A 288,358-nucleotide genomic window follows, 5' to 3' on the forward strand; every position below is an offset into this window, starting at 1 on the left:
ACTCCTTTCTGAGAACACTATCAGATGATCATTTAAAGGCAATAATTCAAAAATGAACTTTTAAGAGCCTTTTAGCTGACTATATCCTACAGCTGTCTTTAGCTCTTTAGCTGGTTCAAAACAGGCAAGGCAAGTAGATTTAATATGCTGAGTCAGTTTTAACTGAATGTCATCACAAGATAATGTTTGATGCTATAAAGTATGATTTCCCCACTTGCACTCTTTTAAATCAAAGTTAAATTGTGTAAGCCACTGCCTATCAACAGTTCAGTTACACCCATATTTCTAATCAGTTTGCCTGAAGGAGTCCGGCGCTTCACTGAAGGTTTGCTTCACTGTTCCGAGCTACATTTACTTAAATTAAACTAACATCTCGCAGTCATTCAAATATAACCTGTGTCCAAATTTCATACCTGCTAGTAGCATTTTATATTGTTTTTGCAGTTAGTATACAAGAAATGTACCTTACTGCTTTGTACTAAGAGGAAATGATGCAATATACACACCGATGGACGAGCTTGGGAGTGTTTTTCCACAAATTATTTAACTTTTTTTTCCCCTAAGGTGTAACAAAACTCTTATCATGCATGCTGACTTATTTGAGTATACTTAATTTTGTCACTTGAGAGCAGCAATCTTGTCCAGTGTGAACAGAATACACTCTCAGGCCTGCTCAGAATTAGCATGTAGTATTGAATTGGGACACATATATATTCAGTTCATACATATACATACACAATTAGACAAGATGCCTAATTAGCGACTAATTAGTGACAAATGAAACCATCTGTGTGGATGCGCAGGGCTTTAAAATAAAAGTTAAACCAAAAAAAAAACAACAACAAAAAAAAAAACTTTTTTCCACAGGAGACATCGTGATGATGTGCCACAGCAGAAAAAGCACTGGTGTAAATAATGAAATTAACGATGGCTGAATTCCATTTAGCTGCTGGTATTGTTCATGCCAGCTCATTGTCACACTGTCATGGCTTACGGGGAGGCATGAATAGAACAGAGCCATCATTATCAGCAACACCTGTGCTTTTCCTGCTGTGAAAACTGAATCATGTCAGTCATAATTCTAAGCAGGTTTTAAATTTGCAGTGTGGTTACGCTGGAACAGTAACAAAATAAAGTATGTTCAAAGCAGTTGGTAAGCACACCAAAAAAAACACTTATCTCACAGTGGAATTAGAGGAACTGAAAACTAATTGGATGGTGGTGAAACATTATATACTGTATGCAATTAGCACAAAATTGAAACACAAACATATGGGAGGGAGCAAAATGCTAGATAAACTTTAGAACTGACTTAACAACTCATGAGTATCCTCACATGTACCCAGCTCCTCTAACAATAATCCTCTAACCCTCAGCTCAGTCCCTTTCCAGCAGCTTGGTTCCAGCTCAGCACTCTGTGTGTAGAAACGAACTCACCCACATCTAGTTGGTAACGCTGGACTTCTCCCGACTCCCCAGGCAGGCAACACACCCAGAGGCAGAGTTTCTGGAACTGGGGTGCAGTCGACCAAATACTGCTGTTCTTCTCCCCTGCAGGTCACGAGCCTGCCAGTCCCGGTGAGGTGGGTCGCTTTCTGTTTGTCTGGAGCTCCACCTGGGACCATGTTTGCCTATGGAGACCCCGCGATGAGCTTGAGCGCTCCAGAGAACACAGTTCACAAGGTCACAGAGATACATAGACTACTACTATAACGTTTCAAGTCAGAAAAGACTCCTCGACACACAAACACTTGAAACACACAAACAGAAATGTACAGCTCAACCAATATTTTACTGACCTTTTAAATGCTCTTCCCTTTTAGTTTGTCCACAAATAGAGTTCATTTACATAAACCTTTGACAACCATTTTTATTTAATAAATCATCTGCTCATAGATTTTCTTCATCATTTTTTTCTGTTGTCAGTCAGTCAGCCAGCAGCTACTCTGTCCAGCAGTTGTCCCCAGTGTCTTCCTGCTGTCCGTCATCACCGGTTTGCCACACCCACCTGCACACCTGCTCTTCATTTTCTCATTACCTGCCCTCTAGCCTCAGTAGTTTGGCAGGTTGTTTATTGTGCTTCCTGCTGTAGCCTTGTAGTCCTGTCTTGTATCCTGCCTGCTTATGCCACTTTGGACTTGTTGTTTTTTTTTTTGTTGTTTGTGCTTCTTCAGTTACCCAGTTTTAACACAGACTCACTAAACCTTGCTTTATCTCAGTGTGTTCTCCCTATGAGTTGCGCTTTTGAGTCCACACCTTTCTTGCAAAGACTGTTACAGTTATGCACTAACAAGCTGCTGACACCAACATTGTTTTCTGCTGGAAATTGAGGCCAGCCCACGGCTCTCTTTTCCCACAGGAAGGACTCTAAGAAGAATTTGAAAAAGGTCCTTTAGACCGTTGACCTGAGAGATAAATTTCCTCCCATTTGATGTTGTAAATTAACATGATTCATCCATGTTCACTTTCAGGATGAAGTACTGCAGCAGAACGTTTGACACCAAATCAGGCAGAAGTGACTGGTGCGCCACCTTATGACTGCAGAGTTCGTTCCACTGTGTGTGTGTGTGTGTGTGTGTGTGTGTGTGTGTGTGTGTGTGTGTGTGTGTGTGTGTGTGTGTGTGTGTGTTTGCTTGCATTTTCTTGAGAAACGCAACATTAGCTAATATGTTTTGTCTCTATAGATGGAAAAAAAAGAAGAAAGAAAAAAAAAGAGGAACATGAAAAAGTTGCAAAACAGCTAATGTCAGAAAAATTACATCACATCATCCTTTTGGTGTGAATAAGCAAGAAGACGGAAGTTTCCCAAAGTGCTTACATCCCTAAAAAAACATCAATTACAGCTTTCAATTTTCAGTACAAACTGCAGTCATGCTGATTTTGTATGCAACATACGCTGTCAGTCCATCTTGTGCGATGGAAAGGGGGAGCAAGGGTATGTGCTTCATCCCCTGTCCTCCCTGTGCTGTTAATGATGGAACGGTTCTGTCTGAAATGTCGTGCAGATTTCATATTCAATCCTCGGTGCATAATGTTGGTATTTGGGCAAGAGTTTGCCTGTTCCACAGTCAAAGTCATCCTGGAAAAGGCATCTTAGTAAACTCTTCTAACTGAATGACATCCCTGCAGTTGTCTGTTTTATGTTGGACATCCTGACAGGAAGAAAACTGTTATCGCGGCTTCCTGGGTTGTAGCAGCCCTTCAAATTGGATGAAAGCATCTGCTGCTTCATTAAGAAATCCAGCCAGAGGATGTTCATTCTGTGGAAATGAAGAAGAAACAGACTTTAAAGTACCCTGCAGAGTTTTCTTTTGTAAACAAAGACTGTTTTGTTTACAGTCAGCGCTTCTCAACAAAAACTGTGTATCCTTAAGGCCTAACAAACATATTTATTGCATTTCCATCCTCATAAAATATTTGCAAGGCCTTTTATTTTAAACTTTGCATTGCTTATATCCACTTGTGTTTTTTTTTTATTATCATTTATTTGTAAACTTCTTGTAACACAACTCCCACCAACTGACAATGCTATAAGTCACCCTCATGCTTGTGATGTGCATGTACTGCTAAAACATGGAGACCTGCTCCACAGCACCTCTAGTGGTCAGAAATTGGAATATTTTAAAAGCTATCATGGTTCAGTTTCACAAAACCCTCAATCTAAGTCAGAGTATTGTCACATCTGGAGTCACCTTCTCAGTTTTCCAAGCACGTCCAGCACATTATCTGCTCTCCTACGTTGGTGGTTGGCTGTCAGCTGACCCCATAAAAGAACTGCATGACACGATGGCAAAGAGGAGGTCAGGAAAGATCACCACTGACCCTGTACAAAATGACCATCTGTTCCAAAAACCTTGCTTTGAGAGACGGTGCTGATTCATCAAAATGAAAATCAAGAGGTGGCACCTGATCGAACCAGCTATTGTAAAAGTCTCTTTCAGATTTTCCTCTGTCTGCAAATGTGAGATGTTTGAATTTATTTCTTCTGACAGTAAAAAAAAAAACAAAGGCTCAGCCACCGCATTAGTCAAAACCAGAATCTATGAGCCAAGGATTAACTTGCAATTTGATTTTCTTGTTGAATGTTCTGCTCATATGTCTCCTTAAAGCCGTCATAATCTAGTTGATCAACTGCAGACTAGAACGTGTTGACATGCCCACAGGATTATCAAACATATTGTCTTAATATTTCCACCAGTGTCTGTAGCAAAGACTGAAAGATATGTGGAGAAAACGGCTTTATTACTCCAGAGGCGACCGACCCTGAAAACTGTAAAATTGGTCACAGAAATGGTATTGATCCGGTTTTTCAAAACGCTGTTGTGACCAGACTCGTAATGCTCCTTTTGTAAACGCCCCCTTTGTGCTCCGTCTACCAGCTACATGTGATATTATTATTCAGGGTGCGAGAAAGAAGCTGCTGTTGGATTTTGATTGAATGGTGGAAATTTCATCAGGGCGGTGCAATTTGCGAAAGTATGAGCCATCTACAAACTTTGCATATGATAAAAAGTGTATTCGTTTTAAAGTAGTTTATTCATAGTAACTTTCCCCAGTGAAGAGCTTGTCAGCCAAGGAGATCAAAGATTAGAAGTTTCCATAATTGTTCCTGAGTCATGCATTGGTAAACATACATGTGTGTGTGTTAAAGCGCAGGGTGACCTTGTCAGAAGCAGGAATGGTCCTTACGTAGATCCCCACCTGTGCTGCAGTGTAATGGAATGGCAGATGAGGAGGAGGATGAGCTAGTACAACCAGCTTGCACAGACAGTGACTGATTGTCTGGGGAATGCTACCTAACATAATGCATTACCGCAACATAATTGACTTTAGTGCAAGACAAGATCCCCGAGGACTAACAGTTTAGCCTCAAGGTCACAGTTTTGGGCAGAAAGCAGCGCAAGATGCAAGATGAGGTTTGTGTCAAGAACAGGTGAACAAAAGAGTAAAACACACAAAGAGATCCATTATGGTTGACCTTGCTTACAGCGGCGTGAATGAAATCTACATCTCACAGCAACTATAGATTCAATTTAATGGAATCCTGACCTTCTACAACAACTCGAGAGCTTCTCCCAGAAAGCAATATCTTATTCCTGGAATATAAGTCTTTACAGAACCACTGTGAAAAACACTCTGTGAAATGCAGTAATGTATACGAGCATACTTTCCGACTCTATGATTCTATCAGGAAATGATGGTGGAGGGAGCTGCTTCTGTCGTTTAACAAGGCCTGCTGAGTCTGGCTCCAGTCTCTGGCTCAAATGACAGCATATTTAGTGTCATCACCCATCAAGCACCTGTCAGTCTGCTGTGCTTCTCACCCTGATTGATGGTCACCCCCTGGTGTATAGTGAACAGCGAGCCATCCCACCACCGTGTCACTGTGTGTGGTTAATGACCCGCTCGAAGGCTTCCATGACTTAACAGAGACCAAAAGTTAGCTGCAAGTCTGCGCTGACAATCGCAGCGAGTGCACTCTAATAACACACATGCACACATTACACATGCAAACAAATGGGTAAACAACTTAATACGATTATTCCAGGCCACGGTGCATAACTTCAATGGGAATGATTATTTATGCTTTATGATGTAAGTAAGGTGTATCCTGGCATTTTATCCTGGGATTAGACTGTAGCACAATAAATCTAGGCTCGTGTCTTTATTCATTTATTTATTCATGTTAAGTGAAAGCCATGGAGCTTTGTATGCGTGATGAATGTGCACTTAATGCTCATTCTTGGGTGAAAGTTATTAACTGCTGTTAATGTTTCATCGCTAGATGCGGCGGGTTATGAATATGGACTCCAAATGCAGCCACTCAAGACCAATCAGTTGTCCTGCTGGTAAAATGTTTATCGACGGAATAATCTGTACAATGATTTGCTGTTGCGTGGGAACAAAGACATTATGCTTCAGCAGCGGTCCGCAGTAAAAGAAGAGTGGGTTTTCACACAATAGTAATGTTTCAGTCTGACTGTTACACTATAAAAGTGGAGAGGAGGATGAAAGTTTTACGAGAAAGTGGCAACAGAAATCTATCTTCTGTCATCTGTAAAATGAGCTCAAATCTTTAATCCCCCATTGGGTAAATCCTGTGTCTGTCCTGAGGATACAGAGGAGAAAATCTCACTGGGTATTGGAATTAAATGGATAAAGAAACACGTGGTTGTATCACACTCATAATTCAAGTTATTCATATTGTTCCCATTTAAAACGTGAACATAATCAGAGCAGTGGGGGCTGACCAACCTGATGATGAGTTGATTCATACATATATAAGAGGGAAAAGGCTAAAAGAAAAGTAAAGGAGACTTAATGAGTTTCCTCAGAGACGTGTGTGGCGTCAGGGCTTTGGTATTGAACATGAAGGTCTCTTTAGAGCTGTTTTCCACCTGTCGGGATGTTTTTAGGTCTGCTGGGGAGGCAGCTGCCATGTTTTCCTGATTGTGGGATTAAACGGATGGGGTAAGGATGCCGGGCTAGAGATAGCATCGACACTCTACAACAGCATGATGGCAGCTGTGTCAAGTTGATGGTCTGTTTAACCATGTGTGGGGACTTATTTATTTCTACTTTCCACCGAACTGATCTGATGTAACATGATGATTAGACAGAACAGAAAGGATACATAGAATATACAGTCCTGTAATAATGCAGTCCACCAGGGACGACAGACATCTTGTACAATGACATGTAGAACCATCTGACAAATATATTGCTGTCCTTGAAATGCTCCAGTTTCAAATAACGTTGAGTGATCGTTTAAACTAGAAGTAAAGGATCTTATTTATTAATCCAATTATACAGCATTGTCACTGTTAGTTGCAGACAAGCCATTACTGGTAAACAGGCTAAAAATAATGATAATTTCATACAATCATAAAGCATTTCATATGTTGAAAAGTTTATCTTTTTTGTCTTTCTTTTTAAATGTCACTTACTTACTTACTTAAAACTGCACAAAGTAATATTTTTCATATAAACAATGGATCAAATGCCAATGTCTAATGTGAAAAGGATCGTCTTTAGTGATGAAACCACAGATAATTATCACCAGACTCGGCAGTTCCTCTCAGCTCTAGTGTATTCAGATTTTCTGAAAAGATGGACATAGTTTAGCATTTTTGCAAAGAGCCAGGTATTTCTCCCATGCTGGAGTTGGCAGAGACCGAAAGTCAAAGTTAAAGGAGACTTATATTCACAAGCCAGAAATACAACTCTAGATAAATGTTAATGTTGCTCTGTAGATGTGTAAATGAGCACTGACTTTTTAACAAGTTTTCCACATTAACTTAAAAAAAAATAGTTGATGCAAGTTTAAAATTGGCAACAAGGGAGTCAGCATGCCAAAATTAGTCAAGTAAATGAGTGAGTGTTTTACATATGATAAATGTAAATTTCAAGAAAAGTTTTTGTACACCTCTTATAGACACTTCTACTGTAGATTAACTACTACCGTTGACGATAAATGTCTAGATTTTCTTAAACATCTAAATAGATAAATTAAGTAAAATGTATTCATATATGCAAAATTTTATATGTTAGCAAAACCATTAAAATATCCTAACTCATGTCTCTGGACCATTTGACTGAGGACGACTAAGACTTTTTGTTATTTGTCAGTCTTCTCTTTGCAGAGCTGTTGGGAGGCATGGACATGGCCATCAACCAATCATAAAGCTGGATTTTAGGGGTTGCACCCGGAGTGGCCAATCAGACTTCTATGCCACACTTAGTCAGTCCCGAGACATGGCCCAGGCAGTCAGAGATATTCAGAAGTGATGTCCTCATTACATTTTAATACATCATTTGAATACATGATGATGTAAAAATTCAATTAGCTCTCTTAGGTGCTCTTCTGGCCCTCATTTGGCCCTCACAGGGTGCAAGAAGAAATGAATTACATCACTATTGGTCATGAAGATCCATGATGAGTATTTCATCATGATGCCAGGGAATTCTCACAATTGCTGTTAATGACAAAGCGTGCCATCTGCCACAGCAACAGGTAATTTAAGGAATTCATCATCATCTGTTGTCACAGACGTGAACAGAGAATGATACAGTAAAACTGCAAACAGGCTGCAGACAATACCCCAAATGTCTGGTTGTCTGTTCTCTAACAACAAGCAATACGTTTATTTTCTGCACTCAGGATGTTGCAGTCTGCTCCCATGTCTTCCAGCACTACTGAGTGAAGAAAGCATGAATAACACATTCAACAACTGCATTTTTTTATCACATTTCAATTGTGTTTTACAGCAGGATGACATCATAATCCTCATGTATATAAACTGGTGTGTGATGCAGTCTGACCCGACCAAGGACAAATTAGTGTCAGGGAGGTTGACCGAGCCTGAGCAGGTACTCGTGGTGAATGTGAATTTCAATAGGGCATTTTATTATTAAATATTCATGAATCACCGTGCATTAAAGCCCTTGACGTACGCCATTGTCTAAATGCCAATTACACCTGAAGCTCACAGAGCACGATGGTGAAAAAGATAGTGAACGACAGAAACTGCTCATATTAATGTGTTCGCTCATTTCTTCACACATTTCTCATTTAATACATCTAACACCATACAAATCATAAACATCTTGATGAAGATGTTGTGAAGGACATTGAAGGATCTCTGTTGCCAGAAGATAACGGTGAGAAGGTGACCTCAAGAGGAATCTAATAGAGAGCACCACGTCCATCCAGCAGTGGAGATTAAGAGATGTGACGTCTATACTGACATTTTAACAGAATGCTTTATAGTGGTGAAACAAGAAATCAAACATCCTTTGCTGTCAGTAGGTGCCGTTTTTATGTGTTTGTCTAGGTCTCTTCTGCACCCTATAGTATACTCCATGAATACTCCTCTGCAGGCGGATACTTGCTTTCTGTGGTTTATTATAAAGTATTTAAATCCTCTATCTTCAACAAATATTCAGTAAGGCATTTCACCTGAGAGTTGACCACAAGTGACAAGTGATAAGTTCATGTAGCTTATAGACCGTGCTATGAAAACCACGTAGGAACTGGTGTCAGCTTTTCATGAGGAGAAAAAATGTTTTTAGATTTTGTTAAGGACAAAATCAACACCATCAAAATTGGAGATATATGGTTGTCTTTGCATGGCAGTGATGTAATAAAATAATTTGTGGGAAAAGATGCCATTATTCCATTATCCATTATTTTTCCTTCCGTATGACATCTGCATGTGGAAGAGAGGATCCTTCCTCTGTTGCTCTTCCCTGTTAAAGGGTTTATATGGAGGTTTTTCCTTCTTTGACTTTGTGATTTTGGGCTACATAAATAAAATTCACTTGACTAAATTCTCCACTGACTGGTAGCTCAGTCACAAATGTTTCACAGGGATTATCCAAAACCACTTTTTGTGCCAATGCTCTCACAAACCCAGATAAAGAAAAAAAAGGGGTAAAAAACAATAGATATCTGACACTTTTTTTCTTTTGCACACATTGGGGAGCTGCTTCAATTTTGATCACATAAAAAATGTCTGTGGTGTGACCTAATAGTTTCTGAAACCAAAGGTTCTTCAGTCAATTACAAAAGCAATCAATAATCCCAAATGAATCTCTGACGGGAAGCTGTTTGGATGTAGGTGCCATTGATGAGATTTTTGGAACTTCTTTCTGCACCGTTAGTTTTATAGATTGCATTTGCCATGCAGGGAAAATGCTTTTCCAGTTTACTTAGTTTAAAATCTCATTACGAAGAGCTAGTTAAACATCACGTCAACATTTACAAAATAAAATACAACAGTATATGAATACCAAGTAATTGAGGGCGATTACGTTGCCTGTTGTATGTTTTACAGCCATGCACGGACCTCATGAGATAAGAGACCAACAGATATAAATCCCAAGAGATGTCAAACAATGAGAGTGTAGGAAGATGTTTAAAGTTGGGGATGCTGTTGTGGGAAGAGCATTTTACCCCAACCCATACAAATACAACATAGGCCTACAACAATACTCCTGCAACACAGACCAAAAAAGCAGCAGCAGTGTCCCCTCTGGGTCATGGTGTTGCTGTAGCCATGTTTTCACGGATAGAAGTTGGAGAAGGTCCACTCGGAAGAGGCCACAGAGATGAGCAGGCACAAACATAACTAAGAGTTTTTCAGCTTCTGTAAACAGAGCTCTTGTTTGTGGATGGAGCTTAGGCTTATGTTGCTGCATCTTGAACTGTGACACGAGACTCTCTGGTGACATGGCCAAGCATTTTCAGCTGGAGGTCCAGGACGGCCTTGGTCCGGCTCTTTGGGTTTAACTCTGCTACCTCTTCACGCAAGTGAAACACACAACCTGATCACACTCCGCCGCGTAATGAAACCACTTCCATTTAGCAAACCAAGTTGGTGTAAATGCACGGCTGAAAGTTTCTTTCTCAAAACGTCTGGCCGGAAAATTGAAGTTGGGTGGCTGGAAAGACTCCACAAATGCCGCCAAGTCAGTCCTAGCTTGACACCTGTTAGCAGAGTAGCAGTAGCAGAGCACAGAGTTGACATGACCCGCCCTACACTGCCTCTGATTGGCTAATGATCGGCGCCCTCGAGGGTTGGAGCTGGTCATGTCAACACTATAAAAAAAAAAAAGAATGCTCCCCCACTTCCCGCGGCCATGGTAGCCCCTCTAAGTTTAACAGCAGGGGCCGGTCTTACAAAGAGAAACCTTGACTAGATCAAACTAGTAGTCAGTCAGATGAAAGAGAGACATTTAAATTCATTCATTGCACAAACTTTTAGTAACATAAAACCTCAGCTCAGTGCAGACCTGTGGCACAGCTGAGCTACTGTGACTTTTTAATGTGGCAGGACTCAGTGTGTCTGTCCATCAGCCAGGCTCAGGATATTTTCTTAAGGCAAGTAAAAGTGACTGACGACGTCCTCGCTGCTGTATATTTCTGACACTTTATTGTGGTCTCTAAAAAAAAAAAACTCAAAACTCATTACTCGCCCCCAAAACATTTTTAGAAAACCATAAATTATGAGCCATGTTTTGCTCTTTTTTGTCACCTTTGTCAAGTGTGACTCTGTTACCATGGAAACGTGGCTCTTTGTTAGCCTGGGGTGAGGGAGGCTAATTTTGTAGGCTGAAAAGTAAGTCACTATTCATTCTCTTTTGTGAAAACTGTATTAGTTCAATCTAAGAACAAAATTAAGACAGGCCTGCAGACCAGTCTGAAGTGTCTTTGTGACAGCAGCCCCTGGACAACAGGCATACAAGGTTTAGTTGTAATATTTGGATTTCTCCAAAGCCCTTCTGCTTCTTTATACCATTAAAAGCACCTTTGTTAACTTAGTGTGATACAGTATAGTTCACAACGCACACTCTCAAACTGCAGTGAAATGTGCCTCTGCAGCCTTTCTGATCATGCGGTGCTAAACCATCCTCACCCTGCCTGCTGTGTTTGTCTGGGACTTCGATCAGGACTGAATGTAGGATTCTGTCCTTGAAATTTACAAGAGTTTTTGCTCCTGAATATTTCCATCTTGGCCTCCTGGATGTCAGCCGCTGTGGTTTTGATGTCTCTTACCTCCCTGCTTTCAGGCCCGTTGCCTCTGAAGACAACCTTCAGCCCACCCCAGAGGCTTAATTTGATGATGATAGGATGGATGTGCAGACTGAGGTGCTCTCCACCAGTCGAAGCCCTCCCCCCCGGGCTGGGATGATATTCCTCTCTGTGATCCCCACTGAATGACCACCATAGCCCCTTTTGAACTCTATAGGAGGCATATTTTAGCTGACTACTTATAGCTGCAACTGCACAGCCATCCATTGCAATACAAAGGTGACTCTCACACTCCTCCTGTCTCTTAAAATATTGGCTAGATAGGGTTTGAGGAGTTTGAGAGTGAGACTGAGCTGTTCACAGAGACTTTTCAGAGTAGAGAATAAAAAATGTCTTGGCTCGCCATGCTGTATAGATAAAAGGACTGTCTGTTTTTTTTTTTTTAGTTTATGCAATTTTAACATTTTGTTATGAAGGTTATTGTGCAGTGAGCTGTTGTGCTTTACATTCGAGAGACTGTTAGTTTTAACAATCTTTTCAGTAATTACATTAAAGCTTTGTTGTGTAATAATTTACTCATTTCGTGAATGCAGTGTCTATGTTGGATATTTGAGAATATTATTGTGTTTGAAACATGCTGCAAACAGGCTTCATTTACAACAAGCTCCATTCGAGCATTTTCAAAAATCTTTTCCATCAACCTGTCTTTTTATGAACAGCATATATTACTGCCCTGGGTATACAATTACTGGATATCTGTGCTTCTCTCTGCCAGAGTTTTAAAAGACTGCATGAAAATGATTAAACTCTCAGAATCTGAGCCATCATATATCCATCATGTTGCGTGGGAGAAAGAACAAAGCCTGTTTTTCACATTTTAAAGAAGTGTGTTTGTGCCAGCGGGAAGCTCAGGTGCAGCAGAAGGAGACAATCCCTTTACATTCAGAGGGGAACAAACCTTACTCCTGTAAAAAAAAAAAAAAAAAAACCCTTGAAGAACCAGCCAGTGGAACCACATGCAGCCCTCGCAGCACACATCACACTTATCTGGCGAGAACCAGGGTGGAAATATATTAACGCAGGGCATCATCGTGCAAGATGCTGGAATTCTCAACGGTGGATTTGTGTTTGTGTTTTTCTGAGGTTTGGTTTGGATACAGCGCAGTAAACATTCATCACATTTCAGTTTCAGAGTCGTATACAGCTGGTTCTGAACACAATGCGAGGGTGTGTGCTGCTTTGTTTTGGGGTTGAAATAAATAAATAAGTGTGCTGCCTGTAGCCCTGTGTGTGTGGGTTTGCTCATTTCCAGGAAAGGGATGTTTGTCATGAGCAAATTCAGATTCACCCTGTAAACCGCTGTCAGTTTTGGTGTGATAGCTCCAATAAATCCTTGGCCTTGACAAGATTGCAAGAAAATTGCATCTTTCACATGGGAAATATGTTCAGCCTGCACTGATGAATGAGCAACAAGGTAGTTTGCTTTGAGTTGTTTATGCTGCCGTCAACTTTACTGTCAGTAGCTAAGGTATATTGATAAGCTCCAACTCAGTGTTTTAAAGGAAGAGTTTGACATTTTGGGAACTACACTTACTGACTTTCCTGTCGAGAGTTAGATGAAAAGATTACCACTCTCATGTCTGTGCAGTAAATATGAAGCTACAACTGTACTGGTAAAGGCTGGTTTTGTTACCTTTGCACAGAGCCAAGCTAGCTCTTTCCACCTACTTGCAGTCTTTATGCTAAGCTAAGTGGCTGCTGGCTGTAGCTTCATATTTATTGCACAGATATGACAGTGGTGTCAATCTTCTCAGTGTGATCCCAGTGGCTCCTGCCAATATGTCAGTGTCCTTGGGCAAGACACTAAACCCTAACATCCTGAAATTGCTACATAAGCACTTTATAAATGTGTATTTCCCTAAAAATGGATGTGGTTATTTTTGATCTGTTCTTTGATGGTTTTCTCTTTGATGAATAAGCATCTTAAAACCACTGCTTAATTTTTTATATTCTGGGTTTCACTGAATTTCTGTTTGATCGTGAACCGCTTTTTGGATAAGGACCAAATGGCCTGAGGCTTGATTTAATTTTTCAGCAGGACACTAGTCCAATAGTATTGGTGGCAATATTATGACCAAACTAAAAGCTGAAATACAAAAGAAACAGGTGAGTGTCAGGGCTGCAGAGCATCACTTGTTGCTACATTCCCACTTTTCTGATTCATCAAACGTGCCTGCACTTTGTACCTGTCAGACAATATATAGTTTGACTAGTTGTTTTTAATGTAATGGGAGAAAGAAGAAAATCTCATAGCAGGCGGACAATTTGGAAACGGTCAACAGACTCTGTGGCAGAGGCGGCAGTGTGGTGTGTGTGTGTGTGTGTGTGTGTGTGTGTGTGTGTGTGTGTGCGTGCGCGCGCGCGCGCGCGCGGTGGCTTTTGAGAGCCCAAATGAGACTGGAGCAGACAGCTGGAGAGAGAGAGAGAGAGAGAGAGAGAGAGAGGATCACTGCCTCATGCAGCGTGTCTGTATCAGATGAGAAGGGGGTCACCCCGGATTCCCTTGAAGCTGCTCTCCAGGAAAAAAAATGTTCCAAGATTTTGTTTGTACCTCCTTTGCTGGATAGGATCAGCTCGTCAGCGCTGCTGCTTAATCTTGTACCTATCACCGATTCGTGTTTTTTTTTCTCTTAAGAAGATGCCGAAACGGGAAAGAAAAGTGAGGCTAAATATATCGGGATTAGACTGTTTGATGTAGAATAAGACGCGTTGTAGGGAATCAATAGAGAAAAGATCGATTTAGAGCAAATATTTTTGAACTTCATTTACATTTTTCATTTTCCTCTCTTATTATTTTTCAAATACTGAAATGCAGGAGATATAGGCAACGTGAATAGAAGAATGTTTATCTCTTTGGATGGAGATTTTAATATATGAGCTGATCAGCACCTGAATGATCATTTAAGGCATTATTGAACATTGCAGACTGTCTCGAGCTCTGCTCATCAGGCTATGAAGGAAAAGTTTTAGATGTGATTTTTTATGAAATATCTATTCATATCTTGCTCACAGTACTGCTACAGGCTATGCATTGAAATCAAAGGCGATTTACACGCTGCATTATTGGGCAAACACGCAGCGCAGTGCGAGGTGGTTTCATTCATATTTCAGTGTTCTAGAAAACATCGAAAACACGACGAGGGTTGAACTTTGCGGAGTGTGTGATTTTGCTTGAGATTCTGTTCTAAAATATCAAGGACAGTGGCAAAGGGTCTCTCTTAAAACTCCGGAGAGCCAGGCTATATGAAGATCGCGACACAGTTGTTGCTTTTCCCTCGCAGAAATGCCAGTGCGTGCTGTGACCACCAGGTTCATGTACAAGGGACTTTGCACTATTCCAGATGTCCTCTCCTACCGGACCCCTGTTAACCTGCCTGAGGATGAGGTGGAAGGTGAGTCTTGGTTGCTTGGTTTCTTGGTTGGTTGGATGGATTGTGATTTCAAGTTGGGGATTGTAAGAGTTGCTGCATCTGAACGCAACGTCCAGCTGGTGAACCAGTTCAGGACCCCGGACAGATCCTGCCGGTGTGCGCTGCTTGCCCTCTGTGTGCACTGGACTGTGGGTCTGCTTATGGGGGAAAAAAAGGCTTCAGCAGTACAGATATTCTCCATCGTGGTGAGAGTTCAAGTGTTCCACAAAAATTTTGGACAGACTATGTGCGTTATGGTCACAGTTTGGTCTCCATATTTGCAATACTGATTCTGCATTCTGATTTTTGGCACAAAGACACACAAAAAATCGTTTTTGGTTTTTGTGTATGAATTAAAAAAAAAAATCACATCATCCTCCAATAATTGCAATAAATTACAGCTAATAATCCTTATGTGTCCATACATAACCCAAGTTCTCCATACATGGGACATTGTCATAAAGTTGTGATCTGAATGCCATAGATCCTGGTTATTATATCCATGGCACCTGTGAGACTTACTTGCACCTGAGATCACTTTCTGTATAGGTCATTTGCATTTTAGCCACAGCTGTGATGAATGACAGTTTTATAAAAATAGAAGGAGGATACCTCTTCAGGGAAATCTATGGCAGATAAAAAGCCATCATTAGGATGTTAGATTGATTCATTTCTAGTCTTGAATTACTTCCTCTCATCTCTTTTGGGCTTGTTTGATGTATTGCATATCGTTGTTAATTAATAAAAATCCACCATCTACAACACAGCGTTGTACTTAGATCACATAAAAGATTCACTGGAGCATTAAAATCACTCTTGCTGTTGTAAATGTGGTGCATAGCTGTTAAGAATGGAGGTTCTGTTTTAGCAAATGGTCCCTACAATGAGAGAGCACAGCTGGCGGTGATTTGGAACATAGCCAGGCAGACTACAATAAAGAGATAACTCAGATCAGATTTGATATCACAAAATCTTTTATGAGAAGGGAATTCCATTCCCCCCCCGTTCTGTCTGTAGGTTGCTTGTGCACACAAGTGGCCGCCTGGCCTCACTTTGAGCCACTCATTTGACATTGAAAATCCACTATCTGCAATGACGGCATAAATTTAATCAAAAGGGTGGCTATGGAAAAACAAGAATTAGAAGAATAATAAAATGACAAGGATGTTGCAGGGGGAAGTTGCGCAGTCAATGATGATACAGCTTTTCAGGTAATGGAGAAGTCGTTTTCAAACTGTAGTTCACTAATTGAGTGGCATTAAATATTCAGAACATAGTGTGACTGAGCATTCAAGCGTGAAAGTATTTACCAAGGGAAGACTCGCCGGGCACATAATGCACTGCTACATTTACATGGCCTCAAACCGCAGCAGTACCAAGGGTAAACAGTGCTCTTCATTTTGTCACGGAGCAGCTCCACCAGCACTGATAACATGTGTTCGGAGAGAGGTGTACAAGTTTCAAATTCTTCTCGTGGTTATAGATCCTTCAGCCGGACTGAGGGTTGGAAACAGCAGCCTCCCACATACCACAGGGCAGCGACCCTTTACGCTACTGCTGCTCCACCTTAACACACAGTGTGGGAGCTGCAGCACTGACTGTCTAAATGAATGTTGTTGGTCAGTGAACAGTGCTGCAGTCCAGTGTGCCTGGATGGAAATCGCTCCCTTTTCCATAGAGGTCTTGAAAATCAACCTGCGAATGTGGTTTCATCCACAAAATCTTTAATTACTTCAGGGCAGAAGTTCCCTGATTGCTCAACTCATGTAATTACTCTCCCTAATCATATTTATGATAATAGTTTTTTTCCTCACAAGGTGTGTATATACACTCCCTGTGTAATCTGACAAGTGTAAAATCATCTGAGAAATAGATTGAACACATCACTGAACTGCAATATATTAAACTTTGGAAAATAGCTATAAAAACAATGCTAGAAAAAAAGAACAGTAATTGTGGATGTTGTTTTTGAGCATTCAGATTTAAAGACCCAAAGCACAGGCAGAGTGTAGATTATATCAGGAGCCAAGAAAAACAAAACCCTAAACCCAATAAAAACCCAGAACAAGAATATACCATGATAATAATAAATCATAACAAAAATAATCTGCCAAACCTGCCAAATTTCCTACCGAAACTGATTCAGTGAACCTCACATCTATACCCTTAATAAACCCATTACTATTACACAAATCCATCAATAGTAAATTAATGTAATTTTAAAAATTTATATTAGTAAAGAAAAAAACAAGCAAGCTGTGTGATGAAGTCCAATTTCTCTTGGTGACATTGTTCCTGACTACAGTTTGGGAGTGCACACAAACAAACACATCGCACGAGGACAAAAGGACCGTGTATCCTGTGCAAAGAGACACTGCTTGTCACACTGCGGACACTACATGAAAAATCCTGCCATGGATAAAGAAATTCAAGTGTTTCGTTTAGTTTCAGCTTCAGGAGGAATTGCAGATGACCCATAGAGAATAGTATATCGTACCAGTGAACCAGCAAGAAAATACATTTTCTTACTGACAACCCCGACTTCTTAATGTGTCTGCAAGTTCAAACACAGTGACTAAGGGAAGAGCTAAAAATTTTGTCATAGTAGGTCTGTGATTGGTAAATATAATGGAATTTAAAGGTGAGGGCACGATGGTCAGCTGGGCACAAGCCTTCAAGCAGCTGTTAGAAGTGTATCTGTAATTTATTTTCTATTCATAGAAATGCAGCTTCCCTAATTTCCAAACTTTACCCAGCTGTAAAATGACTTCCAGCCTTTCTTGAGGCCATTAACAATATCATCAGGTCCTTCGATGTTTTACCAACCAATGACCACTTTGGTTTCGGTGTTAAAGCTCAAGCTCAAGAGCATGAAGCTGCATTTTCTCGAATGGCCACTAGATGCTGTTTCTAGCAACACTTGACTGCATTTAACAAACTCCCAGTCTCTTTACTGCAGAGCAAAGTCGCCAACATTTTCTCTCATACTCACACATAAATGTAATTATCACAAATCACTTTACAGATTTCTTTTTAAATTCTTCAATTAATTGAATGATTATAATTAGCAAATAAATCATCTTTGTTACAGTCTTTGTAATCCTGCCTCCAGGCATTTTGGTATCTTTAATCTAGCATTTTGTTTGGATTACAATTAGTTCTGCAGTAATAACTATATTGGCAATATGATCCAAATTGGAGATCAGCTGCTATTTTTGGAACAAGAACAACTCCATAAATCCAATTAGATGTCAGTGTGGAAGATGTTGACTGTGATTCATTTCAAGTCTAGGAAATTCTGTTGACGGTGAAAAAGAAACTTCCTGGAACAATGAACAAGGTATTTGCAGGGGTAACAGTGATGAGGATTACAGACGCCTGCACTGAATAGAGAAGACATTGTGAATACTGGGTGAGCTTTAGGGAGACTGATTAAGTACTCACAGCTCTTAATGGATCTGCTTCCAGGGAATGATTTTTGAGCAGATGGTTGCCTAGGTGGGCAGGGTCAGTGGCAAGGCATCCTGCCCTTTTCAGTGCCCTTGTGTCATGCAGATGTCATAAACGCTGATATGTATTCAAACCATTACTACTTTAAAAGCAATTGCTCTCCCGCTTCATCCACTGCATGTGCTTATGTATATCCGATCTTTATACATCTCTCATCCAAAACCTGATATGTTTAAGTCGTAATTACACAATCTTTTCCAATTATTAACCTTCGTCTCTCTCTCTGTATCCGAGGAAGGAAAAGACCCGTTAACGCATCACAAATTACACCTGCACTTATGCTACTTCACCCACTCAGACTGTTGATGTCAATGGCATAACAGTAATCATCTTATTATTCGTGTTCCTCAACACATCCATTAAACATTTATGTGTGCATTCAGCCTGTGTGGGAGAGTCGCACTCACTGAATATGATTTGGTAAACGTGTATGTGAACCTTACGTTGTGCCAAGTGTCTTCCCGTTTAATGAGCACTATATTAAAACCGCCATCCAGAGCCAAGTTCAGCCTATTATGCATGAACCACTGGGACAACTGAAAACATCCATGTTACTAACATACATTCTATTTTTATTTATTTATCTATTAAGTTTAAAAAAAAAAAAAAAGGATCTTAACTTGCTAACACCGCTGTTACAAATTTGAAGCGCAGCCCATAACTTAAGTAAACTGGCAGACACTTTAACTGCACACATGTTGACATAGATAAGGGTCTCGTTTTATGGCTGAGCAGTCATGACTTCCTGGCAGTTACACTCTTGGAGGTCTCTGTGAGCTTGTATCACTCCCCCGGTGAATCCCTGACAGAGGATGTGAACAGTATTTATAGATCGCAGCCAGCAGGAGAATCCCCCAGATATCAGGCATTGTAGTGGAGTGTACACCGTCTTCCACTTTGTATGCAAAGCTGCCCTCTTTTGTGCTTACAAATGGAGTGGTTTTTGCAGCAATATTGTAAATAGACAAGTGTGAGTGCACTGCATGTGTGTGTGACTGTATTACAGCTGTCAGGGATCTATAACTGTAAATCTGCAGCGCACAAACAGAGCAGTTTTTGTCAGGCCAGATTTAGGACGGTCGGAGATGCTCTCTGTACTCTGAAAAGATATTGAATGTGTCACTCTTTTCCAGTTGACTTCAGTAAATACAAATAGTGAACACATGTGTGTTCATCCTTCCAAACCAGCAACAGCAAGGTTGAAAATCAACAGACGAGACACTCGAGGCTCCATTATCTTTGCTGTTTGTTTAGTGCGACTCCCTCTGCGGTCAAAGACAAATGTCTGGTCATTACTGCTGACGTCGTCCAGAGAGATTCAGAGTTTCAAACAACATCGTTTAACATTATTACAAGATGTCAATTATGAGACTGTGTCCCTACTCTGCCCTTGCCTGTCCGTTGGCAACAGCCATAATTCATTTACATCATCATTTGGAAAGACTTAGACACAAAGCAAATGTTAATTGATGAAAACTTAACTTGGTCATTGGATGAAAATATAAAATCTATGCAAGTTAAAAGGTGAGAAGATCTGCAGGTGATGTTGCCCACAAAGATTCATCTTAATCCTATGACAAAAAACAGTCAATTGAAGGGTTCAAATATCAAAATCTGAAGGGTCTGGCTTCACCTAATCCCACAGAGCCACGCTTCCACCACATTGGAAGGGAACCGGACATACTGTCAACAGAAAGCATCAGTTGACATTGCCAGAAACATCAGTTTAATCAGTCTGTTTGTTTGTTTTCAACTCCATCATCACTTTATCAGGAAAATCCTCAGATATCTGGAAAAGAAAAACAGCTTGATTAGAGGATATAAAGGTTACAGCTGAATATGACAAAACAACATGAAACCGGACAAAACATCAAATAAAAAAACACAAGAAACAATTAATCTAACAAAGAGATCAGATGAAGTCAAATCTATATGAGCAACACGCCACTTGAGTTAGTTCTGCAGAACAGCAGCAACGGCTCAGAAAGTCAAGCTCTAATCCCAGAAAGATCGTGTCACGTAATTTCAATTCAGCGCGTGAAGAGCTGCAGGTAGTGGGAGTATTTCACCTTCTTTTTTTTTGACAGGAGGAGTTTTAGCTGCAGGGCTTGTGCAGCACGTCTTCGCTGTCTCTGGTGACTGTGTGTGTTTGTGTGAATGTAATAACTGTAAATCTGCTGCGGCAAAAGAAAGGCAGAGATGAAGTTTAAATGTGTGGGACGTGATGATGGGTTGACTTATGATTTTTAGCCTCTCTCTGTCTGTGTGTGTGTGTGTGTGTGTGTGTGTGTGTGTGTGTGTGTGTGTGTGAGAGAGAGAGCAAGAGAGGGAGTTATAAGACTCTCAAATCTCACTCTCAATAAAGTATCATGCCCTGTCACATCATGGTTCATCACAACTTATTTTTGACTCATCTATTATTAACAGACAATGACATGTAAACTGTGCCAGCTGAGTGCATCTAGTTCCACCACTGACACCTTCGCATTTTTGTGGTTATATTGCTCTGTGAGTGTGTGTGTGTGTGTGTGTGTGTGCATGTGTGCAGATTCAATCAGGGTGTGTATGCATGAGGTATTCAACAGAGTATTTAAACAGCACTTTGTCAGCATGTAGGAGAGTAGAGCAGCTTCAAAGTGAGTCTGAAATGAAGCTGTAATTTTACCTAATTATGAAGCTAGCAGGCTACAAACCTACAAATCTCATCAGACTGTCACCGACAACTGATTTTTGCTCATATACATCTGTATTTTGAGTTTTCTGCAGAGCCTGAAATCTCAGGGTGTTGGGTTTTTTTTTTTTGCCTCAGTGTACTTTGCAGTTGCTGCAAATTTTAGTGCTATTTCCGCAGCCCTCAGTATGACTATTTATTTGTAAATTTGCATTATTTTGACAGTATTTGTTTGACCTATTTTTGTAAAGAGAGCCTTAATGGAGCTCTCTCAGCTGTGTGCAGTGTTTTTATTTTTGTTGCCGCTGGTTAATGTGATTCACATTTTCTTACACCTTTTATTATTAAAGAGAAGAGGGATGTCATGGGTGTCATCATACTATTATTGATGGAACCACCAGGGACGAGCTCTCATTTAAGGAAAAGAGTCTGATTTATCTCCCTTTGAATATTTTTATTCTCAAACCAATTTTCTGTAAATACCTCAATAAGTGGCCTTTTGACAAGAAAAAAGATGTTCTTGTATTCAAGGTGCAGCATCCCACTTTGTTTTTTATTATAGGGAGCTCGTGTCAATCAGTGATACACCTTTGTAATATTTCCGGACTTGAGGTTGCTATACCTAATTTAATATTGCAACAGGCACAAAATATCCTGTTTGTATCCTGACATGTCGAGTCCAGGGTGTGGGAGGACCTGAGTCTCCCTTTATCCAATGTAAGTTAAGATATTCATTCTGAATGTGACAGGGTTTTCCTGCAAGAAAGTATAAGAACTGATCTGAATTAGAAACAACTGTGTTTCATATCTGATGAACAACATGGTGACTCTTTTGAGACAAAAACCTATTGTGAGTAACTGACTGAAGACTGCCAGTTGTTAGGGTATTACTCTATTCTCTTCTCTTCAGTTCCACCTGGAGTGAAGAGACCTCTTCATCTACCTCCTGCTGTAAGAGCTCTATTACTGTTCCCTGTGCAATGTCATGATCGTTACTGAAGGTGAAAAGTGGTTTTGCAGTAAACTGGACGAGCACAGCAGGGAGCTCTCAGTGGTGCTTCCTTTCCTCAAGGATATATACAGTGATTATACAGTAAGTATGATTTTTTGGGGAAAAAAAAGTGGCCAATCGACACGATACTCACTCTGCAGGCTTGAAACAAGCCCTCTCAGCTTGAGAGCTAATGGAAAGGACACCAAATGTAGCATCAAACAGAGCTTATCACATTAATGTGACGAGAGGCGTGTTTGAAAAAGTCATTTTAAGACCTGATAAATAAGATTCTACAATGCTCACAGCGTAAAGTACACATATCAGTTAACAGTTAAGTCTCACACTTACACATTTCACTGTTAATTTATGCTGAGAATTTTTTCTTTGCATGAAGCACATGTTGTAGCTTCTTTAATTGTAACCTTGCCACTTCATTTTAAAACAAAAACAAAAACAGAGTAAAACAGTTTGGAAAATCTGTTATCGCCTCTGTTGTTGTGGTCTGTGCACAACAGTGTCATCTTTCTCCAAAGGCCAGGTTGGTGTCGTGCGCTCTTCTTCTGGCTCGCAGCCATTATATGAGATTTCCCCAGTTATTTAGAAGAGAGCGCTTCACTGGCCTTTCTGCCACTGCCAGTGGCATTGAAAGTTTGCAGCAGTGGGCTTCTTGGCACCAGCCTTCGTCATGGACCATTTTCATGGTTGTTTTTTAGCTGTACCAATAACCAGCATGAATCACTCTGTGGGTCGGTCAGAAAGGTCAGCGGGATCTGTTGGTCCTCGTGTTCTGTTTTGGCTCACTTGGAAGGTCAGCGGACTTTTAAGTCCTGGGTTCAGATGTCAGGGTTGGCAAACAAAAATGGCCCTTTGATGTTAGGGACAAATCAGCTCCAGTGTATTACAAATTGTATACAGGCTCCCAAATGTATATCTCCTCACAGGGGACAGCTGAGGATGAGGTAACACCTCATTTACTAAGATGATGAATAAAGGACAAAAATTGAATAGTAGGTCAAATAACACAAAGCTCCACATAAAAGAATAGATAAACATCAACAACGCTGTTAGCTCTCCAGGAAACAATCAGCATTATGATTCTGTTGGCAGCTGTTGGCCTAACTTGCCATGAATTTGTCAGTCAATATTTAATTTTGTTCTTGCGTGGCAAAATTTGATGAATTGGTCATATCACCTTTCTTTCAGTAAACTCCACAGGCTGTTCAGTGTAATATCATTCTGCATGATTTGCTTTCCCCTTTTTTGATTCAAGCCACCCACCTCTCTGTCATTTGTAATAGAGGCGACACCGCCACCACAAATAGAAAGTGTGTGGTAGAAAGAGTGGTACCAAGTGGTGGCCAAACTAACAAACACGTCACCAAAACCAAAGAACTTCTTGTGCAACAAAGTAGAAAGCAGCAAAAACAGAGATTTTTTCCTCTGCAGTCCCCAGAGCCCTTTTCAGGATGATGCAGCACCTGTTGCCAGGGTGTTATGTCTGTGTATTATCAGAAATGAAAAGAGATCATTCACTGGTTTGGACAATGGAAGCAACATTCACGACCCAATGCGCATTTTTCTGAACCATCCATAAACCAGCATTCAATAAAAAAGCACTGTCATCCTCAGATCTGTATCTGATACTTTGATATTCATGTCAATGACCTTTCTAACCCTCATACCAAAGAATTCTGTTCCATCTAGTACCTCTTATTTGTCTTCATGGACACACCCATGAATGTGTTTTTAACCTTGACTTGACTCTGAACACTGATGACGTATTTTGTTTGACTCAGTGTTACGGTCAGTGCCATTACCTCATCTTTTATGACCAGTGTGTCACAATGTTTTAGTCACCAATAATATTTCACAGCACAGTGTGGTCACTGACTTGACCAATAACCTATTTTGGAACAATAGTAATGATTTGCTTAAAAGTATTAAACAAATTAATACTTCGGCAAATGCTGTGAAATTGTTTTCCTCCTATCCACTACTGCAGGATTAACACTATGAAGTCTGTTCATACGGACCATGATTACTTGCTGCTGCAAGGGAAATTTTCTTTTAAAGGTTATTTAGATTCTCTGATCAAGGACTCACTGATGAACAAAAGCTCAGTTTCTTAAACATTCCCAGAAGCCTTTAAAACCTCACTGGTATCAGTTAGTTATTTACAGTTCTGCAGTGTATGTGTATTCTCTTTGAACCTATGTGTGTATTTATGTCTAATTGCATCTGTTTTATTTGTATGCAATATGCATTGTTATCATCCACTTCATAATGGTGTGTTTAAAATAATCGACTAATACTCATTGCGACTTGCAAGAGTATTGTCAGATAATGATAGTAATAATAATAATACATTTGTGAGGCTTATAATGATCAGCATTTGTGCAGTCTGTGTCAGAGGTGTATTTTGAGGCTGTTGTACTTGTTGTACTCTACCTCCTGCATTCCAGTGAACTTCCAGTGAAAGAAATGAACTTTTTAGTATATGAAGTGTAAAATCTTAAAACAGACGAACAGAGAGGAGATTAGAATTAAATACTAATCGTGTTCCTGTTTTGGTTGCATCTGTACCACGTCTTTTAAATATTCACTCTTCATGGTGTGAAACAATCAGTAGTCCGGCCACTTCTCAGCTGGCTCTGTGAATTCATTATTTGTCACTGGCACCAGAGGTCGTGACATTGAATCTAGGGTGGTGCTGAAGGAAGATAACAAAACTCAAGCAGTGCTGCTTGCTGTAATTTAGACAAATATGTTGTGTCTGATATGTCAAGGTATGGTTCAGACAGTGTTGCTTGTTCAGAGGGACCTAAATTTATGCACCTTAAGAGTTTCTTCTATTTTCTTTCAGGGCAATAAACTGCCACTGTGGGCTATCACTTTTAAACTGTGGTGTCTCAGTCATCCATGTATACAAGATGGATGGTCAGTGCGTGTCCACTTACGGGCTTGCATGCAAATTACAGGTTTTGCCTGCCCAATCACATTCTTGTATGCAAATTGGTTTTCTCCATCGTAGAAGCACTTGCTATAATCACATGCTTTCAATGCATATGAAGTTCAAGTTAAGTTCATTCAAGCTCATTAGTTTAGCCGTAATTTTCAGGAAAACAAGATAGAGATGAGTCTGCTCATGTTGAAGTCACAGAATGACTGAGCCATAGACTTCAGCACAGGGAGGACTGGACGGTTTTGTTGCTGTTCATTCTGTTAATTGCAATGTTCAAATAGTTTGTTCTTCTCAATACGTTTCCCTCTCTGCTTGCATTATAACAGGCTGGCATTGCTAATGTATTTATTTCTATCATTTGTACAGTGGTGTATAAATGATACCTGATCCGTTGCCTGCCTTGTTTTATCTAACATACATTTTATCTAACATTTTATATAACACATGACTACTGAGCAAGCATTGAAGAGTCTAGTATATTTGAGGATCTACATCAAAAAGAACCACCGAAGACCTGCCTTTGATATGCAACTGCTCTTTTTACCACTTCAAACAGAATGCTGTGATGCAGGGTGAGGACAGGAGCCAAATGGCAATGTTTATGGATTATTCACTAAAAGTTGTTTTTAATTATGAACACATGAAACTGCTCACTGCTGCCTGTCACAAGCAATTGTGTCATGGCCATGGCGACATGTATTGAATCTGAAGGTGCCTATCAGTAAACATCTATAGCAAACAAGAAATTTGCACCATCCAATCTCAGCAGAAAAACATTTTATAAAATAACAGGCCTAGTAACATCATACAAGTACACTATCATTTGATAATTTATAAACTGTCCTTCCTTTGTGTTGAATATAAACCTGAAACACAATAGAATAAATCTAAATGTAAAAAGGAAGCCACACTTTATCCATTCATCTATTTGTAAATTTTAAATGTAAGGAATCCATTCTAATTTTTATAAAACTGTAGGTATTGATATTATAGAGTGTACATACTGTATTTTTTATTATTATTAACTATTAACTATGTGGGAGATATAACCTATTTAAGACCAGATAGTACCCAAAGTGTAGGGAATCAAAAGTAATTGGAGATGTATGTATTCAGTTAAACAAAATCATCATTTAACATTTTTCAGAAAATCCTTTGCAGCCAATGACTGCCTGAAGTTTCCACCCACAGATATGGCCAGATGCTTTGTGTCTTCCCTAGTGATGCCGCAGCCACTTTCAACTGCTGCTTATTGTGGGGTTTCTCTGCCTTTAATCAGGTCTTAACCAAGTGGATTACAGCTCAGTTGGACTGAAATCATGTGACTGACTCTGCCAGTTGAGAATATCCTACCTCTTCCCCCTGAAAAACTCTTTGGTTGCTTTGGCTGTATGTTTAGGGTCACTGTCCTGCTGAATGATAACATTTTGTCCAATGAGTTCTGGTTCATTTGACTGAATATGAGCACAGAATACTCTTGTATACCTCTGTGTTCATCCTGTTGCTTCCATCAAGCAGTGAAATAAATGTACTGCCATACACACCCGATTCATAACCAACACCATTTTTGACAGATGAGGTGGTGGCTTTAGGTCATGAGCTGCTCCTTTTTTTCTTCCACACATTCCTCTTTCCATCATTTTGATGTAGATTGATTTTTGCTTTACCATTCCATAGAACTTTTTTCCCTCAACTTCTTTTTGCACAGATTTGCAAACTGCAACCTGGTTTTTATGTTTTTGAGGCTTACCAGGGGATTGTATCTTGTGGTGAACCATCTGAGGTTATGGTCATGACGTCTTCTCTTGATCATTGACAAGGAAACATGTTTGCCTACATCTTAGAGGGCATTCTTGACTTGCTATGCAGTCATAAAGGGACAAGATTTGTACTCTTCAGTTTAGCAGGTCATTTGCTTTTTTTTCTGTGAGCACCTCCTTATTAAGAGTGTATCCAACTGTTGATTTAAGATAGATTTTTGCTTTTATTTGGCCTCATTTTTGTTTTCCTCATTTGTGTGGTCACTTCTTGGACAGACAACTCAACCCAAATCTAAACGGCAACTTTCAACTCTCAAAAGCTCTGAGCCACATATGATTTTTTTCTGTGCATTAACAAATAGTGAAATGGCACACAGCTCCCAAATAAACCTTTAGTAGTCAAGTGTCATATCATATCATGTGTTAAAATGGCAATATCTCCCACACAGGTCTTTAAATATTAATGTAAACTTATTCAAATTAAAGCTGAGACTTGACACTGTTATATTGTGTCCGTTGTTTTATTTCAAATTGAATGTGCTGAAGCACAGAGCCTGAAAAACAAAAACTGTGTAACTGTCCAAACATTTCTGGACTTCTGGACAATCTGGACTGAGTATAATAGATTCTCCCTCCATGGTACTGAAGCATTCAACTCTGACTCTCTCCATTGTGCTGAAAAATTATACTCCAGTCTCTCTATCTCTCTCTGTGGTGCTGAAACATTCAACTACAGTTACTCATGTGTCTTAGTATGGTGCTAAAGAATTCAATCCATTGCCTGGAATCATTCCCTATTTATTATGCAGTGCCATTTTTTTTGAGTGTCCAAATCTTGAGTGTAAAAATTATGCATTGTACAATGCCCTCAAAGTTCTCCTCAGCAGATTGAAAATGTAGCATTCATGGCATCTAGATAAAAAATCAATGTATCACATTTAAGCAGATCCAAAAATCATACTTGTGGGAATGATTGTTCAAAGTGAGGATGATGATTTTAAGTCTCACTTTAGAGTACATTACAGCATAAACTACTGACTGATTATTATATTTGGAGTTGAGAATGAGTGAACAAGAGAGTGATTTCAGACACAGCCTCTGTCATTCAACGACAGTCTCTGTCTCTATCTATGGTGCTGAAACACTCAACTACAGTCTCTCTGTCTCTGTCCATGGTGCTAAAACATTCAACTACAGCGTCTTTGTCTCTATCCATGGTGCTTAAGCACTGCATCAGAACTACAACTCCTATGGGCAACCATAAGTGGAGGCCACTTAATGAATGACGACATCATGAAACAAAGTTGTAATTATATAAAATAAGACTATATAGGAGACTTACATAAACTCTTAAAATGTCCTTAGAGCGGTATGTGTTCTAAAACATCTATTAAATGTTCATATACTGCTTATAAATGCTAAATAGGGGGACCTAAAGTAAAGTGTTACCATTTCAGACTTCCTTACCATGTATTGTATCAAGATTTGGCTACGCAGATAATACTGGGATCAAATCATTATTGGTTTGGGTCTTTAAAAAGGAATTAATGACAACTAGAAAATGCAAAATATCACCAGACTTAAACATCAATGACTTTTTCAGACTTTTTAATGGGAATCTGTGTGCTTCTACAATATTTGCAACAAGAAAAATAATTTTAAGCTGCTCTTATTCCATCAATTTTCATTCTTCAAACACAGAATATATTAAAACATTCAGCAGTATTTCCCTTTTCTCAAAAAATAAACATCTACGAAAAAAGGGATTATACTTTTGGAGCTATGAGCCAGAGTAACTGTCTGAAATACTAAACACATTTATAAGCCTCAAACTACTTTTGACTTATACTATAAACAGTGCATGCACACCTTTTTCAAATCAACAGGTTCAGCTGTGCCAGTTGTTGCTCAGTGTGAAAGTGATAAATCTGTATCTAACACGTGTGATGCTCTATATTTCTATCCTTCCTCTCCACTCTTAACTCAGTAATTTCTCTCCTCCTTCCAACAGAGATCCGTGAGGCTTTCAAAGTATTTGACCGAGATGGGAATGGCTTTATCTCAAAGCAGGAGCTGGGGATGGCCATGCGCTCTCTGGGCTACATGCCCAATGAGGTGGAGCTGGAGGTCATCATCCAAAGACTTGACATGGATGGTACGTTTTTCTCTCTCTCTCTCTCTCTCTCTCTCTCACTCTGGGTCAGAAAGTTTACGAGTGCACAGGCTGCTGCATATAATCCAGCACACGAGCTATGCAGTGACATGATTGTATGTTTGTCTGTTTCATCAGGGGATGGTCAGGTCGGCTTTGAAGAATTTGTCACCTTGCTTGGTCCTAAATTGTCTGCTGCAGGAATGCCTGATAAGTTCAATGGAGCAGACTTTGATTCAGTGTTTTGGAAGGTATATGTTGTCATCTGTATGATCAATCAAAGCTAATCATGTCTACGCCTTCTCCTTTACCAGTGTTTAATCAAGTCTCTTTCTTCTTTTGAGTAAGTGTCCCTGAGGGCTTTTCTGTTGTTTTTGATATACAGCCATCTGTTTCAATTAATACTGCAAAGTCAAAATTACTGAAGTAAAGCATTTTTATCACCTTATGCATTTTATTTTAAGTTGCTTCTCTGACTTTTGATAGACTACACCATGTTAATGATTACGTCACACGCAGTAACTCCCTGCCTTGCATTTAGTTGCGTTATCAAATAATTTATTTCACTGTCTGATTTTAATGAAAATGCATGCTGAATGCTCTCACTCTCTAACTAGCATTCATTGCCAGGAGGGACCTAGTATAACCAATATTTACTGCTGACCTGCAGCTTATGTGCGTCATTGAGGGGCGTTGAGACTGAAGTTTTTCCTCTGCTAATTAGACCTTACTTGTTGTTTTCTGCCTTCCCAGTGCGATATGCAGAAACTGACTGTGGATGAGCTTAAGAGACTGCTTTATGATACCTTCCGTGACCACCTCACTATGAAAGACATTGAGAACATCATCATGACTGAGGAGAGCCACCTGAACAGTCCAGAGTCCCATGTGGACATTGACAGTATGTCTCATTAACAGATTTTATCTCACACATTGTCATTCAGAGATATTTAAATCTAAGACACTCAGATGAGCTAATATGTTCTCCATTTTTTTCCACAGCAAGCCCAACACAACAGGAAAAACACACATGTGTGCGAAAAAGCCTGATTTGTGCCTTCGCCATTGCATTTATCATCAGTGTTATGCTCATTGCAGCAAATCAAATGCTCCGCAGAGGAATGAAGTAAATACATGTTTCCATCTGATTGCAGCGAGATTTAAGGATGGACACTGAAAAAGCAAACGTTAACCCAAATACTTTACTGCTTTTTGGTTTTGTTCAATGTTTTCAACAACCACAACGATGCGATCACAGCTTCTCTCTCTAATGGATTAATTGATGTCATGCAGTGGTTCTGTATAACCACTAACCACAGCATACAATGGTAAAACCGAAATAATGAAAGAAAGACATTTCAAGGGCTGATTAGTACCCTAAAACAGTAGTTTCAGAAATTTCTGCTATTTTCTAATAAATTAGATAGAAAAACAGACTTCAGTAATTCAGTGTGCAGTGTGTGCTGTAGTGATAGCTGTGCTGTGTCTAATATATCAAAACAATCAATGATGTTGATGAGAGCTCCATTTGGAATGCACCCAATAATGAAAGCATCGATGATAGAAATAAAGCAATACAAAGGCGCCAATGGGCTACATAATCCACAGTCGCTACGTAGTTTCACTTGCTAAAAGCATAAGGACAAATGACTGTGCACTGCATACTGTGTCTCTCTTAAGTGTCTGTTTATTTTAGTGTGCCAGGATTTCCAGTCCAGAAGTACAACTCACATCCGGTTCAACAGATTTTGCCAAAGCAGCACCATCTGTGTTCTAAATCTTTCCAAAGGAGTAATTCAAAACTGAAGATTGGACCACTCATAAACACTTAATGAACTCTTGAGTTACAAAAACTCCCTGAGGTGGTACTAATCTGTTAATGGAATATGAAAGTATATTGACAACTTTTTAGCCATGCTAGTAATAGCATCGCCATGAAGATAGGTGAAATATCACAACAACTATTGGATGTAATGTAGTGACATTTGGTACATACATTCATACTCCCATCAGGATGAAGTAGAATAACTTTGTTGATCCTTCACCATCACTATGTCATATTTTTTCATTTGTCCAATACTAATTGCCCAAGTCTAAAGTGGTGAATATGGTAAACACTGTACCTGCTAAACATGAGCATGTCAGCATTGACAGTGTAAACATGTTGCCATGCTATTAGCATGCTAGCAAAGCACTGCTATGCCAGAGCACAGAATCACAGAGCCACTGGCATGTGTATAGACTCATAGACATAATATTGTAGAGTTATATAGAGTTTTAGGAGAAACACACAGCAGGTGTCATGAAATCATACAAATCTGTCAGGTGCACTCATAGGTTAGTTGAGAAAGATGCTACAAACATAAATAATTTCATTTTCTACAAAGCATAAAGTTATTATCCAACAATTTCCAGCTCAACATGTGTTTAAAAGCAAGACATGAAAAAAAGAAAAATCCATTGCCCACATATTCCACTATGACTAGGAGAAGTACAAAGAACCCAACAATTGGAATAAACTGGTGAACAAGCACAGGAACAACTCTGGAAAGCACTTCTAAAAAGAGAATGGTTGGAGAGGTGGAGACAGGCTGTGACCCTCAGCCACATGCTGTGTACTCCAGTCAGCTGTTCTGCAGAAAACTCCCATGGTTCATTCCTAAAGATGTCAGATCAGTGGGTGAGCCTTCTTGGCTGAGCAGCTGGGCATTTCTTTGTAAATCAAACAGCTCTTTTCCCAACTGTAGGTTTAAGATTTAAACTGAGGTGAGCAATGAACTCCAAATTGAATGCATGACACCGGAGGGAATCATAAAGTCCCTCTGAGAAATGTCAGACACAAGCGCGTGCATGGATGTCCCAGATGTCGAAACATGTTTCTATCAGCCTGTGATACATGTAAAACTTTGCTGCATATTTCAAATCTGTGTCTCTATAATAGGCACCAAAAAGAGTCATAGTGAAAGATAGTTGAGTAGCTGTATGACCTGAGCCACCAGCTGTGAATAAATTCAACCATAACATGTTAAGAGTTTCAAAAAAAACTTGGTATTAACTGTAATTTTTCTGGCAAATGAGTATGGAGGGTATTCAAATCACATGGCACACCTGCATGTACATTAAATTAGAAATAAATGCGTGTTCTATGTGTGTGAGATCAAATTTAAAATTCTGATGTATGTATTCAAATGATTATGCAATTTGTACAGTGATCATTGCAAAAAAATTGAGAGAAAGAAATCTCAGTATTTGACATTTTCTCTACATGTCAAATTTTATGGATGTGCAAATAATATCAAAATACTAAATACTTTGCAGTACGCTGTGAACAATAATTTAACATATCATAAAAATGTTGTTTTCTGGCTTTTACATGGACCACCAAAACAACATATTGTTTAAAGTATAACATGGTTATATTTTCTTACTTGGAAAGTGAAACATTAAATCTATGTGATTTTATTATGAATGTAAGCGTAATGGTTTGTAAAAAAACAAACAAAAATATACAAAAAAATAAAAATATCAGGTTTCTGATGTATAATTTCCAGTTTGACTGGACATTCAGATACAAGTTATTGTGTGTGTTAGGGTCATGCTCTTACATTACATTCTTTTTTTCTGATTTGTTAAGATTCATTTTTCTGAATGTTTCTCAAATATTTGTCAAGTATGACAAGTTATACAAAATGCTATATATTTTTTCTCGCTCTTTTTATCTTAAAGTTTATCAAAGCTAGGTGGCAAGAGGAAATGTATGACAGTTCTGGCAATAAAACTGATATTTGAACTCATATATAGTAGCTGTTTATGTATGGACCACTTATATGACATCACATTACCTCTCCATATCACATAGGGTATGGGTTTTGTGCGAATGTAAAATATAGCTATTGTGTCAAATCTTGTCTTAAGACATATAAGCAAATATTGTGTCCTCTTCTGTATGTTACAGTGTTTTAATGAGCAGATTTATGTACACTTGGTTGATGGATCGTCTTAATTGTTATTATAAATTTAATTTGAGTTCTTGATGTCTTCTTTTCTGTGCCTTTGTCATTTGGAGTATTTCAACCTGCACTCTCATGTCCTGTCTTAAAGTAACTTTAGAAAGACTTTTAGGAAGATGAGAAATCTATTTGATAAAATCATCACTTTTGACAGAAATTAATCTGATGCTAAATGTATTTTTGCAGTAAAATGACTTATCAATCTAAAAACCAGTAAGTATTTCCAGATTATGTTTCTCTCTCCTCTGTTCTTGACAAAGGTTACTCTAACTACCAATTAATACTTGTTGTACCATCCTACTGTGACATTACCAGTAGTTTTGATGTCTAGAGAATATCCTTTACTGTTTTATTTCTGTAACTCTTACTGCACATGTAGAGGTTACTGCATCAGTTATTCACTAATGTGAGTGGTGTCTAGATGCATGTAGTCTAATAAAAAACAAAAGCATTAAAACTGAGCCAGCTCCTTGGTTTTCTGTTTACAAATGAGACACTGCTTACAAATTAATGCAGGATACGATGAAACAAAACATACAGTTGATACTAATATCAAGTACAGGGTGGCCAACATGAAAAAAAAGAAGAGCATATCTGGGTTAAGATGCTTGTCAGGCTACACAAGGAAAGAAGAGTGAAATTCTGAATTCATTGCTCATTTAAATACTTGAAAACAGAAGGGAGACGGTCTGGATCTGGTGGTGTGACGGCCCTGTCGCGGCACTGTCAGGCATGTTAATGACCCATTAGTAACAGGGCACAGCAGACAGCCTGCAGCAGGAGGGAGCATTTCCTTGGAGTTATATAGTGGTGCACCTCATGCTGTAAAATGTCCACTATGGAATAAGAAGTTTTGGGTGGAGTAAGGACACACATATAGATCCAGGTTGTGATTATGTGATATTAAAGAAGGTTTGAAAGAAGATTTGAGAGACCAAATCACTCACACGAGGGATATAGTAAGCTTTAAACAAGCTTCAGAGTGCATGAACCGATTCCAAGTTGCCTTAATAAACATGTGGACTATTGATTTTCTACGAGTAGGCTGAGATGTATTGGATACAAATGACTGCTACAGAGAGCAATGAGCGTTTGTGTCTCACAGCAAAGGGTAATTACAGGGCCACGCGAAGAGAGTCCACAAGCTCACTACTTAAGTACGATTGAGAATGAGTTTGGAGTACTATCTTTTCACAGCCTGACCTTTACCTTAAGGTACCTACTTATGTAGTTTTCTTGAAAACAAACAAAATACGTTTATATTCAGTGTTTCTCAATAAACATATAATATGGATCCTGGAGGTCTACCAAATGTGTTTCCACATTTAACATTTCAAAAGCAAATTTTTAAATATTCTAAATTATTCAGTTTACAGCTACATTTGCTTGGTACTGGTCTACTTTTTTGGCCATCTTTGTTGGTGTGTTAGTCACTGTCAATAAGCAGATTTGCCTGAAATGATACAAACAAAACAGGCACCCCATTAAAGTCAGAGTCATCTTTTACACAGGAGATCTGGCCAAGACAGCACATTTAAGACACAGTATTCCCAAAATTATTCTAAACAGGCATAAACACAAACAGCTATTTAATGAGGATTCTGGTGTAAACACTGCAATGTGTATCCAACAAATGTGGAAACAGTTCAAAGTATATAGATCTCAGCATAACCCCAATTAAGAGGAATAATCTGGTGTTTTTAAAAGTCCAGTGACAATTATAGATACATTAGTCATACATTCAAGGGAGCTGAATTGATAAAAAAAAAAATGTATTAAGAAAATGTACTATTTAGGAAGTAAAATGGTGTTTTCCAGTGGCTGGGTTAGAAATAAAATGAAGTCACGAGATCAGTGATTCCCCCAGTGACACAGCACAGGATCAAAATAAAACAAAAAAACTATTTCCGTCTGCACAGCAATCCTGAATTCCTTTCGGGACTACGTGACATTAAATATAACTCCTAAGAGGAGTCTCATTGTAAAGAACTGCTGCTACTGCTGATGGGTGCAGCAAACAACAACACACTGTCACACTGTCAAAATGTCAATTATGAGGATTACTGTCTGCATAGAAACTGCTTCTCTAAGATTTCGTTTAAAACATTTTTTAATGTAAATACAAACTTTAACTCATTTTAAATTGGAAAATTAAACTTGACATCTTAAATAAAATGTAAAAAATTAACCAGTTCTAATAAAAAAAAATACATTATGTGCATGCTGTACATATTTCTGTTACTATGCACAATTTTCAAAATGAGAAAGGGCAACAAACAGTTTTTACGTATCAACTGTAAAATTCATTTCTAACCTTCAAATATGAACATGACGCCATCTCTGAATATCAGCTATATCAACACCATTCCTCCTTCTGTTAATGTCACATATCCATTTAACAGCGATTTGAACCCCAAGGTGAATATCTCTCAACCCCATTCAGTGTTCACTTTGACTTTCCACCCACCTGGGGGAGGAGGTCGAAGTGAGGGTGGAAGGTCAGGAATGGAAAGAAGATGTTGAGGTACGTCACTTTCTGTTTGGCCCTCTTCACTGTCTTCCTTATTTTTCACATCTCTGCAAAAGATAAATAATTGAACAGTTGAATTGTAAATCAGCAGGAGTAACCATTAGCCTTGCAAACCATGTATGACTAAGTGTTGAAAAAAAAAATGAACGTGCATACCCTTTGCAACCAAGGGCACTTCTCTTCTTCTCCCTTCTAGAGAGCCATTCTTCTACACTTCGCCCAGGCATCATTCTGTCCCAAGAGCCCTCTCTGTGCTGTCTTTCATCTGACAAACAAGAAAAATGTCACTCCTCTCAACATGGAGTTATTTACACAATCATTTAGATCAAATGTACCTGACAACATGTACTCTTTGCATTTGTCTACTCCCAATTCCTTGCAAGAATGATTTAGATAAGAACAATAATTATAGAAGCAGATATATGCTAATTTTAAAACTTCTGAATCACATGGTAGACAGCACCACCCTTTGGTTACAGCTTACCTTCCACCTGTCTTTTTAGGTTAATCAGCTCCTCTTCGGACATGTGAGAAAACCTGCAGTTGGGGCCAAAATCGCAAATTCCTAAAAAACAAAAGCCCAAGAAATAATGAGGATTACAAACAGGCATTTCGTATTATATCCTATAACTGTTTAGTTCAACTGTTCTGTTACCCTTTTGGAGAAACTTCCTACAGGGTTTCTTTGTTTGCTCATCATACAGAATGGCAGCAGAGTCTGCAAAAAGAAAAACAACAGTGGTCTCCATGGTTGTTAATATAATCTTCCACTGTAAACAAGTGGGCAGCCAACACAGCATAATGAAAAACGTGAGCATACTTAATTCTCCAACCATAATCACATAAATTAACATTAATTAACATCTTAAATAGTGATCCTATACATTAAAATTGTATTTTCATGTACAGGATCACTATCTATTTTGATAAGCACACATTCAGACTAAAACATCATATGTCATCTTATCTCAGGGGTAACAGAAACAAATGCAAGTCTCACCTCTAAAATGGTCAAACCAGGCCTTTTTCGCTCTGTGATGCTGAACACCATTCAGATGTTTTTTCCTGTTATGCATGTTGTCCTGAAAGGACCGGTCACAGTAGTCACAGTAGTATCTCTTCCCCATGGTACAGGTTATGTGTCCAAATAAGCACAATGTCACCTTTTAAACCACTGAAAGACCGTAAACAGAAATAAAACAATTTTAGATAACTGCTTTGTCAACACATGGTGAGTGACTAGCCTTGTTAATGCAAATAGCTCTTGTGAGAAACCATGGTATCCAGTAGTACTAAGCAAATGTTGCTCTCTGATAAATTAAAAATTGATTATCAAAAAAATATGCTACACTCTTTCCAAATAAAATTCAACCTCCTGGGTTTAGAGAAAACAGACTCTGTGTGTAAGAAAATAGAGCTGCAAGGAACAATTTTCATTAATCATTAATAAAATGTCAAAAACGCTCATCCCAATTTCCTAGAGCCCAATGTTTTATACAACAAACAATACAAAATCTAGAGATTTTTCATTTATAAATACATAAAACAGAGACAAGCATCGACAATGCATTGTCTGTCAATTGATTAATTAATTGACTAAGTCATTCATAACTTAATATGCAGCACAACATAATATACGTAATTAAGGCCTAATCCTAGTCCTAGGAATGATGTTTTGACATTTGAGACGTTTACATTCATGTCAGGGTCTCATTTGTTCATTCATTTTGCATTAATGTGTATTAATGTAAAAAGATATTTGCCCTAAAAACAGGGATTCTTGTATGGGAAGCACAAATTGGAACTACCCCAATCTCTACGATACTGGTTTGACATTCATTTGTTGCCATCTGCTGGCTTGCTGATGGAGGTGCTTCGATCAAAACAACTTGGTATGGCTTTCTGTTCCACTCTGAGGAAACTATAAGCCTCAAGTTTGAAGGTTCAGAGGTGGTTAGAAACATACTGAACATGTAAACAGGTTGCATGATGCTAGTACAAATTCTTCCCAACGTAGCAAACGTTATCATGCCTAAATATCGGTCTGTAGCGTCGGTAAATCGGCATAGTTAGCTCACATGCTTACAGTCACTCAAATGAACGTTAAAATTAAACTGCAAAGAGCACAGACCATTGGTGGAACAGTGATGTCCTCCTCTGGGATTTTTTGCTGTAAGTGGCCACTCAAAGTAAATTAAATAAGGCGAAAAAGACAATGAAATCTCGCAAGTCGTTCACATAGTGTCTTTACAGGGTCTTCATCACATTGTCTATGGTCTTCACTTCTCTCAGACCTCTTCCTGAAGCGGAAATTTGTTGCCGCGACATCCGGTCCTGCGCACACTCTTCCACCAACATGGCGCTGGCGAAGTCCGTCTACAACCTCCTCTTCAGGAGAACGTCTACTTTCGCTATAACCATCATGGTTGGAGCAGTCTTCTTTGAACGACTATTCGACCACGGCGGCGATGCCATTTTTGAGCAAATGAACCACGGGGTATGTGTGTCCGCTGTTGTTTTCGTGCTGCTCGTTTCATCCTGACCTTGTAAGCAGAGGGCGAAGCGCCGTTGATGTTAGCTAAGCTAGCTTAACGGCCTAGCTTACCGGCGTTTTATCGTCCTTAAACTGAACCCCATTTGTTGGTACAGTGTGTTTATTTGAAACTAACCTTTTTTAAAACTTGTGTTTTATTGTAGAAACTATGGAAACACATCAAACACAATTACGAGAACAAAGATGAGGAATAGGACGCGGCCCCAGGGTCATCTAAGGCTGAAGCGTAACTGTTGTCACACTTCCATCATCCATTCTTCCTGGACTTCACACCTGTATCAATCAGCAGTCAACATGGACAATGTGCTCAAAGTCATGCCCCGGCTGGCAGCGGCTACCAGAGGAGCTGTGGGAGCTGAATGACTGTCCAGACCACCATGAAGATGGAGCAATGGTTCCTGCCATCTCGTCCCCCCTACGTTATTATATGTAATGCCTTCGTTCTCCCAGATTGTAAATGGTTAAATTAAAACATGTGTTAATGTCTCACAGACCTTGCAATGTTTTTACTTATCATATCGTGTATTGCATGCATAGCTCAGTGCAGTTATTGTCAATACATATTGTTTAGATTAGTTGTGCTATGACAGATTTTTGACCATACCAGTATATTCATAGGCATAGCCACATTATGTCACATGAACCTGTGTCAAGAGCTTTCGTTTACAAATTAAACAAGTGTCTTGGTAAAGGGACATGGAAGTATTGCGTAATGCAGTTATTTCTGGTAAAACTGAACATTTGTTCACTGCGTGTTTGCAAGCCTTTTCAAAATCTGCAGTGGATGGATACTTGTGTCCTTTCAATTGAGCCACAGCTGTTTTTATAGGTTTTGATGTATCTTTTATGTCGGAACACATTTCCTGCCCACTCATTTTTAAAGTATCACTATGGGGGTAAGAAACCAGTTAAGAAACATTGTCTCTCAGCTCAGATTTTTTTGTCCAGTGCTACCGCAAAAACAGTATTTGATGATGCAAACTGTTATATACACACACATATACTTTATTCTAAAGTTGCAAATGGAAAGACAGTAATAGCAAACGCTTCAGACTGATTTTGAGACCAAAATGCCACATACCAATGTAAGAAGCACTATGCTTGTTGTTACAATGTTTATTTGAAAATCCATTTATGACAAATGATATAACTTATACGGTAATAAAAAATACAAATTGTATTTACATAGCATATTATAAAACAAGTAAATTGCAACACATTTACAAAATAGAGAGGTGCCCGAGGCTGGCAAATTTCAAAGTTACTACTTTTGCTACAGTTTATTTAATCATTGATTAAAATAAATGATGATTCTCATGTCCACACTGTACATAAGATCTCTGCAAATGGCTACCATATGTCTGCTGTATCAGCTTCAAGCACCTTTAACAAATTATTTTTAACCCAGAAAGTGAATGGCCATGAGCCTGAATTGAAGTTAGAATGTACATAAAATACAGTTTTAGCTTTCTGCATGCCATGTGAAACCATTATCACAGTGAACAATGAAGACATCCTATGTAAACCATCAGAGCAAGATCAGATGAGGCAACAGCCATTCAAATGCATTGCAAACAACTGCTTTTAAGTCTCAGGCCTTTAGATGGCACACTAGCACTTCCTGTCCTTTTGAATAATAGCAACTCTACTTTCAGCAACAATACAGCCGTAACTGGTGGCTCAGTCGTCGTGGTCACACCCTATTTTGAGCCTGAGACCACTGTAAGTACGTTATATCCCATAAAACATATATTTTTCAGTCAGAAACACTTCAATCAAGCAAAATGCACTATATTTCTGAAACACTGAATATGTAACTCTTACCAAGGAAGTGAGCCTCAACTGTAGAGTTTTACTGATTTAGGTACAACATAGAGGAATATTGCTGTTCAAACATTACGCCTGAATCCATTTTTTTTAAAAAGTGTAAACAGATGGTCTTGGCATTGTTTTGACATCATGCATAATTTTGAAAGATACAACAAAGACTGAGGAGCAATTAGGGCCTAATAGATGATGAGTGGAGCTATCTGAGATAACAGTGACCCATCTGTGGGCCCATTTGGGAGTGGTAATAATTTAATGAATGTAACACCATCCAAATGCATCCAGGAATTCAGCTTCTAGGTGACAAATGTGAATTAACATTATGGATGCATCATGTGAAAGAAAGCTTGTACTAAAACAAGAAAACATTTGCTACAAGAAGGCACATAGAGTACATGTTGAAGGATTGTTTTTGCTATATTGTTGCTGTAAATGTTTTAATCCAAATCAAACTGTAAAAATGGTATCTTTTATCCAACCCCATAGTCGAGTGAGCCACAGACTTACACCCAAGTCTGTTAAGTACTGTATTTCCGGAGTGAGCATCTTTTCACAAACTGTCCTGAATTTGGGAGCAATATCTTTCTTCATGTTGTAACCCAGGATGGAAGACTCTCCAACCGGCTGCCAGGGCAGAAAACGATTGTTCTGAATCTTTTGGGCTTCAACTGCATTTCCCCCCTCGATACAGATGGCTTTCATCTCTGCATTTCTTCTCCTCAGCTCATTGACCTCCTTTTTCATTCGTTCTCTGCCATACCTTTCTATTTTGGCCCAGAAGGTAGCATTGAAGTGCTGATAGAGTCTCCAGTCAGCCCCGTTCCACTCTAAAGCTTTGGCTCTGAACTCAGGGGTCAGTCGAGATACAGATGAACTCTTGCGAGCATTTAGCTTAAAATATATTATGTCCTCCATGGTCCAACAGAGTGTGTCCTTAAGCAGGATTAGAGACTCCTCAAAATATTCTGCTATGAGCACCAAATCAAAATGTTTTGATAAATTATGAATGTCCCTCATGACACGAGAGTCATCAGCTTCAACGTTGTTATCAAAACCCAAGTCAAAAAAGAGCAGATTCCTAAGATAGAATGAGTTGTAAGCCTCAGCGCTGTAGTAGATCTGAGGATTGTTTAGAAACTCTTCCAGTTTGTTCTCTCCATTGATCCTCCACGTGAGAGGAACTGCTCTGTGATAATAATGGAAGGACGACTCAAAGAGATCCACAGGGTCACGTAAGATGGTGATGTACATGGCATCCGGAGGCAGGAGTTTGGCGACTTCTTGGCGGTCAAAGCGCATGTGGTTACAAACAATATTGAAACACTCTCCGGGCCTGTAGTCCTTCACCTGAGAGCACATGAAAGCCGATGGGTAGAAGAAGTCATTGCGTCCATCAGGGAAGGCGAATTTAAGCTTGTGCTTTTCCCCAAATCGGAATAGGATGTTGAGTATAGTGCTACTAGCAGTTTTATGGGTCTTCATGAACATGATGTTGACAGCAGGGGAGCACTCTTCTGACTGGGATTTGGAGCGTTCAAAATGCGTGGTCACATTTTTCTTCGATAATTCTGCCATGCTGAGAGGACACGTATCTTCCTGATAGCCCCTGTTAATATAATGACATAATAAGTATATGGATAAGTAAACTGACTAATCTCACCAAAATAATGCTTTTCTTTTAAATATTTACCTGATCTTCACTTGAGCTGGGTTCGTTAAACAGTACAGCACCAACATGATGTTGGTCAATAGAGCCCACAGAATCAGCCCTCGCATTACAGGTGTGCACTTAGTTCCTTTGAGGCCAAACATGATTAAACCTTAAACAGGAACCTGAAAGTGAAATAAGAGAGCATACATGAACCGAGGAAAACATTACTAATAAGGCTGTGAAGGTTTGATACACACCAGTCTGGATTTTACATTGTAATTGTTGTGTTCGCATAGAACCAATTAGCAGCTATGTGAGGATCATAAACAGCCAAATGCCCTGCAGCAATTTATACACACAGGGCAACTAATTATACCCCCTTACCTCACTTCATCCCTCTCTACAGCAGGGTAATTATTATGTACACACAAAAAGGCCAGGCTTGATTTTAAATCATATGCAATCTATAGTATTTATCACTGCTAAAAAGAAGAGGTTAAAGAAGAGAAGAGGTTAAAAGAAGAGGTTAAACAGCAGAATAAGAAAGGAAGATATTAAGTGCAGATAATAAAGATAAGCAAAAAACTGCTGAATCATTCTTTCTGTCAAATAAAGCCCTCATGTTTACACTTTAAACATGTTTATGGTTCTTAAATTTCTCACAACAAAAAGGAATGATGGAACATTAAAGACCCAGTTTAGGTACAAGCTTCTTCTGACAGCACACTGTTCTCTTTAGGAAAAAACTAAATGAGAATGGCTAAAGATCAAAGCTGGTTTCCAGCTGTTGACACTGGACAGATGCTCACTTACACTTTATAAAAGAATCATTCCAAAGAAATTCAAATAGGTGGTTTGATACGAAAAGGTGTGTCCCTGTGCACACCTGCTCTGACCTCTTATCTTAAACACTGATAGTCGTATGTGTAGTCCCTTTGTTACATTTGAGAATACCAGTCATGTGTAAGTCTCATAGAGAAGTTGTAGCAGATAATGAAAGTTTTCGTTTCAGTTTTATTAAAGCCTACACATTTGAAAGATGTCTTCGCTTGAAATAATAGTTCTGTGCACCTATTATCCCCAATGATCAAAACAGCCAAAGTATGACTCAAGCAACAAATTAAAGAACAATACACCTGTGGAAGCAGCCCACAGTATGTGTAGAAGAAAAGAGCCTTCTTTACCTGCAGATGACAGCACTAGCAGTGTTGGGGATGAAGATTTTCTACAGGGTAAAAAGGAAACCCTCTATTGTTCAGCATGCTGCACACACTCTGAAGTCATATCTCATTGGCTTTGAAGACGGAAACAAGGCAGATGTGAATGCTCCTCCCACAGGGTCTGAACTAGTTTGTAAAATAGGCCAGCACAGCTCTACATGATGACCATTCTAACACATTCGTAGTAGGACAAATCAGCTTTACAAACATGAAGTAGAACTAAGTTTACTAAAGTGTGTTGCAAATAGGCTGCTTTATGTTTTCAGAATTGGTTCTTCAGATGTGTTAAATTGAAGCCATTAGCCTATATTAGAATTTGTAGTAAGGTAATAGGTAATGTAGTTTGGCTATTATTATTCACATCACTAGACCCTGTTTAATTAAGTCCCAGTATTTCCCCTAAAATGCTGCTATATTTGCAGCATAATACCAACACTTATTCACTGTGACGATATTTCCATAAACCTTATCGGCTTGCTTTTATTTGACTACATTCAACCATCATAACCCCTGCAGCAGCTCAGACAATGCAAATGTGTTGAATGCACAGATAAAAATCATTTTCTTTTTTTCTGCTCAGAGGACTTGTTGTTCCAGTCAAGTGACTTAGAGTTGTGAACAGTGTGGAGTTACATTTTGTTAAAGTTTATCTGATAATAAGAACAACTGAGGACTGGGATCATATCTACACTTTAATGTATAATGTGCACTCATAGCAGTACAATAAAACACATTGTAATGTACATATTAGGCCCCAATAAAGATGTTTTAATAAAGTGTATGCTGTATATAACAACTAGCTGGATAGATAGATTTCATTTGGAGGGTTCTGTGCTCTTGTGACTCACTCAGAAACATTGTAGTCACAGGAGAGAGCACGTCCAGCTCCGCCCAGCTGTGTGCTGTGTTGTGGGGCTGGCGGGATGTTTTTCTTTAGTCTCTAGATACCTGGACGCAGGTGCTGCCTCAGCTGCTGCCAGCTTTGGCTGCAGCTGAATAAAATCTGATTCAGTAGGTCCCATCGATTTGGCCTGAACCCAGCATCTGTGTGGCAAAGGCCAAAGTTGAAGTCACTGACATCAGAATGCGTCAATGGGGACGATCAGATCTATGTCACCACAAGATAAGAGCAGGGTTGCATCTACCAAATCTGGGGTTGCTTTAGTCAAGGCTGCCTACAGTGGCAGAAGTTGGAGTTTGGTAACTTTGAAGCAGCAACAGACTCTCTTCAAATATTATGTCAATCAATATGTAACCTTTGAGTTTCTAACCCCATAAATCCTCCCCAAATAACCAAGATACTTAACAGATGTTTGTATCTCAGTGTTGTTTAGGACTTCCACTTGCAATATTCAGTCTCAACAAGAATAAACACAGTTCTGTTTTTTTAAATTACATTAACTGTATTTTATTACATTAATTACATATATTTTACAGATGTACAACATGTGACATGTAATGATGAAGCAGTCACGAGGAAACCAAACAAAAATTATGAGAAACATCAAATGCTTCAATCAAAACAAAAGTCTAATCAAAAACTTTTACTGTTACTATGTTAACAAGACATTAAAAACGGATTTTATTTTTCCTTAAGTCATTTCAATTTGTTAAAACAGGAGCTCAAACCACTCAGAGAGGTTATTTTAATATCAACCCCAGACCAACAGAAGCAGCTTGTTTATGTACCATTGCCAGTAAATTAAAACTGATTGTTAATATTGTTGGTTGTGTTAGAATTATGACAGAGACTGGAACAAAAATGATATGACAGTTGTCAAACCTTATTGTATTGTGATGCTGTCACTCATTTGAGTTTTATGGGGCTGGTGTTTTTTTCCTTTTTATATCAATTTCATGTATACATTATTATACTGTAAAATGTAAGCATCAGAAATGCTGTGATAGTGACTAGTAATTGTTTTTAAATTAGGAATCAGCTACAGTGCAGGCCAACTTGATTTAAGACTATTAACTTTTGTCATGTCTCCAAAAACACCCTGTATATTTCATTTTTTCATTCAATCAAAAACAAGCTTTCAGACGGTAACACTGGGCAAAACAGCTCTCAAAAGACTGAGGCGCTTTGGGCGGCAGCGAAACCAGAGATACTGACACAGCCAGTCCGGAAATCTTCCCTACAATATCAAACTGAATCGGCAGGCAGTTTCTCCTCCCATGTGGCTTATGCAACAGTGCAGGTGTTCTGAAAGTGGTTGGGTGCAGACTTCCATGAAAAATCACAGCAGTAACCATGGCATGTTTTTGGAACATTTTGGAGTAGAGCAGAGCCCCTAAGTGTTTGATGAGCAGAAGATGTTCTTGTCTTCAAAGAAAAACTGAAGTCACAAACATCCCTTTGCTAAAATCAGTACGTTGCACAATAATTTAACAAATGACTTGTTAAAGTTGATCAGCAATAAACATACTAAAATATTTTACAATCCCGTTGGAGGAGTGTGCAGTAACAACAACAAAAACAAGTTGTACTGTAGCTGACTGCTTCCAGTTAATCTTGTGAAAACAATAAGGCACTTTTGAGCGACAGCTAAATACTTGCACTGAACAAAACATACAAAGAGCTTGTTTCATCATTTTACAAAAGCACATTACAGCTATTATATACAAGTAAGCCACCTTTGGTAATTGGACAAGCTGTTTTAGCAGAATTGATTCTGGGGATTACCATGACCAGTTTTACGTTAAATAAACTGATCCTGAGACAAATACCAAACATCACTTCTTAATGGAGCAGCACATGTATCGCTACATGTATTATCATGGCAGTGTTTTAAACATTCTGTTATTATTCATACTGCTAAAATGAAAAGAAAAATCCCATATCGCAACCAACTTTAAAATATCTGTCAGTGAAACTTTCTTTGATACTGAGCAGCATAAAAAGCAAAGGAAGGACATTAATCTCCCTCCTCTTGCAGCGGTTAGCAGGTAGTTGTACAGTGAAGATGGTGGAATGCTTACAGAAGTACTCCAGTTAGTATGTCGTGGTCCTGCGATTCAGTAGACAGGCGTGTAGAAAATCTGACCACCCAGCACCCTGCGCTTCAGCTCCTTCCACAGCAGGCTGCGCTCTCTCTGGGATCCCTTCATGAAGCCACGGTTCTCTTGAGCACGACGAGACAGATAGGGAATGACCTCGTTGACTGGCCCATATGGAACATACTTGTAGACGGGGAAACCTGCTTGACCTGTTTTTAACACGGAGCAAAGGAATTCGTTTTGAAAGATTACCCAGTATCTCCATGTGTGCGTTTCATGTTATGACATGCATGCAATGTATATCAACAGCATTCACATATGGGTGTAGAAGAGAGATAGTCAGAACAGTTACAAGGCACATTAAATTTTCTTAATAAACTCATAAAGTTAACAAGGTAGATATTCAACTGTGCTGATGGGAAAAATTGTGCAGTAGATTAAAGCATTTTCTTTTCTTTCTTTTTTTTTTCTTTTTTTTTTTTAAATTAAAAAAGGAATTCATGATGAATACATATTGGATTAAGATAACACTGATATGTCCAAATTGGATGTTGATATTGGATATCAATTGATATGACAAGATCAAACCAGCCTTTATGTCTCTCTAGTTTAAGAGAGATCAGGTCTGCTACAGCATTAACCATCACTTGTCATCTGCCCTTTAGATTAAGATGAGTTTGAAGTTGTGTCTCAGTCATCAGTGTCTGTCTCTTATTTGCAGGACACAGCTCCTGTTGGGCTCTAACATTATATCCAGGAAGCTAACTAGTTTCACCTCAAAGAAAAACACAGGATTCTATCTATTGCTTTATGCTCTATCTACATGCAGTATACCATGTACAGTGCTACATCTGCTAACTGTCCAACAATATCAGGTGGTGACATGTTCATGTTTAGACTCATAGCGTGCATCCCTCAAGTTAAGAACATTAAGAAACTGGAGTTGTTTGTTCCCAGGATATCTATAGATTGGATGGATCCTTTCTGAGGTCAGTGGCCGCCTGAGTATTGGAAAGCTTACGTCTGCACGAACTATGTTTCAGTGGTACCTTAATGAGCACATGACTGCGTGATGTAAGACTCTGTGATTCCATAACTTACTGTTGACTTTTAGTATCCGAGCTGAGCACAACATACCTAGTGGGAAGCTGATCTGGTCACACATGCCCAGCAGCTGTCCAAAGTAAACTTTATTCTCAGTGGGTGAAAGGCCCATCTCATTCATCCTGAAAAAAAAAAAAAAAGAGAACCAGGGAAAGGGCTGTTACATAATGAGAGCTGGAGTGTGGTATTTCACCACTGCTGTGGCAATGTCTTTCTGTAAATCTTATAATTGCTTTGGAAAGTTAACAAAGAATACGTTTCACTTGGAGCAATATCCTGGGCATTAGTTTAAACCATTAGGTTTAATCCTTAATGAATGAGAGGTTTAAGGCTTCCATGCATTTTAAAACTTTATCTGCACTTTGGCCTGTATGAAACGTCCGGCATGTACTGAGACAAAACGTACATTTTTAGGGTGAATTTCACTGTGTCCTCGTTGTGAGATGCAACCATGATATTTGCTTTCCTGTTGTGTTCGATCTCCTCCAGCACGTACTCCAAACACCTGAACAAACAACAAGACAGATAGTTAGGATTAAGACACTTTCTGGCCGATCCACAATTATTGATAAGACAAAAATTCAAGACTTACTTGTGATACATCCTGTTTGTGGCCTCATAGTCTGGGTTAATTGGGTCCTCATAGCCAATCTCCTCCGCCCTGGCTCTCTCCTGGTACATGTAGGCTCCACGGACCAGCTTGGCACCAAAGTACCAGCCCTCCCGCCGTGACAGCTCAATATCCACACTTACATTGTCATAGGCTTCCTAAAAACATTGAATTGTTAAAAAAAAAACAAACACACACACACAAATATGACAGTTTATTACGCAACTCTGCATATTTAAATAATCAGTGGCGAAAATTGTCATAATAATCTGTCATGAGGGAACTGTAGTCTCACCTTGAGGTAACACTGGTAAGTGTTGAAAATGATTGGCTTTTCTGTGTTGAATTTCCTCTGCATTTCCAGGGTCAGTCGACTAATAGCTGGCTGGAAGTACGTCTGCTCGGCATCCACCATTAGCCTTACCCCATTCTCCAAAGCATGCTGTAGCACACAAAGAGCATTTACAGTTTAAATGGTTCTATACATGTAAGTGATCAATCTACACAAGAGAAATCAGCAAAACAATTCATTTCTGAACCAGGGCTTTCATTGTACAATACAGCTGTATAGTGTTTTATATTTCTTCTTACCTATTTAATAAAAGCATTTTATTTGTTTGAGGTTCCTCACCTTGGCGAGAACGTCCACTCTCTGCAGCATTCTCTTCATCTGCCTCTCCTCCTCAGTTGTAAACTTTTTCAACAAAGGCTCCAGCTGGCCGGTCTGCACAACCAACACACAAAACATTGACTCATTTGGCATTTGCTTTCTTCGCGATCACAGTAAATCCACAAACTTTATCTACATGTGACAGGCATGGCAGAAGTTAGGTGGGCAGAGCGGCAGCGAGAGCAGGGCGACTGCCTCCGCTATTTTGTCCTTTGTCCCACCCTCAAACTGAAACAAAAAGAGTTTCTAAACTGACCTCAGCCACCAGTTGCCACATTAACAAGTTCACATAAACTCCATTTATACCAACACTGCAAAAATTTACAGTGTAAATCATTAGTGCAAACTGTTTACTTGGGGAAGAAGATATGATATTGCACCAGCAAGTTGTTATCTTGTGAGAGGAGGATCGATTTATTCTTCCCACTAAAGTCCAGGTTCTGAGGTGGAAACAAAAACTGTTGTCTGGCCTACATAAGTTTTGCTTATTTATTGTTTACAACACTATCTGTCTATGAGACCATTAACTTTAAATTCAAATTTTCTATAAAATGCTGCAGTCTGACATGTACATAATGGTCGGAAGTATGTTGTTTTTTTGTCACTTAAAACTTGAAAATGATCAGCAGAAAATGAAGACCTGCTATCAATTCTGAGGCCTTCTTTGTTTTAATTGCACAGCTCACAGTGAACATGAGAAACGGCCGATCTATACCACATGCAGTCCACATTTCTTCCCCTGACCCCTTTGAGAGTCTGGGCTCTCCACTTAATATTTACATGACAACGACTCACCTCAAGGTTTGGCACCATAAGCAAGTTGGAGATTTTTGTTGTGTCGTTTATTAAACTGTTCCAGTCCAGCAGATCTATTGTTCTGAAAAGAAGATGTAGGGAAATTTAAATATGTAAAATTTTAGCCTTCAGAATATTTTAAACCACAGGTCATTTGATACATGTCTGTGTGTAATTACCATTTCAAGCTAAACATCTGCTTTCCTGTTGATTTAACAAGGCTTCAAGAACTTAAGGCCAGAGACTCAAACATCAAACATACATACATATAAAAGTATGAATGTGTATTGTTGTTATCATGGCACTAATGAGTGACTATCTTACCCGGACAAACCCAGCTTCTCTCCACTGAACCAGTTTGCAATGTCATCCTTGGCTCCAACACCCATCTTAATCAAACTTTCCTATGAAGAAATATTTCAGTGATTAAAAACAAATATATAAATATATTGCATGATATGGCATTAAGAGTCATGGACACTTAAACGCAGATAAAGTGTATCTTGTAAACTAAAAAGGATTCGAGTGTAGCAGTTATGCATGAGCATGTATGAACCTGCTTTAGACTTTGCTGAGGGCTACACACACCTTGAGTTGTTCCAGCTCCAGTTTTTGTTCCAAAACCATCATTTCAGATTTTCCCTGCTGAGCTGCGAGGAAGTTGAAGAACTGTCTCCATTTAACCAGGACTTCTGAAAACTGGAGCTGTTTAAACACAGAGCAAACTGTTAAGTATCAAGTGATATTATTGCATTTGAATATTATGATGGGGCTAAGCAGTACACATCAGTATTTTATTCACAGAAAAAAAATTAACATAATCACACCTCTTGCTCACTGTCAACTGGCACATACTTTTCAGTTTGTATGAGAAAGTTAAGCCGGAGACACTGAGGTATGAAACAAGGCTTTCCTTAAACCTGACTACAAGTTCACTGATAACAATGAAAGGTTCGGCTCAGGTTTGTACACAGTAATGTGAATTCATGATTGTACTAATCTATTGGCACTGACTCAAAACCATAAAGAGATAGATAAACGGCTAATGTTATATTTCCCCACTACTCTGTAATGGTGATCTCGTGCCAATACACAGGTTGTTAGTGTTAGATCTGGCACCACTGTCACCAAAATCATTATCTAAATTCTGTAACATTAACTTTAGATTTATATTGAAGACATGAAATTGAACTTACAAGGAACTGTGGGCGTCCCAGGGCTGTCATTTTGATAGCAGAAAATCCATCAGCAGAGGCTCCGCCTGAAATTGGTAACAAATTTTTAGTCACTTGATGCTGTATAATTCTCCACCTTATTTTAATCTTATTCAACCCTGCCATTAATACAGCTTATAAACTTTATTTTGTTGTTTGTATAATCTTTATATAATAACCAAAACCTAACTAACATATCATGTTTCTCATTTGCTTCGACAGAAACCTTGCTACTTACCGGAGGCTTTAATGCAGTTTATGAATGTCTCCATTTGGTTGTCACATTTGGCCTCATCTGCATAGAAATATGTACGAGCACTGATAACCCCCCCACGTCTGTCCCCAAACTGACGATGAGCCTTATATTTCTTCTCACGATGAACAGCATCTGGAGTGAGAAAAAAAATGAACATTAGCTGCCTGACTTGGTAAAAAAAAAAAAAAAAAGAAGGAAAAAAAAAAGACTAAATTTGTGGTTATGACAACAAATATTAATTGGTAGCTCACTGGAAATTTAATGTCTGATCCCATTTCTATGAATCAGATCATTTAAGCAGCCATATTCAGAAATTATAATAAAAACAGAATACATTTTCAGAGACACTATTAACATTTTCAAGATATTAAAAGTAGCTACTCTTTATTCTACATCTTGACAAAGTCAGTCCCACAAGCTTTTATTTTGGATGCAGTGCAATTATTTTTTCATGTCACAATAAATTCATCACAAGCAAACATGGTTATTTCATTGGCAATGAACAGCAATCCTCAAAATAATCTCAAATTCCTGTCTAAATGTGTAACTTGTCATGAATGACAGATGTACATAGTGCCAGAAAGAGTAATACTAACAGTATGTATTAAGGAATTCATATTGTCATTGAAAAATTTAAAGTCATATGATTTCCAAACAAGACCAGAGAAAGCAATAGTAGGTGAATGATGCACTTGCGTCTCAAATATCAACCCTGTGACACAAGCTTGCTGTCCCCACTGGACGGAACATTTCATACCCCTCTAGATCCAGCTATAACCAGTACTATCCAGGCTGCACCACATGGCTGCATAACTAGACATACCGATCCTGACATTTGACATGGACTTGTGTTGCGTTCAGGCTAAGACGAAGCAGCAACTGAATATCAAAGCAAACCAGTAGTTCAGTCTTGCCACTACCAGTCGTGCCTGTTAGTTACATTACATTAAATGTAACACAAAATAAAGTTATTTCCAACTGATATACACACCTGGACTTTCTTTCTCTGCCTCAGAAACACATGACCTGAAAAAGAAGAGATTGGTGTTAGAGCAGCAAAAACCACTGTTATTGCATCCACCTGAAGCATTTTAATTGTGGATTCAATGTATGGAAAATAGGTTATACTGCCTGTACTGTCTTGCACTATCAGACTCCAAGGATAATCTAACAATTCTTATGTCACTTTCAGTTTAGTTAAATCAAAAAACATTATATGATCCATAAACACAGAGAGATCTACAGATTTTCCTATTATGACCTAAAGAGACTAGATTTTGAAATATAGAAAAGCAAAGAAAAATGTTTGTCTGAAATGTTGAGGAAAGGCAAATGTTTTTCTTTCACATGTCATTTTAACCAGTCTAGCTGAGACCTTTTCATGCAATTTTAATGACTTCTTTTCCTAGACATGTTGTGACATTCATAGAGAGTCTTGAAAAAGATAATAAGTCTAAATCAAAAAAATATACTTGGATTTAGTTTAGCATGTGTATGTTTGTACTCAGTAAGGTAATCCTGAGTTAAACATAAGCTTATTTCCTCCTCAGGGGGAATTACATAACACTTCCGTGTCTGCGTGTTCTTGTTGTATGAAGGGATCCAGCACATTACTCTAAAAGGCTGGCAGCCTTTTCATGAGGCACAGCCCCTGCTGAATAACCAGGTCGACCTATCAGAGGAGAGGGGTCTGCTCCAGCCGACCAATAGAGGAGAAGCACTGTTTTGCTACTAGAGATCAAATAAAACACATGAGGTTTCGATTACAGTTGATATGGCGGAAACATCCGCCAGATCACGCGACTCGTGAATTTGATAAGAACCTTAACAGAAGCCAGACATAAAGTGATAATTTAAGAATATACTGGCATCGATGTTCAATATAGCTCAGTGGAATATTTTAGACACTATGTTCTGTGTGTAAAGGAGCTTAAGGATAATTCACAGAGGGACAACATACAGTATAATTCAGACATCTCAAAACATCTCAATTTCACAGAGTGTGATACTAAACTGGTTTGCCCAAACTTTTCACCTGTTTTATGTTTTGAACAGTGAATTACCCGTTACCATCGTATTCTATCCACCTGTATCGTGGTTGGTTCAAACTGCTAGGAGGACCAAGGGAAAAATGAGTTGTGGGCCCTATAATATCTGCTACACAGACACAGAGACCACTATCATAAATGCTTTGGTATAAAAGGCAATGACTAAAATTACAACTACTAGTTTTACTTACTTAATTCACTATCAAACAACTCAGTATAATAGACATGGACACACTTTATCACACTTTTATTTGTCTTTCGTTTGAATCATTATAATGACACTGCTGTAAAACTTTTATTTTTGGAAATCTGTTCATTGCAAAAGTTTTCTTTTATTTCCGTGTGCAATGTGCAGGTCCTACTGCAATCATGCATGGGGTGGTGGAGAGTCCCCTCTTTAAATGGCAATTCAAGTTTTTCAAGTTTCTCCCACTTTCCCAGGAGAGCATGGGCCAGGTGAACAACCTTTCTTGTTGTGGCACAGTTACACCCCTTGGCCAAATATCATGAGAAACACTTCTCATGATATTGGGCCAGGCTTCATGATTTATTATGTTACACAACTTAAACAACTCCTTATGTAGTTCATATATAGCATATATTAAAGTTGAAATACTGATTAATTGTGGTTTAAAGCTTTAGCACAATATTTCATAATTTATGAAATATAAAGACCAATAATGAGAAAAGAGCTGCATTGTTGTAGCTAAACTCCTGCTCTGTCAGATGTATCCAATACTTACTCCATTTCTTTCTTCTCTGCCTCCTCTTGTGTCAAGTCCTCTTCAACACTGTAGTCTAAAACTGCCCCCACGCCGAAGGCCTGATTTTTCTGAATTAAAGGTTTGATGGTGTTGTGGTCTTCCCCTGCCACAAATTGACCATAGAAGGTCATCTTCATCATTTTCTCAAACATCCACTGACCAAGCAGCTTCTTACTCAGCTCCATCAACTGATAACAAACAAAGCAAGAACAAGATGTTGTTGTACATCAGTGGTTTGTTGTTCAGTGCCATTATAATACCCCAACCCCCTCAGTCCATTAGATAATAGGACTGAATGTCTTTTTCAAGGACACATTGATCTAATTTGGTGCCATAGATATACTAGAACTCTTTATAGTGATATAACAGATATATTATAGGGATGAATATCGATCATTTCTAAACTATCAGAGTTTGAAATAGGAATATTACAGTAGAAAATAAAGTAATAATAATAATAATAATCTTCATTTGTATAGCACCTTTCTTAAAGTTACAAGGTGCTTGTACAAGCAAGACACAAAAAAAAAACATTTAAAACAACATAATGCAAATGGAGAATACCAGGAGAGTGGAAGCTGTGCCAAAGCAAAACAGATCACAATATAAATTTGCCAAATGTGACTCATTAAGAGTTGATAAATGCTATTATTTTTTAAAACGAAAGAAAACGTCTCAGATAACTCACCTCTCTGTTCTTTTCAACGAGCAGGTCAATCGTACAAAGCTTGAAGACCAGCAGACTTCGGAGCAGTTCAATGTTACCCTTACTTTTGTAGGCTTCTTGAGTGTTGTCGAAGTCGATGTGGATTTTATTCAACTGTGAGTTTGCACCAGTTTTTAATTTCTGGCAGAATTCAATCGGCACAGTTTCCACCACGGTGCACCCACCCATCTGTTGCTCTTTTTCTTCTTGAGTTTTGGTGGATGCAAGTGTTGATCGACATCTCCCAGATGAAATGCGTATTTTCCCGACATTGCTCGAGTTTGCTCTAACAAGAGCAGCTACGAACTTAGTGTACGGCATGACTTCCTTTCTTTTCCCTTTCTGAAAACGACAAGCTTCCTCACCGCCTCGTGCAACAGCTTATTTGATGCTGCGTGGAGAGCGCGCTCTGGGCCGTTAAAGTCACCTCGCGCTGGGGGGGCGGTGCCTCACTTGTTATGTCATGCTGCCTGGCATCACATGTGAACCATAGATGTGAGAACAAGGTGGTCGTTGTCGCACTTTACCTGGAAGTCACCCTAGTAAGGTACATGCAAGTTTAATTTCGGACTTTATGGCTCCTTGTACTCCATTTACTGTCTTCACAAATACACTGTACTCATATATAGATAGATGCACTGTTCCATCAAATGTAAATAGTCTAGATGTTTTGTGCATTATTTCATACACATTTACTCAAAATTCAGTCTGACATGTTTGGTGTGTTTGGAAATTTGGGCTCTCCATCAGGATTTTAAATCAAACCTCTGGATATGAATAAATGTTTCTGATTAATATTTTGTCTCTCCTGTAGGACCCTGATCCTTTCAATAAAATGTAATGCCCCTCCACACAAAAATGAACATTACATTTTTCACATGGGTAGTATAGTATTATTTAGGGCTAATTGCATTGTATTGCAGTACTCTATATTGAATGTAAGAAAGTAAGTAAAGCTCATATGTATAGCACCTTTCACGGATACAAAATCAAAGTGCTTCACATCAATAAAAAAGAACAAAAGTTCCAAACACAGATGGGGAAATGGGCCAATAAAAAGCAATTAAAATAAAATGGAGTGGCTGAATAAAAATTCAGCTGCTTCATAAAGATATCAATACAGCAGTATTCTTTATTTATTCTTTATTTATTCTTTATCTCAGGCATTTGACCTCGTCATCACAAGCAAAAGGAGGAAGAGTAGAGCTGACCACAGAGATGTCAGAGGAGTCTGTCTCAGCAGCAACATTCCTCATACCATTAAACACAATTCCTAAATTTCTATGGTTATGTTGAAGATAAGTAGAAGATAAGAAGATAAGGTAAGATGATACTACTTTATGTTTGGAATTAGTTTTTCAGGAGCAATTAGAAGAACTTCTGCCTTATTTGCACTTCACTGAGGGCAGCTGTCAGCCATCCAAATCTTGGTGGCATCCAAACACTCATTTAAAATGAACAATTGTTTACTCTCATTAGGCTTAAAGGAACAACATAACTGAATGTCAGTGGCATAAAAATGATAAGAGATGCAACTATAATTGCTAATCACGTGCCCAAGAGGCAGCATATATAAACAGAACAACATAGGACCTATATGTAGAAGCAACTACAGTATTTCACCCCATGTTGTTCAGCTTATCCACAAGTTTGGTCATTATATTTGCAGCATTCTTTCTTGAACTTGCATAGTATGTTACCTGGCCTTCTGCATTCAGAATTGTATATATTATGATCATATGGTTTTCAGTCAGGTCACACTTCCCTGCTTCAGTGTAAACAAATAGCTATATTGTCAGCATTGTTCGCACAAGGTATCCCCTTGCCTTTATGAATAACGTGTTTCTTAATCAAGGGACTCCAAATTGTTTCCTTAATGAAGCATACTCAATACACTAAATAAAAAGAGTTAAACAGTGTCAGTGGCTTGAAGACAGTATTATATAATTGGTTACACAACAAACCATCCAGAGACCTCGTCCCTAAAACGACCAAAGAAAAACAACCAGGACTGGATGGAGCCAACAGAGAGGCCAAGAGAGGGATAGAGAGTCTTGGGAGGGATTTTGTGCAAGAGACAATAGGAGAAGAGCATCAAACCATCTGAATTTTAAGACGAGAAAAAGCAGCTTGATTAAATGGAGTCATGCTGCCAAGCTACATTGAATGATAAAAACCACACAGGCAAATGGGATATTCAGTCTATTTTAAAACTGTTTTTGTATACGGTCAATCTAAAGTGTCAAGACCTACTTGTTAACATTATCAGCATTATCAGAATTTGGGATACCAAAACCTGGAACGCCTATGTTCCCTTTCCTACCGCCGGGGGGCAGCAAATAACTAACTAGCACTGGTCTGCCGGAAATCTGAAGTAGAAGAAGACACCGAGCTGCTTGCTAATGTTGCTAACTAACACGGAAGTAGCACGGCGTGCTAATCAGTATCATTAAATCTACAAAGAGGTGCCCTTACTTGCTTTGAAAGGTAATATCACGTTTTTTTTATTAAGTATTTATTTTTTATTTACAACATGCATTTAATGCACCTTTCCCAAATACTAGTATTTTCGAGTATGAGAAATATTGGTTCATTTTAGCCGTGACAGATGCTCGTTAGCACGACTTGCTGACCTTACATATCAACAAAGAGACCGAACTCATATCGTAATGGCTGGAGTGCATAGCACGGTCATAAGTTAGCTATCAGTTTTGAGCTGCAAATATCAAGATGAATCGACTGATTCAATTATTTCTGTTGCATGGTGTCTTACCAAAGAGTTGCGGTAGAGAACCCGCTTGTAAAGCAAGCAAGCCATCGTAAACGACGGTAGCTAGCGTTAGCTGGTCATCTGCGGGCCAGTTTAGCCATGGGCTACGGTAAAAAGCCAATGTTTGGCATCCACCTTATTTTCTGCTTTAAAACTAATGCTTGAATGAATTTGTTAACCAGGAGCTAATGTTAATATTAAAATAAATTAGCCATCTGTTAACATCAATGTTCAGATAACAGGTGGCAAACAGGTTTGGTCGGTTTATTATCTGGTTTATCCAGAAAAAAAAATATTAACGTTATGCAAAAGTAATAACTTTGAATGGCATTCACCACGATTATTAATATAAATTTACTCATTCTCTGGCCGTAATATTATATACAACTAAAAAAAAACGGCAAATTGTAATGCAATCCAAGAAAACAGTCCTGTAATAAATGCTAGGTTTGTTAAAGTTGAAAATGTTTATTTGTTGGAGACATTATCAGAGATGTGTTAATTAAAATACTAAAATCGAAGGTAACATTAGGTTGTTTAATGTTATATGGCATTTTGGTTGTTGAACGTTCATTACCCTGTGTTTTAAAGTTTTCAGGCTTGGATCGGAGGTCCTGTGCCATTTGTCTTGAACTCATCATTTACTACTATGATGGCTGCATCCCTCATTTAAAGTTGTGTTTTTGTCTAAATTAAGAAATTGCAGACGGATGGACTAAGTTTTGGATTGGGACTAGGATTAGGATAAGGACCACTCCCACAGCTATTTGTGAAAACACGAAGTGATCTTAAAGTCTGCAGGTGCCCCCATTCTGTGTCAGCAGTGCCATTCAATCAACCACCATGTCAGATGGCCGGATCTACGTGGGGAACCTTCCCGTTGATGTCCAGGAGAGAGACATTGAGGATCTCTTCTATAAATATGGAAAAATCCGTGAAATTGAATTGAAGAACAATAGAGGCACTATCCCTTTTGCCTTCGTCCGTTTTGAAGACCCACGGTGAGTTTTTGGGATGGTCTTTGCCAAGTCGAATCAGATTCCCCTTGTTGGATACCATAATTTCTGTGGTATAATACCGTCTCCAGTGACTGCCAGCAGGGAATGGATGGAGACTGCATTTCCAGGTCAATGTCCGCTTGTGAAACAGGCGTACTTTGGTAAGGAGTTCTTTGCTCTCTTCTCTTAGGGATGCGGATGATGCTGTCTATGGAAGGAATGGATATGGATATGGAGACTCCAAGCTTCGTGTAGAGTATCCTCGATCCTCTGGTGCTAAATTTGGTCCAATGGGAGGTGGTGGAGGAGGAGGAGGAGGAGGACCTAGGGGAAGATTTGGACCCCCAACTCGAAGATCTGAATTCCGCGTCATAGTGACTGGTAGGTGGACGTCATGAGTCATAGGCAGTTAATATTTGTCTTTCACTGCCACCTGGAAGTCAAAGGGACTGGTAGGAAAGTGGACGTCAGAGTCGTAGGCAGATATATTTCTCTCTCTCTCTCTCTCATGGCGGATTGGAGGACAAGGGGCCTAGTAGAAGACGTCATGAGTCATAGGCAGATACGTTTCTCTCTTGCTTGTGGCGGATTGGAGGACAAGGAGACTAGTAGAGGACCTCTTGAGTATTAGGCAGATATGTTTCTCTCTCTCTCTCATGGCGGATTGGAGGACAAGGGGACTAGTAGAGGACGTCATGAGTCGTAGGCAGATATGTTTCTCTCTCTCTCATGGCGGACTGGAGGTCAAAGGGACTAAGTGGATGAGGTCAAGTCAGCTCCTTAAGTCATGAAAAACAAAACGGTAAACTGAAACCGATCATGTTGGCTGCATAATCCCAAACACCAACTATAGTGACTGGTAGGTGTCATTTTGTCATTGTCTATCATTAATTATTTGTTATGTGCTAAATTTATCTCATGTTTATACAAGCATGTTTTTACAAACTGTTAGAATTGGACTGCTTATCTAAGATTAACCCCATAAAATCTTAGGTTTATATAGCTTCCTGACTTGAGCAGTCATGCTAGAGCAGATTTCAGGAAGTACAACACAGTGGGTTTCTGGTCTGAAAAAATTGAGGTTATCTGAAATAGCCACCCAACAATTTCATTTAAATTATTTTTATATTTGCTTCTTTCATCTGCAACAGTTAGATTTCCTCAGTCAAATTTGCACCATACACAGGATATTGATTGGCAAAGTGGTTAGAATTATACCTCTCAGGAGTTTCAAAAGTAAAATTAATACTCATTTTACCATTAAAAATTAAGGTGGTTGTCCATTGAGTAGTTCCAACTCTTGGTTTAACATTAAACTCTGAGTGTAACTATGAATAACTATATTGGAAGAAAAATGTCAATGATTAAAGACCATGTACATAAGCACTTTGTGAGATAAGAAAACTACAATTCCCAGAGAGCACTGTCATGAGATACAGCCAATCTATTTAAATCTAGCTTTTAAATTTCAGTTGCTGTTAAGCTCAGACTTCTTTTAATCTATTTAAAATGTTTTGTTTAGCTCAGTGGGTTTAAGCTTTGGACAAAAGATTAAACCTGTCCCTGCAATGATTTTAGGTTTAAAAAAAAAAAAGTAAATTAAAGCAGGGAAATAACTTCTGTCCCCATCACATTTGTCTTTTTCCCATTTCAGGGTTGCCACCAACTGGAAGCTGGCAGGATCTGAAGGATCATATGCGTGAGGCAGGAGATGTTTGTTTTGCAGATGTGCAACGAGACGGAGAGGGTGTGGTGGAATTTCTCCGCAGAGAGGACATGGAGTACGCTTTACGCAGACTGGATCGGACCGAGTTCCGTTCACATCAAGTGAGTGCCAGTGATGATGAGACTTAACTGTCCTTTAAATGGTTAAAGAAACCAATGTTATGTTTTTTTCCTTTTTGAAGGGTGAGACTGCTTACATCCGTGTCTATGAGGAGAGGGGCACTCCCAACTGGGGTCGGTCGCGTTCCCGCTCCAGATCCAGAGGCCGCTATTCACCTCCCTACCATAACAGAGGATCTCCCCCTCCACGCTACCAGTCGCCTCCACGCCACGCTATGTCGCGCCATAGTCCACCCCCCAGGAGGCACCCCCCACAGCACCATAGCCCACCGCCACGTCATTATCGGTAGAAAGGCCCGTCATTTATAGAGGAATTGGGGAAAATGTTTTGTAATTTTACTTTTAATTTTATTTTTTTTAAACCCCAGGCCTCCTCGTAGGATACACCATTGTTACTTCTTGCTACATACATTCCATGGTCAGAATCTCCTGAACACCCTCCCTCCCACAGCCTTAAAAATGTTTTTTCTTTATACTTTAAACATTTGTGTTATCTCGATACAGAATTGAAGATTTTTTTTTTTTTTTCCCTTGGTGAGATAACTGTATTTGATCATTCAATAACATTTAAGGTTTCTTTTATAAAGAAATCCTGGGTTGTACTGTCAGACTTTGACAGGAACCAGTACAAAGATATAATGTTATATTGTCCAAAACTAATTACACAGTTCTGCAGCTATCAGGCTAAAGGTCATACTGCTTTTTAAACTCTTGACAAAATTTTCCTTTTTGTGTCACATTTTTGTAGCTTTAAGTATGAAGTTTTTGCCAATTTAAGAACCTGTGAAGCTAGTCAATATCATCCTCTTACTGAAAACATGTCAAATTAGTGAGCCTTTTAGACTAGTGACACGTTGACTGTGAGCCTCACTTGTCAGATTATTTTTTTAAATGATGTGTGAACCTCTGACCGAGGTGGCCTGTAGGTGGACTATAATTTGTATGCATCTCTAATGTTGTTTTTGGTTTTTTCTTTACCAATAAAATGCAAACTTTTACTGTGATTGTTTCATTCCTTGCCCAAAAATTTGGTTTCAATAGATCATTACTTTATTCATCATACAGTAGCAGATAGTTAACTGGCATGTCGACACTGATGCTAAATGTCCCAGGATATTCTGCTTGGGATCCCTGTCTACTGTATAACACTAGCTTTTAAAGTTAGAACGAGACAACTCATTGCTTGTTTTTCAACCAAATCAATGAAGCCCACACTGCTAATGACAAATGATGTTTGCACGTTCTAACCAAACACAACTTGGTCTAAAAATTCCCATTGCTCTATAGTGGCCCCTTTTTCACAGCAGACATTTTAACTTGGCACAATTGGAACAGCACAGGTGTTACTAATAACATTAATTATGACTCCATCCTACTCAGGTGTCCCAGTAAGCATGCACGATACCAGAGCCCTGAAGCAGCTGTCGTTAGTTTTATTATTTACACCTGTGACATCCCACTCTGACATGTCAAAATGTCTGTGAAAAAAGCCTCTTTATATTTTCAAATAGGTAAATGTTTTATTAGAATTTTGATTAAGGTCAGAGGTATATTATTTGGACAATAAGCTGTCAAATATCCCCTGATAATAGTCTATGAGTATAGGCTACAGTGAATCCTGAAATGTTTTCAACCTTGATGTAATGAAATGTGGTTAAAATGTAGGTTTCCCACCCTCTTCTGTCGTCATGGTGGTGAATATGAATGTCTTAATATGTCTGCTACTAACAGGCTCACTAGATGGTGAAACTTCAGTGGTTCAAGCCCTGAGTTCAAATTTGAATAAAACCAATGCTAACATGCACATGCATCATGAAAAGGTTCTTAAGTTCAGCCGAAGCTAGTATGAGGCTGTGAAATTCCTCCTTTGTGTTTTGCCAGACGATCTTTCTGAGCTGTGGTGAAGGGATAAAAAGGGAATCTTGCACAAAAAAAGAGTTGAACTTCAGAAATATCCACTTGATTTATCCAACTTTTAAAAAAAAAATACTTTATCTCTTCATGGCCAGTATAGAGAAGAGAAACAAATAGACAACAAAAACTTTATAATGTAAATATGGGAATGTGAGTGACTTCAACAATTCTTAACCAATTCTTTAAAGGCCAGAAATGACCCGTCCTTTCAAAGATGTAGGGAGCAAAGATATTTAATATGGTTGACTTAGTGTTCTGGATGGATGCAGCATCTGTATTCTTACATATCACTTTCATATGAGACAGTTTGAAATTAGTGTGTAACCGTATTTTTCGTTACTTATAAAACTGTGAAGTGTGTGAACATTTTCTGGAAGGATACACAAGGCACATGGGATGCAAAATATAATATTTTTTAATACACAACAAATTAATTATACCAGGTGACAATTTGAGAAGACACAGAAAATAAAAATATATTTATTTCCAATGGCATACTTTTATCTTTCTGTTCATTATAATCAGATAAAGCCCATATACTGTACAGACATTGTATTGCATTTAATAAATATGTACTAGCTTGGTTTTTTTTTTTTGTACAATAAGTCAGTTCCTTTTTAACACATTGTATACAGTAAATCTTCTGACAACACACACAGCAATACACAAACAGCAATACTCAGGCATGTTTTTGAAGATCACGTGGAGACACGTTAGCAGTGATATCAAAGCACTGGAATTTAAGCCACAGTGAACCAAACATGGGTGTGCTTTGGCTATTTTGCAACTGTGAGTGGCACCAATAAAATATATTTTCTGACTTATCTCTGTTGGTGTGTAGACTGGTAGATATATATTTTCACCTGCTGATATTTTGAGATATCTCTAAATATGTGAAATTTCTGCCAAACAGATTAGATTCACGTTACTGGGATTTCACTGCGATTGCTTTCTATGAGATAGTCTCAATATAAAGACTCATTGCCATTAAAGGTATGAAATTTTCAACATTTGAAAATTCCATTCACCTCCAATGTCTTAGGTTGGGGGCAGAAGATTCAATGGCGCATATCTCAAAACGTACACACATACAACAAAGATTATATCCATGGCTACATACCACTAAATAGCTATCACTGAAGTGACCCTTAAATGTAATACTTCCGGTGCTTACAAGGCTGTGAAACCCTGACAAGGGTTTTTTTTATCAAGATCACATTTTCCAAGCAGCAAGTTATGACAGTCTGAGCAGCACGGTGCACAGTGGAACAAACAGAAACTCTTGAGTGTGGAGTTAATGCGTTCACTCAAGCCAAAAGGTGGGCAGCAGTAAATCTGGTGACCATTACTGTCTGGCCAAGAAGTGAGCTCTCCAAGGAAATGGAGGGCACCAGAGCCAATTGAGCAGGCTGAGCACAACTTGACTGTCCTTTCAAATGAATAAATGAAATAGGTAAACCCATCAGCGTGGAAGGGCCTTTCTGGGTAAAAAATAGCTGTACAGGGCACAAAATGTAACTGAGGAAGGTGCACGAGAAATGGCCAAAGTGGACCTGTGAATGGGATTCTGGTACCAGCCACAAATGGAAGGTAACCGTTTTTTTAACAGGTACGATCATGGAAATCTTGAGGTAATAGTGAAGAGAAATGCACAGTTACCCCAGGAAATGGTAACAATTACTGTGAATGTTGTTGCCAGCCTTGGCATTTAGAAGGAGCTGACCAGAGTGTGTGAAAGACAAGGCAACCTACTGTAGATCTGCAGGGCAGGACTGAGGCAGAAAACTATGCAACTCTTCAGGGGGAAAGAAAAAAAGGGAAGTGCAGAGCCCAAAGGAACCACACTGCCTTTACTGCATGCCACCGAGTGTACCACCATCAGCTCAAAATAAACCATCAGATGCATAGAGGAGGTGCAAGACGGAAGGAGCACACAGTATGAGAACTGGGGGGACGGAGGAAATGGTAATAATGTGTATGTAAACTATGTGCAATCATGCCGGACTGCACAGAGTTTACATGTTTCAGTGGAAAGGTGGCAGGATATCCTGCTAGCTTGTGTGCATCAGAGGCAAACACAGAAAGAGAGCCATCAAGCCTCAGAAAGGCCTGCAGGAGGTCCTCAAGAAGCAAACCAGTGACCACACATGCTACTTTGACACAATCTAGAATTAACCAACCACAGCTTGGTCGGCAGTACCTTTAATGTTTACGAAACCAAATCATCTAATAACGCCAGATATTAATACTGAACATATTCAAGTGTATCACAAGATGTTCAACCATGGCAGCTACAATTTCAGCAAAAATAATAATACTTAAAATATATTCAAGTGTATCGCAAGATGGTATGAAGTATGGTAGGTATAACTTAACAAAATTAACCTTTAAGAATAACAATACAGTAGAGAATTTGGTTGCTGTATCCCTGAAAAAATAGCTAAGTTTAAGGCAAAAATAAATAACATCCTGAAGCAGTTTCAACAAGGGTACATTCACTAGTTGAACAATAACACTTTTAAAATAATTTCCTGACTATAGAAAGGGGCAAGTGGAGATAAGTTGTTATATGATCTAAGAATAATGAGCAGTTTTATTATCTTTCCCGCACTTACCAATGCATTTCATTTACATCAATTCCTTTCCTCTTGAATACATGACTTTCATGTGGTTGTGTCAGTATCCTGAAACAATCTATCATCATTGGAGTTTTACAGCAGCATCGTGCAATCACTTGTTTTCTATGAGAGTCTGAACTTTGTGGACCAAGTCTCGAGCCATCATCAGGACTTGGGGGACATTGTGTCGCTCTGCCATTTCTGAGAAGAGAATTTGAAAATCATTGTGACTTAATAATAATAATAATAATAATAATAATTACTTAATACAGGGTAAATTAGTGCATTTGACAAGAAAAGGTTATGTAGACATTTGATGTCTATTTTGAGATGGCTCTACATTATCAGCTGAAATATCATCTTAACCAAATGGTTTACTTTGCTTCAACTGGTTATTAGTTTTAATTATTATTATTATTATTATTATTATTATTATTATTATTATCCTGGTGTAGTTCTGAATAAGATCTGGTAATAGTTTTTCAGTACTACTTTCACTATATTGTAGCATATGTGTATTTATCATCTCATCTTACCATTGAAGAACTTGATGATGTCTGTGAAGTCCATGTTATTTTCTAGGATGATGTCTCTATACATCTCCACAAGTGCCAGAGCAATGAAGAGCACAAAGTGCTCGGAGGAGGTGTGCTTGGCGGCCCAGATGGTTTCCCACACGGAGAACACATCATCATACACCATTTCTGTTTGGAAAAAAACAGCAAGAACTCCGATTATATGCAGCATCATGTTGTGTGCGTGATTTAATGTGAGTGATTTAAGCAAATAATCATGATGCCCGCATTTACCTCTTTTGAAGTCCAGTAGAAACCAACGATAGCAGAAGTAGAAGTGGGTATAGTCTCCATTCTGCTGCATCAGTTCAAACAGCTCAGAGTCCAGGATCTGAAGGTATAAAAACAAAATGCAATCATTACCCTACAGCTTGTTTGAATATGCATTAATATGCATTTGTTCGTATACATGTACATACCTGGATGAGAGAACGCATATTGGCAAAGTGAGAGTCCATGGCACCTCCGTGAGGAAAATTCTGGTTCATCCTCTTCATCAGTTCAGTGAAGCAGCTGAAAGCCATGACCTCTGGGAAGCACAAACATACACACACACACACACACACACACACACACACACACACACACACACACACACACACACACACACACACTTTTAACAAGCCGCTTCTTGCAGCTTCTGCAAAGCTGATAGACAGAGTTTGCACATAAGTTTCACTGACCATCATCCAGGATAACCAGTAGAGGAGCCAGCAGGTCACACATGCCCTGGACGTAACCTGTATCCAGATGCTGCCACACGTAACTACGAAAACAAGATTTTTATCATAGTGTTGGTTTCTCTCACAAACAAACCTCAGATATATTTCGCATTGGCGACACATTTACCTGCACATGATGTTACGCAGCTTCTCCAGGTTCTCAGGCGTGAAGTACCAATATGTTCTGTCGCAACGTCGGACATCTTTGTCAATGCGATGTAAGTTGATCAAGTACATGTCCAGTATTTCTTGCTAAAAAAAAATTATAGTGAATTCAGTTAGTATATGTCTACGATTAAAAGAAGAAGAAGTATGCCTGTTCGTCACGCGTGATGCTTACAGAATAGGTTTGTCCCTCCAAGGATTCATCATGTTTGGTGTCTCCTCCCACATCTCCGGACTCTGGTTCAGCGAGCACATTCTCCATCTCAGGCTCATCTTCAGAGAGGCCCAGGTCGGTGCCCTCAGGACTGGTGTTACAAGCTGTGTCCAGATGGTGATCTAGGACAAGGCCCTCGGATGCCATCTTCTCTCTTTGTGCCAGAGAGATTGGTGGTGCGGCAAGGCCTGCCAAAGGCCTGGCCTTAATATCCTCAGAGTTCACACATGTTATCCCTGCAGGAATGTCCTCCATTTCCAGGGCAGATGGAGAGTCATCTGAATCTGCCGTGTCCGGAGACTGCCGAGAGTGGGATGATAATGAAAGGCTCCCCCTCGACGCTGACTGGAGAGCGTTCAATACTTGTCTGACTGGTGAATTTGTACCAGGTTTATCAAAGGGAATTTCTGCAGCTTTGTCCTTTTTGGTTTCAGCCAAGTCACAAACTGTTGCTTCAGCTTCCTTTCTTTCTGACTCTGTGGCACAGCTCTTGATCATTTGTGATGGGTTCTTTTCAGAAGGCGTTTCAGGTTTTACAGAAATCTCAATTTGATGATTAGTATCTTTTTCTGCTGTAGGTGGAGATAATGGCTCCACTTCCAAGTCTTTGCTCTTGTGGACTTGAAAAGTCAAGGTCTGCCCAAGTGGAGGTGCCTGGAAATATTCATTATGAATCTCTTTTTCCAGCTTTAGAACATTAGTGTTCTCTGGAGCAGATCTTATATTCATATTTGTGTCTACCTCTTTTAAATCTTTAGATTGCTCATTTGTTGTTATATCTTTTTCTTCTACTTCAGGTTTTTCTTCAGCTTCAGATGTCTCTTTTGACCTACTACTTCCAGTTTCCCCAGCTGCCTCATGTTCTGAAACTGTCTCCATCTTTTCCGTCTCTGAAATCTTGTCCTTGGCTGCTGGGTCCATAACATATGTTCCTTCTGGCTGTGATCCAGTTGTAATTTTCTCATTTAAGACTTCTGATGCTTCGGCTGATGGCTGAGATGTTGTAGGTCCAACAGTTGACTCTGTTACAGGAGTACTATTTTCTAAACCTGGATGTTGATTAGACAGATCTGGAGAGGAGGGGTTTAGGGAGGGAAGTTGTGGCGAGTCCGCAGTACCATTTGAGATATCCTTCACTGGACTGCTGTGCTTGACTTCTCCTTCCTCAGGCCTGGGCCCAGACTCAATCTGATCCACTGCTTCGACTGATCCAAATAACTGGTAACCAAAGAAAAGTGGTGAACATGCAGCACATTTCAACAGCACTGTGATGGACTAATGTTGAGGGATTACACCAGTATTTTTGCACATGTTAGCCCATTAGTGTACAAATCACAATCACTCTACATTACTGCTGAAAAATTCCCAACCATCCAAGCAGGGCAGCGTTTGGGTTCCATTCATTTCATTTCCAGATAAAATCACTTTGAGATTTGAAACATGCATAGGATGTAATGTGTAATCCATCATAATGAACATTTGAAATTTGAACGTTGGAGAGGAAACTCTTCAACCTCTCTATTAGATTGGCTCTAGAGATGGCAATATCAGTTGGTTGGTCGGTTCTTAGGTCAGTCCACTACTTTGTCCTAGACTGAAATATCTCAGCAACTACTGAATGGATTCCTACAACATATGGAACAGACATTCATGTTCCCAGATGATGACAACTAATGATGTATGTGAGCCCCGGACTTTTCCTCTGGCACCACCTGCAGGTCAACGACTTTACTTATCCGGAGAAATAGGTGAGCCTCTGGCACTTCAGCTAGCAACTTTATCGGGTTTGTTCACTAATACTAATAATAATGCAATAGGTAAATAACACTGATTATTTACCTATTGCAAGAAGGTTTCAGTGGATCAATTTTAATAGTGTTTTAAAATTAATGGAGGCCAACGGCTGCCATTCTAAAATGTAATAGAATGCTGTGGAAAATGGAACTTGTTAACTACAAATCAATTGTAATAATTGGGCTAAAACCTGCAAAAACACTGGATTGATCTATTATTATTGTAGATGTTCATGCTTATGAAAAACCACCTGTGCGCTACTGCTGGAATCACTCTGTGAGTGGGTGTTCTGTTGATCTGAGCTGCTACTCAGAGACGACTGCGGTGGAAAAAGCATAACACAAGAGACAAATAGCAGCAGAACTGTCAGCCAAGTTACTTATAAATTTAATAATCATATTACTATAAAATGTTCCCTTTCATCTTGCGTCTATTTTGATAATAGTTACATAACACAGCACATTTTTATGCTAAAACATCAAACTTGCATCTGTACTGATGGTAGAGTCCCGCTGCACTGGTCCTCTCTCCACACTGGCTCCAGACAAACATCTGGCAAGAGCCTCAGCGTGTTTCTCTCTCTCCCTCTGACGGACAATGGCCTCACAGCCCTGCCACTCCCTCAGAGTCTGCTCATACATGATCCGCATCTGTTCATCAATCTGACACAGGAACTTTGTGTAAACAAAGACTGTGACATATTCAATGCTGTCAACATGTATTTGTATATATTGCACGCTACCATACTTTGCCAATCTGACAGAATATCGAAATACCTCCAGCCTGGATTTCTCAGTCATGGTGAACTGGTAGTGTCCCAACAGGAAAGGCCAGACCTCTTTGCGTAGTGAAGGGGCCACACCACCAAAATACACAAGCCTGTGTATCTCCTTCTCCTCATAGGCCTGAACAAAAATACATTTATTATTTATTAGCTCACACTGAAATCACACACTCAATAAGAACCATTCAAATAACTAAAAACAAAAATATATTTTATGGCCTGTTGCTCAGGTGTGATTCTTACAGAGCTGTCCTTGAGGAACCTGCCCCACACCTCCACAGAGAGGCCTCCTTGGGCATCACAGGGCACATCAGGGTCAACTATACTGGTGTTCACCAGAGCAGAGAGGTGGGTACGGACTGTTGACAGATGACGGCAGTATGCAAGCCCTGGAGAGGAAAGAAAAACATTTTCATATTGATAAGAACTGTTGTTTCACCAAGAAACAATCAATTTGAATGAAATTATTTCCAAATCAATTAAAGTTAACCTTCAGTTGTTTGTACTCACATCCATAGAAAGCACGGGAGATTATCTGGTACTTCATGGTGTCACAGAGGAGTTTTAAGGGAGCCCTGGTAGAATGGGAAAATGGAAAACTTAGTCAAGTAGAATAATCTGAATATAGATTTGAGCCTGTCCCTGGGAAATAATTACCTCTCTTGATTACAGCCATTAGGCAGAGAGCCATCAGAAGAGCCATTTTGTGAGCAAGAGGAGCACGAAGACTTCCTGGGGGTTGGTTGCCACATGTTCACACCCTGGTCCATCAGCTCTAGAGCCACTGAACAGCATAATAGCCCTAATCATTACTGCTGCTACCATCAACATCATAAGAAAGTAAAAACAGAAAATTGGTGCATGTCTGGAAATAAGAAAATGAAGAAAAAAAACATGGGAAAAAACAAACCAAGTGAGAGGATGAAGATGGAGATGTGGCAGACAAATGACTTTATGTCCATGCAAAGTCTCCTATAATGTGAAATGGACACACAGGCACTAAACAGGCAGGAAAAAGAAAATAAATGTATAAATTTAACATCAGAGAGAGAAAATGAATTAGAAAGGCGTACAGTGAATATATGCCTGGGGAAAACAGATTTATCCAAACTGAAGTTGTCTAATTCGTTCAGTTCAGTTTTAAGAGCTGATCGCAGATGTAATCTATGATGAGTTTTCATTAGATTATCTGAGGGAGGCAGAACAGACAGATTAAAGACACTCACTGAACTCCATCTGATTGCCAGGAAAGAGGATCCGAAACACATAATCGGTTGCTTCATCATCTTCCTTATCTGATACAGAATCACATGAGCCGTGTGGACTCCTCTTTCGCAATTTGGGGAAAACCTTTCCCTGTGAATGGAAAAGGCCACAGTAGCACAGCTAACTATAAGCAGTGCATGAAGTAGAAGAATTGTTACAACAAATAAAGTTGCAGGTAAATGCAGCATCATTGCAACAGTTATTGGGCTTAAATGGCTAAAGAAGTCTTGCATTATCCACTGTCCACGCTGACCTTTCCTCTCTGATTCCAGAGGGGCGGGTCCAGTTGTCCGTGAGGTAGCAGGCCGGTCTCCAGGCAGGTGAGAAACTGGAGGAGGTGGCCTCCTTTGGGGAAATGTAAGGGAGGTCTCTGGATCCCATCCTGGCTCACCAAAACTACTGTCCCACCACTGTTCACTGGAGGGGTTAACACAGTGGGAAACAAGATAAACAACACTTCAAACTCCTCGGGATACAGTAATACAAAAAGGCATTACTGTACCTTGCTGATGACAGTGGAGATACACAATCTCTTCCAAACGAATAGTCATGGCATAATCCCAATAAACACTGAAAGAAAGACGAGCAAATGGGAGCCACTGAGTCAGCAGCGTTTAAAAACAAGATCTTACTCTTACTCGTTCGGCTTCTATCACTCTAACTAACCTTTTCTCCGAATCCAGCTCCCCCACATTGCCATTCATCAGCTGATTGGGCGTCCATTTCAGTGTCATAAGATCCGCAGTTTGATGTAGAGAAAGGTAGCCTGGGATCGCCTCCATGTCATCTCTCTGCACACACAAATGAGAGTTTTAAAATCACAACGTGTCTGATTGTGATATTGTTTGGATAACTTGAGTAGGAATCAATTAACAGATTCACCAAGTTCCCCCAGAATGTGAACAACCTTCTATCAATATTCACTCACTTAAAGCAGATACTAGACTTGTATAATTAAGAAATAGAAATACACTCACTGGCTGCACCAGGACATTGTTCTTTCCAAACAGAAGTGTGGCTCTGGAGTTTTGGTGGAGTGATTCAACGTATTCCCTCACCCACATGAGAGGGCGATCGTCCATGCTACCGCTGGACTGCCTCTTCTGGATCTGATACAGAGTTAGGATGACATCAGAAGTATTACACATCTGATAATATATACGGTAGTTTATAGCTGATCGTTTCAGTGAAATCAACAAAGTCGTTGACTGTCTAACCAGGGCAGGTCGTCTGGAGGGAGAATCCTGCCGACAGTGGCCGCTGTGGATACGATGTCGCTGTACGAGTTCGTCAGCAGATGGGTCCGTCCAGAAATGGTCTGCAGTCTTCACTTTGGTGTACTCCAAAGCACAGGGGCCAACTGCAAAACAAGATTAAAGTAGAACACATATTTTCAAAATCTGTATTACTGATAGTATAAACTGAAATTTAGTATAGTAAAGCAAGGTAAAGGGTTTAGCTGTTACAGTGTAGTACAGTGTCACACCATGTGCAGATTAGTGAGGTTTATATATACCCAATAGAGATGCAAGAATTGGTCCATCCACAGGATCCATCAGCATAGCTTCTTTCTCATAGAAGGCACTGCAGGAAACAAGATTGAGAAAATTTAGAGCGTAATAGGATTTTAAAATGATCGCTGACTTCCTGTTTGCACATCATGGCTGTCGAGGAGATCTGTAAAAAAAAAAAACACATAATATGGGATGTTGACATATTGTAGAGTGTGTGTAACAGAATGTGTAAAGTAGACTAATCATTTCTTACAGGGGATTGCTGAAGGCAAAATGATGGCACTGAAATAAGTAGACAGTGTTCTAAAGTCAGGGACACAGAAATGCATTAAATGATGTTTAACAATACCTGCTGTTCTCTACCAAGTACAGGACAATCTTGTCTAAGAGCTTCTCCATCAGGGCAGTTCGGATCCACAGGTGTTTCAGTGCCTGAGGAGGGAGGTTGGCCAACTTCGATTGCCGACTGCGGTCATTACTCACTGAGGAATTGTTCTGTTTGCTGAAAACCAGAAAGGAAACCTGACAGATGAGATGTCTGTATCGGTTGTTTGAATGGAACACATGTAGGCTATAGGACAGCAGGGCACTAGGATGCAATATGGCACATAAAAGTAGAAAAGATAGACAAGATTGAAAGAGAAAGAAGGCATATATTGATTCTATGTCACTGGCCTCTCATGGGCAGGATTTAAAATTTCACCTGTTTTCAATAAGCTGTTCCAGCTCCTGGACCTTGTGGCAGAGTTCCTCAGCAGGTGAAAAGCTTTTTGCCACCTTCATAAAGAGTGCTGCAACCTTGTTACTGCACAGCAGGCCTGCAATACGGCGCTTCAGTCCATGAAGCACACAGGCCTCCACTACAGCTATACACACACACACAAACACACAGAGTATTACTCAATATTTGGTTTGGATTCAGCCAATGTATTTGGCTTTGAGTTTTGTTTTGATCTCATGAGCACAATACAATTTCCTCTTTGAGAAAGCCTCAAGGCTTAATAGTTTTTGCAAAAAACAAAACAAAACAATAAAACATGTGAAAGGCAAGCACAGGTGGCACAAGCAGAAAATATACTCAAACCTGTCCAACGCTGTCTACTGTTGCTAGGATATGAGGGATGTGAATCACACACGCCTCACTCCTAGTTAGTATCAACACCTTTGAAGGGTGTTAGTCTACTTCAATACAAATCCACCCAAACCACCTTATTAAACATGAAATAGACATGGCTAATAGCATTATGAAAATAAATCGTGAGGATTTCCATTGCTTGAACAGACGGTAAAGGACCATTTTGCACTGTGAGGACGAACTCGTAGGAGGTGAGAGGGCTTGACACAAAGTGATGTCAGCCATCATTCTGTACAGTACATGTAAATGTGTAACCAATACTGTGACCTGTACTGTTGGATACAGTATGTCCTGTGAAGATGAACTATTTTAGGCAAATATATATATATATATACTCGTCTCTCCTCCTTTATAGCAGCCCCTTGTGTGGCCCATAATACCCATTCTTCAGTTAATGTTAAAAATTAAAGCTGACAGACAAGGCACTGCTCATGTCACCTTAAGTTTGGAACAAGCTGACCAGGAAAGGTAGCTTAGTACACAATGCAATCACAGTAGCGCTAATATATATATATAAAAGAAACATTTACCACAGAAAGATATGATGTGGCTGCTGTCAGCATGCACAAATTTCCTCGTTACTGCCTCCTCCATAATTTGTTTCACCTAAGAGAGAAAGGTACACGGTGAGACAAGACTAAATCTGCCTGACGCAGTTACGTAAGGTGACAGAGAGTCAAAACAAGAAGCACACGAGTAAGCAATGGGGGAACATGTTAACGAGAGGCAATGATGAAGGAGCTAGACAAAATCTTTCTTCTGACCCCTGAGTATTTTCATGCACAAACAATAGTCAATGGTCACTATTGACGCAGCAGAGGCCAAAATATCCAGATTTTTAGTCCCTTTTGTCAAATTACTGCACTTCCCCTAATGCAACTTGGTGTCCCAGTGGATGACCCCCCCCCCCATGTGTCAATACACACATCTTAATAACAAGCTTATAACGCAGGCTTTCTTTCATAAGTTTGTAGTCCCCAAGACAAACCTGGGATAACCCTGACGACATCACCAGGGTTGTTTTTCTCAGACCTGAAAGTCCTCCAGATCCACAGACGACATTATATTACTGTTTTCTGTCTGTTAAAATGTTATTGAATACAATTTTAGAGGTTAACATTTTAGATATAGATAGATAGAGATAATACATTTAGATATTGCTTCTTGGATCTATCTGTGGTGTATTTATTCGCTTACATGTTAGCAAATTTACTTGTAAACCCTAATATTCTGGAAAAGGTCACATTCTTCCAAGTATTTATGTGTGCTGACAATGCAACATGTATTCAAAAACCTGACTGAAATTGATATTTTGTTCTGTGCTGTGTGTCCGCAGAATGAGAGAATAGTGGACTGTAACAGTACTATCATAGAGTAAGATGGGAATTCACTGCCTTATTTAAACAAGTATGTAGTAGAATCATAAAGAATGTTACTAAAAACCCAGAGATCCCCGTTCACAATTCAGCTTTGGTTCATCAAAAAACCTACAGTTTCATGATGGGCTTTAAACCTACATTTCACAGCTTAAGCCCCTCCTTGCTGCGGGATCTGGTATCAGAGTCATGGATGTTTGAGAGGCAGTGAGTCACAGGTGAGGGGGTGCATGGACACAATATAAACCTGGAAGTACCCGGCTTTCTCAGCAATGAATAAAACATCCTGCTTTCTCTCCCTGGGGAATCACAGAGTCACTGAGCAGTTAGGAAGGGTCTGCAGTGTGCTCTCCTTAATGCCTATGTAGAGTAATATCCAAATGGCTCATAATTCAGTGATGAAACACCCAGCTTGAGGTGGTCTTTTTGCATTGAATGTTTGCTACGGCACATTCTAAGATGTCAAATGAAACAGATGCCAAGGTCACACCTTTAAGTTCTGAACAACAAGATGCTGTGTTACAGAAATGTCAGTTTAACCATGATTTCCTCGGAGAGAGAGAGAGAGAGAGAGAGAGAGAGAGAGAGAGAGAGAAAGAAAGAGAGAGAGAGACTACCCCAGGAAATGATTAAAAAATACAGATTTTGCATTGATAGAAACACATGAATCTGTACACGACTCCTTGAATTTGTAGTGTTTCCCCTCCCGATATAAAACCATCATCACCACCATCAGTATTATCGTCATCATCACCACCATCGTCATCATCATCTTACGCCAGCAGTGAAAAACAGACCTGCATATAATTTCACTCATCTTAAATGCATCCACTCTCATTATGATGCAAAATTAACGGTAATATTTAATGATAAACAGGCCTGTGGCGTAGTCTGTGGCTCAGACCCGATGGACGGTGTCCACACACACACACACACACACACACACACACACACACACACACACACACACACACACACACACACACATACATGCACACACACACACACATACACACACACACAAACATTGTCTAAGCTTACAGCGCCCAGTAAACATGAACTGTGATGAGCAAGAGGGAAATAAAATGCAGCGAACCTCTTTCTTCACATTGCGCAGCAATTTCTGGCGCGTCTCGGCCTCTGACACGGGAGAAAACATAATGAATATGCTGATCAGATGCTGTATCGGAAATTAATAATGATAGGCTCACGACAGGAAAATAATAAAGGCGACCGTACCTCCCATCGCTCCAGGCAGGATGTGGTGGCTGATGACACGCACAGCTTTTCTGGTGAATGTCTTGAAAGCAACGTAGACAACACCGGTTAGAAGGTGGAGAGGCTCCGATATGTACGATGTGTTCTTAGCGACTAAATTAAACCTATCTGCTACCTCTCAGAGAACCAACACCCCTTTAAAGTCACAGTAGCCTTTACATTAAGCCATGCAACGCCGACACCTACACACATATTCTCCCTCTGACACAGACACAGAAGCGCGCGCGCACACACACACATCTGAATCACAATATGCCAGGTGTGTCTTTGTTCCTATGTAAAGTGATATTAATATTTCAAACATTTTGGTGTCTCATAAAAAGTTTCCTCGTCCCATTTTCCATTAAAATCACCTGAGCCTGATTATTTTTCCCACAGGTGAAACACATTTAATGATTAAACCTAAAGAGCCTTTGCTCAAATCATAGGCCTCAAGAAATGAATTATAACAATTAGACTGCCGAAAGAATTAATCCATTCATATAGCCTACAAACATACTAGGCACAACCTGAAATTAAAAGAGAAGGAAGCTGTTTCCATTAAGCTTCAGACAACAGACAAGCTCATTTCTTTATTCCCACTCACATAAGCACTGAAATGAATGGACTCACATAGACAAACTATCTAAATTCCCTGTTGGCAGGGAAATGATAGACCTAGTGTGTGTGTGTGTGTGTGTGTGTGTGTGTGTGTGTGTGTGTGTGTGTGTGTGTGTGTGTGTGTGTGTGTAAGAGTTTAGATAGACTTTGCCACTCAATCTGCTGCAACACGACTGCTCTGAAGACAAGGCAAAGAGAGAAAAATCTCTGATTCATCTTTTTTTAATGACTGCTGGATAGGTAGCCATGATCTTGTGACTGGAGATATGGCAGTGCACAGGATGATTCAGTGAGCTTTGTTAACCAGAATGGTGCAATTTCATGTAATACATGTGTAATTACCTTGAATTAACGTTCAACATGAAGTAGGAGACAGTGAAATCTAGAATACATACAACATTTTGTGTAGAGGTATAAAGAATTTGTTATGAAATTGATTGACTACAAAGCCAACAAATCAAGACTGTAATTAGCCATAAATTAAATGCATTTAGGGTGAAATTTAACTTGGGGAACTGCATGTATCTTGACAGTGCAGGTGGGAAGAGAGCACTGATTGAGGATATATTCAATACTTTAGCCAGGGAAAAGTATAAAATACAATGCAAATTATTTTAAAGGTATACAAAAGGTTTAACAGCAACACACTCATTATTCAGTAATCAATTGTACTATGATTATTGGTGCATTCATGTTTTAGCAGCATTAATGTTATAACTGGTTAAGGTGGAGCTAATTTTAAGTCATTTATATGTTCTTAATTAGTTTAACCTAGGCCGATCACATGTGTTGTCAAAGTGCAGCTGCCAGATAACTGTCATGGGAATGAAATGTGGTGGGTATAAGTATACAGTAGCACAAAATAGAAATATATAAGTAAAGTACATCAATAACTTGAGAGGCAAATAGATGCTGGTAAAAGTGAGCCTGATTTGTGTTATTCATACCCAGCACCATAGTTTTAATTCCACTTGTGGTGGGCTACAGGCCAAAGGTTGACCAACACAGACACAACCTTCACATTAATAGTTTGCACCCATTACCAGGCCCTTATTGGTGGTGAATAGGACGATATAGGCCTAGGGGCTAGTGGGAAGACAAGACAGCGAAGGAAGCAAGGAAGGAAGCAGACAAGGAGGCAGAGAGGAGGCTGCGTGAGTGTTGGGATGGGACACCGCTTTGTTCAACAGTAGGGGAGGGCAGACGGGCACAGTTGCTTTGCCTGCTGGAAGCGTTAAATACAATCTATTGGGGCTGACTATCTTGTCTTATCTTCGTCCAGCTGTGTTACAACGTACCTTAGAAACATTTTTCTTTCGTGGACTCTGGGGATTTCTATCAAGGGATGTCAAAGCGAGTGCGAAGCAGAGAGGTCTGCGCTGATTGCAGTGCTCCGGGTATGATGTCAAACAGGCTAGCTGTAACGCTAGCTCCCTGGCTAACCAGCTAGCCCTGACTACAACTTAACGTCCAGTTAGCTAACCTAGTTAACATTGCCAAACGCCCGTAACTAATAGGCAGTTTGTTAGCTACATGGTTAATTGTGATAGTAGTAAATTATTTTCTTGTAAAAACATTTGTTAACATATGTCGTGTCTGTGTCTTGCCTGTGTATTCACGCGAACTTGTCTGAATCTGAAACTCTTTGCTTGAAATGTATTTAACGATGGTTTATGGGAGTCTATCGTATCTATCTATAGCTTAATTAGCTACCTTGCTAACTTACCCACGCCTGGTGGCATTAGTAATTGTAATGATTTTTCTTAGAGGTGTCGAAGACATTAGGAAGCAACTAACCTGGTGGGGTTATATGTGGCTGTCAATTAGCAAATATCCTTGTCTAGCTAGAACCGATGGATTATCACAAGTGCTTTAGTTTAAAGTTGTGTGTAACGTCATTATTTAATTACCGTTAGACTTATGCGTTAATTTACATATTTTGCATCTTGTTCTAGAGCCACGCTGGGCCTCTGTGAACAGGGGTGTGTTGATATGCGATGAGTGCTGCAGCATCCATAGAGGTCTGGGGCGACACAGCTCTCAAGTACGACATCTGACTCATTCTCCGTGGCCACCCTCCCAGTTACAGGTGAGGAGACGGGGACACAACCCCCACACATACAAAACATCTAAATGCAAATGCACAGAGTCTATTTTTCATATAGGTATTGAGGTTGCACAATCAGACACATCATTAAGTGGTCGGGACTACCGTAATTCAATTCATGTGATCTGTTTTGTGGTTTCATGTTTTAGATGGTCCAGACACTGTATGGCAATGGAGCTAATTCCATATGGGAGCACAGCCTTTTGGACCCTTCCTCCTCAGTGAGTGGGAAGCGCAAAGCAAACCCCCAGGACAGAGTTCAGTAAGTGCTTTAAGGATTTGATATGTCAGACCAGATTTTGGTAAGCTTGTTTGCTCTTTTGATATAAACCTCTATTGGCAAAATTGATTTTCAGGGTTAAGGTCAGGGAACATGCATAATTGGCCCACTGTACCATGAACATGACTCATGGCCAGTCAGTCTCAAATCACTTTAAGAACTTAATTAAGTTGGTCTGTTGACATGCAAATGGGGTAATGCACAACAAAATGAATGTTCAGAAAATGCAAATGGCAATATACTAATCATGTTAACTTTATGGGATCGATTTGACAATTTTTTTGACTAACCAAATGAGTCTGCAAGCAATAATTTTGAAGGGTTTATGCAGCTTTTCCTTCATTGTGAATGCTTTTTAACTAGCAGTATGGACCATAGCTCAGAAGACACAACAAAAAAACAAAATCTGTGAGGCAAAGAGATGTGATGTAGTCATCCACTGCCAGGTATAAACACTGTGTCGGTTTGGTGTCTGGCTGGTGGAGTAAAGATAAATAGTCAGCCATACATAAACACAGCCGTGCTCAGTCTGACCCTTACACGCAGAGCAAATGCATTCAATCAAGAGACAACAGACAGTTGCAGACGGAGAGTACGCATTGCACCAAACAGAAGGCAGCTGTCCTTGATCTCAAATACATCTTTTAAGATGAATGCTATTTCATTGGGTCCATCCACCGCAGGAACTTTTCTAGGGGTCTAAGAGCCTTTTGAAGAACTAAACCTGTGTTTCTACCAGAGGGACCAGGACTAAACTTAGTTTACCTAGGATAGTTCAAGGTGTTTTAAAAAAAGGTTCCTTCTCGAGGGATTATACTTTATAATGGTTCATGAACTGTTTTGGCAGAGTTTGCTGATTGATTAAACACAGATTGCAGCTGCTTCAACTTCTGTACCGCTTGATTCACAACACAAGGAAGTATTGACTTTAGGACATTAGCTGAAGTTATCTCATTGTTTATTAACTTTAAAAACAATGTCAGGCTTTGTTGTTGACTTCCCCTTTAGTTTAGTATAGTATACTGTACTGTACTCTTATCTATACAGAGATATAAGTGGTCATATGACATGGAGGAGGGATAGATATTTTTTGAATTTCAATGTGAATTTGCAACTCTAACTTCAAGGGAGGGTGTGGGGTTCACAGAAGGGGATCTTCTGGTGAAAAGCTACCTACCTTCATTCTTTTTCTCCTGATTGAAGTAAAAGAAAGGTATCCAGAATCCTGTGTTGTGGTAGGTTGGAGTGTGTGATGGAAGAATTGCTTTGCCGCCAATCAAATACTGCACATTTATATTTGCAGATGTCGTGCCAGATTTCAATATCAGACATCAAGAATCCCCAGTTGAATAATGTTTTAAATGTTGTTTGTCTTAAACAAACATATAAGCTGGTTATGTGACGTGGTAGTCACTTGAAAATAGAAATCGTGGTCCTGATTTTCAGTAGTCTTGGTTTTAGATATGCATATCTTTTGTTGTTTTTAGCCCCAACAAGACAGAGTTCATCAAGGCCAAATATCAAATGTTGGCCTATGTCCATCGGATGCCTTGTCGGGAGGATGACAGTGTAACCGCAAAAGACCTCAGCAAGGTGAGAAATTGCTCTGTTTTTGAATTGTTTATTTAACAACATTTATTAGATGTACATACAACTAACCCAGCATTATCCCATGTGAATAAGCTTCTTGGAGACAGTAAAACCAATGGCGGTGTGGAGAAATTAAATCACATTTGTTTTCTGAATGCTATGAGTTGCACCCATGTTTTTCTACAGCAGAGCGAGTGCTTTTTGGTTTTTAACTTTGATACCCAAGCACTTCCTATAAAGTTCAGAAACGACATGGCCTATTTATATACTGATACTTAGCATTAAGTGCTGCTGTGACATACTGCCACTCATATTTTCTGAAATTAGTCATGCTCATGCCATGACTATCAAATAGTATAGCCTGTGACTGACCTCAACTCTCAGCTGCCTCTATATCACACTCTTCTTGGATTTGTGCAATGAATTCTCAAGTATTCCTAATGGCAAGATGGATTATATGAATAAGAATATAAGGCATTTCAATAACCATTTATGGTTAACTACAACTAAATTATTTAATTTATAAAAAGAAAAGTGCAAGAATGCCTAGAAGGTATAAAAATGATATTTTTGTGGCATGCAAGAGTTTTTGTCTTTAATGCAACCATAAACTTATATTGTTGTATCTGTGTACCTTTTTTAAATGATACCCCCTTAAATTTCAATAATCTTAACCTTTTATCATTTATATTTGTTTTATGTATTTCCAGCAGAATAATGCATCATGCCCCTCAAATGTATGCAGTAAAGCCAGAACTCTGTGTATTCACAATCAAATTAAAACAAAGTACTTATCAATATCATTTCAGCAACTCCATTCCAGTGTTCGGACGGGAAACCTGGAGACCTGCCTCAGACTCTTATCTTTGGGAGCACAGGCCAATTTCTTCCATCCAGTAAGTCTAGTGGAATAAGCAACAAAACAAATTGTGCAAACTGACATACTACTAATTTTTCATCATTACATTGTTTTGGACCCACAGGAGAAGGGAAACACCCCACTACACATAGCAGCAAAAGCAGGTCAGATGTTACAAGCAGAACTGCTGGCAGTTTATGGAGCTGATCCCGGGGCTCTGGACTCCAGTGGAAAGACCCCTATTGATTATGCAAGGTAAAACTGGGTCTACATTTTAATTTAACACTTGCTATTTGTTCTATGAATTTTTTATGAGGAGTGTGGAGTTTATACTGACATTATATAATTTTCTTAACGTCTTGTGATTTTAGAGATTCCACAATGTGGAACTTACTGTTTTGAGGCATTTAACTCTAAGGCAAGTCATAATTAGGGAAGTTCATGGGCCACTTCTGTCCCGCATTATTTCTGGTGAGCTCTTTGATCTAATCTCACAGCGTTGGCTACATAGAAAACATAGTTATAGTTCCTATTGTTGTGGCTTACGTAACTACCCGGTAGCAAGGCTGCAAGCATCGCCTTAACAGATGCAGCCCAGCTCACTGGTGGCTGTGCTACAGGAAATGATACACATCCTTTGGAGATTTAAAGTACACAGAAAAAAAACTGATGTGAATATAATATGTGCACTATTTATATACTGATGTGATAATGAGGAAATGTTTGACATTGTCACTTAAAAGAAGTCTCAGATGGTAACCAAAAACTGGTAGACATAGCCTAGTGACAAACTGTGAAAAAAACAGTCACCAGCTGAAATAGCTAAAATATTTAGCATGCCTTGCACTACAATGAACACTAGACACAGATCCTAGTGGCATTATGTCAGAGTCTAACTAATTCAATAACGGTGACTGAGACAGGAAGAGAGGGGAGGGAGGGAAAGCTTGTGTAGCAAGTATGGTAGCTGACTCAGCTTGTAGTTTAGCAGAAGTCGATCTGAAGACCTAGAAATAAAATATACAGAAATAAAATAAAAGATAATGGAGCTGACAGTGATATGTCGTTTTAATTATACAACTATACATTTTACTAAATAGATGACATCTGCATTGCACAGTAATGCTAGCTAAAAATCATTGTATCAATAAAGTATTGCCTTGAGTTAAAGAAATTAAAGATTTTGTATAATAATTATATATTTTCTGGTGCATAACTGAGGCTTTGTCTAGGCTTGACTGGTCTTGCTCTGTCACCATGACCAGCTAACACCCACATACCTGCTCCAGTTCTATGCTTAATACATTACTTGAGGCTATCAAACCAACTTTGTACTCTGAATGAGAGTCACAATTATAGTGGCAGTCAATTTTTTTGTTACAGACATCTGAGGCATTCTGTAGCTTTAGTACAGACCTGTATTTCTAAAACATAACCTTTTTATTCCTAATCTGTGCAGACAAGCCGGGCACCAGGAGCTGGCAGAGAGGCTAGTGGAGATCCAATATGAACTCACTGATCGGTTAACATTTTACCTTTGTGGTAGAAGACCAGGTAAGTGATCAAGCATAGCTTCTGTATGGCGATGGAGAGCTAATATTTATTTTTTCTTTTTTATATGGTAATCACTTCCTGTTATGTCCTTGTCGTGTTGTAGATCACAGAAACGGGCAACACTTCATCATTCCACAGATGGCTGACAGGTATGCTCCAAGTTGTTTTCATACTTTCTAGTTAAAGTTTAAATCTTGTAATGCACAGAAAATAATACAAAGTTATAGTATCAGCTCCAATAGGCCACTGGCTGCTAGTTAATATTATATGGTTTTGTTTTATTGTATATTATAAAGGTAACATGATAGACATTCACAATATAATTACAATCGTATTTTTCCCATGCTGCATTGGATGGATAAGAAATAAGTAAGTGTGTTTGTTACTTCTGCCATTGTTTCTCCTTGTTTCCCTGGAATTTTTTCAACAGAAAAAATAATCATCTTTTTTTTTTTTTTTTTTTCTTTCAGCAGTCTGGATCTGTCAGAGTTTGCCAAAGCTGCAAAGAAGAAGCTGCAGTCGGTGAGACATGTCTACTTGTGATTTGTTTCCTATGAGTTCCAAAATGTATTTTCTTTTTCACTTGCTATTAAGTTATTCTGAAAGTGAATCAGAAATTCTGCTTTATTTTGTTCCAGCTAAGTAACCATCAGTTTGAAGAACTTGCCATGGATGTTTATGATGAAGTTGACAGAAGAGAAACAGATGCTGGTGAAATTCCATAAATTTTCAAAAATATATAATGTATAATGCTGTAATATATAATGTATGTTATATATAATTTTTACTTTGTGTTTTTTCAGTGTGGTTGGCCACTCAGAACCACAGCACACTTGTAACCGACACCACAGTTGTACCTTTTCTGCCTGTCAATCCAGAGTACTCGTCTACCAGAAACCAGGCAAGGGATTGCACCAGTTTTGCCCCCTGTTTAAACTTCAGTTTGTTATGTGAAGACTGGATGTAACAGTGCTTTCATGTTTTCTCTTTCTGTTGTGTTTTGATGCATTTGTTTTCCCAGGGTCGTCAAAAATTAGCAAGGTTTAGTGCTCATGAATTTGCTACCTTGGTGATCGATATTCTAACTGATGCGAAACGACGGCAGTGGGGTAATTCCTGCGACAGTCCCAAAGGTAGGATATGTCCTCAAAGTTATTTTATTTTAGCAGCTAATGTACTTTTGTTTTGGGTTTTCTTATTTTACATATTGCAGTAAATGCACTTCTTAACTTATACACAGAGGATGGGAGAGGACTGAGAATAAGCAGTTAAGAAAACATAAATTGGTTGGTGCAAATGAGATGCAGAAAGACAGTATTGAATTTTGTATTCAAATGTGGCCCTTGTGGGCCAGCTTTATAGGCCACAATTAGAGTGTAGACCATGTGCACTAAGCCTGCCAAACACAGATTGTGAATTGGGGCTTTAATAATGAACACTTGTGCATTCTGCAAGTCACAAACCACATCCCAGCCTCTTTTCTTCCTGGTGCAATGTTTGGGTTGATAATGAAGAGCAAGTCTTGATTTTTGGATTCAGTTAAGGAAAATGACATCTGTTCCTTAGCTGTGTAGCTAGCAGGGCCTGTTTGATCTCCAGTCTTATGATCTGGTGGTCTTTCTTCAGAGAATGTGGAGCTGATCCTTCAGGGAATAGACAGTCGCCATAACAGTGAGAGCCAGGACAATGACCAGCCAGATTACGACAGTGTGGCATCAGATGAAGATCCAGTCCAGGAGGCCACTTGTGGGGACAGCTGCAATGATGGAAGGACCAAGGTTAATGTTTGTTGGAATCTTTTACTCTTTTACAAATGAATACGTCATGCTTTACTTTTTAAACTGACCAAATTCCTTCCTGACCTATGTAACATGTTCTCGTGCAGAGCTCAGAGTCATCTGACCTTTCTGATGGACCAATCACAGTGCAGGAGTATATGGAGGTGAAGAGTGCCCTCACTGCATCAGAGGCCAAAATACAACAGCTTCTCAAAGTCAACTGTCACCTGAGTGAAGAGCTGCGAGTGATGCAGAGCAAGGTTAGTGAATTCACATGTAGTTGATAAACAAAGTAGATTTTGTACTGCAGATTCTTTATACTATTTTATTGCAGGTGATTTGCATTATTTTAATTGGATAGTAGTTTGAATTAATTTTTCAAGATCCATATTGAGAGGTCTGTTGCACAGGATTTATGGTACTTACATCTTCTCTGATCCTAATTGCTCTGGTTATTGATCACTTCCAGTTGCATCAGGATTACAAACAATATGCCTTGTTGTGACATTATTACAAAGGCTAGTTATTGATAATACTGCTGTATTCCATTCTCCCATGAGTGAAGTGTATTCAAGTGCTTGAAACTTTCTGTCTTTAAGAGTCTGTAAAACAGTCAGCCTTTAAATGTTGTCTGTGCCAGACCTGATCCTCCTCCATGATACCAGAGACATTTAGTGATTTAATTTCACCCAAGTGCATGAGTAATTCATGGCACGCCTCAATTAAAAATGGCACTATGTATGAATCACTCTGTGTTTGAATTTGTAGCTGCAGGGAAGACTAGAGTTTGGCATATAAATGAATGAAAATACCATGGGGATTTTACATCATGGGTGTAACACAGAAAATGGCTGCTGTGTTTCATGAATAGGTGAAATTCCTGTGGTGATAATTAACAGTCACCCCAAGGAATCTGCTATGCTCTTCAGTTAGACAGCATAGCAGATTTAATGAGTTTATGTGTTCTAAAATTCATACAGAGGTCCAGGTCACATGTCAGAAGTACTAATCCACGAACACAGACGACATGATCCACCATCTTAAATCTACAGAACCATCAAACAGCGACGAGTCAAAAACCACCTAAATGTGATTAATAGTGTTAAAGTGTGGGTGAATCTCTGGAGTTATCGACTCAGTGCTCACCACAACAGAAATGTCATTGAATTGGCTCCACAACACCTACAGAAGGCACTTAGTAAAGTACTGGCAAACCACAACAACCCACAGTCATGTTATGTATATCTTCATTCCAAGCATATGTAGCCACTCAGTTCCTTATTTCTTAGTATTTCCAAAAAGTACATTTCCCCCTAAGCCCCAGTGGTATACATTTAGATATGCACATAGTTGCAGTTTTATTTTCAGAGGTTTTGAGGAAAACCCAAAGTCTTAAAATGTGTGCCACCACCCCAACACAGTGGTGAGAATATTCTGGTTTTTCAGCAAAATACACAAACCTTGGTGTGGACATTTTGTGCTGTTATTCTCACCATTATTCACTTCTCTCTTTGGTAGATAATATTTCCCAATTAAATGGGGTTGGTAAATTTCATGAAATTTAGTTAACTATAGGATCATTCCTCTGTGATCTAATCTGAATCCCATCAATCACCTTAAATCTCTTACTGCTAGACACCTGATACGGTTGTCACGTGTAAAAGACCAGAGGGTTTGTCACCTACACACCCATTTTTGAAGATGGCAGCATTTCATTTGGTTTTCTTCGATACCTCAAAGCTTCACAGTCTAGTTTCTTTCCCTCTACACTTGGCTGAAAGACAGTGTTAACACAATGTACTACCTCCTGCTGGTTTATTTTCTCCTTAACCATGCCGCCTTTCTCTGACATAAGTTGCATTCCTCCATTCTAGTCCCTTATCTTCCTCACCCTTCTTGCACCCACCAGAGCCTCAATTGGTGACACAGAAGAACCCTAATACATTTCCTAATATTTAAGCTAAATAACCTATAAAATCTCCTTTTTAAATATTCATGTCTTGTAAGACAAAGGACCAAACTGTAGTAAACACTACTTTTGTGTTTGTGTTTGCCTGGGAGCATGTAGTTTAGTACTTTATCTGATATCCTCAAAGTTAATTTGTTGACTTTATGTCCTAATTTACATAATTATATTGACAAGAAGTTTAGCAAGCTATGTTTCCCATTGCCCTTTTCTAAACTGAAAAGTGCTGTTCATGTAAATAAGGGCAAGTACTTCTGTTTTTTCAGGGTGTCGTATTTCTGGTGTTTCTGTAAACACACAATCTCATCACTTCATTTGTCAAAGAAACAAACCTTTTGTTGTGAGAAAAAACTTTGAAGGGGAAACCAAAAACAAAACAGCAGTGAAGAAGAACTCCACACAGAGGAATTGCTTTTCTCCTGCAGACTTATCTGTATTCTACTCTATTATTGATGTCTGGCCGAGCTTTTGTAAGGAGATCAGCCCACAGCTAGAGTTGAATTGAAAGATATTTTGTTCTCTACAGCTGAACTCCCTGCAGACTGAAAACACATCTCTGCGATGGCAGACCCCCAGCGGACAGCAACACCTCCAGGGGCCCTTTGGTAGACACCCACCACGCGGGGGTCGTGCCATGTCCATGTATGAGACAGGCTCTACTCCGAGGCAGTACCCCCACCGAGCCGAGACAGCCCGGCATGAGGATGGAGTCATTTTACAACCCTTCCCAACCAATGTAAGTACAAAAGCACCAATGTTCCTGCTGGATTGTCCTCACAGGAGGGCAGAATAATGATGCCTGGCTTGGGGCTGGTGTTGGTTTTTCAGTCATTCAATCATTCATTCAATCATTCATTGCATCTCAATAGAGTATGCTCAACTTGGTTTGACCCCTTTCTAGATTGGGAGGGGTCCTTTGGGGACGGCTGCTTCCTCCCTCCCTACCTTCCCCTCTTCCCTGTCCTGGTCGTGGGACGAGAGATCTCGAAGGGTTAAGTACTGAAGTTTAGTCGCAGCCCAGGGGATGGTGAAAACCGTCCCCCTGCTTGACCCCACAGTCTTCTCTCTCCTGACCTGTGTCTTCAAACTGCTTTTTTTTATCAGTATCACCTTTCTGCATGCATGCACCACAGTGCCTCTGCTACAGTTCAGTTACCTGATTATCTCCAGCTTTTTCTGTACAGTGAACCTCAACCAGAGCCGCTGCTTTCTCTAGGACACATCAGAAATGATGATGAAATGTTGCACGAGAGAAAGTTGTTTGAATGATCAGACAGCAGAGTCCAATATCCAAGAAAAATAAAATGGCTCATAACAATGTACCACTGATAAGAGAACAGACAGTTTATGTCGGGATTTCTTTGCATCTACTAATCGCATCCACTGCAGTATGCACTGTTACACCACAATGACCTTGTTGTATATTTCCTGTCTTTTTCTATTTATCTGCTTTAAAACCAAATGTCGTATAGTGTGGTCATGGCTTTGTTTTCAGAAATGCATGATTCAGTTGCTCCTGTAATAAGTCTGTACTAATCATATACACTATATGCTGCATTTGATTGATTGTAATCCACTGATGTGTCTATAGGGCTGTAGTTTGGAAGGACGGAGCACCATGTTGGAAAATGATTGCGACACTACGCCTAATCACTCTGAACTGGAGGAGACTGGGTAAGACCTTTTTAAAGTTGACTTTGTACCCTCCTGTCTAAAATGACAATGACTTACACTAACTGTTGATTTTAAAACACTGTTTTCTCTGTGGTTTGTACACTTTACCACTGATTTCTTTGCTAAAATCATCTGATTGGTTCTTTAACTTAATACATATAAATTTTTCGTTTATATACCAACTCTTGGTATATAATGATTTCATTGATTTTAAGTTTCAAGCAGGATTAACTGACATAAACTGCCATTAAAAGGAAGGAAAGAAATGAAGTAAGAAACTCCCAGAAAGAAGCCTGGAATTGAAGTAATGCGAAGGTTTTTCTTCTTGTTTCTGGTGCTACAGATGATGACGTTATTGTATCAAAAGCTTGCAACATTAAAAGTCACATGAAGAGGGGGGACATAGCTAGACTAATATTAGTTTTGACAGATTTTTTAAAAAGATGCCTTGATTGGTTCAATCTGTCTGTACAGCAGTAGGACTTTCACCTGTCTGATGTAAGCTACCAGTTGCAAAAAATCAACATATGAAAAAGAGCCAGCAGCCCTGTAGGTCATCTGTCTCTAGTTGTTCTTTTTCCATTTACATACTTAACTCAGCTGTATTTTTCAAATTACAAATCAAGCTGCTGGGTCTGGTAATGGTATTTCACTTAATTCACAGTCAGTGTACTGCAAACCAGAAAAAAAAATCATTTTTCTCAAAACTCTTTAATATTTAAGATAACATATATAACAATTGTATTATTTCTTCACATGTAGCAGCCCTCTTCCATCCTCTGATGGTGTGGAACCAGAGGAGGGTGAGGAAGATGCCACGCTGCCATGCACAGAGGACGTCATCTGCAAGACGGAGCAGATCACTAAGAACATACAAGAGCTTCTGAGAGCTGCCCAGGAGACCAAACATGAAAGGTAGTGTATGATTATGAGAGAATATAGAATTGATAAACAATGTTATAATTAAATGGCATAAAACGAGTCAACTTCTGAAAGAGTAAATATATTCAAAGATCAGATCTTCTGATTATTTGACATGCTATAAGCCATAGTGTGCATCTTGTCAGGCCATATATTTAATCTGTGCCTGTATTTCTGTCATTTCATCTGCTCTTTTAGTAAATGGCATAACTCTTATCTCATCCCCTTCTAGGTCAGTGATTTTCAATAGTTATCCTCTGGGCCCAGGGCCCTGCTGGTTTTCATTCATTTTAGCCAGCTAACTGGTAACTGGTTTTCACCTGAGTTGCAATGTTATCAGTCACATAATATAGAAAACCAGCAGAGCATTGGAGACTGGGATTCACTGTTTTTGACCCTTGTCGACCGGCCTCTGTCCCTGTGTGCTAGAGGCTCTGTGTCTGCTGGGGTTAGGCCTTGTGTCTTTCAATGCAGCTGACAGGAAACAAACACCACATGTTCATGTTCCCCTGTGACCAGCCAAATTCACAGCGACTAACTGAGGTTTCCTGTATTTATCTGTTTGTTAATGGTAAATGGTCAATATCTCACATCTTACTTCTTCAGTGTAAAGATTTTGAGGTTAACTCTCCGTAGCATCTACTTGAAGCTCATGGTTTTTCTTAACATGTATAAACATTATGGTATTATGGAAGCTGTGAACATTTGAACATTAATTCTTTCAAAGATATCACTGGTCTAATGCAGGCATTCACAGCTTGATTATTGACTTCTGCTATTAGGATATTGGTCTCATGGGCCAAATAAAATTACTTTCAGTTTGAGTATAAGTCATGATGTTTATGTATTTATCCTTTCATCCAGTGTCACTAAAATGAAAGTTTTTTGTTTAGAACTCTCAAGAACCATGTTGTTTTTCACCCAAGCTGGTTATCTCTGATTTCCTCTGCACCTGTACTACTTTTGCATATGGTTAATCACATTATCAAATAATTATGGTAGATGCGTAGTGCATCAGACATTGCAGTCTCCCATTTGACGATACTAGCAACTAGTCAAATCACCTTAACGAGGAATACTGAAGTTGTGTGAACATTATGTCAAAATAGCACAGGTTAATTGTAAATATGTGAATGAGATGTACAATGCACATTATCTCATTACGAGTGTTCACTCATAAAAGGAATATGACCTCAGGCCATTCTTTTTAAGTTTCTCGATGGGGAATGTTTTGCGGTAGTTGTTTGGTATCAGTGTTTTTATATGTGACAGGAGTGGTTGATCATCCATTCATCCTTTTGTCTCCATCTACAACAGCTTTCTGCCTTGCTCTGAAAAGATCTGCATGGCTGTGACAGAGATGGCCGCCCTGTTTCCCAAGGTAAGATGACTCCCAGCAACAGCGTGGCGTCCCTCCCCCGAGTAATTAAAGGATTTGTTGTTCATTTGAAAACAGCTAAAGGGAATTACTTGTCTAGATGGGTAGGCCTTGCTCATTGCATTACCTTGTTTTATGTTTACCAATTATTGGATTACTTTGTTTTATGTTTACACACACACACACACACACACACACACACACACACACACACACACACACACACACACACACACACACACACACACACACACACACACACAGAGTGCCCATGGGCCTACTGACCACAATGAGAGTTAATTTTATGGGCGTTGTCATGTGAGTCCCTTATTGAGTCTCTCATCATCTCTCCCCCCCCCCCCTGCAGAGGCCGTCCTCAGAGACTGTGCGAGGGTCTCTGTGTCTGCTCACGTCGAGTGCCAGCCGACTGCATGGAGAGTGCCAGAAGGCTGCAGATCACAACCCCTGCCCATCAGACATCCAGCTGGTAACTCAGCAGGTCATCCAGTGCGCCTATGACATTGCCAAAGCTGCCAAGCAACTTGTCACTGTGACAACCAAAGAAAATAACAACTAACTAAAACCCAAAGACATTTCTGATACACCCAAAATACAGTTTATCAACGATGTTGCTAATTAATCATTTAACACCATGTTTTGTTTTCCCATATTAATCAGTGTAAGCATTTACATACATTCCTTGACATGGGAAAATCTGAAAAAAAGATATACCATACAAAATTATAGATCATTCAAAAGCTTTATTTATTTAGTTGTTTTGTGCCATGGTATCATGGAGTAAACAAACATCTTAAAAGATATAGGACAGAATTAGTTACAATTCTCAGATCAGATTAATCCACACAATTTCCAAAAGTGCAATGTTGTGTGTGTGTATATATAAAACAATCAGAACAACAAGCAGTTGAGCCTTCTACATTGTACTTTTGTTCTTAGTACTTTAGTGGACACCAGAGGTCATCGATTGTGCTCCTTGAGTCTTGTTTCTGTCATGGCTGAGCTGCCAGAAAGGACCAATTGTCTGCAAGACACTGGCCATCAAGGATCAGAATATATGAACCTTAATCTAATCCAGTGACATTGGTTTATTTTACTTAAGCCATTTTAAATGTTTGTTTGTTTGTTTTTTTGTAAGATCCAATGATAGTATTTTAATCTTGAATCATCGTGATGCCACTTGCTTAGAGTTCAAATGTTTGTTTCGTAAGCAAACTGTGATTAGAAAAAAACAGCTTCAGTGCATTGAGCACCATGCAAGGCCAGCAGTACCAAGAGTGTGCAAACTTTCATTCCATCCAGTCCCTCCGCGCTGGTTAAAGATGTGTTTATAAGCAAGGAGGTTTCTGTAGTTTTTGGAGTTCTGTTACAGCCATACTTCTGATGTGTGTGTGTGTGTGTGCGTGCGTGCGTGCGTGCGTGCGTGCATGTGTGTGTGTCTGTTTCTGTGTGTGTGTGTGTGTGTGTGTGTGTGTGTGTGTGTGTGTGTGTGTGTGTGTGTGTGTGTAGGCACGCAGTTGACAAAGAGATGGCCTCGATGGTCCGTGTGAAATCCATTTTGAATCAATTTTAATAGCATTATGCAAATATATAAGATGTATGTATCCATGTAATTCTTTATCAAAATAATCCAAATGCTATTCTATTTATAAACTGTATGTCATACCTCTAAGAAAATATCAATGTTTATTTTCATAAGCTTTTGTTTAACATGATGCTCCTCACAGGCTAACTTTTGTTCTGAGGTTTGGGACGTCTCAGCTGGCAGTTAGTTATAGGCAACTTGTGATCACTGTTTATTTGATGTGGTGCTGTAACTCCGGTGTGTTAGATGCTGCCTCTGGTCAAATGCGTACCGCTATGGTTTACAATCAATGATAAAGTAAATGTGCCCTCAAAGTTAGAGTACCTGTTGTAGAACCTGGGTCTAATGTGTCACTCATTGTTGTGAGCCAGAGGTTTGAGCCAGCGGTGGAAAGAGAACTAGAATACCACACACAGGTGGAGTACAGATAAGTCAGTATTACCCAAGTAGGAGTAAGATTACCTGTGTTCATTCAAAAGTAAAAAGTACCTCTTTTGAAAACTTGTTACTTTAATTTACTTAGTTACATCTGGTCAACATTAAAGAACTGGCGCAGCATCCTGACTGTAACCTTTTCAATATGAATATTCAGCACCATCCCTTAAGCAGTCCCTCTCAACTTCAGTAATGCTTTCCAAAGGGGAGAACATCTTTTCTTTATAAGAAAGCTTTCTCAGAAGGCTGCGCATGGGAGGAAAAGAGGGTCAAAGCTTCTTCAGTACACATTATTATTTTATTAATGTCTACTGCTAATTTAAAAAGTTTCAAGTCATCCTTTTTTAAAAATAATAAAAAAAATCTTTACTCAAGGTCCATTTATTAGATTTTTCGTGAACTTTTAGCTGCATCCCAGTTTAGGAGTTTGTTACGAAGATCATTTTCTCAAATTTTCGTTCTTTTTTTTTTTTTTTTTAATATTGTTTCTTTGTTAGAAATTAAAAATGTATTGTATTTTTTATTTTCTTGTATGAAAGTAACTGGTGGTTATTTTCTTGTATGGTGGTCTGCTCATCAGACCACCATACAAGAAAATAACCACCAGTTACTTTCATTTTTCTTGTTTCAGTGATGCATTCAATGTTATTTTCATTTTAATTGGCTTTAAAAAAAAAAGTCATAGGAGGTTTTAAAGCAAGACCATGTAACTTCACCTGAACAACAGCCGCTATGGCCATAACTGAAACTACAACGGTAAATGCTAAAATGTAGTGCAAGAAGAGACCCCACCACATATTTATAAAGCAATAGCTATCTGAAGTTTGGCAACATTAGCCACCATAAGTGGTGGTACTAGTGGTCATACCAGACCGATTACAGCAATTTTAGCAAACCCACTCAGTGTAATGAATTCAGCTATTTGATTCATTTTATTGCTTATGAATTAAAAATTCCAATTGCAAGAGGGTGAATGTGTTAATTCCTCTTTCCAAAGTTGGATAGTCTTGCTTTAAATCTGAGTTCATTTCAAAATAAATATCCTGATTGGGCCATGAGCACACTGACTAATACTTTTCAACATAGTTAAGTTATTCATCTACAGTGAAAGTTAAGAATAACGTTTTTTAGACTGTGGGCTACTTGGACAATTAAGTGCATGTATTCAGTTACTTTCCACCCCTGGTTTCAGCCCTGACATGTAATTCCCTGTAACTTATAGCCTACCACTGCCTCTGTGGTTGAAAACAATCCCTGCCTTAGGTATAATAAAGTATAATTCATACCTCAAACGAGCTCAGTGACGTGTTTTGTGTTGAGTGTTGTGGACATACAACTGTTTTTTTTTCACCATTTTCAACACGCCCATGTTTAATCTCCCACCTGTCGGAGAAGTACGAAAGTGATAGAGACGGCGCTTCCCCCCCCATCTGACAAGAAGAGAGTTCCGGGTTCTTTCCAGCCGAGAGCTGCTCGCTACTACTACTGCTGCTGTTTTACCACGGAGATCACGACTGGACCATGGCTCTTCTACTGGATAACCAATTCCGAGAGCTGCCTCCTGACAAGTCGGTAGACACAAAGTTATTCTTGGAGGCCGTATCTCACATTCCTTTATTTTTTGGTGAGTACACCTCTATCTGAAGTCGATAAAAACGTACGTAAGGTGACTCTTCTTAAGAGACGCTGCTGGCGCTCCGCAGTCGCCGTCACGGTTCATACTTTGCTGACTTGTTCCTCATGATATGTTGATTCAAATGACTTGTCCCTCATCGGATCCCATGAGTGGGCCTTTTAAGACAGGACGTGGTTATTTTCACACACGGCTGAAGTGGAGCGGCTGGGTCACGGTGGGGGTCTGAACCAGCTGCGGCCGTGAAGCCTATAGAGAAACTCTTTGTTTACTCATTGAACAGAGCACACATTGACCTCATTGTGACTTAACTGAAACTATGCATTCACTGCATTTTTCCCTGTTTGTAAAGGCTGATTTGTATTCATCCTCCCCTCTCTGAGCCTGGGGACATGTGTGATGAAGTCATTCATATTTTATTGCTTTGCTCTCAAATTTCTTCTTTTCTTTCAGACTGCTTGGGATCAAAAGTATTCTCAATTATCAAATCCGACATTAATGGCAATATAATGGTAAGATACAGATCTGTCTGTGTTTTTATGCCTCTGCTTGTACACTGGTGTGTTGTCATACCACAGTTAGGAATTTAAATGTGAGCATGGGTTTCATGGTGCAGCTCCCTACTTGCAAACTCAACCCAAATATGCATTTTCAGAAAATTAAAGCGGTGTATGTTCAGGATCCTGCAAAGTACGTCACCCTGCAACACATCCTGGAGGCAGAGCGAGAAGCCCACGGAGCAGAATGGCCTAAAGTTGGAGCAACATTAGCTTTGATGTGGCTGAAAAGGTGAACACTCCCTGAACTCACTGTTATGTCATACTGTATGGTGAACTCCCAGCTGCCCAACTGAAGCAGACATACTCATTTTTTCTTTTCTTTTTCAATACTGGGTCTCTCCTGCAGGGGTCTCCGTTTCATACAGATTCTGCTGCAGAGTTTGGCAGATGGGGACAGAGATGAGAACAACCCCAACCTGATTCGGGTCAATATCACCAAAGCCTATGAACAGGCGCTGAAGAAATACCACGGCTGGATTGTGCAGAAGATTTTTAATGTGAGGAATATAAAAACCCTGACCCATTTGAAATTGTGGTTTGATGTTGTCTCAATATACAGCATCAAATAAGGCGTTTCTATGCAAGTTTATCTTGCATCCTTTAAGTATATTTTTCTTGCTTTCTTGTGAATTGACCTTTGTGTAAACCAACTTCCAATTTATGTTAATGCTTTTTTTTCTTTTCGGTCATTGCAGGCAGCGTTACTTGCAGCTCCTTATAGGTCTAACTTCCTTAAGGCACTGTCAAAGGGAGAGGAAGTGAAAGAGGAGGATTGTCTTGCAAATGTGCGTCAGTTCCTGCTTAATTACACTGCCACTGTAGATGCCATCTACGAGATGTTCACGAATCTAAACGCAGAGCTGGACTACACTGTTTGATGTCCTAGGACATACGGTGACTGGAGATGCAGGAGCGTCCTGCATCGCTATCTTCCACTAAGTCCACTTTTGAAAGATGTTTTTAATAGTTGTTTTATTTTTTGCTTTCAGTGTGGTATTTATTATTTTGATTATGCCTTACTAAATATTAATACTGTATATTTGGTCCTAAAATTATTCAATTGCCTTAAATTTAAACAATCATTCTCGCAGAATTTTATGTTTTATGTTCTTATATATAATTTCAATTAATTGCAAGATTGTCAAAGCAACAGGGCAGCACTCACTCTTATGCAGGATTTTGTTACTGTGTGAGTTGCTGTTTTATTTATCACATTAACTGGTGACTTTCACCTGTTCCATCAGAAGAGGAATACAAGACTGTAAACGCTGTTATAACAGGAAAACAGCCCTGTTAATACTTAACATTCAGATGTTCTCTGCCTCCTGAGCCCTGGAGTTCCCTCCGCTGTTAACCTGGGAGCAGCGGCCCCAGAAGTAATTCTAAAATTTTAATGGTACATTTCCAGTTGTATAAGTGCTGGAATCCACTGAGTGCCTTGGTGTTACTGAATAAATACATAATCTTTTCAAAGTAAGCTCAGAGTTTATATATTTGCCATCAATTCTGTTTTAGAGAGAGAGAATATTTTTTCCCTTTGAACTGTGTGTGTGTGTGTGTGTGTGTGTGTGTGTGTGTGTGTGTGTGTGTGTGTGTGTGTGTGTGTGTGGGGGGTTGTTTAGGTGTGGTTGAGCTGGTTTGTTTGTACTGTTCTGTGGCCTGCTTTGTTCCGATTTATGCCTCAAACTAACCGAAGCGTGACGTGACAGCATGTTATGGTCACATTTATTAATAAATGATTAATTAGATCAACATTTTCTGTATGAATACTTAAAGATGGTTTGTTTCTGGATAATCAGCCATGATCAGATTTGTTCGTATTTTGAGATCTTAATGTTTCACTAAAAAAAACTGTTTAAACTGCTAGTCAAACCAATAAAATCACACTTACACATTCAGTTCCTGAATTTTACTCTAGGTGGCGATATTTACTTGTTTTTTGTTTCTCTTTTAATCATATTTATGGTGCAGCTACTGCATGAGACATTTGAAATGACGTTACTGATAAGAATCATATTATATGTTACAAAACAGATATAGTTCCAGTCTCAACCAAACAAGATCTGAAGTGGCTCTTTAAAAACAGTTTTTATGGATGTTTTATTGATGTTGTCTGTCATTCTTCAAGAGCTGCTTTGTGAAAGGCTCTTGATAACCTCAATTTGCCCTCAGCAAAAATGTTTCCAAGGCCAACTGTTGACAAAAATGTTCAGTACAGTTGAGTTGGAACATATATATATATATATATATTTATATATATATATATATATTTTTTTTTTTTTTTTTTTTTCCAAACATTAGCAGTAAATCTGAGGAAAATCCCCTCTCTTTTTCATGTCTCCTAATCCTCCAAATCAACCAGCCTCTTTCTCTGCCCACTCTTACTTATCTGAAGTGTGTCCCAGAGGAGCCAGAGTGGCTCTGGTTCCTCTCCCAGAGAAGCCCAGTCTGAGCTAATCGTCTCTGAGCGAGAGCAAGAGGAGCATGTCTGTAATCCTGTAGGTTTATCAGAAGAGCGTCCTGGCCTGTCCCGACTGATAGATAGGATGGAAAAGCTCCAAGCGAAACCAGGACACAATAGGAAATCATTTACAACAAAGCCTCAATGACAAAGCCACTGACCTTTAACTCTGCAATATTTATCAGCAATAAAGTCATCAATTGAATATTGCAGTTTTATTCGCAACAGTACGTCTACTGCCATTATTCACGCCATCTAGGTTATTTGTTTTGTAATAGGCTACTTAAAGTGGGTGTGCTGTGGTGATCTAAACTACATTACTGCTATAGCATCCAATTTAGGGGGACAAATGAAGCGAAATAAGAGGTGCATGCAGGCACACCATCTAAGATTAGCAATTCAGTAGCTGGGTAATAGCAAGCCCAATTCCAAATCGTGTGAACAGTAATATTCTTGTGGATGTATCTTCAAGAAAGCATGTATTTTTCATACACAAATGTAATATCTTAAGGAGAAGGCCAGTACATTTATATGTATTTTGAAATATTCAATGGCTCCCGCCTCAAGCGTCGACTATTCATCTAGACTAACATAATTCACTATAACAAAATTACCGCTTTCAACTTGCATCATTTATATAGGAACCAGTCCAATGTGTTTTAGCTAAAGATTGACTTACATCATAATGTAAACCTGAGATCCTCCAGTGAAAAGATGGATCTTAATAAAATGAAATCTGACTTAAAAAAAAAAAAAAAAAAAGATTTGCCTAGTGGTTAAGCTTTAAATCCCTTTGCAATAAGAAAAATGTCTAATTTTCCCACAACCACTTTATCATTCATGAATATAATCAAACCATCTCCTCAGCTCCACGTTTGACAGATAGTAACTAATAATATGCAATAACACAAACTATTTGCTGGGTTTAGAAAATTTCATTTACTTGACAATCCTTATTAAGAAGAGGCAAAAAAGGGTGAGGGATATTAGGGTCATACATTGCAAAATGTAGTTATTTCAACAACATACTTCATGGAGAGCGCTCACATGTTCATATATAATAATTGCACTTTATAATTATAGAGACAGTTTGCTATGTAACTCAACAGGCCGACATAAATAAATAGTATTACAGAACCAGTGCAGACACACAAAGATCTATTCAGTCATACATTTCACACCATCAGAGATAATATAGCCCTACAAAGAAGATACATGTAAATGATTCAGGTGGCCTGCTCTCCAACATGGCACTCCATTATACCCAGGTGTTGTGTAACAGTGTCAGAACCCTCAAGAGAAAAAACATTATGTCATTCAAGAAAAAAATGTCAACACAACCTCTTACAATTTTAAATGTTAACAAAAATACAACCAAAGGGCACATCTTGCTTGGCCTGAATGCCACAGTGTTGATTTGGATATGCAACAGTCCTAATATGCTGAGCTGAGCATGACTACATTAAATCAATTAAGATGTTAAATTACATAACTTTGTCTATGACTGCATAACAGAAAATATATATTCACATTTGTACGCAAAAAATGTTTCCCCATACAGTGGCCAGGAGATTTGCATCATATTGCAGAAGCTGGGGCAGGAGTCACTGAAAATAGGACAAAACAAAACGCACAATAAAGCAGCAGACAACCAAAATTTCAGTTCATAATTGAGGGACGTTCCCTCTAAAATAAGAAGCCATTGTATGTAAAAATATACAATATATTCACAAAAACTGTTACCAGAGAGCCTTCCCAGATTCAAGTGTTTTTAGAAGGGTACCAATGATTATTTCAGTCCAGCAAGTGTCCATTTTTTTTTTGTAAAGGCCTACAGAGAAATCACCTGCAAAATAGACAGTTCATGTTTAAAATGGAACGGCAGATTCTGATTGGGTGCTCAGCATCAGTATTAAATGAAGAACAGCAGGCATATTTGATGGCCATTTAAGATATAAAAATAAAACATGAAAAGTCCATAAGATTAACTTATATCTTAAGTCATGATTATCATTTACCTTCAGGCTTGGAAACACAAAGCCTTCTACAAATACAGTACATGCACAAACTAAAAAGGCATGTCTCATTCTCATAGATGTCTGAACTGACGCACTTCCACTGTCTATAATAGGTTTGTCACTCCTGCGTCCTGTTGTGTGCCAGCACCTGGTCTTATCTGTAGACAGGGAGTTGGATGTGGGTTTGCTGGTGGTGCTCCAGCAGCTGAGGCATCCCCATGGCTTCGTACCCACGGCCCAGCATGCGCTCTTTGATGCAGGGAGGGTGGATCTCACTGATGAGGCACTCCAGAGACTGCAGGCTGCTGCTAAGTACTGCAGCGTGGCACAGGCTAGAACTAGGCAGCCCACAACAGAGGTTTTGGTCTTTGCTGTAGGCCTGGGTATGAGGAGGAAGGGGAAGGTGGAGCTGCGGCTGGTGACGCTGAGGGTGGTGGTGGTGGTGGTGGTGGTGGTGGTGGTGTTGATGGCGGTTTGGGTGGAGGTGGGGATGGGAGAGCCCCAGGTCTCTAGGCCTGGCTGCACATGTACCCGTTGCCAGCACCTGAGAAGTATAACAGTCGCTGTTAGGGGTGGCCACAACACTGTCCCAGAGAGGAGCAAAGTACTGTCCGACAGAGAACTCCCCCGGCATGGCAGCGCAGTTCAGAGAGGAGCTGCTGACTCGCTCCTGCCCAGCTCCCACGCTGGGGGGATGCGGTCTGTAAGACAGCTGCGAGGAGCACGCCAAAGGGAGGCAGGTTTCAGGAGACTGGCCAACCCCAGCCTCTGCTGCTCTATGCCCCTGAGCACTGTTACTCACACTGTACATCCTCACTGCTCCCTGCTGATACTGCTGCTGCTGAATCTGATGTTTGTGCTGCCACACCGTGTAGTCTCCTTTCTCTAAGTAACCAGCTTTGGCTATGTCTGCACTCTGTGTCGGTAGCACTGCCCCTGTGAATGCCAGACTGCTCTGGGGCGGCACTCCCAGGACAAAGTCTGAGTCTGAATGTGCCACTGCAGCCACGGCCTGCAGAGATGGGCTGGCTCGAGCCTCTCCCCCCAGCTGCAGGGTCTGGCTGTGGGGAACTCTGCTCATCTGCCTCATCAGGCTTTGAACCTCTGCCAGCTCAGACTGGGGGGCCAGGCTCTGATCTCCGGAGGCCATCCCTGCACTAGAACAAAGCGTCTCAATGGGTACATCAGGCAGCTTACATGCGCTTATATGATAGGCCTTGTGCCCATGTCTGACAGTGTAGCCATTATTCAGAGGATTATTATACGGCGCCACAGAAGCCTGGGAGTTTGCATGTTTAGTCCTCCTGCCCTCTGAGTTTTTCACCACACCTTTGACCACCACAGAGGCTTTGACGATGGCCAACAAGCCCTGATATCCTCCTGAGTACGGGTGTGAATACGGGCTAAAGCGGGGACCTGTGGTGTCTAGGCCGTTGACCGTTTTGTTGAGCTGTTTATGCTGTGGCACCCGGACGTCAGATGGAAAGATTTTGATGGACAGTGGGCTGTTGGCGGTCTTCTGGGCAAAAGCATCCAACTCTGCAGGAGAAGGATACCGAGAAATCATGGAGGCCGGCTCGCCTGAGAAGAAAGCGAACAAAAAGAAGTGATTAGTCCACAAGATGCCCAATGAAACCTTGTATCTTTTGTTTTCTGTTGTTTTGGGTTTTTTTTTTTTTTTTTAAACCTATTTTAGGAAATAAATGGGAGACATCAACTAATTTTATGGAGGGAAACACCTCCAGCACTGCTCGATCAGTGTTTAATGAAATTAATTCAGACTGTTCAACCTAGAATTAGTTTACCCAAGGAAATCAGAAGAAGCGCAGCGGCAACAGGACAGGGGAGAGGAGCTAATTTTACTGCAGCGGCTCCAATGAGAATCATTTGAAGACAGCTGGAGGAGCAAGTGGAAGCTGGATGCAGTAAATCTTTAAAAATCACTAATTGGATCTCACCTTACTAATTGATATTTCAGTAATTTGTTTGAATGCTACAATTCTTCATAGCTGATCCACACTTACTTTTTGGCTGTTTCTCAATAACTCTGTGATCATTCAAGCATCATCAGTTCCTGCCTATAAATTTTTTTTTTTTCCATTTTATGCTTTTATGAACCCGCAGTGAGTTTTCTTTATAAAAAAAAAAAAAAAAAAAAAAAAGCCTGAAGCCTAGATTGTGAAGGAAAAGTTGTTGCTGCTGGAAAAAGAGCAAAGAGTACTGCTGATTGAATTGTGTGTGGGTAAGCTAACGGGGACAAACTAAGATTGGATTTAAACACTATTATTCAAGCAATTTCATGGCTGCTTAACTCCTTGCGACAAAGGAAAAGTGGGAAAGGGGCCCCCATTTAAAAACAATAAATCACCTGTTAGAAATTACCGCCACCTTTCGGAGTGACACTTTTATGGAATTCCTGACATAAAAAGAAAAGGCACCGAAATTAACCTAGATCACAATGTGAGTCAGTGGAAATAATAGCAGGCAAAATAACAAGCTTGTAATCGGCAACAAAAGGGCTAAAAATAAAAAAAACAAAACACTTCATTTCATTTTCAATAACAAAACCAATTCCAGCTATGCAGGGGCGAGGCTCACTTGTTGTTCCCATTTGAAATTGATTTGGGAGTTCATTTCATTTCAGGCCTACAGTGAGCCTCCCGACTGTGAAAATGATTCAATCTACAAGATCCATCTCATGAAAGAAATAAATTGGGTGTTTAAAATGGAGGAAAGAGGTAAGGTGGAGTGTTCAATCCATCCAGAAATCTCCCAGCGGAGTAGAAGGAGCAGCACCATGGTGCCAGGAGCATGAATGAATTCTACAGAGAAATACAACAAAGCAAAACACTGCTTATTATGTATCACAGTGTAGTGCTGCTATAGAAAACAGTGACATCTGGGATGTTGGAGAGGTGTTTATACTGTATACAACATCAAGATGTGAGCTCTGTCTTCTCTAGTTTCCCATAATGCTTCTCACGGAGAAAGAGGTAACAGGAAAAACCAGCTGCAATAACAATTTCTAGCCTTTGGCTAAAAGCTGAAAATCCATGACCATAACTGATAAGTAGAAGAGGAGGTTCATATCCACCTGAATGGGAAGTGATCAATACATCAACACAGATGTACTGATACACCAGCACAAAATTTGTTTTACTTTCTGCCTTGGATAATGTTGCTCAATTAACAAAGATAGATCATTTAGCGAGGCGTTTTAGCCGATCCTTGCTCAGTAAAATGTCAGTGTTAAGCCCTGCAGGCTGCGATTGGCTTGCTGTTCCACAAACATTTCAAACACTTTGAATGCTAACACGTCTTCACAGGGTGTCTGATATTGTTAGTCCAGAGATTACAGCCCTGTCAGAGCCATGGAGACACAACACAGCTGCGCTTCCCACTGTGGCTGCCTTAATGTGGCACTATGGAAACCTCATTAGCAAATAGGCCTTACCCACTCTGCATTCACATATTTATCATCTGAGGGCCACTACTGTGTGACATATGCATTGAAAAAAAAAGGAGGCTCATTTGAGCTGGGTAACAACTACTGGGTAATGTGAAGGTAAAACTGAGATCAGACACGGCATGACAAGCATTAAAGCTGCTCTAAATTACAACCAAAAGGTAATTGTTTCAGTCTTGAGGACTTCATTACCAATCAGTGGCGTTAAACTGCAGTAAACTGTGCACAGCACGTCATGTTTATCAGTCTGTAGTGGCTTTCTGAAAGCATGTGGTAGCAGCAGTAAAAGCACACCTTGAAGTCATTGTTCACAATATTCGCTCATTTCACGGCTGTAAAACACACTCATGTCAAAAAAGGACCTTTAATGTGTAGTTCATTTATTATAATCTGGCACGATGATTGATGAACTTTCCCTCTGAAGGTGCCAGGAAGGCGAAGAGCCTACTTTGTAGAGGCTGATGTCCCAAGCAAACTCTCGACATGAGGGCCCACAGTATCAGATTTTCTCTACACAATCACCGTGGCCAAAAGAATTCACGATAACGATATTATCGTATACCGTATTGTATGGTATTGTATCATATATCTACAAAAGATTTGAAAAAAAAAAAAAAAAGGAGTATGGAGGTGCAACATAACAAAATGTGTGAAGGGGTCTGAATACTTTATGAATGCACTGCACATATAAGTGAAAGTGGTAATTAAATAAATAAAGTATCACCTCTCTGGCGCTCTGCTCGTGTCATTTGCACTTTCCAAAATCAGATCAAGTTTGAACTAAGCTTCAGGTTTGTGCCTTTGTTGTGCATTAGACCATTTAAAAGAGCCGGTGTATTTCAAAACATGTGCATTAGTTGCTTCCAGCTCATTTTGGCCTGTTATCCTGAAAACAAGCAAATAAACAAGTAAAAATGTACAAATGAGGCCAACTCTCTCCTCCACCCTTACTTCTCTGTCGGCTACAGTCATTATATTCAGCCGGGCATTTGGCTCTTTTAAAACCCTGGCATTTTCAACTGCAACACAAAAATGCATGAGCCAGGAAATGAGTAAATATTTTTACCTAGCAGGTGAAATGTCGGAGCTACGAAAAAGCTATGTACTTTTAGCTCAAGAAATGTATGAGTCACTTAATTAGCCTATGTTGCCTTGAGGAGATGAGATTAGTCATGTTGTTCTTCTAGTAGTATATTTATGCAGGCTTAATTTTTAGCACATTGTCAACATGTCAGACAGAAGAAATGTTCTGCATATACCACAGACCAACAGAAAATGCTATAAATTATGTTAATTTTCTTTAATTAATTGTCTTATTCTTTATTTCTATTTAACCTCTCCTCTTCTCTCTAGAATTAAAAAAAAAATCTCCTTCAGATTGTCAACTATACATTTCATTGTGACATGGTTTCCTGTGCTTCTTTACTGTAGTCACAATGAAATTCAGCGGTGCTAAATTATGGCAAGAGATGAAAACAAATATGAGGCCATTCACATGACAACAGGGAAATGGCAGCTACGTGTTGTCAGGTAGGGAATGGCAGAGAGATAATTAGCGGTCTGACCTTAAGCACTTAATCACCCTGAACCTGCAGACTGCACGCCGCTTCGACCCTGACACAGAGCAGAGGCGCAGAGAAAGACGAAAAACAGCACCGAAAAATAACAGCCTTGGCCGAGGCATCGTGCAGTGTTTACACATTTAAATTCTTTGACCCTTTAACATTTGCTTTCAGACAGGTCTGATTGAAGTGGCTTACGTAGGATCAAAAAGCTTGTTTGTATTTTTCATTTTCCTCAAAAATCTGCATAATAACACTGATGTGTGATGCATCTAGAACACTGGCTTGACAAATTTAATGGTCCCACCAGTCAGGCTTGAATGTTTTCTTGGTTAGACGCGGCTCCACACATTAAACATGCTGCTCGACTGTTGTGGCACCATGCTGAGCGAAACTGGCACTCTTTCATAGGAAACACCTAATCCTGATTTCCTCTTTCCATGCAGGAGACTTGCTTGGAAAGAAAAGAGTTGGGGGAGGGTGGGGGCAAATCATAAACTCTCAATCACCACTAGGCATGATAATGTGTATGCATGCGTTTGTGTGTGTGTGTGTGTGTGTGTGTGTGTGTGTGTATTTGTGGCTTAAAGAGATTTTAGAAATGTTAACATAAAAATAATCTGGAGGGATACGACATTGCATTTTTAAATCACATCATGGTGTATATAAATATATTTGTGGTCGTCCATAACCCTGATTCCACCCCCATACAATTCTGCCACTTTAAACTGGCTAATCTTTTTCCCGTGGTCACACTTGAAGCCATTTCCCCCCAGATTAGAGTGGAGCCCTCATTGTTTTGGAGCAGTTTAAGTTAATCGCTAATTTATGGGCAAAACAAGCCCCAGAGGCACGGGCTGAAAACAGGAGCTCATTGCGTTTCCAAAGTCACTGCTTCCAACCGTTACATACCCGGAGGGCCAACATAAGGAACCGATTAGAATGACCACCAGATATGATTCCCACATGAGCTAAAACTAAAAATTCATAAATTTATTCCTTATTAATATCCAAACATACTGGACTAATCTGCCAGCCAAAAATCCCAGAGGTCTTTGATGTTATGCTGGAGACTTGTGGTGAACACTTTTGTGAAATAGCATGTTTACAAGAGTCAAATCCTCAGCAGGAACATGGCACTGAGAGCTGGCAGTTAATTACAGAACAGTGCTTCTCAGCAGGCATAAATACTTGTTTACCACACCAATCATCCCGATATTTAAAATACTCTGGCCTACCTTAATAACCAGGGACTGAGCTCAGCACATTCACAACGCCTTTAAAACCTATGTCCCCGTTACCATGACAACCCCCTCTTTGCACCCAGTTGGCCCAATAAGCCCAGTCATTAGAACCATGTAATTAATTGGCCCTGCCTTCATTCATCTGTTTGAGATGAGCTTGTGCAGTTGACTATCTGCTGGTTAGACAGAGCAATAACTAGCAACTGCTGGCTTCTCCCTCTCCTCAATTCAAGCCACAAATTGAAGATAAAATTATGCTGTGTATTTTTTTTGCATCATTTAAATGATTTTATGTGAATTATAGTCACTGCTGATGGATAACTTCAATCAGTCAATTTCCAACTTCAGCCTGAAGAGATATGCAGCTACCGCAAACATCGGTAATTTATTAAGTTGTTACAGAGTTTCCAAGGTTTAAGAGCGATTTCAGGCGTCCCTGGTTCTGGAAGTAAAAGTCCCATTAATTTTTTTCAGTGATAATTGTAGGTGACTCATGGTTTGGAGCAATTCTGTGGCTTAGATGGATGTAAAGTGCTCCGAGTTGAATTAATACAAAATCTAAACAACTCTAGTAGAAAAAGTAAAAGTATGTGTGCATGAAAATATAAGGTGAGAAGTTGACTATGACTCCCAAGGTGCATTTGAGGAAGAAACATCCAATCACTGGGCTTAGAAAACTGTGACTACAATTTGCAGTTTCAAATCCTCTCACTTTTAGATTCTGGGTCAACTTTGGGATAAATTCGTCAACTACAGCACCGTGTAAAGTTCCCAACTGCAACGACAAAGTGTTTTGAATCGTACCTCTGGCTGGCTTCTTCTCGACCGCAACAATGACCAAAGCTCATGGGTAGTGTAGTATTTAGAGCCATCTGCTATGTCAAACTGATGGACCAAACATGAAAATCCTCAGAAACAAAGCTGAAATAATTAAAACTGGTGGCCATAAAATACACCTAAAGGGTTGTTATATCATCCAAGAGACTCATGTTTCTTTGATGAGTAACATCATATATATATATATATATTGAGTAATATAGAGAAACGCGTTCCAGGCCACCTGACAAATATAAAGGCCAATCACTTTCCATTTAGACCTGGTCTGGTCTGGTCTAAACTCTTGAAAAAAGGGAGCATGCAGTGGTTTATCAGAGCTGTTTACTGAACAGCTGCCTGCTGCTGTTAGAAACAGAGCGTGTGTGACTGGCTACATGAACTATATTGTAAATGTGTCGTAAAAACCAAAACAATGTGCTGAGTAAAGCTAAACAGAGCTGAATGGTAATTCACTGGTTTGACACTGAACGAGTCCTTTCACATTACAGTCATTTGACTCAATGCTGAAATAAGAAATATTGATTATTACAGGTTTGAACGGTGTCATCACCAGTGAGGTGCAGTATCAGCAGCTTTCTTCATATAAGAGTACTTCAATGAAAAGGCATGAATATTTATCTCCTAAGAGGTTAGAAGAAGGTTAGCGGTTAATGCCTTCATGTGGTTTACTCAACCTAACAACCAACAGGACCATCAGATAGAGGTGGATGAAGTGGAAAAAGTAGACAGAGGACATACTGACATCAAAGCATATGCTCTTAAATCTCACAAACACTAACTTCTCTATTCACAACCTTCTTCCGTAAACACACAAAAATACAAATACAGACGCTCATTCACCCTGTTTTCACATGCCTTCCTCCCTCCATGTCAGTAATCTCTACATAAAGGGTGCTCATAAGACAGAGTAACCTCAGGGTTGAACACTTAGTTATGTGTGCTCGAGGAGGCTCTGGCGAATACTCTTTTGCACCAGTGTCACTCCTCATTTGTTTCTGTGCCGCTTGGCCCAGCTTGGGCAAAGTTTCCCCTCTAAAAGCCGGCCCGAGCGCAGGCCGGCAGCGTGGGAAAAAAAGCATTTCCAGCCCCGGCTTTCAAGCTGAGATAGCAGAGAAGAGCACAGCTCTCATTCACTCTCATCACATAATTCCTAACACTCGTTTCTCAGAAATCTTTCACATGGGGTCTGTGTGGCTGAGAGCTTTCATGTCCTGTGCCTTCCATTTATTGATAGCTAAAAATGGAAATGGCTTTCAAAAGCACAGCAGCGACCAAAGACCGTCCCCATTTAACTCGATCCAACGACAACTCATTTAATGAAGAAGCCTGGGCCACACACACTGAGCTCCCATCAGCAGTCTATTCCCTGTGGTTGTGCTTGAAATGTCAGGATTGAGCTGGAGGGTGCTGCACTACGCACAGTCGCAGTACATAAAACTCAAGGGGGGGGGGCGGAAAGGCCCTGCAGGTAAACAGGATGAGAAACGCACCCCTGGTTCTGCCTGAGGCAAACTAGGCCCTTCTGTTCCAATGTTTAGCAGACAAGTGCTCCACTGATTCCCAATTAATATTTAATAACAAAAAAGACAAAGAGGCATTTCACCCAGGGAGAGAGCTGGGAGACGACGAGATGAGATAGGGAGCTCAAGAAGGAAGCAAATTCAGCATTTCAAACTTCACAAGTTGGATACACAGGATTTGGTTTTGAGTAGGCTACATAAGTCTAAAAATAATAATGCACCCACCACCCTTTTTGTCAATTAGCCACACAGTCTGTCACACCACCACACAGGTATTTCCTCCTCATTTGGCAGTTTGGACTGTGTGGTTATTTATACCGTGTGATTTTGTTGGACAACTTTAATGGTTCTTTTAAGTACACGGAGTTCGATGACCTCAGAAACCTCTCAGCATGGCTCCGCCCAGCTTCAACCTGAGAAGAGGTCTAATTATCAGGAATAGGTGAAAACACCTGTGTGTATGTGCAGGTGTTAGATTAACCTGTCACTGAAATCTGACGCTTGCAATAAAATTAGACTGTCTAGCAGCACAGCGCACGACACACAAAATAAGATATCCTCTATGCGAATGAACAGGCCCGTGGAAATGAACGCAACATTTACTGGTAACAGGATCAGTCAGATAAGATAATCCTGACCACTGCCCTGCTGCAGATATGACGTATAGGCTCAGCTAACACTGATAGTCAAATTATGGTGATTCACTCTGAGAAAAATCTGAATGTGCACAATGTTACTGGTCAATATTTGCATACTCTTGCTTTCTCTGAGCCCACAGTCTGAGCCATACCGTTTCACCTCATTTACAATTATCCCTGTTAGCTTCTGCAGTGCAGTAGCTATTCTCGCATGGGTCTAAATTAAACACGTTAAATATACGGGAGCACACGCTCAAAATAATAACAACAACACAGCACACTGCAACACCTATACCAAAAACAAAACCAATCTTTACAGGACCACATATTTTAAGATATCCCATGGGTACATGGATTTATAACAACACACACACACACACACACACACACACACAGCTGAACCATTAAACTATAAGTAATTATGGATCTTCAATATAGCTTCAAACCAGATCCAGCAAAGAAGTATAAGGCATCAGCAGTTTTTTCAAGCAATCGAGAAAAAGGAAACCACAGCAGAATAACATTCATTTGTGGTACTATGATCTCATTATATGAATCTTGACTATCAAGGAAGAAAAAAAAAAAAGTATTTGGACCACTGCACAAATAATATGGATCTAGAGTAACATACATAAAAGAAGAAGAACTTATTCTGTAGACAGATGTTGCATCTAATCCGTTAATTGAAAGGAAATCTAATCGCAAATGTCAATCCAGGTTAGTCCCAAAAATACCCACTCAACCTTTCAGTGAATGCAGAGTAATCAGTCAAAGATGAAGGTCAAACAACACTGACACAGGGAGCTTTCTGCACAAAATGTGAACATCATTAGTAACCCTGTATGGGAGAGTTGATTAACTCTGTAATTTCAGAGGTCCACTTTGACCTGCACGCATTTGCACTGCAGGAGAACACTGATTAGTAGCCCAATTAAAAGGCATCATCATCATCAGGAGGCCCATTATTTTAATTCAAGAAGCTTCACAGCAGCTGAAATCTCAACACACTGCTGGACCCACGTGTCACGGGGATGCCCCATAACCTCTGCGCTAAGTAAGACACAACACACGGTGCTTTGTCCACTTTTATGAATTACCTAGGTGACAAGTGGCTGGTGGTTGTACAGTAAAAAGCGCCAATTAATGTTTGTGGCCTGTTGGTGTTTGACTTATGTTAGTTGTACACTGTGACCATAACACACGTTTGACATCTTTTAGAAAGCCCCACAATAGATACATATATTTAGACATTTTTATTTGATTAATATGATAGGTCTGTGTCTCCCTCACCTCTAGACTGAGCTTGGCTGTCCCCTGGTTCGGACCAAGGAACTGCCAAACCAGACCCAGCCCATTTGGGATCCTTTTATGGTTGGGTTCCTGGGGGAATGTACCACTTGTGGTACAGATGGAGGGAGGCTCTGATGTGTTTGGCAGAAAATGCTGATTTTGAGCATTGTGCTTGTGTTTTTCTACTGTTAATTTATAATATTTGCCTATTGTGTAACAGATAAATCACTATTATAGGTTCATCAATTGTTGTTGTTAATCGTTATTTTCTGGAATAGGAGGAGCTACTAGTGAACATGAGTTCAGAACATGATTTGATTGACTTCTTTTCATCTTTGTCTTTTTTTCCCACTTCCACTGTTTTTCTTCAGTTGTGGCCAAGCTGATCTGCACTGTAAATATGCTGCACCTACTCCACAGTTAAAGGAAAAAACAAACAAACACATGGACACTTTAATGTGCATTTGGAGGTGACAAGGTCAAACTGAACATCACAGAGAAATCCTACCAGTTACTAATATTTTCTTAAACTGGTCTCTGAATCTGTAGAGCGCTTGCACACTCACCTTTGTGGGTGCAGGGCTGCAGTGAAGGTACTGGCAGCAGTAACGGCGGTGGTGGAACATCGAGGCTTTTGGGTGTGCAGGCCAAACGCTGTGACGAGAGGTTCTGCCGTCTCTGGATACAGGCCAGCATGATAGTTCACTAGGGCTGCACACAGCCTGGATAAACCTGCTAGAATAAAGAGAAACAAAAATGCTTTTTACTCTATAACCAATACTTTTAACACCAAATGAAATGCTGATGAAAAAAGACTAAAGGACAGCAGTGCTTTGAGCTAAATGCTAACTATATGCTCGCAATGACAAAACTGCTGGTGTTAAGAAGGTATAACCATGTTTACCATTAGCTAATTGGCACATTAGCACATCAGTTGAGACTGATGGTAAAATCATTAGTTCTGCAGATATAAGCTCATGGACAATAAATCAAAATTATGATATGAATGTCAGTACCCATTATAAAAAAAAAACCAAAAATGTCAACCTCATGTTGGTGCTAAAAGGTTAAGTCAGAAGTCAGTCAGTGGGTTTCATTCTCTGAAGACCATGAATGTCTGTATGAAATCTTATGGCAATCCATCCAGTAGTTTCTGAGATATTTCCATCTGAAAAAGTGGTGGACCAGCTAACAGACCATCATCCATAGAGCGACGACGCTGGCACGGCTCCAAAACCTTTATCCTCACTTGAGAGGAATTGATCCCATACCGGTCCTGTTCTCACATCTTTTGATTTTAAAAGTTTTTCTGATTGCATGGAAAGGACACATAGCTCTGAGGATCACTGGAGAGAAAGTAGATGCTAACTTTAAGTTTGAAAAAAAAAAAAAAAAGTCAAATGATGAGCAATACATTCAAACTCTTGCATCAAACATCAGTTTGATGTTGGAAGAAAACTGCAGGTTTGCACACTACAAAAAAAACCCATAGGAGGCTCTCTCTTCTTTCAAAAACATCTTTTTCCTGTTACTTCAGTAGATTACATATCTTAGAACTCTTCCAACGTCTTGGGTCCTTTTACCATATTAAAATTCAGCAGCCCCACTTTGAACTGCCAAGACTGCGCATTTAAGAAAGTAATATCACTTAATGACGACTCCATCTCCTCCTTCTGCTTAGTTGTTATGATGGTTCTTTCCTGTTATCAACCTTGGTCTGTCGGCTGCAATCACACAGATCATTTACAAGGCCTCCTGTAGCCTCAGGCTGTGTGTTTCAATTTGTAACTAGCCCTGAGACCTGGATTTCTTGTTCCATAAATTTATGGCTGTATTGATCAGCAGAGAAAGCCAAAAGCAGCTCACTCCCTAAAATAGGCTGCGCTGTTTGCAGAGTTAAGTATTGTCAGAGGAAATGAGAGGCTGAGGCTGAAAAAGAAGGCGCCTCTCCACAGCTGTGCTGATTGAGGCAATCATTCTGAGAAGAAAGCCAGGCATTGAGGGAATATTTCAGTGATAATCGCATTTGACATTCTCTTTGATTATCTGAGAGTCAGCAAATCTGAATGCTAGCACTGCAGAACCTAAAAAACCCGGGGCTACTGTAAAATACTTATTACTGTATGTGCATCAGGTATTTTGTAGACCGACAACAAAATATCACAGATGTATAGGTTATTAATAGTTAATAAATCCAACAATTGCAAAGGGAAAGAAACACAGTGGTCTCAATACAGTATGGTGCAATGGTGATAAAAGCCTGCAACACACAGCTGTCAGATCGCCTCTTCTTCTTGTTCAGTTTTTTGGTTCTTTTGGATTTTTGCCTTCATTTCTCCCTCAGGGTCCAAAAGGGGGGCAGCTAAAGCGAGCCAACCGCAGAACAGAGTGTTCAGTGATGAGCTGCAGAAACATGATTACCTTCGTCTCAAAAGGAAGAAGAGACAGAGTGGCTTTCATTTTACTCAGGTGCCAGCCCTCACTCTTCCCTTCCTCATGTACCCGCTCCCCTCCTCCGCTCAACATCTGTCCCTTGGTGACAAGCCCACTTCAAACTGCTCGGCGCAACCTGTCTCATCTGAGCGCACACATCTGAGGAGCTAAAACCCTCAGTATGGTCAGATTCCATTTTGAAAATAATAGCAGTTTCACAACAACCCCTTCCATTACCACACATTTGTCAAGAGGGAGGTGCCGAAAAATGCGGAAAGAACACAAGGGAGAAAAGGTATCTCCAGGGAAATCCCTTCACGAGCAGAAAATGAGACATGAATTGGAATACCTTCCATTACCCCCCTAATTTGCAGCTGGAAGAAAATACATCAAGGAGGTCATTATAATTCAAAGAGAGGCCAGCAGTGGCTTAAAGAAAAAAAAAGTTTCACTGAAAGCAGAAAGGGGAGCTAGATATGATGCATAAAGTGCACGTAATGATGGTTTCTTTCATCCTGCTATCTAAATTTTAAATTTAAAGAGATTTTATGAAAACTTAAGCTTAAAATTGCCTTCTCACTCTTGAGTAGAATTACCCGAAAAAAGGGGAAGAGAGATAAAAGATCAAAGTGATCCCAGAATTCATGATATTATCTGGGCAAAGTTCTCAAGCTATATCAGTTCTCCTGCCCTCCATTTAATGTTCTGCTCAACAAAAAAAAGTTTCTTACAATGTCATATCAGGATCTCGCCCACAACTGTGACTGCTGAAATAATAATCGCACAAACTCCAAAGTCACTGTCAGCAATCTTAAAAATGGCAGTCATTATCACAGTTCAACTCAACCTTCATAAATAAGGTCCAAGAGCTTTTGTGGTGGTCGGTGTTACTCCCCTTCCGAGACGGTTTCCTCCTAAGACATCATGGTAGAGGTTATAAACCAGATGTCGCACTTCTCACACTCACTCCTAAACTCTTGAGTCTTACAAGTTCATTTCTTCAAGGACTTCTGTAACATGCATATTAGGAAAAAAAGGACACAAAGTTTAAGCTGCAAGGACGTCTAATCCTCGCCACTCTCAGGCGACATCCATGCGGCTGATAAGCAGCGTGATGTGGTCCACTGAGGGGCGTGCCAGGGAGATAAAGACCTTGTGCTTTGCAGTCCATCTAACTGTTCCCCCATGGTTTTCTGATAAGGGTGTTTTGGCAGACAAGTTTATTTTTTCAAGCCTCCTCTCTCATCACTGAAAGGATTTAAAATGCCTTGTATTTTCTAATGTCATCTATCCCCCGGATCAGGACAGGGCATTTTCTGAGAAGATAAGGTCAACTGAAGAGCTATAAGGGAAGTGATGGAGAGAATTTTTAATGGTTGCCTCAGTTTAACAGGTTGGTGGCTGAAAACGGATGCTTTTATTGTTCATTTTAATAGCATCTGTTCAATAAAAAAAAAAAATTGCCTTTAGCTAATTTCATTGAAGAAAGTAGTCATCAAACTAGCACCAATCATGTTTATGCTGTAATATGAAGCCTGGATTAAGTTAGATTACACAGAATAAAAAAAACACACTTCTATGTTAAGAAAACTGAAAATAGGCCATGTCTGACTTTGTACCTGTTTGGCTGGACAAAGTGGCAGCACAAGAATAACCATCAAAGCAGGAAAAAGGAACCTAAATTATACAGGGAGTCAGACAAGAGCATCTGTCTGACCTTCTGGAGTATTTTATGACTCTGCTCAGCATCAAGGGTCAGAGTGAAGATAGAAGCAAATTGCAAAAAGAGGCTCCCTCTCAGCAAACATGAAATGCACAGGAAAAAGAAGATACACACTGACTCTGAACACACATTCACCCTGGCACATTCACACATACACAAACACACACACACACGCAGGCAAACACCCCTCCCTACCCGAGCCATCTCAGCTCCTGTTAGCAGTTCTCAGAATCCTCAGTTAATAATTAGATGATAATGAAAAAGGTTTAAGACGAGCACCCTTTTCACTCTCTGGGTGGATTAGCATGTGAGTGCTATGCTAATGTTTCTCCTTCCTTCCACTCAGAAACTGCAGGCGAGCGAGAAAAGGGAAAGAACACAAAAGCAAAGGAGAAGGTTAATTTGGAAGGAAATAAATGATTAACAAAGAGCAAATGGTTATTAGAGAAGAAGAAAAAGCAGTGTCCCTCTTTGAATGAACATGACATGGCCCATGAATAACAATACACTTACTGTATAATTAATTGTATATTATTTATGGCTTCACAATGTCTTCAAGGTAGGCACTGCAGGAACCTGTTAAAGTAATGGAGACCAGACAAGTAGTCTGACATTCAGTGCTGCTGCAGCTGCTGGATTCATCTCTATACACCCCTCCTTACACACACACACACACACACACACACACACACACACACACACACACACACACACACACACACACACACACACACACATGCACCCAACCCCCTCATACATTTTTAATAGAATCTATTACTTCTGGATTAGCCGATAAGAGCTGCCCTGGTTAAATTCTATAATAGTTTGCATAATTGGTATCAGAGCAGCATATAAGAGAGACCCAGATTTCTCTCTTCTCCTTCTCTGTAGAGAAAGAAGAAAAAAGGACATAAAGGTTCACATACAGGATAACCAAACAACCCGGAGCCACTCTGCTCCACGATGCAAGAACACTCAAGGCCTAAGGCTGATAACAATGAGCCTCATTTCCATTGAGATTAGCTCCTGTAAAAGGTATTACAACAGTCTTAAAAAGCGTTTCCTATACAACTTGTGTGCAAGCACAAAATTTATGTAAATACGATCGCTGGGCAATACTCAGACAGATGTCCACAGCATTCAGTTGCATGTAAATCATGCAGCGTTAATGGCTGGGTGTCTGGGGAAAACATTAACATTGCACTTTCTCTCATGCAAAATTTCACATAGCCATCACAAGACTAGTTGTGTTGCAGGGAAAGCTACGGCCACGGACGTCTGAAATCACAGGTTTTCACCTCTATAACAGCAGACCAATCATCCACTGACAATTTTAGGGAGCAGTCTCTCTACCACAGTACCTTCTGGGCTACATATTGCCTCACTATTGCAAAGACACCCACGATAGGGTAAAGTCTACTGCATGTATAAATCAAATATAAACTTGCACATTATTATTGGACTAACTAAATTTTCCTCATGTTCCTCGCAGGCTGTAAATTGCACAGCCGCCTCCCCGCGTTGCATTTCCAATAAAGGAAAACACAGCTTATATCAATGTGTTTTAGGTCTACTGAGCAATGCAATATACGAGCTGTATTGTGAACAACTACGAAACCTACATCAATCAACATTTCATTTCCCACTACATCATCGATTTACCTCCTAAATAAACAGTTATTTGGAAATCCAGACAAACTACATATTAAATATGAAACGTCTTAACTTAGTTTGAGATTGATTTCAACAAAAAGTCAGAAATAACATGAAGACCCCCCCCACCCAACTACCTGCAGAGAAACCCTACAGTCACACACAAAGTTTGTCCCTATCTATCTTTTTTACTCCCACCACCTCATAGTGAAAAAAAATTACATCACCTTCAGTAGAAACAATCTCAAACAGTATTTTCAATAATTTAACATCTAACACTGCAGCAACAAATGATCTGAAATGAATGACAGTCCAACTCCTTGGGATCAGAGCTTGCACCATTAACTTCAGCAGCAGCCACAGCTCCTGGCAGCATGAAGCATTTGCCTATGAGCTTCAGTTTTGACAAACAATTAATCATTTACGCTGGAGTTAATATCGGCCATTTCTGAGAGTCACTCTTTCAAAACAGTATTGGTGTGATGATTAGTGGTTAACCTATCCAATATATCAATGTTTTTATATATAAACAGTATACTGTATATATACACTATATAATCACTGTTTGTTGAATAACTGGCTTTTTTTTTTTTTTTGCTTATGCACATTTTTCTCTGCCCAGCTTTTATCCATGCTACTATGAGAAAATTGTTAAGATACACAAGAGAAAAGAGGTCGTACTCCTGGGGTTTAAACACTGGACTTGTTATTTGGAAAATAGTGATTCAGACTTTTCATATATACAGATGCTGAGCACAAATTTAGCCATTAATCCAAAGCTGCACAATTAAATATTATCTTTGAGAACAGCCTTGTTGTGGAGTAGAAAGCTGACCCAAATCTGCCCTTGCACGTAGACGGTGCCAAGGTAAAAGAAACTCACTGCATGGGGTAAAGTCTGGCCAGTGCCAAGGTAGCATTAGAGGGTAAACAGAGCCTTATCTTATCCTTATCCCAGTATGCACACTGAGACGCACTGTCAAAGAGCTATGGGTATGCTGTCCAGCCTTTAGAAAACCTTGACTTCAAAGATAACAGATGGTGAAAGAGTATAAGCTGCAGGTTTTTGTAGAAAGATAACTTCTCTTTCAAACGAAGCAAATCTATGACTTAAATTTCATGTTGACATCTGTCGGTCAACTCGGGAATGGGCAGACTCATTTCTAGACTTCCAATTTAGGAGAGGAAGACAGATATTAGAAGAAAATTAGTTTATAATACGCAAGCATAAACTCAATCCTACAACCCCCTCTCCTTAAGCCCTGTCGTCTGGTTGTTTAGCGTACTCTCACACTGTTAGGGGTCACCGATTCTTCCTGGTCATTAAAATCTTGAAGCAAACAAAAAAACTCTGTAGGGGAAATGCAGCGTGTATGGCTCTAACGTGGGAGATAACCTAATGATAAGCTCTCTACCAGGCATCACGGAAACATCAAACATCAAATGTTCTAGGGAAGAAAAAAAAAAAAAAAAAAGAAGGTCTTTGATCTCTGGACCAACTAAAGATGTCATCGTCTCACTGCCTTTCTACTCGGGGCAAATGATAATGCATCAATTGCAATTTGGCAGTCTTAATCATTAATTTGAAGTAATGACCGTCATGTAGACAAAATAAAGATTAGAGTTCCAAACAACCCCGTCGGTCCTCTCCCCTCCCCAGTGACCCCAGAGGCCCAGTCCTTAACCCTCCACCCTTGACCTCCGTCTCACTACCCCTTCATCCTATTAGAATGAAAAGACCAATTAGACAGATTTCAAAAGATGGCAGGCTGCCTGTAATTACACATGACATCTCTTAGCAGATAAAAAGGTGATTACAAAGGGTGCACGGGAGAAATTGCTAAGCAACTGAGCCAGTGGCATTATCCCTGTAAGTTGGGAAGAGAGGTTGGGTGCATGTACATTTTCAAAGTCATTTTGCATCATCTTATCATTCAGTCTCCAAACCCCAGACTGACGCACAACAGAAACCTCACTGTACACTTTAACAAGCCTTAAACGTGTAGCAACGGACGACATGGCAGAAAAAGACATGACCTTAATCAGTCCTTGTACTGGCCTGGGTAATGATCATCCAAGAAAAGGTCATTCTCGTGGTGAGCCGTTTCCTCCATTCAGTAATTCAGTAGGCCTGGAGATTGAGCGAGCCTGGGGAAACTTCACAATAAATCAGAGCTCAGCCTTGCTCCTGAGAAAGCAAAGGGAAGCAGGCAGCCAAATGACAAATCCCTTCTCTTCTCGGAGTTGGAATTACTGCTGGGGTGTGATGTGAGATCAGAGGGAAACCCCCATGGGATACCTGCACATTGACTGCTCATGATACTATACAACCCTCTCCAAGAGCTTCAGCCCCCCCCCCCCCCCAATGCAAAGCACATTTCCAGCAAACAGCCAAAACATGAAAATTAGTCATTTAGTAATTATGACTAGTTACAGCTAGTCTATAACAGTCTATAATTGAGGACCACAGCACTGCTAAAGCACAAATGGTGTGTAAAGCATATGAGGTGCAAGCACGCAGCACTGAACAGTGACTGGGTGAAAATAAGACGTTCAAACTGAGTGTGAGAGACAGTTTTATGGATTGAATGTCAAATCAGTATACTTTATGATGAAAAGAAAATGAGACACTAACATTTTTATTATGGCATTGTGGTAAATCAAAGCCCATAATGGCATGATTTTAATATGTTTATAGGAAAGGATAAGAAAGAGAGATATGCCCATTTCTGATCAAAATAAAAAAAATATTAACCCAGGGGAGTTGACATACTTTTCTCTTTTAGTCAGAAAAAAAAGAAGAGGACGATAATAAGACACCAAATTGCAGGCTTTTCTTCTCTCCCTCTGGTGAGAAGCTGTGACATCCCATCTCTCTGGGTAATAAAGGATCTGGCACAAGCAGGAAAAAGCATGCAGAGTAGAATTTCACACCTGGCCAATAATCTATAGGCCCCACTGCTGCGGCTAACCTTCAACCTCGGCTGCCACCGGTGCAGTGAGGTGCAATGATCCCACCTCCGGCTTCTAGACAATAGAAATGGAAACCTTCAGAGGCAGCCCTGAATGACCGATAATATACTTCAAAGCACTTCCCGTTTCCACTGAGCTGCTGACATATAAAGCCCCTTTCAGTGCACGCAGAGCCAGCATCCAACTCACAAATGCAGACAGATGAGACTAGGAGTCGTATCAGCTCACAACAGAACAGTTTGGATAGGAAAAAAAAACATTTAGAAACTACGGATGTTTGTTATGCAAATGTTTCTTGTCCATATAATTACCAAATTAGGCCTACAATTTTCTATATTTAACTGTCAATTATATTTCAAGGAAGATTCTGCCATTAAATGATTCTATGTAGTAGGTATAAATTACACCCCCCCATAGCTGGACTCGGCCCATATAAATACACATTAGGCAATAGCAGGACACTGATATATAGTAAGGGCGAGACGCTCCTATCCATTAGTGCGCACTGGGCATCTTTCACCACTTAAGCGCTGTCGACCTAAAATCAATGCAGGGCGAATCCTGGCATCATGCACTCAAGCATCTTTACAACCACACATCTTCTTCTTTTTTTCTTACTCTGTCATTGTCGTGTAGTCAACACAGCAACCATTAAAAACCCAATTCAGCTGCTTCAACTGCAGAGGAAACAAAACATTTTCTGCGCTGAGAAAGATTTTTTTTTTCCCACGAGCCCCACACAGTGTTCCCCCCTTTCAACATTACGATGGAAATAAGAAACATAATCGATGTCTTACAGAGTTTCGTCTTATCATAAGGCTTGTTTATCTTTGGTTCGCCACGGCTGATTGGTTGTTCTCCTGCTCGGAAGGCGTATTTCCTCTGCAAAAGCAATCTCGCCACTGATTTCGCGATGCGCACTGGAAACCTCCGGAGATATATCCATGGATGAAGCCGGCTCCGTTAGCTGTACTTCCTCAACATATTCAACAACACTCGTGTGGAAGATTATTTCACCGATTGTGTTTTCCGTGCGGCCGCTTGTGTCTCATCTCAGGAGCCGACAAAGCTGTGTGTGCCACACAGAGTGATGTCGGAATGGCAATGAGTCCCCTGCACTGTTGAAACCGGCTCCGGGCCAATCAATCAAGCCTGTATTTGAATATTCCCACGGCTAGGCCAATCGTATGCAAGAGAAGGCGGCCGCTGCGGTGATGCCAAACCCGTCAAAGTAAGCACGTTGCTGTTTCGCGGAAAAATTTAAAGGAGAAGAACATCTGATATATTAACCAGTCTATCATATCAACACAGAACAAATGCAAGTATTTGATCCGTCTTGATTCCTACACGTCTGATCGATTAAACAAGCCACACATCGGCTCTGTGTTTGTGTGTCTGCAGCTCAGCCAATCAGCAGAGCTTGATGAAATCCTAATCGGATAAAGGTGTGCAAGAGCAGAGCTGGAGATAAAACCTGCATCACTTGGGATCAATGATGGAAAAAAAGTATTAAGATCATTTACATAAGTAAAAGTAGTAATAACACATATAAAAATATTTAATTACAAGAATATATATTCTGTGGTCAAAAATATGCAACTATTATCATCAAAATCTTACTTAGAGTATATACATAATTAGGTAATGTTGATAACCCAATGTGTTATATTATCATAAATATTATAGTTTGCTTGCCCCCCCACATGCAGGCCAAGATTGATACTTTAACTGGGTTAGCTGGGTGGTTAATCTATAACAATTCATGATATTCTACAAGTTGATCATACTATGTTTTGCAAATAAAATCTGAATATCTTCAGTCACTCTCAAGCCAAGCTCCCTACGATTTATAATCATCCTGAAATGTAGTGAAGTAGAAGTATAAGGCAGCATAAATTGTACAAAACTGAACTACTTCAGTAAATTAACTGAATTACTCTCCATCACCGAGTGAGAAACAGAGAGAGAGAGGCACCTTAAAATGTAATGCAACCCAGCACAGCTACACTACAAACTGTGGCCTCATAAAATTGCTAAGGCATTTAATCAGCAGCCACAGTCGGCTAAGATCATGCATCTGTCTTTTCAACAGAAGCTTGTTGATACCAACAACTACTAAAAAAAAATTCAACCATCTGTGTAAAAACAGGTTTAACAGGTTTAATGCTACAGTATTACAAACATAGATGAAATTTAAAAAATGTGCAGGAAAACCTTTCCAGTGCAAATGACTAATGTGGCCTGACAAAAAGTAGAGAACTAATTTTACTATAAATCCTGTCCCTCAGGTTAGAAATATCTCAGCATAAGAGCTTGTCACGAAAAAAATATAGTCTGCCATTTTTGCAGCAGATAGTCTCTCTGAGCCAACAGTGTCTCCCAGTTTGAGTATCCCGGTAATGTGCTCGTTGGCTCATTGGCATGGCTCACTGTGACTCTTAAATGGAATGGAGCCATCATTAATGTCATTAGTCATACCTATGCATTTCCTACTGTGTCAAAAGTCAAGTCAAAATAAAAAAGATGCGTGTGTGTGTCTAGCCAACTCCGACAGAACCACAATTAATTGTGAAAGTAGTAAATCCAGCTCTAAAAATATCAATATTATATTTTCAAATCATGTTCTGACAGTGAACGTGTGACAGTGTCTGTGTTCCTGCGTCCAAACCATGAATGTATTTTTACATTGTGCTTCCTGAGTGGGGTACACTTCATATTTGAGCACTTATCCATAGAACGGTCCACTGTCTTGTTACCTTGAAGTGCACGAGGTGTGTGGCATATTCAGATATTCAGAAATGACAGTTTATGCTTGACTACTCACCCAGCTTAAATCTAATAATGGTTCCCTGTGGCTGCCAGAATGTACATGTTGTAAGTCTAATGGCATCACAGCAGGAGGCGACTGCATTATAGTAGAGAAGTAAATGTACCTGTGCTTTTAAATGGATGTGTGTGTGCAGGTTTATATCCCGAGCCAATGTGTCTATTCTGCAGATACTGTCAAACAAAATAGGCTTTTTTTCACTGAAGACACTTTGACTTGTCACAGAAGGTAAATTACAGGTGTGAATAATAAAGTTAATGATGGCTGAATTCTACTTAGTCACACTGTCATGGATTACAGGCACACTTGAATAGAACAGAACCATCATTATTGTTATTATAAATGACACCAGTGCTTTTCCTTTGATGACAAGTCAAAATTTCTGTCTTTTGATCCCAATTCCACTGCACAGTCTGATGAGCTAACACAGCCCTACTCACCTCTGCTCTTACAGGAAAAGACTCGAGGGAGTTAGATGAGAATATTGATACCACTTTCATATCTGTCCATCAGATTTAAGGCTACAGCCAGCAGCTGGTTAGCTTAGCTTAGAATAAACAGTGGAATCAGGGGAAAAAGCTAACCTGCAGTTGGCTGTGGCCTTAAAGTTAATGGATAGATATAATCTAATTCTCTACAAGAAAGCAAATAAGTGCAAAATGTATGGGACAATTTCTTGGCTGAGGTCTTGTTGACTCCATAGTCACTGTGCACAGTCAAGAAATAGTCCCGCATATAACCCCCTGCATAACACCAAATCCTGTTTTTACACTTCAGTTTTTGTATGCATTAAACAAATTAGGTATAAAATGTGAATCACCTCATCGTCAAATGCTGAAATAGAATTTGAGCATCAACACCCAATGCTGCACTCACTACTCCATACACAGTTAAATCTTCCCAATAATGTTGTAATCATATGATGATGGAAACCAACCATACTCACTTGAAACCCAATGCGTCAAAGACCGGTGTTTGTTGTTTTCTGAGAAAGGCAATCGGGCACCCACCAAGCAGTGAGACTTGCTGTAGAGAGACTGAAAAAGAATATTGAATTGTTTCTCGACAGCTCCCTGAGTGTCATCGTTCAGTATGCATGAGGCCTGCAAATAGCAAATGAGGTTACCATGCTAACTGATGTCCTTATATTGAATGCTGAAGCTATAGATTGAAAATAGTTCAGTAGTTAATCACAAGTTGTTGTAATGGCTAGATTATTGAAAATGAAAGGAGTCCACTGTTATCATAGGAGCATTATACAAACCTAATAGCCACCCTCTGTTGTTAAACACATGTTAATATCTCTAAAATCCACATGTAGTAATGTGTTCAGTTTAAAAGTGGATCATCCAAGAATCCTAACCCAACAACCACCACTGCATGCATGCCTTGATGAGAGAGCTGGCAACATTCATGTAAATACTACTTGTAGAGTAATATTACAGAGAAGACATACTCCACCTACTACGCCTGTTTTTCCATGATGTGTTGTAAAAAGATGTGGGATGGTTCACTGACATCCTTTACTATTAACCTGCTTATGTGTTATGATTTGTGATTAACAAGCTGAGACAAGATTGACGGATATTCTGTATCTTTCTATTCCATCTACGCCATGTTTGGCTGTATAAAGTGTTAATGATCATCAAAGTCAGGACTGTAAACATGTATGCAGAGACACAAACAAAATAGAAACATATGGCTATTAATATACAAAAAAAAAAACGTATTAAGGAATTGTCCAAGGGATACAACTAAAACCTAGACCCAGTTAGATTTTTCCAAATAGGCTCATTAGCATGACAATAATATAATGTTGGTCTCTGCACTATTGAATCAACATAATAAACTGGTGACAAAAGAATAGATACGCTTAATGTGAATGCACAAAGTCTATGTAGGGCTGTAACTACCCCCATCTCGAAAATCATTCTGTTTTGGCCATGTCCTCATGTGATGTCAAGCTCACCCTCTTAAGACAGTCCTCATCAGACCAGAATGAACCTGGCAGTGACAGTAATAAAGAGCTCCATCTGTGCCTCGCAGGCAGAGGCAAATGAACCAATAAAGGTCTGGTGAAGTCTCCTCTTTCACCTATTGGCAATGGCTGCCGTCATCTCCATCATGATGAAAAGGAGAGAGTGCAAGGGTAATTAAATACCAGCAGGGGCCAGGGGGCAAACCTAATAACTCTCGGTAACAAGCCAATAAGAGGTCTTATTGCTTAAGGGTTCACACAACCCAGAGCATGTTAATAGTGAAAAAGACCACTTACAGCACACAAACATTCAGATAGTTAATAGGCCTGCAGGCTCCTCAGAGAAAATTGACCTTGTGGAGAGATATCAGCAATAGCCCAGTGACAAAGTGCAAAAACCTCTTACGCCACCTTGTATCTGCCACAGTGATATCTTCTGGCTGAGTCCAATCTGGCTTTAATGTGGACTCAAATACACTTTGCTGGATATAAAGACAGCACTAAATGATCCCTGTTGTAGCATGTTGCCATCTGCTGGCTAAAGACTGTTTTTACACCAGGATTCTGCAGCATCTAACAGTACAGTGCACAACATATAAGTGATCTGCTGAATCTGCACTGAAATTTTTAAACATAAATTATGCTTGTATTTCACTGGCATGAGGCCAAAAGTCCTGTTAACTGTCAACATTATTTTCAGCAAGGTGCTCAAGTAGTGAAGTGTATCACATTAAGAAAAAGAAAAAAAAAGAAAAAGATTGGAAACTTACCAACCATAAATATGACATGCTATCTCATAATCTTAGATTTATGAGAAAACTATAGCAAAGGTTAAAGTTATGAATCATTGCAACCTGAGAAGACAAAGGCATTATGGCACTCCCCAATCTAATGCATTTTTATTTCCTCCTTGGTAGAGATATAAATGACACTTTCTATCCTAAATATCAATACAACAGCTTAATTATCAATATAATTAAGTAGGTTTTTCTAACAAAGTATTTTGGAAAATGTTATTAAAGGTTAAAAGTATAAAGTCTTCATTTGTGTGAACAGATGTAAACTTCTACAAGACACAATTGCCAATGGATTCAGAGAAATAGTTTTTTTTAGCCAATTATCTTTTTACATCTTGGAAATAAAAGTACAAATGATATAAAATAAGTATGTTTTATAAGGTTAAACTTGTCAGAATGAAGGCTATGGCCACAAATAATCTATTCTGAGTTAAATAACAGGGCAAATAAAAAAATATCCCACTATTTTCCACAAGGTGTCGACCTGATGTCGACCGGTTACGTCCCTACTTCTGCGTTCCTACGGCAACGCGTCGAAGCTTCCTCCAAGAGAATCATGGGAAACAAGTCTGGCTACTGAACCGGAGGGAGTTTCGAAATATTTCACGATTAGCTACGGTATAACATGTAATACCATAGTTAAATTATATTTTCGCAACCACCTGATGCTAGCAAAGCATGCGAGCATAGCTAATGTATTTGAAGTACCCAGGTTAGGCTTTTTTTGGGAGCTGTGCTCCTCGCTGTAAACAAAATGAGCTAGGTGGCTAACGCTAGTTAACGGTAACATACCAACGAATAACACTGGCTAAAAACACGGCACCATGCCGTGAACATGTAACGATTTCATTGTGTTTTTTAAAATGATTAGCTATCGTAACCTATATATTTATGTCGTCTTGCTTATCTAGAGGGATCCCGTGTTTTCTATCCACCCTTCCTGAATGCATAATTACGGCGAAGAACTGATGTGGTGTTGTAAACATGGAGCTGAAGTTGGAGGTTGTTTTGTCATCCAGCATCAAGAGGAAGAAACCATGGCCGCGTTTCTGCTGGCTTGGGCAGGTGAGTCGAGCGAAGTGTTAAGAAAAAGTATTTCAGCCAGTGACTCAAAAACTTTGCTATCCTTTGTCAGAAGAAAGTGACTAAATCTGTGTCATGTCACTCCCCAGGAGAAGGAGTCTGTGTTCCTGTTAGATGACAAACGGATCAGTGAGATCAACATGGTGTCTGGTCGAACCAAGAAGAGGACCCCTAAACTCCATCCTTTACTCAACAGTGTGGTGACCATGGCTTCATCCCACAATGGTGAGTTTAATGTATAAGGTCAAAGCAAAACACTTCTCACCTGACAATCTTGAGAGTACGTTTACACTTGTCTGTTTTTTTAAAAAAAATTTTATAGGCATTTGGCTTTGTGGACTTTTGGTCTCAGGAGAGCTCTTTCTGTGGAACAGGGATAAAGATTTGTTGAAGACTGCAGCAGCAGCTCTAGAAACAGTCCACATAATTACTTCTGGTCAAGGTATGCACAGTATGTATAACTGGTGTACACATCAGTCTTTTCTTGAACTGCATAGTTAGCAACAGGAGATTAGATCTGCAATAATCATTTCAGTACTCCTGTGAGACTTTAATATGCAGTCACTTGAAAGATGTTGGAGAGTTAATTCAACCAAGAGATGTACAAGTGCTTTGCATTCAGTATTTTAACCTGGATAATTCAATAGCAGCAGATTGCAAATTGGAGTTTTTAAGGTCATGTTTACAGTTTCTTTTTTATAACTTGAGCTGTAGAGACAGGATTCTAAATCCCCCTGTCTATGTTATATTTCACACCTAATTCACTGATATGTGTGTGTTTTCACAGGAAGTGCCACGCGGTTGTCTCTCCAGGTTTCAGGAGATGGGATGCGTGTCCTACTGGTAGCCATAACAGGGCAAGTTTTCCTGTGGGAGTGTTTGGATGTCAGGGATTTGACAGGAGTACGAGATGGCACAGTCAAGGGACAATGGTCTCATATACAGCCCCTTGAGGATACCATTCTGCCTTCTTCCCAAGACAAAGAAGCATCTCAACACACAATTTTTGTAAAGACAGAGGTCTGTTCACACAATAAGAGTACATGTTTAATATATTGTGTAGTGTTTCAATCAGTGGCACAATTTTACATCCTACAGACAAACCATTTCTTATTTTTCTACAGGCCTTACATCTCACTGTATCGTTTTCCAAATTCCTTTAGGTTTTGGGTGATGCCTGCTTATCAGCCATTGTTTTCACATCTGGAAAGAACCTAATCATCACCTGTCTGAAAGTCCAATGGGAAGAGGGCCACATGAGAGTGGGGTGAGTGAGCAGGTCTATGTAACGGTCAGGACCATTACTGGATATTATAGTAGTAAAAAGTATAAATTTCTCTTTGCAGTTGTATGGGATATAGTGTACAGTGGGCCACCAAGACATACCCCATGTCTTGTCTCACCCCCCCGTGCCAACCAGTGAAGTCAAGAGGGGCCTTGGTGCCAGCCTTCTCCCCAGATGGCAAACTGTTAGCCGTCGTCCTGAACCAGAGACAGCCAAAGGTGAACATCCTCACCCTCTTATCTCTGTTTTTCACATCTTCATCTGTTTCTTTTTCCAGGTTTATTCATTTGTATAAATGTGAATCAAGTTTTGTATTTCCTGTTTTTGAAACCAGGCTACACAGGTCCTCTTTGTGAGCACACAGAATTTTGTCTCAATATCAAGTAGCCTCGGGGGATGTGGAAGTAAAAAGATGGAGATCCCCTCTAAATACATAAGGTATAGTATGCAGGAGTAAAAATAGGAACAGGTGTTGTGGTCGGTGTTGTGCAATAGTCAGCCAACGAGAGGCCTAACCTGGGTGTCAACATCTGTGTCTGTACAATTATATCAACACTGTTATCTGTCATTGGAATTACTTTCAAATCTTTGATGTACAGTATGTATTTATTTAGAAAATAACTTAACATATCTTCTCTGTTAGGTCCTATTGGGTGGGCAGTGTGAGCTGGTCACCCAGCGGCCTGTTCCTGGCTTGTGTTCTAAAGAGAGGCTCCCTTCTTATGTTGGCTCGCCTTGGAGGGCTTCTCACTCTAACAAGCTCTGGTTGCAATATTGACTTAGGGCCTGCACAATTCCTACCCCTGCACCCTCTCGTCACTTACCGGTATACATCTGAGGCATTTTGCTCTTCATTTATGTCCCCTTGTTAGTTAGTTAACAGGTTAAGTTATCGATTTGTTTGAACTGATCTTCTTAATTATTACTTTCTTTCTCTCAAAGGTGGTCATCTTTTCTATTGATTTCTACACTTTTTTTTAGCAGGATAGTCATGTCAGTTCCTCTTTCTTATTATTTTATCCAAAGCATGAATCAAGTATAAATTCAGTGTGAAATGTGATGGTTTATTATACATAGTGTGAGTCTTATTTGCTCAATGTAATAAAAGTTTTTGTTTGTTTTTCCTCCAACTTTACTGTACTTTACTCTGCAGGCCACCACTGTCTGCAGGGAGAGGTGAGGCCTCTCTGTCCAGTTCTAGCTTGTCTGTGCGGGATGTTCTGAGGCAGCGATATTCTGTGACCTGGCATCCACGGCTGTTGTATCTCATTGTGTCTGATGGCTACATGGCCACGGTTATGAGGGTGCTCGATAGGCCTTCTCCTGCTGTGTTGCTGAAAACACTTCTCAAGGACACAAGCAAGGATCTTGAGAAGGCCAGCCGCATACTGGATAAATCACAGGTGACAAACCAGGGACTTCTAGAAGTAAGAATATCTTACTCAGCTTCAGCTTTTCAGGAGTATTCTTAACAATACGTCTTTCCTCACATTCATTATTTTCAGATTCATGTGAGGGCATGGCTGGAGTCCGTATCTTGCCTGAATCTTGACAGCAGCCTTGAGGTGCTCAACGCCACTGTTACATGTGGGCCCAACACCTCAGACTCTGTCTTTTCAGCAGCCACAGATAGATCCACTTTGCCAATTTTCCTCCAAGACAAGGGGACTCTTGCTGGAACCAAGGAGCTTCTTGAAAAAGTGCAGGTTGGTCACATGTTGTCAGCTAGGAAATTATAGCTTTAGATTCTATGTAAAAATACACTGCATCATTGCTGCTGTATCGCCTGATTCATTTATGTTAGCTGTCTTTGACTTGCTGTTTGATTGTGTTGTTTCCTAGACTTTCTTTGAGGATGACTCTGATTTGGATGGACCTCCCGCTGGTTCTCATGTGGAGGATGGCGGCCGTTTGGAGTTCGCCTCAATGTTTGACACACTCCACGCCCAAGACACACAGAATGACACTGAATTTGTTACTGGCCCAGATTATGAAAAGGACTTTGTTGAAACAGAGAGGAAGACTCCTCTTCTTCATCATGAACTTGGGAAAATCCAGAGTAAGCTGCTAACAGCCTGGGCTTTCAGCATGTCTCTAGGAAATGCTGTGGAACACAGAGCTCATCTACTGAAGCATACCCTCTATTGTGTGGTGCGATTTGCTGCTTTACTCCATTTGATACCCAGGGACCACACAGGAAGAAAGAATACCTCAGTTTCTGCTTGCCTCCTTCATCTTATCAAAGCTGTTCTATATTTTCTTCCCTGGGATAGCTCTCATTCAGATGGGCCTTGCTGCCTGGGGCTGGTAGTAGAGTTCAGTAAACGGCTGGTACGTCTCCTGCTGACCCCTCACCCTGAATCCTACCAGACCAGTCACTGTCAGCTCTCCTCTCAAAATCTATCCACCACCCTGCATATCTTGCAGCTGGTCTCTGATTCCCTTGACCACACCTACACCCTACAGCTAAGAACTGTCTGGTCCTCTGCAGAGAAAGAATCTCCTTCCCAGCCACCACAGCTCTGGCCTTCAGATGTACACTATGTGCCTCTGCTACAAGAAGAGAAGGAAAAGACACTCAGCTCGCTAAATCAGGCACAACCTGTTCCCCAGCGACCATCCAGCAGGTAGAGACTGACATTTTTGGCTTATTTTTCAGGGTTTATGGGCAAATAGTCAACTCTTTGTTGTTGTGGATGCCAGCCTTTAATAAACCCTTTTAAGATTGGCAGTTTTCTTTTTTGGCCAGATTGTTTGGAGTGTGGCAGTGGGTGTACCAGGTCACCCAGCAGTATCTGGAAGAACTGAACAGCTTCAAAGGCTGTGATGGCTGGGAGGAGGAACAGCAACAGTTGTCTTTCATCATGTCACAGATCCAAACAGCTCTGCAGGCTACAGGAGAAAGGCTAGAGGAGGGCCCTGCACTGCTGAGTTACCCAGGTCTGAAACAGATGGACTATTTATGTAACTATGTTTATTGTACCAGCTTGAATCACATTGAATGACATGGTGTCAAAACTCCACTGTCCACTGAGCCACATGTTCGTTGGTGTGACTTTTTTTTAATATGCCCTGTTTTATTGAGAATTGTCCACTTTAAAGCAAACTAAATACAAAATTGCAATAGAGTTATTTAAGTGGTTCAGATCAATTAGAAGAATAGCTATGTCGGAGTGATTACTGTTGTTGTTTAGTATTCCACTCTTCTCCCCCTAGGTGAACATCTTTTTCTGTTCGGGTTGTATCCAAAAAGTGCTGATGCTTGGCAGGCACAGATTTGTGAAGAGACTAACAAAAGTAAGAACCATTGCTTCAGTTTCGCCATTAAAGTACACCGCATGTACGCATTCAGTCTGAAATGGTAATCCTTTGTCTTTTTATTAGGTTGTGATCGTAGCGTCTTCCAGGAGGCACGGATTTGTCTGGCACTCCTATACAGTCTCTTGTCCCAGTACCGTCTAAGGGAAGCCCAGGAGTTGGGGGACCACATGGCTCATCTAATACTGCACAGGGCTGGACACCAAAGGGACAACATGGCCTGCATAACAGGTCAGCCATGGTCAATAACTCCTCTGTCTTTTATGGGGGGGTTCAAATGAGTCAGTTTATGGAATGAAGTTGTAAATAGCTAACATCTCGCCCTTGCCTGTATGATTTAATTAAACGCCTTATTAAGATATGACACGCAGTCAAAAAGGTCATGCTTTAGAGCTACAGAGTATAAATTCGCTTTTATTTCTCAGTGATTATACAACAAACAAGTGTACCTCACAGTGAAAAAAAAGATGTGTTGGTTATTAACCCTGCCTTTGTGTCTTGAAGCAGACTCTCTTCCTTGCCCGTGGCTCCCGATGGACCTTCACAGTGACACAGCCTGTGCAGTGGTTCAAAGCCTGGGAAGATTCATGGCCTCTTACTTCACCAACCAACCCCTCCACATCCTGCCCCCTCACAATGTGGCTGTCCTGCCTCCACTACATTTGCCACATGGTATGTTTCCAGAAATTATTTAGCAGTTAAAAAGACTATTTCTGAATTAATATTGATAATTTGGTAATATGTCTTTGCTCAGCCCCCAATGTTGGGCGCTTGGTGCCACTGGGCCAAGAGGAGGTGGCTACAGCAGTTCGTCGCCAGCAGCTGTCAGAAGTATGGACAGTGGAATACGCCCAGGATCTGCTCCTGCTGGGGGGTCTGCTTCCTGAGGCTGTGTGGTTGGCTTACCATCTTGGGGACTGGAAGACAGCGGTGTCTCTGAGTCTGGCCTATTCAAGCTATTGCACTGACCACTTGGACTTTGCAGGGTCAGTGTGAAAGAAAGCATACAGTATTATCAGGGAGAGAATAAGTGTATGGTGCAAGTTCTTTTTTACCGTTGCCAGTGCTGGAATATATTAAATCTGATTTCAAACTTTTACCATATTTGTTTATATGAACATGCCGTGACATCTTTCATGACAGGCTGAGGAGGAAAGAGCTCCACCTCCCAACAGTTTTGGAAGCAGAAAGCATTTTTCAGGCTGAGTTGGAGTGTCTTCTTGGCCATAAGTCTGACTCCCAGGACCACACAGACAGTGAAGGTGACAAGAGCTTTACAGGTCTGTTGGACCTGACAACTGTAAGATGACTACAACACTCATAAAACCATTTAGTTTTAATCTATACCTTGTCTCACCTCCTTTTACCAGACCCTCTGGAAGGAGAAGACTGGGATTTATTGCAGGTTTCCATACAGGAGATTCTGAAAGCATCAGTCGTGGCTGGAGTAAATGTTATGTCTTCACCCTTGTCTTCCTTGCTGGACAAAGCCAAAGACTTGTGTTCCTGCCTACCTATGTTGGTGCCTAATGGACTGTATCTACCTTCCCCACCACTTTATTGCCCTCAGCCTTCCCCCAACACACAGGTACATGAAATAGAAGATCAACTTCTACCTATGTTTACATATAAATCGTATAATTAAATGTTGTGTGTGTCTCATTCTTAGGACCCGATAGGGACCATGGGGCAGTTTGCAGAAGTTGCATCTCGTCACAAAGTATCAGGGGTTCTCCAAAGATTACTTTTACTTCTGAGATCTGCTCGTTGTTGTCATCCTGCTGCCCAGTGGTACATCACCCATCTGCGCCGTGCCAGGCACCTACTACACAAGGTACTTTAGAGGACTGCAGGGTTTTTTGTGTTTAAATTACATTTTACTGAGAACAGCTGATTGTGTTTCTTGGTTTACAAAAGATGCAATGCCAAGACTGTTCCAATGAAACTCCAAATTATGCTTGGTTGTGTCCTGCAGAATAGATTAGCTGTCACTGTTCCAGCACTCAGCAGTAATATCCTATACTGTTAATATCACTTCATCTGGTGCAAACCTAACCATAACCAAATCAACCAAACTTTAAAAGTTGGTGATTGCACTTTGTCATGAAGTGCCAGGCCATTTTAGATAGTGGAAAAATCTGATGTTGTTTTCAGATCAAGAAGAAGTATTCATATCCAGCAGCTGCTGAAGAAGAGAGGGCTTTCCCAGAGGGCCTGATGAAGTTTGTCACCCGCAGTGGATTCTTCAAACGAGGGCCTAACAAAGATGGTCACTTGGACTCTGATACCATCCAAACTATTAGTAAGATGCCACGTGCAATGTGGATATCATAATCAATAATCAGTTTTCATATAGTAATTATAAAATGCATTTCTTCCCCAAGTCTGTTTCAGGGAGCTGTGTGGTTTATGCTGGATGCTGCATGTCAGGGACAGACTCTCCATTTCCTGCAGGAAGTATCAGGCTGCCAGACAGCATGGTAGAGATGAACAGGTATTATATTTGTGTTTGAGTGTGTGACATATTTCTGTAATTATGCTCAGCTGTTGATATCCTGTGCGTATGTTTGTGTATTTGTGTCCCACAGATCCCTGTTGACTCAGAAGTTAGAGCGAGCTGCATTGATGCTCTCCACTGGGCCTGTCGTTTTCTGCCTTTCTCTCGTTTCCTCAATGCTGAAGAAATTCTCCAGGACATCCTGCTCAGCCTTGTGTCTGAACTACCTCCTGTCTCTTTGGTAAAAATGACTTTTTCTTGCCTTTTCTTACATAAGCAGCGTTTATTAAAATAAAACTCACTAACTTTGTGTGTGTACATTTCTCCTCTTTGTCTGTTCTTCTTCTTAGGTGGCAGACACTCTGGTACGAGCCTTCCCGGAGGAGGAAGAGTCTGTCAGAGTCCCGCTGAGAGAAAAGTATAACTCAGTGCTGCAGAGACTGAGGCAATGCAATGTCCTTGGTATGAATACTTCTGTTCATTAACAAGTTACTTTGATTGCAGTTTTTTGAACACTGATCATTTTTTACTTATATCTTTTGTTTAAATTACCTGATGGCTACATTTTATTATTGATTCTTCTTTTTTAACTATTAGAATCTTTACCTATATGAGATGTATGCATGGCAATGGCGATGAATGAACAGTCCATTTGTGACAGCCCCAAAGATATGTAATCGTTTTTTTCGTGGTTAGTGTTGATAACAAACAGTATGATCACTGTGTGCTAATTATACAAGTGCTCTCAAAATCTTCAAAGCTTTGTGTATTAATTTAAATGAATACATAAACAGTGATTTTGCATGACATTATCCTATTATATAGAGGGGATTGTGCCGTAGCTTAGCAACTAAGCTGTCTGAGGAGCTCAGACTTACCAAATCATTACCTTCTTTTTAATCACAAACTAATTTGTATCGGTAAGCCTTTGAATAACTGTGTAATAAGTGTGACATTTTTATGTTTTATATGCTGCACTTTATGATATCTATATCTTCTATATGGTACTTATGCATTTTGATTTTAGTCCTCTCTTTCTTGTGTTTAAAGCACTTTGTATCTTTGTATTCATTATCTATGAAATGTCACTTTATGTCATTCTGTCTTTTCTCTTTCTCTAGAAGAGGAAAAAGAGGAGGTGAATGAGTTGATGATGATTCTGATTCAAGACAAACACAGGCAGAGGAGAAAACATCTTGGGCGTTTGCGGAGGCACCTGGGCCCCCCTGAGCTCCATCTGTGGGAGAAAGAGGAGGAAGAGGACGACAGGGGAGGCAAACACGGGATGGCCATATTGAGGCAACTGTCACTGGGTACAAGTCTGAGCACCAGCACTTTAACCGACTGTGGGTTTCCCTCAGTGTGCAGTGATGGAGACACAACAGAGAATACATCTGAGGCTATCTCCCCTGAACAGCATTGCCAACCCATGACCAGGTAGCCCGTGTGGAATAGTAGCACTACTATCACTTTGAGGTATCATCTATTCTGTGGCTTATTCTATGCTCTGCCTTTTTCTTATCAGGGACAAAAAAGCAAAAAGAGTGAGAGACAGAGAATATGCAAAGAAGACTGCTGTTAAGATTGAAAGTGCCATTCAGGAGGAGACTCAGCCAGACGATGACAAAGGGAATGAGAAGTTCTCCCTCCCAGTGGTTGGCACCTGGGAGTTTGAGCTGGAAGATGAAGAGTATCTAAACTTCCTGGAGCTCTTCCTCAGCTACGTGTTAGAGAAGGATAGTGCCGATGGAGGGGACTCAGGCAGCGAACTTCCTTTGTTGAAGGGCTTCTCCTCCCAGCTGAGGGAGAGAGAGTTGCATTCTCTCACTTTTGATGTGCTCACAACTATTCACCGCCGTCAAAGAGATGGGCACCATCCAGGGAGAAAACACTGGAGCAATGACCCTCCAGTGTTCAGGGCTGGGTGCTGCTACAAGCCTATTAAACAAGGTGCAACACCTGAGCCACAGACGTCTTCCATCTGGAGTGAAGCCCCCATATCCAGAGCTAGCCTTTCTGTCAGCTCTCTTCCTGGGCTGAGAACTGGCAGGCAAAAAGGTTTGTTTGGCCTCCGACAGCAAAGCAGTGTGCCTTTAACCCAAAGAATGAAAGGAGGCCACTCAGGTTCTGAAACTAGCCCTTTTCAAAGTGCCTTTCCCATGGGGCAGCCATCAGAGAGCTTCATATTTGGCTCCTCAACTTCAGTGGAAGCTGTAACTGAACTGCAGCAGGGCCTTGACCCTAAATTAGAGGCTCAGTTTCCAGAGCTGGGCAGGCTGCTGGAATGGATGGTACGTTGGGCTGATCGGAGGATGCTACTGGGACATCATGGCAAAAAGAAGAAAGAGAGGGGAGGAGGGGTTGGAGGAACAGCCGATGAAGGAGTAGTGATTCGAGTCAAAGCGTCAGCACCTGCTGTCCTCACTGCCCTCAGCTTACTGGAGTGGAGGTACACTGCTCTACTCACGTCAGACCACTACAGTGCCCACATCCAAGTTCCAGAAACACAATGGACTGTAGTCCCTGTGCTGCAGCCTGAGGTGGACAGGAAGCTGGAGAGAGAGAGCAGTGTTGATACAGGTTACCCTGGGTCAGCCAACACTCCCATCACTGGTCTTGATCACAATGTACAGCAAGGAGAACTGTCCATGTGAGTGCACCATGTGAGGTTTATCAGAGATCTTGAGATTTCATATGCTAAAAATATAAATCTTTGTTCAAGAAGCACAAATTGGTATGTCAGTAAATATCACTAAAATTGAACATATTGTGGTAGCAAAGTAGCTGCATAAATAAAATGTTGAATATGTTTCGTATTTACTGATTCGATAATTTGTTTCTTTTCATTTTACTGTTCATATGAAGAATCTACTGTATTTATATACTATTTGTTTCCCTGCAGTGGCTCTTGCACAGATGATCCAGAGGAACTGACATGTCACAGGATGCCTCCTCCTAATGACCAAGATCAACTGAGTTTTGCTGCTCAGCAGAGATGTTCCAGTTCACAAAAACCATCTCTCTGTGATTTAGATGTTACACCTGAAAAAGAAGGTATGATGATAAATTATATTAGATCGTAAAAGTTGCTGGTGTGCAGACCTTTATGACAGAGAATATACTGTAAATTGATGTCTTTGATATTTTTAGGCAAAAGTAGTGACAGTGAAGGATTGGAGGTGTCATCCTCTGTTTCCCATGGACACATCTCTGAAAACATCTGCACACCTGAAAGGGTGAATATTACTATTCAAGATTCCCATTCTTAATATGAATCATCAAGGTTGTCAAAACACAAATAACTGTTATTTTTGTCCTTTCCAGAGTTTAAAGCTTGCAGACCTGGATGTCTCAGAAAAAGCTGAAGATAAGTCCAGTTCTATCTCTCTGTGAGTTTTTAATGTTGCTTATTTAAATCATTTACTTTTGAAGAACACGTGAATGTGTAAAGTTTTTTTTTGTATTGCAGTCGATCATGTTATATATACATATATATATATATATATATATATATTGTAGTGTAAACTATAAAAGTAGAAGTTATTGAGTTATTTATAAATTAACAATTTGTTGGTGGAGCCACAGCTCAAAATATGAATGCTGAAATAGTCTGTTTTGTTGTTCAAGCCACAGTTTTTTTTCTGTCATCCTAGAAGTCTACAAGCTCCTCCACACCCAGAGCCCCAAGCTCTTCTTATTGTCCAGCCTGAGGCCTCGGTTCACACAGAGCATTCTGATTCAACTGGAGTGCAGCTCCCCAATACACCTATAGATCCTCCAAGCCTTCAGCCACAAAGCTCCACAGCTGGTGCACCCACTGCTTTTTCTACAGCCCCCAGTCAACCAACATCCTCTCAGACTCCACCAATGAGACAGCGACTGGGTGAAGACTTATTTAGATTGGTTCAGGTAAGACTAGACTGACTGAAAGGAAAGGTTCACTCTCACCTGTCTCTAATGATTGACTCTTACTTGATTTGTTTTTGTTGCAGAATATCAACTACATGAGCCTCATGGAGGTTTTGGGAGCATCTTTTTCCAACCTGCAACTTGCCCAGCAGAGCTCTTCTTTGGCTCAGTCTAACATGAACTCCTCACATCCAAATGTGCCATCATCTCATGTAACCAATTTCATCCCTGAACCAAATGCCCTACCTGTTCAAACTGCCATTTCTGTGTCACAGCAGACACAGGCAAGTATGCCAAATTCAGGATTCAAGAACCCTCACTTCAGTCAGGCTGCTGCATGTCTGTTTGCAGACCAGCCTGCTGAACAGAGCTTAGGGAAAATCTCTCCAACAGCTGGCCAGTTTCAAATCACAAGGAATCTACCCTCCACTACCAGTGGTGCAAGTGTAAATTATCAGGTATTGGTCAAATGTATTGTTAAATTGTGATTTTTCTGTGCAAACATATCTACATCATAGTGACATCAAGATAAATACAGTTTCTCTTTTCTTCAGGAAATGCAGCCACTCTTGGTTCAGGCAGAGTCACCAGAAATCCAGTTTATACAGAGCAAGAGGTTAATCCCATCCTCCCAGGGCCTCCTGGCCACTACTCACGTCAGTCACACTGTTCCCAGTTCTCCTGTGGTGCTGCCTTCTAATGGTAGCATACAAAAAGACCCTGCTTCCCAGGTCTCGGGCCTTAAGTTACTGCAGCTCCAGCGTCCTCCATTGCCCCAGCAGAGTTCCCCACACTATCCTCCAGCCCGAGGGCCCCAGACGCTGCACACTGCATATCCTGCAACTCTAGAAACCCATCAGCCCAAGCTTAAACACAATAGCCAAGCTGCCTCAAAGAGGAAGGAAGAAGAAAAAAGAAATGGGTCTTCAGTTCCAAGAAGACAACTCAGTTTTAATCATCCACATGATCCATCTCCCTGGAACTCTCAACCCCAGATTCAGACATCAGAGAGGTCCAGGGGGCAGGAGTTCTCGTTTCTTCCTTCTGCTTTACCAGCTCACACACCTGCACCAATGCAGGGCCTTCGCTTGCTGCACTTTCAGCCTGTTTCACACAGCAACATCACATTTCCTAAACTGCCCTGCCCATCCTCTTCTCGGCCCTCTACTGTCATTACAGCTCCAATGGGAGAAACACCTCTGATCAAGCTTCTACATATAGAGTCTGGACCAAAAATGGCAAGCAATACGTTTATTACTTCTAGATGTTTAAATTAGGTGATGTGTAAATTAATTGACTTGTAGTTTATGTACAGATATCTGTCTCTACAACAGATTTTGCCCCTAGCTACTCCTTCGAACCAAATGACCCGTCTCATGTCCATGGAGGAGTTGACAAGTTCAGTGATCAGGAGGCAGAACGCTGAAGAGGCTCAGTTGCGGTTGCTCAGAGTGGACCCACCTACTGAAAACACTAGAGCAGCTACCACTTCTCCCAGCTCTAAGAGGCAATCACATATATCATTAGTGATGTTATTGATTGTAATTTTCGTGATGCCAATTATTTAACACACTGTGCTTGCTGTGTGTTTATAGGCAGAGGAGGAGAGAGGTGAAGGAGAGGAGGGAAAGAAAAACAGAGGTCACGTTCAGACCAAATGAGTCCATCATCCCCGTGCGAGAGGTTGAACAATATTCATTTTAGTAAGAAGTATTTCGTACCTTTAACAATACTACATTGTTATTTCACTATCATTTGTTTGATCTGATATGTCTACAGCCAACTGATGGGCCTATAAATGAAGAGCCTACAGTTGCAGAGGAGATCACCCCTGGACACGACTTTGCCATTCCTCTCGGTAAGTCTCAAATACATTCCTGATTACACATATCTTTTCCATGGGTCGAGCAATTACTGTGTATTCAGATGTTTTAGGTCCCAAACTGAAAAGGTAGAAAAAGCAACTAACTATATCCAGTATGTTGCCAGTTAATAGATTAGTAGTTGACTGATAGCAAAAGAAAGCAGTAAAAAAAAAACAGTGATAATTACCAGTGCACTTCATTGTTTTGTTATATGTGGAAAATCCAAGACAAACATGCATCACTGTGTCTCAGAGGAAGAACCAAGATCTGCATTCTTGCAGTTTTGAATTTACAGTGATTGAATGAAGAGGCGGTGGCACATTGCCCGTTTAACTGCCTGGACCTCAGTTTCTTTGATGGCTCAGCACTGATCACTTTCTGATGAAATGCAGATGACTTAAGTTTCTCTAGAACTTCCTCCTGCCATATTAAGCTTCAAGATAATTAAAAGAGCAAAATTAAATAAAGTAGATTGAAGTAATCTCATTTGAATTAGCAATGGAATTAAAGGTCTATTCTTTTTCATAGCAATTTATCCCAATGGCTCTTTGTCTTACTGTATGTGTGTTACACACAATGTAATGTAGTTCTTAATCAGACAAATGGGTAGATTGCAAGGGCGTGTTTACAATTCTATTGATCTGTTGTTTTTTCTCAATGAACTTCAACTTCAAGGATCCTTTGACTCTTTGCTGACTGGTCAGAGATTATTGGACAAGGCCATGTCCACTTCAGCTGAGCTTCATGCCTTTGCTTCCACATGTAAAAGACCCCCAGAGTGCCATGATGCTTTCACCAACACAGACCCAAGTATGTGAGGGTTTTTAGAGTGTTAATATTGTAATAGTTTTGCACAGTTATAATGTTATCACACAGTTGCTGTATTGGTAATTGAATGAGAATGTTGTGTAAATGGATTTAGCTTTTTTGGTCAATCAGAAATGAATAACATAAATTGAATTGGCCTGTATTCAATAAAAAATATAGTGGTTGTTTTAAGTGCATGATTTTTAAAACCCAGATTCTGTAGTATGTTGACTATTTGTCTTTCAGCTTCTACCCCCACACGCGTGGATAAAGCTGTGTCTGCCTCTGTGACCACCAGTAGCCCTAAATGTAAGTTGATCTGAATTTGTATGTACTTTTCACTGCTTTTTAAAAAAAAAAATGTGGATACAATGATGAGTTAAACATTGTGTGTATGTGTGTTTTTTCCATGCAGCACAAAGTTCACAGAATTTCCAGGTTTGTACTGAACATCCTGTTCAAGACACAGGGGAGACCCCAAAGAAAGCTGAAAAGATTTTGGTAAGAGGCCAGACATGAAGGTGGACTCAGCACTATTTATTAAGCAGTACAAGTTTTGGGGGCCTGTGCATGGTTCTTTTAGACTCTAAATCTGTATCTAAGTAGATCATTCCACTTAATTAAATTGTATAATGACCATAGCACAAATACTAGTGGTGCCTACCATTCAGTATATAGGATACAATATGCCTTTTTTACAAAACTAACTGCCTTCTAATATGATCCAGTGGAATTTGAATTGGCAAACACCAACTGCCCCAGTGGCTATATTATTGTCAAATAATCTATATGATGTCCAGAGAGGTAGAGAATTTTGGCATGTTTTTTTATGAACTGACCATGGTCTCCACACTTCATATTTTCATATATGCTGTATGCAGACTCATAACTTTTTATTTTAAACTTGCATTCTAGCAAGGGATTACTTTAATCGATGGATATTATAATACACTTCTCTGTGTTTCTTGGCCTTTGTCTCAGGATCTGCATGGCCACCAGTTCATAAGTGTCTTGGATCTAGAAGACGAAGCGCTGCACCATGATTTGCCGCTGTGTCTCAGCCCAGAAACACAGGACATTCCTCCCATCCGCCCATCTTCGCCTACTTCTGCTGATCTTCATGTTCTTGCAACTTCTGTTATTTGGAGTGCTTCTGCTGCTGCTGACCCACAGCCCTCCATCTTAATTACAGACAATCTCCTGAAACCCACCAATCACCCAGGTCTGATACTTTTATGTCTTTATAACTAATATGATCAGACATGTGGTGAAGCACGACACTATTTGTAAAATTTGGTCTAAATATTTGTTGCACTGTGTTCTCTAGAAATCCCTGAGGATACTCCATTACTCAGCCACATTGAGCCCAGTACGTATCCAGAGAGAATCACTCCACAAGACATGGCAGATCCATCTGACTCTGAGATCTGTCAAGCCATAAGGACGCAGAGTGTTGGACCTCACAGAGCCTCCTCGTCACCTCCTGCAGTCTGGTTCTCCTCTCGCCTGTCAGAGATGGACGCCCAGTTGGCTGCACTACAGAACATTGCAGACCATCTGGAAATGGACTTTTCCAACTCCAGGATGGTAGTATTATTATATAAGCTGTTTATAGCTTGTTTCATATTCATTCTATTTATATTTTTAATGACACCCAAGTTTACAGATTGGCTACTAAGGCTGACAAATGTCTGTATGTAACAGATAGTTACTTGTCTTACTATGTCGTAGCTGGTGAACACCATTGAAACGCTCACCCCAGTCTTGGCTCCTGATGTGAAGAGTACCATGGCAGTAAAAAAAACCGTCAGACTGTCTGTCCCACGTGAAGGTGTGCCTCCAAACACTTCATCTATATAGAAAGCCAGAACTGCATTGTATTTAAATTGCATTGAAATTCACAAGTAAAAGTTAAAGCTGTAGTAGAGTAACAAATGACACGGTAACATTGTTTAAAAAACCTTGATAATGTCAGGTGTATATTCTCTGTCTGTAACAGCTTGGACACCAAGATCTGACATTTTAATGGAACCCAAAGCCTGTGAAGAGGAAGAGGAAAATCAGCAGGACAAATATGTTCATAGGGACTCCCGCACTCCAGAAAGAAAGCCTACTTTTCGTTATTTAACTTCTCCTCACAGTCACACAGCTGGTCTTTCCTACCTTCACACCCCTCCAAGTAAAGATGCAATTTGTTCATTTTCTGAAAAAAATGTTACTACTTTAAACTACTTACTTATTGCATTTATATTTATTATCTAGTTATATAAAAAATATGGTACTGTTAAAAGCAATGTAGACTACACATTTTCCAGGTTTGGCACAGTAACACTCCTGAAAGGCACCTGGAAATTAAAATAATGGACAACATTTTTCAAATGGGATTAAAGCTTAGCCTAGCTTAGTTTATAACTCTTGTATTTGATACTAGAAACAATACTAGAAAGTCAGATGACAAAGGAACTCTTAAATCCTCAAGTCAGCTGTTTACTGTTTGACTTCAGAGTGATTTTAATTGATTCTTTATTCTTCTATAGTCAGATACATTGTTATTTTTACAGTACAGTTGTGATGTTAAAAGTTACTATTTCATCTGTTTAATGTATGTGTTTCTCCCACGGAAATGACAGATCAGTTGAGCGAAGCATCTGGAATATCTCATGTGTAAGTTTAAATTAAAACTGAAGTCTTGTAACCATGTTGTGACTTACATTATCAGTTATGGATCTCCCATTTCACAATACTCTGCCCAATCTCTAGATGGGAAGATGAGAATCTGGGACACACCGGGCTATCGGATACAGCAGAAATCTTAGATGAGTTGGTAAAGGAAGGGTATTTATCCCCGACTGACCTGGATTTGTCCACTTCACACACCGCACACTATAGCAGGTATGGTGCCTTCAAAAAATGACTGCTAAACAAATAACTACTTAAACAACTATGAGTATCCCTGAGCTGAAAAGTAATGTGACCCACAGCAGGCTGGGTCAGCAGCAAAGTAGCTGGATGTCACAGAGAAGTGTCCTTCCAGAGGATGAGAGGCGAGAGCTGAGGATCTGGATGAGAAGGAAACAGAGGGAAAGACTGGCTGTTTATCAGAAACACAGAGAAAGCCTGAGGGAGAGGGAGCATAAGCCTTTTACTGCCTCCGCAAAAGTGGTGAGATATGGTTGATTTTTTTTACTAGAATTGATAGTTCATTTTAAGCTTGTATGTTTTTTAACATTACATCCACATCGTTGTTTACCTGCTACACCCCCTTTTTCTACAGAAATCAACAAACAGAAATCAAGCAACCATTTGGGAAACCAGAGAGGAAAAAGAAAAGTATGTACCTACTTGCATTGTCTGTACACAGGAGACATGCTTGTGTAGGAATGTAAAAGCTATTTGCATTTGGTTTTAATAGGTTCATGCTTCTTGAGCAATACAACCAGAGGACCCGTGAAGCTTGTTCTTTGGCCAGTGACTTCGCCACTTCTACTCAGATCCTACGCAGTTCTTCACAGCCTGAAGGCCCTCCATTACCTTCCATCACACGGTCCACCTCCACTCCACCCTGTGGCAGCAGGTACCATCTGCCACAGTAATCTGACCAGTCTCTTGTCTCATTAAATAGTAACTGTAATCCGATATAGCATTCAAACTAATTATTAATCATTCATTAATTATTCTACAATGATCAGAATATGTACAGACCCAAGCCTGTTTTACATGTTTAACACCTAGATAATGGTGACCTGGTACCTGGTAATGGAGGTAATATCTTTTTCTCAGGCCTTACAGTGCACCTGCCAATGATAAAAGAAGTCTTAAGTCCCAGTCAGGACAAACTCAGCCCCGCCTTCGTCCATGGACTGCTGAGGTACAGGCACGGCCTTCGGAGGATCACAGCAGGAGACTGGGACTACATAGACCAGGTACTGTAATGAGATTGAACTAAACTGATTTGTCACCTGTAAAGGATACATACTTTGATAAATGTTTTTTCCACTTAATGCCATGAAATATAATATTAAATTAGACTAAACTTGTTTATGTTGTCTGATTTTTGGTATCAGTTACCTCTCTGCCAAGAGACCGTCTGTCTCAGGTGACCAGACGTGGCATGCTCAGTGACACAAAGAGCCACACTAAACTGTTCACGGAAAGCCAGAGTGAGGAACGGCATGTCGAATACCAGAGAAAGACTCATTTGAGCAAAAGTCCGTCCGGGGGGACTGCTGTAGGGAGAGGAATCCAGAGGGAGGGGACAAAGATGGAAGACAGAGAAGAGGTGAATCTTTGGGAGCCCACCTCAAAAGTGAATAGGCTGCTGGACCTAGAGGAGTCAGAGTCTAACATAGTAAGAATCACATATTTCATCACACATTAGCCTAGCCATTAGCCTTATCTGAGAGGAATGTTGCATTTACGTGAAGTAACAGTAATCTTACTTGCATGGTACACATGAAAATACCATTTTGTAGATGACGTGGTTTCATGTCTGGTTTCATACATTGACATCCATACATCTTCTCAGGTTTTGGCTAGGCTGTTGGATGAGCAGGATGGTGGTGCCAGAGCTGGTGTGTCAGGGATGGACTGGCTGGACAACCTGTCGGAGAGCGCCAGCAGCAGCCTCAGCAAAATAGACTGGGCTGCTATCGAGAGGATGGTGGCTGGAGAGGAAGCTTGAGTTTTAGTGTATCGAGGAAAAGCATTGATATGTTGACAATGAAGTATATGGTATATGACTGAAAATTTTTTTTCCAAGATTGTTTGTGCCTATTAAATATACTGTAAATCAGAAGCATTGTAAACTGTGATAATATAAATTATAATTTAGTTTAATTAATTGGATATGAGTAGTAGGGATATTAAATATGTCAAGACATGATTGTTTTTTTTATTTGTAAAGTAGGCCTAATATATATTATATGTAATGTAATCACTTTTATTTTCATATATAATTTGAAATATTTGTTGTACTGACATCTGAAATGATGTCCTCTTTTTGAAAATGTATATTTCTGCCATGTCTGTGTGTATGTGCAAAGTTTTCTAGATTTATAATTTATTTTTCTACAGACTTGACGACCCTACAAAGTATCTGAATAAAAACATTTTAAAGCAGTTTCTAATCATTTTCATTGTTGAATTGTAGCCTGAGAGAGCTCAGGTACATGTGAATCTTTATGTTTAATGTTTGACTTACTTTATTCTTAGTTTGAGATATGTGTAGAATATGATATGTGGTAGTTTTCCATCCCTTTCTACTTGTTGATTTCAGCACCAGATGTTCAGTGCTGTACAGCTTCCCATCCAGAGCCTGGCAGGGATACCTGTCATCAAAATAATCTCACAGTTCTTTGATTTGATGCAGAAAAATAAATTTGATGCATAGAAAATTTATTGATTGCTTTTGCAGTAATTAAATATATGCTTAGAATACATTATACTTAGAATACAAACATGATTTCTCTACTGATATTTAATTTGTAATATACAAATGTTTGTATTTGCCTATTTTACATTCTGGCCAGTAGATATCGTACTATTAACATGAAGCAACAAGAAATTAACCTTAAATTCAGTGCATCACGGTGCATCATTAAGCTTCATCTTACTATTACTATGTAAAGGCCTTCACAGCATTTCTCTAAAATGCCAAAATGAACTTCTATAAAGAAAGCGTCCTGCACAGCGCAGGCGCGGCGCTACTGGAAGAACTTCCGAGGTCAAAGGTAACCGTCGTATTTGAAAACATGGATCCCAACAAAGTGGCTGAAGGTAGCAACATTTTGTTGTCACACGTCTATAAGCTTTGTAAACTAATTTTACACAACTTAAATGTATGTGCCGTTGTAATGTGTGTATTTCCAGTTTGCTTGACATTTATCAGTTAGCTACCTTGAGTCAGTATGTGTAAAGAAACAGACCTCGTTGCTGTTTTTGCTAGCTTATTTGTTAGCAAACATTTGTTACCAACTGTACTATGTAACTGTAGTTAGCTACAGATTTAACTTATTGTTCTATTGTTATGACCACACGTTAAAATGATGCAGCATCGTTAGGTAAGGCTCAATATTTTAACATTTTCTCACATAACGACGTTGACGAATGTCAGAATCTTTTTGGTTGTGGGTTTCGATAGAATCAGATGTTCAAGCGCAGGTATACTAGCCTATAAAAAAAATTGGGGGGCCATGTGGTATGAAGTTAGATGTATTCAATCCACCGTGTTTTCTTGGTCTATATTTGTCTACATACATCTAGCTACATGAAGCTTATGACCATATGTAGCCTGTTGTCATATTCTTACGTGTGGTGTTGCCGGACCAATAAACCTTTTTATACTGTCATTTACGTGTTTTAAGCTTTCACAACTCCATAGCCTACTCAGTATTTTTACACGCTTTAGAGTAGAATTACTTCTCAAGGGGCCACTGAATTGTGCTTGTAGTTGAAACTGATTCACTTACAAAAAAAAAAACATTCAACAGAGCTACATCCTGTATTTTTAAGCATTAATTTGAAAAGCAAATTGTCATTACGGTTTTCATTATAAACAAGATCACCTAGGCTATGATAACCACTGTGCTGGCCTCATTTGCAGGATCGGCCAAGATGAGTGATGGAGACATGGCATCTGTCATGGGATTCTCTGGGTTTGGTATGTGCAGTCCAGCACAAATACTGAACTATTTGATATGCTTACTTCATTTCTTATATGATAAACTGTCAGAATGAATCACAGCAGTCATTGTTCCTTCCAGGTAAAAAAGCCCGCACATTTGACCTGGATGCCATTTTTGAACAGACCCGACGAACAGCTATTGAGAGGAGCCAGCATGTATTAGGTACATTTATCAACAACCATGATTTGGCAAGCTGATTAGTAATGTGCATGTGTGTGTAATTGTAATCGATACATCCCTAGATGAGCGGCAGAAGGATACACAGATGGAGGAGGAAGGGGAAAGCTCCAAATCAGTCAAGTCTTCAGTCCAAACTCAGAGAGACAAAGCTGCAGCCGCTTCTTCCAGGTACTTCCTAGTTGAGCTAGTTGAGTTAGTTGTATTTAAGTGATCATATTACAGTTTTGTCTGGCTGCCACTGCCTCAAGGTTTAAATACATGTCTGGTATGAAAGTGTAAGAAAAGTTTTTGCTTTGTCTGACACTTAGTTTTTCTTTTCTCTTTAGAAAACAGGAGAGCAACAGCAGCAGTGACAGTGACTCCGACTCTGACTCAGACTCGGAGATAATTGGGCCACCGGTGCCTCGTCAACATACAACCCAGGAGGATGATGATGATGACGACCTTGTGGGACCTCCTCTTCCACCAGGTTATACAGGCAGCACGGCTCACAGTGATGATGATGATGATGATGATGATGATGATCAGGAGGCACAAGATGACGACGATGATGTATGTCTGAAATGACTCATTTAACAGAATGCATTTCATGAGTTACAAAATATTTCCCATAGGTCCATCTGTCTTCCTGCTCCCTCACATAGGTTTTTTTTACAGCAGATATTTTGACTTAGTAGGAAAAGCACAGGTGTTACAAATAACATGAATGACTCAGTTATAACAACAGCAGGACCCTGAAACTCAAGCATCTGAATAGAATTCAGCCATTGCTCATTTTGTTATTTACACCTGTGCTTTTCCAACTGTGTCATGTCAAAATGTCTTCTGTAAAAAGGCTTATAAAGGTTCCAGTTTCTACTTTTTGGGACCCACCACTAGATGGCAGCACAAGAAACTATAAGCTGAATATAAGTTGTGAGGTGTGCACTGTGAAAGATGAGACAAATATCATGTTGTGTTACGCAACATTAGTTCTGTTGTCTGTTTGGTATTTGGTATTTATTTCTCATGCAGATATTTCTCTTCCACTCAATATGTATCAGCATATAAACAGCGTTCCCATAAGTCATTGAAATCATTGAAAGTTTGTGAATTTTAGCCATAAAAAAAACAAGGCTTCGAAAGTTTTTGAAAATAGACATAAATAGATGTGATTAATGCTTGAATTCATATATTAAGTAAGTGCCGCTGTCTGAGAGCACATGGTCTGCCATCAGCACAAGTGAGAGGTGTTCCCACATTCAAGCCTCTTTCTCTTTTTAATTGTTGTCTGTGAGCTACTGTGTAGCCTGCTAACTGTCATTATAAGAATTCTTAGTGTTGTAACAGTAATTAACCTTATGTCTCAAATCATGCAGCGTTGGGTCCTTGAATGGGAGGGAATTGGGTCTGAAAAGTCCATCAAAAGTCCTTGCATTTGATGTTTAAGAAGGTGTGGGAACCCTGATATAAAATGAAGAATTACTCAAACGGTTGGTGATCTATCTGTGTATATACTGCATTGGCGTATATCACAGGATGTGAGTGAAATAGCGCAGGTCCTGAATTTTCACATGTGAATGTTCCCAGTCAGTAATTTGCAGCAGATGACTGTGATTCCAGACGTTTTAGTCACACAAGCAATTAGATTAAAATGTCTTGTCTTGGAATGAAATTCTAAACTGTAACAACACATCTAATTCAGCCCTGGCTTCTTTTACCATTTCCTTGTATACATCTCAATTTTCTGCCGCAGAATCCAGTGAAGAAGATTCCAGACACACATGAGATCACTCTGCAGCATGGCACCAAGACAGTAAGATCGTCTTCTTTCAGCACTGAAGTGATTGCAATTGTTGCTTATGTGGATCTGTGGAAATTTATTCAATGAGTTTCTGTTAGAAAAAAGTGGCTTGTACCCATCACTGAAATGTATTTATATGATGCCACACTAAAACAGATCCGCATCAGTTACTGGATTTTCAGCCAAGGTTACCTTATATTGTGCTGAATTTATTTTAGCAGCAAGAGGAGCAGCAAGTCCGTTTAGTTTGCTCTTTTGTAGCAGTGAGAAAAGGGATGAAATTTGTTTCGAGTTCTCTTTGTCCTAGGTGGAGAGTCAATGTGGTTTCCAGACACAGTGCTGATTGCAGTTTTAAAACTATTTAGATTTGAATGATTTGATTATTACAAAAGAATAAACTTTAAATATTTTGTTTCTATTTATTTTGCTGGCTTTAGAGGAGGCAGTGTGACTACACTGTCAAAAATTTCTGGCAGCTGAAGCAACCTTCTGCACTTGGTTTGCCTCTTTTGGATGATAATTTAGAAATTAACTGTGCAGGCTTATAGATCGTCTTTAAGTTGTAAATAAAACAACTGTCTCCTCAGGTGTCGGCTCTTGGTTTAGACCCTTCTGGAGCCCGTCTGGTGACTGGTGGATATGATTATGACGTTCGTTTCTGGGATTTTGCGGGAATGGACCAGGCTTTGCAGGCCTTCAGGTCCCTGCAGCCCTGTGAATGGTGAGTCTATTTCTGAGAACACAATGTGGAACATCAACACAGTTGCTTAACATGTGGTTAATTAGTTTCATGCAAACATCCAGTACATACACTGTGCCAAAGTGTACACACAAACACACATTTGTTGAGCTTCATTGAGCCTCACTCTGTGACATCCTCTCTTTTCATTCAAAATGAGCCTTTCACAAGCAGATGTTTGAGATATGTGGGTGTTTGTGTGTCTGCGTGTGTTTATTCTGTGTTTCACTGAAGCCATCATCAAAGATTTAATTCTTTTTGGTTTTGGGAACCAGAGGGCTGAACTGGAGCAGGCTTCACCTTATTAACAAAAATTTATGCTACATTTAATTTGATTACAATGTGATTCAGTAGCCTGTTTGGTTTACTAACAAGCTGGGCTTCATATAGAAAGCTGTGCTGCTGAGGTCCACTGTTCCTCTTTCCTTACTCAAAAAGGAAACACGTGAGCTCAGTCAAACTAAAACAATGAAGACTAAGCATTTGGGGCTATGTAGTGAGCCTTTGAAGATGCCAAAACCTTCCAATTAAAAACAGCAGCGATGCTAGCCTTACTTTCATTTCAGCAATGGAACTTTTTGCTCTGTGTATAGAAATATTGGTGCCCCATCTACCCCCTGTTGTGTTAATGCTATTTGTTATTGACCTGAATTGCTAATCTCACTCTGGTTAAGTGGTCCAGATAGTTATTGGTCTCCTCACTTGCAAGCACTGCTTTGCTTTGTGGAATGATATGATTGTTATTCAGTGTAAAATTGAAAACATAAAAATCACATATCTGTTATGAAAAGCACTGAATACAATTATAGAATTCTTTTTATCATGCATACCTTATGTTTTTAGTGTAGTACATATCTGTAATAACAGAGTTTTATTATGGTTGTCCACTCTGCATTTTCATTATGTTTTGCATGTGTAGTATGTTTCAAACAGTGTTATTATTCTTTCCATATCCTAGGTTTAAAATGCCATCATGCCCTGTTATGGTTTAGTATTTTTGTGTGTTTGTTGTTGTAGATCAAAGAGACCAATCATCAGATGTACATCAGATGTTTTGCTGTTTTGTTCCTATAGCTACATTTATCTAGTGTTTGTTTTTTTTTCCCTGAGCCATTTGAAGGAGTAAAAGCTTCTTATATAACAATGTTTTTGGTGCAGAAGTCTTGTAAAATTACAGTTCACAGATGGCTTGCAGGCACAAAGACTGTCAGCATTTACAGTGGATTCAGAATGTGTTCAGACCACTTCAATTTTTTCACATTTTGTTATGTTACAGTCTTTTAGTTATGTTAAAATCAAAAAAAAAAAAAAATTCCCTCATCAATCTACATTCAATGCCCCATAATGACAGTGTCAAACAGATTTTTAGAATTTTTTGCAAATTCATTAAAAAGGAAGGGTTAGACTTAACCACTTAAACTGAAATATCACATTGGCAAGTATTGAGACCTTTGCTATGACTGAAATTTAGCTCAAGTGCCTCCCATTTCTCTTGATCATCTTTTATTGGAGTCCACCTATGGCGATTGATTAGACATGATTTGGAAAAGCACACACCTGTCTATGTAAGGTCTCACAGCTGACAATACATATCAGAGCAAAAACCAAGCTGTGGTGTGGAAGGAACTGCTTGTAGAACTCAGAGATGGGATTGTGTTGAGGCACAAATGTGGGGAAAGATTAAAAAAAAAAAATCTGCTGCACTGAGGGTTCCCAAGAGGACCTACTTTGTCTCAGATGTCCTCCTCATGTGTGTCCTGTATGTGTGTCCCCTCAGTCATCAGATCAAGTCCCTGCAGTACAGCATCACAGGTGATGTCCTCCTGGTGGTTTCTGGTAATGCACAGGCCAAGGTGTTGGACCGTGATGGCTTCAATGTCATGGAATGTGTGAAGGGAGACCAGTACATTGTGGATATGGCTAACACCAAGGTATGCCAAAGTAGTGCTTGCATATAATTGGGATTTATTACAACTTGGGTCTTATTTTCGTTATTTTGGCCATTGTTTATATTCATTATTATAATGCTGAGCTCACTACAACATCATCAGTACAACCACAGTAAGCCCAGCAGGAACAATAAACACAAGTTGAACCAGTTAGTCTGTAAATTGAGATGAATGTTTACAACAGACAGTTTAGGTAATCATTTCACCTTCCCATTCTTTTCTCTTCCAAATAAGTTTAACTAAACTGGGGGTTTGTTTAAATCCTGTCTGATACTTCTGCCCATGTCCGACTTCTTTTTAGTGATGTTGCTGCATTCACAGTTTTCAGCAATTAACTTGTCAGTGCAATGGTATTATTACCTCTCGAAATTATGGCCAAACCTGTAAAAATAAGACCAGGAGTTGTAATAAACCGGAATTAATCTTGAAGATGTTGTATTTATTTCTATAGCAACAGTAGCCTTCCCAAAAGTGACTGCTAATTCTAAACACAGGCTGGATGCTCTGCTCTTCTGCTCTGTGGGTTAACCCTGCCAATGAATAATGGTAGCAAGGTGCAGCTATGAGCTGGTCTGTTTTTGTATGTGAGGATAATGGTCTGTGCTGTGTGACCAGCCACAGGCAGTCTCAGGGGAGAAGAACACCACATGCTTTTGGGACTGTCGTGGTTCATCTCTTGCTTGTACCTGCATCTACAAAGGAAGATCATAATTAAGTGTCCATGTTTGGGTTTTGCTGAGTTTAAGAAAGCTGTATTGGTGGTCACTAACCATCTGTGCCAGCTGCAGTGCATTTAGACATGGTTTATACCATCCATATGAATTACTAGAACAAGTGAAGGCCCATTGATTGCAAGTAGTGTTTTCCTGGATGTCCTACATTCTTGTCCTGCTCAGTCCCATCTGTAGCTGAAGGGAGAGTTTGGTTCAATGAAAATGCGTTTTGGCCTGCTGACAGCGTCCCAGTCGATTAGTTGTGTCTCATGTGATAATTAATTCCTTGCCTTTACTCTGCCTCTGTCGACAATTACTTGCTCCCAGCTCATCCCACTGTGTGCAGAGATTTGCCACACAGGACTATATCTGCATGCAGTGGGAATAACAGTCCAAAATCCAAAGGCAACAAAAAACAGAGAAACGCAGCAAATCCTCACATCTGAAAAGAATGTTTGGTATTTTTGCATTATAAATGACTTAAATGCACAATATGTAATTTTCTGCCGTTATCGGTCGTTCAATCAAAACAATAACAAAAGATAGAGTTTTGTGACATTGTGAAGTAACATAGGTACATGGGAGTTGTTTGTACCACAATTGCCGTCATTGCAGTCAGTTACTCTGTTAGGATATCTCCAGTGTCAATCGTTCAGGAGGTTTTTACTGGGAGCCGAATTATTGTCAGATTTCCCCTCCTCTCCAAAACAAATGGCCTAAGTGATCAAACTGGTAAAAACCCTGAAAAAGGCTGTTTCAAATTAAAAAGCAGCGTTTCTCCGATGCTCTATGGGAGAATCAAGGTGTGTCATAGGAGCTGAGAGCTGAGCTGCTGAAAACGTTTGCTCAGCATGTATCTCTGATAATTTAGGATCCAGACATCCGATGACTAAGATCCTTCTTCTGGTTAAAATATACATTTAAAAATGTCCAAGATCTGAAAATTGTAATGTGACAATGTGGCTTAAAACAAATCAAACAGACCGTTACCTTGATTTAATATTACGAAATTCTCTAAGTTTGAAAATTGCTGGAAACACTTGGGATAATTTAAGTACACAACTCAACAAAATATAAAGCACGGGTCTGGTCATTTTTTAATATTTCATGCTGAAAATTTACACATTAAAAGGTTTAAATGTTGTTAATTAATTTTCTGTCAGTTTGTTTTTTTCATTCATTAACTGTCCAGCTCCAAATTGTTTTTGACCAACAATTACAGAAACCTGTGTTGCTTATGCTAAAAGCAAATTTTTTTTTTTTTTTATCAGGGAGGGTTCTTTTCTTGGCTCTGTTTGTCATTAACATGCTTTTTTGTGTTTTACTATTACTATGAATATCAGTCTGTTTCTCTTTAGTCATTGGCAATTTGTTGTCCTAAACTGTTGAGGAAGAGGAATCAGATTTGTTTCGGAAGGTAACGGCTCCTTCACCCTAATCATGAAGCTCGTTTGTTTATTTTGATTTTATTGCACAGGGGAGCGAAGCAGTTGAGTCATTCTTAGCCCATTTAAGCTTTAACCTAATCATATAGTGAGTGTGTATTTTACCATAAAATTTAACAACTAGCAATTTGCTATTAATCCCTTTTCGTCATTAAATAGCGAGACTTGGGCAGTTCTCTTTTATTGATTATTAAAGTGGTGTGTTTAAAGTACTTGACGGTTAACAGGCAGGCCACTCTTCCTGATGCACACATACCAATGTCATTTGGTCGATTTCTGCTCATGCAAGGTTCTGCTTTCTTAAGCATCCTGTCAAATAGCAGTATGTCATGTCTGAAGCCTCTTTGCAGCACACTGAAGTGTTCCTCTCTGACCTGGCAGTGAGGGAGGCCTCTCACTGGGTTATTCCACTTTGAAGTCATTTGTTATGAGTAATTCTCAGTGGGACTACTCTGGAAGAGGAAATGTCTAAAAGTTTCTCAATTGCTGTTTGAAGCTGTGACACAGCCTTCTGCACTGCTTCAGAGTTCAGTGGCTCAGTTGTAAGGCGAGGCCACAAGTCAAGGTTACAAAATGATCAAATTAAAGGTCCTTTCCTGAAGGGAGAGCCCTTTAAGGTGCATTCAAATTAAGAAAAATAATTGGTACCTCCCAGCAACCTCTGCATGTATCTCTGTGGATACAGGCCTCACAGTTGCACAGTTGCGCAGTTCACACTACACAACTCTGAAGATACATCGTCACAAAAACGTAATAGCACCTCTGAAATAATTAACTGATGACCTTTTGTACGGCAGTCTTGGCTCAAGATTTAACAGTGAAGAACAACAGCTGTCTTTGCACATAATTTGTGTGCAGTGAGATTGCAAAATGCGTCTTCATTAATTCACCTTCATTGGTTCCTCCTGGTGACCAGCTCTTACTGACTGAAACTGTTACAGCTGGCCTCTAAATACGCAATGAGTTTGAAAACAGTCTATGGTGAAGGCTGGATCCACAGTAAACCCTATGATTCACAGATGTGTGCTGATTTTCAAAGCAACTGGAAGCTTACCACTGGTCAACAACAATTTAGTCTGTTAAAAGTGTGCAGTTTGTTAATTTTCACTTTCTGCTCTTTTCAGGGCCACACAGCTATGCTGAATTGTGGCTGCTGGCATCCCAAGATTAAAGAGGAGTTCATGACCTGCTCCAATGATGGGTGAGTTCTAATTAAGTGTTAGGAGCTATGACTTGTAGACAGAGTCCAACAACTTAGTACATAAACCTAATTAATCATGGTGTAATCCTGTAAATGTTCTGAAAGGAGAAACAGTCATGCAAATGGCCACTAGATGCACAGGCACATCAAATTATTTCTGGTCTTTAAGCATTAAAACGTGTCACTATGACAAATAATTATTTAGGAAATCCATAACAGAACTTAAGGGTATCTACGTCATGAAACCGGACACATGCTGACAGAAATACTATGTGCTACCCTATTTTATCTACATCTGTTTCTTTAAACAATTAATTTAGCTTATTATGTTGCCATGTTTATGTTTATATTATTCCATATGACATAGCAGGATGTGCAAATTTAAATGGTCTACTGTACAGTGATACCCAGAAACAACTAAAACATCTTGTTTTATGGATGTACCATATTTCATGATAACATTCATAGCCACACCTCCTGAATATTATGCTTCACTTGTCCAAAGTTAATTTCCAATCATTGCTTATTGTCAGTAACTAATGTAAGCCATGTCCAACTTCCTGTACTCAACTGAACAGACTTTTCATTGCTCTCCTCTGTCACCAGCAGGGAGTCCTCTAGTCCAGACAATGCCTCTGGAAAGGGTAGCTTTGCCTCGCAGCTGTGCATGGATACATGCTACATTTTACACTGGATGTTGTCCAAATGCAGTCCTTCACTTGTGTGCAGTAATTTGGATCAGACCAACACTGCAGGAGATAACAAGATGTCACACAGACACACAGATATATTCGTTCTGTTACAGTTAACAGTGGACTGTTCTCATTTAAAAACAACACTAGACCTGTATGACTGCAGAAGCTATAACCCTTTTGCAGTGTGTATAGGTGTGCGTGAATATTTGTGAGTGAGAGCACAGTGATGAGTCTAAGTGAGTGTGACAGGCAGCAGTGCAGAAACCCAGGGCTATCATCATTAAGTGGAAACAAGGGCCTGGCTTTGTGGGCAGGCCGCAGCCCAGTGTTTACCAGTGTTACTGCTCTCCCAGATGTGGAGGCTGGTTTATTTAGCTCTTATTGAGGCTCTGGAAATCCTCCCCTGGCACGTTAGCACTGGGTGTTGCCCCTGGCCAGCTCACAGGAGAACAGCGGAGAGGAGCGCACAGGGAGCCATTCAGAGGCAGAGCAGCTGCATGTGAGGAAGGTTCACAGCAGCAAAGCAGGTCAGCACAGCAACCTGAGTCTCAGAGATGGAAAGAGGCAGTGATGAAGAGAGGAAATGAGAGAGGGACTGCCTACAGTGATTTACAGGTGAAAGAGATTGTCCCTCTAGCCCTTCTTAAATCTCCCATATTGCACTTTTACTGATCATCACGTTAGTAATGTGGAGTGCAATACAGGGGTTACCTGGTGATAAAGTGCTTTTCTTGGCAGTCCCTCTCATTCCTCCAGTGCAAGCAAAATGTAGATGTGAGGGTTTAAACAGGTGCCAAACATACAGGTCATGTTACTTAGATCCTTGTTTCTATAGTCTGGTAACCTGTCGTTTTCAGCATTCAGGATTTTGTGTTAAGATAGAAAAAAGGCAACAGGATATTTGCTGATCATCCAGATATGTTGGGGTTCTGGATTTTACTCAGCAGATTTATTCTGCATCTTGGAACAGGCCCCAGGACTATATTCAAGTTGTTTAAAAAACTTTCAATTACTGTTTTTAAAATTTTTTTTAATTTCGTTTGGTTTTGTTTGAGAGATTTCAATATATAGTGGCGTCCAAAGGTCTGAGAGCACGTTCATGGTCTCAGACTTTTGAACCCCACTGTATGTTTTCTTGATTGACCAGAGTGTCAGCCTGTCACACTCAGAAGTGGTGGATGTGACATAGGTGGACTTTTAGGATTATGGGCATAATGTACTGAAACCCCATGTACAACCGGAGGATATTCTAGGCTTTCAGTCTACACAGATTATTAATGCTCCAGTAGTTATGGAGCGACCATGAAGCAATGTTTTGTCCTGTCTTTTCTCTTCACCATCACCTCATGTATTCTGCTGCATCCATTTCACTGTCTTCCTTTGAATAGGTATGGAGTCTGCAGGGGCCACACTGTAGTTAGTGGGCCTCTTGAGAATGGTTCAGCAGTTGGCTAACAGTACCAGTGGGCGCCTGCTACTGGCTGTGTCCGCTTAAACATCAGACCAACATCTAGGTTTTTCTCAAGTCTTTCTTCCTGTGTCAGCCTAGTTAGAGAGTCTTTGTTGTGTTTATTTGAATAGGTTATTAAGTATGATCACTGGACCGCCCAGCTCCTTAATTAAAGATCCCCCCAGTTGTGTGGAATCTCATTCATAAGAACTGCCTCCCAGCTCCCTGAATGATTTCATTAACCCAGACATTTTTTTCTCTGAGAGGAAGTGGATGAGCGGGAAGTACTGATGAAGCAGTTTAATAATGCAGCAGCAGGGTGGTAGTGATTGTCCCTGCACACTGAGGACTGAAAGGGGCTTGAGCAGAATTGTGTGACTGAAGTCGGTCAGTGAAAAGCATTTCTGCTCAGACCTGTGTGTGTCAACATTTCACATTCTTCTGTCATTCTGTCTGGAGAGTTTGTGCAATTGTAAAACGGCACAATATTTTCCAACAATATTCATGTTTGATCCAAGGGTGCCAAATACGTATTAAGCAGGGAGCCACTTTAACTAAGTCTTTGCTGAAAGACTGAACACCTGTTTGAAAACTGCAGATTTATTTCTCAGAAAGTGAAGGCAATATGTGCTGGGTCTTCTCCCAGTGGAAGTCTTTCTTTGGCAGGCTTAAACTTGAAGTAAACTAAAATATGACTGGGACTTTGTGTCAGTGGTGTATTTTGAGCCCTACAGTCTTTTCTAATGAACGAAATCTTAAACGCTAGTGGCTTAAAAATCGTTGAATAAGCTCTGTTGAAAAAAATTTACTGTATAGCATTGTTAACAAACTGTAACCAACACTGAAGAAAACTTAACATTAGTGGCTTCAAGGGTATGACATTGCTGATTCTTGGTTTCACTTTATGTAGTTCTATAGCGCCTCAGGAGAACGATCAAAAATTCATGTTGTGCTCTTTTTGTGACTGAAATTTCCGCCAGTGGAGCAGAGGAGAGGACAAACGGCGACTTTCTAATTGGGCCCACATGTTACTTCTGTTGAGTCTTGAGACACACTTGCGCATGTGCACACATAAATACACACAATTTGAGGAATGTTTCCAGGAGGTTTGAATGCCAGGGATTCCCTTCTCGTTGGCCTGCTGTCAGGGCTGCAGCTGGACTTGGATGTGTAGCTGTATGCAAGGAGACCCAGAGGACAACATGGCAGGTCCTTTTACTGCTGAGGAATAAACTATTTGTCTTTGTCATGTGCTCCAACCAAACACATGACGTGATGCATGTGGCATATTCAGGAATTATCATTGGAGACGATCCACAAAAATAGGAAAAGTCACACAAAGAAAAATCATGACCTGTGGATAAATCACAGAAATCAGTTATGCTCTTTTGCACAGGAGTAGTTGGCTCCTGTGTCCAAAATGTTTTTCAAAGCTTTGAATAAGTCAGTATTTCATACAGTTCTTAAGGTTTGTATCCTGTGTCCTAATTGATCATTCCTGGCATACTGATCTTATCAAGTAAGTAGGTAATGTATTTTTCAGTGCTTTCAGACGGCTTACTTTAGATTTTTTGAAGAGAAAGGACATTACTGCTGGGTTATTAAATGTGATCTGCGTGACAGAATGGGGATGAAGAGTGAGGACAGACACCACAAAGTGTGTGTGAGCATGTTGGGGCGATTCATGCAGTTTGACACATCAGGTTCATCCACAGTCCATCTGTTGCCAGCTTTACAATGCAACTGTTCCATATCCTGCACAAGAACGCACATACCGTACCTTCAAGGAGTGCATTTATCCTTCTTGTTCAATTTACATACAGTCTTGGCTGAATTTTTGACAGACAGTAACTTCTGTGCTTTAGTGTGTGTGTTTTGTATTTTATTGAACTGAATGTCAGGCAGCTTCCTTATGGGGAGGTCCAGGAGGAAAGTGTCTTATCAATCAGATTGTTTGATTAAATTAAATCTGCGGAGCTGTCTTGTCTTGTCTTATGGTAGTCCTTGAGTCAAGCGTTTTCTACCTAAAGTGTGTGTGGTCTCACTTTAAGGCCTTTTTAGGTTCATCTTCTATCTTGGAGCCACAGTAATAATGTTATGAATTTGCTTGAATCGGTACCTCACTGTACCCACAGTGCATCTTTGCATAGACCTCAGTGTTTCTTCTTCTGCTTCCTTGCATGAATGCCACTGTGCGTATGCCTCCTCCCAAATCCCTCAGTTATTTCCCCACTTTGTCTTCTTCAGCTGGAGATGGAAGATAGAGCATCTTTTCTCCTAATCCGCTTTTCTCATAACAGAGCCCCAGTTAGTCAGTCAACCGGCCATCAGGCAACACAACCTAGATACATTGCCGGAATTTGACCAATAAACAACCTTATACAAGACGTATGCCTTTCTTTTCCCTCTTTCTTCTTTATCTCATCATCTGGGAAAATGATCCTAGCAACCATCACCCCCACTGGGCCTATAACCTGACGGACAGATAAAATCTGGGGCCAGGGGAGTTGTCACTCCTCAGTTGATGTGTGAACGACTGTGCTACCTCGTAAAGTGCATACGCATGACTGAGGATGTATGGGTCTCATTTTTATTACATTCACCTCTCTGTCTCTGAAGCGTATGAGTGGGAAAAAGGAGGCTGTTGATTGAAGGGAAAACAGGGTTGCAGGGAAGAGGAAAGGATGGAGGTATTGCCCTTGAATGTTTTTTGATGGTTTCTCCATGCCACATGTGAATATTTTGACATCTCATGCTCTTTCATTGTCATTACCTTCCCAAAACAACCACCTCCTCTAAGAGAACAAGGTTTGGGACTGCCCCAGATGTTTCCGTCTAGAATAAAAGGTGCATCTTTAATTAGGTGAAGCTGCAGGTTTTTTTTTATTTTTTTATCATTGCCTCTTTTGATTTTTGTTAATCTAATGTGAGATGGAAAGTTTTTACACTTTAATTAACTAAATTAGAGTACCACATATTAGAGCTGACAGTTTCCCCTCCCCTAACCTCTGTCTGTTTGTCTGACAGGTGAGGGTGTGCAGTCTTCATTCTGTGTGCTTAGTTGGCTCCATCCTCTTGGCTCTGTCTCCCTGACAGCCAGCAATGCCATGTTTTGGAAAGAGCCCTTACGATAAATAGCATTCCAGGTTTTGTGTGCTATGCGAAAGGTTATGTTGTCTTTATTGGTTTGACAGACGCCTACAGTCTTCCGTAAACAAAATAGAGATGTCTGTGTGAGGCAGCAGGTGGACCAATTTGTCATCCAGTCCGTGGCTATCACTCTCTTATTCACTCTCACACATACACGTGTATATCTACTCATGTAAACACTTACTGTACAATACAGAGGCCTTCATGTTGTGCTGGGCATCCTCATTTTATATATGTGGCTTTTTTTTCAAAGCAAGAGGTTTTTTGATTTATGAACAACTTTGGTTTATGTGGATTTAAATGCAACTATGCATCAAACAGAGTTTTATTTGACCCTTGCCAGTTCTCACTCAAACCATATGTCTTCAGTTGGCATTTGTATCACATTGTTAGACTTATCCAAACACAGTTGAGTGTGTGTGCCTGTGACTTTGTATCCAGCCACAGAGGAATCCTTGCCTGGCTGTTAGTAGCAGCCCTGCCTGTGTGTTTATACTCCTCTGCTGACCTCATGACCCAAAGGTCACGATGCTCACTAAAGCAAGCAGTGGGTCACAGACACATTTGGACACACTCTGTCTGGCATGAGTGTTGGTGTCGGTGTGTGAGAGGTTGGTTAAACATTTTGTGTGTAGTCTTTCAATAAATAAATGTGGAGCTTTACATCTATTAAAGTGACTTGCAATGCTGGTAGGCAACTCAGTTTGCTCTCTGTCTTTACATATACATTTACTTTTCTCTTCATCTTTTTTCTTTTACCGTCACTGTAGCACCCATTATCCACTTTCTCGGTTTTCTCGTGAAAAGGGGTTTGAAATATGCAGAAATACTGACAACTGCTTTGATTATCCTAAATAATCTGCTTGATCTGAGGCTTCTTCATCCTCCCCCCTTATTTTGTACCTCAAGTTTCAGTTGTTTCTTGTGTTTCATTCTGTGTATGATTGGAGACACGGCCATATTATATATCTTCGTTGTGGATTGTTTGAGTGTAATGTAATATTGTTGATGGCTTGGTGTCAGGTTGAGTACATTATTATTGTTTAAATACCATTTAAGTCAGCTTAATGTGTTCAGTGTTTTGAAAAATAAATCTGTGACCATGAGGGATTCTTGCTGAGCTTACATTTGATAACAGTTTGGAAATTTTCATTGCTACATACACTACCGGTCAAACATTTTAGATCACTTCTGTTTTTCTAGCTGTTAAATTCAATGTCACTGTTTCTGAAATGAAAGCATAGAACAAATAAACAATTTGTAAAAACACACTCTTTCTATGAAGTGGAAATGAAACATTGTTCAGAAAGTTTGTCCCAACACTGTTGCAGAAGTTCCAACAAATGTGTTGCACTTGCAGGTTGTTTTGCTTTCACCTTCTTTCCAGTTCATCCATACCAGCTCTAACAATTTTTTCTAATCCCGGAAAAAGGACTGTTTTCTATGAAATTTGCATGATTTTTTAGTTTTCGATTACCTTTTTTTTTTTTTACTTTGGGCAGATTAGTGTTGACCTTTTGTATCATGTAAGGTTATTCACTGGACTTTTGTGTAGTGTAGGTATATGTATATGAAAGGTTTCCATTTAAAGTCCTTGGTCTCAGTGGTCCAGGTTGTGTAATGTGTTCAACAGATGTAGGAGAGAGAATCAGAATTTCATGGAAGCTTCAGACATGCCTGTCAGACTGATGTACTGTTCTTCTGTTTGCTAACCCCTCACCCTGCAACACATACCTGCCTAACCCCTGTACATAAGTGTGCCTGCACACTGCATCTTAGTATGATTCTGATTTATTATGGTGGTGGATGGTGTTAATGACCAGATACATTATGACGGACAGATATTTTATGACCGCAAAGGTAAAGAAATTCTTTTGTCTGTCCACAGCACCGTGCGCACATGGGACTTGAACTCGGAGAAGAAGCACAAGTCTGTGTTCAAACCCCGCTCCTTCCAGGGGAAGAAGGTCACACCCACATGCTGCACCTACAGCCGTGATGGGAAGCTCATTGCAGCTGGCTGCCAAGATGGCACCATCCAGATCTGGGACAGGAACCTCAGCGTGAGTCTTAAAACACACACATACCAACCACCACAATGTGCAAACAATGTGGTTGTAAACATAGGATGTCTGTTTTGTTATGGCCTTGGGTACAGAGTCATGAGACTCAGGTCATATGGTCACAGGCCAGAGAGGTCAGAGTTCAACAAGTCACGAACACTGACCAGGATTCAGATGCCTGGCTTTAAAATGCATTTGTCCAAACTGGGAGTAGTTGAGAATATTATTAAATGCCTGTTGACCTTTTTCGACCCTGTAATCACACTAACCAGGTACATGGCAATGAGCTTCAGCCAGATTTGCTCTGGTTCTATTCAAACGTAAGTCTACAGCCATAATAGAGGCTCTGTGAGGCTGTAGTTAGACATATTGGTTTTTTGATCAGCATGCTAACAGTGACAATGCTAATATGCTGATGTTAATAATAATAGTTACCATTTGCACAATCTTGAGGCTGATGGAATTTTTGAATTGATGATTACGCTAAAAGAAAAGGTAAGGAAACATCAAAGTGATTACAATTCATCTGGAGGGGGACATGAATGTTTGCTCTAAAGTAGTTACTGAGACATTCTACTCAGAACCACAAATCTCGACCTTATGGCGTCACTGGAGAAATAGTCAGGGGATCGCCAAAGTGGTGGACAGACGGACAGAATCACCATCCCTAGAGCCACATCTCTAGCATGAAAAAAGATAGCAGATTATGTAACTGAATTAACTGACGTGTGATGATTGAGTTGAGTTACATGAAAGTTGCTCGGAGGCCCAATCACAATTTCCCTCTGTAGATTTTCCACTATTAGTTAATTAGGCAATTAAGCGATCAAAGTGTTCATACCATTCTTCAAGATTAAAATTGTTGAGGTAATAGTTGATCTTGGCTCCTGGGAAGCATTGCTCTCACTTATTTGGCTGTTTTCACTTGAGTTATTTGACAAATCGTCACTGTGGATGAAAATGACTTCCATCCCCGGCAGGATAATGGATTTCCTCCATCTTTCTTTGACTAGAGCTTCTGAAGCACTCAAATGTTACATCACTGATGGTTACTTCTTAACCCATGCCTGCCTTTCTACCCGTGAGTCTGTCTTATTAATGGCTGTCATAGTGACACCTCTGGTCAGGGTCTGGGCAGCAAAGGGATATCACCTGCTGTTGTTTCCTGATGATCAATGACAGTGTAGGTTTGGCAGCTCATTGCTCACTTGCTTTTTCACACACAAGAGAGATGGAAAGAGGAGGAAAAAAAGATGGAGAGCTGTCTTTCTGTTGAAGAGAGTTTGAGGGACCTGCAGCACTCATAAGTCAGTATTTTCAAAGAGGACATATTACAGGCATCTTTCCAGTGAGGTATTGTCTTACATTATGGCTAGCTCTTTTGGTTTCACAAGTTACTCATCTGGGAGTCGTACAATACTAAAGACTCACATTTTAAGATGGAAAATAAAATTGATTGAGGACTACACACAGATATTGCTAGCCATCTTAGCCAACCGCTATCAGGACAATATAGATTTTGAAAAGTTGGGCACGAGTCTATTTTCATGAACTATCTGGAGATAAGAAGTTGTTTTTCTGCCCTCAAGGTTTTGGCACATTTCTACTCTAATTCTTTTGTTTCACTTCAGATCCTTTCATCTGTCCAACCCCATATGTGGACATGGTTGAATGCTTCTGTTATTTCATATGAGAATAGCGACAGTGACAATTAAGCAGTAGTTAGTGAGTTGGAACAGCCTGATTGTACAGAGGGGCTTATCCAGATTAGTCAAATGAGAAGTAGGCTACACGATAATTACTCCAACAGTCAACTTCATAATCACAGGACTAACAAACAATGTAGTTAGATGGGAGATTTGTTTTCCCTGGAACTATTTCCTATTGTAAGAGTGCCTGTGCTTGTATGTACCCAGGTTGAACAGACTCCTGCCTCTCCTCCACTCACCCATCATTCTACCCCTGGGCTGCTCGTAGGAGCAGGCTCCAAGTGATTGGGTTAAAGCTCTCAAAATTTATTAGCCCTCCTTCTCCAAACTAAATATTTACCCTGCGTCCCATAGCAGCTTACAATAGTCATGTCTGTTGCCTGACCACTGGAGCCTGCCTTGTCTGAATGGCTCAAGAATTTAGTCGGTGCCCTCTGCCCTAATCAGCAACCTGTGCTGCTGACTGAAATTCAGCCACAAGCCTAAAAAGGAGTTGACCTCTCGATGCTTTTATTGCAGCTCCCTTCCCCACTCAAATGAAGCCTATCTCCTGTTGTATCACCGCTATTACTCATGGCCAGAATATGCAGGCAGATCAATCACGATCAATCATGTACATGACCTTGATCTAGAGCTCAGGCTGAAGAGAAGCTATTGAGGATGACACATGGTGCTCTTGAACCCTGACACTGGTTGATTGATCCTATGATGGGAGTCAAGTAGGTCTCTTTTAGTGGACAGCCACAGAGAGTGATTGCATGCTCACTCCCTGACCAGAGGGGTCGGTGCCAGAATTACAAGACTGCATGTAAATGGTTGCCAGGTAATGTGCACTCTGTGATACTTAGTGCATTGAGGGTGCAGCCCTTCGTTCCAAAACATTACCACAGAGACCTGAGGAATGCTATGATGTCATTGGTAGACTTAGATGTTTCCAGACTTCAAAGTGGGACCCCAAAAGAGGTGGTTTTGATAAACTACACAGTGGGGAGTGTTATCATGAGATAACATGGCAAAAATTCTCTTGTTTTCTGCATATGCTGTGGCTTTGTCACTGCAATCGATCCTTAATTATATGAGCAAAAATGAAGATCCCCAAGAAGTTTTAAATGGGTCCAGAGCTCAATTTTGATGTGTGGCAACTCTTTTCTTCATTTTGGGTCCTTTATGATTCTTTCTTTCTTTCCATTTTGTCTTTGTAAAATGAATCAAGTTTCCAGGATCCTTTTTCTCCACTCAACACCCGCTATTTGTCGCACATATTTTATTGTCACCTGCATAAACTGACAACCAGTTCTGGCCAGCGCATCAGTTTCAATCACCAGTCTAAAAGGACCCTCAACACACTAATGCAACTCTGGACAGCATCACCATCAACCAGTAACTCTATGGGTCATAAAAGACGGGACTGGGGGAGATTAAAACAGACAATCACAGAAGAACTTCAAGTCCAATGAAAATGTTTGAAAATTGTCTAGGATTTGATAACAAGCTAGGCTACACACAGCCCGAACCTGTCTTCATGGAAGCATTTAAAGTGCAATCAAACTGGTCCACCAGGCTATGAAAAGACAGCCTGATCATAAAACTTTACACAGGATCTCCATCCCACAGGAGGAATACGTCCAGTGTTATACATTCCTCATTCCTTACCCATGTTTTGAGCCAGGACAACGACTTGGAAACAAGAACAGCACAGAATCCCATTTTATTTGTACAGTATGCAGCTGAGACTTAGAGGTATATAGTTATTTTAATATAGCCCACTATTGGACTATCTGGACACTCAATCCAGTGTGTGTGATCCTCTAACACACAGACGGCTTCACATCACATCACCACTTGTTGATTTCCATGAAAGATCAGAGCAGCTGTTCAGGGCTGCGGTTTGGCCACTTGATTCTCAGAACGTAACAAAGGTCAGAGTGAGATGTTACAACTGACTTCACAGTGGGCATCATCAAGTCTTTCAGGTGTGCGGTTGTAAAAATATGGAGGTAGGAGAAATGCAGAGCCGTGCAGTATTTATATAATGATACTCAGTGTGGTTAGGAACAGTTGGCCCTGTGGTGGATTGCTATCATAGTCTGCTGAGGATGAAACCCAATGCTGTGTTCCTTCAGCTATGTATCAGCTCCTGCTGCTGAGTGTGTGTAGATGTGGATCAAGTCTGTGCGTGTATGTGCGCATGTCAGTATGCTTATGCATGTACAATGTCATATGAAGTGGTTTACACGTAAATCTGTTTTTTAAAAAATACAGACATTGGATTGATAAAAATTTATCCCGATTCTTATTGGGCAGAGTGAAGGGCAAAGCTCACAGAGGATGTCACAAGGCGTGAGAGAAGTTTGAAACAGTGTATGAGAATCCGGTTTCACAAACCGGCTGTATAGATTATCACAGGAAGGAAACCCCATGGCATCTACCAATGCTAGCCAACATCAGGATAGTAAATAAACACTTTGGCTTTCACAACAGCAGTATATGATCTAGAAATAGCTGGAGTCAGGGTATGTTTGCAATAAACAGCTCGAATAACCACAACCCACCTATTAACGGAGCTACTTTTTCTGATTCATCCATTAATTTGGTATTTCTATTATAATTGTATGTTCCTCTCTGCCTCACCATATTTGTTTTTCTTTTGATCATTACTCCTGGAAATGGCTCGTTCTAACAGCAGATGGTGTTAATCTCAGACAGAAAGACGTCGGATGAAAAGAGAAAAAAGAAATTGTTGAATGATTCATTACCGGTTGAATAAGAGCTCATAACTTCTTGCTAGTTGACCTGAAGAAACCTGTGGCTATTGTGAAAACAGAGTTTTGAAACAAGTTATTTTAGAAAAAAAAAATCAAAAGCATCTGTGCAATTCCCTCTGATGTTACATAAAGCAAATTTCATCACCTTTTCCTTGCAGTAAATTTGTGGTGTATTATGTTTATGTTTGGCGCCATATATTCTTGCCCTGCAACTCCGAGTATTATCCCTCAAACTACAGGAACTAGCCTGGACTGTCCTCTTCTGCCAGACCCATTTTTATGATTTGACCTTGAGCTTCATGCAACAGCTCATAAGAAAAGATAATTACAAGAAAATGGTTCATTAGCACACCCTCTTGTTCATAGTCCATTGATCCCTTCCAACTTATTTGTGCCAACCATGTATAGATGCATCCACAGTAATGTGAATGGAATTTCTGTGTTTGGATAAGCTCCTATTGTCCATGTGCATATGACACAACAGTGGATGTGGTCACTGTGATTACATGATTGAAATGGGGCCCCTAGTGTCTTTGTTTTAGGCTGATCAAGAAAAGCAGGCAGTTCTCTAAGCTTGGACACCATGTACCTTAAAGCTAGACTATTCTCTTCACAGAGTTTGACTGTGTTTAAGCCTTACTTTGTACTTTACATTGTGCTTTAGCTGCTACTTATTGGGCCTGAGATAGCCTATGGCCCAACTGTTAGATTAGAAAATGTAGTTTTTACATTAAATTGACCTCTTGACTTTCTCAACCAACTCAATTTTAGTGCAGCAAATAAAAGAATAGGTAGATAATCAAAGATAAAAAATTGAGGAAAATGGAATTGAGTCAAAGGTAATATATGATGAAAATGGTGATGAAATGAAGCAGAAAATTATCCCTGGAGAGACTACAGAGGCTAAGTGGCCAAGACCTGAAAAAGTAGAATCCATGTTATCTACAGTTCAAGGTAACAGTGTTATCTGTCTCGTCCAAGTTAATAACTTCCCTCCATTTACTTTGGAAGTGAAGTATGGCCTCGTTTCCTCCTTGTATCATGAGGACACATCACTCATTCACCTCATGCTCCACTCTCCCCTGCTCTTTTCGCCAGCATTTCTCTATATTTCTCTATCTTATCTGCCTTATACACTCTGTGCTCACTTCAGATTCCTTATCCTCCTTTCTTGGTCAAAAGCCTGTATTGCTGCAATTCCCTTTTCACTGATTTATTTGCATTCCGTTTAGAATTAATGAAAATGTAGCCGTATAAACCAAGGTTATGTTTGTTTGAGTGTTAGCAAGCCTACTTCCCAGACTATTGCTTCACCAGAGTCTAGTAATGATCGATCTCTGTAATCTGGCTGTGCTCAGCTCAGGTAAAACTAAGGCACTGGGGAGAAAATGAGTAGAGAGAAGACACAGGCAACAAGGCAATGAAGTAGTGCTAAAACATTTAGTTGATTAGTTTACTGACAAAAAATTAATCTGCAACAATTTGACAGTTGATTCATCATTGAGGTAGTGTGAAAATTAGTAAATGTTAAAAATGCCATTGAACATCACGTCTTTCCAGTTTGAAATGTTCACTGGACAAAACCTGCAATTTCAAGACATCACCATGGGCTGTTGTGATAGACGTTTTATGGACTAAATGATTCTTTGATTAATTGGAAAAATTATTAGATTAATCAACAATGTAAATATTAATTAGTTGCAGCCCTAAATGTAAAATCATGATAACTAAAAGAAAATCTAAAATTCTATCATTGCTTTTTACTTGGATATAGATTTTTGTATAAACCTAGGGTTAACTAAAGTAACATGAATTGTAACGTCACTGTATTTATATACTGGTCATCCCCTTTTTTCACTGCTGTTCATTGTCCACATTTGTGTGACCGTGTACCTTTACACAGCTTTTCTTTGTGTGTATGTGTGAACAAGATAGAGAAAATTATCTGTGTTGGTGGGGGGGGAGTGTTGAGCTGGGTTATTTCCAGCCTGGAGCTGCAGATTTGGCACACACACTCTGTGCTACAGCAGTACACCACTTACTCTGAGTGAGCACTGAGGAAGTACATCGAACGGCAGGCTATCTTGAAAACAGCTGTTTAGACCAGAAGTTAAAATGCTTCTGTTTGCAGAGGATACACATCTGCAGGGGCTTGGATGAAATGTTTTAGAAGACTTTTGAATTGAGCAGAGGGCAATTCAATATTGTTTCCAAAATATCACTAAAATGCCACCACGAAACACATAAACGTAAAAAGTTAAATTCTGTTGATTTATGACTTAACTGATTTAATTAATTAACTTCATTAAATAATTTTAGTTCTACTCACATAGTAATTAAAAATCGAAGCTAATGAAAGACTGTTAGTAAAAGAGCAGAAAAAAACGATGCTGTAGATACTGAGATATCCTAGTAATGGTTCCTGGTATGGGTCAAGCTCCAAAAGCACTGTTTCCTCCACTTCACATAATGTAATTTTTAATGTGTAAAATTGGTGAAATTCCCCTTTAACTGTTCTAAGGAGGGGTTAGATTTGCTTCTTTACTTCCTTCCCCAGATTTGTTTTTGTTTTAGCACTTCTTCAAGCAAGCATGAATGCCCATATTATATAACTGATCCTGGTGGTTGTTGATATTTTGATGTGACACCTTAAAATACTTGTTGTTACTGGCTCAGACTTGTGACATAATACTTGATTAAGCATGGCTAATAATAACAGAGAATCAAAAGGGTGCTGTGAGCTGGGTGCTGTGAGCTGAGGGCTGCAGTGTCTGCAGTGTGTTATTGGCTGGTAAAATGTATATAGTTGGAATATTATAATACTATTTCAGGTAGGACCAAAGGAAAAATCTAAATACCAGACAGGCACCTAAGCTTGCCAAGGTAAATCTCTGTAGTTGGTAGTCTTGCTAAAGACTGTGGTGGGTACAGTGTGCCAAGTTGCTGGTATTTCATAGGATGTAGGGGGCTTCATAGTTAAGTATAATAGTACGGTGTTCATGCAGGAAATGGAAACCGTGTGTTGTTTGAAAGACAGAGAGAATGAAAAAGTCTTCTTGTTACTGCAGTGACAGACTGAAATGTCTGCTAGTGAAGCAAAGCATTGGCAGTTTCATAGTGTAGTTCGTCAGGAGATTATAAGAACACTTTAATATTTATGATCAGTAGTAACCACAGCAGCATGTTTATGGAAACTGCAGAGAGCCAGGACTGCACTAGCTATTCATTTTTTTCTGTAATTAATGATCAAGTTCATCTAGTTAAGTTCTTTTCTGTCTCTGTAATGTCTTTTGAGACTTGTTTGTGATTAATATCAACAGTATATAAATACACTTAAAGCTGTATTTGCTCAAGTATTTCTATTTTTGTCACTTGCACAAGTCTATTATTAGACACAAACAGGACTGACTTGCTGCTATCATGACCTCTGTACTCGACTTTCGCTTTCATACACATTTACATAGGACCTGAGTCTGAAACTGCAGTTGTGTTACACATCACTCCTAAACCATAAACTATACAGACCCTGTACAAATCACTGTGGTCAATCTATTGTTCTCTTTTTCTTCCTAGGTCCATACAAAGTTCCACTGTCGACAAGCACACACTCCAGGATCTGAAACCTCTTGCCTCTCTTTCTCCTATGATGGCATGACTCTTGCTTCACGTGGAGGTAAGAAAAAGACCTCAGCCTTATCTGCCAAACCCCCACAGGCAGCTATTGCTCTTACTGAAGTTGCATTCATCAGCAGCCCAGCTCGGAGCCTCCAGTTTTTAGGTCCAATGCTTGATCACTGATCCAAAGTGATGATTTTTAAGCAGAGAAGAAGCTCATCTTTTCCTGATTGTGCAACTAAACAGGGACCACGACCAACAAAACACACATACACAAAAAGACCTGTGTTCTAGTCAAGAGGTTTCTAATACAAAAATAAACAAGAATAACTCTGTGGCAGAGTTCTTCACCCAACATAATATAATGTATATGAAAAATAAATCTTGCTGCCTTGCTGTATGTGGTACACTATAGTTAAGTGAATAATCTTTAATAAAGTTCCACTTGACTTTCTGTAGAGTAAATCTCATAATTTACACACACTCTTTTCTAGGTGATGACACTCTGAAGACGTGGGACATACGCAACTTCAGGAAGCCTGTGAATGTAGCTACTGGGTTAACCAACTACTTTTCCATGTGAGACTTTTTAACTATCATCCTTGTTACAATCTGTCTGTTTGCTTTTCTTGTCATGATTGCTTTATGCGATGATTATGAACTGATGTTGTATGTGTATGTATATGTGGTAATTTTCCCGATTAGGACCGACTGCTGTTTTAGCCCAGATGACAAGCTTCTGGTGACTGGGACATCGGTGAAGAAAGATGAGGGAAATGGGAAGCTGGTTTTCTTTGACCGAGCTTCCTTTCAGAGAGTCTATGAAATAGAAGTCACCAACGCAGTAAGTTCTTTCTCACTCACCACAACCACAAATACTCTCATTACAAGATGTTTTTCAGCTGGTTGATATGATATGTTGGTTACAAACCAGAATGACCCAAAATGATGCACAGTGGAAAAGAAACATAATAAATCCACAATGAAACATAATGAAGACATAATGAAACCAATGTGGGTGTTATTTCTCCTCCATTTAAGTAGTCTGGGCTCAAACAAAACTGCTACCCTAAAATATGTTTATATCATTACATCTTCTTTAAAATACAACAGTAGTCTAATGTCACATTTTGACAGCTGTAAGGACCAGACTGTCCTGATATGGAGATTTAATTAACTTTACACAGACTTATTCCAGTGGATTAGAGCTTCATTCTATTATTTATGTTAGCTGATATTTAAACATGTGGAAGTAATTGCTAACAGCAAATATAGATAGTTGTGTACACCAGAGGAATTTGGAGAAACATATCCACAACTGTGCAGTCAGCAGCCTCTGTTATTTATAATTAAGGAATAATAATGCAAGAAACACAAGTCTACAAAAAGTAATTAAAATGTTATTTGAACTGACACCAGTTCTCTCACAAAGAGAAATTAGTTTTTCTTTTCTCTGTAACTGAAATCAAATAGCCTAGTCCTCTGGCAGGTACTAGACATTTTTCCTTTTAAATCACTGTCTCAGATGCTCGTAGTCTCTCAGCGAAATAGCAGAATATGTGCAGTATTAATCCAGGATGAAAAATTAATGTTATCGTTATTTGGGTGGAAAATACAGAGGAAGATGAGAAAAGTTATGGAGGGGGGAATGAAGGCAAAGGAGGAAATTTACAAAATGGTTTGAGGTAAGCTTGGAGAAAGTGGAGTAATGTGACCTTTCCCTGCTGCAAGTCATTCCCGCAAACCTTTGGCAGGACAGCTATTGACGTTTTTACATGTACTGCCTTTGAGTTATATTTGAAATTAAATTATCTACAATACACAGTAAGCATGTTCCATTCACATGCACAGACTACAGTGTCGGACACGTTAGCATACTGTGTACTTTAGACTAATCCTGCTTTCTCAGAAATCCATTCTGTGAGGGCAACCAGCCATAGGTGCTGAAACGAAGGGCAGAGGTGCTGTCTTCAGTAGAAAAACTTTTGTTTCGTTGCTTCCTGCTCCTCCTCTGTCTCCTTCGAAGGCCTTTTCAACAGATTTAGCACTGTGTATCTGTAGTCATAACAGTGAGGGCTGACAGAGGCTAATGGCTTCTTACTTGGTCTCTCTGGCTAAGGCATGACACTTTCACATGAGCCATTGGGTGAACATGTTTGAGAGAGGGGGAAAGAGACAAAAGCTGGGTTTGTGTGTGTGTGTGTGTGTGTGTGTCTGTGTGTGTGTGTGTGTGTGTGTGTCTGTGTGTGTGTGTGTGTGTGTGTGTCTGTGTGTGTGTGTGTGTGTGTGTGTCTGTGTGTGTGTGTGTGTGTGTGTGTCTGTGTGTGTGTGTGTGTGTGTGTGTTTGCATCCCCCTGCCCTGCCAGCCAGCTGCTGTTCACTTGCAAACCTTGGCACAGCATCCACACTAAGTACACACCCCGCTGCACAGTTGTACTAACTGAGGGGAGGGGAGGGCAGTCTGTGTTTTGGTTGACCCCATTTTATTTGCGTGAAAATTTCTTTTGAATTTCTCTTGAATTTAAACTTGAATGTAACCTTTCAAGTCTGCATACACCTCTAACTGAGAGAGCTACATGATGTACAGGTGTCTGAAGTTAGAATAGAGTGAAGAAAAATTACACTGCATTGGCATTGAATCGACTGAATTAATTTGATGACTAAAAGTAACTAAAAGCTAAAAATAGCACAGTTGTTAACATTAGTTACTCTATCACTGTCAACTGTGTTTGGGAATACTTTGGTGTACTTACCTCACAATCTCTGAGTCGTACTAAGGTCTTACACTATTGTTTGTGCAAGTGTTTCTCAAAATTAAAGTCACATTTTTTAGATACCTTGGTGTGTTGGTGGCATTATACTTGTCTTCTCTTCTCTAGATACGTAGAGCTTGTTTCTGGCAGTAGCTAGAAAGTGACCACACAACCTGACAGAGCTAAACAGTGTCCTCCAATTGAAGTGCACTTGCTTTTTTGAGTGTTTAGTATTTATTGTTTCTCTCAAAGATGGTAGGTGGCATTATTGATTTGTGAACAATGTAAACCATATATGCATGGATGTGATTTATCATTGTTGTATTTAAGACGAGTCTACTTTATAAACCAAATCAGCTGTAACATGCACTCACTTTCACTGTGGTGACAATAGCTAGGCAGCATCAAAGGACGACCCCAGACACTTGGGGTCAAAGAGTCTGTTTAGAACTTAACAACCCACGTTCTCCCTCGCGTGGACGTTTGTCTTCTCTTTCACTTTACTGAAGAGGGTAAACATTTGGAAATTTTTTTTTCCACTGGCCTTTCACTCATTCCACCATCTGCCATAGTGAGAGACTTCAGCTCAGTTTCACTGGAAGGACGGCAAAACCTCTTCCTGTCTACTCACCCATTGTGCTATACAGAAATCCACCAGATTTCCCATAAAATCCAACCACGAAAAACAATGCAATCTAGAGACTGGCACGGGGTGCCAATTGCCTTGGCAATGGCTTTATTTGTGTTAATTGTACTAACCTCCCAAAATTGATATAGTGATGATGAAAGTACTTTTTAATTATGCTTTTTCCCTCCGAAAGGAACTTCATCCGATTCAGGCTATGGAAATAAACCAATAAAAAAGCAATCCACTTATTTGAGCAGTTTCTTGCTGTTATTCATTTAATTGCTTCTGTGTCCATAAAAGCTGTGGTTTGTGCGTCAACATTTTGTGTTGAGTGGGCACATAGATGGATTAGTGGCATGTTACATAGGAGTCAGAGACCTTTCTAAAACTCAATAAAATAAATTGTTGTTGTTGATGGCTGTAAATTACTTTATTATTGCAAAATTACATAGACGTATTTGTTTCTGTTTGTAAGGTAATGTAAAAAAATACCAAAAAATAAACTGAGGGAGGTTTAGAGAATGTAAGGGTTACTACCAGATTGTCAAGCCTAGACTGTTTTGATGTCCTTGATTTTTGGATTGATGTATTTTATGGTATTAGATGTTCATATTTGACAAAGTTTTCATAAAATTCATCCTCTGTATTCATCAGTCTCTCATCCCAACCCCCCAACCAGTCTGAGTCTAACTAGATGACCTTTGTGAAATATCAGTAGCTTTACCGCATTTTCTAAAATAATTCTGATGAGGAAAATTTAGTTTTGCAGGATATCAGTTTTATCTGGTTGACATGCACTCAGTGAACCTGATGAATGTGCTATTTACTATGTTTACATCAGCCATCTGCCTCTCAGATCGCCCAGGAATTTAAGTGCAGTCTTTATAAAGTGGCGTACCAGACAGGCGAGTGAAAGGAAGGGCCACCAATCATTTCTAACTAAACAGTCTACATAACCCCAGACCTGGATTCTGGGGTGTGCATGAGAGTGGAGGCTGTTTTAGGCCCATTTGGTAAATACTTCATACACTCTTAAGATTATCTTAGTCCATCAAAAGGGGCAAGAACCAGGTAAGACCCTGCTGACTATCAAAGCCCTGAGCTTCTGGCTGGATTTCAAATGGAGACCTAGTGCAACCTGCAGCCCTCATGCGCTTTCTGTAATGTCAGTATACTGTATGCAGTCACATTTCACCTTCAGTGCATGTATGTGTCTTCCGGTGCGATGCATTATGTGATTGCATGCACCTGTCAGCATGCACTGAAACTGTTGTTTGATGTGAGTTATACTGCTGTATGAATCTTGACACATTTAAACACAATCTTGTCATTTTCTTTTCTTTTACTACTACTAAATATACACAAACCTAAAATGAATGTTGGTGCATGACTGTCTCCACTTGACCTGTGTAGTTACGGCCTCACTCATCAGATCCATCTAGTGAGGTACACAGATTTTGAAATGAGAATAAAAACAGAGCACTGGTTTCAGATAGGTGCTCGACATTATCCAAAATCCTGTCCATCGGTATAGGAATCAGGATTGGGCGAGGAAAAAGTGGGTTGAGAGCATCCATAATAAGATTCTTGAATTTCAGGAGTGCAGCTAAACAATGAATGATTATCTGTAGTATGTATTATATCATGGTTCTCATGGAGATCAATTTTTGTAGGTAATGTATTTTTGGCCACCTTCACTAGTTGCTGTTTGCACATACTACACCTTCTTATCATCATGCTTGATAGCTCTTGGACAATAAGCTGCTCTCTGTGCTTTGCTCTTTAAGGAGGCCATTGATATGAATGGCTGGTCTTTCAGGTAGAAGGGAAGCCTTAACTCTGTTCTTTCTTGTGCATCTCACCAAGTAAATCTTGGAAGATGCAAAAGCCATTTGCTCCAGTGAGGTAGTCCATACTAATTACAGACTTCTCGGACATGTGCCCACTCAGTGTGTAGCTGAGGTCCTGAGAGAAGCGTTTTCCTTTCCCATACTGCATTCAGTTGGCCAGTGTAACTCTGTAAGTCTGTCAGAGGCAATGCACATTTGGATCCACTCACCAGCGACTAAACAAGGCACACAGCTGCGACTGTTGTGTCCCACTAGTGCTGCATAACTTTATTTCATAATCAGCATACATATTGGGTGAGTGGCTGTTGTCTGATTTATCCCTAATCAGCCTCTGGTATTTTAATCTGATGGAACATAGAAGGCTGCTACTGAAGAGCTGACTGATTAAAGTTTCCTCCTTCATGATGTGATGTAATTTTGTGGACGTGAAGCATAAACAGGGGTTCCTAGAGTATAAACATGCTGCTCTGAATATCTGGAAAGCAGTCTTACTATTGGACTGGACTAAGCTGTGCTTGGCTGTGGATATCTCAGTGGATCCAGCTGGGGGTGGGCCTCACTGAACTGGTCTGTTTTAGGCTGCTCTGCTCTGTTCTTTCGGGTTTGCCTGCTGTTGACAGAATGATTTGTTTGAGTCTGAAATGGTAGTTTTCTGAGCTTGACTGGTTGTTTTCTCATTTTTATTTTCCCGATTAGCGCCGTTCTGTGCTGTGTTGCTGCGCTGTGCATTGGGTGACAGCACCTGTGGAGTGAAACAGAATTCCTAGCTGTCGTCTCTGCCTTCCCTCACGTGTGGGGACTGTCCGTGTTGCTTTAGCAACCCTGACAGGGCAATTTATAACTCATTACACATTTACACTGAAGCACATCCACAGTGGGTAGACTTCAATTGGTCATGATACACACAGTACATGTTGATACATGTCAATACAGGTGTTGAGCTTTCCATGGGAGCAGACAGCAGTTTTCACAGTTCAGAGTTATTTGTTAAATCAACATTTGCTGTGCTAAAATAGTATAGTGCAATGTCCACAGTGTAGACGTGTTTAAATTTGTGATTATTAAGTAATTTACTTGAAATTATTTATACGTTAACTTCTGTCTGCCAATACATGAATGGAATATGTGAGGCTCATGATAAGCACATCCTGTTTAAAGCATTTTCCAGGTCTTTCATCAATTACAGCTGGCTCATGATCTGGTTGAGCAGATTAACCCTTGTCTGTCCCATGAGCCACACACACACTGAGCTGCTGGCCTTATAGTGTAGAAATATACATGATGTTCCTGTAAAATTTTACTAGACTGTGAACTATTTTTAGTTCACTGTAGGTACAGACAATGTTAATTAATTAATTTGCATACTTGCATGAAAATACTGGAACATGATTATGTCGTTAACTAATTTTTTTGTGTGTCAGATCTAATGTTTTATAAGATCCCCTTAAGTTGTGCTTTGTAGTTTCATATTGTAATATTGAACTAAAACACAAACTAACCATGCTTTCATTTTCTCTATGTATATGTACGAGTACGTCTCTGTATACGTGTCTATCCTTGTATGTGTATGTGGGTGTGTGTATGTGTGTGTGTGTGATTGAGACTCCTTCCCCTGGTATCCTGGTGGGAAGCTGAACAGCTGGGCGCTAAGCAGCTTTCACCGTCACAGAATCTGGACGTCCCAGTCGTAGTCCTACCCACCCCCCATCCTACGCTCCTCTTCTAGACCCCCGCCCCCCAGATTGCCTTCTCTGTTCTACATAAAGATGCACCAAATGCTCAGTCACTCCTTCTTAAACAGTTTGTACAACTACAGGACATCCAACCGCAACAGACATATAGATGTGTGTTAACAATGACACTCTTAAACATAAGTCATCATTGAAGGTTGTGATGCTTCAACAGTGTGTGAAGAAAGGAAGCACTACTGCAGGAAGTCTAGCACTTTACTATAGCTCACATAACACAGACTGAACAGAGGGTCTTCATCACTGTCAGACAACTGTGCTTGTATGTCTCTCTCTGCCCCTCTTTTGCTCTCTGTCTGTCTCTCTCTCTCTCACACACATACACACACCTCTGGATAAATGTGGTCACATTTGCCTATTGGCACTGGGCCATCTGTCACACACAGACTGAGGGATCCAGCCCTTATCCCAACAACCAAATATAGTCAACTAGAGCAGCAGAGCACACTGGGACTGATCCCTACTGTACCACAACCAACCTGGGTCACTCACTCGCAAATACCTACGACAGTAAAATATGACTGTTACCTTTTGTTAGCGAGAAACAGAAACATCCTTGCAAATCCGACCCACAATAGAGAAAGTTGTTCACTGTCTGCTGTGAGCTGCTGTTGAGCTACATGACATCCTTTCCTCACGTGTACCACCTTCAATTATTGTACACAAACATCTAACTGTATCTTGTTGTTTCTGTCTTTCTGTGTGTGTATTCAGAGTGTTGTTCGCTGCCTGTGGCACCCAAAACTCAACCAGATAATGGTGGGAACTAGTAATGGACTGGCCAAGGTCTACTATGATCCTGTCAAAAGCCACAGGTATGTGCGGTTTAGACATTTAGTTTGGTGCAATTTTATTTTATTTTTATTGACAACCATTGCCCTGAAGGGACTAAAACCAGCATTGCATTTATCCCATTAAAGTGTTGACTCTGTAGCCATAGACATGCCATAGAACTCTATTGTTAATCAAAAACTACTAAATGTGGATATAAGAGCAATTTATTCTTGTCAGCTTTTTCAAAGCAGCAAAAACAGAGACATGCAATGTGCCCAATGCAGAGGTATTAACTGATACTTGAAATGCTGTTGTCAGGTCGGCAGGAAAAAATATTATTCGACTCAAATGTTTGGAGATATTTGTCAAACTCAACATCTGTCTCTGTGCTAGTCAAAACAAATACCATAACTGAATCAGTCATTGTTGTTCCCAATGTCACTCAGTGCATCACTATGGCTCTTGTACGTCTTTTCCAGAGGGGCAAAACTGTGTGTAGTGAAGAGCCAGCGCAAAGAGAAACAAGCAGAGACACTAACACAAGATTACATCATCACACGTAAGTTCTCCATTCTCTGCACTTGCATACAGGCACACACACACACACATGCAGACGCAGACGCACATACACACACACACAGATGCAAATATTTTTTTATACATACCTTCTAAGGGTAATAGAGTTTGCCACTTAATGAACTTTGGTCCTTATTCTCTGCCCTCTTGCCTTTTTGTGCATGGCATGCCGTTTCACACATCACCTTTTAATCAGTAAACAGTTACTGAAGCAGTGAAGAGAAGTGGCTTTCTCAAAGCACTCTAGCAGTTTAGTTCATCTTGCTCAGCAGTGCTCTTCACATGATATGGCAGTGTGCCTTTTAATAGGCACCACCAAAACAGTGCCAGTCATTTTCCAAGTGCATGATGTGACAAGTGGAGCATATTCCACAGTTCGTTCTCAGACATAAAGAACAAAAAATACCAACCCTTTTTAGAATGCCAACTCTTTGCTGCTTCTCTCTTTGTAACACACACACACACACACACACACAAACATTCAAACACACTATCTCATACCGGTGGCTTTTTGAGGAATGAGAGTATTCAGTGCTTTCACAGGCCCATTAGCTGATGGAGTAGGGTGTGGATGAGTGGATGGACAGCCGCAGGGCACTGTGACACGCAACGGCCATGTGGTCTGCAGTCATGGTGGATCACGCTAGGAACAGCCACCTCTCCCACCTCTGCTGGCGTGATCTGCTGGTCCACACACACACACACACACACACACACACACACACACACACACAAACCACCCCCTACCTGTCATCCTGTCATATCACCAACACACGAGGCTGTCATCTCTTTTGTGCGTGTCTCACACTCCTTTGCCCCCAGACTAAAGTCATGAACCCACAGGGACTGAACAGCTGCCATCATGTCATCCCTGATTGGCTGCTAAGACCCAATTCAGACGCCATTTATTGTTTGGGCTGCTGCAGCCTTTTCAGATGCATCATGTGATTTCATTGCCATGCCAACAGGGTGTGAAGTAGGCAGGCATTTGACTGACACAAGCACGGAGTGACGCACTTGGTGCCCTGGCACTGGAAAATTAAAGGGGACAGGAAACAAGTGATGGCCCATTGAGAAAAGCGAGGGAATCTGTTAACAGTAACCTTTTTGCTTAATGTAGCGTGGAGGAGAAGAATTAACACTGAACAGCGACAGAGCTCCTGAATGGAAAATCACTTTATCTAGCCCTTTAAAAAAGTGTCTCTTTGTAACCCCTGAGGGTAAGAGCTGAGCACACACTCACTTTACACAAACACAAATGGTCACACACACACACACACACTCTCTCACTCTGCTTCTCACACACGTTTGAGGGCACTCATTCACACTTACTCATGCACACGTTCACTCGCACACTCATGGATTTAAGTGCTGGGGGCCTTTATTGTGATAGTGCTCACAAAAGTGTGAAGAGTGGCAAAGTAATTGTCTGAATCTAAACATGGGGGATATAATGAATATGTTGGTGTGCACTATGGCAGAAAGAGTACACAAGAGGAGAGACGCTGCCAGAGATTAACAGGTGTGTGTATTTTCACATAAACACAACGCATCCTCCGCAGGGTGTAGTAGTAGGTGAGATTGAGAGAATGCGTTTCTCCGCTTTCTGAAAATATTTATGAATCTCAGCTTCCCATCTCTGTCTTCATTCAGGGAAGTAATATACGTGGGATGCAAACACTGAACATTTTGCCAGGCGCCCTGCCTGCTTATTTGTTACGTGATCTTGTAGTTTGAGTTACCTAAGCAGCTTGATTATCCATGTTTACCCTGTGTGTCTCCAGCTCATGCCTTACCCATGTTCAGAGAGGCCCGACAGCGGAGTACACGGAAACAGCTGGAGAAGGACAGACTTGACCCCAAGAAGTCCCACAAACCCGAGCCGCCTGTGTCTGGACCAGGTAAAGTGCATTTGTTTTTGTTTTGTTTTGTTCTTGCTTTTATTAGTGCAAAACATTTAAAACCAATAAAGTAACAAAAACTGACAAAAGAGTAACAAGAAAAAAAAGATATAGTATCTATAGTCTATGATCCTGGTCATTTAAATATGAGTAAATTAGCAAGGTATTGCTACAGCTCTGCTTTTGTTTTTGCAGTGTATTATTAGTCATGTTTGTAAGTGAATGAATACACGTTTGTGTTTGAGGCAGATGTACAAATCCACAGTTGTTGATGTGTTCAGTATTATGCAATCCAGCTGAAGCCAAGAGTTATAACAGCACTGCTCCCACTTGGCCCCTCAAAGACTCATTGTAGCCTGCTGTTGCCTCATATTTTTTAATTGCTAGGATATCATGATGCATTGTGAACTTTCTCCAGAACCCGTCATTGATGTGTTTATGTTCATACTGTAATACACACATCCACACCTACACATTATCATAGATACAGTTTGAGCTCTGTTCCAATAAGCCAAGGCTCCAGACAACATTTCCTGCTTCATTGTGTTCCAGATGGCTCATTGCCACCATGTTTGGTTGTGTCTTTTCACTTTTACTGTTTTTTCACTTAATCCTTCAGTACAATGTTCTTACAACAATCTAATGGTTCCACTGTGAAATAAAGTGCACTTTTTATTCTCACATTCAGATTGAAAAAACAGGTTTAAACATGTTATGGAAGTTATGGAACATACAAAAAGTAGCCAAATTTTAAAAGGGGAATTATGAAAAATCTTATGATATAAGAAACTTACTACAGAACTATTAAAAAAAAGTCTCCCAAGGCAAATAAAATGTTTTCAAAGGAAGCTGTTTTATTTTACTGTTCTAAGTTGTGTAAGTAAAAAAACAAGTTACATACATTATGTATAGAGTAAAAGACTTTATAGCTAAACAACACTGCACAGCTAAATGACACTAATTAAAAATTAGAGTAGCACAATGGTTTTGGATGATATTGTATACAAGTATGGAAACGTAGAGTCACAGAGGTTGAGAGGATGGCAGAAAAGTAAATTGAACAGTCAGCAAATTAAAATTTAGGTCGCTTTCATGAAAGTAAGTTTGACTACTTGATAGCAGGCCAGTGGTTTTTAGATGACAGGCTGTCTGTATATTGTTTATTCTCTGTGTGAATTGACTTGCATAAGTGCAAGGTAATGCTGGTGGTTGGCTGAATGCTTACAAGCAATGGAAAGAAGTGCCTCTCAATCCCCAAACAATCCCACTGCCCAACTACAGCAGGAAATCCCTGTGTCTCTAAGTATGTGAATGTCCATGTGTTTGTGTGTGTGTCTACCTTAACCTTGATCTTTTAAGACAACCGTAATAATGTCCTCTCTGGAAAGCAGGAAGGTTTTTCCCCCCAAAAGCTCCATTAAGTGCAGTCAAGTCCAGCCAGCAGCACAGACGTACTGTAACTACAGCAGAGATCACTGAGGCTTTTATGCACTGCTTTCTGAGACCGGAATGGAATAACTGTACAAAACAGAACATGCCCAAAGTAATAAAAAGCTCATAATGTGATAACCTGCTGCTATAGTATAAAGTATTGGTAACATTTTTATGAAAAATATAATACAGTGTCATGCAAAGTAATAAATTAAAATGAAATACTTTAGTGGATGTCAGTACTTCAGAAGTGAATTTAAACAGATCACTAATGCATTTGTTGTTCAACACTTTTCTCTTTGATGCTTAATCATGATACAGGGAATAGTAGATTATGGTAGATTAGCAGATGATGACATCATCTGGTTGACCAGTAGCAGACTGTACTTCACTAGTAAATGTGAGGCCTCACACTGAGTTGAGTTTTGGTAATATTTCAGTTCTACTTTATTTATAACATCAGGAGTTTTTTTTTAAGAGGTCCAGTAGTGTGTGTTGAAGCTTTTAGTTCAAAATAGAATCGAGGTGTTTAACTGTATGTTTGCGTTTGTTGGTAACATAGCACATCATATTGAAGTCATGCACTTTGTTCCCACATTGAAAAATTTAGTCATCCAACATTACACAGGGGTGTTTTTCTCTGTACATAAATTTTAACCGAAACTAATTCAGTGACCATGTGTGCTGACAGGTCGTGGAGGCAGAGTAGCAGCTCATGGTGGCACTCTGTCTTCATTCATCGTGAAGAACATCGCTTTAGATAAAACAGATGACAGCAACCCACGAGAGGCTATCCTACGTCACGCCAAGGACGCTTCAGAGAACCCTTACTGGGTTGCTCCGGCATACACACAGTAAGAAAACCTCATATCTTCATTTGTAAAAATATGAATCATCCACACGATCTCTGTCCACCTCACTGTTTCTCTCTTCCTCACTCACTCATCTTCTCTCATTGCTGGGCTTCCTCTCATTAGCAGACGGTGTAAGCTGAGCACTGGGAGTGCGGCTCATGGTGTTGTGATAGTACTTGGGTTTCTTCCTACTGATGTGACACATAAATGTTTAAAGAGCTGTACAGTTTTACAGGTACAACGAGAGTAATGGACAACTTTAGATCACAATCAGACTCGGACAGCTATGTAAGCATGGAACAAAGCTATGAGCCAAACCAAACAGTCTGTTTCACATACAATGCTGCAAGCAAGCTATTTTTAGTTCAACATACTGATGATGTACATTGTAGTAGATAAATCAGATGACATACACCATTGGGGACAGAGCTCGCTCTCTCCCAGGCAGTAGACTAATGGTCACTATCATGGCTCTCTTTGCTGGGAGACATTAACGTTTTTAATGAAACAAGTTAATTCTGCTGAGGAACAGCACCGTGAAAAGCAGGGCTAGAGTGGGTCTGAGTTCCTGTCCAGTCCCCTGCTTCATGTAACATCTGCAGCGTTCATCCTCAGTTGGCCTGTATAGAAGAAATTATGTCTGAAACAATAAAATTATATTATCTAACTTCTTAAAGCCCTGTCATCTGGTTATTGTCTTTTGATTTACAGTTCATTTGGTTTGGAGTTGTTAACTCATTGCTTGCTTTTGTGAATCCCTTTAGGACCCAGCCAGAGCCTGTATTTGCAGAGGAATCAGAGGAGGATGAGGAAGCTGACAAGGAACCAGAGTGGAAGAAACGCAAGATCTGAAAGGTTTCAACAGCAGCTCATTTTATATCAGATATTTGACAGTGTGCGTTTGTGGTTGGTATTTTCAGCACCGTAACCACGAGGTCTCAGGACCAATCCCAGAATATTGAGTTACTGTCAGGAACTCCGCATAGAAGCATCAATTAAATGACTAAATTGTACAGTCTCTGTCCTTCCTCCTGGAATTTGTTTTTAAGTGTATATGTATTTATATGCATGCCTCTGTGTTAAGGGGAAGCATATAAATGTGCAGGCATTTTAACTCTGCAAGCATAATATAATTTTATACAGGTTTATTTTCCCTTTTATTGCAATTTATCAAACCACTGGAAGAATTTGGGTTTTTATGTTTGTTTTGATTGTATGGACTTTATTTGCATCATTTCTATTGGCCTCTCCTCCCACATCTCCAGAGTTTGCTAATGCCTCATAAATCAGCTCCAGATTTTGTGGTCTGGTTCTGTTCACCAGCTATGAAGTTTGCTATTTTGTAAAAAGTAAATTGCAAAGAAATACAACATTTTTTGCCTGTTTTACTTTGGATCTTTTTTTTTTTTTTTTCTACATACTGTATTATACCTTGGGAATTACATAAAGGAATTTGTATTCTCTTGTCAAAGAGTGATACATTTTATCCAAAGTGAAGTCTGGAGTGACAGATCTGTTTTTACCAGCTGATCAAAGGGATTCTTCTGCCAAATATCTTTTTTTTTTTTAAAAGGCACTAACTCAAACCTACAGATACACAGTACACCCCAATCTGGTCAAAGCTGCTGTTTTGACTCACTGCTTTAAATACAGTATTTACAGGCTACTTTTTGCACAGATATTGACACTGATTAATCAAGGTTTTGTTTAGAATTCAATTCTACCAATTCTAATTCCAAATTATCTCAAAGTGTCCTTACTAGCATTTTCTGTAGTTTTCAACCACATCTCAGTCTTCCTTAAGTTTGAAAGTTTGCTTAGTTGACAGCTTTAATTTGCTGATAAAGACTATGAACCTTGAGTTAACATTATAAAATTAACTTGGAAGGTTTAGAATGAGGTTTCACGCTCAAACTCCAGTACCAAATTGCATCATATTTCTAAGGGGTCCGGTTGCTTTCATACCTAACTGCATAAGATTAAACGTAGGTGTGGCCACAGGCATACATTGTGTTTCTTGTCTGTGCAAAAACAATAAAAATCCAGAATTTCTTCATTCACTTCAATTTCTATTGACTCCCTGGAATGACCTGTACAGTGTCAATAAATATTTTAGCTGACAGAGAAAACCACATGCAGATCTAATGAAACCCATGTTTGTGTTCTTTACACATCTCTCCAGAATGTAACCTCTGCACACAACATGTACGTGGTCTTTGTTTTTCAAGGACAACAAGTCACATGGTTGGTGTCTGTTTACAAATTTTGAATTGTACTGACATGATGACGAAAGCGTCTACTGATCTCTGATGTTACCTTCTACCGTAAAGACACGGAAAGCCTTAACACTCCATATCTGCCATTTAGCTGGCGTTTACAGTCAGTGACTTCTTCAACAATCTTCTGTCATTCCTTTCCAACCAAAATTACAAGCAGACAACTGAATGTCTCAGTGTCCTGGAAAACATGCTGTGGCCATAAAATCACTAAGAGACAAAGAAATACCAGGACAAGAAATATGGGAGGACTGAAATAATGAGTGATGTTTTAAAGAGCAAACGAAACTGGAGAGGAGAAGAGATTTGCTTCATGGGGGAGAAGCTGACCTCAAGCTCTTCTTCATCACCAAGTAATGAATCAGTTGGCACGAGGAAAGCAGAAGCTGACCAGGGTCAGTTCACCCAAATTAGAAAAACATTTTCTCTCATGGTCTGTTTATCTCTAACACACAGGAGATGAGAGCTACTTTTTCTGTTGTTCAAATCATTAAAAAGTTGTATTAAAGTCATACTGATGACACAACCTTTAAAAACAGGGAAAGAATATATACTTTCATATAAGAGAAAAAGACTAAATCATTCCCTGTAACAGATGGGCACTGCCATTTTCAGCACTCAAAACACAAGTAATAGTATTTACAGCAGCAGGAAGGTGTGTGGGGTTGACTTAAACCAAGCTACAGTGCCATAGGAAAGAAAGATTGTGTTACACAGTGCAGCGATGGGGTTCAGTGATATGTTTTTGACAGTTTTTGGATGGGATGGTGGTCTATGGCGCAGAGAAATAAGATGCTGTATACAGTATAACGCTTTGGCTACATGGAGTAAAATAAGTTTTGTAGTTTTCATGGAATTTGTTGACAGAAAAATATGCAGTTTCATGATACTCATCCTTTGGGTCACACAAATGAGGATGAAAACAGTTTGATTTGACCAAGTATTTTCACAGATTTAAATGCTGCATCATTTTAATGGTCAGTATTTTGAGGCTTTGCAAATTAACCCAAAACAGCTCTTGTAGTACCTCGGCTAACTCACCTTGAGCCCCCGCGTAATGACTCACTGTCTGCACCTCTGCATTTACATATCTTCTTTGCACAGTGGAAACATTCTGGAGCGCCTTGATTTACAGCTCAGTGGCGCTTTACTGCTCGCTTTTGTTTACTGTACGACCCTGGGCTGGTGTTCAGGAATGCAGAACAGGAGGGGACGCCACACGGCCGAGGCCATCTCTCAAGCCATCCTCACAATTCTCCGTTTCACCCAGATTTTCATCCCCAATTTTTTTTTTTTTTTTTTACATGATGCTTGTGTAAATACATCCCAGGCAAATTAGCACCATCTGGCACCGGTGGATTATTGTACATGGCAGAATACCAGGAGACACGCTCATTTAATAGAAACAAGTTTAATTCTGTAAAAAGTTATAAAATGAATATTGTACAAAAATAAAGTTTGCCGAGAGCTTTGGTTCTGTAACACAAAACAAGTGAGACGACATGACAGGTTTTTTTTTTTTCACAGAGGTGTTAACACAATGAGGAGTGAAAACAAATGCAATCCTTTCTTCTAATATTAACACTGAGGATTCCTTCGCATCTTTACCTTTTGCTTGTTTACCTTGCATCAAAACCGGAGGACTAATCGCCAAGGAACAGTTGAGCAAACAGTAATGAAGATGAGAGGGCAAGTGGTCACAGTTTACACACTTTAATGTATGGTACTGAGGAGTGGCTAGGTGCTCCCGAGGCTTCTGGGAAGTCTCCTAACTGCACATTCTCATCTGGAAAGGCTTATGCACAAATCAGTTGTTAAAGGGGAAGATGATCCAATTGATGAGGTATGCTGTGATAAAAGCTAGAGTTTTTTTTTTTTTTTTCCTCTCCGTGTAGTGTTTGGCCTAAATTCAGCTTGATGCAGTGGATTTGTTCTGTGTGCAGAGGGATTACACAGTAAAGCTGGCTTGCTTGCTGCTGGGTGGGCACAGATACCTTGGTCCCTAATCCGCGCTAACATCAAGACCTACCCGAGGGCTCTCTTTGTTCCACTTAAAACGATCCCCCTCGCAGGGTCTCGATGGGCACAGCAACATGCTTTATAGAAAGGGCCTCCTGTTTTCCTGGATGCACGTTTCTGCTATACTTTGGGAATAAACTTGGCTGAACAAGTGATTACATGTAGAAAGCGTGCTGAACCTACCCATCCTCTTCATACTCTTTTGTTGAAACGTCTAGGCTTCAGATATTTACATCAGCTTCTCAATGACAGCCGCTACAGTAGCTAGATCTTCCTTAAACTACCTTCACCAAAATGCTTTTGCCAGCGGGGATATTTGGTTAAGACTCATGTTAGAGGATCACTTTCAAATCCCCTTTCAGGGAGCAAGACCCGTCTGTCAGAGCCGAGACAGAAACACAGGCAGTCCCGTGAACTTTAAAGCCTATTGGGACAGTAACCACTGCAAAGCCTTTGCTCAGACTTGGTGCCATGCCAGAGTGAGGTTTCGGGTAACGTTTGCTGATAGGCAGGTATTCTAGCAGCTTCTGTACTCTGTGACTCAAAGGATAGATCCTCAAAGGCACCTACAGATCCTCAGAGAGACTACGACTCTCTTAGATTTTCTTTCAACTCAAAAGACTTGACGGCTCCTGTTTGGAGTGACACTGAATCTACTCCTGATTAGTAATTTGAAAATCACTTTGAAAATAAACAGCAGCAAAAAGTTGTTTGCCTCCTTGTAAACATACAGTAAAAATGTCATAGTTGGATCAGTCTGTACCCAGGTGCCATAAGGAGAGACACACCAACTTGGCGTGGTCACATTAGTGAAAATGAGGTGAAAAACAAATCTACCCTGCCCTCCCTCCAAACACTCCAAAACAACAGATCACTTCAATCAAAAATCTTGTATTGGTCCCCTCTGCTGTGTCTCTTTCTTCACTCCTTTGACTTGATGGCTGAAGATGTTTTTTTTTTTTTTTTTTCTTTTTGGACTCATGAACTGAGAAATCCTGGAATCTAAGTGAAGCCCATAAGCACTATTAGGGTGTGTGTGTGTGTAGCTGTTGTGGATCGCCTTGTAAGATTTTGCATGAGAAAATGCTCCACTTTGGCACCATCCAGGACAAACAAAGCTTTTTAAATAAATAAGAAACATGACAATTTCTTTCATAAAATGGATTGAAATAAATAACAATAAGTTAATTCCATCTTAATAAATATACCTCTTACACACACGTGTATATATATATATTTATATATATATAGATATATATATATGAATGGATTTTATGTTGATGTGTTGCACCAAAAAAACATCGTTGCTGAACCCTGGTGTGGTATTTCTCATCACTTGGCTCTGAATGTAAATGTCAACAACCAGACTATGCAGTGGAAGTGATTTAGACCGCAGCTGAATATACTCCTCACGTCTCTGCGTTCGTCTGCAGTCTAAGGAGCCAGCCATGGAAAAACTGATGTTCCTGGGAAAATGGATTCTTCCACAAAAAAAAAAAAAGCAAACAAGCCAACCAAAGTTTTTCTTCACTCTCACCTTTTTAGACAACACAGTTAGCAAATCTGGAAGTGTAACAGTATTGATTCTTCCCCAAATTGGTGCACACTTTCTGCATGTGTCTGACTGAGCAGTCAAATACTGGTCAAAGGATCTGGAGTACTGAGTGTGAACTGTCAAAAGTTAAATGTACAGAATTCTCCTTCGATGATACACTTCCTTTTTTTGACCTCATATGCCCGTTTCCAACAGCGATCCCTCCCTTTGCAGTACCAGCTTGTAAAGGTGATCCTTAGTTCACTGTTGCTGGATGATGTCCGTCCGTGTGACTTCCTCAGACACAGCCACACTTCCTGGCAGAATGCTTCTTCAGTGTGTGATACACCACATTGTCATCCAGGAAAGATAAGTCATCGTCGAATGCGATTGGTCGACAGCAAGTGCGGGAGGGCGTGTCTTTGTCCAGCTTCTTGTTGTGTGTGAGGTTGTTCAGGATCTTGTCATAGTTGGTCTCCGCCTCCACGCAGGGGCCGCTGCAGTACCGGAAGATCAGCTCCTCTTTAGTCTGGTAGCCCAGCCCCAAGTCCGTCACATTGAGATGGACCTCCTTCAGCAAGCAGCCTCGACTCTGCACCGATATCCTCTCCCTCCCCCTCTCGCCTCTGCCCCCTTTACCGCCTCGGCTTCCCCCTCGCCCCCGTCCCCGCCTCCTGTCGCCATGTTCTCTCCCCTCACCCCTCGTGCCTCCCGTGTTTGCTGCTCCCCTCTGTCTCTGCTCCCTCCGTCCCCTGGAGCCCCCGTTGGGCTCTGATGATCTCCGGAGTCTGCCAATGGTAGCCTCGATAAAATCCATTACATCATCAAACTGATCTGGATAGGGACCTGTGATGTCATCTGGAAGACACAGAAGGAGCAGATTCAGTTCAAATGTTATCACTGACATGGACACTAAAGAACAGCTTTCTGAAATGTCACCTCCTGAACATTACTCAGAAACATGCTAATCTAAGATTTACTGTTTCCAGAGGATACACTGTGCGAGCAGATAAGATAAAGCTGTGAAGACGGTGGTGCGTCAACAAGAAGCGCCTTTGCTCTCCCCAGTGCTGGATACTCAGGCTGTTTTATCTAATGCTGTGCACACTTGTACAGTGACAATAAACAATCGTTCATTCGTTCATGAAAACATGTTTGCATATAAGTCAGAAATGATGCTTATGATGGCGGGAAAATCACATCACATTATGAATGAATGGATAAGTAAGTATGCTATACAAATATCTTCAATAAAAGTAGTGTTTGCTTAAAGGAAAAGTTTGACATTTTGGGAAATAAGCTTATTGGCTCTCTGGCGGAGTTAGATGAGAAGACTGATTGTTAGCTTAGTTTAGCAAAGACTGAAAACAAGGGAAAACAGCTTGCCTGGCTTTGTATAAAGATTTTTTTTAAAAATACACCTACCAAAATCTCTAAAGATCACAAATTTACAAATTATATCTCCCTTGTATCATTAGTACAAAAACCAAAGTGCAAAAAACAACAACATGCCATTTTACAGGCTGGTTATCTGGCGGCCTGTTTCTTGGCTCGGAGCAGTAACCCTCCTGTCTCTTTTGCTTGGCTGGCAACTGCTCAGCCGTATATTTCACGGACAGATAAGACAGTGGTATCGATCTTTTCCTCGGACTCACTGCCAGAAAGTGAATGAATGTTATTTCTCAAAATGTTCCTTTAAATGCACACGCACAACTCAATAAATGCACTTCTGCCAATTCAGCTCAACAAACCATCTAGACTGAGGTACCATTTGCGCAGAAGAGAAATGATGTACATTGTTATTGACTGAACATGCTCATGGTCTGCCAACATATTCACGGAAAAGTTTCCAAAAATATAAACTGACACAAATGCAGGCAATGTCCATAAATACTGAGAAATGTGCAGATCATAAACGGTGCATGCTGATTTATAGATTAGTCTCGGGCGGAGGAATGCAGAGAGGAGTCCAGAGTTGTTCATATGGACGTGCAGGTGCCCTGCTTTCACTCCCTCTAAGATGGCTCTTGGGAGGATGAGTTGGAGTCTGAAGGTCAAAGGGTGTTGTCAATTCCATTTTGAGATTTGCTTTAGCCAGAAAGACAGGAAGTATCTACATCTGTAATGATGGGATGCGGGTTTTGCATTAGAAATAGGGCCAGCTTTTTCAACAGACATTGCTGCTTTCATCAGGTTTCTATCTCATAAAGTCATTAAAGGTATTTCAGGAATCTCATGCAGTAAGTTGCCTGCACTGATCCACTAGGCACAGACCAATTAAACCCCCAGGAGAGATGCAGTGGGACATTGTTTTCCAGTCAAATCCTTGATGGGTCTAATTTTAGAAACCAGAGACTTCAGAGGCCAAATTAAAAAAAAATAAAAAAATTATACACTTAAGAGTCATTTAGATGGAGCAGACTGTAGTTGGCTTGAAAGTCAGAACATGCAACAGCACAGCTCTCCACCATCTGCCACGAGGAGCGACGAAGGACTGACTGAGAGCCTTGGACCCTCCTTTGTTACACGTTGATTCTATTACAGTGAAACGTCACTCCTCCTCCTCCTCCTCCTCCTCCAACGCCTGCAGGTCTGGCAGGCAACAATAAACTATGTATGAAGATCATGAAGACATACTGTTCTGAAATGAATCAATTGCTCACTACTCGAATGACACCGCCCGTGTGTGTCTATATGCATGCGCGTGTGAGTATACGCGGTTGCGTGTCGTCATGTTGCGTGTGTCTGGCAGGTGGTGTTGTGGTTAACACGGCCTCTCTGTTGCAGTGTCACCTAACTCTCCTCTCCTACCTGTTCCTCTGGCAGAGCAGAAGAAGAAGAAGAAGAAGAAGAAGAGGCCATCTGATCTGCCTGCGCTGCACAGCTGAGTGGGCCGCCGCTTGTGTATCAGGTGAGCCATGGGCCAATCTGTTTAGACACACCTGCCCTTTGATTTAGACACCTCCTATTGTGTGTCAACTGACAGGCGGGGTGGCTACAGTGTACACCTGCTGACAGGCTGGACTGGCTGCAGGAAATGGAGTGATTCCTCACGCAAAATTGTGCCAGATCAGATAGATCAGCTAGATTTGCAGTGTTAATACGTATTTCTTACGAGCGTGGTTGTTCGCCTGATATTATGATACCAGAGTCTACTTGTGCAACTGTTGTCGAAGGTTTCTGAGTTAAACCCCCCAGAGAAACCCCCGCCCCCTCGATTTCTGACTTTACGCGCAAAAAAAAAAAACCCAAAATGACCCATCCCCTGTTTCGGGGCTTCAGTGTTGTTTACACTGTTGGTGCATAGTTAACTGTCTTGGGTTACACAGCAGATCAGTGACGTCACCGCGATTCCAAACAGAATATGAGGTGGCAGCGCAGACATCTGTCTAAATGTTCCATTCCTTATCTAGTTCTTGGCAGCGTTTACGTCTGTGTGAAGATGATACAGTGTCACATTGATCCAAACAAAATAAATTCCTGCCCACTGTTGCTGTTGAAATGAACATAAACACAGAACTCTCGCTTGATGCTTGAAACTTTCCGCCGTTGTCCAGCCTCTACCCTGAATATTCCTGTGAGCTGGTTCACACTGCCGTCTCTAAAACACGCCGTGATACCTGAGAGGTGAACATTTAAACAAAAAGGGAGAGGGGGGAGGGGGGGGGGGCAATCTCTGCTTGGAATTGGAGCTGTTCATACTTCTATTCATGTTGCTGGCTTGTTTTGACATCAGTATGATGTAACCCACAGCAGCAATAAAACACGAATTAAGATCTTCCGTCTGATAACCTGCCTGTCTGAGAGCCTTATCAATGTAGGACTCTCCACTGGTGGCTCAGCCCACTGGATATCACTTTACATGCTGTTTCTCAAGTGTAATTACTCAAGAAAGGCCACATTGCTTGGCCAGCAAACCAACTACGTAAGATTCATGTCTGAATTATGCCCTGGTTTAAAATGCAATCAACGGCATGAGCTCCATGTGCTGCCCACTGCTCCTCTCAAGAGCCAACCCATGAAGGTGGATGAAAATGAGACGAAAAGATGTTTAATTCCACTTTTCCCTTTTACGTTTTGAATAGTTAGTTGCATGTTGTTTAACGGAGGTTTGCACGCGCAGCACAGATCTATAACATGACTCCCGTGAGGGCCAATTATCCGCCATTCAAATGACTATCACGGCGATTGCACATCACAAAAGATTTTGTCAAAACATGCCAAGTGTGCCTTACATTGATTCTCCATAGAGATCTCCTGCAGGTTGTGGTCTTCACGCTGGAACGCTGGCTCTTCGTCCTCCACAGACAGGGACACTGAATCACTGTAGCTGCTGGGGAAGTAAGTCCTCTTGGCTGGCTGAGTGTTTTGGTAGAGAGGCCGTGTAGCAACAGAGCTCAGGAGCAACAAACACGTGGCCAAAACATCCCATAACTTCATCTTAGACTCAGTTCCTATGAAGAAGGCTGCAAAAAAAATAACAGAAGGGACATTTTGTTTGAAACAGAGAGATAAAACAAAGTACAAAAAATTGCAAAAAAAAAAACAAAATCTAAACACACTTAGAATGTAGGCCAACTTTAGTTTCTAATGAAAACAGCCACTCCTGACTAAGTCTGTATTAATAACTATGTGCCATCATGTCAAGAGGCTATGGTCCTCACTTTGTCTCTGTCTCATAGTTGTCTTCGCTGTATATATGAATATCAGGGTAAACTTAGCACAGAATTTTGATTAAAGGAATGATAATGGCAAATAGCCTTAAATGCACTTGATAATGTCAAAATAACCACAAAATATAGAAACAGCATATAGAAAGAATCATAAATTAATGCGTAAATTTGTGCGTAAAAGTAAAAAAAACAATTTTTAAATAACATACATTTGTGATTAACCAGCAGCCTGCTTTTAATTTATTCTCCGCTGATGGTCAGACCTATTAGGATTATGAGATGATATATTCCTCTTGTTATGATACCAGGAGGGTGCGCCTAACACACAAACAAAAAAATGCGTTGGTTAAAGCACGCACCAAAGCGTGTTGGCAGCGATAGCCTAAATAATGGTGTGAGTTGGCCAGATGGCGATCCCCAAAGCTTACGTGACTCTGTCTAATGGCATGTTGAGTCTGCAGTAAACCTAAACAGCTATGCATGGATAAATACTGAGCTTAAACATGCTATGCATTCAAAAAGTCCTAACAACTGTCTTTACACAAGCACAAGTTGCATTTCTCATCTCGGTTTGCTGTTTCAACGAAAATAACTGGAGTGAAGCGTGTGTGTCCTTTGCGCGCAGATGATCTACAGATATGAAAATGTTTGTCACACTCTGAAATTATAAAAAAAAAAAGACAAATGCTTCACTTACCTTAAATATGGCCCATGCAGACCTGAAACTCGCTTGGCTGTTGGTGTTAAAATCCAGACAGAAAACGCGACTCATTTAGTGTCCCAAGCTGATTCAGCTGCAGTGAATCGTTCGAACAGCCACGATCCCAAAAAAAAATTTCCTTGAAACGAGTTAAAATTCAGTTAGTGTCCAAATAGAACAAAAGGTGAAATTCCGCACCAGGTGCGTTTTCACATACTCCGAATCCAGCGCACCGACCAAACCATGCGTCTCTCCACACTTTGGAGTCCAAAGGTAGGTGTTGAAGAGAGCCGACCAAGTGCCACTGCGCCTTTACGGGGTACAGTTGCAGTCGCTGATTAATTGGATGCTACGTTTCCACGTTGGAAATCCGAGAGAGATCCACCATCTCCGACTGAAAGGAGTCCAATGAAGACATCAGCGTCTCCGGCGCATAAGCGAGGCGCAAAAGGTGCGCAATATCTGTTTTCCAGAGTGCAACAAGCTCTTGTCTGCCTCTTAGTTAAAGCGCCGTTATATCCAGAACTGCGTTAAAAAAAATCATAGTCGACAACATTTTACAACATCTTGACATAGTAAACAACACAGATGGGGGTATTTATTCTCCATTTTCTCCGGGTCAGGTAGTGTCTATGCAGCTAGAAGCGTTTCCACACGCGTTGTCCTCATACTGGACTGAGGCAGGACAGATGTCTGCGCATAACACCGCACCGGGCGCAGAGGGCTGTTTGGAGAGATTTATAGTTAAGTGCGCTCTGACGTTTGGGGGCAGTTGGTGTCCGCCCCTCTTTTATAGATCCCTGCAAGAGCAAACAGTGAATAACAGAGGTCCACATATCCCTCCAAACCACCCCTGGAGCCCCGTTTGGAGGAGCGCAGTTTTCAGATGTCTTGGGGATTATGTCACACATCCTGATGTCCTCGGATTAGATTTCAGTATGCGGAATGCGATTTGGAGATGTTCTGTTGCGATGCATGTTTCTAACCTGATCTCCGCGCTCTGTGCGCACCGGTGTCAAGTTCCGTCCGATGGCTACACACATCTCAAATTTAAGAGTCCCACTTCACTTGCTATTTACTAGAACATATTTGTTAATGCGCGAGGCGAGCTGGCTATTTAAGGCGCATGCATTGCACACTTTGATTCGCTATATTAGCCAATATGCAGGCATTTGCAACGTGCTCCACTCCAAAATGCGTTGCATACAAATGCTCGTATACACCTTGAATCATCTGGTCATTCAATCAGCGGTTTGTTGTCAAGGTGAGCCCGAGGCAACAGCGCGCACACCACAAAAGGAGGACTCTGAAGCAGCTAAGATGTGGCACCCGAGAAAGCCTTTCCATCACCCGTCATGATTTACAAACTGCACCCGCCTTTCATCTTCTGCAAAACTTCATTCCACAAGTTACCCACGTCCTTTAAGAAGTAAAGTCGTTTTGTCTTCATTGCCAGAAGAGAGCGACTCCTTCTAGCAACTCAACACTTGCTTTCCAAAGAAGCAATTCTGGTTTTAATTTAACACATGAAATGCTGCTAAAGACGGCTGTTGAGTAAAAGGATGGAAATCCCAGCACTGACACGTTAAATCAACGCTGTCTTACCTGTTATTCACTGGTATTAAGGCTCCTATTTGTTTGCTCATGCCTGAAAGTTCTTGTCAATACATGTTTTCCTTCAAGCGTTTCTGGATGCCCTACCCATCCGTAGAGAGTCCACATGATACTGAGCCAAGTCTTCATTGTATAGATGCCTTCCTGTCATGTTCTCACAAGGTTTATTGTATAGACTGAAGACTATTCATGTTTCATTTGCCATGATACACCCCTCTCAATCCATATAATTTGTTTTAGTTTGGGACTTGATGATAACTTAGTCCCTCCTTTCACAGAAGTTAATTATTTTTACACAATGACACAGATTTGGTTTTAATAATGTTAACAGTTTCCTGTCATTGAACAATATCCTCTTAAAATCCTTCCCCCACTCCACAATGGAACTTTATAACTAATGTTTTGAAACAGAGATGCTCCAATGTTCACCTCATGAAAGTTCCAGACATGACTCGACAAAATCATTTGGCATGTTTCAGGTTTTCCTCACTGACTGAAGCCACTGTTTACTTCTCATATTGAGATATGACTTCGATGTACTGTACATGAGCTGTTCTGTCACGACTGAAACTGAGCCCAGTCTCTGTGATTTAGGTGTCGCAGCGATCCTTCACATCAGCACTCATAATTCTCCCTGCCCTCCTCATTGCTGAATCATCACACTGGTTCAGGGTGAGGTAATAACAAAGTGGACACAGAGCACCGCAGCTATGTTTGTATAACAATCACTCAACTTATTTCTACAATTGAAATTAACATATATGCATAGTTTTTTTTTAGTTTTTTTTTTAAAAATATGGTTCAACAGAAATATCAAACTGTTCTGAAAACTCTTCAGGTTTCCCTGCCAGTGCATGCTGGGATAGCCTCCAGGCTCCCAGCACTCACAAAAAGGAATACGCAGGTGAAGAGAGTGAATGGAAAGAAATCAGTGCTTATATAAACAAGCTAAAACACATGAATATAATGTGAATGGGCATAAAGTGGATTATAATAAAAGACTGAGTCATTTGAAGGCAGAGCCAGTGCTGTCAGAGCTCTGTGCGGTTCTTCAAGGTTATTTAAAGTGCAACCTAGAAATCCAGAGTCATGTGGATTTCCTGTACTCAGCTATGCCCGGTGTCAAATTTACTTACATTTACAATCACACATAGAAAACCAGTTGGTACAGAACAGAATTACAGTCATTACATGGTCTGTTCTTTCTTATGCATGTGCTTTATCTATCAAACCCTTATGCATAAATCTATATATATATATATATATATATATATATATATATACTTAGTTTATATCAAACATATTAGAATGTGACAGAATGTAATATTTCATTACTTTTCATAATTTAACAGGTGCTTTATTATAATTACATAAGGCAATGTATTGAAAGCATCATTATACATACATATATACATATGTTTTAAATACATCAAACTGCATTCACTGTACATTATAAACATATTACACATGGAAGTAAAGGTAAAGGAATATCACAAAGTTAGTGTTATTAGAGCTGAAACAATTAATCAATTAACTGATAATCACTCTCCACTCTCCACTTGCTCCAGCTTCCACTCATGACAATTTCTCTCTAATGACAATTTGTTTGGCACCACAAAGTATATTAAATGAATTACTGACCGGTCAACTGTGGCAAATTTCACATATATTTTTTATATGTCACTGCATATGACATCTCAGGCTAGCGTAGGACACAGCCTGCTCAGAGATATGTCAGACAGAGGCCGTATTGTTTATTGATATCCACAGCAGTGTCACCAAAGGATTCCTCTGTGACCCTCCTCTGTCTCATGCAGACGGAGTTGTGAAGATAATGGTCACCGAAAATAGAACAATCTTAGAGAGTTCCTTTATGAGAGAGCGCTGCGCGGACTGGCAAGCGTCATAAGTCCCCCTGAGCTGAATAACTGAGTGACTATAATAAATATTAATTTGTTTGGAGGAGAAACATGAGTAAGCTGAACGAATCATCACCATGTGGGGTGTGAGGAAGAGACGCGTCACCCTCACAGAGGAGCCTTCTTTCATTATTTGTGCCACTGACGTGACAGGCAGCTCTCAATTTTTGATGTTGAGGCTCCACAGAGCGCTGACAGGCCCTCAGATGGAAATAAACAATGACTCCCCGCAGAGTTTATATGGACATATAACAACACTCGCACAAACAACCCACACCACTGCAGCTGTTTTAGTTTAATAGCGAATTGTAAAAAATAATATGAAACAAATGTCACACATGGCTTTGGGTATCCTTTCTCTTTGTGAGTGTTATATTTCTTGATAATGACTTGTTTTGTTGTATTTCACGTCATATTGATACGATAACAACTGGCAACCTGTTCATGTGCTTTTGTTTTTGTCTTTCATGCGTTTTCTGCCTGTTGGTTCTGTGCGTCACTGTTGCCTGTAACATCTGTCAGCTTGTTCGACATGATCGATTCCAACTCAACAACTTCTCCTTTGATGAACTGCATCACTGCAATGCACAAAGACTATGCACTAAATATGACCAATCGACCGGAGGCAAACAACAACTGACATATTCATTTAGAGCACTATTGTGGTTTGGATGATTAGAGTTTTGAAATTCTTGTCTGGCCCGCAAGCACGACTTGAACATGAGTAAGATGAATACAGTTTCATCAATAGCCCGCTTGTCAGTTTTGTTTAACCCCAGCAGCAGATCACGCTGGGTTATCTGGTCCTGTTGTGACATGCTGACGAGTGGACGTCACATTAATGCAGCGTGCACAGCGCAGGGTTGCTGGTGTTGGTGTGGGACGTGGTTTGCTTGTGCATGTTGGGCCAATTGGTACCAAGTGAGCATTATTTTAAATACAATATATATAATACATGACATTGTTGCTGTGCACACATTGTTGCTACCGGCCAAAGTGCACAATGTTTGTATTGGGAAAACTTGACCTGGATAATACATTGTCATGAGCAAAAAGAAAGGAAAATGAAAGCGACTTTGGTTTAGTGAATACCAGCGCTCTGCACAGTTTCCTTTGAAAAAGCAGCAGGAACTTTGTGTTGTTATTGTAGCTACTGAGTAAAATTAGACCGTGACCCACATGAAACATTTCCAGCATCTTGCTGCTCAAAGGAAAACAAACCAGACATACTGCACCGAACAGGTATACAGTATATGTGGTGAAAAACAATCAGTTCCAGCAGAGTGCATGGGGGCTCATAGCCATGTTGTGTGCAGTTCATTCTGTTTAGGATTTTAGTATTCGACAGTGGAGGAATGTAAATAAGTACATTTACTCAATCAGAAGTGCCGGTTGTCTGCCAGAGTGAGCTCAGCTGTCAGCGGGCACCAGCTCCAGCCCCGGATCACCCTTGGCACAGAGATTGAGGGACAGAGAGGCAAGTAGTCAGGGCAGATAGGCTACTGCAGGATTCACATAGCTTTCAGCTGATCCATTAGGACATGCTACAATTCAGCTATGGCCCGCTGCCAAATGCCCAGCCATTGTGGCACTCAGTGCAGTATTTCCATCTGTTTCACTCATTGCTCAAACATTTTATGAGTATTTGTTGGCATCATTCACACACAGAGTGTATGCGTGCAAAAATATGTGCTAGCATGGGTATGTCTGTGTGTAACTGTGCGTGTGCGTGCGAGTGTGTGTAAATGAGATCACTTGGTACTATCAAAGTGCAGCAGGACTATGACACTCTTATAAATAGAAGGGAGGAAGTAAGGAAGGTTAAATCTCTCAGACACAGTTACTAAAAGTGTAGAGGGAGCCATTTAAAATCCCACATGTCCTCTAAGACCCATTTCACTATATATATTTACATTATGTTCATTTTGTGGTGCACTCCTTCCATACAGTGTGGATGGTAAACGGATGTAAGCATAGTAAGTCAGCTTTTTAGTCAAATACATGGTCTGATTTGAAAAGTTATAAGGTTAAAAGACCTCTGTATTGCACTTAGTGTAAAAGCTACATGAAGGTTTAGCCTATACATATATCCTGCTATAGCTGTGTGCTGTGTGAACAGCTTACTGTTGGTTAAGGGTGAATTATCACCCCATGAGCAAATGGGAATACAGTAAGCTCTGTCCCACGGACCACTGGCGATGGAAATGATGAATTCAAGGTCCTTCGAGTGGAGGAGAGTGCTGTGAAAGTTATCAATAACACTGCTCACAGCTCTTTTTTTTTCTTTTTTTTTGGACTATTCGCAAATATTGATGTCGGATCTGGGGAATATTTTTCCCTGAGTATGAAATGCTGGACAGGTGGGAAAAATAGATGATGATCTCAGATGATCTCTGAGATGCACGTGGGACGCCTTGGCTACTGCCCAAATCCTGAAAACCTCCAGGAGTGCCTGTCTTCAGCTGTCTGCATGACAAAAGATGCATTGAATAAAGGAATTTCAGAGTAAATGTATGTGTGTATTGTGTGTTGGATGGTGGGTCATATGTCCAAACATACACACAACACTACGCCTGTAGACACAGCACGGGTGTCTGTGGTTAGACTGATAGAGCTTCATCCTTCACTGCCGTCCCTCGATAGCCTGTAACCCTGAGCGCTGATATCTACCTGCTGTGACTTTGACCCCTGACTTTCGGCAGCTGTCGGTGGCGCCCCTCATCGAAGAGGGTGACATGTGGGATACCAGCACTGCTCCCCAAGGTGGCACAGTGTCAGACTCTATGCTGGCTTTACGGTTTTCAGCATTCAAAGAGTGTCCGCTGGGGGCCTCTTACTACTGTGTTACTAAACAAACAGGGCTGGCTAAGTGCTGATCACAACCACTGGGAAAGATGAAAAGCTACCTAGGGAAGGCGCACGATTACGTAGCTTGTTGTCTATTTGTTTTGTGTATCTGTATCAGTTTACAGATTTGAACTGAGCTATTTTGATTATAACCTCTAGCCTTCAACGCTGCTCGCAGGACGGCTCCGCTAAAAGTGTGGTGCATGAAGCAAGGTCTTGACTTTCACAAAGCTTCCTTGTCTCCAATGTAACAAGGTCACACTAATTGGAGGAGGAAGTGTTGAGGATGTCTTTGGGAAGGAGCGGCAGGGTAAGAGAGTGATAGCAGAGAGGGTCAGATCCTGTTTCTGCTCTGGTTCCCTGTTCTAATCCAGCCTGGTATGTGTTGAGATCAGAGCAGGTCCCTTTCACTGCAGACATCCGGTGGCTGTGCAGTGGGACTTGCTAAGTCCGTATTTCCTCCGCTGCTGCACAATCACTGAAGAAAGCACTAGACGACAGCCTGGCGCAGGCTCGTCCCTGGGAGCCAGGTTCACTTAAAATGAAGTCACCCCCACAGAAAGACTCCCACAGTCCATTTCAGGTCTTAACCCCTGAGAAACATGGCACTGGACAGCTGTGTGTTCCCCTTGATGTATTTATGTCAGTCGCTTGCATAAATACACTGTGACACACATACACATACACATTCACACTCATACATGCGGACCCGTGTGTCACAGTGCACGCTCACCGAGACACACACACACACACACACACACACACACACACACACACACACACACTGAGGCATAAGCACACACATATCATGCTCCCTGTCAGTAATACCCAGAGGATATTATATCTCTCTCAGCAGACTGGACAGTTGATCAGAGCAGCATGACCACGTGGTGACTTTGATGTAAATCACGTAGCGCAGTCACCTTGAAAACAGCTTGAATTGTAAATATGAGCGAGGACTCTTGCTCTCAGATGAATCAGTTGATAAACAGGCTCACACTTGACTCATTCATAAACAGCGTTTCCTTTGTTTATTCTTTTGTTTTCTTCTTGGTACAATGGTTCTATGCATAGTCAGATGTTAATGCAAATCTGTGGCAGACTGGTTTAAAGAGCACTAATTATAAGATGATATCATTGTAACAAACCTCACACACAAATATTGTTACAAGTGGACATTTTTTATATTATATATACTGGAAAGAACTGGATGCTTTTTCCACATATACAGGTTAGAAATAATACAATTACACAATGCTCAGCAATAGCTAAGCATAATTTATGAATTGTACATAAGTGAGTTATGGATTGTTAGACTCCAAGCCAATTGCAACCTGGTTACGTTTGGCCAGGTGCTGCTTTAATGTAACTGTTTCCATTGAATTGATTCCCTATGGCACTCATGGCAAAAGTTATAATCCTGCATTGTACTGTAATGTTTACAAACACACACACACACACACACACACACACACACACACACCTCAGTGTTGCACACTGACTTCCCACAAATGAACACCTCCATGAGTAGAACACGGCTCTCACACTGCTAGGGTTAGAAGTTCAGGGTTTTTACTGGGGCCACCCATGTTAAAATGTATAAACTCCTGCTGCTGCCAGGCTGCCTCAATCCATTACAGACAGATGTGGATGAAAAAGGAGGGGTGGGGGGTGGGGGGTGAACTTTTCCAGCCCTGAGAAATATGACTCATGAGTATGCTAAACAGGATGTGGCGTTTCATATGTGTTTCATATTTCACTACTATTTAATTAAATTACCACTTCAACACTTCCCAGACTCGTGTCATACCTCAGACAGACACCTCTCTCTCTCTCTTCTTGTAATGAAAAGAAAGGTGAAAGAAATGTGCTGGCAACCTTGAACTTTGTTTCATGAATAGCACATAACAAGTGGCTTACAATAACAAACAGAACGGTGCTTACATGGAGACAATTGGATGTAATACCATGATAATCTAATCAGTTCACATGGGAGTAGAAGTTATGGGAAAGTAGACATGCAGTGTTAATTTCCGTCCAAGGTCAAATAAATTAATCATAGCTACTGGTTGTATAGATGGATCCTTGGATCCCAGATTAGACCAGATGTAATGTATCATCAGATATGAACTACTTAAACAGCATACTTTAACCATGGTGGATATTGTACCCTATTAAAAAACAGAGGAAACATGCTGTTTGACTCCAAGACAAGCCCCTTTAAAGAACCTGACATGAATCTGTATACAGTTTAGCCACAGTGGTGAGCCTGTGTGGGTGTTTCTGATCTTACAGGAATTACAGGAAACACTGTTGTCAGAATTGCTGATTAAAGAATGGACAATTCAGGAAAAAGATGCTGGGATAATCATGCATGTTATCATCTTTATCAGATTTCAGAGGTCAGGTTTATTTGTTCATCGCTAAGGTGTTTAGCTCCAAGGTCGAGAATGATTTGTACCCAACAAGAAAGTTAGTCATTCACGGTGGAGAGAAAACTTCAGACTCTTTTCATTTGTTGTTTTGAGACTAACTGATGGCTGAAGAATCTGGAGGCATAAGCTTGGGTTCATAGATCAAGGTTCAGGTGTCAGATGTTGAATTGCTCGGGGCATATTTTTGTCTAGACTCTAAAAGAAAATGTTTTTTGAAAAAAAAAGTCAAGTTCATAAAACACATTTGAATGTAAACTGAGTAATTAGTAAGAAGCATTAACTATTCATAAAAAATGATTCATCATTATTTTGGATACATCAAATTTAAACTAAGCGCAGTGATGCGAAATCTGTCCACTCAGAGGGTTGGTGAGACGCATGACAACATATGAACTTTACAATGACTGTAACAAGATAATCTGGCCTCATATCCCACGTCACTCCCATTCCAAGACACTTTATCAGTTTAAGCCCGAGTCTGAAAACACTACAGCTGTCTTTTTGACCTGTGACAGGCCATCTGACTGCAGGTTAGGATGCTGAGTCGGTTCATGTTACTAACAATTGGCATGTGCGAGTTTGTGTGTAGAATCACCAGCAACAACGTTGACGCTCTGAAACAGCTGAGAACACTATAGATGAACTACAGCCTCATGAATGGATGTGACAGACAGATATATGAGATATATAGCTGTATGTATGGCCAGACAGGTGATAGATAGATAGATAGATAGATAGATAGATAAAGACACTTAGTGAATGCTACAATATAGCATAGTATGGAAATTTAAAAAGTAATAGAGTAAATGTAAAATGTTGCAAATTGCAAAAATATTTGGGTTTCTGTTTGGCAAGTTCAGTGTTACCTGCTTTGTGGTATATTACAGGTCAGCTGAGGGGTCAATTATCTAGCTCTTAGTGAGGATCAACACACTCATACATTCCTTAAGAACAGTGTTTCTGCTCTTTTAAAAAAAAAAAACACTCTTTTCTCCGGGGGGGGCAAGGGCGCAGGGGGCGAAGCTTTGGAAAGAGATGACTATCATATTTCCAATACATTTCTCCTGAGAACAGAAGAACTTTGGTACCTGTCGCAAGTGTAAAACAGAGAGGTGTCAAAAGTGAAACATGATCGGCATATCTGACAAAAGGGGAAACTGCTGTGAGGGATCATTTCAGAGAGACACAGACCCGGGTCCCCGCAGCAGATGGGAGCTTTATCGTTATGGCCGGAGGCGGAGAGAGCCAAAGCAGAGAGACGCGAGACCACAAAAAAGGTTGGCGAGGACGGCTGGACGGTGACACATGTCCCACTGTGGAGGGGGATTTTTACTCACCTGGCCTTTGGTGTGTCATCATGTTACCAGTCCTGTCATGAGCCTCCACCCAGTCCGCCTGCACTGTATTGTTCTGTACTGCATGTGGACAATGGGATAAAAGAGGAGGGATAATGAAAAAGAGAGTAAGTCAGGCAGTGGGAGTGAGCCACAGTTTTGCCTATTGTTAATACTGTATCTTTTTTTTCTTTTTAACACTACTAAAGTGAGGGATAAAGCTGATCAAAGGGCTGTACATGATTGCTCTGGTGGGTGTAGAGGGTCATTAGTTGGTAAGGCAGTGAGGGTGAATAGAGTGGTGGTGGTGGGGGGGGGTCTAAGGTACCATGTAGGAGGAATATGATGGTGCAGATGAAGAAGCTCATCAACAGTGATATCATACCTCATGTAGATCTTGAAAAGACACACCTGAGGACTGAATACCACACCTGGACTATGTTGTTATATCATCCGATGTCTGTCACCATCTGTCTACATACTAAATCTCCCACTTGTATGACGGGCATCAAGACATTTCATAGCTTCAATGACAACTTTTGTGATGCTTTCAAAAGGTGCGAGAGAAAGAGAGAGAAAGGGAGAGAGGGAGTGTGTGATGATCTGGGTGGAAGAGAATCCTTAAGTCATAACATCCCAGATGTGCAAAATAAGCAATAGCTAAAGCCTTACTGAAGTTTTACTGTGTTGAGTCCTATTTACACATTTACTTGCACAGTGTAGAACAGTTTAACAAATCAAACAATGGAGGTGAAACTCAAGAGAGATGACCAGACGCACTATAAAAAATTTAAAACAAATGGAAACCATAATACACATAATTTAAAAAGAGCGGCATATAGTTCAACTTTAAATGTGACCATGTTTGTACTGAGGTATTCATAACATAAACAAACTCTATCACAAGGATATAAAAGTAACACTTAGAAACATGAGCCACTTGCAGCTTAGAAATGAGTAACACCGTCCCATAGACCTCCACGTCAAATACCTTTGTAATGGAGCTGTTTTTCTAAAAAGGACCATACACACACACACACACACACACACACACACACACACACACACACACATACCTTTGTATGAGTGTGCACGATAAAGTGGACCTTGAGGTTCTTTACAGGGAGAGTGAGGGAGCTGTGCTCCAGCCTGCTGGAGGTGCTGCGAGATCAAGAACAGTCCACCCCCAGGTGGTAAAACTAAGCTTTCAGGGGTGAGAGGTCACAGACACCGGAGTGGTCACACACGTGTCAGAACACTATATACAACTGGAGAGGCCCACCTCAGACCACCTACAACTGCTCTTCCTCTACAATACTGTACATTTGCAGGAGGTGCTGTGCCTCAGGACCCACTAGGTGGTGGTAAAGCTCCATATACTCTAGCTCTTTATCATGACATCCTCACATGAATGACTCTTATCATCAGTCAAGTGATAGTGTATCTGCAATATGTCTGAACTCTGACCCTCTACTATATAATCAGAAAACCATGAAGAGATGAAGGAAAACACAGACATCCCTTTGCTGTTGAAATGAAACCATAAGTGTGGTTGGATATAGCTTCAAATGCATAAGTGGCCATGCATGTGAGTGCATAACTATGTCCTTAATTTGAAACGGGTCCATAACCTTTGGGCTCTTGTTCACGGTCGCAAGGAAGTTCAGGTCAGAGTCACACTATTGGAATGCATACTGGTTGTCTCGAGCAATGAGGTATACTTACTAAATTTATTTTTCAAATATTTAAAATAGAACAAAACTCTATATGCAATATGAGAGCATCATCTCTCATTGCAGCGCCATGAATATCTTTCGATCTCTGATATGTATCCAGTGATGATACACAATTACACTCGTCCAAGTCTTCCAGTAGCATGTTTGGTGGAAAGACATGCTGCCAGCTATAGCAACACGCAGAGTAAATGAATAAAAATATTTATCATCTATAGTTTGATATAATATGACAAATAAAATTGACTAAATGTAAAAACTGTACAGTGTGAAATAGACATTCACCTGAAATATAACACAGGGAATTCAACAGATATCAAAGACATTCACTGGATTGATAAACATTCATGAAATCCAGTATACTATATAGTATTTGTAAATGTCATAATAATTACTTATAATTTATAAATTGTATATATCTAATAAAACAGCACGATAGAGGGGAAAAATAAAAAACAAAATTATATTCAGTCAAATCATCATTCGTCTACTATATATCACTGAAGTGTTGAGTTAGACGCTGCATAAAAGATATTAACAAGGAGTGTTCAATAGTTGCTTGATACATGTAGAATGATAGCTGGAAAACAGCTCATCTGCCAACTGAGATCCACTTGATCCACTTAAAAATAAGCTCCAGTGTAGTATATATGCATCTACTGTATCTTAACAAATGTAACTGAATTTTTTTTCATGTGACACATTTTCATGCAGTGGGTAAAAATCCTTCCAGTAATTGTGTTGTCCATTTACCTTTAAATAAAAATCAGATATATAAATATTTGAAGTTGTTTAGAGGTAGTATGTAAAAACCCTTTTCCTGCTGGAACTCAATTGCTGTGACTTTAAGGACTTCAAGTAAGTGACTTCAAAAGGCCTTGTTACAAAAATCTGAATGCTGCTTAATTGCCCCCAAAATTTAAAATGAAAAAATGATTAAAATAGATTTAAATTAAATAAAATTTACTTAATTAAAATACCTTTAGTTTATTACATTAGAGTAGTTAAGTTTGAATTAAATTGAGTAAAATTTATTTAATTAAATTTATTTAATCATTTAAATTAAGTTGAAAGAAATTTATGAAATCAAACTCAAATTAAGTAAATTTAATTAAATGAAATGAATGAATTGAGTTGATGTATTTTCACACAAGTTTAGTTAAATTACATTTATTCAATCAAATTAAGTTGGTTAAATAGAGTAAAATGAGTGAAATTCATTTAATGAAGTAAATGAAATTGGGCTAAATTTGAAAAAATTCCCTCCAAGAATTCCTGAGATATTGTGTTCACAAGAATGTGACAGACGTGAGGTCATAGTGACCTTCACCTTTGACCTTTGACCACCAAAGTCTTATCACTTCCTCTTTGAATCCAAGTGAACGTCTGTGTGATTTTGTGTTCACGAGAATGGGACAGACAACCCGAAAACAAATGGATGTCACCAGCACAGAGCAATAATTAAGGTTTTCCTCTTTTGCTGGAGGTGTGTATGACCATTTTAGTGCTTAAGGATGAAAATACAACATGTCGCCCTCTGGTGGTTACAGTCAGAGGAAAGTGGCTGACCTTAAATGAAATGTAAAATGACATTTTTTAATGAGAAATCAAACTGAAAAATGAAACAGAAAAATGAGCTGACATTCATTGACACTCAGTGAAAGTGTTTGTTAATGTTGAGATGAAAAATATCTAATTATTAGTTTTAAGCTTGCCAGTCTGTGAAATAATGCAACATCGTAAATTAAACCTAAGTGTATTAGTTGTGCAATGACAATTTCTGACTTCAGCCTCACACACACACACACACACACACACACCTTCACCTAAACACATACAACATTTACTATCAAACCCTACTGAAAATGAAAAAAAGAGTAAGGCGTGTTTCAATTTATAGTGCTGTGTCAGTACTGTCATTTAAGCACTAACTGACATGAACACAGAGAGAGGCCTGTCCTTGGCCACACACTGTTTTAGAGATTCATATAGCGCAGGCCAATTGAGTTTAACAACTGCCTCAGGATAGGGTGAAGTGAGGTAGACTGCATATTATTTGCCACTCATTTACAATATATTGTACAGCAGAGCGAGTCAGGCGGGGTTGTTGAGGTCTTGGTACAAACAAACGTGAATGAAACAATACCATAGCAATAGAGAACAGGAAGAGGAAGAGGATGTGGAGCAAATGCATCACTGAGAGGAAGCGGTTAAGGTGTGCCATAATACTTTTAAACTACGAAGGAATAATGCCTGAACTGCAAGAGTGTGAGGTGAAGGAAGCTTAGCGTTTGCCGTCATGATTCATTACTGGGTCGACCTGTGATGTGCCGTCATCACCTCAGTTTCACCACACATATCCTCTGGCTGTGTCGACTTCAAGTCTTCAACATATTGTACCAGACTGAAAATTTAGTGTTGTCAACGGCTGATACAGGAACAGTATACGAAATATTTTTCCACATCGTTATTGTTATTTTTCCACCTGATTGAATGGACTTCTTTTGGAGTGATTTCAACAAAACTGGACATTTTTAAGCCTAATTGAAGGGGTGTTTTCTTCGTGAAGAGGCTGCATTGTTAAAATATTTATCATGAAATTATAATATTCTCATGAGCCATGTGATCTCCAATGTAAATGCCATAGAGTAAATAAACAGCCATGATTCATTAATGTCTCAGTAAAGCTCTGTCAGGGCCTTTGATACCGTTTGCTGCTTTCACTGAGGTTAGCTTTCTTGATAATCTCTCATTCCTGTGAGTTGCTGTGCCACTAGCTATAACTAAATCTGTAGTAATCCATATAGACATTGTCTGCAGGAGCCTTTAATATGAGTGAGTAGTTGATCCTCTGTGCCATTAAATAATACTTTTCTCCTAATGACGGCCCTGGATTCAGAGTGTACCTCTAACCATCCTCTGCCTCACTGTTGCCGCTGCTGAGACACTTACGTAATGTGAAAAAATAATCAATATGAAATGAACAAGAGCATACTGTGAAGGTGACTAGTCATTCATTCACCACTTGTCACCTGGTGGGACACCGTATGGGAATTAATCTATCCCCATCACGCCTGTGCATGGAGCTGACTACCCACAGAGGGTCAGCTGAGGTGAAGAGGTCTTTACCGATCGAAAAAGAACAATGGAGCACAATTGAGCTGAAGTCCTGAAACCAATCAGGGGCCCATTTTACAAAATTGATGTTTATATACAAAGTACACCACACTTCATGGTTAGAAAATAAACAATTATCCACTAACAATGGTAAACTGGAAGGAGCATAAATGTTTGCTAGTTCCCAAGCCCATTCTTCATCAGACAATGTCTCCTGTTGCAGCTGCCAAAAACAACCCGCTGCCATTCTAGCCAACGTTCCAATACCCACTGGACATGTCACTGTCATGGCTCATCAAAGGCTCTTTTTCACCCTTTTCTCTGCTTCCATATCTTGCCTGCTGTTTACTCTTGCCAAAGCAGCTTGCATCTGTTAAACATGAAATTCAGTTGTGAATGTATATAAATGCTTATAATTATTTACATTTGATATTCATTCATTCATTCATTCATTTTCTACCGCTTATCCTCTAGTAGGGTCGCGGGGGGGCTGGAGCCTATCCCAGCATCCTTTCGGGCGAGAGGCGGGGTACACCCTGGACAGGTCGCCAGTCCATCGCACGGCACACAGAGACAAACAACCATTCACTCTCACATTCATACCTATGGTCAATTTGGAGTAACCAATCAGCCTAGTCCCCATTTGCATGTCTTTGGACTGTGGGAGGAAGCCGGAGTACCCGGAGAGAACCCACACAAGCACGGGGAAAATATCAATTTTATTATTCAATGATGCAATTCATTTGTCATTAACATTCTTTACATACATAAATGTGTGTGTTTTTTGTTTGATTCACTAATAAAAAAAAAAAACATGCAGTGGACATCTATGAACGTCATGGGATCTCAGCCGAAGGACATCTATGGCCACATTACATGAAGGTAACCTTAGACCACACCTCCCAAGGTCAGAAGCATTTCACAAATGCAACACTTTGACAACATGCAGTATTGACCCACAGACTGGGAAGCCATCCTCTGGTGGCTGGAAGCAGTGCCTGAGGAAGCTTGGCCTAACTTAAACTAAAATGAAATAAAATGCCATCTAGTCCCCGAATGGAGCGACCAGAGCAAAAAGATGCACTTTATCCCCAGTTTTGTTTTGTATAATCCGCTCTTCCCTCTACATGAGCTGACAAAAACAGTGACCTAAGTGAACTGAACTGGGTAAAACCGTCTGTAGAGAATCTTTGATTGTGACAAATCAGGTCAAGAAATCAATTGTAAATCCAGTAACAATTATCAGCCCTAAAAGCAACATGAGAGGCTTTTGAACAAACCCACTTAATATACAATAATATTAAAAATATAAGGACTTTGAGTGCTTATTACCTGTAGACTCAATATTGTTATGTTTGACAGTGTTTAGGAAATATCACTTCCTTGGGAAATTAATGACATTTACAACCTATATAATAATATATTTAAACAAACGTCTAACTAAAAAGCTTATGTACAACCCATCTTAGTCAGGTCACTGGTATCTGGTTGACTACATTTCAATATGCAAGCATTAATATAATCCATATTTGGATACAATTCTCAAAGTCATCTCTTTTAATCAATAAAGCAATTACCCGTTAGTACATGATGACAAATAATGTCACTCATGTATTAATATAGACCTACTGTTTGCTCATTTAGCTAATGAGACACCCTTTACTTCACCCATCAAATATAAGTAAGTAGGTACACACACACACACACACACACACACACACACACACACACACACACACACACACTTTAAACTAACGCATAAAGTTGGAAAAGCGTTGTTTCATTCCATGTGAGAGTGTATTGAAAACTGAGCATGGATGGAATCCTGCACGCGCATAGTTATATACATGTGAATTTTTTGGTGCGTACTCATCTTTCCAGCCTCGTGCTTCGAGGCCCCAGGTGTCCTCCTCTATCAGCTGAGCCACACCTGCTGCAGGTTAGTCAGGTACAGACTCTGAAAGTCGATCAGCGCTGAAGCTCGTGCAGAGAGGAAGGACACCGACCTACATCCCAGAGGCGTGGGACCGAACCTGAGCGTCGACGACCTGAGGTACATTACACAACAAAAACTAAAAAAAAACTAAATCAAACAATGAAACTTAAAACGCCGCATTCACGAAACTCATCCGTCCACTGCGAATTTCCGAATTTCCACGATTTCCAACGAGGACCGAGATGGGAACAGAGCTGGTACATCCAGGTAAACCCCTGGGGTTTATTTGGGTTAGTTTTGTTTTCATTTGACATCATCTGAGTTTCTGATATAGAGGAAAACGACGAAAGCCGAAAAATGTCTTAATTATTACTATTATTATTATAATTATCATCACCTGTCCTTAGCCAATGGCGGATTTAGATATGGGCGACATAGGCAGCATTTTGTCTGGGTGCGGCATGGGGCGCTTGCAAAAAAAAGAGAAAAGAAAAAAAAAAGAAAATTTGGGCGATGTTTCAAATCATGCATAACGTGATCTTGCATATATGCTGGTGAGCCCCTTAGCTCCTATTGTTGTGTCTCCTCATGAAATGTTATTCTGTAGACCATTGCTTGTCACAAAGGCCCCTTAAGGGCAAAGTAATTCTCAAGTACAAGCTTTTCTTTTTATTGAAACGTATTTTGCAGGATGCATTTGTCCTTTTCACACATGACAGCAAGTGACAGAGGTGACAGACCATTTTGACAGTAATTGGATGGTTGATTGTTTTGGTGGGGTCGCCTCAGGCAAAAGCAGCAAAGAAAGAGCACTTTCATCCACTCCTTTAGCCTGACTACAACAACTGACATTAGTAAGTATTAGTTTATGGCCATCTCAGCTCTTGTGGAAGCCACAAGTATTACCATTCTACTTAACTGTGATGCATCATTTAGCACAATTGCCTCTGTGGTTCACACAGGGACATTTTTGCATCCTCTAGTCTTTAATTGAACTGTCTTTCTTCAGGCTGCAGAAGACAAAGTGGTGTTGCAACATGGTTTCCCACACACCTCTGCCCTGTGACCACAGCATGTCAGTATTTATGATGTGTCTAATTCAATCCATTACACAGATGTAATAACATATTCCCTCTACGTGTAATGCAGTGCATTATATCATCATGTTTGTTCTGTTGGACTGTTGTACTGGATTGCATTAAATTGCACATTTATTGCAGAGTACATGTACATGCTTCCCTTGGGAGCATTTTTTCCCCTTTTCTGATAAAATATACAAAATAACAGAAAGCTCTCTTTGTTTGAGCTACATACAGGAACAGTTAAGCCTTGTACCCATGACGCTAAATGCCCGCCCAGTGAATCAGCTGGTCATCACAACCTTGTTGTTTAACCCAGAAAATGATTGAACCAGACCGAAAAACCACACATGACCTAGAAAACAAATCAAGAAAGAAACAACAAATAACTAATATCTGCTTCCCTGTGATACTATGTCAGAATTCATTATAGTGAAATCCTCTTGGAACTGCAGTGACCCATAAGTGTAAAGGCTTATCCATGTCTTGCTAGATGGTATCCAGGCTGAATCTTCACAGAGAAAGCACATTTCTATAAGTCACTGCATCTTCTGACCTGTTTTGAACCCACACAACCTGTGCAGGTGCTATGACAGTCAAACAAAAGATTTCATCCCAGCAAAGGAGATATATTAAGGGCAAAAGGAGGTGCTGAAGCTGCCTGCTCAGTTGTGCATGAGATGATAAACATTGGGAGGCTTTTACCGGAGTGCTTTTCTCAAGATTCTCCTTACACAAGGATGAGCAAGAACAAGTCTGATGCTATGTATAAGGCACGGTGTTTTTGAAAACCACAAGACTTCTCTCCTCAATTCTCAGAGCACCCAATGGGATGCAGCGGCTTTCTCGCCTCACATGTAATAGTCACCGACATCTGGTGCTTGCATACAGTTGTGCCAGTGGCAGTATTAGATACACAGAAATCAATGCGTATGAGAAATACTTTGCAGAATGCATGATTTGCTGTGATTCATTAAGGGTAGCTGTGATGGTGCAACATGCAGTTTGTTTCAAAAATGTTTTACTAATGAAGCACATTCTCATCCTAAGAGTATTTACAAGAGTTTGGATTTTAACAAGTTGGTACCTAAAATATCTTTTAATACCACCTCCCCACACAAACAAACAAGCAGTAAAACATGCACAGCCTCATGCACGCACACACACACACGCACGCGCGCACGCACCACACACTGGCTTGATCGATGCATTGTGCCATATGAGAGCTGTGTGTGATGGGTAGCCAGCAGGGGGATGGGTCAATGTGCAGCTGCTCTCTTTCTATCTGTCTTTATATGTATTCTCATAATCTCTCAAGCTCTGATAGCAGCGGCTGACTGCTGCTGCTCTGTGTGAGAGAATCTCCATCTAACTTGGGGAGAACTTAGAGAAGCAGTCATTGATCTTATCTATTTGAACTGTAAGCGTGGTGGATTTTTCACCAGTTTTTACATGCTGTACAGCCTCAGTGTCTCTGATCCTCTTCACCACTCCACTCTGCAAACACAGAGGTGCCCTGGAGAGGAAAAGGGGCTTCACTCCAGATAAGGTAAAGTAATGTTTTTATTAATAGAATGACTCAGTTTTACAGACGAGAGGTTAGTTTGACTTGATGGGAACCTCCTTCTGTAGTTTTTGCTGTTATATACTCATATGTAAACCAGTGTATTTTAGAGTAAATCCATTTCAAATCAAAAGTATGGAGCAAACTAAGAAAACAAAAAGATGTATTTAATTTAATAATTGTGTCTTGTTTGTTTTTTTTAAAGTAAGAATTTTACAGAAACATCAGGGGTGTCCATATTCCAGCTAAGACATGTTTGTTTTGTTTCAGTTTGCTTGTTGTACCAGTTTCATGTTGGTGTCTCAATAAGGGCAGATTCCTTCCTGAATGCAATGCAAGAATAACTTCAATTAAAAATTTAGAATTGAAGCAGAGAAAAGGGTGAAATTCTCATAAGAAAGAAAATCTCTGACACACACTTGTTGATTCCACCTATGATCTGTGTAATGCTTACCAGTACATTTGTCAAGAGAGTTTCTTTAAATTATTTAAGAGAAGGTATGCAGTTTCTTAATACATTGTGTATTTTAATATCAACTTAACAAGTGTAAACCAGCATTTTTCTAAATCACAGTAATTTCCTTTAGACACTTCACTACGAATACTAGCTTATTCGTCCTCTTCGATCCATTTGCTTTCCATGAACATGAACTTCATATTAGCAGTTTTTGAATGAATGCGAACACGTTGCAGAGCACCTGTCTCAGTTATGTAATGTTCCTCAGAGACGGTAAACGGTACATGTCACCTTTAAAGTGAGCACAGTCCCACCTTATCGGATATGTATTTGATTTATGTGACTTCAGCCTCTCATATGAGACAATGCTTTGATGCCCAATGAAGGGAAGTAAGAAGTGATTGAGGGTTCCTCTGACGCACAAGGCTTCACTGAGCACAGCAAGAGCTCCCTGTGTGGATCTGACACTCTGCATGCCCATGTGTCCTTCACCCAATGTGCTGTAATGCTTAAGTATTAATTTTTTACACCACAACAGAAAATGCTGCACTATCAATTTACAGAATATAGTGTAATTGAATGTTTTAATAGCAGCACATGCTGTATATAATATATTTTTTATTGCAAAAACATTAAGACATATCAGGCACAGCAACATGCTGCTCATGTACATGTATTTTGAGTCAGATTCACTCCTGCTCTGCTGGATTAAGTACAGTATAATCACACAGCCTAATTTTAGATCAGACTCTGAGTCAGCAGCGGTCACAGTTTTTAACATGTTTTTGTTCTGGAACAAACAAATTATTAATGTGATACATGACAGATGTTTTATGGCAGCTTCTGAAATTGATGTGGTAGAGAGCTTTGCGATGCACTGCCACCTATAACTCCCTTCTATAATGCAGATCAGAGACAGATAGAAAGCGGGTTTACATAGGATAAATGCTGTTAATATTGCGTGACTCAATGTGCGCTCCTGATTCCATCACATTAACAAAACATAGAAATCCTCTTATAATCACTGCTGCAGCTGAGCAATGGCTGCATGGAACAGCAAGGTCCATACAGCCATTTTTTCATTATCAATAATGCCTTGACTTAATCACCTCTTGGTTAAATATTTCTCAGTCACATACAGTGCATCAATCATTGGGCATTTATGGCAGAAACTTACTGGTACACTTTTAGACATCTTGTCTGCCACACTGCCATCCATTTTTAAAAGCCATGATAACTTATTCGAGTTGTTCATAAAAATTCTTCATTCTCTCTGTCATTTGTTGGCTGTCCTAAGAATTGCCTCATAAAAACACCCAAAGCAAATCAGTTCAATAATACTGAGTGAGGATCTCCCCTCTGACCAGAAAGGCCATGACAGCTTCACTGCTCTTCAACTCTTACCGTGATTAATACTTAGCCAAACGATTTTACAGTTTGCAAGGGTGAGTAATTGATATTAAAAGGCACTGACTGTCATAATCCCTCTGATTCAGCAAGCTGTAAAACTAGTAATTAATTTACAAGTAAACAGCGGGAAATTGTAAAATCTTTCTTCATCGGTCAACAACATGTTGTATATATAAGATAAACTAGAAGACGTGAAGAACTGAAAAGCTTAAATACAGGCTAAAAAGCCATGAAAGAAAAAAAAAGATCTAGAGGTAGAAGTGTAGAACCCAGTAATATAAATGTGCATTCTCTTTGTCACATTTATAAATCTTAGTCACTGTAGGCTCATGTCCACAAGCCTCATTTTTGCTCCCAATGTTAGCCACAGAGAGATGTAGACACACCCTTAATCAACCCAATACTTCTGCTTCCTCCACCATTCTTTAGACCACTCACTGACAGGTGAGTCATGTCATTTTACAGATTACCAACAACAGCTGTCACTGAAGCTTTTTACAGCACCCTTATCATTCAACTAGTCTTCACCACATATACATGTAAACAATCATTAGCTCATCGTTATTAGAAATAAGAAAGATAATTAGTGGCTTCGTTTATAGCGCTCACATTGAAACATCCTTTACCATCTGCTTCGCAATAAAGGACAAAATACAAACAGAAACACAAAAAAAACAAGTCCACCTCACTGTATTACTCTCAGATCCACTGAGAAACATGAGTAAGGCTTGTCTGTATGCATGAGTTGCATGTATTCTCACCATGCATTCTGTTTTGAGAAATATCATTTATGTATGAGGAATGGTGCATGCATGGTTTCTGTGCATATGCAGGGTTCAATATTTTTGGCCCCTGGTGTGCAAATAAAACTGCACGTCTCCAGCCATGCTTGCAGTTCTGCGAGGCTGTACTCCAGTATACTCCATCAGAACTGCCGTTGGAATGGAACAAATAGCTCCGGAAACCCCCGCCCATAAAACCCTCCCGATGTTGAAATTGGGGTGGCTTCATCTGACAAATTCTTTAACGTTCTGAAACTGACAATTAGACACTTCCACCCACTTCATGTAGGCACAGCCAGTATGTTTTACCATGTTCACCATCATGGTTTACATTGGTAACATGCTAACATTTGTGAATTAGCACAAAAAAAGCAGGCGAGGCTGATGGGAATGACACAAACCAAACTATTGGACCAATTGAAATTTTGAATTGATGACAGGCTCTGTCACAGACAGCAACAGCAACATGTTCTATATGTAACCCGTCTCTCGGCTAATGTCAACTATCAATGGCTAAAGGCCCCCTGCGACCCTCAAAGGATTAGTGGTTTAGCTAATGGATGGATGGAGGGATGGACTTGATGATGGCGATAGAGGAAAAGTTAAGGGATCACCAAAGTTATAACATTTGATACTGAGGAGAGCATGAACATGTAAATTCTGATTCATCTAATATGTGTTGAGAAATTTCACTCAAAACCACAATTGTGAACCTCATGGTGGTGCCATATGAAAAGTCAGTAGGATTCATCATCTATGGACTGTTACTGTCTGTATAGAATTTCAAAAGAATTAATTCAGTAGTTGTTCAGAAATTTCAGTCTGCACCATAGTGGTGGACCAGCCAACCTACTGCCCAACAGACTGACATGACCATGTGTAGAGTTACAGAGTTATGCCATTAGCAGGGTTAAAAGTGCTCAGGTAAGCAGCTTTAAGCTCTCCTGTGCATTCCCTATACAGCTAGCTTAAAAGACAGCGAGATACACAGTCTGCAATTGCTAACCAACCAAATAGACAAAAAGTGATGGAGGCACAAGAACATCACTGACTTTCCCTCAAAACCTACAGAAACTCAAAAAAATTCACATCTGAGTCTCAAAACAGTGCAACAGTGTGCAGGGAAGAAATGTGGGGATTTCCTCAGATTTCCTAAAGGGAAATAGTGGATATGTTCAAAATGTGAGCAGTGAACTTGTACATCTCTAAAACATAAAAACATACAAAGCAACAGCGAATGCGATCAAAACTTAAAACATAGATAGAAAATGTAAAATCTGATGTAATGTTAAAACTTACATAGACAAATTCATTCACATGACCATGAGTAAACTGACTCAACCAAATAAATGTAAACACTATATACCCGCTCAGGCAGCCGAGTTATTTATGCCCTCCATGATTTTTCGAATTTTTTCTAATTGTGTCACACTATGGGCTCAAGTGTTATCATCATCCGTCAGAGCCCTCGCATCCTTATACAATCAGGCATTGAAAGCAATGGAGAAAAAGCCTGTCTGATGGCATCACTGTCACATACTGAAAAGATACAATCTGTCAACTTTGGAACACATTACCAACTGAAATCAAATTAACTCCAGATATAAATTCTTTTACAACAAAGGTCAAGTGCTTGCTAAAAGCAAACCAGAGCTGTACCCATTTCTAGCTAATTGTATTGTATTGTTAATTGTTTTGTTTTAGTATTTATCTGCTTATTTTTGTTATTTTGTTTAACCGCTCTTTTTTAGATCCTAACCCTAACCCATATATTTGGTGTATCATAGTTTTATTCATGGTAAACTAACTATTTTAATTACACTGTACAAACAAAAGACCGGCTACAGTATGGACAAGAGCTGAAAATGAGCAATAACTATAAAATAAACAATAACAACAACAACAACAACGGTTTCATACTCTGTATTGGAACTATGTTAAATTGCATATTACCTAAACAAACAAACAAACAAAATGTTGACATGGTAACTAAAGATGGAGCGTTGCAGATTATGCCGTCACATCTGTGTATATTTTATCCCCCAGACATTTAACTTGCTCATCGTTGTAAGAACTCTTACGTAATGCCGGAGAGTTTAGTGGGTCAGAGGGACAGACAGGAAGATCGGGATTGCACGAAATCACTTGGACATACTGTACACGAACAAAGACCCACTGATGCCGACATCTGTGTGCCTGTTTCTTGTCCACAGAAATGGATGTGGAACACGGATTCTATCGGCAGGTGGATGTTCAGGACCACGCTCACTACATCGTTGCCTTCTTTGTCTTGGTGATTGGAACAGTAGGGGTTACTGGGAACGCCTTGGTCATGTATGCCTTTTTCTGGTAAGCGACTTTCCTTATGCAAAGAGTGACGGTGAAGAATCTGCTTGTCTGTCAACATTGATTTCAGAGCTGCATTATTCAGCCAGTTGTTAATTGCTAGACTTTTCAATTTTTTTATTTGAAACAAAATCTTACTTGTAATTTTGCATTTTTAAAATCTGCATTATTCGTTACACACTGCATTCTCCTGCCAGGCCTCATTACAGCTTGTCATTATATCGGAGAAATTAGCCTAGAAGAAGGTGCGGTTCCAAATTATTAAAGTTTTGTTTCATAGTAGCCTTTTCATTATTTCCACTTCGGCTATAATAATTATATAACTGTTGTATAATTTAGATTTCACGCAAAACCTGATTTAGACCATGTCTCCCACAACATTAATCCATTAATCACGCTTTGAGTTGGCTTTTTGAGTATCAATGAAAATATGGAATAATATCAGTGAATTTCAGGCAAAAGACATAAACAGGAAGTTATTTTCAAAGTTTTATTAGTCACTCCTTCTATGAGTAATAGCTTTAGCTTTTTTAAATAAGTCATTATTTGGCTTTCACTTCTGTGCTACTACTGAGATTTATTATTAAGTACCACTACATATTCTACTGCTTTTAGTCACTAATCACTAATGATGATGACACTTTTCAGTTGCGACACATAAAGATTGAGCACATATTGAAGTAGGGAATTTAATGTTAGTAATATAGTACTAATATTTAATATTATTCCACAATTTTGAAGGTGTTAATAAATATTTGATAAATTATTCTGTCATTTCATTTTCATCTACCTGCACTTTGCTATTATAAGCAGCTTATAAATAGTTGCCAGAGGCATTTAAATAAAATATACACACCACATATACATATTCAAATAACATGTCAAGTTCAACATGCAGTCAATTTCCCTTTCCAAACTCAACAATCAATGGCTTCTAAATAAATATTTACTCAACATTCAAATTTATTTTTACAACTAGTTAAAATAAAAGACTAATAACCTAACAGTTAATTACTAAATGAAGTTGTCACAAACAATTAACGCACCCATATTTGATGTCATTAACGAGCCTCGCTTAGCCCCTCATACTTCTGCACATGAACTAGTCCTAAAAACAGATTCTGGGAAGTCACACATGCGGGCATAGATAGACTGTGGGAGCACTGTGCTCCACTGTTCGTGTTCTGTTGGATCTCCCAAAAAAAAACTAAGTTCACAGAAGCTGTTTGCCTGAGGACTGTTTTGTTCATCAGTCCACAACACACATTCAACAGCCCCTGCGGTGGCACATTATAATATCAAATAGCACATTTGAGATATCTGACTGCATTAAAACATACAACTGATTCAATTGTATATCTAGTTGAATACATGAATGTATTAAATCTATTATCTATTAACTAAAAGCTATTCAGTATATCAGTGTAGAGTTTTTAGAGACTAGTAAGACAATCTCAACATCTAACACTTTAAGCAGTTCATGTGATATAGTTTCAACTCTGTACAGTACTCTGTGTAATGTTTGGGTGCTGTACAGACTTAGCGCCGAATGGGGAAACAGTGTTCTTGCATTATGAAGTAGATGTCACAAGCACAGGCAGAAAGGTCTTCACAGCAGCCTGCAGGCATTCAATACCAGGAAGTAGCTTAGTGATTTTCTAACTGTGCTGGATAAATCAATGAATGAATTCAATAATCTAGCCAGCTACTTGTTTATCTACATGTAAAGTTAACACTGTGCTACCACCTAGACCACATTAAGAGGGTAAGCAAGCTTAAATAACAGCAATGCAGTTCAGCGTAATCCAGTCAGCTACTATGTGTCCCACTAAATACAGTACTGATGTCAGACTAGATTCTCAACTAGACGATAGGAAAAATGAATTTTGTTCATCTGATTATAAAGACGCCCCCCCCCTTTGACAAATGAACAAATGTATCAAAATAGATAAAGACTTATTGTATATTATCCCTCTGTAAGAGAAAAAATGTTTTTTCTTTTTTTTTTTCTTTTGCAATTTGTCATTGTGCCAGCTTATGTAATTATGGCAAAAATCCTCTTTACATTTAATACACATTCAGAACCAAAAACTGATGTCAGTTTCTGCATACTTTTTCACTTGAAAGGATATGAAGAAAATATATTAAATATATTTACGCATACCAGAGTATACGTCATATATACACTATGGCTACTCCTGGGTATATAGTATGCCAGTGAATGCAGTTAAAAACCAAGTGTTAGATACAATCCTGGGCCTGACATGTTTTCTGCATTAAGGTCCAACCTCCAGTGATACACAGCTATCTCGAACGCAGCATCACTCGATCTCTACTCCAGTCACACTTGTTCGGTACGCACTCACTCGCCTGCATGTAAACACACAAATACACTCACAACTTATCTCTCTGTGCAGTGTTTACTCTTTTTGGTCTTTTAACAGGCAATGGGCAAAACGAGGAAGACAGCGCCCAAAGGCTGTCAGTGATAAATGGAGCTTATTCAACCTATGGCACTTTAATAACAGTCTGAAATTTAGAAGTTCAGACATGGGAAACATGCCTTTGCGCTCAGTTCAGTTGTAACAAATATTCGTCTGTGTCCCTGGACTTCCCATTCCTTTTATGTAACACAAAATAAGTGTAATCTAATAAATGTGAATGTAAAATACTCATTGACACAGATTACACTGACACCTCACAGATGAAAGACAGCAAAGGCTGCTATAAACAGTTAATATTCTGGAGCCTGCATTTAGAAAAGCTAGAACTAGATTTAGTTTCTCATCCGAGTTCATTAGTGCACCAGACAGAGAAAGTCCCCATACACTGGTAGCCCTCTAAAATTGTCAATTGTTCAATGTAACAAAGTTTTTAAATATACACATTTACAATAATGATTTGCTAAAAGGCGATCTGTGATGTGTGCAGTGAGTTGTGGAAAGCTAACAGAAGGTTCAAGTACAACATGACCATCTGTGTCCATGCACAGCCTTAGAAAAAGAACTGCCAATATCTGCTGTGGCCCTGACATGGTTCCAGCCTCATTATTGTTTATAAAATGTATACATGTAGACATGGTTCACGGGTTTTCATAAAGTGAGCCCATGTAAGTAGCAACATATTCGGTTTCATTCAGCCCCTCGGAAAGTACCATACATATCAAGTCAATAAGTGCATATACTGTATTGTCAATTCTGGTTCAATTTTTGGATATCCACAAGGCATATGGCTTATGGGGTTCTCATATTGCCTTCAATGAAAATGCATCTCAATTAAAAGGTCATTTATAATTAGGTTTTTGACCTCTTGTGATGAAGTATCTGCTTTGCCTGACTCTTCTTTGTTGCAGCTGCAAACACAGCAAGAAAATTCATTGCCTTTGCTGACTGTTGCAGAGGGCGTACACTAAGAGTTTTTCTTGCCACAATGAACCAACAAGGGAATTCACTAGAGAATCCACTGGTATTGAATATGTGCTTGTATTCCCCCAGTAGAGGACAGCATTTATGATTACTTATGATCTTGTGATTTGTGTGCTAAAAGAGCTACAATCTTGCATCTTTGATGAATCTTTGAACTGAACTTTCTTTAAGAGAGGAATACCATTAGAATAATAGTGTTACTGAAGGTTAGTGTTAGAATGTTCCATTATTATTGATTTCCGTCCCCTGCCTGTTATGGTAAGGGAGGTGGACTTAAGTTCAGTAGGATGTAGATTTGAGAGTTATTGAATGGATTTTGCATTGGCCGAGGTTTGAACCTCTGCCTCTCTTTATGTCTGTACACCACTCTGGGGCAAACAGGACTTCCATAAACTGAAAAGTAATTTTAAAACCAACCTTTGGACACAATAAGTCTGCCATGTGCCCTGCTGCAGGCCTCCCTTTTACACACAGTGAAACCCACACAGATGCTCCAGAATCTTGCAGCCCGTCTGGTCTACGATCAGCCTAAAAGGGGGAACATGTCACTCCGCTACTCATCGACCTACACTGGTTACCCATGGCAGCCTGAATCAAATTCAAGTCACTAATGCCTACAGACAAATGTCTGGGTCTGCACACATCAACTTGAACTCAGTTATACAGGCTTACGCTCCTTCTCGGCCACTGTGTTCCTCCAAGGAATGTCTAGCACACAAGTCAATCGCAGACCAGACTGCTCTTGTCTTGTGGTTCCCTGATGGTGGTACAATTTACTGAATGCTATCAGAGCAGGGGCATCCCTCTATCTTCAAGAATCTTGTCAGACTCATCTCTTCTGAGAGCACCTCCTCTTCAAAAACCTCTAACATTCTAACATCTTTACCCGTTCTCTTTGCACTTATGGAATAGACGTAGCACTTAGTACTTACACCAAGGTCTCCTACTGAAATGAAGCTTCAGTAATGTTTCACTTATAAATCACAAGCAGCACACTTGATTTTTTTTGGCCCACATAGTTCCCACATAGTATCACAAGTTATAGAAACAAGTTGCCACAATGGGTGAACATACTGTATATCTGGCAAAATCCATTGATGTCATCAATCCAAGTTAATGAAAATATATGTATATCAGCATCTGAATGATGTGTGATAAAAAGTAACATTTTGGATGTAGGTGTTAAAAAGGCAGCCGATGTTTTTCCACTACATCTGATACAAGATAAAAGCAGCAATGGGCTTTAAATGAACACAGCAAATGACTTCTTGAACCTTGTTGAACGTTTGTTTTGTGTAGTGCTTCAGCTGTCTCTGCTTCTTATATTAATCAATTCTGGAAACGTATTGTGCAAAATAATGAGTGACCACAACAACATATTGCTTTGTTGAATCCTCAGCTCTGCTGATTTAAGACTTTTTAATCATTATGTCTTTCAGTAACAAGAAGCTACGGACTCCTCCCAACTTTTTCATCATGAATCTGGCAGTCAGTGACTTCCTCATGGCGATTACACAGTCACCCATCTTCTTTGTTAACTCTCTTTACAAGGGGTGGATTTTTGGTGAAACAGGTATTTTTTCTTTTTAGATTCAGTTTAACTGTATTTACTTAACACATTATTTATGTATCCATTCATGTTTGTGTTGTTTATGTTTGGAGCTTTGTATGAAATGTAGCACCCATAGTACCCAAAAATCTAATATAAAAACATCTCATGCATGTAATATTTTGTGAGTTTTCTTAGTGTCTTAGAATAATGTATTCCTTTCTGGCTGCTGCTAATGTTTTCAGTCGTGTATCTAAAAAGGCAGGAAATACCGATATAGGATTTAGTGATTTCATATTAAATAAAGTCACCAGCAATTTGGAGTCCTGAAATATCCCGTTACTTATCTCGTGTAAATCAGTCGTCCAGTCAGTGTGAGAAACTTATGAATAAAATGCTTCTTTCTTTATTTTTCTCCACAGGGTGTAAAGCGTATGCTTTCTGTGGAGCTTTATTTGGAATCACCTCCATGATAAACCTTCTGGCCATCTCTGTAGACCGCTACATTGTCATCACTAAACCTCTGCAAGCCTTACAATGGACCTCAAAGAGACGCACTTGCCTCATTATTGCCCTGGTGTGGCTGTACTCGTTAGCCTGGAGTCTTGCGCCACTTTTGGGCTGGAGTAAGTAACTTATTCTATGACCTCCATACATTTTTTTATGCAACTATCCTTTTTTTTATACTTTTAGACCATACACACTTCCTTCATATCTGTCTGTCATTTTTTTCTCTTAAGGTTCATATATACCAGAGGGACTGATGACCTCATGCACGTGGGACTACGTGACATCTACTCCAGCCAATAAAAGTTATACTTTGATGTTATGCTGCTTTGTATTCTTCATCCCTCTGGGCATTATATCATACTGTTATCTCTGTATGTTCCTGGCAATTCGACAAGCAAGCAGGTGAATGAATTAATATAGGTGAATATGCATATTCATATTAATATAACTTACTCTTTGAAAATAACTGAAATGATAAAAATATACTTATTAACTGCATAAAACATCATCCTACCATTGAAGTGCAGACTCTAGCTCCCCTCTACTGGCACATCTTCACACCAACAGTCTTATGTGTTACTAAAAAAGCTTGAATTTCCTGCAATACAGTCTGTTAAATGTGATAGTAAGCAGGTTATATATTGTGATGGTGGCTTCTGTGTCTCATCTCCCTCTGTTCCATTTCTTTTCTCATCTCTCTTTGTGTATGCACATATAGTATCTTTTAATCTGTTTTCAGATCCTGCCATTTCTCACTTGTCCTCCTCTAGCCCTCTGTAGCTGTAGCTACACCTGTAGCTGTTGAACATTTGCAAATTTACCTGTCATACACACAAGAATGTAGCTGCTTCCCATTTTAAGACTGGAATGCCTCATCGCAGGTTGATGAAGCTATCGTATTTTAAAGGGTTCTTCAAATGACGGCAAGAAATTAGCTCTTCTTTGTTGTACTCTGGAGGCCACATACAAGATACTATGGGATTAACCTTTAGCATTTACCTCAAGGGCAACGTATCTGTTTTCAACTTTACCTGTTGAAAGGAATGCCTGAACACAACATTAGTTTTCAGCATCACCATCTTGAGATGATGCCACGATGAACGTTTCGCATATCTTCTCGGTTGTGGTGGAAGTAGTTTAACCATTCAGCCCCGTGAAAACTATAACTTCGTGTGACGTATCCTTCAAAGATGGTGGGGTCCGTACCATCAGCAGAGCCTCTAAGCAAGCACCCATAGCATGTTAGTTACTATTGGCCTGCTTCGTCTGACTAGGGTATCTACATCGTGTTTCTTGTATTTTATATTTTAAATTTTAATGTCTGTCCTTGTCATGTGGAAATGTATTGTGGTTGGCATCTTTAAGGGAGTTCCACTATTCTTAATCCTGATTGGAGTAGCATAGAGCAAAAGAAAAAAGAAAAAAAAAAAAGAAAATTCAAGGGGGGAATTAAAAAAATCAAATGTATTACCCTGTTGTCTTCCTGCCCCGTTTGCTACAATGTCTGCTTCGCCTTGCTGCTGCATTTGGGTCTATGCCCTAGTGTTCATTACACATATGTTAAAAACAAGTCTGCAAACTTTGCAGTTTACTACTTTGAGTTTGTGTATTTTCATCAATTTAGCCTGTGAAAAGGCTCAATGTTCCTTCTCTCTGTCTAAACAGAAATGTGGAGAAGTTGGGGTCTCAGGTGAGGAAGTCAACCCTGATCCAGCAGCAGTCCATCAAGACTGAATGGAAGCTGGCCAAGATTGCCTTTGTGGTCATCATAGTGTTTGTGCTTTCCTGGTCGCCCTATGCATGTGTCACCCTCATCGCCTGGGCTGGGTAAATATACAGTACGACAAGGGCTGTGTTTGATGCCTTGATGTTATTTTTTAATAGTCTGACAGTATAGACAGCTTGGTAGACCCTTGCATAAAACATAAAAACATATATGATGCTTGCTTGCACTCTGCAATTCATTTCTGCCATTAACCATGACCCATAATTCCACCTCTTGGGGAATATCATTATATATGGCATCATGAAATACTATGTGATTTTCTCACACTACAGTACCAGTGGTGGTGTACAGTTCTACTTTTCACAAATGCTTTACACTTTTCAGATATGGAAACATCCTCAATCCCTACTCCAAAGCTGTCCCTGCTGTTATAGCCAAGGCATCAGCCATCTATAACCCTTTTATCTATGCCATCATTCACTCCAAATACAGGTGAGTGTGGTGATCCAAGTAATTGCCAACCTAAGCTTGAAAAAGATATGGAGCTTTTATTGAGAAATGCCTATTTTTCAACAGGGACACGCTTGCAGAAAAGGTTCCCTGTCTACACTTCCTAGACCAGACCCCCAGGAGGAACTGCTTATCAGTGTCACACAGTGAATCGTCCTTCAAGGACTCAATGCTGAGCAGACAGTCATCAGTCTCCAACACCAAGTTTCACAGAGTTTCCTCCATGTCTACGTCAGACACAGTGAGTTTGGCTTCTGCTTTAGGCTTTTAAAGAGTACAGGGAAACACAGATCAAGCAGCACCTTCAGTGGTGCGTTTACAGAAATCAGAAGTCAAATGCACTCAATGTGTTGTGTCTATTTCAGTAGAGGTCTTTTCTGTGTTCATTTTGATCCTGTGCTTGGTATAGCATAAGAGCTGTCTTTTGGCAAGCTAAGTCTAAAGCTGCGTCATGAAGTGTGGACTTTAAATAAATTTCTTTATATAGGGACTATATAAATACATAGTATTAACTTTTCCAATTCAAATTCAAATGTGAGCACTTATCAGCAATGGCAGAGATTCCAATGTAGAATAAACATTATTCTCCTTAAGGTGCCATGAATATATATTTACTGCTGTGCTGTATCCTTAACTCGATATACATATATTCATGTCCATGTCCCCTGTAGCAGGTTTGGAGCGATGTGGAGCTTGACCCCATCGACCAGAGCCATTGTTTGAGGTCAAGCTATTCCCTTTCAGCTCTGATGGACAAAGAGTACAAATCATTGGCTAAACCGACCAAGGAAAAGGGAAGCCAAAGCCAGGAACAGGTAAGGTAGGTGCTCCTCATTATATTTGTTGATTTTAAAAACAAATCATCTCTAAGTCAAAGGCTTTAAACGGTATATATATATATCAGCACAGTTATGTATTCACAAAAAGACCTACGCCAATTGTGTTCTTATTTTATTTAATTTTTACTCTAGACTTCCATCCCAGAGCAAGGCTCACTGAACAGATGTGACCGCAACCTATTGCCTGAATCTGTCAACATGGTAATGCCCTCCTGTGCCAGGGGGAGGGGAAAGGAGGAGAGCCCTGAACGCCGGAATAAAGAGAAGAAACAGAAAGATGAGCAAGGGAAAGAACAGGAACAAGAAGGTGAACATGAACAGAGAGAGACACGACAAGTGCAGACGGAGGAAGATGAGAGGCAATTGCAGGTCCTCATACAGCCGGACTCTCTGGACAATACTGTATGTATGCACTCCCATGCCAGCATCAGACCCAACTCAAAGAAAGGCCTTCCGCACCATGGCCACTGCGAGGAAAAACAGAACACACAGAGCAAACCGAGAGAGCTGTTGCTCAGCTTAGAGCCTCTAGACTGTTCTGCTCAACTATTTGAGTCTGTGCAAAGAGTTCTCTAACCCTAACCCAACGCCAGGAAGCTAAATGTGAATATGTTTATCTATGTGGCTACGTGTTACTGTAACACGGCAGAGGAAACAAGTTTGTTTTTTGTCCAGGAATGTTAAGCTAACGTTTTTAAGCAGCTGTTAAGATTTTTATGTCAACTGTTTGGCCATGCAGAGCAACCAAATACATTTGTTTCATAGGTTTATGTGCAATCGTATGTACACACACCTCTCCTGTTCAGGCTAGCTGTTAACATACATAATAATGCTACCTTTGGTTTTTTTATTAAAGGCGAGCCCTCAGTACTATCAACACTGTCCCGGTGAAACAAAGAAAAGTCTTACAAATGGAACCTACATTTGAAAGGACATTTAGAAAAATGTTTTTTCTTGTCAAAATAAAAGAAAGAAAACTTTTTGTAATGCTTTGTGTGGAAGCTGACTTTATATATTTGTTTACGTTACAACTAAGGCTAGCTATCAACCTTGCTAATTTAAATGAGCAATGACAACATTTGGTTACTATTTTTTGTGAATGCCATGTCTATAATGCGCTGTTAACATGTTTGTTAAGTCTATAATGCATTTATGAGTGACTGTAGAACTCATTGTATGATGCTGTATAACAGCATTCATCATGTTTTGTAAGTTGCTGACATTACGTGCTGTATCATGACTTCAGGCACTTTAGTAAATATATGTTATACAATCCAAGATTTTTCGCTCACTGCAGCTACTTCAAGATCAGTGTTTTACGTTTCTGACATAAAGAACTTTGCCATCCAAAGTGTGTGCACATTTCAGCTACCAAACTGTCATAAAAGCAGTTGACACTGGTGTATCACACATCATCATCCGTTATGATACATTTCGATATCATAATTATCAGTTCTTATTCTCAGGAACAGAACTGGCACAGCCATGATCACTGACATGTTGCTGTGTGTGTTGGGGGAAATAAACATCATTAGGTTCTCAACAGATTTTTCTGAGTAGTCTTCTTGCAAAAAAAAAAAAAAATTGACACCACATCACTGAAACTAAAAGCCTATATAATTTCTTTTACTTCGATCTACAGGGAAAAAGACATTAATACTTCTTCAGAGAAATGTGTCTTTACAGCTTGCTATAGCTAAGAAATCATAACAGTTTCTTCTTTAATACAGATGTCAATTTTCCAGTGCTGTTATCAAGTGTTATGATCAACAACTTATGCATAATTAACTTTGATATATGGTGTTATGCATAATTTCATCGAGTCTGTGCATAAGGTTGCATTATAGAGCCTGCATTATCAACATGACCTTCTAGTAGTTTTAGTAGAAATTATTTATCAAATGTGAGAGCCTGCTAAAGAAATATAGTTTGTTGCTATAACTACTTGAACTACTTGGGGGGGGTGGGGGGGTTGACATCTAAGAGATGCCCCACACTGGATTCAAAACCAGGGCACATCAGTTACAATTCATGTGCTGTGACCATCTGAGCCACCATGATGACCAAAGTCCATGATAGCATGGATCTGTTGAACATATGACTCTATTAGCACAGGCTTACTGTGCTACATTATGCATTTTTTTTCCTTTTTTACTAATATGCTCATGTAACCACATACAATACAGTTGCCTCAGATATTGAGTCCATTAATCCAGACACTTAAAATTTATTCTATCGTCAAATTCAAACACCCAGAAAAGTCCTTTCTGAACTGTCTTTGAACATTACGTCCAGGATTTCCTGAGCTGTTTGCTTATCCAGTTATGTAAAGATGATCTAAAGGTATGTACTACAGCCTTACATAAGCCGTACACTTCAGTGGTTCAATAGCATTGCACAGGGGGATTTTGCTGCTGGGCTTCCCATCACTTTATAACCATATATTGACATGGCACACACATAGTTGAAAGAAAGTCCAGCTGGTCTATGTAGTACAATGCAAACAGCTATTAGTATCTAGCTTCAGCGGCTTTGAGCAGTTGGTAATCTGGTAATCTGCCAAATAGGTCAGGCTTTTTAACATGTACCATAGATCGCTGTATGTTTATTTAACAAAATACCACAGTGCAAAAATAAAAGGATGCAAGAGACATCAGAGAGCTGATGTAGACAGTTAGACAAAGTAATATTCACTCATATCAAGTCAGAAATTAGTAGGACACATCGAATCCATGATGAAGCTTGGAATGCCTTGTCCTCTAAAATTACGTGAAACACCACTGTGATTAAAATGTCATTAGAGTGCTGACACCCTAAGTATACTGATTCCTGTCCTGATTGAAACCGTGGATTACACTATAATCATACTTTACTGATACTGATGGATCGTACACATGAAAAATGTCCAGAGTTGTCGTCTCATAGATTTGCAAAAATTCATGCTGTGCTTCACTTTCAACAGCAGACCAGATTAGAAACTAAGAAACTACTTGTGCATAAGAAACACTTGCTTCCTGATGGTGGCGCTAGAGGATAAGTAAAGGGGGCCATAAATATCCATAGCACACTGAATGGCAACCAAACCGAATCTTACTTTTTAAAACCGTGTCAATTATACCTTAACATTTTGAGCCATATGTTGTATCTTATGTTGGCTGAAATCCAAAGTATCTGCATTAACTGTGAAGTATGCTATTTCTTTGCTGACCACTAGAGAGCATACCAACACCATGCCACTAAAATCTGGGTAAACACTAAATGCTGCAATCACTGCCATATCACAGTGACTGTACAATGAATATCAAATAAATAATGGATAATAAAATATTAAAAATAACAAAGTGACAAAATGCTTTATAGGGAGTAAGAACACACAAATACAAAGCAAAAGTGAAAACACTCAATGAAATCCTAAAACATGTAGTCAAAAATGATTTTTGTGGTATTCTGCTGGGAAACTGTAACTGTATGTAATCAAACACCTAGAATATATACAAGATATGCTATGCCACTGTCAAAACACAAATAATTCTAAAGGAGTAATTGATGTGTTTTGTATCTCAGATACTGAAGACAGTACATTTGTTCAGTTTTTTTAATTTGAACACCGATACTCTGATGTTCTGCAGGTGGTTTAAAAGGCTTGTACATGATGATGGCATTTGACTTGACTGACAAGTATACAGGAGGCATTTAGTGGAAAGAATGACATCACTGTCCATTGATGCCATAAGGTAAGCTGATGCCCTGTCACATGTTAAATATTTCTTTTCTAACGTCACGCAAATATTTCCTTAATATATTCATGACCACTGACAAATTGCTTCCTTGCCTGAATTACATCACTTTCCTTGACTCAGAAATACCAGTGACAACATTTTAACTACTTGATTTTAATTTAAGATTAATCCAATCCAGGGTATATTTAACAAGCTATTAAGAGAGAGACAAATCATCCAGGAAAGTCTTAATCAACAGATGGCATTGTTATAGAAAATAACCCCTTTAAGAGCTTATGTATATAGTTATTGAGTTAAATTTGTCTAATACATTAGTGGCACACAAATACCAACAATTAGGATGACTTTGGATTTAGCCTATCAAAATCAAAGCTTATGGAACCCTAAAAAGACACCCATCCCCAAAAATCAAGTATTTCTATCAATTTAATATATCTTAATCAAAGTTTCCTTTGTTTATAATTTCTCCAAGGCTATAATTGGAAAAATTTGTTTTTCTCAAGTATTACAAACTCGAAAATCTCACTTCTGGCTGCTATCTTTGCCCCAAAACTTGCAACTTGGTGAAGAGTTAAAACATTATTCACTGTTCAGCCCAGGACATAAATCGTACTCCAGCTGAAGGTAAGAAAATAACGTGGTTGAACAGCCTCTTTTTCTTCTTCCAGTGTTTAAAACCAACTCTAGGCTACAGTACAGAAAAAAAACATGAATGCATGAATATGAAACCAATGGTGAGGTACACGTTGGGCCTTCCTGGACTAAGTGCACCATAATCATTTTAGTGAACACGTGGGAGGGTTTACAAGCATTCTGACAGGTGGTGATTGTTGGTCTTTTTTGCATATTAAGACCGGGTTTTATCACTTGCCTCAGGGGGAACGAACTTAGCTACATTTTGAAGGTAGCATTAGCCTTGAAACTACTCTGCTACTACTCCCCTTGCACCGTGGCTCATTGAACAAGCCCATGCCTGTAGTAGTGGCGTCGCCCCCGGTCGTCAACCTCACACACGCTGTTGTGAACCCTCCCACCGGCAGCCAGATGGGGCTGGCTTATATGCGGAAGTTTCAGTTCCGCTCAGTCCAGTTCACTCCGAAACTGACAACCGACGGACTGAAGTCACGCTTTTCTCTCTGAGCACCAGACCCGGCTTCACGAGCAACGTGAGTAACAGCACAGTACACCTGACACAACATTTGAGAAAAATGGCACACAGGGATTATTTTACTGCTTTAATTTACGACCGGGTTACAAAGTTGCATTTTAAAACATATTATCCAAACCTGCTTGCCTATAACTTCTCCAAAAATAAACGACTTGTTACACTGCTACTGACAGAGTTTAAAATAATACATTTGTTTTACTGACTTGGCTTTTTAGCGGGAACAACTGGGCTACAAGTCTGTTAGAAAAATGAGCTAATAATGTCAGACATGTGTTTAATGTCACACCCACTTAGCCAACTACAGACAAATTAAGGTTCAGTTTCCGTGAGAAAAAGTAGCCCTGCTTGACTGTGCAGACACTACTGTAACTTCTCCAAAGGAAACATGAATGAGGAAGACCTGGACAGTTATTTGTCCCATGACTACAACTGGAGCAAAAACATTATGTTACTGTGTTACCTCTATAACTTAACTGTAGGCTATATTTAACAGTTTAGATTAATACAGGAAGGAGGAAAGGTACTTTATGTGACTAAAAGTAGGCACAAATATAGAGAATATAGTTATGTCATACAAAAAGTAAGGCGTTGTCATTTGTCTCAAGAGCCCAGGGGTTAACTGTTGCTTTAGACCAAACAAGTGTAATCAGCCTGTTCACAAAAAGTATCCTATAAAGTCAGACTGGAACAAGTTGTCCCACTGACACTGTGTAAAGCAAGGATATTGAAGGTTATGTTTCCAACAGAGTTTTTGGTTTTAATATGTAGTTTAATGAGAATGGCAAATCTTAAGTCATGTATGTGTATAAAATATAATTAATTTCAGTAATGAGAAATGAGAAATATTAAACTTGATGCCTACTTTCTATGTTTTCATAGACAGCTCACTAGTTGAGTACAGTACAGTGAAAACGTAATCCACTCTGTGAGTCAACATGTCCTGCAATGATGTCACCAGCAACAACTGTCTCTGGAAGCATTGTGAAATGAGCATGACGTCTGATATATCGAAGAGGCAGAGACATTTTTTTTGTCCTTCCCAGTATCTAGGGACATTCAACTCTGTTGACCTGTGTTTGATTTCCTTTTAAGAAGGCTTTTCGACAGGGAGGGACCCTTTGATTTTTATTGAATGTTTTTCGTTTTCAACCACGACCAGGAAGTTAACTCAAGTTCTAATCCAAAAATACCCCAAAACATCCTGCATGTTTCTGCTTATCTTAGCAGGCCATATCTACTACTACTACAGACTATTTTAATAGTCTACCTGTTAAGCCAGATAAAATAATTATATAATATAATCCATACAAGAAAATATGAATGTCTGAGCTTGTAGATAACTTGGTCAGCATGTCTCATTTGTGCTCTGCTGAAAGGATTGTGTTTTAATCTTGTTCTTGGTGTGAAAGTGCTGAAATATTTTGCACAATAAAGCACCATTATGACAGGAAGTCGAAAGATAAGGCCCAGAATCATGCTCCAACTCACCCAGAGAGGGGCTGATGTGGGAGCTGCTGATGACATTTTTTGTACAGAGCTCAACTGTTTTTCTTTGTTTGGGAACACTCAAAGGTGTGTCTGCTCATGTCTATGCATGATATCATTAGGGATTGCAAAACAAGCAGTGACATGAGATGAGCCTTGAGCCTAATGTTTGTTCTCTCCATATTAGGAAAAGAAATGCTGTTGATATGAGGGTCTGGCATAAGTTTAGTTAGTGTGATCTAAATTTCAGCAATTTTTTTTTCTTTTTTTTTTACCAACATGCACCTTTACTGCGATGCCCCACATGGACATGAAACCTAACACTGAAGGAATCTGTTGTGAACAACCAACATAGTTTTAACAGAGCAATTCAATGCTGTGTATTCCTCCAAGGGTTGTTTTTAAACAATGGGAGTATATCCTCAAACCATGGCTTTTGGATCAAAGCGGGTTGCATAAAACTTCCAGTATTTATGTCCACAGCGTCTTGTGTCATTCCAGAGAATTGAGTGTCATTCCGCATTGTCAGCTCAGAGATGCAGACTCAAATGAAGTGGTAAAGAAAGCTTGCAAACAGTGTGAAAGATGTGGCTGAGTTCCTTATTTAGTGGTGAGGACTTCAGCAGCATTCATAACTTTGTTTTTAAAGCATTGTTGATCAGTTTAGCTGTGTTGGGCTGCAGTGAACATCGAAAAGCTTTAGTATAAATATATATACATATTCATACTTTCCAATAACAGTGTTATCAGGCAATGCTGCAGTGTGGTAAGAGCATAGGTTGAATTTCTTGGTGACAAGGTATGGAAAATGATATTGGTTTAGGCCTTGTAATTTCCCCTAAAAATAAGCTTCTTGGCTCACCTCAACTCTTGTTCACCTTGAAGAGGGAGACAGCTGTCTTCAATTGGTTGCTGCCTTATTATAGACTTGCATATTCTGCATGTGCGCGTGTGTGTATTTGTGTTTTGGTACATTAGCTTGATTGTGAAAGTGCATAGTATAAATAGTAGAGCTATTTTTACTACCCTGTGCTTTCCAGGTGTTCAGCCCCTCCCTATCACTTTCACACGTGATTTTGTTTCTTCTCCCCACCTCTCCACACCCTTTTATGGCTTTTCTGCTTTAAAGAGCTTGTTCCCCTGCGGGCGTGATGAGGAGACAGCGTGTAGGCAGACCCTCTGATTTGATTTGTGTCTCGTACATCTGACCAGGTGACGGGCTACAGCAGGTGGTGCCGTGTCCCTGAGGGAATTTGTGGCGGCAGCATGACTTACAATCTCAAAATGACATGCCTCTGGGATGACAAGACATTAATATTCATGAAAAACTCATCAAAAAAAAATATGTTTTCTCTGCAGTGCCCAGCGTGCATGAATATTTTTGAATATTTTTTTTTTTACGCTTCTTTTAAAGGCAGGGATTGAAACATTCAGTTTCTTTGTTTAAGAAGTCATGTTCCCCCAGCCATGGGATTATTATGTCCTTGGGAAAAGTTAACCAAAGCCCGAAAAAAAGAGCAAATAATTAGACGTCTGTAATCAGCACTACAGTTTAAAACTAAAAATTCCTCTATTAACCTCCAGTTTCCTTCACCGTCTTTTCCAATGAGTTCAGCAGAAACACCGGACCTTTAATTCATGACATCAGAACTATAAGTCTTAGCTTTGCTCTTAAAAGTAAATTCTGATAACCACTAGCAATGCATCCGTCTGTTCAAAGTCTCAGCTTTACTCTCGCATTTCCCCCTTTACCTTATAATTGTAATGTACTGTACGTGACATGTAATGCTTGTGGGTTAGCCTTTGATGTCATGTTTTCATGTCAACATCCACCCTTCCTGTTGGGTGGGGCAAAGGTGATATATTTCCATGGTTTTCTGAACCTGTGCACAGAGGCAACAGGCAAACACACAGATTCACTGCAGCATGGTAGCTCGACACCCACACCAGACTCTCTCTCCCTCTCTCTCTCTCTCTCACTAGATTGTGTATTCTGCAAACATGGTATTCCAATTTCCGCAGTGATCAACCAAATAAATTTGATAATGTACTAACTCTTAACATGTGACTGCACTTAACCTCAGTCTCGCTTCCAATAAATAGCTCGCAGTTTCAATTTTTCAGGGGGAAAAGGAATGCATGACAGTCAGGGCTTAAACTAGTGAAACTCAATAGTGCATGAAATATTTTACGGCCTTTGCTGTGACTCACTTTTGGAACTGTCCTTGTAATTTGCATGCACATGTGCTTAATCAGGTTATTGTATTTGTGTTCACCCATGAGGTAAAGTAGGTGTCGGTGCATTTTGCCAGTGAGTTGTTAAAAATTGTGGCAATGCATGGCAAACCTGCCCTCCAATGAAACGTTGAGCTGGCAGTGAAGTGAAGCTGAGCTCTAACAAGTCTCCAGCCATCCAGGGTGTGTCTTGTCTTTACTGTGTCCCTGTGCAGACCCAGCAGCACCACAGTTGTCTGGGGAAAAGGCCAACGCTCACTCCGTTACATACTAGAGTTTAACAGGGGTTTTAGCACGATGTGAATGCATTCTGGTCATTTTATTTCAAGGTTTCAATCGCTAAATCACCATTTCTAAACCCTCAGGAATGAGTGTTAAGGATGATATGGGCACAGTGCTGTTCACTAGAGCATGTCTTAGCCTACTGCGAAGATGAAAATCAGAACTTTGCCCAGTCTTTTGGAAAAAAGGAGAGATGATGCCTTTGCCTTCCAAAGCCTAATTGTCAAATTGGTTCACATGCCTCTGGTTTGTTTGTGTAACCGGCATGTGTTGTAAAGACAGTATGATTATGTTTTGTTTGGCTTGCATATGCATAAAACTATGCCGCTATTTATCAACAATAGGCTGGCATTCAGTAGCTCCATGTTCTCTGTTTTCTTTCTTTTTTTTTTTTCTTGCAAGAATATAATTTGTCTCAGTCTGGGACTCTGGGTACTCTTTGTCAGAGAATATTTTTCAGCAGTGGGTTCAGTGAAAGGACACTCAAATGACAGGTCTAAAGTTCACCTCCAGCGTTGCTGATCTGAGATTTGTTTTAGGTAAACAAAGGATTATCAGTGTTTACGTGTTGGACTTATTTCTGACTTCCGTCTTTCTTTTTTTTAACTACTGCATTAGAATATTTTAACACTCTCTCTTTGACTTCCTGTTGTGTATTACATCACGAAACTCATACCTCATTATAGATTAACCCTTACTCTCTTTTCTTACCAGTTGAGAATATCTGTCCAGCACTTGAGAGAATTTACTATATTCAAAATACTATAAGCTCACTTTTACACCCATTGTGAATGATATTGTCTATTACCTGAAACATGCTGTAAAGCTGTCAGCAGAGAGCTAGCAGCTTCAGAGGAAGACTGTTATTGTTATTGTTAATGTTAATGGTAATGTTACACATGAATTTAGCTTCAGTTCAGTAAAATTTAAACAATCCATAAGACTTTGACAGTATATCCCCATCAGATCTGGTGGGATACTGTATGACAGAAAGGGAAGAGTGGACTTTTTTTTTCTTTCTTCTTTCTTTCTTTTTTTTTTTTTTTTTTTTTTTTTTTTTAACAGCATTTCAGAAGTAAGTTGATTATCATAGATCACAGTAATGGAAAATGAGCAGTGCTATACTTTACCTTTAATTTACATTCATCAGTGGAATGCTTCTTTTTGGGGTTTTTTTTTCACACCACTTGTATATAACCTGATGCACTGTTTTTATTTACATACTCTTTTCCCTGTTATTATTTTCCTTCCCTTTGTATTCTCTCTTGAATCTGATATATTTGGTTCTGTCAGTGTGGAGTCTGTCTCATGTTGGATTATATCCACATTAATATGGATTCATGCACGATCGAGTGTAAAATATCTTTTGCTCTCTCTCTAGGTGAATCATGAGCAGCAGCTACAGTGTCTCCCTGGCTGGCCCTGCCCCCTGGGGCTTCAGACTGCAAGGAGGAAAGGACTTCTGTCTGCCCCTCACCATCTCACGGGTGAGTGGAACACACACACACACACACACACACACACACACACACACACACACACACACACACACACACACACACACACACACACACACACACACACACACACACACACACACACACACTCTCACACATCACTTATGTACCCTTCACTTCATGACAGTCACCTCTGAGGAATGCTATTCATGCTCACTATGCCATTTGCCTAGTCAGTGATGAAGTGCTTGTGCCATTCATCACCTGTGTGACACTCATTGCTGGATTTAGACACCTTCTCTAACAGTTCATGGCCCCTGTTGCTCAGTGCCCCACAGTCTTGACCAGCCTACCATCAAAATTATGACTATTGACATAATAATGTTACATAACTGAGCCAAAACCACAACATCCGTCAATTTAGAAAAAATCTCTTGAATTTTTCTGACGGCCATTCAGGATATATTTGGAGGATTAAGCTGGCAGCTGTTAACGGCTGCTGTCATTTTGGTCATTCAGATGAGGGATAGTGCTAAGTGTCTTGGCCTTTGTCCCTGGCATTAGTCCTGATGCGAGACACAGGAGACTGGGCCTGCAGTGGAAGCATCAGAACCTGTCCTTAAGCAGCCCATCAGACTGAAACTCTAGAAAGCCGCAGTGGTTCTGTAATGATTGCTTGGGACTTGGGGCCACATAAATTCCAAGTGTGCTTGACCAGGTTCTGTTGAGCCCAGAGGTGGAAGAAGGGGCTGATGAGACAGGTCCAGCCTCAGCCTATACACACAGTAGTTACAGTGTTTATGTTCATGGTGCAAGGGCGTGCAAAACACTGTGATTGTTGTATAGACTTAAGGAAGTGCAGTGCAGTTTACTATTGGAGGCAGGCTATTTTAACCCAAGGGTATATGAAGTGTCTCAATTATACTAACAGGCTTCTTGTCAAACAGGATTATAAGTAGGTAGCTTGTCTTCTCTCAGTGTGGTCTGTGTATGAAAATAACTGTCTGCTGCAGAATGAGCAATGGTCTTCAGCTCCCGCTGCTTCCTGTTATGTAATTGTAATCTCAAAGTCATGTCCAAGGTCAGTGACTCTGTTTATTTGTTGTTGGCAGGATCAGTTAAAAATTTTTGAAAGTTATGTGTCGAGAGGGGAAGTGACTTTTCTCAAGTGGAAATGTGACCATCTGTGTTCTGCCATAATTACACTAAAGACCATGAAAAGGCCAGCATAGCTGCTCAGACTATTTTTATGCCTTGCCACTATGATAATAATGGTACCTAGGACATTATGTTGTCACAGTGGCCTGTCGCTGTCAGTGAACATTTTGTCATTGTATCTCAAAAACAATACATGAATGAAGGACCTCCAAACTTGTCACTTGGTTAGATATTTGAATACCTTCATATATAAAAAATATAAAAACCAAGAGCCTTCCCAGAGACGAAGAGGGAGACGAAATCAGCATCAAATTCGCAATTTGCTTCTGCCTCTTTCAACTTTGCCATTGACCACTGAAAAAACATCTGCTAAGAATTTTCTACAGCCAAATGCAGTTTCACTTCAAATTCTTAAGGGCCTACGAGAGGGCACTGATCCTAATTTCACACAGGATTTTACTGTTTAGACTTATCTTCATGAGGTAAGAAAATGCAAACTTTTAGATGATACATATGGTGCAATACGCACACACCAATGTTATAAAACTCACAGGAAAAATTAAAAGCAGATGGGTACCTGACCCCTGACTGATATTTGTAGAGATGTGCCATGTCATGTTTTTATAGAGGGTTAAAAACAAAATGAGACAGTTGAGCTGGGAAAAATGTCAAAAAAAAGCATGACAGAAACTTTGCATCTGTTAAAATCCCAACTGCATGTTATACGGCAGGTTTGACGAGTCATTTCTTGTGGGTTATAGTGGCGGGTAGTTCTGGACCATAAAAGTGTTGAATACCTCCTGTGTCCACCAGCAATCTTGTATTGAGTCATCAGTGGTCTGGAGCATGCCACGAGTAGTGCAGAGCTAGGCAACATGACTCTCATATTATTGGTCAGTGTCATTCCTGTGACATAGTTTCGGCCCTGCGCATGACCAGTGAATGGCTCAGATTTCTTGTTATTGTCCAGGCGCCAGGGAAAAGTCTCCTTTTTGTCTATTTATTTTAGAATCCCACTGTCACACAAGCCTCAGCCAACATAATGCATGCTGTTGTTGTAAAGCCGAAAAGTTTATACATCCCTTTAGTTCGTGCATTTTCCTAAATATGACAGAAGCCAGATATATCAATACTCCACCATCCAAGTAACTGTATCTGTAATCTAAGTTACACTATAAAGGAAGAGTTAGTTAGTAGAAGGTGCATTTCTGGAAACATCTGCCAACAGTTTAACCATTACTTCAGTTCCGTCATTAGAAGAATGAGTAGAAAATTGAGTAGACCACAGGCCTATTTTAAGGTTCATTAGATACCCACAATGTTAAATAGACCGGTTTTGTAGTAAAGAATAGGCATCTGTTGCTATTACATTAAATCTTATATTTATTTTACTTAGATGAATGCGATTGCTGTGGAATAATGATGTAATGACGTTACATATGCTTCCCATATGTAACTGATCCAAAGATTATCTACAGGCCTCAAGGCCTGTTGCTCACAAGACAGCCACAGCTTGCTGTCCTCATGCCTTTTATTTTTTTTTTTAGGAATATTTGTCTTTGGCTGTTGTAATAACACTAAATCAAAATGTGATACAGAGTACTGTACCATAATCCATATGTATTATATGATATTGAGTTGGGTGTCACAGTATAAATAGCAATACAGACTAAATATTCTCAAAATATTATCATTGTCATTATAACAACATGAAAAATTAGGGCCTAAATGAGTACAACTCTCACAGTGTGAAACTGTCTCAATGGATGATCTATTGCAGGGATGTTGAATTAGTTGATTGTACTGTGCACTGTAAATGCTGATGTATTAGAAAGATTAGCATGAATCATTCTGCCAAAACTAGTGTGATCAGTAAGTGAGCGAATGATGATGTGTGTTTGTTTATTCAGTATGATAACTCTGTGTTTAAGATGAAACAATGCAGCTGATTGTTAAAAGTGAGACCACCCAACACTATATGGATGAATTACGGAGGAAGGCCCCAGCTAAATACATTATGTGTGCGGGTGTCTGTGTCCCCGCTCCTCCAGACTCTTTCCGTCCTCGTTGTCTGTGGTTATTCCAGCTCCTTTTTTGGAATTTCTTGACAGGCTTCCACATGGAAAGACTCCCACTCAAAATTCTATTAATTTCAGTGGGAGTACTATTATAGCATTATTTATGAAAGGTTGTAAAATCTGTAAAAACACTAGCCCTACTATGCGTGTCTGTGCCTATCAATGACTGCTTACTGTAGGTCAGTAGGAGGTCATCACAGGGAAATTTTCCTCTATTTTTCCCATTGACCCCTCACTTCCCCCTCTTGTCTTTCGTATCCTTTTGTTTGTTGGTTTAGTGGCATGTGATGGAGAGAACATTATACGAGCTAATTTTAGCCCTGTGTTTGCAGTAGGCTTTACACCACCAGATGTGTTCTTTTTCATGCTCCACCTTTATTTTTTAATATGGTGATACTTTCACTCTAAAAGGAGAGGAATGTGATGATATAGTGTATCTGGGCAACCCACAATAACATTAAGGGTAAAAATGGTATTTTCTTTGTGTATTTGTTTTAAAAGAGGACGATTCTGTAGAGCTTGACAGCCCTGGGCAGCTGGAATAATATTACTTCCAATATTATAATTATGATAAAATAGTAGAATCTCTTCTGTTGATAAATTAGAAATTCATCAATTTAACTTTTATTAGATGTAGATAAGTGACATTAAAATATATGAAATGAAAATAAGATTCAGTTGGTACTTGTCAGCTACATGATTTCTTTTGAGTGGACCAGAAATTTTCACAAGCTATGCTTTTGTGGGTTTCCAGTTGAGGAAATAGGACAGCTGTTTTTGTGGAAGTATTGTGGATTTCATTTGGTTCGTAACACCCTTCACTGTGTTCTTTGATGTGAGCGTAAACACATCCTTTACTGACCAACCTTTCTTCTTCATTGCACTTTTTCTGACCCTCTTACAACGTTTTAAATCCAACTTGAAAAGCTGACCAAAACTTGGTCCACACACTCGGCATTTTAAGAAGTGCAATCAAGTGTGATTAACTTTCAGTGACATTTAGCTACTTATGTTTTTTTTAACGCAAAATAAAGAATTAGAATTTCACACAGCTCAGGATATGCATTTAATGATGGGCATTGTATTAATATTTACTATATAAAGGACCACGTAGATATCATATAACACCTCGAAAAACATATTTTGACATAAGTTTGTATATTGTATAGCTCTTCGGATAAAGAATTATGTGGCTTGCTCTGTCTGACATTGAGCCTAAATATTTGGTTCAGCTCAGATCCAGAAAAAATAAAATCAAGCAGCGAAAAACTCCCCTGGCATTTCAGGAAACCAGTGAGATAGATAGCTTGTGGTCTGTGCTGCATAGCTGCCAAACAGTTTGTCTGTAACTCTTTATCTGTCTCTTGTATTAAAATCTCCAGAGTATTTTTACATGGAAACTGAAATTTAATAGAAACCAGTTAAATCTATCCATTTTCTTTTATCAGCTTCTCGAATAAACATTTCACAGGGAACTTTCTAAGAATCTGTGATTCTGTGCAGGGTCCTAAAGAAGTGTTGAGGTTACATATGGGCTTAGCAGAAAAATGTTATCTGCAGTATGTGTTTGATCCCAGTATGATCTCCCTGGTGTCTGTCTAAGTTTTATTAAGGCATCTGCTTTCAATCTCCCTAATGCTATATGGCAGAGCTATAAAGCATAACTAAGCTATCACTTGATTTTGATTTAGATCGCTCTCACTACTTTCCTTTTTGATTAAAGATATTTAAAGGTACGATCCACTTTATCTCCGTCTGAGACGGTTTGCCCCATAGAGTAGAGTGAGTCCGTGTGTTTAAAGACAGAAATGCCCCCCCCCCCCCCCCACACACACACACACACACACACACACACACACACACACACACACACACACATGATTTATCCTCATGGTTGCAGCTTGGACAACAACCCACAATTACAGCTGTGTGATGATGATAACAGTGGTAGTTGCTCATGCTTGATAACAGGTATCCCATGATGTAAAGCATTGTAAAGTTCCTTGAACAACTCTCTAGATACAAGTAAATGCAGTCCATTTAACTTTTACCACAGTCCCTGAAAGTGAAAATCATCATCTCCCATGCCAAGTATCTGTTAGTATTCAAGTGGCTTCATGAGTAATGTTGTTGTACCTTTGAATGAGCCTATGTTTTCATGTCGTAGCTGCTGGAAAGCAGATAAACAATGTATTCTGCTAATATGAGATTTAACCTGAGGTAAAGTCTTTTTGTCTCTTCATTAACACATACAGTCCGAACACATTGCCATCCAGACAGAAGGTGAAACTTGCAGGAGCTTTGAATGAACCATGGATGGAGTTCGAAACCAGCACTGGTACTTGGCTCAAGCCCCACCGTGTCTAAAAGCCCTTTCATATCATCTGCCTCCGCAGCGCTAGTCAGTCGGGTTTGATTCTGACCTGACTAAAGTGCATTCAGTATTCAGTGTGGGCTTGGTACTGCTTTGTGCTGTTTTGTTTGCGTTGTCATGGAGATTTGACTAAGAGCTCCTATGTAGGTCTGCCTGGCATCTCGTGTTTTCCAGCAGCCTGATTGATGTAATAAGAGACAGGGGTCAAACCATGACAACCACCGGCCTACCTCTGTTCAAGTGCGCTTAATTGGGATGTTTGGCTTAGAGGAAAAGAGTACTTGCTGTTTTGTCCCCTCCCAACTGCTGTCTCCGCCATTAGTGTGTGCTTCTCATCTCTGTTCCTCTTTACTGTTGAAACGGTTTGTGCAAAAATGTTGCAGGTGAACAAGTTTAAAAGAGAAGACTTCTAGTCTCTTGACAATAAACTGCACTTTCTGGCTTTTGCTTGTGCGAGCCCAGCAGGTTGCTTTGCGCTGTGCTGTCCAAGCTTCTTTTGACAGATTCATCCCAGAGATTCTGCAGGGAAAACGGTTTTCTTTTTGATGAGCTTTACAGGTTAAAACGCACACAGTCCTGCCTCCCGAAAGGGGATCGCGATACTTTGTGTTGAGCTTCAGAATTAAGAGACATTTCAAAGTCATCAGTCAGGTTTTCAGACAAAAGCAAAACCATTTTCTCATAAACTCACATTGTTGCGTAGTCATTTTATTCTAAGGCAGATTTATAACAAAGTAGTAAGAATGAGTCAATCTGCCGTAGCCTTGTGTGTTTGTGATGACATAATGTTAGGCCGAAGCCTTTTCCATATAAGGTCCTCTATCTTAGTCTCCCTACACAGACATGACATGCATCTCACAGGCCTTCAGCCCCCACCACAAGACGCTTCCTGTAACATGACTTCTCAAATGTGAAATGACCACAACCCTCTTCCTTACTCCATAATTCCACAGTAGACAGGAATTTACAAACCTAGCAGCAGGGAAGATGATTAGTCTCCCAATAATGCTTACGTGTTACCTTAAATATGTTACCTTACCCTAAATGTGTCCATTATAAAGGATGTACTGGAAGTAGAAGTACTGTCTCATTCTCTCATTAAGTGTTGCGTGAAATCTAAAATGTTTGACGTAAGACTGAATCATAAATCAGTGGTTTAGAAAAATAGCATTGATCTGTTTGGTGAGGAATTCCAATGTATTCAGAGTTTTGGCAGCATCGTACTCCATTGAACAGAGACTTTCTTTGCAGAGGCACTCTACGTCATAAATCAAATACTTAACAAAGCTTCTTTCTCTCTAAACAGAACCTGTGTGTCTTGTTCTCACTATTAATGAATCTTATAGAATCCTTTATTTTTCTCCATTACTTTATTAGTGAGTAAACATCTGCATCTGAACAGTATTCAGAATGAGAGTGACGTTTTTATTATATGCTTTTATGACTGCATTTGATTATAGCTGTATAACAGATGGATTGAAGACACGTGGAACCAATGGACTGTTAATTTTTCTCGGCTTCAGCTGCACTTCTTGTGTTTTTATAGTTTTGAAGTTACAACATCCCTCTGCATTTTCTTCATCTCTCTACAATCAGAAAAAGATGGAGTTCTTCCACAAAGACATTTGTACCACAGATATATTAAGGAGCTATTTAGCTAGTAATGTCATAATCTCCAGTGTACCATAGGATTTACCATAAGACCTCAGATAGATCAACCAAGTATTGTGCAATATGCTGTTAGTTGTGGGAGCAGAGGCACTTGCATGTGGAGTGTGGGACAGCCAGTCATTACCAGTAACTGCACAGCAGTAAAATCAGCAGTGTGGAGAGGACCACAGCAGCACAGCAGCCACACCATTATGTGGCTGGAATCCCATTCATGTAAACGCAGTTGGAAAGACACTTCATTCATTTGAAAAACGTCTTTATCATCTGCCAAACGAACACAAAGCCCTCGAGCAGCCTTCTAACTCCATTAGATTAAGATTGTGTTCATTTATGCTGTGTGAAACTCCCTTTGATGACTTTTGAAAATTTAGCCAAGAAAACGTTTAAACAGTAATTTGTGCTTTACACATTTTTGATTGAATGCACAAATTGCAAAATACAAAGTGGTTGACAGTGTTTGGTAAAAGCCCATTTCTAAAACATCCTGCTCTCTTGAGAGAGCTGAAGTATCAGAGCCAAAGTTCTTGTTCATTACTTATCTGCTCTCTGTCACGAGTGCCTCAGGCCTCTCTTGATTTATATTTATAGACTGTGGATGCCAGGGATTCTTACTGTAACATCTATTTGTTTTGTATCCATGTGAGAAAGCTGGCGATTGAGTGAAAGAAGATGGGATTTATAAAGCGCTCTCTGTCTGCTGCAGGCTAACGTATTAAACATTGTTAACCACATATAAAAACATACCTTTCTGAGAATGTTCCAAGAGTCCTCTCTTCACCTCTAGAAATAGTACACGTCGTACAATTACCATATGTAGAGCTATGTACTACTGTCTTTTCTCACAACCCTACAAGGAGAGGACTTCCGATCGCCTTTTCACTCTCTCTCTCTTTCTCTATGACACACACTAACACTCACAGACAAGGAGACACTGAGAGATGGAGAAACGTGTCCCGAGGACGTATTCATTCAACAGTCCCTCACCAGCTTTTCTCTGCTGTTGACCTTCGGCGCTCTAAGACAGAGCCAGTGATCTCTGAAAAGTGCTTACACTCTCTTTATTGGCCTCTTCACTGAGTTATTTTACTGAAAGTAAATGAGTCAGAACAGACTCAGTAAATGCTGACAGGTGTGTCTGTGAGTGTATGTCAGACATTAGGTGAGCAAGTAAGTCAGTTGAAGTTTTCTACATGCCTCTGTAGTGAGTTCTCTGCCCTTTGTGAGTAGGTCTTAGCATGTGGCTGCACTATTGGTTTCCTAGATGTTGGTATGCATACATCAGCCGCAGCTATGCACTCTACACTTCCCCTACTGATCGACTTGATAATGACTCTAGGAAAGCAGGACTCCAGAGAAATGTGTCAGTCGCTACTGCCACCGCTGTCACTTCCTCATTCTTTCTCTCCCACCCTCCCGCCCTCCCACTCTTTTCCCCTACTTTTTTTTACTTTTTTTTTTCCCCTGTCAGTGTGAGGGTTAACACAGTGGCACATTCTTTATGTCTCATCAGCAGCCTTTTAAAAAGCAGGGAAAAGTCTTTTAGAGTTACCTAACCAGAACACATTCTGAAGGAGTGGGGTGAGCACAAATATGTTGTTGTGTGTTTATCCGTCCAAATCAGAGCTGGATCACATAAAGAACGTCTCTCAAATCTGTGTCACTGAAGACAACTGCAAGTGAAAGGTCTTTTGCATACATTCAAATTTGACATGTTTCATAGAAATTTATTATGGATTTTCCGAAGGCAGATGTGGAGCAAGGAGCTATTAATTTTATGTTCAACACTCAGAGTCAGAGTCATCGGACAAAATACATGCATAGAAGTCACCTGAGCAGCCACTTTAATGTACATGTGTGCACTTCCCATGCCCCTATTTTGAGCGTTTGAGTCCTCAGGCACCATGACTTCAGTTCTTTGGCACAGCAGAGAGATGACAAAGATATGATCATAACAAAGGCATTGTAAAGGTAACCGAGTACATTCAGTTCTTTTTTTGTCCCTGCGTGATCACAGCCAGCAGGGCTGTACAGGTTTTAATGTGCATGTGCGCACTGAGTGATTGATGAGGTGTGCACAGTCTTGTGTAATCACTGGTCGATCCCCACACCTGGTAGAGAGTCATCCCATCGTCATGATTTTATTACGTTGCTTCCTGTGCGTTTCGTGCACGTCTCAGCATGGTGGAAAGCTGACGAACATTAACCCTACTTTACTCACTGGCAGACACACAGTTGAAGAGCTTTAAGCTTTTAAGCCTTTGCTTCCATCAAAGCTACCCTCGGAAAATGAGTTGACTTTTTACATTTCTCATATTAAAAATATTAAGCTTTTCCCCACTTTGCATTCGCTCTGGAAAATATACAAACCCCTTTACTCTTTCCGCATGGTAAAATAGGTTTAATTCACAATACATATATAGAGTTTGAAATACAGAAATGCCAGTTTTACACATTTACCTAACACACAAAGGCTTAGAACCTGAAGGAAAAACATTCACACATGTGGTCAGAAAAATGTTTTACTGACTTGAGTGGCTGAGTCAGGACCTGTGCACCAGCACCTTTCAGCACCACAATAACAAATGAAGCACACGGCAAAGAAAAACCTGGAGAGGCTTCAAGTCTCTGTGTTCTTAAGAGACCCAGCAAAAGAAATGGATGTGGCCGGCGAAAATCTCAGGGGAGAACTGAAGATTCAAACTTACAGACACTCAGTCTATTATTTACTCAGACAGAGCTCAAAGGGGTCTAGAATTCAGAGGAACTGAAATTTCTCAAATGCAGTTGCGCAAAAAAGAGGCAAAAGCAACTCCAACCGAATCTGTGCTCATTGGAAGTGATGCTCTTTCAAAGTACCAAATACAGCATCTAAATGTGTGTATGAATTATACATTTCTGTTTTTAATTTTAATAAAATTGCAAAGTATTTCTTAAATTTTCATAATTACACTTGCATAATATATTTCAAACTGAAATATGAAGTGCACACTCAGTTTCCATGATTAAAAGTCAAACTTTGGAAAATCATGTGGTTTTGATTTGTGGTCAGTGGTCATTTGTTAGTGTGAGTCATTGTGGGAATGTTTTGGCTTTTTTTTTAATGGGCAGATTGTTTTGATGGATGTAGAATCCCGTCCCATGGATATTGTGAAGAGAATAAGATGCCTATCTTATCTGACAAAGGTTACATAAGACAGGAAACGGAAAGGAGAGCACTACACTTTCTGATTACAAGAAAATACCAACACCAAAGTGCAAACAGAGAATTATCGCTTATTCCACTGCAGAGCAATGTAAACCCTGATGTTCCAAATATTAAAAAATCATTAGTGATGGTTGTTTATGGACCTTTTGTTGTGATGTGTCAAAAGTTGCCAGTTAATCTTCCTCTACCAACAGGATGAGCATGTTTAGCTACAATTCTGTGTGAATTCTCATATAAGTGATGTATATGATGAGCGTGTTTTCTAATCTGTTTGCAGCTGACTGATGGAGGCAAGGCAGTCCAAGCCAAGATGAGTGTCGGAGACATCATTCTTTCCATTAATGGCATTTCCACAGAGAGCATGAATCACCTAGAAGCCCAGAACAAGATTAAGGCCTGCACAGGCAATCTCAGCCTCACTCTACAGAGGTAACAGCTGCACATGTGATCGCACACCTTCTACAGTATAATCTATGACTTTTCTAGCTCAATAACTGAATGCACACTTTGTTGACTTTGTTGATTTGCATACACTACCTGTGTGTACTTAAGCCTACTTGAGGAACTTTTCACAGGATAGGGTCCTTACAAACAAAATGACGTTTAAGCAGCAATAGGAAGTTTGATTGCCATATTTGGTTTATTTGTGCTGCATTCAATTTGCCTTTTCGTCATTTGAAACAGATGAGCTCCTGTTGTGCTAATTTAAAACAGTTCTGTGTTCTGCCACAACAGATGCTATGGCCCCGAGGTCCTGCAGGGAGTTTGGAAATGTTAAAAAGATGAGATTAAGCTTGTTGTTTCTTGCCTCGGTTCATATTTCATGTGATCTGGCTTATAATTACAGCTGACTGGCTACAGAAGTATGATATTGGATTGACAGTGATTCCTTTGTGTTCTGAAAAGTTCATTTTAAGACAAAGCAATGGTATTTTTTGCACTGTAGCTTCACATTATAGACTTTATTCAACACATTAGGTTAAGTTACAGTCGAACTATGGGCCCAAGATAGGAAATCCTGCCCTTGGATCTCCAGGAAGGACATGTCTAAAAGTCTAGACTTCAATACCTCATTATAAAAGGACCGTATTATATGTTACTGCTACACAGTGCACACGGAAGAAATGAAGAACCATCTGATTTCTGTGTTATTACAGTGAAGTTCTTAATTAATGGTTTACACATGTTCTTCCTGGCTGTGCAGTGTAGGGCACAGAATCTGTAGAAGTCATTAGAACAGGCTTCAACTTTGATTTGCATCTGATCATGCTGAGTTCATCAACTGCTACTCTGCTCCTGACGTTAGCAAAAGGAAGACCCTGTTATTCTGGAGGCTTTGAGCGTATTAAGGTCCTACTGCAATATTAGAAGCATTTTAAATGAGAGCTCTTAAAGCTCTCTTTTCCTTAATATATGCTTCAAAGAAAATAAAAGCAGGGATCCAACAGAGGTTGTCATTATATTTGTCCTCCGAGGAAAGGTTTCAATTAGCAAACGCCCCAAACAACTTTTATAGTCCATCTACAGGAAGGCTGTAGTTTCACTTATATAGACACCTTGACTAGATTTTCCAAGATCAGTTTACCCAGCTCGGACATTGTTTCATGGAATGACTGTTTGTTTTATTTTATTTTGAAGAAGATGGATAAACAGAAATGTTACAAACAGCGATCCCTTCTCATGAATTGTAGCCGAGCTCTTTACCACACACACACACACACACACACACACACACACACAAACATTACATTTTTTTGCAGCCTAGTGTAAAGAAGAGTAGCTTCAGTGTCGGACACAAACAAATGGACGTGAAGCATGCACACTTTCCAAACTGTAAAACATGTTGACAGAAACTCAAAGCCTGGTTTGCATGTCCTGTCATTCCATCCCCACATCAAAGGAGAAGGGAGCCTCTGTGCTTTAATCGTGGGAAAATATTCCTAAAATAGCACTGTCCCACAGCTGCATGTAATCTACTGTGGGTAATGGATGCACAATGAAACATCAAACATTCTGGTCTCATAGCACATGTAAACTACAACTAAAATCACCCACCGAACAACAAAGGTCTCCTCGTTAAAGATGATATATGATTGTAGTTTGCTTCACTTCTGCCGTTATTCTTCAAGGCTGGTTGGTGTTAATATTGTATATCCTTATCCAGTGACACAGAAAGAAGCCCTTAAAAACACTCCACTGTATTGTCTAAGTGGCTCATTTTTTAAAAGTTTTTATTAAAAATTGTGAAAAAATTAAAAAAAGTGGGCACTTTATATCTAATATCTGAACCTCGGTGTAATGTATGTACCATAAAATACTAGTCAACATGTAGAATTCTGTCTGCAGTTTAGCACCAGTGCAACATTTATTTACCTTTTTAACATATTTATGTAGAAAGTGCTTGAACAGATGACACGTGTACAGTATAAGCTTTCCCCACATTCATGAATCTGCTGTACGCACTGATTTCACTATCAGGGGACATGTAATGAAGGATGTCTATGGTGTATTCAAACACATTGGTTAACATCCAAACACTGAAGTCCAAAAAAGATAACAGTACAGTTGTACATTAATTAGGAGGCATAAAATGGAAATGATTATAAAATGACTGTCACACATAATTTAGTTCAGTAGCTAGGAATATTGTATACAAAAAAAAACAACCTCTAATTAAAACCATTTTATTTTTTATTGTATTACAATGTATATTCTATATTGTCTTGCCAAAAGACACTCATGATTATTGATTCCAATATGTTATGTCCCTGTTGCTAGGTGAGGGGAAACATGTTTTCATCCATAGAGGCAGTGGACTCCCTCGTCATCCTGTCGTTCCAGTAAATCAAAACAGATCTGACTAGATGAGTCTGAACGAGCAAAGAGCTGTTCTGTGTTTTGTGACAAGTGGAGAAACCAGGTTTTCCTTTCCAAGATTGTGGTCTCAGGATGGATCTCCGGATCTTAGATGTCAAAGCAGTGTCTGTTTATTTGTTGGGAGAATATCACTGCCAGAGCAGAATTATTTAGTATTCAGGTTTGTGTAGTCAGGCTGTTTATGTGGTGGATGCAGTGTTTGATTTTGATGTGGATTTACAGCTTCAGTTTCACCACCGTGCACATTTGTACAAGGGACAAAACTCGCTTACTTGTTACCTTCAGCTGGTTTTGCTAAGCAGAACAAAGTTATACAGTTATAAGTTATACAAAAGTTTCATTTTGAAAGTGAGTTCAGAAAAAACGCCTAAACACAGCCCTACATTTCACATAGTAAGACATATGCTCAGTGCAGGTTGCATATAGTCCTTTTTCCAAGCACTAGGCTTGTGATAATGACTTTTTCAGTGCATGTTTTGTGATCTTCCGTCATTTTGAATATATGCTTGCAGCTGATATGGTCAGCAGTTATCAGTGAATTTTATGGGTACTTTGTGTTCTGCCACCATGGAAATCTTGTTGCTGAGCAGCTAACAGTCACCAGGCAGCTGTGGGAAGTAGCCGTCGGAAAGTATGATAATTGATGTTTATTTATTGTCATTGAAATATGCAGCACAGCGCAATGAAACACCACTCCCCAGAGGTTGTGGCTAGCTGCACCTGGTTCCAAAACCTCAAAGATAATACAGATCAACACTGCGAGCTCTGCATTCTGACCATATCCTGATGTTTTACAGAAGAATTTGTATCAGCTCCCACAGAAAGAGTTTTTCAGATTTTTAGTATTAGTGTGTGTGTGTGTGTGTGTGTGTGTGTGTGTGTGTGTAGAACACATGCTGCTTCAGGGAGAACAGGATAGCATGAAGTTCCATACCTGTACATCAATATATTACACATATAAATTATTTTACTCATTCACACTCTTCATCTTTTGATTACATAAGCTCCTTTTTATTCTCAACCTTTAGATTTGATTAACCAAAACTACAACATTGTTTTTAAATATACCTGTGGGCTGTCCCACACACAGACCGTACTTTTTTTTTTGCCTACAGGACACTTACTGTAGGGAAACACAAATCAGCAAGGGAGCTGTGGGTTAACATACAGATACTCTCAAACATGGCGAATGTACACCCAACAAGTCGTATGCTATGGTTATAACAGGGTGAAGTAGAGGACAATCCAATGCAGCCCAGAGCCCCCGCTGACTCCTGGCTGCCTTAGCCAGATGTGGTGTGGTGGTCGGAAGAAAAGTAAGAAAGGATGAGGGGTTATTACATTAGTTGGACGTGCATTAAAAAATACATTAACTAGAATTGCAGTTTATTCTGTTGTGGATGCAGTGTCCAGAAATCCGACCTTGAGAAGAACTCGCTCATTTCCCTACTTGCTTCACCAAGCCTCTGTGACTCTGAATGTCTTTTGTCTGGTCCTGTGGTTCACATTTTATTCTACAATTTATTTGGCAGGACAAGCACACTTGAGCAGAGAGTTATCACTCACTGAGCAGTACTGTACAGAGAAGGGCACGATAAGGCACACGGAGATGAATGGTATGAATGCCCTCCATCACTCCGGCGCATGTGACTGCTGATATGGGTTTTTACTCGACACGTGTACAGACACACCAGACATGGACAGTAACCATGTTAGTGAAGTATCCAGGCAACTGACGGCAGCAACAAAGCTGTCTGGTTACATGTTAGCAAGCGTTAACTCTGGAAATAGCAGTCACGTTTCTGTCGCTCCTTTTGAAACCTTGTGTTCTGACTCTTTCCAATGAAATGACAAAACTCCCTCCTCCAAGATGCTCATTATCAGTGAATATGTGGGAGCAGTGTGAAGAGCGGGAACACGGAGAGATGGGAGAGGCCATGTGCCAGACACAAGCTGTGAGTTTTGCCACTGAGCAGATAGGCTGGCTGCACAGAAAAACAGAAATACAGGAAAAAAAAAAAAAAAGTTATTTTCCAAGCCCTCTAATTCCACATCCCTCTGTTGGAGTATTTGTTTTGCTTTCCTATGTTTTTTTTTCCTCTTTGTTTTTCTTTTTCTTCATGCTTTTTCTCAATTTTTTCATGCAGTGGTGAATCTGAGAAAACAGATGGTGTTTGCCAGGTCTCCCACAGAGTTTTAACAGTTATCACACAAGTTCAATATAGGAGGGCAGAACTTGTTTAACAGTGTTTTGCAGTAATGTAGCCTGTGCATGACATTAATAGGATGTATGAATTCTACTGAGCCCCATCCTCCCATGTATCACACAATAACAGTACCCAGCTCTGACTCCCAGTCTGCTTTGATATGATGAGAGTAAACACAACTGTGACCAGAGAACAGAGCAAAAGACAGAGACAGATGCTTGGAGTCAGATGGTTATTGCAGATCATTAAAGTCTGCAGTTTTCATCTCCAGAGACTGTGTGTGAAACTGAAGTGAAAACAGCGCAGGGAAAATGAAAGGCTACACTTATTTGAGAACTTTGCCCTCCATGTTAAAAAAAAAAAAAAAAAAAGTTTTGTGAGTCTGTAAGCTGGTAAGGCGTGTGTGGGTGTGTGTGTGTGTGTGTGTGTGTGTGGTGAGAAAGCTGTGTCTATTAGCTGCTCCATCATTCAGTCAAATGCCATATGCCAGATTGTTTCTCTTGGCCCTCAAAGAGACAGAGGCAGGGTGGAAATGCGTCAGCCTGCTTTGCCCTCAGGCGTATTTCTCCGGCTAGCCTCCCCATTCTGCTATTCTGGAGCTGTGTGTGTGTGTGTGTGTGTGTGTGTGTGTGTGTGTGTGTGTGTATGAGTGTAGAGAGAGAGAGAGAGTGTGGGTGCACAGAGAAGTCTACGTTGATGAAAACCACACTCAATGACTTTTTTTCCCCCCTTCCTAGTAATTTTTTTTCTGTCAAGTTAATCTGATGTGTATTTATATCTTGCACATATTCATTAGCTTTTATTTAGTTATATAGTCTAAACTAGGCCCATAAATAAATCTTGTACATATCTGCATCTGTAATCTAATAAAACAAAACTGATTAGATTAGGAGGAACCAACTGATGTCTGTGACTGAGCATAGCCATGACTAGGTTTTCAACAGGGGCGAGATTTCTCTGTATTGTGAACACACAGTAGCACAAACTGCGATCTGCAAGCAGTCAGATACACCAGATACATTTCAGATATAAACACAGGCAAAATCAGAAACTCCTCTGATTAAGATCTTTTGTATTTATGGGTAAGTTTAGTTTAATCGTGTGGTACAGAGGACAGCTTCCTTCAGAGAAACTATGACATCTATGAAAAGTACAGATGAACACGGATATAGATATAAATGCATTCTTTACACTCGTCTAATTATGAAGAAAATGTATGTATTTATAAAAGTATTAATGATTGTTTGCCAAAATCATATGAATTTGCAGCATCTAGCCTTTTGAATAAACCTGACAAATAAAGTGGTTCATTCATGAAACATAAATAAAACTGTAGTACAGTTTTGATGAAGAATAATGATGTTTTTTTTAACATGTTTCCCTAATTTCACGATAGTTTGACTACTCAGAAGTGAATTACTGGGAGTGTGTTGCAGAGGCCAGCACGAAAATTAGAACGACACAGATAATTCACACACCACCACGAGGACAACAGGCCTGGGAACTGTAGTGCAGCTGCCGTCATGATACTATCCAGTTACACACAGATTAACCAACATGTACACTTGGACAGCAAAAAGCAAATACATGGACGTCTCTCCACACACTCACCCAGTGTTTGTGTCTTTGTAATAGCAGAACAATAGTAGGTCCAGCTAGGCCAGGAGCAGAGCAGATGTTTGCGGGACCACCTTAACAAGTGGGTTTTTTTTTTTTTTTTTTTTTCAGCTTGCTCTGGGAATAGTGAGATAGAGAGTGACTCCACCCAGCTGCCCCACTCTGGGCCACTGATGGCAGATACACACTGCCTCATTGTAGACTGGGTCCTATTTGTAATGGAATGTGCTGTCTGATCTTTAGACCTTTTGCTGTTGTCCTTGGCGCAGCGCAGTGTTTCTCCATAAGCAAATCCAATAGCACAAGTACACTGGAAAATAAGCATACTGTATATTAACTGCTGAGTGGAAACTGTAAATGCAAGCATGGGCATAGATGACATCAACATCTGGTCGGAGGGTGGGGCTCCGTCATAACCCAGTGCCAGGCTCAGTCAGAAAGGAAATGCGTGAGAGTTTGTTGACTGTTTTCCTAATATGGCAGAGAAAGGAAAGACGGCAGCGGACATACCGTAGCTCATGGTCCGGAACCAGCCTTGCTGACTCACTGTCTGTATTTTTTTTTTTTTGTATCTTGTTTTTATGAGGAATAAGGGACACATTGTCTGCGTATCAGGACTATATATAGGACACATTGTTTGCAAAGGCATCTGTCTGGATTTGAGTTTCAATGTTTCACTAACAGTCATTTTAAGGTATTTCAGCTTACTGAAAGAGACTTACAACTGTCTTGTTTGACATGAAAGGCAGGTGGTGTACTGCATGTCTGACATACATTAATACACAATACATGCTAAAAAAAACTTCTTACTTCTTAAAATTTTAATATTGTGGTATACCATAGAAAAAAGAGAAGAGAAAAGGAGAATAGTAAGAATGAAACAAAAAAACAGGGGATGAAAGGTTTGTTGGATATTTGCCGGTTTCTACTGAGGGTAGCTCAAGAGGAGATACAAACAGACCACCCTCCTCTCCCATCGGTGCTAAAACTGTGGCAGCTGCTTCAATCATAAGTGTAAATCAGACGTACACAACACTTCAACACCAGCCTGCATGTGGACACGCACCCTGAAGTACAGTGTGTTCACACATACTGGTGGTTTTGCATATTTTAGCACCTTAACTACAAATTATATATAATTATTGTTAAACATTTTCCAGAGCTTACAGCTTTGAACGTTTCCTTCTTTCCAGGCTGCCATTTGTTTCCATTTATTTCATAGTGCAATAAAAGTCCACTTCCAGAACTTGAACCTTGAGATAGGTAATCCATCACTGGAAACATTTAAGTACCTTTCATTTATTTATTATTTTTATTTAAAAATCAAAGTTATGTTATTATCACACAGTAATGCAATTTCATTTTGACAACTCTACTTTTTGGAGCATTTAAAGGATGCACAGACATCCAAGATACTGTAATCTGTCTCTGACAAGGAACAGATGAAACATGAACTCAACTTCAGTCTTCAGTTCAACAACGCAATATTATATAAATACATTTGTCTTTTAGGGTGCTTAGTTATGTTTATGCATTTACACTGTCTGCAGTTCTCAATAATCCTTTCTAGTCCAGATACTAGGTCTGATCAATTTTTGTAAAAAACCAAGCACCGAGCACATTTGACATATCATATACTGTATCACAAAATACCATCAAGGGGCCCAGAACGAAGCAACACAGAACACAACACAGAGAACACAAAGTAATCTAACCCTCTGTGGGATCAAATTAGGGTTAATACAATTTTGAGCTTGTAAAGTGATGTTCACAAATAAAGTTTGTAGTTGTAAATCAACTTTTGTAAACATTTGTAATAAATTCAAGTTGGTTTATGTGTAGAAAATACAGATCACATACACAAACTTGAATTTCTCATGCAGAATTATTACACTGGTTTGCATTTTAAATTATGGATGTGTATTGAGCAGTGATTTAATAATTCTCTTTCTGTCTTCACAGACCCTCCAGTGCCCCTAAAGATGCAGTGCCTAAGGTATGAAGTAAAATATTCACTAAAGAAACTGTATATTTACTAAAATTCATCTGAATTCCATTTGTTATATGAATTTAATATCCAATTAATTTAATGGTGAGCATTCTCATGTTGCCCTTCTGAGATTATGTCAGAACACAAATTGGCTTGGCATGCAGAACTGACCTAAGAGGCAACATTTTAAAGAACCTCTTAAACTTGTATGGCACAGGCATGACTTTCATCCATACAGCCGTGAGAGAACACTGTTGATTTTGATGTGATTTTTGTGCAGTGCTTTTGCGAATGCTGTTTTACATGCATGAGTTTATTGTGGATTTGCTGTGTGTGCACGTTGTGTGTCTTCACCTTTTTATCCAGGATGAACCTCAAGAAATCATTAAGCCTGTCCCAATCACTCACCCTGCCCCAAGCAGCACATACACCAAGCCTTCAAGTCAGCCCAATCCACTATACAACAAGACAGCTCGGCCATTTGGGGGGAGCAGCAGTGCGGTTACAGCTTCCTCTTCCCCAGCTGCTCCCAAAGTAGCCTCGATTCCCTCTGAATCGTCTGCTTTCACGCCAGCTGCCCCTTCTCAGCCGCCACAGCCTCCGTTTCCGCTGAGGTCCAGCCTCCCTGCACCAGACTCTGCTTCAGCCAACTCAGTTTCCAGGCCCAGCCCTGCTCGCTCCGCCTTCACCTCCCCATCTGCCTCTTCATCCTCATCTAACTCCTCCTCCCCTGCCAGAGTGACAGCCCCCTCCTCCCATCCCACTGTCCCACAGCCCTCTGTCTATAACACACCTATCAACCTCTACTCTAATGCCAATGCTTCTGAGGTCGCTATTGGACAGAGACGAGGTCTTTTGGAGAGCCAGGGGGTGTCGGAGAACTTCAATGGGTAGGTACCATTCATCAAATGCACTAATAGAATTGTTTTGTCCTACAATGTCCCTTTTTTATCTGAAGAGTAAAGCTGAAGTCTGGTGTGTACAGTGGCTTCAGAAAGTATTCAGACCCCTGCACTTTTTTCACATTCTATTGTGTTGTGGATTAAATTTAAATTCAAACATTTTGCTGATCAATAACTCAATAACCCATGAGATGAAAATACTTTTTTAGAAGGTTTACCAAATTTATTAAAAATCCAAAATTGATATCTCATATTTACAAAAGTATTCAGTCATTGAATTCAGTACTTTGTAGAAGCCCCCTTTGGCAGCAGTTACAGCTTCGAGTTTTCTACGAGTTTCGCACACCTGGATTTGGGCAGTTTATCCCATTCTTCCTGGCAGATCCTCTGAAGCTCCTGGATGGGAAGGGCCTGTGAACTTCCATCTTCAGGTCTCTCCACAGATGTTCTCTGGGGTTCAAGTCAGGGTTTTGGCTGGGCCACTTGATGACAGTCAGAGACTTGTCCAGAAGCCACTCCAGCACTACCCCAGTCTCAGGTCGCAAACTCTATGAAGCAGGTTCTTTCCAGGGGCCTCTCTGGATATAGCTACACACACACACACACACACACACACACACACACACACACACACACACACACACACACACACACACACACACACACATACACACACAGCATGATGCTGCCACCACCATGCACCTTGCTTCACCATTTGGATGGTATTAGCCTTGTGATGAGCAGTTGCTAAATATTTGCCAAACATTGTGTTTCTGCTCAAAGACTTACATTTTTGTCTAATCAGACCATAGAACATTTTTCCTCTTGCTTTCCCCAGTCCTTCAAATGCTGTTAGGCGCACTCCATGCAGGCTGTCATATGCCTTTTACACAAAGTGGCTTCTGTCCAAAGGCCTGATTGATGGAGTGCTGCTGAGATTGTCATTCTTCTGGCAGGTTCTCTCATCTCTGCCAAAGACTTTTGGAGTGACCATTGGGTTCTTGGTCACCTCACTGACAAAGGCTTTCCTTGCCCAGTTACTCAGTTTGGCCAGACAGCCAACTCTAAACTTCTTCCATTTTATAATTATTGAGGCCCCTGTGCTACTGGGAACTTTCAAAGCTTTAGAAATGGCTTTATACCCTTGCCCGAATCTGTGCCTTTCCACACTTTTATTGTCTACAGAGGTCTACAGAGAGTTCAATTTGTGCCTCAGCAAGCAGTCTGAATACTTTTGTAAATGAGAGATTTCCGTTTTCAATTTTTAATTAATTTGCAAAACTTGTTTTCACTTTTGTCATTAGCGGTTATTGAGTATTGATTGATGAGTAAAAATGGCAATTTTATCCATTTAAAATGAGATCTCCAACACAATAAAGTTTTCAGCACAGTGACGGAGTCTGAATACTTTCTGGAGCCACTGTGTATATAGAATAACCTCACTATTTATGTTGGTGTAAGTATGAAATATGATGGATTGATTTGGTAATATACCTTCACTGTGTGCTTTAATCTGCCAGAAGGAGTTTTGGTCCACAGAGACCGCAGATTAGTGGACATTTTTACTGTATCTGAAAGAATGTACATGTATCACAGAAAATTAAAGACTCCATTCTGCTTTGCCTATATTACTCCATGCCCACAAAATATGTGTCTCATTTAAAAAGCTAACAGTGAAACAGTCCATCAGCATCAAGTTTTCACACAGCTGCATACAAGGAAAATCCAAGGCATACCGCACATCTTGTTTAAATCTCTGAAAAGGGAGCAAAGTCTAGACAACATGCTAACTGATGCTACTGCCTGCCTATCATTAATTGACAGTGGGGTTCTCAACTCTGCCAAACACACAGTCTGCCCAACAGGCAACTGCTGGTGTAACACTTGTTTCTAATTAGCCAGAATCCTGGCAGATCAGTTCTGTCTAGCGACCAGGGACAGAGCTAAGTTTGACTCGACTGGGCTTCATCAGCAGGGTTTTGGCTCCCTGGTTGGGTAACAGTAGACTGAGCTGGGTTTAAGTGCTTTGCCACTTCTTTTTCTCTGTCACCTGAAAAAAATAGGTCACAGAGATCTGCTTTTATTGGCTTTAAGTGAGCAAAGCTTATTGGACTCCCTCACACTTGAATACATCTGTGAAACCTACCTATATCTGTCTATGTTTTTATACAAAGGTACAAACAGTAGTGAGATGATCTTTTCAGAAATTTTTGTAACAGATTAATAATACATTCTGCATTTGGCCAGGTAACTTGTGAGAAATATAAAAGATGTTTACTGAAATTACTGTGTCATCTCTTCAGTCTTTCTGTCACCTTTTCCAGGTGTATTTGTTGCTGCATGTGTGTGTGTTTGTTTCCTGACCTGCATGCTTTGTTTGTGTGGTTTCTGTGGTTTTCCTATCTGCACATTCTCTCAGAAGGGCCTTTCAGTTAAAGGGTACGTGTTTGGACTGTGCTCTTTTTCTCCGACCGGTCTATTCATCCTCTTTTCTTGGCTTCAGTTCTTTTCCATTTACCTTTTTCTTTGCCAACAGGAGGAAGAAGAGACAGACATCAAGTTAGTGCTGCGAATGATAATATAGTGTCTTTCTAACCACGTGGAATGTGATTACAGCCTTCACATCTCTCTGGTTTATGATTACCAAAGGCATGCTTGCACCTCTTTGAGCTAACCCTCGACAAACCTCACATTCGTGCTCATCCACTTACAGTACATGCTCTTTTCAAGGGGGCCAAACAAACTGTAAATAATCCATCTCTGTGACACCACAGGACACCCAGTTGGGGGTCAGCTCGTATTGTCCGTTCATTTTCATCTCAGTGGCATCAACCTCTATGTTAGCTAATGTATTTACACCCAGAGCAGCCAGGCCTGTCAGCACACTCTGCATCTGTCTGGCTCAATCTGCTACTGGTGTCAGTATGTTTACTCAAGGCCATTTAAGTCACTGCCAAGTTTATTCTGCTTTGGCTAAGAATAGCCTGACTTGTGCTGTCTTTGATCATCTTTCACCTCCACTCACCTGACACATACGCTCACAAATAAACACACACACACACACACACACACACACACACACACACACACTTCTTACATTAATTTAACTCAGTTTGGAACGGCACTTGAACTAAACGGTGCATGTAAACACTTAACATAAATATTATTGCATTCTAGTGAACCATCAAATTATATTTGGAAAAAAAGACGACCCCCCACCCCCCATTTTAAAAGCACATTACTCCCATCTTGTGGTGAGATTTGGTCACTGCCACCTTCATGTATTAAACACTCACCAATCTTAATATGCAGTGGATCTGAACTTCACCATTTTAGTATAGTGAATCTAAATTAACAACCATCTTTTGACACTGCTACATAGAGTTTTACTATCTGACTGACTTATACTCTGTGGTTTTCCTCCCTAATAGTGAGCCTCAGAGAAGTGTTAAGTAAGTATAGGTCAGAACAGTTTCATAACTCTCCTGTGTACGCAGTGTATACGGTGTACTTAGCACTTAATGTGACTTTAAATCTGTTTCTGCCTTTGTGCATTTTTCCTCTCTGCCTTCTCATTGCTCGCCTGTAGAACTCCACCTCCACCTAGACCAAGGAGGTAATTGAGACCTAACAGCTGTTAGGTCATGGTTTCTAACGTGTATCTACAAGCTGCACCTTGATTGAATGTGGAGCACTCGTGACTTATATATGTACAGTGTGTGTTGGTTGCTATGAATACCATTTGTTTGTGAGATTGTGTGTGTAAACAGGGACATTGTTATCCTGTTATCCTATTAACTTGAAAAGTTAATATTTAACAGTGCAACAATTGTTTTAACGGTTGTTTTAGCCGTGATCCCCTTGGTATATTTTATTCTGTATGTTTAAAACACAATTGCTTTCTGAGTCTGTAACGTGGTTGATCTGATTTTGCAGGAAACCTGTTGTAGAGCCCGAGAATCACGCGACCGCAGTGAGTGATACCAGCAAGAAGCGTCTGATTGAGGACACAGAGGACTGGCATCCACGAACGGGCACCTCCCAGTCCCGCTCCTTCCGTATCCTGGCCCAGCTCACCGGCACTGAAAATGGTATGTACCGACTTCAGTGTGCTCACATGGCCTTAAACAAGTCGATGATGCAGAATCTGTTGAGACTTATTACTGGTGTTTATTTAAGTGCTGAAACAGGCTGAGTATTGTAAGGCTCTTTTAAGGCCCTTTTAAATCACTATAGGCTGGAGCACTGAGTAATTATCCAAAGACGGCCAATCTTAGGGTCATTTTTTCTCTATAACTGGCTTTTATTACTTACCCTGTTCTATAATCATATTTCATTTATCAAAACTCAATTCCCTCTGTAGATTATAGTGATTTCATAGTTCTTCTAAATAATAAAAGAAAGCTTTCATCACCGTTTGATTTAATTTATTTTTCATATTACTGTGTTGACTGTAAGAGTCATTGATGGTTACATGAGAAGCCTGTGGTTTTGGGCCTCCCTCCATCCCTAAGGATTGCGTGTGCGTGTGCATGTGTGTGTGTGTATGTGGATCTATTCAACTGATGCACAGTGACATTTACAGTAACTCACTTATTAGAATAAAGTAAGATGAGATATTTGTCTGTGTCGTTCTCTATTTTTGCCAAATGATGTTACCAGACCTTTGTGGAATATGTGATGTGCTTTGAACATTTTGATGTATATTCAATGTGCTTCACTCATTCAGTTCTTACGATGACAAGATGAAGGTAGAATAACTCAGAGCAGAGATAGAGTAGCAACCAGCAGCGGCATTGTTTTTAACAAGAGTGTCTGCCTTTATCCTCCCTTGCCATTTATTGTACATTTTACTTTGTTTTCAATTGTGTTTTTTTTCCTTCATTGTTGCAGATCAAGTTCCAGAGAACAGTGGAAAGAAGTAAGTAGTTTGTGGTTTTCAACATCAAATATGTGTGTGTGTGTTTGTGAGTGGTCATCCACTCTCTGTCTGCCTTTCTCCTCTGTCTGTGAATACTTTTTTATTTTTTTTTAGTGTTGTACGTAATGCATCTGTTTTAGCAATGGTGTTGTTACAGTTTTAATAATTTCTTGATTATAGAGGTTTCAAATTCAGAACTGGCCGCCCTCACAGTCCTCCTGTAATCACGTCTGTTAGCCTGTGATTCAGAGTTAAGTCCTGATTTCCTTATCTTATGGTCGCTCAGCATCACGCTCAATTTAAGACTAAATTTGGAGAGACCGCACTGCGAGCTCTCAGAGGAAGATGGTTGAGTGGAGACAGCCGTAGACTCAGCACAGGCTGTAACGGCTACTGCTCTTCTCTGTCTTAAGTCGATTTACTCAGCAGTAAGCACAGTCTGCCCTCCATACCAGATCCCCAACCAATCAGTGTGTCACTCACTGGAAACTGTGGCTAATTAAGTGGTATTGTGGGTAATAGCAGCCCTGCCAGAAGGAGATTCCTGTTCTCCTTCTGTTAGTGGGATTTTATTCAGTGTTCTTTTCCTGAAGAAAGATATTACACATCTGCCTTGCTTTATAATTCAACACATCTGCAAAAGGAAAGTCTATCTTTTTATATTTATCTCTGACTGTGCGTTTTCTGTGACTTGCTATTTTTCCTTCATTTATCCCTGCGTTTCCTCTTGTGTTAACTTTTACTTTTATTCTCCTACATTAACCTTCCAACTTTCCTTTTTCCCTTTTTCTCCTCTGATCTTCTCTTTATGGGGAAAAATCAGAGCAAACAAGTTGGACCCAGAAGCTGTAGGACACATGTACAACAAGCTGAGAGATTGGCATCATGATGTTTCAGCACGAGCACTAAATGTACAGTAGACAAAAGTGCGCTTTGTTTTGTTTCATGTTTTATTTATTTTATTTTGACCATTATTAAAATTCACATTGCCTCTTTTTGCATAGCAACATAGTTACACTCTTTATTTGGCACAGCAGGTATGAAATGTCAACTGCCAAAGTTTTAATACAATGAGAAAAATGTGAATGACCAGCTAACAAACCCTGTTGTAAAAATTGTTCTAAAGTATATGTAATTATATTTCAAAATGTAAATTAAATGCACGCATGCAAGTTAATATAAGTACTTGAAAATGCAACATTGCATCATATTATAGTGTACAGTACATGTGTACTTTTCTTTAGCATATTGTTTATGTCCGAGCCTCCACTTTGCTCTGCACACTTTCTGTACTTCTATACTTTCTTATACTTTGTTTTTCTCTGCATGTTTGTATCTTTTTTGCCTGTTGTCTATACTAACAGAAGCAGTATGATCTGTCAGCTTTTACCACAATAAATTTTTTTCCCTTACTGCTGTTGCCTATCTCTTAATCTTTCATTCCTTTTTTTCTTCTTCTCTGGCAGAAAACGGTCAACCTGTGTATTAGGAATTTCCAGTAGCTGAAGACTTATGATGTGAAGGAATTAGTTGTGTACGAGGCGTAGAAGGTTAAAAATGTCTGTTTTCAACATACAGATTATTATTATATACGTATTATCTTATTCCATGTACAATGAAATGTGAATCACTTCCATTTTAGGCAGCAGTACTCCAGGCATTGGATGTTTCTCTCCAGTGTGCTGTCTTGTTGCCAACCAGCTGTTACTGTTGTCATTGCAAGTTTCTGATTGTCACGTAAATCAGAGTATTATAACTGGTTTTGTTACACATAATTCAAAGCCGTAACATTTAAGCAAAGTGCTACATTTAAAGACACAATGAATTTCTCACCAATATTTCTCATAATTTTGATTGTAGGCAGGTCACAGACACTAAAGTACTACGAGTGGATGATATTGTATAAACTGACAGACTGTGTCAAATCTGTGGCTGAGAGACGGTAGGATTTGTTGTCAGAAATACGCAGTGACCTGTAGCTGAAACATGAAAGGTTACAATCTGTTGGTGCAAATCTTTTGCTCAGCTGGTCTATCTAGGCAGCAAAAAAAAAGGCCAAAAAATGATTTATGATTCAATCAAATATAGTATTGTTTGAGAAGCAGCTTAAATGTACTGAACTGTTATAGTGTTAAATCTTCACTAGTTGAGAAATATACGCAACAATACATCAGTTTTTAGCCTTCATTTTGCTTGGACACTTGGCCGCCTACAGGAGGTTGTCAACTTGAAATGAAAAGCTGTGAAATTTTATAAGGGGTGGTGACCAGAAAGACTAGCACTTCTCATTTTCTCCTAAAATATACTGCAGCACTTAACATTTTTGTACTGCCACAGGAAAAGACACCCCCACTGCATCGGAGTGTCTCTGTCTCTGCTGTGTCAGGAGATTAAAAGCAATAACCACTTTTTTTAAGATTACACCCCTGGCTATCTCCTCCTGCTGAATGATCAAATGAAGCGTAGTGTTGGAGGATGAGCTGCATGTACAGTAGATACTATGGCTTCACCACCTGTAATTGTTCCCTTATGTCAGTAGTTAAAAAAAAAACCCTATGGACAGTGAGCAGGAGAATATAGGCTTATTACAAAGTGCCCCTATAATTGTCTTGATTGTTTACATGTGTCACTGAGACTCCAACTCACTGATTGTAATGTTTAGAAGGACCTGCAGATTGGCCAGGTCACACTAAGCAGTATTCTGTACAGGAGACACAGTTCCACTCAAAGATTTCTATCTTATTTATATGTGTGAGTCTGTTGTTGTGAGTTACGGTTTATATGATGTGTGTGTATCTGTTTCTTAGTGAGGCAGTTGACAAAGCCACTCCCATTATGTACACGTCGCCTGCAGCGAAAACATATTCCAAATCTGCAGCAGCACCCAGGAACGGCAACGTTGTTCCCGCTTCCACATTCAAGAGTCCTGTAGCGCAGACCAAGCCCTCCTTCCAGCCTGGAGGTCCACCAGGTACAGTATCATATGCTGTGCAGAAATCCTTACCAACGTCTGTTATTTACTGCCACCTGAATGACTGTGGTTCTGCTTCTGCTAGGAATGTAAAAGTATGTGTAGTTGCTTATTTCAGCCTATAGAGGGCAGCTCCATTCTTCAAAATCACTGCTGCTCAGCTGTAATGTTTATTGCAGGTTTAATACCTGACACTAAGCCATTTAAGATTATGAGCTCTATAAAAACCTGAGGTATTCCGTTAATGAGCTCAGATTATTAGCTTTTCCTGAGATCGCCTTAGTTAAATAGATTGTGAAATTGAGAATTATGTATTTTATTTTGTGTGAAGGCTGCTGTTAAAATACACAAATCCCTGCCACGAGACCCCGAGGTGGTCAGGATAAATATTCACTGAAAGGCATCAGTCAGGGGTCATTATTAGCAATACTAAGACACAAGTATGCACTCATACAAGAACAGATACACTATGTGCCCTAACGTAGTTCTCCAGAGGCCTCTTTAAGAAATGGTTGTTGAAAGGTGCCACAGGGAGAGGGTAGGAGAGGCCACAGTTAGTTCTCTGTTGGCTGTGTTATTCATCAGATTAACACATACTTGAGTTCGAGTAAACAAGCACGTATCTCATAGTGACCATGTGGAATGGGGCTGGGATATGCGAAATGTGACCTTCTCATTTTATTTACATAACTAAATCATTTCTGCAATTTAACTGCTGGCACCTTCTAAAGATGGAAATTAGCATAATGTTTAGGCTGTACATTTCATTGAAAAAAAAAAAAGAAAAAAAAGAAAGATGCTACAATCACATTTAAATGTTATACATACTATAAAAAGATATTTTTAATATCTGAGTAGTAAATTGCATCATTTGCATTTCTTTTCCTGAACAGTCTCTTTTTTCTCTTCTGAACTAACTTTTTTAGCTGCATAATACAGACGCTTTGTGTTATTTTCTACTCTAGTCACTTTCATTATTTGACTATGACAGTGACACAAACACCGGGCTATACTAACACATTTTTTCATATAAGTTTGGGAAGGGCACATAGCCATATTTTTCAGTTGCCTGTTGATTCTATTTTCTGTATGTTATGTTATTTCCCTCCATACTGACACTAATAGCTCTGGTGAGGAAATACAGAATCCTTTTTTCTTTTCTTTTTCTTTTTTTTTGATGAACTAGATGTAGTCATATCTAAACATATTGAGTGTAAAATGATTGGAATCTGTCTATGAAGTGCCAACCATCTGTAAGTTTTAAATTGTAAACTACCCCCAGGTTTATAAGTCCCCCAAATATACCAAGGACATCAGCTCAGTGTTCTCAGTGGTAACTACGGCCCTGCTCGGGTGTGAGAGACACTGCAAATTTTAGGGATAATCATGTTTGATGTTTTCACAGGAAGCAGCTGTCAAGTGTATTTATATCAAGAGCAGGCCATCAAATGAACCATAACAGAAACATTATTTTGGACAATAATTATCAACCAGTAAAATATCTCAAAGAATCACATTTTTATCACTATTACGAGGCCATGTCTCTCTCCGACCCAACTTCTTTCTTCTTATTAAACCCACTCCCACTGATTCTCACTTCCCTGCTAGCTCCCCGCTCTGTTTATTCAGTTCGTTTGTTCACTGTTACGAGGAAATTTCGGGAGCACTTGTCCTTTGACCTCCCAAGTCTTTGATAATGGTGCTGTATTTCAATAGAGTCTCTGTCCCCAATCCCCGCAACCCCCCGAGCACTCCCTCTGAGGGTGGCCGGCACTGACCTCCGTCCTGAACGTGAAAAAGAAGAGAAGGAAAAACTGTGCATCCTCTCCACATGTTTTGAGATGAGAGGAGGGGGATTATTTTTCCAGGTGTCTCCTCTGACTATGGGAATGTGTTGTTTCCCTCAGAGGGAAAAATCAATCCCTTGTCCGTGGAGGGTGGGGTGGCTCTGTCAAGCCCAGCTGTCTCATGCTTTGGGCATGAAGGTTAAAGATCATCAAATCATTCCCATTCATTATCTGGCTACACACACCTAAACTGTGCACATATGTTCTGGTTCAGTGATGCTAAGAAATGAGTGGAAAAAGTCGTGTATTGGTGGAAGAAACCTACAATTCTTATGACAAGAAAGTGTATTGATGGTTTGTTTGATTGTTTGCTCTGTTTTTAGTTCGGGACAATACATTTTGTTTAATGCTTTATCTCATACATTCACGCTGGGCCAGGTATTTTTCCATTTGAACAATGACACATTATTTTCCCTGCTGGCTTAGGTTTTCCTAAGGGTGGGGTAGCTCCTTCGTTTGGCAAAGTCACCAATCCTGCTCCCAAAGGTCCGGACCGCCCCACCCCACAGCCACATCCAGAGGACCTCAACTCTGTGGTGCAGCGGGCTGAGCACATCCCAGCCGGTACACGCACCCCGATGTGCAACAAGTGCAACACTGTCATCAGGTAACTAGCAAAAAAAAAAAAAACTGCATTTACAATATGAACTTTAGAACAATAAAAAATTGTTTCAGTGATTACAGAATTCAGTAAGAACATAAGAATATAAAATTCTACTTGCACTGCGCAGATTCTTTGTCTAAAAGTTAAAAACTAGTGGTCAGATGTTTTTATTATTATTAATTATTTATATATTTGAGTAATTTTCCTGGAATCCTCTGTCCCTCGCTTCTTTTCACCAGGGGCCCATTCCTTGTGGCCATGGGCATGTCATGGCACCCTGAGGAATTCAACTGTGCTCACTGCCACTCCTCCCTGGCAGACCGTGGATTTGTGGAGGAGAAGGGCCAGGTGTACTGCGAACGCTGCTACGAGCAGTTCTTCGCTCCCACCTGCTCCCGCTGCAACCAGAAGATTCTGGGGGTGAGTTGTAAAACTGAAAGGTTATCATTCTCTGCTTCAGTCTACTTGTACTTAAAACGCATTCTCTACTAACACTTTAATCATCAGTCGCTGTTATCATTTAAAGACGTAAAGCAGAGACTGACTGATTCTTCCATTGGAAACACTGCAGATTCATGTTTTAATTTAACTATTAAAACAAATGCAACCCATGTATATTATCTGGTGTACCTTATATGTTAGTAAGGTCTGGGTGGATGTTCTCGTTCAAACAAGAACTGGGATCTAGATATAAAATGATATTCTTAATCCAACTACATCTACAGGATAAGAAAACAATATAATCCTTAATGGTAACCTTAAAGGTTTGAGTCTGTTTCATTCACAAAAACAATGTTTACTGTCCTCAAACTATTTAAAAAAAACTTTGATCACATTAGGACTATGATATTAAGAGCTGTTCCTCATTTGTTCTTTTATATTTTCTCTGCAGGAAGTCATGAATGCCCTGAAACAGACCTGGCATGTGTCCTGTTTCGTCTGTACTGCCTGCCAGCAGCCAATCAGAGGCAGCATGTTTCACATGGAGGATGGACGGCCATACTGTGAAAAAGGTACAGCAGGAAGCCCAAATAAAATCTTGTAATGACAACCTTATATGCAAACAGACTAAGATGTTGTCGATGCACTATTTACTCAGACTACTACAACCTGTTTGGGACCAACTGCCACGGGTGTGACTTCCCCATCGAAGCAGGGGACAAGTTCCTGGACGCTCTAGGATTCACCTGGCATGACACCTGCTTTGTGTGCGCGGTAGGTCAGGGCGACGACTTCACTCCCAGCAACAACAAGGGTTGGATTCAAAAATGAGAAAATGTTGAGAATATTGTGTGAATAACAACGCTGCTCTCTCCACAGGTCTGCTCTGCTAGTCTGGAGGGTCAGGCATTCTTCTCCAAAAAAGACAAGCCTTTGTGCAAGAAACATGCCCACACTGTCAACATCTGACCTGCCTCTGTGAATACGAACGGGAGAGGGTAACGGTGTCAGTTTACAGCGATCTATATTTCAGTCAGATGGTAAAACTGATCTGATTTATCTGTTAGAATAACATTGGGTCAGATGTTCCACTGTAAGCTTTATTTTTGCGCTAGTATTTTAATTCACCATTCTCATTGGTTATTTCATTTCAGTGTTTTTTTTATTTTTTTTATAGCAGGAATACATTTGAATACACTGTTAGCGCCCCTCTGCCAGTTCTATATCTGTGCAAGTGGATTTTAATACATGAGTTTTAGCTGGGCTTTTTATTTGTGCGGGTGGTGTGTTAAGCTCTCGATAGGCATTTTTGTTTAACACAGAATAGGATACATTACATGTAGTTTACTGCAATGACCTACTGAGCCCCTCAGGGGTCACATGTTTGGAAAAAAAAAATGATGACGAGTTAAGCTATGCCATGTGTTACTAAAGTGAGTGCAAGGTTTAGAAATTAGGATTATTTAAGGGGAAAAAAAATATTTATTTGTAAGCAGGGACCATTCAAGTCAAAAAGACTTATGGGTATCTGGCCTTCAGAATAAAAATGGGAAATTTTATTATTATTTTTTTATTGTTTTAAAGTAATGCTGTATTTAATCACTCCCAGTAAATGAAAGCACAAATCAGTAGTAACATGCATAGCAGTGTGTAAATCTGACACTGCTGGCCCTGCTTTATAGTTAACGCATGAAAATGATGAGGATAAAGTTCAGCCCAGGAGTATTTTGAAAGGGCTCTGCGATGACAAGACAGATCAAGTAGTGATGCTCTGCTGTTTATGTATATTTTCTAATGCCTGTAATTCAGGAACAAAATGGTTAGTGAGCATGCTTGTAGTGAATACCCTCACGAAAACGTACTTCATCTAACTAGTTCCTGACATGAAAATGCATGATGTTTGGTAGATTTCAGTCAATTAACACAAAACTATTTTAATATATACTTCCAGAAGCTGCTGTGAGCTTTGTCTTGCACAATTTCTATGCATAGAAAAAAAAAAAAAAACAGTTTGTATTTGTGTAATGGATATTTTCTCAGTGAACACTGTGGATAAATAAGCACTTCTCTTCTTACTTTCATTTCAAATAAAAGGGTTCAACAATGTCAAAGCTCTCGAGTATGTCTTATGTTGTAGCTCTTTAACAGTCTTATCCCAGTTAATGTGGCTGACCTTGGACTGGAACATTCAAAAGGAATTCTTCTTCTCCTGCAAATACCCTGTTTGTGCACGTGTCCTTTTTTTATGTGTTTGTCAATGCACAGAAAGAAATGATGCATCATGGCTCCTATGTGTATTATAGATTTATAAATCTGTAGTTGTGACAGTAATTATTCAGACAGGCAGGCAGACAGGCACCAGCATGAGCTTCACCTGCAGTAAGAGGAGGGGGGGGAAAGTACACATCTCCATAGGGACAGGAGAAACAGCGCTCACCAGGCGCAGAGACACTTGGTGCATTCTTTCCTATCTAATAACTAATAACAATTCTGTTGTGGATATACACACAGTTACATAATTCAAGAATGACAGACAACAGGAGTGTGTTATTGTAAGGAAATGTACCTACAGTAAGAGATGAGCTGAGCGTACTGATGTGCACTTCTCCAAGACGTCGGAGGTGGGAGCTGTGCGCAGGACGACTCGACATTTAACCAGCCTCAAAAAAAAAAACAAAAAAAAAAAACAGCCGTGGAACACTTGGAAAACTCTGCCAGAAGACAGGAGGACACATGCAAATAAACAGCGCGGTGGTTGTTCAAATCAAGACAAACTTGGAATCACGCGGGTTTAAAGCGTGAGGAAAAACGGTAAGTTTACTTTGCCTTAACAAACTGAAACCTCGCTGTGTGTCGGATCTGCAGCGGTGGTCTTGCGGTTGTGATTATCAAGCTCCTCTGTGAAAGCGGAGGGGATCTGCGATTTGTTTTCCGCGCTGCTGTTCGCCAGAGTTCAGCTCAAGTGCTTATTTAGCTGCCTGAGCTTGAGTTTTGATACTGGCGGCAGCTGCAGGGTGATCAGCGGGACACCCGACAGTAACTGCTGTGATGATGATGGTGATGATGATGGTGATGGTGATGCTTATCAGTGGTTGGTGCCATGATCGCCACTCAGTGCATCTTAATGCCTGGTCTGAGGGGGAGAGTATCGCTCCCAGAATTGCTTTAATATAAGATGGGGTTGAGTTTATAGACGTTTTAATAAACTGACTGTGCTTTGATTGAGCATTATTGACAGCAATAGTTAAAGTGATGAAGGTAAATTCAAAATATGTTGCTGAATTCTTAGTGCCTTGTTTGTTATGAACTTATCTATTAACATATTAGTCATTTTAATGTCAAGATTGCTGTTATGTGATCGTTGTTTATATTTATTTTCCACAAGGATTGCATTGCAGGTGTAGATGAACAAGTAACCTCCGTCAATAACATACGATATGACATAAGACATGGGGTACCTATGTTGACAAATGGGTGATTAAAGGTGCAGGTGTGCTTTATTTTATTCCTCTGTATCTTTTACTGCATTCAGTTGCTTGTTTTGGATCTTTCGTTTACATGACATAAACTTCATCACCACGTGTATTTTAGACACTTTTCATGGAGTTTCTTTTTTTTATTAGTGACCATAAGGAAATCTCATCATGTGATAACTTAAAAGTTGAATTATGAGATAAAAATGCTGATAAAGATCAAGTGATATGTGCAAAAGCTACCAAATGGACCTTGTAGTGAGATTGAACTTTGAAGCTCAGATTTATATAATATGATTGTTGTGCTCAGTCAGTGTAGAGTTAAATACTGTGCAGGAAAAAAATGGAATGAGGTGTACTACTTTGACACCCTGTACATGCGTGTTAATGTCTGGCAGTGAGCTAAAGACACCATTGCCAGTCGGTGTATAGTGGCATTGGGTCAATGGCAACATTTAACTGTTGAACGCATTACACAAAACCTGTCTGTGCTCTGCAGTTGATCACCGAGCAAGTCAGTGAACCAGAGCTGATGTCTGTGACACGACCAAAGTCCTGATGTTTACATCAGCATCTCAGCGGCCGTGCTCAACCTGCTGCACCTCATGCACGGTCTGTGGTGTTGTCTTTGAATGCACCATCAAGCCTTGAAACTCGCTGCAGGACACAGAGGCTCATTGAGGCAGAGCTGAGTGAGCATTTATTGGGTAATATTAGACACACAGAGAGCGATCAAACCAGCACCCACCACCACCACCCACCACCACCCAGACCTTGCCCTGGCTGTGCTCCTGGCAGGAGGAACGCCCGTCATTAGGCTTACACGATGAGGATGGCATGTCAAGTGAGCGTGCATGGCAAGGCAGTGTTTTGTGGTCTACCACAGACTCAAGCTTCAAGTGTTTCAGCTTGTCTAACTTTCTGGCACTGATGGCTTACACAGTGTGTGTGTGTGTGTGTGTGTGTGTGTGTGTGTGTGTGTGTGTGTGTGTGTGTATGTGTTTGTGTGTGTGTGAAATGTACCAGCATTCATCTTGTAAGGCCCAGTTGTGGCAGCAGCGTGATGGCAGGCCTGTTTGTTAAAAATGCCTGTGATCCAGAAGGATTAAAATTTTATACTTAACAGCACGCAGAGTGTTCACATATGAATCAGAATTAGTGTGTTCACTTGTGGATGGGTTAATGGATTTCTATCCATGTAACCAGCACAAATGGAAAAGTGAAGGATGATGAGACATCACACATTTCAAAATGATGTAAGCTTGATGGAAATGTGGCTGCAGAAAGATTATGAAACTCTCAACTGACATAAGAGAATTATGAATAAAATAGCCGTACATGTGTATATATTATTTACTGGATTATTGTATTTTAAGCACATGTGGTTGCCTGCTCTTAAACATGTAATCAGACAATCACAAACACTACAAACCTGTTGAAATGAAGACACCAGCTCCTCACAGGGACAGCTGCACTCTTGGATGCACAAAAACTCGTGCGCAAACACTCATGATCTAGGTAGATACTGGCCTCAGTGTGGGTTTGTCCACAGGGCTAAACTTAGCAAGCTGTGACCCCTCACCTCAGTTTCCTCCCGTATAATTGCAGGAAGCAAGCCCAGCCAATCAGAGCAGAGATATTTGGTGCATATTAACAAGCTCAATGGGAGCAGTATTTCAGGAGTAGCCAGGTAATGACGGAGAATGTGGGGGGGGGGGGGGGGTTTGTCAGAAAATGTGAAGATACCAGAGACTGATGTGAGACTGAGGAACACTCAGGTTTTTTAGATTTCTGTTTGAAGACGGAAGAAACGTAACACTCAAGTTTTGAGTTTATCACCTCACACTTCTGCTTTAAGCAGTCTGTCATGTGATATGAGCACAGTGACTGTCAGACAGAGCTAAAGGTGGAACTGCAGAGACAAACTGTCAGGGATTCAGTCGCAGACAGACTTTACTTGATTTCTTTTCCAGCTGCTAGGACATTATATTTTTTCATGATGTCTTTTCTTCTACACACACACACACACACACACACACACACACACACACACACACACACACACACACACACACTGATGGAGAAGCATCTCGTATCAAGGCTTTCCACAGGTATGGCTTTTCCAGCTGTCATTCACAGTGATTTCTGCCAGTGGCTGCTGTTCCTCCCACGCACTAAGAGTCTGTACTGTGTCTCCCGTGCATGCACACCGATACATACCAAAGGAAAGACACAATCGCACAGCGTTATTTTCTTTGTAACAACACAGATATTGCCTGGGATGCAGGCCTGTGCTTGTATTTGTTCCAGACAGCCTCATCCCTCTCCGGATGATGGATAGAGACGATCATTTTGTGGCGCACACCCCAGAAATCTTCAGTTTAAGTTTGAAATCAAGATAGACTGTCATTACGATCACCGGTAGTTTTATCCTGTGCCTCGTCTGGCTCCCATCAGCTAGGAAGTACAGGTTGCTGATCTTGTTCCACTTAGTAGTAATCTCCCTTTTACCAATAGGGTCCGCCGGCTCTTTCACAATTAATTCAGCGCCCAGACCAAAGCACAGATGCCGCGCTCACTGTTTCATCAATAGTCACTGACAAGAGACAAATGTGGCCAACAACGGGATTTACTTAAAAGCTGCAAACAGCATCTGCTCTTTGCCTGGAAGGTCGGCAACCATGTGAGAGAAAGCTGACATCCTGTTATTAGAGAGAGAGAGCGAGAGAGAGGGGCAGAAGAAAAAAAGAGGGAGAATGAGGTACAGGATGAAGAACAGAAGAGGGTAAGGTCTACTTTGCATGATTGCGTGAAAAGTCAAAGTAAGGAAATGACCTGAGCTTGAAATTTAGTCTCAGCCCTTTCAGTCATAGATGGCAGACACATGAGCTCCTTCACAAAACTACTTTTTTTTCTTTTCTTTTTTTTTCTTCCAGAGAAAGACGAGTGCTGGAGCTCTGGCTGGCTACGGTGACAGGATGCTTTCTGATCTCCTGTGTTTGGATGGTGAGACAAACTCTCGAGCACTCTGCATCTCTGTTTGACTGAATCGTCTCTTTTTAAAACTTTAAACCTATTTTATTCTCCTAAATTGATTGACATCACACACGTTTATCTGCACTTTCTTGGTTGTTGGTTGAGATGTATCGATTCATGTAAACTCTCAAATGTAACTTGAAGTGGTCTTACTTGATGCTCCAAACCGATAATATTGTGAAGAAAGTGAAATCCAAAGCCTAAAAGCTGTATTGATCACGATAGACTGAGTGTTGATTTTCCTGCAGTAGATGTAGTATTTGGCAGGGCTGATCCTGAGTTTGTGTGTGTGTGTGTGTGTGTGTGTGTGTGTGTGTGTGTGTGTGTGTGTGTGTGTGTGTGTGTGTGTGTGTGTGTGTTTGTGTGTGGTGGGAGATTGTTTGTGTGTTTTGAGATTGTAATTCCGTCTCGGCAGCAATTTGCCTCCAAAGTGGCGAGCTAATTGACTTTCTGCTGAGCCTGTGGATGGCCATGTAAAATAAACCACACTGACTATAATAGAATCCTGTTTTTCTCCACTAAAGTATCAGGCTAGACGCAGGCTCCGTCTGCTGACCCTAGTGCCGGAAATGAATGAGATCAACATCTGATAGAGAGTAGTAAATTTTAGAAACTCTCAGAAGCTTTAATTTCACCTGAGTGATTTATCATAGCAGCGCAGGGCTGGTGAATGTCTATTCATGTGCATAGAAGATGAAGCAGTTAATAATGCCACAGTTTTGACTGAATTATGTAACAGATTTGGACATTGTTCTTTATATTATTTTAGCCCCTTATTGCTGTCAGATCTATAGAAACATTTTGAAATATTAGCCCACGTATTAAGTGGAGGGGAGCACAAAGAGTCATTGTTAGTCTCTGACGAGGCCATGGACAAACTGTATATTTTTGCCCCCTTGATTTCAACAGTGAGCAGGCGTGCTGCATCATTTAATTAGCATTCCTTTTACATTAAGCAACGAACTTGCCACTACAGGACCCATCATAAACAGCAAAATATGCTGACACAGCTCCAACACAGAGCCTCAGTGTACAGTCAGGAGCCGAAGCAACGCAGCGCCGTGAAAAACAGAGTTACTGTAGCCAGAGAGGACAATAGTAGCCTGTATATGTGCAAGAGGCTCTCGCTCCAGCTCCTTCTGTGACAGTGACCCGCTGGCAGGGGCCGAAGCCAAGCACCAGTTTGAGTTGGAGAGTAACTCACACCCGTAAAGAATGTCAAGAATCTGTGTGTTAAAGTTCACACTGTATCTGCGTCTGGATCCTGGCAAATAAAAGACAGCTGTGTGTGTGTGTGTGTGTGTGTGTGTGTGTGTGTGTGTGCTGTGCGTGCATGCATGTGAGCATGTTAGATGTGAAAACGACGAGACTTGCACAGAGTCAAAGAATAAAGTTATGCAAATATTATTACTGCATGGGAAGATCGCTTTAACTTTGTACACATGTTTTGAGAATGGTGGTCCCATCTAGTGTTAGAGTGTGCACTGTCGCAAACACTGTCTCTCACTCTCTCTCTCTCTCTCACATACACACACGCGTTTGACGAGCAGGTAGCAGGCAGAATGTCAACCCATAATTATGCTCTAACTTAGCGGTTTATTAAGAAAAGACAGGTCAGCCGGACCACCCAGAATCACAGTATAAGTCACCTGTTTCATCTGCAAGGGAAAGTCCAAGATTCAACACTCCTCGCTGTGTTCAGCACCGTACCCAGCTGTGACTCAGTGTTATTTCGCTGATAAAATATTGGCCCAGGGTTAGTGGAATATGTTTTATGACACTTGCTTTCTTTTCTGGGAATTTTAAAGTTCCTAATCCCTTATATCTGTATAAAGAAGGGGTTCTGTGTTTCACCGTACTCGCAACACATCAACGAGATCTCCCCTGACAGTTTGATCTTTCAACAGACTAGTCTGAAAAGCTTTGTTCAGATTTTTTTTTTAGTGTGTCCGTCCTACTGTAGACCTCATTCTGCACCCTATCTGATTCTGCAATTGAGCGTCATGCTCGTCTGTGAAATGGCAAGTGACAGCGAGTGCCACTCAGGCTGTGAGAGGGGAGATGGAGAAACAGATGAAATCAATTTCTCTCTTGTTCATGTTTTTCCTGTTGCCCAGCCCTGTGTTTCTGATGACAGATGGTGAAATGGGTTTCATATGTGACTTTTTTTTTTTTTTTTCCCCATAGATTCAGGAGAGGGCAGAGAGAGCATTTAGAGTCATACCTGTGAGGCCGTCCGCATGGAAATGTGCTGACATCAGCGCTTTGCATTTCAAACCCGCGGGATACAGGAGGATGAGGAGGATGCGGCAGTGACGGTACAGAAGAAGCTGGGTTTGCATAGATCATATCAGGTGAGTCCGCCCTGAGAGTGAAATCTCTTATCAACACTAATCCGTTAATTAAAGACTCAGTCACATCCTGGAGCAAGCAGGACAGAATGGAGTGTGGACGTGTGTGTGGACGAGTAAAAACAACACGACCTTAAACCTCGCAATAGCGAATAATAAACAGGAACACACTTACTGAGATATTAGTGTTACATATTTGTCATCTGTCTACAGTGTAACAGATGTTTAAGAGAGTGTATTTTCAGCATCTATTGTGGCTCTCAATAGCACAATGCTTTTTCTGGAAACAAACTACACACACACACACACACACTCACACGCGACACTACATCACAATGCAATCCCTGATAGGTTTTGGCATCGGTTGCAGGATTAGGGAGCCAGCCAAAACAGGTGACAGGTGACATACTCATGTCAACACTTCATGAAAAGGACTTTAACTTTGGATTAACTAAATTACTATTGCAAACAAAAGGTGAGTCGTGTTGCTGTAGCTTGGACATCATTTCAACCCCTATTTGCGGCGTATGCCTGTCACATCCCTAGTGGGTCGTTTCAGCTTGTGGCAGCTGTGGTTCTTTGTTGAAACAGTTCGTGTTTAGGCATCAGTTGTCATGATCTTCCAGACTTTTCCCCAGTGACATTTCCAATGGTTTTTCTCTTTATTTTTGACCAGTTCTCGTGGAGAGTTCTGCAGAGATCATTTGAGCTGTATAAGGTGTCTCGCGTCAACCTCTTTTATAGCTACAAATACACTGTTATAGTAACTGACACTCAGGCTAATAGGACCCACCTTGGTAGCAGCGTTTGTAATTGTGATTAAGTTTCTTTAATTATGTGCTTTGTTTGTGGTTTAGGGGCCTGATGACATTAGTGAAAGAAAAGTTACAGACTTCCTTGAATGAATTAGCCAAGGTTGTGTTGGGTTTGGCCTCATCTAACCATGTGGGGAAAAAAACACTTTTCCAGCAGCTTGATTGACTGCTTTTGAAGACTTTGAAGTGACTCATCAGATTGATATCAGCCATGTCGCCGACACCCTATTGGCAACTCTGGGAATAGCTCAAACTTGACTTGATGCAGACATGCGGAACATTTTTTCTGTTCTTCAAATCGAGTTAGCCACATCGGTGTCCTTCATCTTTAGGTGAGGTTCAATCCAGTCTGAGGAGACATCGGCTCCTCTCTTTGTCTTTCCGAGTCTGGCCCCTGAGAGCTTTACGTAGAGGAGAGGCTGGATCGGATTACAATAAAAAGAGAGAGAGAGAGTAGCACTCGACTAACCTGCCACAGCCCGGATTGTTATTGCAGGTGCTCAAGAGCAGACACAGCTGTTAATTACAGCTACGTAGCCACACATGTGGGGCTGCAGTCACACATGAATGGCCACATACAAGTGCACGTTGGCAATGCCAGAATACACAGATTAGGATTTAAGCATCAGGAGAAAGTTTCAGGTGGATGAAATGCTTTCTCGTTTGCTTTGGCCTTTTTGCTACGTGAATGCTTGTCTGTCAAAAGCGTATCGTTCGTAGCTGAAATGAATGGTCAGCTGCCTTCAACACAGTGGACTCTCAGATAACTCGCATAACACAATGACATTTTATATACATAGTTCAGTTTATCAGAAGTGTTTACATCGTACTCAGTAACACGGTTGCTTGTATCAAGCCCGTAGATGTAGTGAATTATATTGCAGATACTCTGTAACACTTGCCTGTCCATTTAATCAGCATCAGACCAACATAAGAGACAAAGACTGGAGTGGAGCTCATGTCTGTCTGTCTGAATGAGCTCCGTCCTCTGCTTGTCAACACACATCAACCACATTATCATGTGCTGACACAGTATGGAGAGGGTGATGAATATTCACTGTCAGTACTCTCAGTTTGAGGAAAAAGGGATACAAGAGTATCTGTTGGTTTAGATAGAGTAGAGTGTTGGTTTAAACAGCCCTTTATCACAAGCACAACTCTGTTTTTGAGTTAACTCCCTAACATTTTATGAGGTGTGTGTGTGCACGTATGTGTGTTTGCATGATTGTGCTTGTATTTGTGTAAGTGAACAGCTGCTCGTTCTTTTCTCCACCTGCGTACTGTGACTTTGAGCAATGGCCCTCTTGGTTCTCTTTTACTTTTCTCAAAGATCAAGTTTAATTAATGACTACTCAGGCTTTTAGTGCAAAACTCTCTCTGGCAAAAAATTGCAAGATAAGTGACTTTTGTCTCAAGTGCCAACATTTTGTGGCTTTATTGGTTTCCTGATTCGGGTTTGAGCTGAAAATGCTTGATTTATCCTCACATACAGACAGACACACACAGTTTTTCTACAATTAAGAACTGTTTTCTGCTTCTGGACACAAAATGGTCAAGATGCTGGGTGTTCCCCATCTTTTAAAACCTGTGTTTATTTTAGTTTTTTGAAAGTGCTGCAAATTAAGCAGTAAGTAACCTTGGGTGGACTGTTCCATGGGAGTACGAGTGGGTGAGAGAGGGAAGAGGAGAAGAAGGGAGCTGAGAGAAAAACCTCAAATGTGAAAATGACTGGAACTCCCATGGTTTTCAAAACAGAACTCAAGATTTCATTACACATACCTGGACAACTGAGGGCATGGAAAAACCCCTCCCTGTGTGCGCACATGTACACACGCACACACATGCATGCACTCAACAGCAGGCTTGGTCAGAGAAATAATAAGAATAATGTAAACTAAATAGAGCAGAGACGACTCCAAGCCAACAGAGCCAGCACGTGTCAGCTTCAGAAATATGCAGAACTCCAGTCATCAATCACAGACAGGAGGGCCTCGGTCACGCTGACAGGCTCGGACAGAGAGGAGGCAGAGTTTTTTGGACGCTGTCTCCGCGCGGACGGGGCCCGGTGGCGGCTGTGTTCCCAGACCTGACTACAGCTTCTTGGGTTAGGCTTGGTTGGGACTGCTCCAAGGTGTTCAAGTCTGACTGATGATGAGGCATCACGTCAAACCAACGTCAACAACAGAGTAAAGCTAATAGTCTTGTCAATAAGGCCAGTTGGCAGCGTTCATTTAGGTTCTCCTCAGTGTTGTTTTATTAGGTTTCAGTGTCGGTGTAAGCTGCGGATCATGAAAACCATCTATGTGAGTGTGTTGTGGGAATATTCTCATGGTGGCTTGACAGTCTACTGGTAACAGTATAACTGCAGGCAGTAAATTGACCTAAACCAAGCAAAATACAGCAAAGGGAGACAGACAGTCCTGAGGGGCCGAGCTGGAGTTTAGTCCCAAAAATTGAACCTTCCCCAGGGTTCAGAAGGACAAGGGGGGATTGAGGGATGTAGGGATGTAAGGAGGGGTTGGGGGATCCTCTGGCAAAGACAAAGCCCACAGGGTTTCTACTATGAGATCTAACGTCGTCTGTGTAAACATGTCTGGAATGACACACTCAATGTGTGTGTCAAGTGTACTGCATGTGAAGCCTACTGAGTGTAAGTATCTGAAAGCAAGGCAGAAGGAACAGGTGAGATACAAGAATGTTGTCCATTTTCTTCGAGACCTGGTGGTCGAGATCCTCTCGTTTTTTATTCTTGTGTCTTGTGTTTAGATTTAGATAATGTATGACCATTTGACTGATCATTCTCTTTCCATTTTACAGAGCATTAAAGGAGCTATTTGTAAGTTATTTTATCGCTACACAGCCAACATTAGCATTAAGAGACGTTAACTTACTAGTCTAGAAGAAACATTGCAAGTTCAGCGTCAAACTTCATTCCTTTACTCACCAAGAGTTGTCTCCAGCAGTGGAAAAAAAACCCTCATGTTTTGTTTCTATTTCTATCATCTCTTTTCTTGTACTGAAGTTAGCATGCTAACCAGCTAGCCTCGGCTTGGTCGGACTGTCTCGTCATTGTCCGATACCGAGCCACTGTAACATCCAGGCTGCCCTGAAGAAGTAGTGCTGCTCAGAGGGCGTATTATAACCTTGTAAATGTAACAATGGCTGAAGCCTTTGACAAGACTGGTAAGTAAATAGCTGTTAATGCCAATGCTAGTTATGTAGCAGAAGCAAAACTCACAAATAGCTCCTTTAATCGCATAAATTCCTCTCTACAACATGTTACAATGTCAGACTGTCCTCTGCAAACATTTTAACATTTCATCAAATGCCCTGCGAGTGTGTTTCTAGCTGATTCCCCCTTGTTTCCAGTCTTTATGCTATGCTAAACTGAGCTAATATTCTTCTTAAATCATGTTATAGTTTAATTTATTGTTGTACATGAAAATGCAACCACTGTCTCTCTTTAAAATCATAAATTATTTTTATGGGCACATTTTGAAGATACAGTTCTTGAACTCCTTTGGAATTGCCCTTTCATTTGATATGTTTCTGCAGAAACCCAAGCAGGCTGTATTTCTCCTGTCCACAGACACAAGTTTACACTGTGAACTGGGTACAAACGGAGTTCATCATCATCTTGATCTTCTCAACCCCCCCGTGAGCTGAATGGACGCCCCACTGCGTCCAATCGTTTCTTCACCCACTGTCTATCTATATTAGACACAGGGTGACAGGGCAGCTGTCTCTGTGCCTTGTCTTGGTCAGTGTGTGCACACACAGGGATTCATGTGTGCCTTTGCAATAGATCTGGCATCGCAAATTAATGTTACATGGCTTGTTTGACTGAGTATGCTGTCTCTGCTCCAGTCTCTGATCCTGACATTGGACCCAAAAGGGGAATCATCACCAAGGAATTTGGCAGACTTTGATCACAGGGCTGTCCAGTGAGGGTGCAGGGTTAATGTACTGTGTGAGGAGGAAAGCATGACACATTCATCTTGTACTGAAGAATGGCTTTTGTGTGCCACAAATGTACATAACTTATCATCTAGACAGTGGTCTGTGAGTGCGCTTTGTCGGTTAAACAAGTGTGAAATCGCCCCCAGTTAATTGTCAATCAAATGCAAGTTCGCCATTTCCTGCTTTGACTTGTAGCGAACAAATTAACAGTAGTGGCTTCATTTTAAAGGCCGAGAACCACAGATGATTGTCATAAACAAACCATAATGAGACTATAATTGCTTGCCATGAGTGTTTACATTCCTCCACACAGAGCCTCCAGATAGAAGCTCTACAGGTCATACGAAAGCCAAAACTGTGATGATAAACATTCTTCGGACAATCATCCTGACATTTCTGTGACTTTTTACCCAGTTCTTATTTAGCCGAAAACATTTTAGGAAAAATTCAGTATCCAAAATTTTCCTCCTGTGGAATCCTTACATTAATGATGAACTTATGTTAAGAGAGAATGCAGGGTCACATGGTTACACTTCAGAGCTCGGTTTAGGTTATTTTGTCAGGATTGTTGTGTTTTGGCTGCTCAGTAGGTCACTGTTTGATATGTATGCTTGTGATGCAAGAGCAGAACAAAACTGTAGATAAAATATAGTAAGATTGTGAATGCTTTTCTAAATATAATGAATAAGATTATGTAGGAGTGAATCACCAAATACCTGAATTACAGATCAGGTTATGAAAATATTGTAGTGAATTGATGATACCTGTGGAGTAATACCCATGGAGCTGATAGGGATACAGATGCTTTACTGTAGATTATTTAAGGATATAGGGCTCATACCATGTGTTGGGTGAGTATAACAGGCTAACAATGATCTCTGAGCCTTGTATCAGCCCTGCACACCAGCATTAAAATAATGTTGGGGACAGAAGTCTTCTATGAGAACCTGTGGAGTTGGAGGAAATGGCCATCCATCATGGGCTGCACATGATGACATCTCTGACCCTGTGTCCTCTCTCTCTCTCTCTCTCTCTCTCTGTCTCTCATATCTCAGCACGGAGAGGAAAAAAATAAAGATTTATACTCTATTTTATAATGATTTTTTTTTCACCTTGAGAGATTTCCCCATTATTTTAAATATTGCATATTGACATAATGTAATAGTAGATTCACTGACCACTTGCTGAAAGAGGAACACACTTGAAGGCCAGCTCTGTAAATATACTTAAAAAAGAACCATTAACCTTTTCCAAATACAGAACTACACAAATCAAAGTGACCATCTTAATCCAATGTGTTTGAGAAAGTGGCAAATAGAAGCTAAGTTTTCGCCAATATGGCAAGGTACAAAGAGCACTCGCTAGGTCTTTGAGAGTACAGTCAGCCTCCACCAGCTCCACGTTCACGCCTCCATAGGCTAGTAAAAACTTTAATCTCCCTTTCACACAAGCAATATGAAAAGAGAATTTACCTGTGCAATCGTTAATGTATCACAGGAAATGTAAAAGATATTTATACGTGTATATATAGCAGGCGTTAAGAATGAGATTCTTTTTCCACAGATAGGCAAGAATGTGCAGCTTTTTCCTCCAGCAAAAGACTAAACCTTTGTGATCTCACTGCTGACTTCCTCCTCTGAGGTTGAAGGTGAGTTTATCACTGAAAACATCAGCTGCTTGTGACACCTGCAGACTCTCAGCCCTATACAGGGATCACTTGGTTAATCACTCAAAACAGAAACATTTCAAAGAGCCAGTGTGCAGTTTTTAGTCAAATGTAGAATAATTGTCAAGACAACTTTCCTCCCAAGCGAAAGCCTCTCTGCCTCTCCTTACACATGTACAGTACTTTATCGGTGAAACCCTTAATCCACCACAGCTGCTCAACTGTAAATACAATTAACCCCAGTGATTGTGTGATGTTGACTTTGGGTTTTGTACACTTTCTCACTGACTGCCGGTAGCCCGTGCTCTCTGAGGATGACATCATGGGTTTCAGGTTGCCCGCTGTGGCTTCGCTTCCCAGGGGGGTCGGGGAGCCCGAGCGTAGAGACCTGCAGGAGAGGAGATCCGTGCTGTGAATAGACATTCTCATTCTCTCTTCTCCCTCTTCTCCTCCTGCTCAGACACACACACACACACACACACACACACACAAACACACACACACACATACACACACACACACACACACACACACACACACACACACACACACACACACACACAGTCGACTGACCTCTCTACCACCTCACTCTGAGCTCAGAGTTTGTTATTGGCTCAGTTATGATGTGTTGACAGATGAGGCAGATGTGTGTTCCCCTCTTGTAGATAGGTTGTCGGTGTTGTTTTCAAAGTTGAAAAGCTCAGGAATTAGCTGAGCAATGACAATAATTTTGCCTTCATGGCAGTCTATTTAGAGGGTTTGGGATGCTTAAAAAAATCTGCGTTGTCAATTAACAAATACTGTTTTGTCTATGATTTTGTCCTGTGTGTGTGAGTGTGTGTGTGTTTTCTTTTTGGAGGGAGTATAGTGTGTGTAGCTACTCACATATATATTTCTCTGCTTTCCATGAGAGACCTAACAATTCCCTCTGGGAGACAGATGACATGTTGTATGCATTAATGCATGGCAGGTTTGAATTTTCTGTGATTTTGAAAAACAAAACAAAAAAAATGCAATCACCAGAGGCACATGAAACGCCATGCAGGGCTCTCTGGCTGTTTTAAAAGTCACTTTATCTCCGTAGAACAGAGTGATTCAGGACTCAGCAACCAAGGACAATACCAAAGTTTGTTTTGTGGCCATTTAAAAACCACCAAGGCAGTGAGTCAGGAATTATTTGCTCAGGATCAGATCCCTCTAACATTGCCAGTATTATGTAAAATATGAAGGCCATGTATCTTATTATGGGTTAGTCTGAATCTGGATTTTTCCCAGGCAGCGCAGGGCACAGTCTCATGACTGTCAGTCATTCTGTCAATCATCTGTTTTAGTTATTTAGAATTACTGGAGCCTGCAAAGTCAACCTCTTCCGCTGTGATGTCAAATAAGCATTGTGGGCTAGCTTTCCCCTGTTGCTCTTGCTTTCTTTTTCCACTCCCTGCATGGGCACACCTGGTGATGGCAGCCCAGAGACTGGGCTCAGAACATATACACACACACATGCATCCAAAACGAAGGCACCTACAAGGAAGCAGTGAATTAGAAAAACGTCATTTGGTTTTCTTGTTTCTGCGGAGTAGTTTTAAGTTAAAATGTGATGGATAGAAGCAAAAGGTTCATGTATTCGCCTGTCTGACAGCCAAGCTGGAAAGTTTTGGGATCACCTGGCTTCATGAGGGAAAACTTTTAACACTTGAGGATTGTACACAGTTAAAACCAAGGTCTGGAGGGAGGGATTTGTCCGTAATCCTGTATTGATCCTTCCTAGACAGGCTGTCTGGTGGACTGACACTCTGCCATACCTACAGGCACATAGCCACCCTGGCTGCGTGCCTCACCACATCTAACTATAGAAGCAAATACAAGCCGAGGCCAATTTGTGGCTGATTTAATGGCTCATAGTGGAGTCGTTATGTTGGCCCGAGAAAGACAGAATTGCCCATTTTGTTTTCCAGTTTAAATGTCAGTCCCAGAAGTCTATGCATTATTAGCTTGTTGTACATAAAGGCTGTGTGTTGTGGCTGTTTCACTGCTGCTGACTAACACACAGCATCCATCTATCCTGATTAAACTAAACTGTACTAGAGGGACTCAGCTACATTAGAAAAAAAGTTGCCAGCCAAGGTTGAGAGTTGGGAGGAGTCTAAATAAGCACAAATGTAAATATCCTGTATGTTTCTGAGTTACAAAGAATCCTGTTTGGTTTGTCTTGCTGTTTGCAAATACATCAAGATAGATGGTGAATATAATTAAAGCTGCCATCTGTAATTCCTTTAATTGTTCCACTGCTAAGACATCCAACAGTGTGGTTACATATCTTTAAGCATAAGATTCATTTACCATGGGTGGATACCAGCCAGTGCACACAACCACATGACTCTAAACTGTCAGCGTACCTCGACTGCATTAAATTCATTTGACTGGCTATAATTCAAACATATTGGAGCTTGAAGTGGTGTAGAAATGTTTTGATTTTTGCAGCAGCAGCAGGCTGACATTTTACATTTTTAGTCAAACGTCTTGACAACTATTGCATGGATTACCATAAAATTTGGTCCAGACACACAGTATATGTTCCCCTCAGGATTAAATCTAATACCTTTGGCAAATTTTTCATGTAGCACCATCATCAGGTCAAATACTTGTTTTATTGCTTTATTACCAAATTCCTGCAAAAGTAATGACATTCCCATGAGCACTAGTTGTAATTAGCAAATGCCTGCTTGCTAACGTGCTAAACTCAGATAGTGACCATTGTAAACATTAAACCTGCTAAACATCAGCATGGTAGCATTGCCACTGTCACAGCTCAAAGCACTCCTGTCCCTCAGTACAAGGGACTGCTAACATGGTTATGGACAGTTTTTTTTTTTTAAAGTCTTTGTACTGGTATTGCAGTGGACTTCATCAGCTCACTGGTCCACATGGAAGGCTTCCATATCTCCCACAGGCCAGTTAATAGTATAACGAAATGGTGGTATCAGTAGGCAGTAGGGTTAATGGTAGGGCACTTGTTAAAACAGGCAGCTGAAAGGATTGCAGAAATGAAGAGTCCATTGTAACAAGTGCTTTTTAAACTGGCCAGTCGCCTGATAGTGTGGAACTGCACAGTGATAAGACGGGGAAGGTTTATACAAATGAATGGATTTTAAAAGATAAAGGAAACACACTCACACTCGTCAACAGATGAGTTCAGTTTCCAGTCAATTAACAGTGTGAAGGCTGCAAAACCTCTTGTGATGATCACGGGAGGCCCTCCACTCCAGTGCACTGACTGTTTTTACTGCAGGCGGGTGTTGAAGTGTTACTTCTTTTTCTGAGATACAAATAAGTGCCGATTCTCTGACGTGTGCCAAGATAGCGACTGGTTTCCCAAATACCTTTCACTCTCTTGTGGGGTAAAGAGATGCAGCCACGTAGGGAGTGGTGTTCAGGTGTGCTGTCAAAAGCAGCTGTCAACGCCTCATTGAGAAAGTGTCAAAGAGCATTAAAGGACCTGTGAATGAGAATTAGAGTGAGTCAGTTCGAAGTAGAAATCTTTGGCTTTCATTTCCCAAAGACTCACACTGTATAAGCTTTGACTCTGTGAGTCGGAATGAAAGGAATTAAACTGTATTTGGCACAGAAATGCTGCTAATGATCTGAATATGGCGATGAATGTTGCCCTTTACTGCTTGCTTTCTGAACAAATGGACTGTGTCCAAGAACAATTGATTTCAGCCGTTGGCTGTGAAAGAGAAAACACTGGTAATTAGTTGACTTAAAGAGCCTGAAGTTTTAAGAAGTAATGTTCTAATATTGTGACCAAAAAGCTGGTTTGATGCAGTCAATCTGGATATTTCCAGTCTCTCAAATTTTTATATTTGTTTGTTCCAATCTCACTGATGGTTCATTTTGTCACAACACTGTTCAATACACTGTTCAATACAGTGGATTTGAATTGCATATTATATGCTTATATATATAAGCGTATTATATGTGCAATAAATTTGCTGAGCTGGTGAAATATTCAACAAAAGAAGGTAAAATGTGACTATTCCCTTCAAGAAGTTTTGTTCACTTCATTCCAGGATAAGTATGTTGCCATTATGTCGCTTAACTCAATTTATGTATTAAGAGATAAAAATTGCCGCAGCACTGCAACACACCAGTCGTAAAGTAAAGAAAAACTCAAGTCTTGAAAATCACCCAGAAATGTTCTCCTGCAGAGTTTTACACTGCCTGTGAAAACAGTTGCATAATGTCCTCTGTGTGTCTGGATGAGCTTTTAAAATTTGAGAAAGGTCAAGTGACATAATTGGGAGTAATCTCAGGCTGGGGTGAGAGACTGCAAATCTTTAACAGAACGTCTGCCTTAAAAAACCTGCTGTGGAGACAGCTCAGTACTATCCTTTGATGCATTATGGGAAGCGTAGGATTTCTTTTTGGTGCCTGACCCATAATAGGGCATAAATTCAGGATCGCAGTCTCTGCTGGATGATTTTCAGCCCCCTAACTTTATCAAAGTGCATCAGTAAAACACCGGAGTACTCCTTTAGTACGCATAGTAACACTTTAAGCATATTGGGTAAACAGATGGTCACAGTTTAAGTGGTAGATGCAGCCTGCTTGTTTAAAGCACCTGTCTATGGGACAGCAGTTACCAAACCCAGCCAGTGGCCTTGGCGACCAACTGGGGTGCACCACTGCTTTACAGGATGAACGCATGAAGCCGGGAGCATGAAAGATTGTAGGTCTCACAATACAGTAAAGTTAAATATATAAAACTTCTTGCATGGGAAAAAGAACAAAGCAGAACAATGACTGTTGATGGATTGAAAAAATATATATACATATATATATATATATAGTTTTGGTGTGTATCAGTATGCCAGAAGAAGAAAAGGTAGGCTGGAGAGAGAACGAGCGAGAGCGAGAGAGGACAATGGCTGGAGTGTGACTGAACAGAGTCAAAACGTGTGGTTGCATTCTCGCTTTGTTCCATGAGATCACAGTTGTGGCAGATGCAGGGTAGACTGGGAGCAGCTGTTTTGCTCTCCGTTCTCCAGTTACAGACGCTGGCACTGCCTGCACTCTGGGGATGGGCAGAGGGGCACGTTGTCGAGTCTTAATAGTGTTTGTTCTCTGAGGGTGGGCACAAAGAGTCCTCAGACCCCGCAGTACTCCACCAGTACTCTTGGCATCGGAAGAGAGGGATGCGGCCGAAGGTGTTAAACAGAATGGGACTGGTGACAAGACATAACACGCAGCTGGTCCCACTCTCACAGGACCCCTGGCGCCATTAATTACTCTGACGGTGGAGTCGACAGTTAACTCAAAATATTATTGGAAAATGCTCTAATTTATTGTGCTTGAATGTGGAAGAGTCAGATAGAAAATCACTTCAATTCACAAATGTATACAATATGTAAGGAATTGAAGACATACTGAGAGGTTGGCAAAGTGGCACACATGATATACCAAGAGCTTGTTTTATTATAAAGGAAAGGAAAGAGCTCTAATGAGAATTTAAACACAGTGCACCCAGCTGTGCGACTTATTCCCATGAATGTCTACAGTTCTCAGAAGATACAGTTTCAGTTTGGACGTTTTAGGAAGAATTTACTGTACTGCAGAATTAATTAATTTGTGTGTATGCAGGGCACCAAATGCCAAATCTTCAATATTTTACAGCAGAAAGCACAGTTGTTCTTAACAAATCCCTGCCATGTCCGTCATTCATCACAAGTTCAATTTTCAAGCATTTGAAATATTAAATGTTTTAATTTTGAGCTCTAAAACTTTGTGAACAGCATTTGTACCTATAGATTCAACAATAAATTGATTAATCGATCAGTAGATTGAAAGAAAATTAATCAGGGATTAATTTAATAATCATTTAAGTCTTTTTAAAACACAAATTGCAAATGTTTGATAGTTTCTGTTCTCAAAAGATTCTCAGAAGGTTTTTTCCATATTTGAATATTTTTGAGTTTTGGACTGTTGGTGGGACAATCGAGACTCTTAGGATATTTTGATGTTTCAGTGTTTTCTGATCCTTTAGAGACAAAACAATTAATTGTTTAATAAAGAAAAAATTCTGAAAATGAAAATGAAAATAATCATTAGTTGCAGCTGTATTTCATACATTGCGTTTCATTTTATCATCTATGCTCCAAACTTTAACAAAGCACTCTATACTGAACCAACACCAACAATAATACCATCTCTGTGCAGCTGCAATCTGGTGCAACGGCTTTTCAACGTTCTTCACACTCTGTTTCCACTTCTTAGTTCTGCCCCATTGATGTTGAATATACCTTTATGTGCATAAATGTTTCCTGCGCTATAGCTCAAACATAGCTTACACTGTACAACCGTGATCACAGTACCTTTTGTAATTGCTTGTATATTCCACAAGTGCACAGATGTCTCATAACCTTGTGAGAAGTGTGGTGAGAGCAGAAGCTTTGAAGGTGGAAACAGTCTAATGAGATGCTTCAGCCAACGAGTTTCCAGTCTTCACAGCCAGAAGCCCGAGTCAAGAGAGCAGAAAACAACTGAATACGATTATTTACTGAAAATCAACACTTTTCCATGGAATCATAGAGGCAGAGGTAATCCACACAGAGTGGATTTTACTAGTGACTGCAGGCATTTTCTTGTTGTGAGAGATGTGGTGCTTCTTGGCCGAAAGTGCTGATCACAGATAAGAGGAGGAGAAGTTGAATGGAGAGTTTTAGATGAGGGTCAGATGT

At 40.1% G+C, this 288,358-nt stretch overlaps 15 protein-coding genes across 23 annotated transcripts; 9 read left to right on the forward strand and 6 right to left on the reverse strand.

Annotated features, from left to right (window-relative positions):
- Nucleotides 1-14,876: 14,876 nt before the first annotated feature.
- Nucleotides 14,877-30,285, forward strand: LOC111234219 (calcium-binding protein 7-like). The gene is made up of 5 exons (XM_022762185.1): nucleotides 14,877-14,985; nucleotides 28,912-29,055; nucleotides 29,191-29,303; nucleotides 29,806-29,953; nucleotides 30,055-30,285. The coding sequence occupies exons 1-5, from the start codon at nucleotides 14,877-14,879 to the stop codon at nucleotides 30,180-30,182; spliced, it is 642 nt and encodes a 213-aa protein (XP_022617906.1). The 3' UTR covers nucleotides 30,183-30,285.
- A 3,247-nt stretch (nucleotides 30,286-33,532) lies between these two features.
- On the reverse strand, nucleotides 33,533-37,905 carry zmat5 (zinc finger matrin-type 5). 2 transcript variants are annotated; one of them, XM_022762142.1, is made up of 7 exons: nucleotides 37,724-37,905; nucleotides 36,593-36,766; nucleotides 36,248-36,310; nucleotides 36,077-36,157; nucleotides 35,749-35,857; nucleotides 35,530-35,639; nucleotides 33,533-34,515 (listed from the first exon to the last, which is right to left on the reverse strand). In XM_022762142.1, exons 2-7 carry the CDS (start codon nucleotides 36,717-36,719, stop codon nucleotides 34,499-34,501), a joined length of 507 nt encoding a protein of 168 aa, XP_022617863.1. In that variant the 5' UTR covers nucleotides 36,720-36,766; nucleotides 37,724-37,905; the 3' UTR covers nucleotides 33,533-34,498. The 2 variants fall into 2 exon arrangements, with proteins under 2 accessions (XP_022617863.1, XP_022617862.1); XM_022762141.1 differs by having other exon boundaries at nucleotides 33,533-35,639.
- A 15-nt stretch (nucleotides 37,906-37,920) lies between these two features.
- On the forward strand, nucleotides 37,921-38,635 carry LOC111234184 (cytochrome b-c1 complex subunit 9). The gene is made up of 2 exons (XM_022762143.1): nucleotides 37,921-38,089; nucleotides 38,290-38,635. Exons 1-2 carry the CDS (start codon nucleotides 37,949-37,951, stop codon nucleotides 38,338-38,340), a joined length of 192 nt encoding a protein of 63 aa, XP_022617864.1. The 5' UTR covers nucleotides 37,921-37,948; the 3' UTR covers nucleotides 38,341-38,635.
- Nucleotides 38,636-38,741: 106 nt separating this feature from the next.
- LOC111234182 (galactosylceramide sulfotransferase-like) lies at nucleotides 38,742-42,891 on the reverse strand. Its single transcript, XM_022762140.1, has 3 exons — nucleotides 42,809-42,891; nucleotides 41,664-41,806; nucleotides 38,742-41,579 (listed from the first exon to the last, which is right to left on the reverse strand). The coding sequence occupies exons 2-3, from the start codon at nucleotides 41,783-41,785 to the stop codon at nucleotides 40,421-40,423; spliced, it is 1,281 nt and encodes a 426-aa protein (XP_022617861.1). The 5' UTR covers nucleotides 41,786-41,806; nucleotides 42,809-42,891; the 3' UTR covers nucleotides 38,742-40,420.
- A 711-nt stretch (nucleotides 42,892-43,602) lies between these two features.
- LOC111234226 (proline dehydrogenase 1, mitochondrial-like) lies at nucleotides 43,603-54,422 on the reverse strand. The gene is made up of 14 exons (XM_022762191.1): nucleotides 53,994-54,422; nucleotides 53,285-53,493; nucleotides 51,485-51,519; nucleotides 50,476-50,625; nucleotides 50,220-50,284; nucleotides 49,612-49,728; nucleotides 49,348-49,427; nucleotides 49,024-49,105; nucleotides 48,190-48,282; nucleotides 47,854-48,000; nucleotides 47,541-47,716; nucleotides 47,355-47,453; nucleotides 46,982-47,070; nucleotides 43,603-46,053 (listed from the first exon to the last, which is right to left on the reverse strand). Exons 1-14 carry the CDS (start codon nucleotides 54,330-54,332, stop codon nucleotides 45,863-45,865), a joined length of 1,872 nt encoding a protein of 623 aa, XP_022617912.1. The 5' UTR covers nucleotides 54,333-54,422; the 3' UTR covers nucleotides 43,603-45,862.
- Nucleotides 54,423-56,398: 1,976 nt separating this feature from the next.
- On the forward strand, nucleotides 56,399-60,628 carry LOC111234256 (serine/arginine-rich splicing factor 9-like). Of its 4 annotated transcripts, none has more exons than XM_022762227.1 (5): nucleotides 56,399-56,498; nucleotides 57,479-57,782; nucleotides 57,970-58,160; nucleotides 59,434-59,606; nucleotides 59,687-60,628. In XM_022762227.1, the coding sequence occupies exons 2-5, from the start codon at nucleotides 57,625-57,627 to the stop codon at nucleotides 59,912-59,914; spliced, it is 750 nt and encodes a 249-aa protein (XP_022617948.1). In that variant the 5' UTR covers nucleotides 56,399-56,498; nucleotides 57,479-57,624; the 3' UTR covers nucleotides 59,915-60,628. The 4 variants fall into 4 exon arrangements, with proteins under 4 accessions (XP_022617948.1, XP_022617951.1, XP_022617952.1 ...); XM_022762230.1 differs by having other exon boundaries at nucleotides 57,583-57,782; XM_022762231.1 differs by having other exon boundaries at nucleotides 57,603-57,782.
- Nucleotides 60,629-61,981: 1,353 nt separating this feature from the next.
- LOC111234156 (small G protein signaling modulator 1-like) lies at nucleotides 61,982-75,042 on the reverse strand. The gene is given in 26 exon segments (XM_022762097.1): nucleotides 61,982-64,357; nucleotides 64,693-64,860; nucleotides 64,966-65,062; nucleotides 65,151-65,260; nucleotides 65,415-65,497; nucleotides 65,581-65,705; nucleotides 65,794-67,050; nucleotides 67,877-67,945; nucleotides 68,115-68,288; nucleotides 68,403-68,531; nucleotides 68,654-68,799; nucleotides 68,921-68,985; nucleotides 69,068-69,194; nucleotides 69,642-69,648; nucleotides 69,650-69,766; nucleotides 69,930-70,093; nucleotides 70,179-70,246; nucleotides 70,343-70,467; nucleotides 70,654-70,785; nucleotides 70,894-71,036; nucleotides 71,193-71,260; nucleotides 71,540-71,692; nucleotides 71,894-72,056; nucleotides 72,856-72,931; nucleotides 74,798-74,841; nucleotides 74,941-75,042. Coding segments are annotated over 26 exon segments (3,906 nt in total). The 5' UTR covers nucleotides 74,948-75,042; the 3' UTR covers nucleotides 61,982-64,268.
- A 1,743-nt stretch (nucleotides 75,043-76,785) lies between these two features.
- On the forward strand, nucleotides 76,786-91,124 carry LOC111234174 (ARF GTPase-activating protein GIT2-like). Of its 2 annotated transcripts, XM_022762126.1 has the most exons (20): nucleotides 76,786-76,976; nucleotides 77,535-77,668; nucleotides 77,836-77,948; nucleotides 79,454-79,559; nucleotides 80,366-80,452; nucleotides 80,540-80,670; nucleotides 81,875-81,969; nucleotides 82,073-82,118; nucleotides 82,440-82,491; nucleotides 82,608-82,680; nucleotides 82,773-82,870; nucleotides 82,991-83,102; nucleotides 83,596-83,747; nucleotides 83,855-84,007; nucleotides 86,240-86,449; nucleotides 86,615-86,704; nucleotides 87,305-87,387; nucleotides 88,150-88,302; nucleotides 89,626-89,689; nucleotides 90,054-91,124. In XM_022762126.1, exons 1-20 carry the CDS (start codon nucleotides 76,925-76,927, stop codon nucleotides 90,261-90,263), a joined length of 2,214 nt encoding a protein of 737 aa, XP_022617847.1. In that variant the 5' UTR covers nucleotides 76,786-76,924; the 3' UTR covers nucleotides 90,264-91,124. The 2 variants fall into 2 exon arrangements, with proteins under 2 accessions (XP_022617847.1, XP_022617848.1); XM_022762127.1 differs by lacking the exon at nucleotides 86,615-86,704.
- A 2,018-nt stretch (nucleotides 91,125-93,142) lies between these two features.
- Nucleotides 93,143-95,480, forward strand: LOC111234175 (glycolipid transfer protein-like). The gene is made up of 5 exons (XM_022762128.1): nucleotides 93,143-93,348; nucleotides 93,811-93,869; nucleotides 94,013-94,146; nucleotides 94,264-94,414; nucleotides 94,613-95,480. Exons 1-5 carry the CDS (start codon nucleotides 93,246-93,248, stop codon nucleotides 94,793-94,795), a joined length of 630 nt encoding a protein of 209 aa, XP_022617849.1. The 5' UTR covers nucleotides 93,143-93,245; the 3' UTR covers nucleotides 94,796-95,480.
- Nucleotides 95,481-97,326: 1,846 nt separating this feature from the next.
- LOC111234210 (protein FAM222A-like) lies at nucleotides 97,327-118,807 on the reverse strand. Its single transcript, XM_022762175.1, has 3 exons — nucleotides 118,533-118,807; nucleotides 109,520-109,688; nucleotides 97,327-99,977 (listed from the first exon to the last, which is right to left on the reverse strand). Exons 2-3 carry the CDS (start codon nucleotides 109,647-109,649, stop codon nucleotides 98,551-98,553), a joined length of 1,557 nt encoding a protein of 518 aa, XP_022617896.1. The 5' UTR covers nucleotides 109,650-109,688; nucleotides 118,533-118,807; the 3' UTR covers nucleotides 97,327-98,550.
- A 5,514-nt stretch (nucleotides 118,808-124,321) lies between these two features.
- cunh5orf42 (chromosome unknown C5orf42 homolog) lies at nucleotides 124,322-143,031 on the forward strand. The gene is made up of 46 exons (XM_022762098.1): nucleotides 124,322-124,402; nucleotides 124,510-124,645; nucleotides 124,743-124,856; nucleotides 125,208-125,440; nucleotides 125,584-125,687; nucleotides 125,767-125,923; nucleotides 126,040-126,143; nucleotides 126,349-126,531; nucleotides 126,859-127,108; nucleotides 127,211-127,411; nucleotides 127,548-127,764; nucleotides 128,197-128,332; nucleotides 128,455-128,645; nucleotides 129,090-129,254; nucleotides 129,531-129,695; nucleotides 129,778-130,009; nucleotides 130,167-130,285; nucleotides 130,394-130,611; nucleotides 130,693-130,857; nucleotides 131,178-131,325; nucleotides 131,408-131,517; nucleotides 131,612-131,761; nucleotides 131,871-131,982; nucleotides 132,642-132,957; nucleotides 133,046-134,170; nucleotides 135,174-135,428; nucleotides 135,506-135,641; nucleotides 135,984-136,085; nucleotides 136,764-136,936; nucleotides 137,025-137,112; nucleotides 137,209-137,287; nucleotides 137,970-138,104; nucleotides 138,348-138,410; nucleotides 138,517-138,602; nucleotides 139,083-139,323; nucleotides 139,429-139,688; nucleotides 139,833-139,932; nucleotides 140,101-140,280; nucleotides 140,732-140,765; nucleotides 140,862-140,993; nucleotides 141,122-141,263; nucleotides 141,376-141,431; nucleotides 141,514-141,690; nucleotides 141,882-142,024; nucleotides 142,166-142,449; nucleotides 142,627-143,031. Exons 1-46 carry the CDS (start codon nucleotides 124,322-124,324, stop codon nucleotides 142,780-142,782), a joined length of 8,154 nt encoding a protein of 2,717 aa, XP_022617819.1. The 3' UTR covers nucleotides 142,783-143,031.
- Nucleotides 143,032-143,841: 810 nt separating this feature from the next.
- On the forward strand, nucleotides 143,842-182,807 carry wdr70 (WD repeat domain 70). The gene is made up of 18 exons (XM_022762153.1): nucleotides 143,842-143,876; nucleotides 144,703-144,759; nucleotides 144,863-144,946; nucleotides 145,027-145,132; nucleotides 145,291-145,516; nucleotides 146,700-146,759; nucleotides 147,335-147,468; nucleotides 149,264-149,417; nucleotides 152,718-152,794; nucleotides 159,978-160,152; nucleotides 168,200-168,299; nucleotides 168,736-168,820; nucleotides 168,947-169,085; nucleotides 175,935-176,035; nucleotides 176,474-176,553; nucleotides 178,355-178,471; nucleotides 180,594-180,756; nucleotides 181,521-182,807. The coding sequence occupies exons 1-18, from the start codon at nucleotides 143,852-143,854 to the stop codon at nucleotides 181,606-181,608; spliced, it is 1,971 nt and encodes a 656-aa protein (XP_022617874.1). The 5' UTR covers nucleotides 143,842-143,851; the 3' UTR covers nucleotides 181,609-182,807.
- A 4,076-nt stretch (nucleotides 182,808-186,883) lies between these two features.
- gdnf (glial cell derived neurotrophic factor) lies at nucleotides 186,884-191,025 on the reverse strand. The gene is made up of 2 exons (XM_022762214.1): nucleotides 190,821-191,025; nucleotides 186,884-187,443 (listed from the first exon to the last, which is right to left on the reverse strand). The coding sequence occupies exons 1-2, from the start codon at nucleotides 191,023-191,025 to the stop codon at nucleotides 186,884-186,886; spliced, it is 765 nt and encodes a 254-aa protein (XP_022617935.1).
- Nucleotides 191,026-216,394: 25,369 nt separating this feature from the next.
- LOC111234211 (melanopsin-B-like) lies at nucleotides 216,395-225,075 on the forward strand. Its single transcript, XM_022762176.1, has 8 exons — nucleotides 216,395-216,534; nucleotides 221,396-221,529; nucleotides 221,928-222,131; nucleotides 222,246-222,417; nucleotides 223,681-223,842; nucleotides 224,126-224,233; nucleotides 224,318-224,492; nucleotides 224,923-225,075. The coding sequence occupies exons 1-8, from the start codon at nucleotides 216,401-216,403 to the stop codon at nucleotides 225,073-225,075; spliced, it is 1,242 nt and encodes a 413-aa protein (XP_022617897.1). The 5' UTR covers nucleotides 216,395-216,400.
- A 4,779-nt stretch (nucleotides 225,076-229,854) lies between these two features.
- LOC111234167 (PDZ and LIM domain protein 5-like) lies at nucleotides 229,855-268,431 on the forward strand. 4 transcript variants are annotated; one of them, XM_022762117.1, is made up of 15 exons: nucleotides 229,865-229,996; nucleotides 235,382-235,487; nucleotides 246,221-246,372; nucleotides 254,607-254,640; nucleotides 258,073-258,095; nucleotides 258,968-258,988; nucleotides 259,126-259,152; nucleotides 259,473-259,627; nucleotides 260,430-260,457; nucleotides 263,265-263,428; nucleotides 265,702-265,882; nucleotides 266,119-266,299; nucleotides 266,772-266,892; nucleotides 266,979-267,094; nucleotides 267,200-268,431. In XM_022762117.1, the coding sequence occupies exons 2-15, from the start codon at nucleotides 235,389-235,391 to the stop codon at nucleotides 267,287-267,289; spliced, it is 1,392 nt and encodes a 463-aa protein (XP_022617838.1). In that variant the 5' UTR covers nucleotides 229,865-229,996; nucleotides 235,382-235,388; the 3' UTR covers nucleotides 267,290-268,431. The 4 variants fall into 4 exon arrangements, with proteins under 4 accessions (XP_022617835.1, XP_022617836.1, XP_022617839.1 ...); XM_022762114.1 differs by lacking the exons at nucleotides 258,073-258,095; nucleotides 258,968-258,988; nucleotides 259,126-259,152 and adding an exon at nucleotides 255,001-255,524 and having other exon boundaries at nucleotides 229,855-229,996; XM_022762115.1 differs by lacking the exons at nucleotides 258,073-258,095; nucleotides 258,968-258,988; nucleotides 259,126-259,152 and adding an exon at nucleotides 255,409-255,524 and having other exon boundaries at nucleotides 229,862-229,996.
- The last annotated feature ends 19,927 nt before the right edge of the window (nucleotides 268,432-288,358 follow it).

This window comes from Seriola dumerili, unplaced genomic scaffold, assembly GCF_002260705.1.
Source record: "Seriola dumerili isolate Sdu_G_001 unplaced genomic scaffold, Sdu_1.0 BDQW01000442.1, whole genome shotgun sequence".
Lineage (NCBI taxonomy): Eukaryota > Metazoa > Chordata > Actinopteri > Carangiformes > Carangidae > Seriola > Seriola dumerili.

What these genes read in the sequence shown, in the direction of transcription:
- LOC111234219 (XM_022762185.1), top strand. Translation starts at nt 14,877, where the DNA reads ATGCCAGTGCGTGCTGTGACCACCAGGTTCATGTACAAGGGACTTTGC. An exon ending in GCCTGAGGATGAGGTGGAAG is followed by an intron (nt 14,986 to 28,911) that starts GTGAGTCTTGGT and finishes TCCTTCCAACAG; the next exon opens with AGATCCGTGAGGCTTTCAAA. An exon ending in CCAAAGACTTGACATGGATG is followed by an intron (nt 29,056 to 29,190) that starts GTACGTTTTTCT and finishes CTGTTTCATCAG; the next exon opens with GGGATGGTCAGGTCGGCTTT.
- zmat5 (XM_022762141.1), bottom strand. Translation starts at nt 36,719, where the DNA reads ATGGGGAAGAGATACTACTGTGACTACTGTGACCGGTCCTTTCAGGAC. An exon ending in CCTAAAAAGACAGGTGGAAG is followed by an intron (nt 35,858 to 36,076) that starts GTAAGCTGTAAC and finishes CTTGTTTGTCAG; the next exon opens with ATGAAAGACAGCACAGAGAG. An exon ending in AGTGCCCTTGGTTGCAAAGG is followed by an intron (nt 35,640 to 35,748) that starts GTATGCACGTTC and finishes TATCTTTTGCAG; the next exon opens with AGATGTGAAAAATAAGGAAG.
- LOC111234184 (XM_022762143.1), top strand. Translation starts at nt 37,949, where the DNA reads ATGGCGCTGGCGAAGTCCGTCTACAACCTCCTCTTCAGGAGAACGTCT. An exon ending in TTGAGCAAATGAACCACGGG is followed by an intron (nt 38,090 to 38,289) that starts GTATGTGTGTCC and finishes GTTTTATTGTAG; the next exon opens with AAACTATGGAAACACATCAA.
- LOC111234182 (XM_022762140.1), bottom strand. Translation starts at nt 41,785, where the DNA reads ATGTTTGGCCTCAAAGGAACTAAGTGCACACCTGTAATGCGAGGGCTG. An exon ending in CCAGCTCAAGTGAAGATCAG is followed by an intron (nt 41,580 to 41,663) that starts GTAAATATTTAA and finishes TTATATTAACAG; the next exon opens with GGGCTATCAGGAAGATACGT.
- LOC111234226 (XM_022762191.1), bottom strand. Translation starts at nt 54,332, where the DNA reads ATGCCGTACACTAAGTTCGTAGCTGCTCTTGTTAGAGCAAACTCGAGC. An exon ending in TCGTTGAAAAGAACAGAGAG is followed by an intron (nt 53,494 to 53,993) that starts GTGAGTTATCTG and finishes GTTTGTTATCAG; the next exon opens with TTGATGGAGCTGAGTAAGAA. An exon ending in CTTACCAGTGTTACCTCAAG is followed by an intron (nt 47,717 to 47,853) that starts GTGAGACTACAG and finishes CAATGTTTTTAG; the next exon opens with GAAGCCTATGACAATGTAAG.
- LOC111234256 (XM_022762227.1), top strand. Translation starts at nt 57,625, where the DNA reads ATGTCAGATGGCCGGATCTACGTGGGGAACCTTCCCGTTGATGTCCAG. An exon ending in GTCCGTTTTGAAGACCCACG is followed by an intron (nt 57,783 to 57,969) that starts GTGAGTTTTTGG and finishes CTCTTCTCTTAG; the next exon opens with GGATGCGGATGATGCTGTCT. An exon ending in CCGAGTTCCGTTCACATCAA is followed by an intron (nt 59,607 to 59,686) that starts GTGAGTGCCAGT and finishes TCCTTTTTGAAG; the next exon opens with GGTGAGACTGCTTACATCCG.
- LOC111234174 (XM_022762126.1), top strand. Translation starts at nt 76,925, where the DNA reads ATGTCAAAGCGAGTGCGAAGCAGAGAGGTCTGCGCTGATTGCAGTGCT. An exon ending in ACTCGTCTACCAGAAACCAG is followed by an intron (nt 82,871 to 82,990) that starts GCAAGGGATTGC and finishes TTGTTTTCCCAG; the next exon opens with GGTCGTCAAAAATTAGCAAG. An exon ending in TACAACCCTTCCCAACCAAT is followed by an intron (nt 86,450 to 86,614) that starts GTAAGTACAAAA and finishes ACCCCTTTCTAG; the next exon opens with ATTGGGAGGGGTCCTTTGGG.
- LOC111234175 (XM_022762128.1), top strand. Translation starts at nt 93,246, where the DNA reads ATGGCTCTTCTACTGGATAACCAATTCCGAGAGCTGCCTCCTGACAAG. An exon ending in ACATTAATGGCAATATAATG is followed by an intron (nt 93,870 to 94,012) that starts GTAAGATACAGA and finishes ATGCATTTTCAG; the next exon opens with AAAATTAAAGCGGTGTATGT. An exon ending in TTGTGCAGAAGATTTTTAAT is followed by an intron (nt 94,415 to 94,612) that starts GTGAGGAATATA and finishes CGGTCATTGCAG; the next exon opens with GCAGCGTTACTTGCAGCTCC.
- LOC111234210 (XM_022762175.1), bottom strand. Translation starts at nt 109,649, where the DNA reads ATGCTGGCCTGTATCCAGAGACGGCAGAACCTCTCGTCACAGCGTTTG. An exon ending in GCAGCCCTGCACCCACAAAG is followed by an intron (nt 99,978 to 109,519) that starts GTGAGTGTGCAA and finishes CTTTCTTCTCAG; the next exon opens with GCGAGCCGGCCTCCATGATT.
- cunh5orf42 (XM_022762098.1), top strand. Translation starts at nt 124,322, where the DNA reads ATGGAGCTGAAGTTGGAGGTTGTTTTGTCATCCAGCATCAAGAGGAAG. An exon ending in TGAACCAGAGACAGCCAAAG is followed by an intron (nt 125,924 to 126,039) that starts GTGAACATCCTC and finishes TTTTGAAACCAG; the next exon opens with GCTACACAGGTCCTCTTTGT. An exon ending in ATCCCCTCTAAATACATAAG is followed by an intron (nt 126,144 to 126,348) that starts GTATAGTATGCA and finishes CTTCTCTGTTAG; the next exon opens with GTCCTATTGGGTGGGCAGTG.
- wdr70 (XM_022762153.1), top strand. Translation starts at nt 143,852, where the DNA reads ATGGATCCCAACAAAGTGGCTGAAG. An exon ending in GAGGAGCCAGCATGTATTAG is followed by an intron (nt 144,947 to 145,026) that starts GTACATTTATCA and finishes ATACATCCCTAG; the next exon opens with ATGAGCGGCAGAAGGATACA. An exon ending in GATCCTGTCAAAAGCCACAG is followed by an intron (nt 176,036 to 176,473) that starts GTATGTGCGGTT and finishes CGTCTTTTCCAG; the next exon opens with AGGGGCAAAACTGTGTGTAG.
- gdnf (XM_022762214.1), bottom strand. Translation starts at nt 191,025, where the DNA reads ATGAAGTTATGGGATGTTTTGGCCACGTGTTTGTTGCTCCTGAGCTCT. An exon ending in GATCTCTATGGAGAATCAAT is followed by an intron (nt 187,444 to 190,820) that starts GTAAGGCACACT and finishes TGTGTCTTCCAG; the next exon opens with ATGACATCACAGGTCCCTAT.
- LOC111234211 (XM_022762176.1), top strand. Translation starts at nt 216,401, where the DNA reads ATGGATGTGGAACACGGATTCTATCGGCAGGTGGATGTTCAGGACCAC. An exon ending in GTCATGTATGCCTTTTTCTG is followed by an intron (nt 216,535 to 221,395) that starts GTAAGCGACTTT and finishes TATGTCTTTCAG; the next exon opens with TAACAAGAAGCTACGGACTC. An exon ending in TGCGCCACTTTTGGGCTGGA is followed by an intron (nt 222,132 to 222,245) that starts GTAAGTAACTTA and finishes TTTTCTCTTAAG; the next exon opens with GTTCATATATACCAGAGGGA.
- LOC111234167 (XM_022762114.1), top strand. Translation starts at nt 235,389, where the DNA reads ATGAGCAGCAGCTACAGTGTCTCCCTGGCTGGCCCTGCCCCCTGGGGC. An exon ending in CCAGAGAACAGTGGAAAGAA is followed by an intron (nt 260,458 to 263,264) that starts GTAAGTAGTTTG and finishes TCTGTTTCTTAG; the next exon opens with TGAGGCAGTTGACAAAGCCA. An exon ending in ACACCTGCTTTGTGTGCGCG is followed by an intron (nt 267,095 to 267,199) that starts GTAGGTCAGGGC and finishes CTCTCTCCACAG; the next exon opens with GTCTGCTCTGCTAGTCTGGA.